We start from the raw sequence: 243,793 nt of genomic DNA, 5'->3' as shown, positions 1-243,793 counted from the left end.
CTAATGGCTATTTACTTAAGTATGTACTTATTGGATATATTTATGTCATCTTTCTTGAATGAGATCAAGGTGGCATACATGACTCTCCTCTTCCTGTCTATATCCTCAAAATAACCCTGGAAAGCAGGTCAAGGTGTGAGAAATTATGTACAGTACTCAGTTAATATTTAGGAATGATCATTCATTACACATAGAATTGAGCACACAAGTTCTGTTCCTGTCATTACTTCTATCATCTTAAAAACATGGAGGATTAAAAATCTACACAGGAGAGCCTCCAGTATCTATTAAGACTTCTCCATTTTAATTAGGATCCTGATTTCTAGGGTTGTGGTGCACGTGGAGAATCCTGTAACATATTGAAGAACTACACAGAAGCGATGCAAGGTTGAGAGGTGCCTTTGACAAGGAAGCCTGTAATGAAGACCATACAGTTTTAGAAAGTGAAGCCAAGCTGTTCTAAAAAACATTTGAAGAAATAAATGACAGATAGAATATTAGTAAAATTGTTTGAAGCTACAGAAATGGGATGTGTCAAAATCCTAACAAGAATATGCCAGAAATTACAAACAAGTAGTACATACTTTATTACGGTAAAAGGTGAGCATGCAAAAAATATGGAACAGAAAACAATGGCCCACAGACTGGACACATTCAATCTGCTTCCAATTCCCATGAAAGGAGATGCCAAGGAGAGCAGTAACTATAGGACCATTGAATTACTTTCCCGTGCAAGCACCATGATATTCAAAGTCTGATTGTGTGGATCATGAGAAGCTGTGGGCTGTTCTGCAAAGGAATGGGGTGCTTAAAAATTTGATTAAACTCATCCATGACCTTTGTTGTGATGCATGTGGAGAATCCCCGGGCATAGCAGAGCGTTTCCTGTTCTGACTCATTCATAGAAGGAGATGGGGGGCAGAGCTCCCCTGCTCATGTGGTGAGATTTCCCAAATGTTTACAGATGAATAGGACTAGTCGCCTGCTAAGGGTGCAGTTATAGGCATATAGCTCACATTTTGGACCACTTATGGCACAGTTTCCTCCAAGAGATTTCCTGGCAATCACATGAAGTACAGGCAGTAACGTTGACAGGTGACCAAGACTGGACCTTTTGGGTTCAGCAGTGGGGCTATTACTTTTGGGTGCTTGGCTAGAGCAATCTCTTGGCAGACAGAAGGTTTGTTTTAAAGGTCACTCCTGGCAAGGCGATCCTTTCTGGTGCAATCAGATGTGTGCCTTGCATGCCATCTTATCACATCCTCAGTGTCATGAGGACTAGAAATTGGTCTCTCCAGACCCAACACATGGAATGCTTCTCCGCACATGTACCTCATCCATATACACATTCTGCTGATTCTTACTGCAGTGTCTTTTCTCTGTTTCCTTACAAGCCACTTTCACACATATTGAACACAAAATACCTCTCAGTTTGCTCTTGTTTCTGGCACATTCTATTTATTAAAGCATTTGTGGCACCAGACTGAAAGTGAAAAGTAAACAAACTGGAATTAAATAAATAAAAGTGAAATTACTGGAGTAACTGTAAGAGGGAGCAGGGAATCCATGAAGGTTAATGCCAGCTTAATTGTGAAACAACACGTTCTAGGAGTGCTGGTGAGGTTACAGTGTTTAGATTTTCTGTTTGCGCTGGCCTTGAAATGTTTTTGGGTTGGAAGCCTATTGTTATGTGCCATCACATTCTCTGCCAGTTATGGCAACTAAATGAGTGAGTGACTGACCTCTAAAATGATTCTTGATGGCTGAAATCCTGTTGCTTGGCATATTAAACCACACTAGAGTGGGCCCATGGAATCAGTGGGGAATTTGGTGAGTCAACTACTCTGTAAGTTCCATTGATTCAAATGGGCCTACTCTAGTTGTGACTTACTATTCTAAAGTAGCAACTGGAGTAGGTTCATTTGAATCTGTGGAACTTATGGAAATGTTAACTTACCAAATTTCCACTGATTCCATGGCCCTAGTGTCATGTCACCTCCTATGATAAGCAACAGGACTTCAGCCACTGTTGGGTAGCTCAATGAATTAGAGGTTGGAAGGTCGTGTCTCAAGAGAAAAGCCAGTCTGTAGCCTTGGGCAAGCTACAGCCCCAGGTCGTTCTCAGAAGGGGGGATTGGTAAAGCACTTTCAAGTACTCTGTACCTAGAAAACCCTAAAAAGGGTTACCATAAGTCAGAATCAACTTTGTGGCATGTAACTAATATTCATCTGCAGTCTTCTGTTTGCCTTTTCTTCTTCCACCTTCAAGAAAAGTCATTTCAAGCAATTGCTGCTTTCCACTTGTAAGATGTCATCTACGTGTCTTGAATTATTGATGTTTCTTCCACCAATTTTCACCCCTTCCTCATCTGAATCTAATCCAGTTTTCCATTTACATTTTGCACACAGATTGACCATGAGATAAAATACTGTACACTTTTATCTGACACCTTTGCCTATAATTTTTCTCTCCAGGTTCTGTCCTAACACTAGCTTCTTGTTCACAATATAGATTATGCATGAGAACAATCGAATGTTTAAGTACACTAATCCTTTGCAGAACAACCTACAGCTTCTCATGATCCACACAATCAAAGACTTTGAACATCATTGTGCTTGCATGGGAGAGTAATCCAACAGTCCTACTGTTACTGCTTTCCTTGGCATCTCCTTTCATGGGAATTGGAAGTACATAGATTGGATGTTTCCAGTCTGTGGGCCATTGTTTTCTTTCCCATATTTTTTTTGAGTGCTCGTTTTTTACCATAATAAAAGTATGTACTCCTTGTTCATTTTTATGGCATATTCTTGTTAGGATTTCAACAGATTCCATTTCTGTAGCTTCAAACAGTTTTGTCAATATTCCATCTGTCATTTATTTCTTGAAATGTTTTTAGAACAGCTTTGCTTCACTTTCTAAAATTGCATGGTCTTTATTACAGGCTTCTTTGTCAATGAAACCTATCATCCTTGCATCTCTTCTGTATAGTTCTTCAGTATATCACAGTATTTCCCCTTTCTCTTTATTTTCTCCTGGTCAGATACGATGTCCTTCTCACCTCACAATTATTCTTTGTTAAACAACCGCTGTTAAAATAATAATTGGTATTTGTATTTTTTGCATTATGTTCCCATGTCCTCTCCCATTATAGCATATGAATGAATTATTGTCAAGAGATGCAACACTCCATGATTAAGTGTTCTGCAGCTCATAAATGTTTATGCCAAATGAGCCTATTTAGTCTTTAAAGTATCATAAGACTCTTTTGATATTACATGACTGCACGAGAACATGGCTTCAAAACTGGCATGCCATCATCTTTTGAAATCTTGGTGGAATTCAGTTCTTATGTTCCCCACCTTTCAGAAATTTGGGGGATTGGGCTGTTGTAACCTGTGTTCACAGTACTGAAGATTCTATTTTGTCTCACCTGGAATTTTGTGTTAGTTAAGATTGCTTCTGGGCTAGATAAACCACCCCATACATCTTCAACTAGATTGCTTACATTCCAAATCCTTGTTGCTCCATTCCAGCCTGCATGTGAAGGAATTTAAAAACAAACAAAATTGTTTGCTTGTCCCCCCCCCCCAAAAGCCATTTATATCTTAGGTCATCTGATTGATGACTCTTCCAGACAAATCAAATGTCCCCTTCCTCTTTCTTTTGCTTAAATGTGAAGGAATCCTGAACACCACTTCCCTTTAGGAAATCTGCTTCCTTGCTGCTGCTTCTCTTCTGAATATTTGTTTTTGTTTATTTCAGCACTAATTGAAAGCTTCCAGTTGGGAGGCCATGACTAAATGAGTTATTGCACCAAACGAGATAGGAGAATGTGCATGGTGAGAAAAATACAGATTAAATTAGTGTCAATGAAATGTACATGAAGAATACAGTAAATGCTCTATCTGGAAGAGCTTCATGGTGGTTAGTTCCTATGCAATGACTTACAACATTTCTTCTTTGCCTACAGCAAATGCCCTTTTTGAACCAGTTTGCAGAAACAGAGTTGGAAAAACCAGTTTACAAGCAAAAACTGGAACAGAAGCTATCCTTGTTGAAGGGCCCTAATAGCCTGCATGAATGATGCATCTTCCAACTCATACTATGTTGAAATAAATCTGTTGACAGGGAATCTGCTTTGTTCATGTGTGGGATGCTCATTTCTGAACTTTTTTTTCCTGCTCTCTGTTACCCCACAGATGCCAGAAAAGAAAAATTAGATGTAGTTGATCTGCCTGAGGGCTAAGTGTGTGTGTGAGACAGAGCGAGCAAGAACATGTGAGTGCATGTGTGTGTTTTATTATTCCCTTTTGTAAGGAAACTGTAAGACATTTTTCCCCTTCTTCAAAAGGTGCTTCCTATTCAGATGGAAATGCTTCATATGGATTTGTAGAGGCATGATGTTTTTGCCTGCATTCATCAAAACAACATTTCAAAAGCAGAACTTGTAAAACCTGAATATTGACAACTCCAGTTAGGCAGGCTGTTTTGCTTTCGGCGTGCCAATCCCAAAGCAGAACTCAGGTCTGTGAGACTTTGTTTTCTAAACGGGAAAAGCAATTTAATGTACACCAATGGTTAGCAAAGGGAATGGAAGCTTGTTTTCACATACTCAGTGCAGTTAAACACATTTTTTAAATTATTAAAACCTTTATTGGCATTAAAACCCAGTCATACAATCAGGATGCTGCTTTCTACTACAGTAAGATAAATATGGTCAAGTTACACCAAGGCTCCTTGAAGCAGCCAGCCTAGTTCATTACAACAGCAAGATATTCAGCTAGATGCTCAGCCAATACATCACCAATAGTTTAGTGACACCTTAAAGACCTTGAATGTATTGTCTGGCATAAGCTTCAGCAGGTGGCATCAGATTCAGAATACACGCTATGAAAGCTTACAAGAAAAAAAATGTTGCCGCTAAACCAGAGATAGGATGCTATAGCATCTAGACTATTTTTTCTGGGACAAACTAACACAATTAGCTTCTCTTTCACCCCCTTTTTTTGCACATAGGACACAAAATGTAGGAAGTTGCCTTGTCAGATTCTTTGCCCTTCTAGCTAACTTAGACTCAGCACCTCCACAGGACTAGAGAGGGGAAATGTTGCAGGAAGCTGCACTGTGCAAGCATAAAAGCACCTGGCTGTTTTGCTTTTTTGTTGTTGTTTAGTTGTGTCCAACTCTTTGTGACCCCATGGACCAGAGCACACCAGGCCCTCCTGTCTTCCACTGCCTCCCAGAGTTGGGTTAAATTCATGTTGGTCGCTTCAATGACCCTGTCCAACCATCCCGTCCTCTGTCGTCCCCTTCTCCTCTTGCTTTCACACTTTCCCAACATCAGGGTCTTTTTCAGGGAGTCTTCTCATGAGATGGCCAAAGTATTGGAGCCTCAGCTTCAGGATCTGTCCTTTCAGTGAGCACTCAGGGTTGATTTCCTTCAAAATGGATCAGTTTGATCTCCTTGCAGTCTAGGGACTCTCAAGAATCTCCTCCAACACCAGAATTCAAAAGCATCAATTCTTCAGCGGTCAGCCTTCTTGATGGTCCAGCTCTCACTTCCAGACATCGCTAATGGGAAAACCATAGCTTTGACTATGCAGACTTTTGGTGACAAGGTGATGTCTCCGATTGAGGGAGGTCAAACTGCATTTAACAAAACTTTACTATTTTGCTCCAAGTTTAAACCTACCACCTACTTAGGTGCAGCCACTCTTCCACTTATGGACCAGATTTAATTTAAATGCTGCATTTAATAAAGGGAAAGCATTATTTTGTTCTTTCAATGCCTTTTGCTTTGTCAGCAAGTCAAGAAATGTGTTTGGTCATATAGCGACCGTCTGAAAACGTGCATGCTTTTCATGACTGTCCCTGCAGTCAGGCCCTTCTCCCAGAGTCCAAACCTAGAGCAGGATCAGTCCAGAATCAGCGAATAAGGAACAAGTATTTTGTAAACCAGGTAAAAGTAAATGTTCGCCTTGACATTTAGTCCAGTCGTGTCCAACTTTAGGGCGTGCTGCTCATCCCCATTTCCAAACCATAGAGTCAGCGTTTGTCCAAAGACAATTTTCCGTGGTCACATGGCCAGTGCGACTAGACACATAACGGCGTTACCTTCCCACCGTGGTGGTACCTATTTATCTACTCGCATTTTTACATGCTTTCGAACAGCTGGGTTGGCAGGAGCTGGGACAAGTGACGGGAGCTCACTCCGTTGTGTGGATTCGATCTCACGACTGCTGGTCTTCTGACCTTGCAGCATAGAGGCGTCAGCAGTTTAACCCACAGCGCCACCCACGTCCCCACATTTCTAAACCAAGTCACTCTCAATTGCCTATTAAAATCTAAGCCGCTTACAATTATTTTCCATGACAATAGGTACGGGTCGCACCTAAGTACTGTATTATTCCAGGAAGAATCCATGACTTTCTCAATTGCTATGATGACCTGGTGGACAAACTGAAAAGCAACAGGAAAGGCTGCGATGGGTGGCAGATGATGCCAGGCTGCCTGCCTGCCAGAGACCCGAGGCTCTTGACCCCAGGCGATCCCGGTTTATTTTATTTATGGCTTACAAAGTAGAATAAAACATTATAAAATACAATCAAATAAAAACCATCAATATATGTAAAACAATAACATAATTATATCAACAAATTGGAAGATCCAAGATGGAGGAAAAAAACTAAAGAAAACAGAAAATCAGGAGTTGACTGGAGGGAAGGCCTGCCTAAAGAGCCAGGTCTTTAAATGACTCTTTAAAAGTGGGGTTCTGCGACCCCACTTTCGTATCCATGGTGACCATGAAGAAGGACCCTCCTTCCCACAATCCCCTTCGAGCGCCCCCATGCCGGGACCTTCTGGCCTCTTCCCAAGCCCCTTCCGAAAGTGTTCCTCCCCCCCCTCCGTGTCCCCGCCCACTGACGCCAGAGGTGGGGCGGAGCTGGGTGTGTGTGTGGTGGCGGCCACGCCTCTTTGAGGGGCGGAGTTGTTCGCCTGTGTGGCCACGCCCCCCCGCGGGTCTTCACCTGGGCTCGGCTTTAGGGCCGGCTGCCTCTTTCGGCAGAGCCAGAAGGCGGGCGGGAGGGCGACGAGGCAGGGTGGCTGCACGCGCGCGGGCCTGCTTCGCTTCCGCCTCGCGGGTCGCCATGGCGCTGTCGCGCGCCCAGCGTTGCCTGGTGCTCCTCCTGCGCTTCCTGTCTCGGCTCCACCTGGCCCTCATCGGCCTGGTGGCGGGCGCCCCGTTCCGGGTCTCCCTCGCCGCCTCGCCCTCGCCTTCCTCCTTGCTTTCCCTTTTCTCTTCCGGGAAGGCGGCGGCGGCGGTCGTGGCCGCTCTGCCCGCCCCCCGGAAAGCCGCCCGGGCCGTCCCGCCGCCTGAGCACCCGCTCCTGCTCCTCTCCGCCACCGAGCTGGCCCGGCGAATCCGCCGCCGGAAAGTAAGGGGGGGGGGAGAGGAATGGTAATTTTAGGGGGGGAGGGGCGAGGGAGGGAGGGGTTCGTTGAGGAGACCCGGTGGGAGGCAGATGGGCATTGTAGTCCTGTCTTTCGACGTTGCCTGAAGGGGTCGGGTCCTCTTGCAGAGCCATTGGGGTGTGTGTGCAAAACGATGGCTGCAAAGCAAGGAGTGGTTCCTGAGCACGTGCAAAGTGCTTCCCCCGGGGGCTGGTGCAACATGCAAGCATTGTTTTGCAGGATAATCATCCCCCGACTTTCTCTCTTTTGCTCCCAAAATGCAGGCAGCAAAACTCCCTAGAATTGATTTAAGCAGGAATTGCCAGTAGGCGTGAATCATGTTGGCCGGGTATCGTTTGCGAAAGGATTGGGTGCCTGTCCCTCTCCGATCGCTGGAGTCATAAATAGTTTCCCTTCTCGCCTTCTTCCACACCTCTAATCGGGGATTAACGAACAGGGATTTTAGGGATCTGGGTTGCCATCAGCTGGGGCATTCAAGATGATGATGAGTGAACTGGACGCGTGTATTTAAGAAGTCCAGCTACAAAGGCCGATGTTGACCGAGGGACATTCAGTCTGTAACTTTCCAGGGTGGTCCATAGTGGAAAACAGGTGTCAGTCTGTCTCAGCCCCTGAAGGCTGTGTTGCGGATGAAAATACTTGGGATGTCTAAAAGGAATCTGTAAGCAACCTCAAAGATTTGTTGAAAGTCTTGGCCTGCTAAGTGCAAGGACTGTTTGCTTGCAAGTAGTACAGTACACAGGTATTCAAACCTGGGATAAATCGGCAGACTCCCCTAACCTTGAGATCCTCCTTGGATCTTTTTATTTAAAAAATAAAATTTGCTGCTTTATTGTATATTCCACAGGGTAGATAAAAATAAGTGATTTTTTTTTAAAAAATGAAATTGATTTAAATCAAAACATTTTTATTCATGTTATCAAAAGTCCTGTTTTAAAATTTAAATCACGCTTTAAATCACAATCTACACCAATTTTGATATAATTTGAATCCACTTTGAGTGGTCTGAGGCCAAAATTGCCTGTGTTTAATGAGCTCTTGGGTTCAGCATTTTGACTTGGTAGTGCTTTATTTTCAACCCAATGTAGTGACTACATTGCCTAAATAATCTGAGAGTTGTAATAGGGTATTATTGTATTGATTCATGACATGTGCTCTTTGTGTCACTATCCCCATCCTCATGGGGCAGCCGCAGATGAACCAGGTTGATTTGTTGCAGGGGACTACACCGCTCTTTAAGTGCCCTTGAATAGACCTGGAATTGGCACTTTGATCCACTCATGGGCCAATCCTGATTGCTTCCATTCTGTCCTTGTCCATAACTGTCTTGACTGGAGTTAATTTTTCTCTTCTTTTGTATTCTAAATGGTATAGTGCTGCATCAGTGTTACAGACAGAACAACAGCAGTGCCTATATGATGCAGCGCTGAAGTCAAACTGTTTATTTTAAAAAAAAATTAAAAAGAAACAGTTCAGACATCAGACATGATAGCTAGTTTCCTGATGGGACAGCATTCCATACCATCTCAAACACAGCACCAAAAATGCTTCTGCACACAGAATATAAAAACACGGCTATTCACATAACCAAAAATGGTTTTAAAAAGTGTGATGTAGAACGATTGAAAATAAACAATCTCCTAATAAATGTTCAAAAAGAAATGATTGCTTGAAGATAAGTGGTTTTTTTCCACACCTACAGTAATGTCATGTAGTTTGGAAATTTTTTCTCAATTTGCACTGTGCTAATCCCAGAGTAATTGGAGGAATGTATTGCAGTGCAATTGCTCCTTAAGATGTAATATACTTTATTAGAACCATTTCTTCATACTCAGTGGGAGCGTGAAACTAATCTCAAGCCTACATATGGAACAAAGTATAAATGTTTTTAGTACCCCAAGTTATTGCTGAGATCTGAACATGTAGGTATTATGTAGAATAAACTGGAAGAATATGGCTCTCAAGCTTGATACTCTTTTAATTCTGCTGAGGGTTGTCTTGTAAAAGTTGAATTTCAAACAATTAGATTAGTCAGCTTTAGAAAACATGGTGATAGGTGTGTAAGTACAACTCAAGAGTTTTGATTGGAAACTTGAAAGATCCAGCAGGTTTACAAGGGAGATACATCTTCTTTTTCTTTTTTAAATAACTGAAGTTCTAATTAGCCTGTGAAATTCACTGCCGCAAATTGCTGTAAAGTTGGAATTGGTACATAGAAATGGAGATGTTTGGTTCAGACATGTACTGTATCAGAGGAGCCTTAATGGCAAGTGAGGAAATGCAAAAACTGTGTGTGAATTGTCCTTAGGCTGCCCATTTGTATATGGGATTTTAGATTGGCGACAGAGACAATAAAATGTTTGCACTGATGCATATTTTTTTAGTTCTATAATGCATGATTAAAAAGGAACTCAAGCAAAGCTGAGAGGAGGAATAAACCTCTGCTTTGTTCGATTGTCATTGCCTGTAAACCCAGAGTTGTTTCAATCAAGTTTGCATCAGTTGCTGAGCAAGTCAAGTTTGTTTCATGCATTTTTATACTGCTGATTTAGAGGAAAGCCCTACTCTGAGTGACTTACGGCAAGACAACACAACAAAACCCTCCACCCCCCGTATACCAGTATTGAATGCCTCTAAGTAGTTAAGGCAATAAATAAAAAGCCCATGTGATGGCAAAACCAGGAGCCCATACCAATTGACTTAGGTGAGGATGTCCTTAAGTGCCTCTTCAAACAAGACAGTCTTTAACATCCCCTTAAAAGATGGGAGGGAAGAGGCTTGAGGTTCAAAGTGTGAGTTATGGAAGTGGCTTGTTTAGCACCTCAGTGTCTGAGGGGTCAAGTTCAAACTGTAAGTTACGAAGGTGGCTTGTTTATGGAGCCAGAATTCATTTTAAACCTTAATGCCTGATTTGCACCTATAAGTGGACTTGTTGTTGTTTAGTTGTTGAGTCGTGTCCGACTCTTCGTGACCCCATGGACCAGAGCACGCCAGGCCCTCCTGTCTTCTACTGCCTCCTGGAGTTGGGTCAAATTCATGTTGGTCGCTTCGATGACACTGTCTAGCCATCTCATCCTCTGTCGTCCCCTTCTCCTCTTACCTTCACACTTTCCCAACATCAGGGGCTTTTCCAGGGAGTCTTCTCTTCTCATGAGATGGCCAAAGTACTGGAGCCTCAGCTTCAGGACTAGGAATCAGCGAAAATAAAGTAAAATCCTAGTTGATTCTTGTTCCTTATTTACATGGGAGGAAGTAAGTGGGGATAGTCCATTCAAATCCAAGGCTTTGTGCAGACTCTCTTTTGCATGTGCGTGCACCACTTATAAACTATACTTGAATGTTACGGCTGAACACAATTAAACTTTTATGCATCTGTGTAATTGATTTAGTTATTCCAGAATCACACAAAGTGTCTGATTTGAAAAAGAAAAGGAAACTAATGCAAAGAGTTGTAGGTACACTTTTTTTTGCAGTTAACACAAATTGTATAGTTAATGAGTAGAAAGAAAATCATTACTTGTTTTACCATATCTGTTTACCATATCTGGTCTTAAAAGCAGCCTTTCAAAGTTTTTAGTCCACAGTGATTGAGATTGCCTTGCTATAACATCATATTGGTGATAGAATTGTTGGTACTGTTCAGTGGTCCCCAACCTTGGGCCTCCAGATGTTCTTGGACTACAACTCCCAGAAGCCTTCATCACCATCTCTGCTGGCTAGGATTTCTGGGAGTTGAAGTCCAAGAACATCTGGAGGCCCAAGGTTGGGGACCCCTGGGTTAGGTGATAGATGTATGTATTTTCTTTGTATGGAAGTGACTCAGGGTGACTTGATGGGTGTTTAACCGTCTGTTTGGTCCACTGCAGGGACAGGCTTGCTTGCTTGCTTTTAAAGACACCTGTCAGACAATGATTTTGCTTGAGCAAATCAATCTGCCCTTAGAATCGTCCTCTATCTATCTGCACTTTTCTGGCCTCATTCAGGTGCTTTCAAATTTTTTTATGTAGGTATGTTTGCTCTGATTTGGATCATTTCCAAAGTGTGCAGTCACTGGACATGAACCTAAGGCCAAGTGACTTGAGAAGAGAGCCACTTCAAGACATTGGCAAGTTAAACACTTCCTTGGCTCTGTAAAGGGACCGAGGAAGTGGGGGAATTTTTTTAAAAGTGAATTAGGGCAGCACATGTGCACTCCATCACTTTAAACAAAACAAAAGCAAAAGTGAAAACTTCCTCCTGGAACCCGGGAGGAGACAAGCAAGAACAAGAGGGCTTTTCTCTCTGCTCAGCTGGCAACGGCTGGCTCCAGGGAAGCCATGCAGCCAAAGCCTCAGACTCCTCCTCTCAGGGAACCTGTTGTTTCGAGGCCACATTTTCATTTATACTTGTGTCACATGAATCCCAGTTATTTTCACTGGTTCTTGCTTTGGAGTAAATCTTCATTCTTTATTTTGTTGCCTTGTGGTCTTCCATGTGTCAGGGCAGCAGAGAGTCTCTCCACATCAGTGATAGGAACGTGGTTTTCCCCCCACCAAGTTTTTGGATATATGTTGCCAATAAACTAGGGATTTTCTTGGGTGGTTTAAAGGGAAACCTGAAAGCTGTGTGCATTTTCATAAGTACACTTCTCCCTTCAATAAAGGTTTAGGGACACCAGACCCCTGTGTAGTTCAAAATTGGTATATAACTCTTATGCCTTCCAAAATGTAAATACAAAACATAAATAGTTGATTCATGCAGACACTCACAGACATACAGAACAGTTCCCTATATCAGGCTTCTCTTCCGTAGCATTGACAGTCTTTTCCATACAGTATTGTGTGTAATGAGCCTTAAAGGGTCTTATGATCCCTTGATCTAGAGATGCTAAATTAGAGATGTTGTGTTTGGGGGCAAGTAGAGCACATTGATACCTTCAGTGTTGAACTCATGGGGTTCTGGGTGGACAGGGGCACAGTATTTATTGAATATTGATTTATTGATTGAAAAAAAGGTATATAACCAAAACGATGCTGCTCAGACCCGTGCAGTTCAAGGGAGAGGTGTCCTCTCAATTATTTTTTTACGTTTTGTCCTACTTATCTATTAGAAGGGTGTAGATTTGTGTTTTTATCCTATAACAACCAGAACTCCTCATACAGAAACTCTAGAAGTTTTGTTCTAGAAACAGAAATCCGCACACTTCATTCTACATTATTATTACACTAGCATTCTAATATTCCTCCAAGTACCACAGGGTGATATACCTTTTCCCCCTCCCATTTCTCTGTGAAAATCCAGTCTTAAGGCAGTAGGCTGAACTAGAGAGAATAATTCGAGATTATTTCTGGTTGTCGTCATTCATGCATATTCAGAGGGTTATGGGTTTTCCCACAGTATTGGCTTCATCTGTCAAGACTAACTGAGATTCAAACCTAGGTTTCTCAACACTCTGTCCATGTCGCTGAGTGCCAGCTAGAGATGGGGATGAAGCTCAGTTTTGTACTTGGGCTGGTGTCTGGCGCTTCTCAGCCCCGCCGCCTCTGGCCGGCACCCACTCAGAGGCAGTGCCCCGGGGTAAGGAGATAGCACCTGTAGGAGGTGGGACTAGGAAGCATCAACACCTGTTCGGCCAAAGTACGAACCAGCAGTGTCCATCTCTAGTGCTAACCTGTGAAAATGTTTTACAAAATAAAATATTTCAAAAGCATAATAGCAATGATATTCTGTTGTCCGCTCAGAAAACCAGCTTGGTATTCCTTTCATGAAGAGATACCACTCTGATCTCTTGCAGGTAACGTGTGTTGATGTGACCGAAACGTACATTGCGAGGATCAAACAAGTCAACCCACTGATCAACGCTGTTGTTAAAGACAGGTGAGGATCATCCTGTCAGTTTGGCTTTTTTTGGGGGGCTTTTAGCCACATGAAATAAAATGCTCAGCCTGAAGTCTTTTCTCCAGCCAGTTTTTAGCTTGGTTGTCTAAAGCCTGGGGAGAAAACGCAGGCGGGGGGGAGGGTGTTACTGCGCTACGTTCTCCTGTGTCTCAAGACCGTGGCCTACTTTTGGAGCCCAGGGAATTCTGCCAAGCCTTTTGCATGGTTGTGAATTGTTACACGGCTGCTGCAAGAGTAAACTAATTGGTACTTATCCAGTCTTAAACAAAACATCTCGGAGTCATTCTCAGCACACTTCCTTATCCTTTCATTGACCTTTTGGGCTACCTAGCCTTTTCCCCAGCTGAGAACTGGGCAAATCTATGGTCTGAGGACATTAATGGGGCAGGACAGTGTAGTGGGGGTTGGTGGGGGTGGGAGGGAGTGCTTTTTCTTTCCTTGTCCAAGATCAGAACCTTAGCTGTAGAATGACCCACTTTGGCACTTTGCAAATAAATCTGGAAATTTCCCAGGTGATTGTGCCCTCTCCTTTCCCCTTTTAAGCTGCCTCTGTTGACTCGTTTCCCCTTCTTCTCCATTGGGGGTGGACCCAAAATGATAATCAGGGCAGAATAATTGGAACGTAATGGCAAAACCAAAAGAAAAATAAAGAAGACAAAAATGTTTTGGTACTTTAAAGACTAAGTGCTATGTTTTGTGAGCAGGAAACCTAGTGAGTTTACCCCCCCCACACACACACACAGAGCAGAAAGATGTTTCAAAGAATGATCAAGTGGGGAAATGTGCCCGCACTTCTATGTGCTATGGAAGAGAGGCCTGTGCTTCTTTGTTTTAAAAACTGGGTTGTGATATCCACTCCACAGCTGCCTTAGCTGTAACTTTAAAACAGCAACTGTATTTGCTTCCTGTCTCTCTCCTGACTTACATCTAAGAAAGACATGGTGAAATCCATTTTGCCGTGAATGTTTGGACTTCAAAGTTCTTCACACTGATACAAGCCCAATGGATTTGTGTCCTTCGACAAAAGCTCGTGCATTGTATGATGATTTTTAAAGTGATCTATAAAGGTATTGCCTATTCCTGCATTCCTCAGACTTGTTTATTTTTATTTTTTGGTTTCTGCCTGATATGCCCTCCCAGACTGACATGGCCACCTCTTCTAGAACTGCCACATAACGTGCAGTTCTGGGAGACCAGTTAAAGCGTTCAATTAGAGACTAATCATTTCTCCTCTTTTTTCTTCTTGTTCTTGCCTGACTTTCCCTCTCAGGTTTGAAGCAGCTCTTCAGGAGGCTCATCAAGTGGACAAGCTGCTCTCTGAGTGCCATGACGATGAAGAGGCGCTGCAGGAAAAGTTCCCCTTCCTGGGGGTCCCTGTCACTATCAAAGAGGCCTTTGAGTTGCAGGGTACGTGCCTTGGGGAGCTCTACTTACCTTCCCTGAGTACCTACCGGTAGAGAGAAGAGGAAGGCATCCCGCCACTCCTGGTGCAAGGCACTCAACCACCTTTACAGCATGCATCCCTTTTGTTGAGTGGCAAAATTCCACAACCATCCTAAGGGAAATAAACATGATTTTTCACTATACATTTAAAGGATTCTTAAAATCAGAGAAAGAGAGAGAGAACCCCTTACATTTTTAATGGAATCTATGGCATCATAGAACTTGAACTATTTAAATAGTCTGGTGATTCCCTCCCACCCATTTTTTGCTGCTTTTCATTTTAGTGATGTTTTCTGTTGATATCTGACAGTGATGTTCCCTTGAATTGTCTTCCATGTGTTCAGTACAGGAGACAACAAGTTATTGCCTGCTTTCCTTTCTTTGCTTTCATTAATTTATTGTATCTCATTTATTTGTTTCCACCTTACTCTTCCGTGTAAAAATTTCCAGAACCCCTTACTGGGATAAGAGCAAAAGTTGTGTTAAATCTTAACTACAAGGAAAGTGAAATGATGGTGTATTTCCACCACCCCTTTCTTCTAAACGGGCACCCTGTCTGTTTCAGTTAGCGTGCACGTTATCCACGTTGGTTGTCTGGTCCTGGGGTAAAAGTAACAAATAGGAAGGGTTGCTTTAAGTACCCTGTCCTCGCTTCTCAGTTCCCTAAACTATACCCATCAGTTTGTTTCCATGAGAGGCATGTTTGTATGCTTGGAAAACATGATGGGGCATAAAGAGAAATTCATTGGATACCTCCTGAAATAAACTAAACCTAGGAACTATAGGTTCCTAATGTGTATTACTGTGGGGGAAACAAAATAATATAACATCTTAGAAAGGCAGAGCTGGAAGGGACCCTCTGGATCATCACGTCGGGGAGACCCTGTGGGGAATCGAACTCCCAGCCTCTGCATACCTAAACCTCTGAGCTCTCCAGCAGTGCCTTGTTTTATTACTGAACTCACATTTGTATACATAGATAAAATACCGAAAGTGACAAAGGATAAATTAGCTTGCATTTTTTTAAAAAATAACCAGCCGCTGTATTATGTTAATTATATAATTTCAATAATTATATCATTATTAATTATAAGCACCACTGATCACTCTTAATTCAGTCATAAACCATACTGACTTAAATTAGCAAGTGGTGGTGGTGGTTTTCATGTCTGCTGTGCAGTAGTAGAGACAGTGTCATGCTATGGATAAAATGCCAGGCTAGGATTCGGGAGGCCTGGCTTTGAATCTCCGCTGGGGTGGCCATGGTAAACCACTCCTTAAACATTGTGCACACCTTAGAAGCTCTGTCAGGTAAAGGTTCCCCTTGACCATTTGTCCAGTCGTGTCCGACTCTAGGGCGCGGTGCTCATCCCCGTCTCCAAGCCATAGAGCCAGTGTTTGTCCGAAGACAGTTCTTCCGTGGTCACGTAGCCAGCGCGACTAGACACGGAATGCCATTACCTTCCCACCATGGTGGTACCTATTTATCTACTCGCATTTGCATGCTTTCAAACTGCTAGGTTGGCGGAAGCTGGGACAAGTGACGGGACTCCCTCCATCACGTGGATTCGATCTTAAAACTGCAGGTCTTCTGACCTTGCAGCACAGAGGCTTCTGCGGTTTAACCCACAGCGCCACCACGTCCCTTAGAACCCTGTTAGGGTTGCCATAAACTGCAAACGACTGAACAGCCCATAAGAACTCCAGTGTAGTTGCATAGTTTCGAAGGGAAGGCAAGAAAGTCCAAAATGCAGGCGGTTGTGTTCATCTCCCCAGGCCTCCTCCAGAGAGTAGAGCATTATGTCACTGCCTGGTTATTTTGAATCAGCAGAAAATTTTGGAACAATGAGATAGGAAAAGGACAGTCTTGTGGGGCTTTGACAGGAGAGTCCTGAGGTGGCATGAGAAAGAGAGGCGCAAGGCGTTCCCAAACAGTGGAGGACGGCCAGCTCAAGGTTTTCTGCAATTTTCTTCTAGCATCTGGGAGTTTTTATTCACAGGGAACAGCCTGCTTTTCACAAAAGTGGCCCACTTCTTCAGAAGCGCAGGGTTATCTGTGCACCCGTGGGGTTGGGGCAGAATAAAATGAGATACAAAAAGTGACCATTCTGTTAATTAGTAATTAATACTGTCAAAAGAGCTGGTTAGCATGAACATCCTGGCAAAAGTATGGTCGGTTACAATGAGTCAGTTATGCCCAGGAGTGGCAAACCAGTGCTTTCCGCTAGGTGTGTACATTTTTGTATTTCTGAACCATTGCTTGCAGGATTTCCCAGGTGGCCTAGGCACTCTGATCTATATTCAGAACCTGTAACACATGAGATATATATAATTATCATTTAAATAATTAACAAAATGTCTTTTGTACTTCTGCATAACCTTTACACAGATACTTCCAATTCTTTATCAGTGGTTTTCTGGGTGTTTCCAAAGTCCTGTCACCATTTCTCTCTCCAGCCTTATATATGTCACATCAATATATATTTTGGACTACAGCTCCCATTACTCTTCGCTAGTGGTAAGAATAGATGGATGCTGCAGTCTGGCATTTGGAGGCCATGTGTTTTCAGTCTCCCCCAGTATAATGAGCTTAGAAGGTGAAGCGAGACAGTGTGTGTGGCTCTTAGATTTTGTCCCCATTTACTCTTCATAGACAACATTGATGATGCAGAAAGAGGGGCATTTTAGTCAAAAACTGTAGGAACAGCTACTCTCCCCCCCCCCCAGTGCTCATATTGTCTGGGAATGACGAGACGCACAGTCCAACATGTCTGAATGGCTCCAGGTTGATGAAGACTCGTGTGGGAAAATAGCCAGGGAACTATTACCAGGCCTGCCTGGCAACAGTTGATAACTCTCTGAGAAAAAAGACACTGCAGACTTTATCTTGTTAGTATTCAGGTACCGGTAGAGAAGAAGAAGAAGATGGCTACCTTCTTCACCCCAGACGTTTTTATTAAGCACGCAAAACAAGCAAAATTAGCGTAAGATAAGAATTTGGCCATAGAGGCGTCGTGTGGTTATCAGTCTTAAGGCATTCCACGCCTGCGCAGAGAGAGAATCATAGAACAATGCATCTTTATACTACAATAGCTTGATTATGCTAAACACCAGTGATGTATCCCTTAATAGCCACAAGATGGAACTTTAAACTACAAAATCCCCACAGACTCGTTCCTCTGAGCCGTGTTCCCTGCAGATGCCCCTATGAGTATTCACGTAACAACTTGAAATTACTGAATGTGTTCTTAGACTGCCAGACTAGGACTGCAGAAATCCAGGTTTATGTTCTCCTAGAACCATGAATTTCACTGGCTGACTTTGGACCAGTCAAACCTGCTCCACTTAACTTACCTCACAGAGTTGTTGCGGAGATCAAATAGAATCCTGATCTTCATGACAGGCTGGTGGCAAATGCATGAATAATATTTCCAGATATAAAGATGTGTTTTTTTATAATTGAAAAGAGACAGGTAATCTTGCAGTCGGGTTCAGTGCAAATTGCATGTGAACCTTGTCGCCATGATGGTTTCACTATTAAATTCAGCTCTATATTGCTTTTCTGCAATGGTGATCTGAGTGACGGCTCTTCGTGCTTTCCTTATTGTGTTTATGTTCCCTGTTCCTCAGATGGCTTCAAGCCTGTGATTAAAGCCATTTATCTCTCCCCAAGTCCTTAATTGTAGTTCAGAGCATTTGATGGAAAAGGTAGCATGGCTAACCAAGCAGCCACCCCGGCCCTCATCAGTCAAGCCGGCTTCTGCATTACTAGGATAAGTCAAGAGAATCTAGGTAGGGGTGGGGAGTGGACAGTCAAGATTCAGCCACAACATTACCCGTTTGTGCAGTTACTCTTCAGGCCCTACTGCTTGTCTAAACTGTATCCCTTTGTTCAAACAAATATGCATCCATGCATGCATGGACATAGAAAGAAGGTGCGTTTGCAGAGATAGAGATGATTTGAGGAGAGATCTATGGTTCCCCCATATGTGTATTACAACTGCCAGCACCCTCCTCTGCATTGATGCTGTTAGCTAGGACTAATGGGAATTGGAGTCCCCACAATATCTCAAAGGCCCTACGTTGCCCTCCCTTCCTCTGTGCTGTACAAACTGTACAGATGGAGGGTGAGAGCTTTGGAACATCAAGAAACTGGCTGAAAAGAGGAGGCCAATAATAAATCACACGATGAGCCAAATCTATTTTGCTCTTTTAAAATGTGTTTTCATTAATTCCCTTTTGTTTGGGTGAGCCATAGAGCGGTGGCGAGTTGCTCCCATTTGCTGGGATACTTGAACGATGAGGAGGATGCTGCTTTATTTATTACAGGCCAGAAATAGTTGGCCTGAAACAGAACCCACGTCCTTGCTTGATGCAGAGTCACAGAGGAGCCCAATCTGTGCCTTCTTATTCCCGCCACATTACAGCCGTTTTTGGGACGGTGCTGGAATTTGAGTGTGTAATTGGGATGCCGTGGAGTGAGCGGTTGATCCCCAGCATCTGGCCTCATCAAATTCCTTATTAAGGTTATCTTGACTGGTGTGGAAATCTCCAACTTCGTTTCGTTTTTGTTTCCCTCTCCGCATCAGGGCTGCCCAATACCTCTGGCCTGGTAAACCGCCGCAACATCATCTCCAGGTCAGACGCTGTTGTTGTCTCGCGCTTAAAGCAAGCCGGAGCTATTCCGCTGGGGGTGACCAACTGCAGCGAGCTATGCATGTGGTTTGAGTCGAGCAATCGTGTTTATGGCCGAAGCAACAACCCATATGACCTTCAGTGCATCGTAGGAGGCAGCTCGGGTGAGTGCTGGCGCCCTGGTGGAGGTCTGTGGGGTTCATTTAGGTAAAGGTTCCCCTTGACATTTAGTCTAGTCATGTCCAGCTCTAGGGCGTGGTGCTCATCCCCGTTTCCAAGCCATAGAGTCAGCGTTTGTCCATAGACAGTTTCCATGGTCACGTGGTCAGCGCGACTGGCACGGAACGCCGTTACCTTCCCACCGAGGTGGTCCCTATTTATCTACTCGCATTTACATGCTTTCGAATGGCTCGGTTGGGAGGAGCTGGAGCAAGTCACGGGAGTTCACTCCATCGCGTGGATTCGATCTCACGACTGCTGGTCTTCTGACCCTGCAGCACAGAGGCTTCAGCGGTTTAACCTGCACCGCCACCATGTCCCTTCATTTACTTTGGCCTAAATCCTGCTGAATAAATAGCAACCCTGCATCACTGGCAGAGTTGGAGTGCCGCTACTTCAATAGTTTTTTGCTTTGGTCCGGGGACTGAGCTGCTGTGAGATGATTGTGGGCAAATTGAGGTCAACTCATCTCAAGCCTTCCCCTTCGAGAGGTTTTCAAAGACAGCCTCCTTTGAAGCGATCCACCCCTGCATGGCCGCTCTTGATTCATGGAGCCACCAGGCTTTGAGGTTGGCTTATTTTGCTGTTGGGGTGGGTTGTTTTTTTATTCTATTGGATTTGAGTCACTTTGCTGTTTTTATATGTACACCGCCCAGAATAGTAATGGGGCTGTGTGTAAATGACAGAAATAAATAATAAATGAATAACTCCTGAGATGGAAGGATGAACTCTTTAATTGCCAACAGTCTCACCCTTGCTAGTGACATTGTAATCCTTACTCAGGGGCAATGTATTTATTTAAAATATTTTTACTCCGCCCTTTTTCTTGGAAAAGGACCCAAGGCGGCTTATAACACTGAAAGACAATATTTAAAGTTGAAAACAATGACTATACAACAGTGGTTAACATAATTAAAATACCATCGTTAAAGCTAAGAACAGTGGGTATAAAGAGCATCTTACATCATTAAAAGGCAATGTTAAAGCTAAAAACAACAAGTATGTACGTATTTTTTAAAAAAGATTTAAGAGGATGCCCGTTTGTGTATTTTAAGTTACCGTATAACAGATGTTGTGAGTGGGAACTGTACGTGTTCTTTGGGACGATGCCAGTCTGGCCTTTGTGTTCCCCCAGGAGGAGAAGGCTCTATTCTGGGAGCGGCGGGCTCTGTGATCGGGGTAGGCTCAGACGTTGGGGGCAGCATCCGCATGCCTGCTTTCTTCAATGGAATCTTTGGACATAAACCCACCACAGGTACTGGCTGTGCTTCTAGTTCTCAGCACTTTAGTGAGAATAGGGAGAGAACATCCACTTGTACTGTGAGCTGGACCTCACGGACAGCTCCTTGGAATTCAGGCACCTCGTTCAGAAGAAGTGTCGTGACTTGTCTAACTTCTGGTGCACACTAAGATTTCTCTAATTTAGATTTAGGATGGTGTAGAATGAAGATTGGGATTTACTGGTCCGTTTATTGAATGATTTCCTACAGATTGTTGAGGGTGACTGACCCCCAGTTGTTCTGCAATCACAGAACAAATGGACTCTGCTACCCCCTTAAAACAGGCTTTTAAAATTCTAGATCTCTACAATTATGTTGATTTATCCTCCTGTGTGCGTGTCCACTATTGCATGGCTTGTGGAGTGGAGGAGGCTGTTGGTTCCACCTCCTGTTACCTGTTTGCATCTGGCTGTGCCCAAACAATAGACTCTTATGGCACCTGAAAGATTAACATGTTTAACCAAACGTAGACTGTAGCCCATTCCACCTGAATTAATGCCAAATGAAAGCTTAAAGTTTTTACTGGCCAACATGGCAATCCACTCCCAATATGTTTTGTGTCTGGTTCCACTTGATGGATTTTGGTTTTTTTAATACTAAAAGCAACCACAACCACAACAACCATGCCTTGTGTGTATAAGTGAAAATGTTGTAATTGTGTCCTTAGAACATTATTTTTGTTGTTCACTGATAAGGTACTTACAAAACCTATAAAGGAACTGAATATCCTTTAACAGAGGTCTTAAAGGTCACTAAAAACCATAGAAAGCCCAGTCTCTTTTGTATATTTGACATTCATATTATTTCTACCATTGTTATTCTACGACAGAGGTTCTTACAACACAAGCTTCAGTGGAATAAATTTTAATACCAAACAGGCCGTCACCCCACAGTTAAATAACACATTGACGTTCTTACTAACCTTCTACGATCTCTATATTTTGATGGCATGTATAAATATTTGCCATGTTATATTTCTCTCTTATGTCTGAGGAAGTGGATTTTATCCATGAAACCCCACATTAAAATATAAGAGTCTTTAAGGCACCACCATGTTTTTGTGTTTTTATCACTTGCTAGTTTCTTTTTATTTTGTTTTTGCCAGTAATCAAAGGTGCTGGAATTGGGTAAGTGATGCCCATAGATGAAAACAGTGGCTGGAATCCTGTTGCGTAGCATAGTAAGTCATAACTAGAGAAGGCTCACTGAATTAGTGGAGATTTAAGTCTGTTCCTCTATATGTTTCATTGGTTCAGTGGACCTGCAGGTCGCTGCATTAAGCAGTAGGATTTCAGCCCTTGCCTGTAGGCTCACAGTCAAATAAAGATGAGAAAGAGGGAATGAGAGGGAAAGGGGAAAGCAAATATGAGAGTTAGTTGTACATTCATTGGCCATTGAATAGGTTTCAAGTTGATTTCTCCTTAGAAAAAAGGGAGAAAATGTAGCCATCTAATGGCCCCCGCCTAGTGGAGTGTCCAGCCTCTTTCTCCCTTCAGACCTGCCATCCCAAGATAACTCGCAGTAGACACATAGTTCCTTCTGGAAGGAAAAGTATTTATTTATTTATTTTATTTTATTTACTTGATTTATACCCCACCCATCTAGCTCAAAAGACCACTCTAGGCGGCTAGTTTTTTTGGGGGCCTCTGTGAATCACTCTATAGTTAATCTGCGCATATTCAGAGCTTCATCAGAATATTCTAGAGCTTCTGCGGTAGCAAAGGAAAATACATTAGCATAGGCGCTCCCTTCAGTTTCTTTCAACCACCTCGTTAAGAGCCTTGATCATTGCTTCTGCGAGAAACGAAAGAAGGAAAGTTATTGAACTTTATTTATTATTATTATCCTTATTATTTTCAAAAGATACGCTCTGGCCTTAAGGAGGCTCCCACCTTTCCGTTGTTTTCTTTTCTAAATCGGTTCTCGGTTCATGGCCTTTTCAGGCCCATTTAAAAGCTGTGTAACCTGCGATAACGAGAGCTCACTCTGACGGCCATGCAAAATGCCTTTTTTGCCTTGGTGAAACCATCAAGCTTACTCTTCCCCTCACTGCAAAACTTTAAACGCGGAGATCTCCTCAAGCTTTGGCTCTGGGAGCAATCTTTAAGCCATGGATGAAGCTGTTTCCGAAGCGACAGAACAAGGCCTGTCAGCTACTCCCTCTTGTTCCGCTCTGCTCTCGATATTGACAGTCAGACGAGTGCACAAAGCCAAACATTCGATGTTGAAACACCTCGATACTGACCCTTTCGATATTGATGATGCTTTGGATGCTTCTTCGGCATCAGAACTGTCACCACTGAAGAAGGTCAAGTCTTTGAAATCAAAGCCTTCCACAACCATTTCCCCAACTCCACAACCACCGGAGTCTGGGAACCTCATCTACGTCGGTTCTCTTTCAGATGAGGAGGCATTTCCACCTCATCAACCTCACCATTGCAGTCTCCCGAATAGGAACAGCATGTGGATCGACTCACGGCTTCCCCTGATAGCCCGCAACAGTCCTCGGGCTCTCTGGGTGAGTCTTCACAAATTCCCTCATCAGACATCCATGGCGCTAAACGCAACCAGAAACTGTGCCTTACTCTGCCCCTGTAGGCCTACCACCTCGACCTCCAGCACATCAACAAAGGCATCAAGCCTCTATGAGCATCCACTTGCCTTCTTGCACGGAAAGAGACCATCATCGGGATGCCATTTGCCCCAATCGTTGCCTAACGGAGAAGTCTGCCAAACACTATTTTTCATGTCTCCATTCATCCTTCTCATGGGCCTTACCTATGCTTCCAACTTGAACTCAGACCTACCAATTCAAAGGACTTCCATTCAGACTCGCAACAGCTCCCCAAGTATTCACCAAATGTTTACCTCACACTTCACAAAATTCACATCTCTCCATACATCGATGCCTGGCTGCTCATAGCACGCTCCCATCACAAAGCACAACGAGACATTCGCTTCCCTTTGTCTCTTCTTCAGGATCTTGGCCTTGCAGTAAATCTACACAAATCCAAGTTAAAATCCACAAAGCTGGTTCATTATATAGGAGCAATTATAGACTCCAAACATGCTCGGGCATTTCTTCCAACAGACAAACGCCTCAGTCTAATCTCCTTACTACGTTCCTTCACTCCTCATGCGCCCGTATCTGCCTTAACCGTCCAACGTGCTTTAAGCACTGTGGTGTCCATGACTGCTGTGGTTCAGCATGTTCGCCTCAAAATAAGATAACTCCAGGCATGGTTCCTAGCCTTGTTCAACCCATTGACAGACTCACCACATATGTTGCTGCGGGTCACTCCAGAACTCGCCTCCCAGCTTACATGGTGGCACTCCACTCAGAACCTGATGATGGGACGGCCTTTTCAACAACCCCACCCACAAATCTAGGTTACTACAGATGCCAGCCTTACCGGCTGAGGTGCCCGTTTCAGATCTCTGCAAATCTATGCCCGGTGGTCACAAAGAGAGAGACTGCTCCATATTAACAAGCTAGAACTCTTAGCAGTAATAAAAGCTTGCAAAGCTTTCAAAAACCATCTCGTCAGCAAAATGGCTCAAATAGCCACAGACAACACCACCATGATATATTCTCAAACAAGGGGACACTCACTCCCCAAGTCTTTTATACCTTGCGGTCGACCTGTGGGAATGGTGCCTTTGTTGTCCACTCTAAGTTACACATTATAAGTTATGCATTATTCATAAGTTGTATGATAATGAGGTTATGAGGCAGAGCTAAAGGGGCTGCTGTAGAGAGTCAGAGAGAGAGAGTCAGAGAAAGATGGAGAGGAGAATAGTTTGGGGTTTTGAGGCAGCGATTGTTTAAGGAGTGATTAGGCAGTGATTAGTCAGAGTGTGACCAGTGTTAATCAATATAGAAGAGATTAAAGTAAAATGTTGAAGCTTTGTGGAACTTTAAGAATGTGCTTAAGAATTATACCTGAAACCACATGTAATCAATGAACCTGTTTCTGTTAAAAAGTCAGTACTGGATGGACCTTAGTCTTTCATAAGAGATAAGTTGATAAAGGGGTCAACTGGTGGCAGCGTGTCAAGAGGCATGTTGGGAAAACTTTATGAGCTCTGGGGTTGGGTGAAACAAGCAGGGGCCACGGGGTAAACGCCACAGTGCCTCTCTCATCACATTTGTCTCACGACAATACATATAGCCAGTCAAGACAACAATCTGGCAGATTTCCTCAATGGAAAAAAAAATCTCAAGCCCATGAATGGGAGCTAGATCAATGTGTTTTTCCTCTCCCTGTGCAAACGATGGGGCACACCCGCCATCGGCCTCTTTGCCTCCCGGGTAAACTGGAAATACAAGCATTACCGCTCATAAGCAAAACCCCCCACGGAGTTCATCGACCGTTGGCCCAAGTCACTCATTTACCTGTTTCCACTGTTCCCGCTCCTCTACAAAGTTGTAGTCCGGCTTCACCAGGACAGGCCCAATGCGATCCTGACAGCTCCATGGTAATTATGACATCCATGGTTCCCAGTTTTCCACCAGCTGTCATCTGACATTTATCACCTGCTCCGTCTACCTCACCTGCGCATACAGAACAAAAATAAAATTCTCCACCCAGATCTCCCTGCTCTTCATCTTGCGACGTGGAGGATTTGGCCTCACTGATGTATGTCATTCATCATGTAAAGAAAGCTTCAACCATTTTCCTGAATGGAAAAAATTTCAAGCTTTTACTGTAGCATCATCTTTTTCCTCAACCAACTCCTTTCTTACCACTGTCTTAATGTTTTTTTTATTGCAGTTAAAAACTAAGAGTCTTTCTCTCTTGTCCCTCAAGGTCTACATTTCTGCAGCTAACTTTTTCAGTCAACGTTTCCTCAAGGGACTATCATACCTGTACCATAGATGTCCACCTTCCACCACCTCAGTGGTTACGAATACGAAATATTTTATTACGGTCATTGACCAGCAAAATCAAGACACATTATTAAATTTGGGAACATAAAAACAATCTAAAAACATTAAAAATACTAAAACACCAAAGGACTAAAAACATCCATATACATATATATAAAACCACATTCAATGTCACTGACATTGGTCCTTCAACAACTTACAAGGGCCCTGTTTGAGCCCCTGGCGTCAGCTGACCTCAGGTTACTTACCTTCAAAACGATATTTGTTGTGGCCATCACATCAGCTCAACGTCCTAGTGAACTTGTGGCCTTAACATCTGACTACCCTTATCTCCAGTTTTACCCAGATAAGGGTAGATATCTGTTTTTTTGTAGATATTTCTTTTCTCCCTAAGGTTGTCTCCCAGTTCCAGCTATTCCAACCTTTAGTTCTTCCTTCTATTTTCCATCTCCTTCTACTTGTTAACAAAGGATCATCCGTGCTCTGGATGTAAGACAGGCTTTGGCTTTTACTTAGCCCTCAGTCAATCCTTCAGATGCTCAGCTAGACTTTTTGTCAGCTACCAACTTCCTGCCAACAGCCTTCAAGTTACCTCACAGAGAATATCTAACTTGGTTGTGTCTATCATCCAGCTTGCTTATCGGCTTGCTCAAGTTCCAGTGCGACGGAATATCCGTCCTCATTCTAGGGCATTGGTGATGGCGTTTCCTTGGGGTGTCCCCGTACCAGACATCTGTGCCTCTGCCATGTGGCAGCCATCCACATTTATGAATCACTGCACACTAGACATCCAGCAGTAATCTGATGCTGCTTTTGGGCGTGCTATCATCTACCTTGGTGAGACATGCTCCTCCGGGTACAGTAGCTTTTTAGTCACCCATAGTGTGATTCACAGAGGCCACGAAGAAGAACGACAGGTTGCCTACCTGTAATTGTAGTCCTTCGAGTGGACCTCTGAGATTCACATGTCCCAACCTGGCTTCCCCATTGTCACGCCCTTTTCTTTATGTGATGGTTGACCTAACTGAAGGGAGAACCTTGGTGCCAAGGTACATATACCGGGGGGAGGGGTCTATGTGAATGTATTTTCCTTTGCTACCACAGAAGCTCTAGAATATTCTGACGAGGCTCCGCGCATGCGCGGATTACCCATAGTGTTAATCACAGAGGTCCACTCGAAGAACTAAAGTTACAGGTAGGTAACTTGTCATTCCTTGCAGCTGCTGATTCTCTGGCCGGTAGACTGGGATGAGTTGGTGTCCCATCCTGGCATGTTGTTTTTTCTGGAAGGCTGGGCTGGGCTCTGCTTTTCTTGTGCACAACTTCACCCCTATGTGCGCACGTGACTCTGCCCCCCCCCCGCCACGCAGGGTTTCATTGTGACCAGAAGCAAAATGGTTTGGACGTGATTGCTGCATAGAGGAGGAAGAAAGCTGCGCTGAGGGAGGTGGGGGCATGCACGCGCAGCTTCGAGGAAACCTTGGCTGGAATACAATCTTTTCGTCACCTTTGGTCTCCTGGTGGCTGGTGAATGTGTTCCTCCATGAAGCTCTACAGTCCCACAATAACGGGCAGATGGAGGGGTAATTATTTATGAAAAAAATGATTTAGGATTATGAATTTGAAATATGTGTTTGTGTAGGTGTGGTTCCCTGTGAAGGCCAATTCCCAAATGCTGTCGGCATCCGGAAAAACTTCCTGTGCACTGGCCCCATGTGTCGTTATGCAGAAGACCTAGAACCCATGTTGAGGGTCATGGCTGGACCGAATGTCGCCAAGTAGGTGCTTTTTGTTGTTTTGGAGGGCATCATAAATCCTGACTGACTGGGAAGCACAAACGCTTTTGGTGTTTAGTCTTGGAATCGCTGGCTCGGCCACCGGAGCCTCTTTCTCAGCATATGCAACAAAAACATGCTGTTTAGTCACAGGTCTACATTCTGTCCTTCAGAAAGTCCTTTGTTACACGAATGTGGGATATTCCTTTTGTGCCCACGATTCAAAAGACCAGGAAATGGCCTGACCTGGCCTGCCAAGGTCATGCTTGCATTACAGGGAAGAAAAATGATAATAGCTTTACATAGCAAAGGCTAGCCTGAATGTGGGTCATATCCACGTAGACCAAGATGGGTTCACCACTGTTCACAGAAAAATCCTAAGTAAGGCCATATCCCGCAGCCTGATCTCCTTTTTGCATCAGTGAACCAAAACTGATCTCACCCAAACACAAAGCAATTGTCCTGGCTGTTTTTCAACAAGTTCTCTAGATAATTACTGCTTGGGGCATAAACTAGTCTGCATGCCCAGGAGAAATGTGACTTGCAGTGGAATGTGTGCACTCAGGTTTCTGCCTGTTGAGCTGTAACATATCGGATTGTCGTGCCGTTAAGGAGTAACTGGTATTGTTGTTGTCATGGGACAGCCGGTCGCTTCTGTCTCATGGTGACCCTAACAAGCTTGTTTTGCACAAAGTTCAAAGAGTGGTTTACATTGGCACTCGCTGTCTTGCCCACCAACTCAGGTGTTCAGTGAGAGAAAGAGTCCTCTCAGGTGGGGACGCTGTCCGTTCACACCACTCACAACTGGAACCTGAATTTGTAGAGAAATGTATTTCCCTTAAGGTCAACCTGCCATTGCTGGGCTTCCCCAAAGTCCCCTTTAAGTCAGAGAGAACGGCACCCTCTGCTCACAGGACTAGCTATGCCATGGCTTCTGTCTGCCGCCCCTCCTTCTGCCTCTTCCATTCCTCAAACGGCTACTCCTCACACACTCAACTGCACTTGTGCCCTGTACTTTGGCACAGTTCCCACCCACGACTGGCTGCCTGCTGCTCTGACCGGCCTGCCCGTGCTGCCCAGGGCGTCTGGTCGCTCCCCAGGGCAGCCTGTCTTTTGCTTGCCCAATGCTGCTGGCATTTCCCGCTGGCATCCCCACTGTTCAGGGTTTGATGTGTAAGGCCTGCTACCGTCACTTCCTTAAATCTAGGCACAGCTGGCTGTTGGTGTGCACTCTTTTTGTCTGGCACAATTGCTGGGAAGGTGGCAGAGGACACAAAGAAAGACTTTTAAAAATATTTTGCCTGTGTGTCTATTTTAAAGGTGGAAATAATGACTAACTCGGTAACAGCGTTCTAGATATCTGGAAATTCTGAATTTTTAAAATTCCATATTCTGAATTCAAAGGGCTGTAATTTGCAATATAAATTCTGAATCTGAATTCTGGTGCTAGTGCACATCTCTAATATTAATAGTTTGTGATCAGAGAGACTAAAGCTTCTCCATATCCTGCTTCCAGTTACAGTGGTGCCTCGCTTAGCGATTGCTTTGTTTAACAATGTATTCGCTTAGCGATGGGGTTTTTTGAGGAATTTTCCGCATCATTTAACGATGTTCTCGATGGGCGATTTTCACTTAACGATGTCCGTTTTCGCTCATTTAAAAGTTCATTGCATTCCAATGGGGAAAAAATTCACCAGAGATTAACGAAGACTCAGAACAAAGCCAAATTAAGTTTGCACCTGTTTCACAAGGTGCTCTAACGATTCTAAGCATTTAAAACAGGTTTCAAACATGTTAAGACACTTTTAAATGAGCGAAAACGGACATCGCAAAACCATTGGAATGCATTGAATAGGCTTCAATGCATTCCAATGGGGGAAACATTGTTTCACTTAGCGATGTTTCCTATGGGGATTTTCGCTTAAGGACGGTAATCCGTTCCCATTGGAACGGATTAACCGGTTTTCAATGCATTCCTATGGGAAATGGTGTTTTGCTTAGTGATGTTTTCCCATAGTGATGTTTTTTTGGAACCAATTAACATTGTTAAGCGAGGCACCACTGTACTTAGTCTGTTTGATTTCTGTATTGACCATCTGGTGATGTTGATATGTATAGTAATCTGTTTAGTCATCTGTTTAGAAGCAAATATTTACAACAAACAGATGGTGGGCTCTGCAAAATTCTTCGTTTCATTTTCCTAGGCCATATTTTCCAACAGTATTTGATTCTGCTTTGTTTCCTACTTTTGTCTTCCATTCACCAGTGATTATAAGCATGCCTTGTTTTTGTGTGTGCTCAATTTCTGCCTGGAATCTTCCATAAAAGCTTGCAAATTCTTCATCTTCAACATCTGTAGTTGGAGCATAGACTTGAATGATGGCTAGATTAATAGAATTTCCACAGAATCTGACTGCTGTTTTTCAGTCAGACCTTGCATTGTAGCAATTAACTGCTGGTGCTATGTCTTGCCTCAGTATTAGAGCCACTCCGTTTCTTCTGTGCTTCTCATTTCCAGAGTAGATAACTTTGTAGTTGTCTGATTGAAAATATTGTGTTCCAGTCCACTTTTTCATTGATACTTTGATTGATACTTCTCACATTTCATGTTCCAGTTCTATGTGTTGTACAGCATAAGGGCTTTCCCTTTATTTTGTACATGTCAGCAACTACACATCCTTTCAGCTTTAATCTAGTTGCATCATTAGTGGCAGTGATATTAGTCCTTGTCCTTTGTTTTTCTTCAATAGTTAACTGAGTGCTTTCTGACTGGGACTCTCATATTCCAGCACTATCTCTTGTTTCGTTTTTGGACAATCATCATTGGGTGTCAGATTTTCTCAGATTTCGGCATTACAGAATCTATGTAGATGTTAGTGGTGCATCCCCTCTCTTCCTGAATTATCATTTGCAGTTCAATGAAACATAGGACAGCAAATCATGTCAACTATTTCTTTGGCTTCCTCCCTAATACAGATTTTTTTTTTGCATCATTGCCTTGTGTTTGGAACATTGGTGACATTTCAGGTTATTTTTGGTTCTTTTAAGAACCAGAAAGGCTCACATTAAAATAAATATTTTTTGTTTTGTTCCTCTTACCCATGTTAAGTGCCTTTTCACTATATTGTAGAACTCTAAAAGGCAGGAACAGTGATCCACCTAGTTTTGAGTCCTTTCTTGCCATGGCATTCTGTACAGAACAGGTAAATATTTGTGAATCAAATCACTGCCCCAGGCTGCACCCCTTTGTACCAACTAAGTGTTCCTCAATTCTCACTTTTGACTGTCTTCTTCCTTCTTCCTTAGGTTGAATCTGGACGAGGAGGTGTCCCTGGGCGATATAAAATTCTATTCTATGGAGCATGATGGAGGTAGTATTTTTGTCTCCCCAGTGGATCTGGAGCTTCTTCAGGCACATCGGAAGGTCAGAAGAAGTTGCATCTTTGTTCAAAAAAGCTTGAAATATTGTTACAGCGACAGGATGTTGACTTATTGTTACTTATTACAGGCATTTGTTCACCCCTATCCTGCACACCAAGGCTTCGGGAGCAACAATAAGAGTTACATAAAAAGCTCTGTTTTAAAAGAAATACAAAAACAATTTATTGAAATTGATTTGTTTTTTTAAAAAAAGGCAACACAATTTCAAATTGAAATAGTTTAGCAAGGATGGAGCCAGCTTAACTTTGCTTGGGAAGAATTCTGTAATGGGAAGTGCTGATGTAGAAGAACACCCTGTCTTTTATCCTCTCCGAGCAAGACATCAAGGGGGGGGCATACATACAGGAGGACTTGGGGCAAAGATGTCCAATTCCAGACATGATCTCTCCGATAGGAGCCTGACGGGAGGGAGCGGTCTTTCAGCTGTCCAGGCCCCGTTCTGCTTAGGTAGGAGTTTGGCTAAGAGGTAGATTAACTTCTGTGAGCCCTTGTGAGTCACAGCATGTTTGAGCGCCATGTTATCCAGAAACATAAAAGGGGCTGTAGCTCACTGAGGGAGAGGCTTTATCTATGGAAAGTCCCAGGTTAATCTCCACATATGGTTGGGAAAGAGCTGTTGATATACTTTAGCTTGGTATTATTTTAATGGACTTTCTTTAAATGAAGTAGTCTGACTATATTTAAGGGACATGGAGGAGGTACATGCTGGGAAAAATAGTTACCATTACTGGGTTTCATTGGCTCTGTTTTTGTCCAGACTGGTATCTGGTCAATCATAGGGTTCATTGCTTGATCAAAAGGATAATCTAGCTGGTAGGTGTGTTTCTCTGTTTAGCAAAAGAGAACCTTGATGTCTTTTTGACCTTTTGAGACTAAATTGTTTCATAAGCTTTCATGTGTCTGCGAAGCACCCTCTTCAAAAGATTAAAATGACAAACTGAAGGCTTCTGTAGATCTTTGATACCTAAACTAAAGGACATTTATTCATTATTCTTCTGAACTGTGATCCCTCTTGTTAATGGGGACATGGAAAAACTTAGTGTGGTTGGTTGACACAGAGGAATCCCTGGAGAATATTGAGCATTTTGTTCTCTGTTATTCAATGGAAGGGGACTCCACAAGCAAGCATATCCTGTTACTTGAAGCATCCCTGCTTTTTCAGAAGTCATCCAGATGTTCAGCTGTGACCACCAAGCAAGACACCCTGTGAAACTGCATGTACTGTATATACTCAAGTATAAGCCTAGTTTTTCAGCACAGTTTTTTGCTGAAAAAGCACCCTCTTCGGCTTATACTTGAGTCAGTGTCAAAATTACATGTGTTCTCCTGCAGTGCGGGTGTTCTCCGGACTTGCACACTCATTTATGGGCGCCTGCAGCCTCTGTGGGTGGTCCAATGACCCATATTAAGTACACTGCATTTCTGCTTCCAGGACACCCCATCCTCCTCCTTCTGCATATTCTATATACCCACCTTCCTCCTCACCTTTCTCCTCCATCCTCTGTATCCCTCCATCTTGTTACACAGCAGTAGAGCAGTAGATAAGCGCAGCATCTGGTATGAGTCGGAGGCAGTGAAGTGTGTGTCTCGCAGCTTAGAAGGGCAGTATCTTCAGAAACATTTAACCTACTGATGCCTCAATTAATGTAATTTTATTGGTATCTTTATTTTTGAAATATACCAGTAGCTGCTGCATTTTCCACCCTTGGCTTATACTCGAGTGAATAAGTTTCCCAGTTTTTTGTGGTAAAATTGGGTTCCTCGGCTTATATTCAGGTCGGCTTATACACGAGTATATATTGTATATCACATGACACATTCCCTTCCTTGGTGATTCATAGCTGAACATCTGAGTGACTTCCCAGCTTTCTGCAACCAACTAGCAGGAAGTGAGGTACCAGCTTCTTGTAGTGTCATTAGAACTGCATGAATACTAATTAGCTGGTTGCTAGTAGGAAATCTTTAAAACTTTCCATTCCTCCCCTGAGCATTGCAGGTCCTTGGGTGGTCTTTGGCCAACAGCCTTCCCACTCATCCTCTAACAGCTCTTTCTAAAAGGCATAGCTAAAGGCAGCCCTCCACCGTTTGCTGGATGACAACTCCCATCGGCTCCAGCCATTGTGGAAGAGCAGTGCAGAAACATCTGAAGGGCGGTACTCACTTACTAGAATAAAATGGCAGGAGATGACCTGAGTTGCTCTCTCTTTTTTTCTGTCTTGTGCTCAAGGTAGTGAAGCACCTGGAGACAGACCTGGCAGCTCAAGTGCAGAACGTCACAATTCACAATATGAAGTATTCCTTTGAGATTTGGTCTGTCATGATGTCTGCCCAAACCAGTGATGGCCAGGTATGGAAAAGGCCAAGCGCCGGGGGGGGGGGCTCTTTGGTTGATATTCTACAGAATACCAGGTGGGATTCTTGGGCCTCCCCTTTATCTCACATGAACCCAGAGTGTGCCCTGCCAGTGCAGCATAATTCTGTAAATGCACAGTGCCAGGGGAACAGCACGGATGACAGCCAAAGTCACTTGGGGGGGGAATACTACACTTGGGTGTATGTGTGTGTAAAAAGTGTTTAAAACCCAACTTGAACAAAGTAATGCTGCAGCAATATATATATATATATATATATATATATATATATATATATATATATATATATATATATATATATATATATATATATATATATATATATATATATATATATATATATATATATATATATATATATATATATATATATATATATCTCAAAAAGGCTACAGTGAAGGCTCTTCATTTGCTGACTTTCAAGGCAACACTGAGAAAGTTCTTTGGCGAAAGTTTTTAGCCTGGAACTTCTCCCGAGCACCACACGTTCCCTGTGATTTAATACCTTAGTTGCAAAGCCTCTGCAACAACAAAGCAATCGCCCTGCTTGGCTTATCAGATGAGGTAGCCTTGAAGAATCTAAGAAGCCACAAGGAATGCTGGAAGGCTTCCCTCTCCAGCTACGTCCTTATCTCTTTCTTGCTACATGCAGTATGTGGATTTGTTAAATGGTGATCAGCAACAGTTAGCTTTGCAAACGGTGGTTTCTCCCTCCACAGTAGCTTGGACTGTCAGTGTCTCCTTCCATAATTCACCAGCCATTCTCAACCTATTTTTTTTAGCCATGGCCATAAACACAAATCAGGCCAAATCAGGATTGTATAACTTGCAAAACGAACCTTATAAGATGGTGTGTGAATAACTTTTTCCAGTCTGTTTCCCCCTTCGAATGCGCCAGGGCCTCCAAGGAGGTCAAATGGCTCCCACTGAGAATTTATTATTTATTTAAAATATTTTTACTCTGCCTTTCTCATTAAAAAAGACTCAAGGTGGTTTACATTACATTAAAAGACAATATTTAAGGTTAAAAACAATGAGCATACAAAGGCGGCTTACAGGAATAAAAAGACAATTTTTAAAGGTATAAACAAGAAGTATATAAGTCTTTAATAAGAACAAACAAATACCATTCTGAGAAATGGTAAACACAAGCTATGCTAAAAACACATTCAAAGCAGTAAGGTACAACAGTCCATTAAAAAAAAAACTCACTTGGGCAGACAATCACTGAGGGAAAGCTGGCCTGAAGAGAAAGGTCGTTGCTTGCTTGCAGAAGGACAGCAAAGATGGAGCCAGCCTGGCCTCCAGTGGGAGGGAGTTCCACAGTCTCTGGGAGCGACCACCGAGGAGGCCCTCTCCTGTGTCCCCACCAGACGCTCCTGTGAAGGGGGCGGGACTGAGAGGAAGGCCTCTCTGGAAGAGGGGGCCATTGTTCCTGGATAGGAGTGGTGGCCAGCTTGAGAGAGGGTTGAGAGTTTGCACCATTTCCCCTTTTCTAGACCTCTGTAGGTGGCATGTCCAGTTTCCAGTAAAGCTGGTAGTAAGCAAATGGTCCCTGCTCATTTTCGCTGCTGAAATAAGTTGTTCTAGCCAAGAATCCCTCTGCCTGGAGACAGAGGGATTCTCCAATTTTCACAGGAATTTAAAAAACAAGGCTCAGGAACGTGGGTTTGGGGGTGCTGAAGGAATGTCCTCCATAAGCCGAATGCACCTCGCTGTTATTAAAGTAAATAAGAAAAGAGTTTGGGAATAAATGGTCCCTTGACAGTAAAAGCTAATCATGAGCAGAAGCAGGAAATAGTTGGGGCTTCTTTGCATCACTGCTTTCTAATGCATATTATTTTGTAGGAAACACAGGCATTCACAGACTTGCTGGGGGACCACGGAAAGCCGGTGTGGCCATCCTGGGAGCTGGTGAAGTGGACGTTGGGAATGTCTTCACACACCCTTCCAGCCATTGGTAACACCCCTTATTTCTGAACTTTTTGACAGTTGTGCTTCTCTGTGCTTATCAAGTGCCGTTTTTTGAAAAACACTAGTTTTGACAAGGATGCTCGGGTGTTTTGCCTTTTGAGTGGGTTGAGAGGAATTTGGGATGTAATCCTGCTTGGGGAACCAGAAGGTGGCGCTCACGTTCAGGACTAGCTCAGAGGATGCTAAGAATTAACGGGTCGTGAAGAGAATTCTAGTTTTTGCTGCCTCTTGGTGTCGTGGGAAACTTGTCTGGAGATGGGAAACTGTGGTTGCACCACTGAACGTGCACGGACTGATGCCCACCCAAAGTTGTGTGCAAAACTATTACGTATCAAGTGCACATTAAAAGATAATTAAATAAATACTGCCGCTTACTCCTGAAACTACTGCTTGTCTCTAATCAGTCTTTGTCTCTGTGTTGCTTCCCCCCTCCCCCATTAGCTCTAGGAATAACTGAGAAGTTTCTGAAATATACTCCAAAGCAGAATGCAAAGCTAGCAGCCAAGGCACAGAAGCTTCAGGCTGAGATGGTGAATTTACTGGGGAATGATGGTGTTCTCTTATACCCGTCTCATCCTGTCGTAGCTCCAAAGCATCATACTCCCTTGGCAATGCCTTTTAATTTTGCCTACACAGGTAAGTTATCATGATTGTTTTCAGTAGTAGCAGTAAAACTCTGTGTACATTGTAGTTTACAGAGCATAGGCATATAGAGAAGGACAGGTTGCTGTCCCAGATAAGTTACAATCTAAGTTTGGCACAGGAACGATAGGAGAAAGGGAAGGAATTAGAGGTGGAATTAGTAGACTCTAGGGGAGTAATACTCTGTTATTTTAGTTGCCCCAGGCTGCTGTTTCCGCTGGGTGTTTTCAGGCATAGAATGAGTTACAGCAGGGCAGAGAACTTTGACCGTATGTTTAATTTCGCTTTCAAATGAGCCGTTTTAGCTGTGTTCTTGCTGTCCTCAGTGCGAGCATCTTAAAAGAAGTCACATATTGTAGTACTCTTTATAAATACTCCTAAGAACCAGGGCTTGGTCTGTCTCTTGCATGACTGAATCATATAGTGGAGCACAGCTTTCACATATATGCGCATGCACATCCTTGTCACAGCAAAACCCAAACTCGCCCTGCTGCAACTTCTAAACTATAAGACTCTTTGGCATTTTGGCTAACAGAGCACAGTGGCCATTCTCAAGCCTATGACTATTCAAACAGAAGTAAGTACTGTACTTTGAATGTTTGTAAATGAGGTCAGAATAGAAAACGTACCTTATTTTTCCATGTATAAGACTATACTTTTGCCTAAAATCTTTTAGACTAAAAATTGAGGGTGGTCTTATACACGGAAGTAAGCTGAGGAGAGAACAAAAACAAGTGGAGGGGAAATCAGGGATCAAAGCGACCCTGCAGCACTTTGATTCCTTTCCCCCTACACTTGCTAAGCCCCACTTAGATTTCTTAATTTTGGGTTAGAAAAGTGGGGGGTGCGTCTTATACATGGGGGCGTCTTATACACAGAAAAATAATGGTAACTTACTGCTGCCAGAGGGCTGTTACAAAAGGCCCGATGATGGGTGCTGGTAGCCCCGCGTGCTACCTTTCTGTGACCAAGGAAAGTCAAGAATCACCTCATAACCTTGTTGATCGCTCCCAGTGACAGACTGCGTGGTATTGTGATAGTGTTCTAGGTAAACGTGGAAGGAACATTCCCAGGGTTATTAAAGCCCTTTGAGCCTCTTTCCTGTGCTTTGTTCTCATTTCAGCGATCTTCAACATTCTGGGCTTACCTGTGACCCAGTGTCCACTGGGCTTGAACAAGGATGGCCTCCCGCTGGGCATCCAGGTGGTGGCTGGACCTCACAGTGACCGCTTGACGCTGGCGGTGGCACGATACTTGGAGAAGGCCTTCGGAGGCTGGGTTTGCCCGGGCACCTCTTAGCGCCTCTTCCTTGGGATCGGGGACTGCCAGAACCGGAAGACCCTCCTACTTGCAACGGCATCTCAAGTTGTCAAGAGCTCTGATTTGGCTTTCCTTGCAATCTGAGGAGGCTTAAATAACACCATGAACCTACCCTCCATGTTCTATGTTTCCTCCTCTTAAGCAGGCGGCCAGCGGGGAGCGTGTGTGTTTAGTTGCACTTTTTTCTCCACGCCCTCATTCTTATCAGACAGTAACCATGAGAAGCTTGGCCGGGACGATACTGTCTTTTTTTTCTCTCTCAGGGAAATTTGATTTGGGCAATCATTGTTTTTGACTCAGGACAATCTGATTGTGAACTGGGGAAAGAAATCATGTATGTTTTTAGTCTTGACGATGGGCCTTGGTTGGACAAACGTCTTCTTGAGAACCTTGCTGCCATTATTTAGCTTTTAATACCACACCAGATCCAAGGACAGCAGGGAGAGACTTATTCCTCGCTCAGTAGTTTTCTGGGAGGCTTTCCCTGGCATCTCGCCACTTGGGCAGAATACTGAGAACAGTACGAGAGAGAGAGAGATTGATCCATCTTGCAGTTTCACCCTTTCATGGACTCCTGTTATAGCTGGGGTTGGTCTTTCCATGCTCTGACATTTGATTTGGCTGATGGTGTGAGATTCGTGGCCCACTTGTTCACAACCTGTGGTTTTCTTAGATGTTCTGGACTTCATCTCTCATAATCTGACCACTTGTGGAGGTTTCAAATATTGGAGGACCACAGGTCGAGAACCACTGGGGTAGATTCTCATTTTTCTTATCGGATGGCACATTGGGAAAATCAGGGACAGCAGTTCATAAGGAAGGATGAATCAAGTATTTCCACCTGTATACCTTCTTCCTCTGCCCTGGATAGACGAGGGGCAGGTTTCTCTTGCGCTGTGAGGCCCAGTCTCTGCGAGGGGAAGGCCTTTTACTGCTGCTCATCAATCCTTACTACATTCCATAATCACCCACTTGACCAGGTGCACGGAAACATGGGGAGCATCAGCCATGTCTTATGAGCTAATTAAAATGAAATGTATGTTCTTGCGCTGCTGTGTAAAAAGAACATTATAGATTATGTGGTTTGTAGTCTTCAATTCTAACACTTAAGCACCTTTGACCACAATCTTAACACTTCAAATTATCACAAAGATGGGAACCAGCATGTTCATGGACTCCAGACTTAATGGGAACACTAATTATGTAAATAGGTCATCCTCTTCTCCAAGTGTCAGACGTAAAGGAAAGATAGAGGAAATGATTACAGAACACTTTCAGCTAAATTGGCTCTCCACAAAATATATGTATATTAAAAAGGCTTCTAAAACACTGTAGTCTAACTACAAAAATATAAAGTGTGTCCAGCACTTTGTGGATAATTTGCAGTAGAGGCCAGAGTCACCCTGATATGGGGAGGCAGGGAGAGTCACTGTGCCTGAAGCCCCATAGTGAGAATAGCAGGGGGCAAGGCCCAGATTTCTGGGGTGCCTTATTTTGCAGCCAGAGTCTTCAGTTCTTTGGGGTTTTTTTGGTTTTCATGGGACAGAAAGGTGCTTCAAGGTGGAAGGTTCAACCTGTGACTTGAGTCTCTTAATTGGGAGGAAGGTGGAATATAAACGAATGTGTGAATAGTGTATGACTAGGCCCTGCTTCCCCAGGATTATCATTATTCTAGCAGGTCTTCACCACCATGCAGATAAGGAACTGGTTTTTTTTTTAAAGGGGGTGAGAGAGATTGCAATGATGCTGAATGGCTCAAGGTATGGTACGTGAGTACTAGAGATGGGCAGCAACCAGAAAACCCATGGTTTGTGGTTCGTGACTAACTATGAACCACCATCAACCCCTGGGGAAATGAACTGGTTTGCAGCTTGGTTTTCCGGTTAGTGTCGGGGGGGGGTCGTCCATATCTGCTCCTTCCGCCTCAGTCACCGGCACATGCTTAGAGGCAGAGGTGGGCTCTTGCCAGGAAAGCCAAGCCCGTTGCCTCTGAGGATGGTACCTGCAGTAGGAAGGAAGCAGCAACTGGGGGTGGGGGGAAGGAGAGGGCGGGCATTCCCTTTTGCCAAAACAAACGAAATGCCAAAGGGGGAAAAACAGGTTCAATGATCCAGCTCAAAAGTGTAAAGGGTTAACATCAAACACCTGGATATTGTTGGGAGTCCTCGACACCAAGCACTCATTTCCCAATGATGATAGAAAACAGGGTGATTGCACAGAAGACTTTTCCAGTGGATGTGCTGGCTTGGCACAATGGGGCTGCCATGTATCTGGATGGCGATCGATGGAGAAAAATCGTAAAACATCACTCTTCCTAAACTGCGCTCTGCCTCCTAACCTCGCAGCTGACCAAGGCACGTCCAGAATACTGTAACTAGAGAGAAGATCAGAAAGAAGGTCTTAACTGGTAAAGCAGTAGAACAATGGAACGTGGTGAGCACGCAGACGCTGGAGGTGTTGAAAAGAAAGTTGGACAGCCATCTGTCAGCAGTCCTTTAACTTCAATTTCTGCATTGGGCAGGTGGGTTGGGCTCAATGGCCTTCTAGGCCCCTTCCAATTTCGTGATTTATGATAACCTGCCATCTTCAGAGAAACTCTCCCAAAACTTGCAAAAAATGCAGTTTTTAAAAAAATCTATAAGGGGGGAAAAGTGTTAATCATTAGAACATATTGTATTCCTTGGTGGTAGCTGTTTAGTTATGGAAGCCCCTGTTGTCTTGTGTCTTCACACATTATTGCTGGCCTGAAACATATTTAAAACTCAGTTTGTTCAAAACAGCTAGAACATGGATGCTTCCGATATCAGAAGAGTTGAATGTGACGCCTGCAATGTTAGGCTTCCCTGCTCTGGCTGTAGATAAAGTCCAGGATGGCTATTCTTTGAATAAGGTCAATGGAGAAGACAGTGAAGGTTGAACACTTGAATGTTCAGGCATTCAGAAAAATAAGGGTGTGTGTGTGTTAATTTAAATGCATGAGTAACGAGGGACAACTCTAGCCCATCCCCTTGGCTACAGCTGTCTACAGAGGAAAGGAAGTGTCACCTGAAAAGAGCAATAGCTGTGGACGCTTTGAAATTAATGAAGGCTTGAGTGATTGACAACCCTTTCACCACCCAGTAAGGCAATTGATTCTTCTTTCCAAGAAAGGTAAAATCTCAAGCGGCTTCTACAGGTTTTTAGCCACTAGCCTGAGATGTGTCTTTGAGCAACAGACACAAGACAGCCAGCGTGGTGTGGTGGTTCGAATGTCAGACTGGGACTCGCAAAACTCGGGTTCACATTCTGGCTTGGCTGTGGCAACACAACAGGAACCTCAGACAGCCTCTTGGGTCTGTCATAATTCAGAAATAACACGATGGGCTTCAGAACCTGAAGCCCCAACATCTGTGCAGGATGATTCTCGGACTTTTCTACTCCAGTTCCCTGTCCCCCCCAAAAAAGCTCTGCAATGTCCAGCTTGATGATGGAGTTTGTATTGGCCTGTTTTTAGAGCTTTTCAGGGGTTGAATAAAGCTATTTCTCACCCTTTTTCAAGAATCGGGTGGCTATTCTCTTTTTTGTTTAAACTTCTCAAAGAGGACTGAGTATCCATGTCAGTCTTTCTGGACAGAATGTAAAGGCGTTACTGGAATATAGAAGCCATGGTGGGGGTGGGGAGCAAATGATCTGCTTGATTACAGCTTAGGTGATCCCCGTGGAGAACATGTGGCCGCTCAGAATCCTGAACAGGCAGCACATTCCTCTGAAGAGGTAAGCCCATACAGTCTTTTTAGGAGAAGGACCTTAAAAGGAGTCAGATAGTGGGGTCTGTCTCATTCCATATCATCGTCATCATCACTGACTGAGATGACGGCTGTGAGAACAGAAGAAAGATTTTGTAGCGTTTATTTCTTAAATCTCTAGGCTATTCCTCTGGGCAGCGTACAGCAAAATGCAAACAGAAAACAAAAATGACGAAGAAAAAAAACACATCCCTATAACCCACCGACATAGAACAAACAAAATTGGGAGTGACAATATTAAAGATTTAAAGACTTAAACAGAAGGTTCTTGAAAGTGTGACTGAAGAGCAATGGGATGTGTTCTATGGTAACCGCTGAGAAGGCCTGGTTCCTAGTGATAGGGCTTCCGGCTGGCCGTCCGTGGCATCAGGGATGGGGAAGGGACAGGTGGGAGAACAAAACCAACAGCTGGGCCGTATCTTTCCTAGGACCTCCTGCAGTTCCGCCGTCCTTTGCAACCTTTCAGGTTCTAAACGCTCCTTATCAGGCCAAGTGATCAAGCATTAAGGCTTCGGGGAAGGAGCCTGCAGGTCCAAAAGTTTGACTCAGTGCTTTAGCCACGATGTCAGCACAGTCCTTCTTGAGGTCCAAGATGGAGGACCTCCTCTGCTTCATAGTGCCAACAGCCCTCCCGGAACTGCTGGGGCTGAGCAAGTGTTGGTGTGCCAACCCAAAGGAGGGAATGGTGCACATCAGCAGCGACTTGGCGTTTGCCTCCAAATCCAGACATGCCCCCAAACTGCAAGTGTGTCCTGGTATAAATTGCTCTCTGTGCAAGCTCACCCAGCCAAAGGAGGCACTTGGCCAAGAGGGAGTGGCAGGGTTTGAAACAAAAAGTACTTGGATTAGCAGGGTGAGCCTGGAGGGGAAGGGCACCTGCAGACCAAACCTGCCCCTGAGACAATAGGGCGGGAACACCAATACCAGCTTAGGGTGTGGTCCCATGTCGTTAAAAAAACCCCTGTTTTTTTAATCAGCTTTCGCATATTTGAAATCAATTAAAAAAATTCTAGCTGTATGACACATAGGATGTGCAGCGTTTTTTTTGTTTGTTTGTTTGTTTGCCTAATAATTGTGTGTTTTTGGTTGGAAAATGAGGTATTTTACTTGGCCCCGAGAGGGTTGTTTAATTTAAATCACTTGTGAAATCAGTTTAGTTTGAATTGCTTCTGCATATGTGAATGCCTTTGTTGACGTAAATTGTGTCTGTGGGGTTTGTTAAGTAATGGATGCTAGTATCAAGAGTTTCTGGATGCAGGTAGACCTTGCAGTTTGATCTGTTATACGTGTGTACACACACACACACACACACACACACACACAGAGAGAGAGAGAGAGAGAGAGAGAGAGAGAGAGAGAGAGAGAGAGAGAGAGAGTATATGTATGTAGTGGTTCCCACATCTATCTATCTGTCTGTCTGTCTAATACTGAAATAGCACTGTTCCTCTTTGAAAAAAACACATTCAAATACAGTATAAATATTTTAAATAACACTGGTGGCAGTAGCGGTGAGCGGCTGTGGGAGGCAGCCAGTGCGAGGGCTGGTGGGTGCCACAAACCTGTTGCATCTGAGACGTTGTCCTACCCTTTCCTGCCCACCTTTCATCTGACCGTCACTCACAGCCACTGCTACTGCCAGTGCTGTTTTGAACATTTCTTTTAATTTCTTTTATTTTTTTCAAAGTGGGATAGTGCTATTTCAGCGTTACAAAGATTCAACTGCAAGGTTTTCCTGCATCCCAAAACTCATGATCCTGGCACTCATTACTGGACAAACTCCAAACAGGTGAGCGCACATGCAAGCAGAAGGGCACACAGCCACGGAACGAAGCGTCAAATGCAGATTTTAAAAGCCCACCGAGTCCCCTCAACCAATATGCAGCATAGCTTAAAAATGGGCAAAAATGTGTCCCAAACAGATGCACACACCAACCTAAAAACCTCGTGTCTACCATGTGCCTTTAAACCAACTTCAAAAACCCCAATCCAATACCTCATTTATCTCAATAGTGTAACCATATCCTTAGTTCAGGTTAAAACTCTTGCTAGCAATGCAGTCCGAGGAGAGGTATTTCAAACATTTTGAGTAGAGAGCAAAGCTATGAAGTCACTGGGTGATGGTATTACATGAAAGGGAACCTGGTCATCTGGTGGAGCCAAGCTAAGTCCCCGGGAGGACTGGATTTCTTTGCTAAGACTGGTGGTTCCCACCCTGCTACAACAACATCCGAAAATCAACAAAGAATACTTTTCATTGCATGTGGATTAGACATTCTGTTTGCGCTTATCCTGCAAAGCACTGTTCAAGGACTTGCTGGCATTTCAGCTGAAACCCTGCAAGAGAAAATGCAGAGTGCATAATTCCTTGATTGAACACCTTCAGAGGTTGGCAGCTTGTGGCTCCTTGATGCCTCCATCATCCTTCACCCTCCATTGGTCTAGCTAGGGCTGATGGGGGTTGTAGTCCAGCAATATCCAGAGGTCCACAGGCTCTTCCCAGCTGCAACCAACCTCTTCACAAATATGAGCTGGAACAGTGAGCAAAGGTTTGTGAGACGAGAAGGGGTCAACCCATTTGACCTTGAGTTGACCAAAGTAAAAGGGAGGGCATTGTGAGCAATTCAGTATTCTTGAATGGTGAGACACTCAAGTGTGGTGAGTAGTGGACAGAATGACAGACTAGGATTCAGAAGGCCTAGGTTTGAATCCCTGCTCATTGAAACTCATCGGGCAAGTGGAATTGATAACCTTGTAACCCCTATTGTTGTTAACATACTGTCAAGTCAGAAAGGACTTAAACCCTAACAGGATTTCAAAGAAAGTGAGATATTTAAAGAATGGTTTTACCTGTTCCACTCTCCCGGTCAGGTTCCATGGCCAAGTGGGGATTCGAACCCTAGTCTCCAGAGTCCTAGTTCATCACTCGATCCACTACACCACACAGAGTATCTGAAACCCCCCATTAGGGTTGCTATAAATCAGTTTCGACTTGAAGGCACATAACAACAATTCTTGGACGGCAGTCCCCATTATCCCCAGCTACTAGAGTTGGGAATGGTGGATTACTCTCCAACAATATCTGGAGTGGCACACGTGCCATGCAGTAAAGGAACGTCCTCGGGTAGGGTTGCCAGGCCTCCCAAGTGCCAGCTGAAGTCTCAAGGAACGGCTATGCTCCGAATTACTTGGTTAGCAGAGTTTTACCCAGTTGGTAGACTCCATTTATTTGTACAGTGATGCCTCGCAAGACGAAATTAATTCCGTTTATTAATTAGTTCCATGAGTCGTGTCGTATTGCGAAAATTTAGTCTTCCGAAGCATGGTACTAATGGTTGTGCGATTTAAAACAAACCAAAAGGGGAAAAAAGAGAAAAATCGTTTTGCAAAGCACAGCCATAGAAAAATTCATCTTGTGAGTCACCCCCCCCAAAAAAAAGCAAAACGCTTTCGTCTCTCTCTCTCTCTCTCTCTCTCTCTCTCTCTCTCTCTATCTATCTATCTATCTATCTATCTATCTATCTATCTATCTATCTATCTATCACCCCAATGGTATAAAGTTGCTCCAGTTTGCTGAGATAATTTTTGGGGGCCCTTCCTTGCACCTCCTTAGTAGTAGCAATCACGTCGTAGTAGCAGTCAAGTCAGTTCTGTCTTATGGCAGCCCTTTTCCAGGGTTTTCCAGATTAAGAGTACTGAGAAGTGGTTTCCCATTCCCTTCTTCCGTGGACCGTCCTGGGACAGTGCAGCTGGCCCAAGGCCACCCAGGCTGGCTCTTCTCCCAGAAGGCAGAGCAGTGGGGAATCGAACTCCCAACCTCTGGCTTCAGAACCTGATTCCTAACTCAGCTGAGTTTTTCAGCCACCCTGCACCTCCTCGCTGCAGCAGTCAATGGAGAACAGTCCAAGAACAGACATTTTGGGGATATTCTGCCTAGAAAGGCTCACAACATGTATTTTGCTGCCTTTTAAATACCACTCAACATCTTCCAAGTTGTTAAAAACAAGCTTTATCTCGCCAGCTTTTTATGCTGCTCTGACATTGCCCTGAGAGGTTTGTTTGGTTTCATCAATACATCTTATTGTTTTACTGTGTTATATAACCTGTTCTGGGAACATGTCCAGAGGCGGGAGATGAAACCTTGAAATAACGGTAAAGGAAAAGCTGTGTGACAATACCCCATCCCTGCTTGCATTCGGAAATGAAGGAGGACACTTTAAAAAGGTTGCACTTATGTCTTACAGTACTTGACTTGACAGAGTTCGAGGTAATATGAAGAGATTTCACTTGAAATGTAATCCTCTCCCAGTGAAACAGTATTGTTTGAGATAACTAGTGTCTCAAGGTCACCCAGAGAGCTTCACCATTGAATAGGCATATAAAGAAGATATTCCGGGATCTCTCCATTAGGCTAGAACTTTGGGCCAAAGGTAGAGGGGGGCCCTTTTAGCAGAATGAGAAGGCGGGGCCTCCATTTACAGCAAGCCTGGCTTACTACTTACTTGTGAAGTAAGGGTGCAATTGGACAGGCCTTTAGTCCACTGTTCCTTCTGCTGAGAGGGGACGGGTTGGTTGACTCCTTTTACCAGCAATGACATGATGATGTAACAGCAGGAGCAAACCAAAATGGCCCAAGAGTGTGCCTAACCACACCTTTCTGAGCTTCTCTCAAGGGCTTCTACTTCTGTAGGATACTTCTGTAGGTAGGATCGTTGGGAACAGATCAAAAACTAGCCGTCTTGCTGTCAAGGCTCCTTCTGGTTAGAATTTCCAATATAGTGAAGTGGCTTAATAAGTAAGCCACTTCAGGATACTGGCAAATTGAACACTTCCTCTGCTCTTTGGCGGAAGGGTAGACACAATTGTTTTTTTTTTTTTTTTAAGATTGCAGCAGATTGCTCGGTTATAATTTCTTTTTTTGGATTTGGCTGCGGGCATGTATATATAACTGATGCAGCACATCAGCAATGGTCTACTGCTTTTAAAAAAATCACTTCCTCTACTGCTGCTTCCATAGATCTCAGTCCCCATATTGAAATCACAGAGTCTGAGAACAAAGAAACTAGGAAGATGAATAAAACAACTCCACCTTAGATAAGGAGCAGAGGAAATGTTCGATTTGCCAATATCCTGAAATGGCTTGCTTATTAAGCCGCTTCACAGTATTGGAAATTCCAACCAGAAGGAGCCAGACCAGAAAAGTTGCTTGCTCTGATTGGTTATTTAGATGTGAAGATTCCACCAAATGGTATATCACGCCTTCACCCGACCCCAAGCAACCATATTTGGCCCACACCAGCCCATCTGGCTGCATCCTAAGCAAAGCAATTTGTGCTGCTATCTGTAAGGCAGATCTCTTAAAGGCATTAAGTAAAAAAAAAAATAGTCTTGACACATGACTGCTAGTAAAGATTGGAAAAGTTCCCTTACGTAGACAATAACACCCAGAATTCTTCCACCAGCAGCTTTGCAGTGGTCAGATGGGCTGGAGGATTCTGGCTATGTTCTTTCGGAACTCTGCTGTTCTCCGCAGTCTTTTGAGAAAGGAGCTCTTTTTTCAGCCTAGATGTCCTTGGTGGCTATGATTTTAAGAGGCAGGTATGAGGCTCCGTATTCACCTGGAGTCAGCTGACCTGTGGTGATGTTCTTTGTGAGTCATCTGCTAATAATCCCAAGCAAATTGGCTGCCAGGTAACATTCTGAGACCAGATGGTCTAACCGCAAAGGGGCCGAGCAACCTCTTCATACTCTAGTTTGGAAAAATAAAAGCAGTAATTCATCCTGCACTTCCGTATCAACCAGTGCATACCAAGAAGAGTGATCTAAGGTGGAGTTATTTTGCTCATTCTTCTTGCTAGCTTCTTCCTTGTTGTCAGGCTCTGTAATTTAAATATGGGGGTTAAGACATATGGCCGTAGACCTGGTAGGCTCAAATGAAAAACAATGACTATTGCATTTTGGGCCATCCTTTTCCTCCTTATAATAATAATAATAATAATAATAATAATAATAATAATAATAATAATAATAATAATAATAATAATAATTTATTGTCATTGTAAGTATATACACATACAACGAAATTCACAGACACCCAGAGACCAGACACATGCACACACATAAAATTCCCAAACACCCACTAAAAGTTCCCCACTAAAAATACAAACATCTACACCGCAGGCCAAGTTACACAGTCCAACTAATTATTCACTACTGGTGGTCTTTAAGCTCATTATTAATTGCAATTATAGCTCTGGGATAAAAACTATTGAGAAAACGTGTGGTCCGAGTCTTAATTGTTCTATATCTTCTGCCAGATGGTAACAGTTCAAAAAAGTTATAAGCAGGATGGGAAGAGTCTCTCAGGATGCTATGTGATTTCCTTAGACAGCGGGATGTGAAGATGTCATCCAGGGTTGGTAGCTGGAGCCCGATGATATTCTGGGCAATTTTAATGGTTCTCTGTAGAGCTTTTTTGTCCGCTACAGAGCTACTCCCAAACCATGCCAGAATGCCATAGGTTAGGACACTCTCAATGGTGCTACGATAGTATGACAGAAGCAAATGCTGAGATAAATTTAACTTGCCGAGCATTCTCAGGAAATACAGCCTCTTCTGTGCCTTCTTCATTAGCATGTTGGCATTTATAGTCCATGAGAGGTCCTCTGAGATGTAAGTACCCAGAAATTTAAAACTACCAACTCTCTCCACTTCCTCACCGTTTATGTACAGTGGTAAATGTACATATCTTTTCCTCCTAAAATCAATTATGAGTTCTTTAGTTTTTTTGATGTTAAGTGTGAGATGATTTTCTTTACACCAAAGTATCAACCTTTGTACTTCCTTTCTATAAGCAGACTCATTGTTCTTATTTATGAGCCCCACCACTGTCGTATCATCCGCAAATTTAATAATTGCATTGGTGTTATACAGTGGGGTGCAATCATGTGTGTACAGGGAATAGAGGAAGGGACTTAGCACGCAGCCCTGGGGAGCTCCTGTACTTAGTACCAGGGTAGAAGAATGGTGAGATCCCATCCTTACTGACTGTGGCCTATCTGTCAGAAAATCCTTTATCCACATGCAGATCTCCTGAGGTAATCCCAGGTTGATCATTTTAAAAAACAACCTATTTGGTAGAATGGTATTAAAAGCAGAGCTATAATCCACAAACAACAGCCTCGCATAAGTTCCCTGATGTTCTAAGTGGCTCAATACAGTATGGAGTACAATGGACACAGCATCATCAGTAGATCTATTTTTCCTGTATGCAAATTGCCATGGGTCCAAAGAAGGTGGAAGACTAGCCTTAATGTAATCCAGCACCAATCTCTCAAAACATTTCATAACAACAGATGTTAAAGCTACTGGTCTGTAATCATTGAGAGATACCACAGCTGACTGCTTGGGGACTGGCACTATAATAGATGTCTTCAGGCAAGTAGGGACTGAACACTGCAACAAGGATAGATTGAAAATATCCGTAAAAACTCCAGCTAATTCTGCAGCACAGCCCCTAATAACTCGTCCCATGATTCCATCTGGTCCAGCTGCCTTTCGAACATTAATATTCTGGAAAGCGCGTCTCACATCTGAAATCTGCAGTACTAGTGGTTGTCTGTTGATGGTAGATTCTAGTGATGTATTATAGACAGTAGGTGCTGGAATAATGGTTGTTCCTGTTTCCACCTCAAAACGGCTGAAAAATTGATTTAACTGCTCAGCCAAATGGATTGTTCCTTTCAAGAAGGTAAGTCTTTGATTTCTTAACCTGGCAAGGAAAAGGTTAGTTAAGTCTTTTTGGAGCTTCTCTGGGTGATGGACACATTGCTAGGGGTTATGACGACCTGTTTTTCATTTACAGAGCAAAGAACAACTGTCAATGGATCCCTAAGTCTTTTCTTCAAGCTCTGACTTGGTCTTGTGAGTCAGGCTGCCTGCAGGAACAAGGGCCAATATATTCGTTAGAGTTTTTGAAAAAGGTTTTTGCTTCTTTCCCAAATTTAAGGACTTTCCCAATAGGATCCTTTTTCCTGAGGGATCAGGATCCACTGATTCACTCATGTATGGTCTGAAAATACTAAAAATACTAAAAGAAAAATCCCCCAGACATATACTGTATTTTTCCATGTATAAGATGCCCCCATGTATAAGACGCCCCCCACTTTCCTAACCCAAAATTAAGAAATCTAAGTGCGGCTTAGCAAGTGTAGGGGGAAAGAGATCAAAGCACTGCATGATCGCTTTGATCCCTGCTTTCTCCCTTCGTGCTAAGCCCCGTGGGGCTTTGGAAAAGGAGGGGGAAAGGGATCAAAGCAATCCCGCAACTACATGATTGTTTTGATCTCTTTCCCCCTTATACAGTCATGGGATTGCTTTGATTCTTTCCCCCCTCCTTTTGTTAAGCCCCGTGGGACTTAGCAAGCAGAGGGGAAAGCAGGGATAAAAGCGATCCTGCAGTGCTTTGATCCCTGCTTTCCTTTTGCTAAGGCTTAGCAAGTGAAGGGGAAAGCAGGGATCAAAGCCCTGCAGGAACTATTTGATCCCTGCTTTCCCCTCCACTTGTTTTTGTATTCTCCTCAGCTTACTTCTGTGTATAAGAGGACCCTCAATTTTAGTCTAAAATTTTAGACAAAATATAGTCTTTTACATGGAAAAATACGTTATTTGTAGTGATGTTCTGAGAACTGGACGTTAGAGGGAGCCAGAAACCATGCTACCAGTAGCATTGGTTATTACACTATAATAGTGTTCACTATTATCTGTGTTTTTCAGCATCCACGGGGGGTGAGGTGGGGTTGGAACTGATCTCCCTTGGATACAGGGGTCCTATTGTATTTGTTTCTGCAATGCACCTGATTCATCACTGATAATATTGATATTTTTCCTGCCATCTGTATCATGTAAAGATTGTCTTGCTATGTTCATTGATAAAAATTATGGCTTTGTGTGCTTGTTATGTCCTTCTGTATGTGTGGTTTATTTTTTGGTTTGGTTTGTTCTAGGGGAGAGTTTCTTACTATAGCATTTCCCATTCAAAGTTCATTTCCATGGCCAAAGCTTCACCACTGAAAGCTTTCTGTTTATGGTCTCTCAGCAGAGAAACACCTCCCACAGAAAAGAGTCCCAGAAGAGAAGCTCTAGCAGATATTACTTTATTCACATATTTAAAAGGAGGTTCTAGATTTTTTTAAAAGGAGAGAAGCAATTTTCAAGAGGTTGTGCAGGCTGGACATGAATCCTAGAAAGGTTTATTTTCCTTCCCATTGAACAGGCGCGAAGGGAGGTGCAACGTTTCCTCATCTGGAAGAACCATCAGTCTGGAGAAAACTGCACTTGGCCACACTTGTGAATTTCAGTGATCCAATAAGTAATTGCACAAGCCTAAATATTGTATCTCTGCTTCACTCTTCCAAAAGTGAAGACACAGTTCCCTCTGAAAGGTGCATTAGAGCAGTGGTCCCCAACCTTTTGAACACCGCGGACCAGTTGGGGAAAGTGGGGCACTTCCTTGCCTTCCCCAACCGGCACTTGAGTGGGCGCGCACACACTCACGTGCATGCGCAGAGGGGGGCACTCAGGGGGCACTTGCATGAAGGGTGGGGGTGCTTGCATGGGCGCACAAAGGGGCTGTACAGGGAAGTGCGTGTGGGTGGGAGATCTGTCTCCATCTCCTGGTCCGGCCCAAGCCACAGACTGTCACCGGCCGCAGACCGGGGGTTGGGGACCCCTGCATTAGAGCACTTTGTATCATGTTTCTTCACTCAGACAGCCCCTGTATGCAACTTTAAGTTGAGTTCTGACTACTTCCTGTTTAATTTTTGTGGTTTTTTTTTTCTCACATGGAGAGCCTGTTGTAGCCTGCAGTGAATGCTGGGAATGGAAAACTGGTTCTCGGACTCTCCCAGTTGCTCTCAAACTAATGTATAGAAATAGTGCTTCCTTCTGAAGATTGCATGCATGTGTAAAAGAAACCATCTTTGAATTCTACAGTTTTACATAGCGGGTCTGAAAATTAGGTAAATACTACCTCACATGAACAACAACACATAACATATTACACCGAGTTGTGATTTATTTAACAAAAATAAAACCAAAATGGAGAAGAACTAAGTATACCCATATTATTTCCATAGGAATTAAGAGGCTAAGTAGCAGCCAATTGCTGCTAACCAAATGCCCTTGAATAATTGATCATCAGAAAGTGTGACCACCTCTATAAAAGCTGAAGCTTTAGCAGTATGCTGGTCTAGAGCATTCAGGTGTGTGTTAACAGACCTGGAGGAAACACATCAGCAATGAAGAAGCAATTGTTGCTGCCCACCAATCTGGGAAGGATTATAAGGCCATTTGCAAACAATCTAAAATCCATTTTTCTACAGTGAGGAAAATTATTCACAAGTGGAAAGCTTTTTAAACAGTTGCCAATCTTCCCAGGAGTGGATGTCCAAGCAAATTCACCCCCAAGTCAGACCATGCAATGCTCAGAGAAATTGCCAAAACCCCAAGAGTTGCATCTCAGACTCGGCAGGTCTCGGTTAGCATGTTAAAAGTTGAAGTTAATGAAAGTACAATTAGAAATACTGAACAAGTGTGTTTGGTTTGGAAGGGTTGCCAGGAGAAATCCTCTTCTCTCTAAAAAGAATATGGCAGCAAGGTTTTGCAAAGTTGCATCTGGACAAGCCACAAGACTTCTGGAACAATGTCTTTTGGACACACAGGATCAAAGTAGAGATGTTTGGTCATAATACATAGTGCTATGTTGGACAAAAACCAAACACAGTGTATCAGCACACATACCTCATACCAACTGTCAAGCACGGTGATGGAAGGATGATGATTTGGACTTGTTTTGCAACCATAGGACCTGGGCACCTTGCAGTCATACCAAAAACGATTACTTCAAGTTATTGCTGCTACAAGTTCTTGAATTCTATGGTGTACTTTGTTTTTCACACATGGCTTGTTCATTTTGGCTTGACTTTTGACAAATCGATAATGACACAGTGTAATATGTCATGTATTGTTGTTCATCTGAGGTGGTATTTACCTAATTTTTAGACTTGCTAAGGACCAGATGAATTTGTATTATGTCCTGATATGCAAAACTATAGAATTCAAGGAAGGTGTACTTTCTTTTTTTGCATGACAATATGTGTGCATGCAAATGAAAGAAAACTCGGTTCTTGGAGCAGAGAAGGTCCCACTAAAGTTGGCCTTTTGTTTATGTTTTTGTTTTGTTTGCCTTTTGCGGGGGGATCCTGTTTCTAATAACACATACACCCATAGGTATAGAGTACTCAGAATTGTTTTACCAGTGACTTTTTCCTGGGGTGCTCTGGGACTTTGCAGCTTGCCCAAGGCCACCCAGGCTGGCTCTGCCCCCAGGAGGCACAGTGAGGAATTGAACTCCCCAAAAGCCTGGTGGTCCAACTCTGTGGGCTATAATACCAGGCACTGACACTTTGTTATGTAACCTCACCTGGCCACGGAGATTTATATAAGTACACTGCACCCGCCAGTATCTGAAGAAATGGATGTTCAGCCACGAAAGCTCACATTGATCAACGTGCTTAGTCTGGTTTCTTTTCTTTCTCCTTATCTAAGGAATGTTGCTTCTTCCACCACAGAATGTAACACTAATCTCTGAGAATTTTTACACGTTTTTGATATGGCATCCAGCTCCAGGCTCAACCAGCAACACTCAGTATGAAGTGGAGAGACATAATGGGTAGGTTGGAACTTTAGTCTTTTTCCTTTGACAATGGAGAAGTGTTTATTTACTTTATGACTGGAAATACCCCGCATCCTCTAAAATAAGACCTAACCTAAAAATAAGCCCTAGTATGACTTTTCAGGATGCTCGTCATATATGCCCTACCCCAAAAATAAGCCCCAGTTGAGTGAAACCCTGCCCTCCATCCTTGTGCAGCAACCAGAAAAAGATGACATGATTGTATTTGAATAAATGTAGATTGTTGTACATGAAAAAATAAAACATCCCCTGAAAATAAGCCTCTTTTGGAGCCAAAATTAATATAAAACCCTGTCTTATTTTCGAGGAAACATGGTATACGGCCCTTCAGATGTCACAAGTCAAAGGATGCCCTCAGCAAACATGGCAGGTGACTCTGAGAATTAGTACAGTAATAATAAATAATTATGTGACATCAAGTCAAGTCTGATTTATGGCAACCTTTTTCATGGTGTTCCATGTAGAAAATACTCAGAAGTGGTTTCCCATTCCCTTCCTCTAGGGGGCAGCCTTGGGACCGTGCAGATTGGCCAAGGCAACACAGGCTGGCTGTACTCACAAGAGGCATAGTGGGGAATTGAACTCCCAACCTCTGAGTCTAACTCATCTAGCTCCACCATAGTTACAGCCCCGACAAGCACAGTCAAACCAATAATAATCTTAGAACTGCTGGAAAGGGACCCTAGGGATGACCGAGTCCAGCCCCTGTCAAGGAGGCCCAGTGGGGAATCGAACTCCCAACCCTCTGGCTCAGCAGCCAGATACTTAAACCACTGAGCTATCCAGCCATCTATGAGTCCAAGAATTACAGGGCAAAAATGGAACTTCTTGCTGTTTTGTCACGACCCTTCTAAATATTAACGTTGTTTCTATCCTGCTATAGAACCCTAAAACCAGAGACTTTATGCTACGTAAGCACTTGAATAGACAAGACTTCATTGGAGGGCTGCGTTTTCTGTTTTTAAGTAACAGATCTTCTCCTGGATGGGTCAAAGAGACGTCCTGCCGAGGGAACAATCTGAAAGTGATCCAGAGCTGTCAGCTGCATCTGCCAGATTTATACACCCACTACTATGCCAGGGTGAGAGCCCAGGATGGATCTAGGTGGTCTGATTGGGCCAATTCGAATACACTGCAGCTATATAAAGACAGTAAGGAAATGTTTTCTGCTCTGATTTTGAAGAAGGGGAAACAGCTGGTGGGTGCAAGCAAGCCCCCTCCATCTAATGTGGTTTAATCTACACCACAGCCCCTTTCCTTTGGATTCTGCTCTACTGATCCCCTGCTTTCCTTTTATGGTTCATTGGAAAGCTGGTGGGCTGTTGTACAACACTGGGGGGGGGGGGGGGGAGAAACAGTTTTCAAAAGTTCTCTGTAACATACAAACACATTCACACATACAATGGAGACATGGTAGTGAACTTAATTTGTCAGAGTGGTTTCTATTTCACATCGGTTTTTGTTTTAAAATCTAGAACTAAACTAGTCTATCACTGTAGTGATAAGGTGATACAGCGCTAAACTTGATAGTTTCTGTAAAATAAAATAAAATTAAAAAACACTTTGGAGTGACTACGAAGAAGACCATGGGGGTGAGTGTTCCCCATGTCTAAAACATCACACCCCGCTCAGTGTGTCACCAGAATATCACCCACAGCCATGCCCTCCATCCTTTGGGAGAACAAAGTAACTTATCACACGGAGGAAACTCCATTCAACTCGTTTCAGCTTGAAAAAAGTAGAAGACCCAGGTTCTACTCTGCACTGGGAGCAAAAAGAGGTTTTGCTCTGATTCAGGTTGGCTTTTGCATCATGTAAAACAAAGATGAATTCTTCCCTTTTACACCTGTTAACAGATCCTGCAATATTTGACCATGTGGTCACAGCCACAGTGATCATTCTGATAACAGTGGTTATGAACACGCATGAGTAGTGCGTCCTTGCACGTATGAGGTGCTTAATGAATGTAGGGTGATAAAAAGCCTTTGTCCCATTTCAAGCCACTGAAGATAGAGTTGAGTTGACAATGATAAAATGGGCAAGTAACTTTGGTTATAATATTGATATTGATCATTGGACGGTGATGTGGAAAGAGTGTTATAAAATGATTAAGCCGGTAAACGTAAGAGAAAATATCCTCAAAATGTTTTACAGATGGCAGTACACCCCTGTAAAGCTGGCAAAAATGTCAGAGGGTAGCAGCAATGTTTGTTGAAAATGTAAAAAAAAAAAAAGTAGGAACTTATTATCATATGTGGTGGACATGTGAAAAAGCCAAGGGTTATTGGTTACAGCTGTGGGAAATAATAAAAGGAGTCAACAGGAATTAAATTTCAAACCTGAAATAACACTACTAAATATTATGCCAGAAATTACTGATAAGAAAATTAAATATTGTTTGATATATATATTTATAGCGGCTAGGTTACTCTGGGCCCAAAAATGGAAAAGTGAAGACATACCTATGATAGAGGAGTTCCTGAAGAAGCTGTTGGATATTATAGAACCAGACACACTTTCAGAAGCACTACGAGAACAACCAAGGGACTATGCAAAACAAAGCTGGAACTTAATATATGTTTGGGCCCCGGGACAGATCAAAGCTTAGGGCAAAATGATTTATGTGGGGTTTTTTTCAGTGCTCTCTGGAAACTTGGGAAATTTTGGACTTAATGAGGTTGGAATCTCTGTCCTCAAAAGGGGGAGGGGGGAATTTTTTTTCTCATTTCTTTTTCTATTTTTTTAATCTTATATTGTATTTTGTTTGTAGTTGGCAGAAGTATATGTTCAAATAAAAAAATAATTTAGTCTAAAAAAAAAGAGATAAGAGTTGAGTCCACCAAAATTCTGACAGGCGAAAGGGGACTGGCTAATAGTGCCTCTTTTCTTTTTTCTCCTTAGCAGTTATTGGTCCCCTTAATCTATCTCTGGTGGTAGCCGACCATGATCTTACTGTGTCTGTGTCTATGCCTCGGACCCCCCTGAAGACAAGTGAGAACCTCAAGGTCATGAAAGTTCTGCGCATCCTGGTCGCCCTTCAGAGAGAGAACAAAACCATCCAGAAAGTAATGGTGCGTCAAGACATCGGCGGGTGTGAGCTTTTTCTTTTCTTCTTTCTGTTATGGTTGAACTCAGTTTCAACCTCCCCCCTGTTTGATTATTTTTTCCTTAGGGATTTTATGGTGGAGGTGGAATCAGAACCAGGAATTCCCAAAATCATGGTTCAAGTTTTAGCAGTGAGGTTGCACCAGAATGATCTAATGAAGGTTATTGCATAGCTGTACATGAAGATTTCCAGGAAGAAATCAATAGTGAAAGCAGGCCAGAGTCTGGGTTCTGGAGAATGGACTCTAAAACCTGACCCTTGGGCCAAAATCTAAGACTAGGCAGCTCTCGCAAGTACACTCCTTTGCAGACCAAAAAAGATGCAAAGCTGAACCTGAAATCTGTCCATAACTCTGTCGGAAGCAAAGAGGCCCTCTGAACTGGCTGAGAGCAGAAACACAGGAAACATGGACCCCTCTTTATATAAGCAAAATGGGGGGGGGGATCACATTTGAAGATTCTACCATTTCCAAAATGAGAGAAACCGTATCCAGGGTTTATTTATTAAAAAGTATGTTCTAAGTTATTCTTCAGTGAACGTTGTGATAGTCTGTACAATGTACTCTCAGGGGAGCGAGAGGTTGGAAGTTCAATTCCCCCGCTGCGCCTCCTTGAGCCGGAAGGGATCCATAGGGTCCCTTCCAGCTCCGCTATTCTAACATGATGATGATTTGGCATTTTCTGTCCACTGGAATTATCACTGGAAATGCATTGGGTTTGTTATACATGAACACTTTATACCCTCTCGAGCAGGGCGTTCTCCCTTTGTTGTTTCCAAGTATGCGGAAGACCGTGTTGACCTCCTCTCCGTTTTTCTCCCCAAGGTGGGTTACAAGCTTGGCAGAATGAACCACACATTTGAGAACATAAAACCGAATGTAAACTACTGTGTCCAAGCAACAGTGGTCCACCAGCCAGCCAAGGAGGCTGTGCAGTGTATCAAGTGCCCAGGTAAGAGCGACTGGGGTCCTTACTATGGTGGCTTAGTTTTGTGACACGTGTTCATTTTAATTCAGTATGTTATAATAATGATGATTTCAGAACTGCAGAGTTGGAAGGGACCCTAAAGGTCATCAAGTCCAGCCCCTGTCAAGGAAGCATAGTGGGGAACTGAACTCCCAACCTCTGGATCCAAAGCCAGATGCTTTAAACCACTGACCTATCCAGCAGTTCCTGTTTTTATCCTGCCATTCCTTCCCTTGTTTATTCTCTCAACATCTCTACAAGGGAGGCCAAGAAGAAAGAATGACTGTTCCAAAAATCACCCAGTGAGTCTGTTCTCCACCCTAGTACTCTAATCACAACCCCACAGTGGCTCACCCACTTCCCATGCCATATTGCAGGTCCAGTGAGTCAATGAGCAAAAGTCCTCTGTGGCTGGTAAAAATGCCCTTGGACAGGTGAGGTTCTCTGCTCCTCCAGACCTTGGGAGTCTTGGTTTTTTGGACTACAAGTCCCAGAAACCCCCAGGGGGCTGTGAAAAGGGCAACAACCCAAAAGAACAACAGCTGACAGTCCCGGCTGTTCTCCTGTGCATCAGACACAGTGTGGAAAACTACTATATTGGTTTGCAACTCCCAGCTTGTAGTAAATACAGCTAGTCACTTTTTTAACGTAGCCTGTAATCTCAGAGGGCATCCAAGGAAAAAAAGCATAGAAAGATGCCAGAATATAATTAGATTAATTGGAGAAAGGTCATTCCTAGCCACTCACTGCCCGTTGTTCCTGTTCTTTTTTCAGATGATGTCTGGACTCCTTTTGTTATAGCATCTCTCACCCTGGGAGGGTTCATCCTTTTGGGTGCGGTTGGCGGGGCTGTCTCTAAGCACCACCTGCAAACTTCAGAAATTGTCCTCCCCCAGTCACTGGTGAGTGGAAGGGCTGTGGTTCTCCTTGGCACGTGCATAGACCCGTGCGCACCCTATTGGATGCGATCTCTGGGGTTATCTTGCAGGGCAGGTCCCCACTACAAGGCAGAGCGTGGTGGCTCCCTTCGACGGTAGATGCTGGGAGGCGTCAAGACAGCTTGTCGTGCAGTCTTTGAGGCTGGCCCGCCATCTCCATGTGTGGCAGAGGTGGTTTGCCCATCACTGCAGCTGGACATGGATACAACTGTTGTCCAGTTGGCTATTGCGCATGGAATGGGGAGGGTCCCCCAGCCCTCATCTTGTTCTCTGCCTCGGGCAGCAGAATGTCTTGAGGCTGGCTCTGTTAGAGGCAGGACTTGGGTGTTTCTCCCGAGGACATCCAAGAATGCAAGGGTCAAAAAACCACACTGGAAAGGGAATGGGGGGTGTCTCAAGGAGACGGGGGTTAGGACTGACACTGGACTAACGGTTTGCACACTGTTCACAGACATTTCAGAACACAAATCGGTCAGCTTTGAGAGCTGTCCTCCCTCTGGACGGGGACTCCCCTTCCCTCTCGGCCATGTGCTTCTTTTCTCATCACCGCATCCTGAACCAGCAGGAAAGAGGCCGGATCCAGTTCATTCCAGGGGGCTGCAACACCCAGCGACAGAGCATCTACTGTGCCAATGTTCTGCGCCAGGCTCCCCTGGGCGACAGGGACTCTGCTCTATTGTCGGGGGCCTTTGGAGACACTTCCTCCTCCGGAGAGTCCCTGGGAGAGGAATACCTGACAGAGGTGAATTCTAGAACGGCTCCAGAGCACTTCGAATCATCCCTCCACTCATCTCCTGCAACAGGAGGACTTCATCCTCATGGCATGAGGAGAGGATCCAGGGAACGGGCATGTGAAATGGGCAGCCAAAGCGAGCAAATGAGGTGGACCTCTTTGCCCAGGGCTGATGTTCCCCTAGACTCTTTGAAACTGCAAAACGTTCTGGATCTACAAGGTCTCGTACAGGATCCAGGCACTTATCTTCCACTCGAAGGCTGCCGTGCTTACTCAGGGACCCAGCTCCAACGGGCCATGGAATCCCTTGCATGCCAGGAACAATGTGGCCTCTCCAAAGATAGGGAAGGCCGTCATGACTCCAGACTCCTGGAAGGCAGAGATGCACATACAAGGAGGTTCCCGGGCTATGAATCCCGCCCACCCATCCTTTTCTGAAAACTGACGTTCTGAATTTATTTTATTTATTTGGTCCTGAGTATTGGTTTTTAGCCACTTTTGAGACTGATGCACCTTAAAAGAAACACTAGTGATAGATCTCTAGGCACATCCGGTGTATACTACAAAGAGAGCTGCTCTGTGTGTGCCATTCACCGTTTTCAGGCCCAAGCTATATGTTATAGATAGTTCATTATTAGAAGCTGTTAGTGCTCCAGCAGTGGGAGTCGCACGGACCTTTGTGAGTCAGCGAGCATAGCTGCAGACAAGACCGATGCTTGCCTCTCATTGAGCAGCCACAAAACAAAACAAAGCCAGCTAATTTGTTAACTAACAGGAGGAATGAAAAGCTACTGCTGTTGACATGAAGCATTCTCAATGTTTGTGGGTTACTTGTAATGTACACTTGACCTAGAATTAAAGGCAAGAGGGATGAAGGAGCTTCTTCACAGCTTGTTTGAATACCTGCGCTAAAAGAGCAAGACGTGGGCCAGTGGGAAGGCAGCAGCTCTTCACACAGCTGTGGGGCCACCACCAAAATGGTAACTCATCTTTACCAATGGATAGAGGACCAGACCCACTGAACGTAGTTTTGAAAGGATTATCTGTTTTTGTGTGTGTGTCATTTGTTTGATCCGTTTTAGTATTTGTATACTCACTGTTTTTACCTTTATACTGTTTGACTCGGCAGGGGATTAGAACCTAGAACTAGCCAGATATGGGTCCAGCACTCTGATCACTGCACCACACTACCTCCTGGGCTAGCTTGGCCGCCACGTGCAATTAATTCTCTATCTCCTAACAGGCTACAGCCTGTTTTCAGGAGCTTCTTCTCTAAGAACCTGGTACAGTTATTACTTTGGGCGACTAGAACCCCTCAGCCATCAAGGCCACTGCTACCCATGCTGCCTGGAGGATTCTGGGAGTTGTAGTCCAAAATAATAATAATAATAATTTTGCCAAGCATTTCTTTTGCCGCGTGGCAGCCAGAGAAGTCAGATCCTGTCAAATATTTTTCATCTGAACATTTCTGACATCCGGTAAACAGCTGAAAATTGAACACGGGGGGGGGGGGAGAGGAAAAGTTGTTGTGAGAATCAAATCCCAAAATAAATGATGGCGTCCAGGGAAAAATGGATGGGTGCTCAGCTTCATCCGTCTCACCTCCATCCTTCACTGATTGGGAAGAGAGGTGCTGCTGAGGGGAAATGAGTCTGTCAGTGCTGAAGGTGACAAATGAGTTAATAAGCAGGTACTGTGTCTTCTCTAAAAAGATGCAGGGAGACCATTTGTCTGATTCTCTACAGTTGCAGAGTTTTTCAATTTTTGGTTATATACCTCTAGCTGCACAACAAAAGTGCAGGGACTCACAGAACAGAATTAGCTTCGTGTTCCTCACATTCTCCCACATTCCCCGCCTCTTTTTCTTCATCAACTGGCATTTACAGTCTCAGTCACTCGTTCTGACATTAGAATGAGAAGGAATAAAAGGTTTCATTTACTTACGGTTGAACAGATAACAGCGAACTGAGAATAAACATGACTGGTTTGAGCAGCAGGCTTTAACACACTACCTACTCCCAATTAACTACAAGAGAGGGGAAAGAGCTCTTAGAAATCAGAAGCAGGAAAGGAATAATTGGTTAGTATTGTAAGTGATTGACAGTCACCCCTGCCCAAAATATTACCTCTCAGCCAAAACCTACTAGAGGCAGCATGCAAGGTAGCAGAAACACCTGCACATACAACAGTGTCCCGTTAAGAAATAACAGAGCTTGCAAATGTTCCTTCTTTTCGAATCCCCCCGACTGCGAAGTGAAAGACTATAGAATCACAGAGTTATGGAATCATGCCCAGGAAAAAGTAACCATGCTGAGTTAAAATCATCTATAGTTCAACAGCATAATATTTCAAAATATGAAAAAGAAGACAACATCTTTGACATCACATAACTTTTAACTAACCCACAGTTATCTGTGGGTTAGTTAAAAGTTATAATATCTTTTTCATATTAAAATAAAAAAACATTTTTTTAAAACACACACACACACACACACACACACACACACACAAATGTTTATTATGTCTAAAGGGTCCTCTGTAACATATCAGTATTTTAAATGGGTTCTGTCTCGGTAGTGAAGTTCTCCCTGCCACACTTGTCACACCATCGAGAGACAAAAATGGACACTGGCACATGTTGTAAATAAACCTTCCAAATGTGTTAACAAATGAGTCGCCTGAAACTTACTGATTGTCTTCTCATATGAGTGTCATTGCTGTGGAACTACAGACAGGGATTATAGTTTTTACTAGAGGGCAATAGAGTGTCGCAGTGACTGCCAAACATATTAGCCCCCAAAGGTAAAGGTAGACGTTCCCCTTGACCATTAAGTCCAGTCATGTCTGACTCTAGGGGCCGGTGCTCATCCCCATTTGCAAGCCAAAGAGTTGGCGTTTGTCCATAGATACTTTCTGTGGTCCTCTGGCTGGCATGACTAGACAAGGAACGCTGTTACCTTCCCACCGAGGTGATATTTCTTCATCTACTTGCATTTGCATGCTTTTGAACTGCTCGGTTGTCAGGAGCTGGGGCAAGTAACAGGAGCTCTCTCCATCGTGCGGATTTGAACTGCTGACTTTATGATTGACAGTCCAGTGGCTTGGCGGTTTAACCCGCAAGTGCCACTGGCACCCTTTTAGCCCCTAGGTATCAGGAACTTTTTTCTAGCCTTTTTTTGAAAGCTATTATAGCCTTCACAACCGTTTGTAGTAGCAACATCCAGAGTTTAACTCTGGGGTGTGAAGAACTTTTCCAATCTCTATTCGTAATAGTAGTAATACTAGTAGTGCTAGTATTAGTAGTCATTTTCTTTGACCTCCGTCTCTCGTTAGTCTTGAATCCCTTGCTCAGCTTCATTCAGAGCAGGAGTCTGCTTTGGTGGTTCTGTTTACAGAGAAATATCCTCAGGAAAAACGAATTGCTGATCTGCATTTTGCTTGCTCAAAAACTCCCACCTATTTTTGCTGTCGGTTCTATTTAGCCTGAGCCAAACGTATTGTGAAGTCTGACATCACAACTGTCCCCCAATTTCTCTAAGGCCAGAAACAAACAGGAATTACATCTCTGCTCCACTTCAAACATTCATTAAGGGCTACCTGATCAAACAATGATAGAACGGAAGCATAAAAGGGCGCATCGTTGGGGTGACTAACCTATGATCAACACTTGGTCATTCTGTCACTGCTGTGGATGGATGGATGGATCCTTTCCGGGGTGATGATAATGTATTGATCTTGCTGAAATCGATGGGAGGAGAAGGTATAAAGGAGGGTGCTCTCCCTCTCAGGTGCTCAAGGCACGGCCAAGATCCACACAGCTTGACCGAGAGGCAAAGAAAGAGCATCAATGGCCATCTCTTCCCAGACATTGATGTGCGCCATCATCGCTCTGTCAGCAACCTTCTCCTCAGAGGCCTTTCCTGTTCACCCAGATATTGACGACATGCAAGGTAAGGAGTCTGGTTGCCTCAGTTGCCCGCAAGCCCTTTTCTCTTGAAGACAGCCTGCTCGTCCGCACTGCCCCAGTCCCATGAAGACCCTAGCGATCAAAAGGGGTTCTTTCTAGAGGGGGTTATTTCAGGCACCCTGGTTGTAAGAGAGCATGGCCACCTGTGCTTTTGCATAGAGGAGAGTCCAGGAACGGAACTGCCAGAAAACAGCTCTCTTTTTCGAAAGATACAGAGCGAGGCTGTGTAAGAAGGGGGCCACATCAGTGTTTTTGGTACGGTGGTATGACACTGGGTTTTTTTCCTTGACTTGCCTCTTGATCTTATACCAAGGGGCAAAGGCGAAAGAGTGTTCCGAGTTCAGATTCTATCTCTCTCTCTCTTTTACATGGCACTGCTATTATTATATAACAACTTCTGTCTCCTCCTTCCACGGGGGCTCTTGCGATTGCAAACCTTTCCCCTCATCTGTGTTCCATACAGATTTTGGACCTACAGATTTTAACTTTGTGGACAACACAGTAGGCTTCATACCCGACGATGTGCCTCTGACTGGACTGCATCAATCCAGGAATCTGAACTCGGCACTCTCGGCCCTGGAGGAGGGAATGAATCAGATCCAGAAAAGCAGCCGGTGGAACGGTTAGTCTGGCTCTGTCGTTTGCAAGCTGTACCCACCAATGGGGATAGCAATTTTTAACCTTTATTTGCAAAATGACAAACTAGAATTTCAAGAGGACAAAATTATAGCTTCCCTCTTGCCCTCAGTTTTCTCCTTTCCCATGGGCACATTTCCTGATGTACTTTTTTTTAATTCATTGCAGGAGGCAAAGAGTCACTTCAGGATGATGCCCCTGATAATCTGGTGAGTGCAACCTTAAGCCTCCTAGGTTTTCCTGTTTATGTACAGTACAGTACTCATAGAGACTGGAAAAGTTACTTTGTGGGCTATAACTTCCAGAATGCTCCAGCCGATGCTGGCTGCAAGATTCTAGGACTTGTAATTTTTTCCAAACGCTGCGCATGATGCCCCTGCAAGTGGATAAAGAGGCATTGTTTGAATGCTCAGACGGAGCTTGGAAAGTACAGTAATTACAGAGTGGTACTGCAACGGCTCTTGAGCCTTTAAAAAAAAAGTAATCTGATTTGTTCACATACTGCCTATGGACTCTGCTCTTCTGCTAAAGAGGCTCTCAGAGTAGTTAATAAGTACTCATTAGGTAAGGGTAAAGGTTCCCCTTGACATTTAGTCCAGTCATGTCCGACTCTAGGGTGTGGTGCTCATCCCCGTTTCCAAGCCGTAGAGCCAGCGTTTGTCTGAAGACAGTGATCACGTGGCCAGTGTGACTAGACACGGAACGCCATTACCTTCCCACCAAAGTAGTACCTATTTCTCTACTTGCATTTTTACATGCTTTCAAACAGCTAGGTTGGCAGGAGCTGGGACAAGCGACGGGAGCTCACTCCATTGTGTGGATTCGATCTTGCGACTGCTGGTCTTCTGACCTTGCAGTACAGAGACTTCTGCAGTTTAACCCACAGCGTCACCACTCCCCCCCCAGGTTTAGCATACTTGAAATCAATTTAAAAATATCCTTTTACACAACATAAAACTAAGTGCACATTTTTAAAGATGGGCAGCTATTATTTTTGTCTTGTTTTGTTTTTGTTCAGAAAGCAAAGTATTTCAAACAGTCTTGAGGGGGTTGTTTGTTTTAACTCCATTGTGGACACGGTTTGTTGGGAATCATTTTGGCATGTGTGCTCACCTATGCTGGAGTAAATTTTGTCTGTGGGGTTTGTCAAGTATCACATCAGGATCACAGAATTGGGGCTACAAGGAATAGTCGCAGTCCAATCTGTTATTTATATACAGTATATATTTTTCTATCTGTAATACTGAATTAGCGCTATGCTTGTTTGAAATATTGTGTGTGTGTTTTTTTAAAAAACACCAAATATTAAAAATAACACTGGCAGTGGCAAGTGGCTGTGAGGGGCAGCCAGCCCAAGAGCAGGCAGGTACAGGGCACAGAATTAAGTGCAATGAGTTCTGCAAAGCTTGGAGAAGGATTTGTTTTAAACTAAAACTCACAGAATTCCCTCCACAGTATGGTAATTGCCCATTGGAATTCCGGGGAAAATAGTTCAAAAAATTACTTTTTCAAGGTCTGATGTGTTGATCTGAGCTAACCAGAGATGTTTTTCTGCTGGAAGCAAAAAAGGTAATGTGTTATCCATGGATTTTATGACTGGCCAAAGAATCTTTCTTCACCGCTGGGAATGAGCAACCATCTAGCTTAAGGCTGTGTGTCCTGCATCTCCTTCTCACAACCCCATGCGAAGCAAAGCACTGTGGTTTTAATGTGGGGGATCGGGTGCTAGTCCCGAATCCTGTCATATTGTGTGGGAAGTCCCTTTTGTTGTGAAGCAAAAGCTCCATGCTGTTAAATATTTAATTAATTACTTAATTGACAGGTCTGAAAGTCTAATTGAAAGTCCCTTTCGCATCCATTACTGTATTCTTTTCCCTTACTTTCAAGCAATATATGCAGGAATTACCTACCGTACCTCATGTGTGTTCATATATGGTTTTAAACTATAAACTGTGATAAACTGTGACTCGAAATAAGGTAAGTCCTTCATGCTTTACTTAAAAGAGTAATAGATAGGAAAAGGGAGGTGGTGATCCCTATTATGGAATCATTCTGACATGTGAATTGCAATGTATTTTGCAACCTAACTGTTCAAACGTTTAATGTCCAGTACTCTTAGACTGTGAAGTACTTTTCCATATTATTTTTCTGTAGAAAGATTTTTGAGAAATGCAGTAGTCTGAAGCTTTAAATGAGAAAGCAGCTTCACAGTGAACTATAAAAGGATCAGCAGAGACTGAACCACAGAAAGCTAGAAGCCACTGGTAATGGTGCAGCTAAAAAATACTGTAAATAAATAAATAAAGGAAAGAAGCAGGGCTGTAGACTGGAATATGACTTGCATCACATCCAGTATGAATGGTGAACTCCTGAATCGATCCGTAGCTCCTGCACGAGCGCTGATTGTGATTTCAAACACAATCCAGCAAATCAAATCAGAAGGATTCAACATCCCAGTGTAGATGCCCCCTCAGTGAGACAAGGCCACACAGCAGATGAACCCATGGCTATCATGGCAATGTTGTTTTTCAGGTCAATGAGGTCAAGACCATCCTGTGGAAGCTGGCGGCAGCCGACAAGTTCCGAAGCCAAGTGTTTCTCAAAGCAGACCAATTTCCTCCCCAGAAACCTAGCAAGAGAGGTGAGATACCTCTGGATCTCAGCGATGGGGATGAACATTTGTGGCTTGCATTACACAGATGGAGAGGGTAGACTTCAAGACCAAACTAAATTCCATCATTTGAGAGGTAGATGCTCTCAAATTATGGAATTGCTTTTTTAACGGTGTGTCTATTAATTTTGAGTCAAAGGACATGTTGGTTCTTGTCCAGAGCTTGGAAATGTTACTTTGGTGGACAATATTTCCCATCCACTTCTTCAAAGGTGTCCTTTGTTAGTTTGTCGATGTCTCCCTTTCCCCTCAAGAGCAGAGGCTTTGGATCCAACTGCCTTAGCCCAGAGATAATGCCTTCCAAAACAGACCGGGTAGGCACACAGATTACCTACTCACATTTTTTCACATCCTAAAGAGATGGGTTATATTTCTATTTAAATGCTATTAATTGTTTATGAACTTGTATTCTGCAAATCTGTATTTTCTGTCATTCCATTTTTAGGGCTGATATGCTTTCTCATTTTTTAAAATAATAAAACTGAGTAAGATACAATGTACAAAACCATAAAATAGTTATAAACCATCAGGCCTCCACATAGTAAAGATATTATATGGTATTACTCATGAATATAACTCATCTTTCCATAAATCAGCATGAGGGGTGGGGGGTTGCTAAGAGAATAAGTATGATTATTACAATACTAAACAAAAGGGAAGCTAGGTTTTATAAAATGAGTCTATACGAGTATGCTTTCTCATTTTTTGATAATGGATGTGTTTTGGCACATATATGCCCCACATCTCAGCCTTACTATGTATTTTCACTATTGATAAGTAAGTAAAGGGCTCTGGAGACCAGGGTTTGAATCCCTGCTCAGTCATGGAAATTCACTGGGGGAGTAGAACAGGTAAAATCACTCTTTAAATATCTCACTTACCTTGAAACGCCTATTAAGGTTGCTGTAAGGTTCCAACTTGCTGGCACATAACAACACAAAACAGCAAAGAGCGTCCTTAAATGTCAGAATTGCACACTGTTTAAGAGCTTGATTTTTACATCCCAGTTCCTAGAATCCAACACCAGAATGGCTAGCAAACTCAACTACTGGTCCAAACAAATAACTTTTTTCAAGTTCTGGTCACCATAAGTAACACAGTGTTTTCCCTGCCCTCTTTAGGCAGACAGGGCAGGCCTAGATTCTGTCCATTGCACTCAACACCACTGGAGTAAATCTCATTGGTGCCTTACGACAAGAAGTCAGTGCAGGCATTTGCTTCATGCAACTAGGCACATAACAGCGAATGCCTATGCTAACTTCTTAACTTGCAGCAATTTACCAACAAGATTGACACCAATTGTGTCATATATTAAATCTCAGGAGGTTTTTTTTTTGCAAATATCTGAAGTGTTCTGAACGCCAACGTCTACCACATCATCTAGTACAAGTTAGCTTTCTTTGACCCTCTGCCCCAGTTGGAAAAGGGTATTTTCGTTTATTTGTTTAAAGCTCTCAGAATCTCTCCAGCCATCATGACTTTAGAACCTAGAATTTTTTTTTTTTTTAAAAATGTTTCTTTGCTCCACTTTAATGCCACCAAGGACTCTCCTTTTTATCTGGTCTTTCTTTTCTTTTACAGCTTGTTTCTGGAAATACTGTGTCACCAACTGAACTCGAGGAACCGCTTGGCTTTTTCTTATTGGTGTGTGGTGTGTGTTTTTCCCCCCCTCCAAAGGCAGTTTGCCCAGAAGGTGCGTTGGCAGTTTCCAGCCGCACTTTGTTGTAGCAGCTCCAGTAAGCCACAACGTTTTGGTTCACGTCCTCATTCACTGCAACATATTTAACATATTTTCAGATGATTGTGGCGGACCCTTCAGGTAGAAAGGAGGAAGCCTTTGTCACACAGAGGGCAACCTTGTCCATTCCACACCTGACAGATTGAGGGAGAGTCCGGTAGTATTCATGTATTTTTACATTAATGTCCCACTTTCCCTTCATGAACTTCAAGGCAGCCTAAGTAGCCTTCTTTCTCCCCACTTTATTTTTCACAACCACCCGGTGAAGTAGGCCAGGCTGAAAGAGAGTAAGTGGCCCAAAGTCACCTGGCATCTTCCAAGTCCAAAGCCTTCCACCCTGCCCCACTTCCAATAATCTCTCTGAATTTGCAAACTGGGTGGAGGACCCCTTAAATCTGTTCTTTCACGGATTAAGGCTCAGAATAAACATGTCAAGGGTGATCAGTGAATGAGCACGTGAATTAAATTGGTCCCTTCATAATAACAATCGTGTGTCGTCAAAGTCTTAGGGTGACCCTTTCCTCGGTTTTCCAGGTAGAAAATACTCAGAAGTGGTTGCCATTCACTTCTTCTGGGGCTGCCCTGGGACTGTGCAGCTGGCCCAAGGCCACCCAGGCTGGCTGTACTTGCAGGAGACACAGTGGGGGAAATCAAACTCCCAACCTCTGTCTCTGCAGTAAGATACCTAAACCACTGAGCTATCTAACCAGCTGTCTTAAAAAGAAACTCTACCAGATTTTGGGAAAGCTCCTTTCTTCAACCAAGGCTACCCAGGCTGGCTCTACTTGCAGGAGGCACAGCAGTGGGGAATTGGACTCCCAACCTCTGGTTCCACAGTCCAATTCCTGACTTGCTGAGTTATGCTTTTAATGTTTTTTATGGTGGGGTTGATTTACTTGATTTTATAGTTAGATTTGGTTTTAGTTGCTTTTATTCTTTTAAGAAGTTGATAAGCTGCCTTGAGTGCTATATTTTAGTAGAAAGGAGAGGTATGAATTTAAGTACATACATACGTACATACGTACATGCGTACATACGTACATACGTACGTACGTACGTACATACATACACACACACACACACACACACACACACACACACACACACACACACACACACACACACACACACACACACATACATACATACATACATACATACATACATACATACATACATACATACATACATACATACATACATACATTTGCTGGGAACATGCCAAGCCGCAGTCCAGTCCACTGGCCTATTCTGGGCAAGAATGTCATTTGCTAGGGCAGGGCCCACCACCAAGAGAAATACTCGCATAGCTTTGGCCGTAATACTTAGTCACTGTTATGGCTAAGGCTTACACGATCTCTAAAATTGTTTTTGTTACTGGTGACCATCCACAGTTAAATGAAAAGCCTCATGCACCCTTTTTTTTATTGGGGGGGTAGGTGTTCCCCATCCCTTGGCATAAACATATCTAATTTTGCTTTCCCTGCAATGGGAAGTCTGTCTTGCTATTCCTCTGTGTCCTGAATAAAAGATTTCATATTTGTTGGGGGGTGATATTCTCTCTTTCTCTCTCTTTCTTGCAATGCTGTCTCAGTTTCCAAGCGTGGGATCCCATTTATGTTGGTTTTCCTGCCATGGGGCAGGAAATGTAAAAAAAAAAAGAGTACACCCCTAGTCATTAACAGAGATTCTCACACCCAAGCAATGGTTGCATGGAATTCTGTACATGCACAAAGGTTAAGACGTGGATGTTGTATACAAAATAACATTTATTACCTTTACAGTAAAGATAAACTGGCAACACTATATTCAAAAGACAGAATTGACCTAGCTATTAGTGCAACACAGAAGGGTTAAAAGCTCTTCTATAGAAAAAAACAATAAAGTGTCTTGTAGCAGGGCTAAAGATAAACATGTCTATTGCTGTGTAAGCAGAGCTTGGAAACATGGCATTTTGGTCGCCAGAACTCCTCAGGTAACATGGCCGTAGTCATTCCAGGTGTGGGACTTCAATTCCCCTTACCTTGCTCATTGGCCAGGTAGGATGGCGGATTCTGGGCAGTTCAAAAAAGTAACTTTTCTCTGCTCCACATAATAAGGAACATGGAAAGGAGACTTTCCACAGTTATTCATCCATCTCACCCAGTTCTGTCTACAGCAGTGGTCCCCAACCTTGGGCCTCCAGATGTTCTTGGACTTCAACTCCCATAAATCCTGGCCAGCAGTGGTGGTGGTAAAGGCTTCTGGGAATTGTAGTCCAAGAACACCTGGAGGCCCAAGGTTGGGGACCACTGGTCTACAGTACTTTGACTGGCAGGGGCTGTCCTGATCCCATCAGCAGCCTTCCCAGTTGTGACCTCAAATGCTTTGCTAGCTGAAGCAGGATCTAGGTGGCGGCCCACCCCCTGACAGGCATAATTCTTTGTTAATGGAGCAATGGTGTGAGACCTATGACCTTCCCAATGGGGGAGCCTCCAAGTCCCATCAGCCTGAGCCAGTATGGCCTGTGGGCAAGGAGGGGCGAGGCCAACATCTGGAAGACTTTAGTTCCTCCATCCAGGATTGAAAAGATTTAGCTTCCCCTTTTATACATCAGTTCTGGTCTTCCTCTCTCTCATCCCTTCTTGCCCAACGGCAAATTCCTTCAACCGGATGCATGGCAGGGCTCTGAGCTGACTCCCTATATTTTGCTGCCTGAGACAAAAGACTGTGGTGACACACTGTTCTTCTGTGCAGGAAAAAAACAGCTGGACGGGGTTCCGCCCATTTTGGAGCTTTCAAAGAGTCTCAGAACAGCTCTCGGAATTTCCCAGCCTGCGCGGCTACTGACTACACCTACTGGGAGATTTTGGGAGTTGTAATCCAATTCCCCCCCCCCTCTTTCCTGAGCAATGTTTGCAGCAACTGAAGGCAACCTTCTAACTTCAGAGGCCATGATAAGATGGCTTGGTCCATCACTCTTCCCCTACCTTCCCAGTATCTGCAGCCCAAGTCAACTGCCTCACTGGGTCTAATGATAGGGCCCATCCCGACAAGGTTGCCCTGCAGCTTGATTTCTTTAGCTGGAGATGCCACTTCTGCTCACAATGCACAAACAATTGCACTACCACTAAACTGTTCTGTTCCCAAGGCTTTGGTGGGCCCGGAAGCATTTAAGCGATGAAGGAGGCCAGACTCAACTAATTATGCCCTGATACGTCTATTGAAGATAACAGGAGGCACCCTGTTGCTTTTTGCTTTAAACACAAGACTTTAGACACAGCTCCGGCTCCAGAATTTATCCTTACAAAAGCGATCTACATTTTTTTCCCCTCCAGGTTATTTTATGTATTTGTATTTCAGTTTCCCTCATTTAACTCCCACGAACTATAAGTGGGCAAAGTTAATAGGAATAGAAAGAAGGACCCAAAAGAAGTCACAGTTAGGGCAGAACTTCATCAATCACGTTGGAGCGACTGTGCAATCTGGTGGGTTATAAAGTGACAGAATTAGATTATTACTGTCTTTACAGACACCAGATAATTCATCAAGAGATGTAATTTTCCCTATCTTTAGACTGAGAGGAAGGAATTTCCCCCAGCTCAATTTGTGCCCAGCTCAGCGATGTATCAATGAAAGCAGTAGAAGCTGGCCACCAAACACACCTCAAACTTTATACTACCTGTATTTGCAATGCTGGATCCCTGTCCGCCTCTCCTTTTTTTTTTTAAAGAAAATGTTGATGAAACAGTTTATGTTAAGATCTGTTCACCTCTTGCAAAAGCATGTTCACTGGTGAGGAGTTTTGATAGTGATTTGACCCTACTAGGTGGAGAGAAAGTAGCACAGGACCCACCAAACCACTCTTTGCATATCTAAACACAGCTGTGTGAAACTCAGCTGGCTCTCAATGCATGTGTGGATCAACGAGAGAGCCATTCAAAGCAGAAGGAACACTGAATAGGTTTGAAGGTCATCATCTGCCATGATGACTTTCTGCAAAAACACTCTCCCTCTTGTTTTGGGACTTCCCTGCCCCTTTCACCAATCTGCCCTGCATCCTAGTTCAACCTATGATTCTTATTTTCTAAGCATACAAACCCACCCTCCTACTTTCACATACCTAAGCAGGCAAATCCCAGCCCTCTTTTCTGTGGCAGTAACAGGACAACAAAGGATGAACGCACACAAGTTTGCCTTGGTGTGTTTGGCACCTTGAACCGGGTAGCTTTGTGTTTGCTTTTCCTGCTGGTCTTTTGCCAAAGAGCTCAGAAAGGGTTCAGGTATGGGAAAGTAGCTACTAAGAAACACTGGGAGGGTCCCAGCTGCTGAAGCTCAGAACGGCATGGTGTGCTTGCCTCCCAGAGTCGGAGAAGTTCCTTTTTTTGGACCGCAGTGCTCCGAATCCCCCAGGCAAGAAGACCACTGCCATACTATTTAGGAGATCTTGACAGTTGCAGTCCAAAAAAGGTCACAGGTCAAGAATAAGTTGCTTCTTCTGAATGTTTTCCAAGCTATCCTGTCTTGGTCGGAGATAAGGAGGGTTGTGCTTAAGAGGGGTGGATCAGGGCCCTCCCAGGATATTATGTCTACATAACAGACGTATCTCCGATATCTCTTCAATTCCACGTACAAAAGTTGGCTCGACCAGCAGTTGAAGTGTTTCTCCAACCCCGGGGATGGGAGAGCATTTTGCACCATGCCAGAAGGCAGGAGGTCAGTTTAGGCAAACCAAAACTCTATCCAGGCAGTAGGTCCCTGCCTTCCTTAGCATCTGCTACCCAACGAGGCTGTCTTGCTCTGCTTCATGGTACGGCCAAGCCCTGGAAGGGGTGGGTGGGGGTTCAACAATACTCTGCTTATCACTTCCCTTAGTAGTCTAGAAAGATAAGCACTCTGCTTATGCACAGGGACATGCCTTCCTTTCTGACTAAGGGAGAGGGAGAACATTCCAACCAGGGTGGAAAATGAGAGATTTAAGTGTTACACAGCCAGTCGGGCTGAAAGTGCTATAAATTGTTTTGAGAGCCCCAAGCTGGATTTGGGCATCCATCCCCTTAGTGTCCCCACTTTAAGCAAGCCTGAAAGCGTTACTCCCCACCCACCCACCACCCACTCCTCATCTTACAGCAGGCTTTAAAGCAGAGAAATTATGCAGTAGAAGTCTTTGGAAGTTAGTGTTCAGAAGTAACACACAGCTTTCCAGCAGAGTCCCCAAGCCATGGGGTTGAAGACCAAGGGCAAGGTGGAGCGGGTGGGTGCCCAGAAGTCACAGAGAGATCCATGTGGAGTATATCAGTCCAACACATACAGTTAACTCATGGTGGAAAGAAGACAGACGTGAGAAAACAGGCTTCTGGAGAGAGAGAGACCCCCACGCCTTGAAAGCATTTGAAGGAGTCCTTGAGGTCTAGCATGATGAGGTATCCAGGGCGGCAGAGCTTTCTTGAAGCCCGTGATGTGGTAAGACCTGCTTCCTCGTAAAGACCACAAGCAGAAAGGAAAGAGTTCGAAAGGGGCCATCTTGAATGGAAGCCGTGCGTCCTTGAGATTCTGGCCTTAACTCATCTTCTTGGCCACGCTGGCATACGTGCGCTCAATCTCCTCATCGGCCGGACAGGTGTGGCTAAACTCATCGCAGGTGTACGCATGGTGGAGATAGCGCCACACGGCCGCCATTTCATGGGGGATCTCAAAGTTGCGATATTTCTTTGCAGCCACCTTGGGCGGGGTGGGGGTGGGGGGGTAAGGATGGGAGTGGAGACAAGAAAAATAAGAAATGGAGTTGAATTCCTTTTTAAACGAACAGCCTGAACGGCAAGTCGTTAAGCCACTGTGAAGCTTTATCACGTGGTCCTTCAGCACACAAGCCCACCACACACGTGTGGTTTCAGCTGGTGGCGGCATCTTGGTGCGAAGTGAGGCGTTGGCTGGTTTTGACTGGGCAAGCCCCCTCCCAGTCCAGCAATTCCACTTTGGATGCTCTGGGGAATTGTGGGAAATTTAAAACTGCAGTCTAAATTTAAAGGTTGGGGGGCAACATCAGATCGAACGGTGGTGTTGGGGAGAGAGGGACCCGGTGGTTACTGTCTGAGGGTGCCGTGCATTAACACAGTTGTGTGTTAAGATAATTGTTAAGATAATGGGTGTGACGTCTCTAGAGTGTCGAAGTGCATTCCTTCAGATGCTATTGGATTACAACTCCCATCAGTTTTCATTAGCATAACACTGAAGGACGCTGGGAGTTGCAGTCCAGCCACATCTGCAAGGCTCACGCTTGGCTCATTTTTGAAATGTATCTTTTTGTCTTCTGTCCTCACTGACAGCCCTGACAGCAGTTCCCAGCAGGAGACGACTTCGTGGAGTCTCCTCGCCGGCAGTGACTGAAGTGCTTTTAAACTGCTGGACTGCTGGATAGCTCAGTGGTTTAGATCTCTGGCTGTGGAGCCAGAGGTTGGGAGTTCGATTCCCCACTGGGCCTCCTTGACTTGATGATCCAGAGGGTCCCTTCTAGCTCTGCGGTTGTAAGATGATGAAAAACACACAAAAGGTACCCAGGAGAAGGTCAGGGGGATGCTGTGAAGGACAGAGTCATGGGTTAGAGATTTGAACTGGAACTTGGAAATATCCAGGTTCAAGCCCATTCAGCTATTAAAAAAAAACATGGGGGACCTTGGGCGATCATGGTCTCCTCATCTGGTCCACCTCGCTGGCTTGCTGTGAACAGAACTATAACTCGGTTGGATGATAGGGGCTTTGACCTAGGGTGCCAAAATTTAGAGATTTGAACCCAGGTCTTGTGAGTCCTAGTCCACCACTCTACTCACAACACTATACGGGGTATCCTCATTCTGCACTGCCCCCTCTATTTACCTTAACAGGTCTAGTCCCCTTCGGTCTGAATGGATTCTTGTAGTTGTACTCCAAAAAAAAGTAACTTTTCCAAGGTCTGCCTTGAATAGAGGCCACAGACTTATAAAAAGCTGCCTTAGATCGGTTCAGGCTATTCATTGTTCCACCCATTTAGCCCAATATTAACACAAATCTCAGAATCAGGTTGGAATATTTCCTAGCCTGACCTGAACCCGGGACTCTGTCCATGCCATGCATGTGATCTGCCCCTCAGCCGCACCCCAACTCACAAGCCCAGGGAACCATCTCACCTTGATGATGTTGAGTTTGGGCAGTAGATTGCAATCGGCTAAGGTCATCCTGTCCCCATCCAGGAACTTCCTTTGAGAGACCAGTATTTCCTCTGTGCAGTGATGGTCAATTTCCTCTGGGAGCGGAGTGCTTAAATAATCATCCAGGCGCTGGAACTCCTTTAGCAGAGCTTTCTCCAGATCTGAATCACCGGAACCCAAAAGAGGTGTTAACAGACCTGGCCAGTTTTCACCCCCATCATTTATCTTGCCATTTGCTCAAGATAGATAGATTTCTCCCTTGAATTGCATGGATCTGAGCAGCACGGTTTTGATCCTACACAATTTTTGTTTCGATAAATACCGTATTTTTCGCTCCATAAGATGCACCTTTCCATAAGACGCACCAATTTTTTAGGAGAAGAAAACAGGAAAATATAATCTGTTTTCTTCGCTCCATAAGACGCACAGACTGCTCACTCCACTGTTTTGTGGGGGAAAAGTGCATCTTATGGTGTGAAAAATACGTTAAATATTTAGTCAATAGTGCCCCTGGACCACCCAGAACCCCATGAGTTCAACCCTGAAGGCATCCAAGGGGTCTTCCTGCCCCCCAAACCCAACATCTTGAATTCAACCTCTAGATCAGGGACTCATAAGGATCTTTAAGTTAGAACCAACTGTATATGCTTTGTAGTTATGTTTGGAGAGGTCATAAAAATTATACACGGATTTTAAACTACACAGGGATCTGACACCCCTAACCCCAGCATTGCTGAAGGGGGGAAGTGTCTACATGTTTCATGTCCTGGAGGACGGATCAGCCATTCCAGAAGGTGCTGGTGAGCAATACAACTGTTTTCATTCAAAGTGGACGACCTGATCTTTCCATCCATGAAATTGCAGAGATCTAATTATTGACTTAACGGCTTGTAATAAAATGCACAAGAGGTCAACACTAGTATTTTTGTTCTATATGGGCAGCTTCACCTCTTAATAAAAAGCAGAAATCTCTTGGCTGACTTGAAAACAATCTACAGAGCAGCAAAATTATTTTTATTCTATATAGCCAATGTAATCCTTAATAAAAAGAGTGTGAATTCTCCTTTGAGGAAACAATTTATGGCGTTTACATACAAAATCAGTGGTAGCTTCAAACTCTTATCATGCTATTTATTCATAGGTATGGACCATGTATCAGTTCATATGTGTGAGAAAATTGAGTTCTCTGCCCAGGGGGAAACAACTTGAATTAATACACTCAGGAAGTACTAAACAATTTACTGCTCTGTACTATGTTGAGATACAGACTATCATTTTAAGTCTCTCATGTTTTAAAATTGTTTTATACAGCTCTGTAACCCACTCTGAGATCCTGTGATACAGGGCAGGCTACAAACGAATGAACGAACAAACAAACAAACGAACCAACCAACCAACCAACCAACCAACCAACCAACCAACCAACCAACCAACCAACCAACCAACCAACCAACCAACCAACCAACCAACCAACCAACCAGTCAGCCAGCCAGCCAGCCAGCCAGCCAGCCAGCCAGCCAGCCAGCCGCCAGCCAACGTGCTTAAGTGCTATGTGTAGAAATGTCACCCAAGAGTCCCTCATCATTCCATGGGAGCATTCTGAGCTGTTTCGGAGGTGGGAAGGTCACTCCATCTTAGGTTCTATGTCCCCCAAAATCTTTTTTTTTAATTCCTTCAAACTTTAGGGTTCTTCCAAACCTCATGACACTTTTCTTTCGGACATGCACTGGGGGGAGGGGATAGAGAACATGCTGCTTTTCTGATGTTGTGGGACTGCAGCTCCCCTCAACCCCAAACAGCATAACCAATAGCAGCAAATGACAGAAATTATAACCTAGCAAAATCTAGAAGGTTACACACATTCCCCGTTCTCAAGGCAGAAGACGGTACCATGCAAAATCGGATGCATGCAGCTCTTTTCAATGCACATTATGGGCAATATTTTGTTGCCTAGACATGGAGCAGATGGGGATCATGTAAGCAATACTCCCCCCAGTTCCACTAAGGCTCTCTCTTGTATGAACAGTTGCATGAACAACCTCACAGTGTTTACATGGTATCCTTCCCATTCTATTAGCTGGCTGGATAGCTCAGTGGTTTTGGTTTCGGACTTCAGAGCCAAAAGTTGGGGGTTCAATTCCCCATTGCTGTGCCTCCAGGGAGAAGAGCCAGCCTGGGTAGCCTTGGGCCAGCTGCACAGTCCCAAGGTTGCCCCCTAGAGGAAGGGAAGGGTAAAGCACTTCTGAATATTCTCTACCGGGAAAACCCTGGAAAGGGTTGGCATAAATTGAAATTGACTTGATCGCATGCAATTATTATTTGCCTATGTATTCCTCCCACCCCTCCTGTGATGTCTGTAGCTTCCTCAAGTAGTCCTGGAACATAATTAATAATAATTATGTGCTGTCAAGTTGATTCTGACTCATGGAGATCTTTCCCAGGATATTCTTGTGGGGTTTCTCTGAGACTTTGCAGTTTGTCTGCAGCCACAGAGGCTGGCTTTTCTCCTGGTAGGCACAGTGCGGCATTGAACTCTTGACTCCCGGATCGCCAGCCAGATACTCCAACCAATGAACTATCCAGCCAGTTAGCCTTGGAACACAGGGCCTTGTTATGGAATCAATAGGATGATAGGTAACCCAAAGACTGTTGGAAAAAGAATAAGTGAACCCTCCCCTTTTGCTTGCTTTCTACACAGTGCCCTACCAAATGTTCCAACGGACTTTCATATAATAATCTATAATGTGCCTTAAAATATCTAGACTATAAGGCTATCATTTGTCCTTACTCTTGCTTGCTTCCTTGTGGGGGTTCTTGATGTACGCGGAGAACTTGGCAAAGATGTTTCTGCCCACCTCCATGGACTCTCTGTTTTTGGGGGCAAGCTGTGGGTGCCTGGAGAATAAATCCAAAATTAAATTAATATGAAGGAAGAGAATGTGCTCACCCTTCTGGTGCTGGCTTTTCTTTTTTGTTTATTGCCAAAAGGTCTCATAAAAGATAGAGCACAGGGAAAAGATTGTAGCATGATGAACATTAGGATGATTCAAAGAAGATTTAAAACTAGTGAGTGTAGTGAAACCAAGGCTTTCAGGGTGTTCTAATGTTGTGAATGCAAAATATTTGAGGGTGGTCTGTTCCAGAATGGGCAATTCAGAGTTTACAAAAGACCCCCTCCTCCTTTTTATAAAGATATGTATTACTCTAGCATAGTCAAAGCTATGGTTTTTCCAGTAGCGATGCATGGAAGTGAGAGCTGGACCATAAAAAAGGCCGACCGCCAAAGAATTTATGCTTTTGAATTGTGGTGCTGGAGGAGACTCTTGAGAGTCCCCTGGACTGCACGGAGAACAAACCTAGCCGTTTTGAAGGAAATCAACCCTGAGTGCTCACTGGAAGGACAGATCCTGAAGCTGAGGCTCCAATACTTTGGCCATCTCATGAGAAGAGAAAACTCCCTGGAAAAGACCCTGATGTTGGGAAAGTGTCAGGGCAAGAGGAGAAGGGGACAACAGAGGACGAGATGGTTGGACAGGGTCATCAAAGCGACCAACATGAATTTGATCCAACTCCGGGAGGCAGTGGAAGACAAGAGGACCTGGCGTGCTCTGGTCCATGAGGTCACAAAGAGTCGGACATGACTTAACGACTAAACAACAACAACAACAACAACAACAACAACAACAACAACAACAACAACAAATTGCGCTAGCAGATTGCATTTGTGGACTGGGTTATGGAGGGTTATCATGATGAGCAACTGCATTTCCAACTTTATTACTACAACACGATTTACAACTTTAAAATTCAGGAATCCAGATAGATAAGGAATAAGAACATGTAAGTCCCTATTCCTTCTGGGATGCAAAGCCATCTAGAGAGGAAGGGTGGGTAAGCAGAACTTGGAAATACTATGTTTTGGACTACAACCCCCAAATTCCTCTACTAGCAACTGAGGCATTATGGGAGTTGTAGTCCCGAAACATAATGTTCCCAAGCTCTGTGGCAAACATGTGCTCTCTAAACACTGTGCATCTACCTTGATCCTGGGCGATGGGAGTTCTAGTCCAAAAAGATCCGGAGGATTACTGACATATTCTAACTCAGGCTCTAAGTAACCTTTCCCAGCTTTTTAACACCAGTTATTGTTGAATTATGACTTCTAGCTGTATCACGTTGGACTGGGATTTGAGAGCTGCCAGTTCTAGTCTCTGCTGAGCCATGACACGCTCACTGCATGAGCTCTTGAGCTTTCTTTTTTATTGTGCCTGGATGTTGTGAGGATAATGTGGGTAGATGAGAGTCATTTCTATGCCATCTTGGATGTACAGGAAAAAAGGCAAGATATTAAGGTAACTAATCAAACATCTGGGGAACCTATTGGCCATGTTGCCTGGGGATGATGAAAAATGTAGTCCAACGTATTTGGAGGGCTAGTGCATTGCAAATACCTCTGATCACCCCATCCAGACTTAAAGGAAGAAACAAAGTAGGAAGAGGCAAATATGTAGTTAACAAGCAATTCAATGACTGACCATCAGAGGGTGCTGGTATGAAGCTCTTGACACGGGCATCATCAGAGTGTCTTTTAAAATGTGTTTTTTTCATAATAGAGCGAGCAGACCTGACTGCATGCCATGCCACAGGATTAAAAAACTATGGTTTTCTGAGCATTAGCTGGAGTCCTGGAAGTAGTGTTTCTATATCAGCAGCATCGCCATCCCCGGGTTTGCAGAGCCCAGAACCGAGACTAAGAAGTCAGTCCATTAGGAGGCCAATGTATTGTTGTAAATGGTTGTTAAATTTTAATTGTTTTATTCCACTTGTTGTGAGCCGACTAGAGCAGTCAAAGGCTAGATGGGCGGGATATGATAGATAGATAGATAGATAGATAGATAGATAGATAGATAGATAGATAGATAGATAGATAGACAGACAGACAGACAGACAGACAGACAGACAGACAGACAGACAGACAGACAGACAGACAAGTGCAGGGTGAGGCCAAGGCCGTGGCACAAAGGCCAGACCTGCTTCTGGTCCAGCTGACTATGGAATCAGGGATCAAGGGAATCCAGAGAAAGGTGCACCAAATACAGGGGAAATCCAGCGTTGGTGCATTGATGCTGCTCAGCTTTAGATCCATCCCCACACAATAAAATCAAGCTTTCACCTCCTCTGGCACCATTTGGTCTGATATTTGTCCATTGTCCTGGAAACCTGGGGAACCGAGGAGACTTCAGGCGGCACCCACAGATGGGCAACTCTCTGGAAAGTCTCAGCAAGGTATTTAGAAAGGCACAAGTTGCCTGGCCTGTTGAAAAGATGTACCACCCTGTTTGCACATGCTAAGAGGGGCTGGCTTTTTAAAATCATCTCAGAAGAGCGAAAACTGGTGGCACCGGCTATGAGCCAAGAGGGTTTGCCAATCAATCTACACAGGAGGGCACTCCCATCTGGGGTGGTTTACAAACGAAGCCACACGGTGAGTGGAAATGCAGTAAGCTGCAGCTGTTAGTAAACTGGAGTAAACTGGGAGAAGCCAAATCCACGTTTAATCAGAAATACTGTGATGTAGTGTTTGAGTCCTAGATTGGTAACTAAGAGTCTTGGGTTCAAATGTCTCCTTGACTTGGAAATTCACTGGGAGAAACTGGGGTGAATCACAATCTTTCATCCTGAACTATTATCCCACAGGGGTGTTACAACAATAAAATGGAGGAGGCCAACCTTTTTTCATAGGAAAGAAAGAACAGAAATATTAAAAATCAAGTGAATAGATAGCCATGACTGCTAAGAACCCTTGGCTACTCACAGTCTGTCCCCTAACTTACTTTCTAACAGAAGGATTGGAAGGTGCTGGAGTTTTTGCAACCTCGCATGCGGGCTCTGGCTGGGAGGGACTTCTAAGTTGGGTGTCTGTCAATCTACCCAGAAGTAACCAATCATTCCTTCCTCACTTTTGATTCAAAGAAAGCCCCACCTCTCTGCTCTGCTTTCCCCCCACTCAGTCAGTTAATTATGAGGGGAGGAAAGCGTTGAGTAATCGGGGGGAACTTGAAGCTAATTCTGCTCCATAAATCCCTGCACTTCTGCTGCACAGCTTGAGAAATTTAACCAGAAATTCAAAACTCTGCCAGAGATAGTGGGATGACGTACTGTATAAGTTGACCCAAAGAAGAACATTTTTTTTTCTTTATACAGGTGGATAAAACTAATAAGATAAGTCATGTGTTTCTTTCCTCCAACACTCTCTCCTCTGACCATGCTGAGGTTTGGGGAATTATAGTCCGAAAGGTACTTCTTTCAGATTTTGCCTTTCATATTGTGGTCGGCTCTGTCCTGTTAATTGACAACATGCTGTCAGTAATCTGTCATTGAGCCACTGCGCCCATTTTTTCCATTACTAGAATCTTATTTCTAAAAGCCCTTGGACAGTTCATTAACACAGTCAGCTTTCTTTACTGATCCTTCTGGTGCAAAGCGTTGGTGTTGTCCCCCTGCGCTAGAGATTTCCTGCAACGGTGGCTCTTTTCCAAGCCTTTTAAACGGCCTCATGTTTACTGCAGCTGCATCCAGATAATTCAGAGACAGGCTGCCAATTTATGAGCACATCTTGGCTCTTTTAACACTGTGGGCCTCTTGGCTCCGCTGCGGCCTCTAAAAAAGAGAGAGATTTAACAAGGCTGTACTGTATTTTGGAATTCTTGGACATTCCTGGCAAATGCTGGGATGCTTGCTAGCCACATCAGGGAACCCTGCTTGCCACATCTTTGTCTGAGGCTGCCCCCCCTCTCAAAATCAGGCTTTTCTCTCTCCCCCCCCCCCATCTGTTCCCTACCTTGACCGAGAGCTTCCGCTGATTGTTTCTTTAAACTTTCAGCCCAGATAGACTTCCTCCCGGATCCTGGTGGGGAAACAGATGGTTCTTACAAGCTGTCCCATTCTCCCTGAAAAGCCAAAGGGTGGATGGATCCTCCACCTTTCCCAATAAGAGGTTATGGTTCATGCGCACACTTCATCTCAGTTTATGCTGCTATGGAGTGCCTGAGCATGTGGACAAACCTCGCTACTCCTACCACACACCAGAGTTTGAATTGCTACTAAAATACCTTTTGCTACACAACAGAAGTACGATAGAGGAGAGATCGATAGGGGAGAATAGCTACAAGTTCCCCAGATGGTCCACCCCTTTCTCATTAACTGGCACTTAAGATCTCAGTAACTCACTCTGAGACATTTGTAGGAGAAAAAAAAATTTCTTTACTCACTGTTGCGAACAGATCAACAGTAAATAAACAACTGCTGTTCAAAACTCACATCTTTGCAGACAATGACAGCCACTTTTTGTCTCTTGCTGAGTGCCAGCAATTCACATTATTTGGCCTTAACCGGCAGGTAGCATGCCTCCTGTATCTTTAAGAGTGGCAAAGCAGGCAGAAATTCCACAGATGTAGATTTCCTCATCAGTGTGTTACAATGCTATGAAATTCGTCAGCCTGAATTGCCTCAATCATTGGCAGGACTTCTCTTGTTCTATTTACGTCTCATCTTTTTTCCAATAAGTTCAAGGTAGTGCACATGGCTCTCCCTCCCCCACTGTATCTTCACAACAGCCCTGACAGGTAGCTTCGATTAAAAGGAAGTGAATTTCATGACCCAGATTATTTTTATGACTCAGCTGGGACTTAAACCTGAATCTCTTAAGTCTCATTCTTATACCTAGCTCTTCGCTACTAAATAGACAGAGCTCAGTGATTTTAAGAAGGAAGTGCCTCTGTACATGTACAAAGTGCTTTGTTCTCACAACACAGCCATCCTCTGGACCAATGTGCCTCCTGTATTCACAAGCAGACAGAAGTGAACTTTTTTTTTTGGAAAGCGATCTTAAGTTGGAAGGAAGTGAAAGGAGTATAAGATATAAGGTACTTGGGTGGTGTGAGGGTCTGCTCCAGAAAGTCTTCAATCTTCAGGAAGTCTGTTTTCAGCTCCTTGTTGAAGACCAGGAATGGAGGATTAATTCCAGGGGCGAGATCTTTCAGCTCGTCCGGTTTCCTGTGGCATCAATTAGGGTTGGAGAAACAGGTCAGTTTTGCTCCTTCTGGCCTTAGCTTGGTTTCAGCCTAAATTTCTTTCCTCTTTGAAAATCTAGATACTTTATTCAAAACTGGACTGCAACAAGATAGGCATCTGTCTGCTCTGTCTGAAATCACCAGCTACAACTGTTCCCAGCATGGAGAGGCCCATATATTATATATATACTGACTAGAGGGGTACAGTGGACCCTCTACTTAAGGAATTAATCCGTATTGGAAAGGTGGCTGCAAGTCGAAAAGTCTGTAAGTCGAATCTCCATTGACCTACAATGCACTGAAAACCGATTAATCCCATAACCAGTGGTTTTTATTCTATTTTTATTCCATTTTGGTTTTTTTCTGGTCTGTAAGTCGATTCTCTGACTGCAAGTCAAATCTAAATTTTGCAGCCAGAGAAGTCTGTAACTCGAAAAGTCTGTAAGTCGAGCCGTCTGTAAGTCGAGGGTCCACTGTATTAAAAGTGGAAAGCTTGCCCTATCTTTGCTCCAGAGAGCTCAAGGCACTAAAATAGCATTCTTCCTCCCTCCTTGGGCCTCACAACCACCCTGTGAGGAAGGTCAGCCAAAGATAACATTTTCGGTCCCAAATCAGTTGGCGAATTTCATGGTTCGATAGGGGTTTGAACGGGACTGTCTCAAGTCTTAACTGAGCACTGTATTCACATAGAGAAGGACCTCCTTCCAGAGCAAGGATTTAGAATGAGTGGCTCTCGATGTACGGTTAGGCTCTTGACTAATTTCATAACCCAGAATCCCACAGACACTAGATATGGCCACTAGATATGGTCTCTGGGGGAGTTGCGATCTGAGAAGTCAGATTTTCCAAGCTCTGCACCTCTCTTATCCTGGCGTTTTAAGGCCATCAAGATGCAGAAGGTGGCTCCTTTCTGTACCTTGTCATATCCACCGTTGTCACATTGAATCGGACACCTTTCAGCCACAGGACCATGAAAAGGCTCTGACAGAAGGGGCAATTTCCGACGTTTTCTCCATCCAAGGCAGCCTGCGAGAGACACCGGAAGGGACACAGATCATTGATCCAGGAAGAGGTCAAAACCCTGACTTGAAACCACTGCAGCAAATCTAAATGGCAACTCCTCTTATATAACACAGGAAATGCGCTCTGGAGATGCTCACATTCATGTCACAGAGAAAATCTCCACCTCTCTGTGACATTCTTAGAGTTGGGGGGGTGGAATTGTCATCTCCCCCCTCCCCACCCCCAATGTAGGATCTGCAACGCAAGATGCAGCTATAATGATCGCATGCTGCCAAGCCCATTTTGAGCAAGGAGGCTGGCCAGTCTTTGATACCCAGTCCTGAGTCCAAGTTCTTATTAAAACCCAGCTTTTTTTCCTCCAAAAAAAAGACTGAGGGAGGGGTAAGTGTGGTTCCGGGTTGCGAGACAAATCCGTTTCTTTGAAGAAATGAGTTCGGTCCATGTTGGGTCACTGGTGAGACTAGCGTCCCCATTCCTGATTCTCAGGGTGTGATCACACCTTGCAATTTGGTCCAGTGCAAGCCGTTTCCTGGCCATCACATGACATGCAGGGAAATGCATTCCAGCCTGACTCTGATTTGTGCCCAAGGTGGACCTTTTCGGTCTAGCTCTAGGGCTACTACTTTTGGGGGCTGAGCCGGAGTGATTCCAGTGGCAGCGTTTTAAATTTCTGGTTAAACTCCTCTAGCTGGGCAACAGAAGTGCAGGGGACTTCCAGAGCCGAATAGCTACAGATTCCCCAGATTAGACCACAGCTTTTCTCATTAACTGGCACTAACATCTCAGTAACTCACTCTGAGATATTTGTGGGAGAGAGAAAAAATGTTACTTACAACTGAACAGATCTACAGCAAAACTAACAAACATGACTTTCAGCAAAGGGCCTCAAGAGGCTCGCTGACTGCTTCCCTCAGACGAAGGAGAGGGAAAGAGGAGCAGAGCAGAAAGGCAGGGCTCTCACCGAATTCAGAGGGAGTAAGGAACAGTTGGTTAGTGCTGGATAGATTGACAGTCATCCGAGCTCAGAAAGGTCCCTCCCAGTCACGCCTTCTATAAGCAGCATGCGAGGTTGCAAAAAAACAGCAATTCCTGGGCAGACAGGAGGGTCCCTTTACGGAAGATTACTCCCTTCAAAGTAACCTTTTCCAGTGAAATCAGACATGCACCCCCATAGTTTGTGTCCATTCTTTTATTACAGTTCTTACGACGATCTTACAAGGTAGGCGAGCAAACTTCTTTCCACATCGGTGTCAATGTTCGAGAGAGGCGAGTGTGCGAGAGAGATGCTATAGAAGGAAGTCGAGATTTTAACGAGGGCTGTGGCCTCTTAGCCAGTATATTGTGCTTATAAACAGGCCCAGGGTGGAGCAGGGGTTTGACTCAGCCTGTCTTACATCAAATCCTGAGAGATGCCACGGCTCTGGAAACCTAACATCATCATCACTATTTTGTTTTTCTGTTTATGTTCAAATGAAACAGCACATTGTTCCTGTTTCCTTAGGCGGGAGCCAGATCAGGGGTGAAAGCAATAATGAAAGTCCTCTGTGTCCTTTGCCAGCCCATTGTGGTGATCTTTATGTTTGTGGTGTGCGATTGTGAGAGTCTCGGGAAGTGAGATAAAAGATATTTAAGAACACCCAGTGCCTCTAAGCTGGAAAGACGGAGGGGTGGGCAGGAGAGAAGAACGGCAGGGCTCTGTGCCAGCAGGAAAGGAGGTTTGCGTGTCATCCGGCAGAAACGGGGGCAGGGGGGACTCAAGAGGGAAGGTGTGGAAGGAATATAGGCTCAAGTTTTCCATAATAGTCACCAACGGAGCGTTTTATCTTTCCTTTCTGTTTCTTTCGATTAGTTCAAGAACCAAAGATTTCCCCTAGTGACTCCACTTTTCCCAGAAATCAAACTTTGTGCTTTCCCTGAATACTCTCCAGAATTTGCCCAACACATTTTCACTACAATAACAACAACAACAACAACCATCATCATCATCTTAGAACTGAAGAGCTGGAAGGGACCCTATGGATTGTGGAGTCCAGTCCCTGTCAGCGAGGGACAGAGGGGGGAATCAAACTCTTAACTTCTGGCTCTCAGCCAAATACCAGCGGGCCCGCAACACAGCCCGCCCAACCCAACTCCAAATTTAGTAGCATAGTTCTCAAAAACTAGTTGAACCATGTTGGCACACGAGGCTGAAAACCTCTACCGAAAGCACTTCTTTCCAATCAACCCCTTGCAGAAGAAGTGCAATCATAACTAATTAAATGAAGAATTTAATGTCCCTTTCAGGATATCTAAAGCCTGCTGCCTAAGGTATTTGCCTCACTCTGCTCTAACGCTAGGGTTGGTCTGACTTCCTCTTGGAATCTGGATCATGACACGGAAAGAAACTTCCACATGTTTCTAGTAATAGAAGGAGTAGCTGTGTTCGTCTGATGAAGTGGGGCTTGTTCCATGAAAGCTCACATCAAAAAATAGAGAACTTAGTTTTTAAGGGGCCACCATATTTTGCCTCTTTTTTTTTTTTACTTTTTCATTCTATTTTGCTTTTATCTATTCCACATTATTGCTTGTTTTCTCCTCTCTGCACTCAATTTGACAGGACCTGGTTTTAAGGGACAAAGGAAAATACAGCCCAAAATGTGTAATTGTAGTTTTTACTGCAACCCTGGAATCAGTGTTAGGTGGTGAAATAGCTAAGTTTAAAAGTTGGCCTAGGTATTTCCTGTTGTGGGCTGACTGTGTTTTACATCAGTGTAAAACCACAAAAGGGGTTTGGCCAAAGAAAACCAATGAGATTCTTGCCTTGAAATGCCTCTGGTTATAGTGTTTGTTGTTGTTGTTGTTCTTGCGATTGGCCATCAAGTCCCCCTTGACTGAAGGCATGAATGAACAATCCTCAGAATGTCCTGTCCTCAACAGTATAGTGTCAGTATACTAGGCTTAAACAGATGTCAGACATGTGGGATGGGATGTAATGGTGACAAGGATTTCAAGGGCTAAAAAATTACTGAAATTCACAGTATTCCCGTGGGCCAGTCCGTTTCTTTCTCTCTCAGCCTCACCCACTTCAAGTCTTGTAGTGAGGATACCATGAGGAAGGAATGACGGAGGATGCAACCACACAGGAAGAAAGATGTGAACGGATCTACTGTGAGGAGGACATCCCCAGGTAAATTCACTTCAGCCAGCTACACAGAAGTCAGCAGAGAGAGGGGAGGGAATCAGCCTTCTTTGCAGCTTGTTAACTGTTTGAATCCTCTTCTCGCACAACTGGTGCCTGGGTCTGCTATCATCTTCCCTTCCCAGTCCCATTTCCTTCCCTCCTTCCTTCCACTTGTTGTCATAATGCTAGGGCAGCTGAAAGACCCAAGGAAAAATGGGCGAGGAGTCTGAAGAGAGAGGAGGAAGTTTTAAGATAGCTCTGATTTAACTATCTTACTGCAAATCTGGACAGCCAGAGCAAAGCTGTCTTGAAACTTCCTCCTCTCTCTCTCTCCAATTCCTTGCTCACCCTGACCCTTCCTACCTCCAGAAAGAAAGAAAGAAAGAAAGAAAGAAAGAAAGAAAGACAGACAGACTTGAATGACTTCAAACATCTCTGCATCTGCTCAAGTGGTCATAGTGCCTGAACCAATTCTAATGCATTTGATTCCAAAATAGTAGAAGCCCCAGGCGTGGAGGGAAAATGACAGATGTAGAGGGAATTCCAGGCTGATTCACATTGACTTTTATGCCATGCAGTCAACAGAAAACAATGTGAATCAGGCAGTTCTAATTCCAGAGCATTTCCCACATTCTTAGTCACACCCTGAGAACCATTTCATTTATAGGCACAAAGAAATAACAGGGCGCTCCACCTTGAAGTCGAAGATGGATGGTAAATAAATCTAATCAATCAATAATATTGATTAATTAATTAATTAATTAATGGTTATATTAGAATAGATTGGCTATACTTCTGTTGATAATGTATGCATACATAAGTGAATTGCTAGATGGTTCAGTGTTTAGGTATCAGTTTGATCCCTCACTATGCCTCGTTGACAGGGGCCTGGGCTCAATTATCGTTAGGGCCCTTCCCAGCTCTGCATTTCTAAGATGATGAAGCCGTGGTAAAAATGGCCACCAATTAATGAAATGCTGGTTGTGTTCCTATTTCTATGTCTCTCATACCACCAGGTGCGTGATCAGTAAACGAAACCAGCACGTTATTAATTAACACCAGTTAGATACCACGACTTGAATGGTCTCACTAATACAAACATAAAATACCTATGGGATTCCGGCCAGCATCTACGCCCCATTTCCTGTACATCAATGAATTTAAAGGCCTTGTTCAGATAAGAAAAGTTCTTCTTTGCTGTTTCTATCAATAAAAACCAAGAAGTCTGAAAGTCTTGCTGGATCTCCGGTAAATCACTTTGCCCCAGTCATTTTCCATCGGCCTTCTGACTGTGACATATTAGGCAGGACTTGGAAAATCTAATTGTTTGTTTTGTTGTGGTAACTATGGTGATTTGTACTGGGAGATGGTGGTTTAAATAAGAATTCTCTCTCCATAAAAATAAGGAAATGCAATGGGAAAACCAGAGCTATACTCAGGATTTTTGCACGCATGAATGAGAAAAAACAAATGTTACTCCGCCACATCCTTCCCTCTGATACTGATGTCATAGCTCACTCTGTCTTGTCACTTGACTATTTAGGTAATGGTCTCTCTCAGTCACCCCAGGAATAAACATATTTTCATAAATTATCTTATTTACCCCTCTCTTTTGCTGCCACCAATCTTTAGCTGCACCTTTGTGTGTGTGTTTGACACATAGGTGCAGCTCAAGCTATTCAGGCCCTTAGAAACACCGTTTGCTTGGCCAGCCCGCAGGTATTGAACTCAGCACCACGCAGCTTGAATAGCACAAATAAAGTTTTACTAAAAGAACTGGTTTAAAACAACATTGTTCATTCCAAGATTTTACTGTCTTTTTGGAGATATTTATTTTATTTACGTATTTAAAATATTTCTATCCCATCTCTCTCCTTTAAAAAGATCCAAGGCAGCTTACGTCATTAAAAGACAGTATGCAAAAGCTGACAACAAGGAGTATACAAATACTAAAAAGGATCACACCAATGCCATACAATAAACATATGCAACACTAAAACACATTCAAAGCAGTCATTTAAAAAACCCCACTCAGTTAGCCAGTCACTTAAGGCAGTCTTCCCCAACCTTGGGCCTCCAGATGTTCTTGGACTACAACTCCCAGAAGCCTTCACCACCACCTCTGCTGGCTAGGATTTCTGGGAGTTGAAGTCCAAGAACATCTGGAGGCCCAAGGTTGGGGACCACTGACTTAAGGGAAAGCTTGTCTGAAGAGAAACGTCTTTTTCACTTGTTGTATGTCCTTTTCCTTCTTTCTCCTCCTCCTCCTGCATCATCACTGCCATGCAATGAACTGGGCTCAGAGTTTGGAAAACTGACATGGTTGCACCCTAAGTCCCACAATCCTGCAGCCACCAGGGCTAGTGGCCATACTGGCTAGAAGATTCTGCCATCCAAAAAGGAGATCTACCTGTATCAAGGTAGAACAGCTTGCTCCTGGCTATTGGGACTAATCTACATTCAAAGACTGCCTTTATTTATTTAATAGCCTACCATTCTTCCATCACAAAATCACAGGGATACACATGGTTGGCCCCTGACAGTCCCCCCCCCACTCCAAGCACTAACCATAGACATAGAAAAGGCTGATTTAGGGCCAGACGATACACTGCACTCAGACCTTCTATCATTAGAAGAAGGAATCTGTTGATTGCTGAAAGACAGCTGATTGTCGCAGCAATACCCCAGAAAGGGGAAATAATTTGGAAAAATTACCTTTTGGGGCTATTGCTTCCACAAACCAACGGCCAGTTTGACCTCTATCTATGCTGGCTAAGTGATTCTAAGAGTTAAAATCCAAATAAGTAACTTTTCTAAGCTTTCAGGGGGCATCGCGGGAACAATGAACAGAAACTTCGTGCTAAGAGATGTGGATACATTGAAAAATGTAATGGCAGGTCTCAGTCCTCCTACAACATATAATTACAGTTATAGCAGAGGTGGGACACCAGCAGCCCCTTAGAGGTTGTTGAGCTACAATAACCATCAGCCCCAGAAAATAAAGCCAGTGATGCAGTATGATGGAAGTTTTAGTCCAGCTACATCAGGCAGGACACAGAATTCCCATCACTGGAGCAGACTGAGGCTGAAATGTATCTTGAAAAGTAAAATAGAAGGAAAATAAGCACCGTGCATCTCTTATCTTGCAAAAACATCCATGTTTTCTGCGATGTGCCTATCACAGTGACAGCTGTGATAACTAACATGTGACAACCACCATAAATGTTTAACAAGAGCCCTCCACTAACCACATTCCAAGCTGCTAGCACACCAAGAAGCAAGTGAGTTCTGCGGGATCCACACTTGAGGGAGGGGCGCACTGAAATCTGACCCCTGCCCATCCCCTATGTGTCCACTCAACAGACATGAATGCTCACAGACAATCTGCTCTATCACTGTAGGGTGGATAAAACCCAAGCAACGCCAAAATCTTGCACAATGTCTGACAATGACCACACCCAAGCATTTCATCAAAGCTTTGGTAGGCGGTAGTATCTTATGTACTCCATGAGTACTAGCACGGTATAATAAAGCCCAGGGTTTATCCCCTTTCCTGCACTTTTCAAATGCAACTTCCAAAAGTGGGCAGCCAGCCCTGGTGCATTTGGGGAGCCCTCCTCCTGCTTGTTGTAGGGCCCTAGACATTTGCCCTGTTGTACAAAGCGACCCCCACCTTGACGAACAGCTCGATCTCCGGTTCCTTCTGGGGGTTATAGAGCCGAGTTGCCATCCTCCGGGACGCCTGTGGCTGATGAAGGCCACCTCTCAACCCGTCCCGATAATGAAGCCGATTGGGAGTCCAGCGCTTGAGTCAGTGGCGGTTCGTCCGGCAGCTGCTCTCTCTAGTCAAGAAGAGGCGTCCCGCTGCGAGGCTGAGCGTCACGCCGCTATGAGCTGCCCTGTCAGTTTCCTTTTCCTTCCTTCCTCCAGAAGTGGAAGCCAGCAGTGGCGTCGAGGTGTGCTATGATCGACCTGCTGCATGCCGTGACTCAGCAGCCTTGGGTTATCAGCCGGTCACACACCACCCTCTTCCCTCCTTTATCAAAGAGCCCAGATGGTGTCCCGACTCTCTGAGAAGTATCCCAGAATAGTTCGGTCTGCCCCTCCCCACTGTAATCCGACGGCTGCTAGAGTTTCTCTATCTGGCTGGCTGGATAGTTCAGACAGTTGTGCGAGGAGGACCCAGAGGTTGGGAGTTCAAGTCCCCAGGGGGGCCTCCCAGGAGAAATGCTAGCCCAGGTAGCCTTGGGCCAGCTGCACAATCCCAGGAGGCTTCCAGAAGAAGGGAATGGGAAACCACTTCTGAACATCTGCCTAGAAAAGAGTCAGAATGAACTTGACAGTGTATAATTCCTGGAGTTTCTATCATAGGAAGCAAGCTGGGAAGTATACTATACGATAGTGCTTTGACAAGTTGTTTGTTTAATATATGTGTTAACTTTCTTGCCAGTGGGGACAGGTAAGGATGTTCCTCCCAGTCTAGCCCATAGACCAGAGCCTCAGACCTAGGAGATGAATCTGACCTTTTCGGGTTTCTTGGGGAGCCACACACTTCTCTTTATGACACTGTCTTTTGGAAATATTTTCCTTCATTTTTTGTCCCCGTTCAAAAATGTTGAAATGCTTCTCCTGTGGTTTCCTCGATTCCGTTGTCGTTCATCCGGCAGCTTCTCCTGTGGGAGAAAGCACTTTAAGATCAATTGCGATGGTATTTTCTGCTCCTCCAGTTTTGCCTCTGGCCTCACCTGCCAAGGGAATATAACCCCAAGGTCTCTTCTGAAATTGAATTGGACTCTTAGGCTGAAATAGGTTCCCTTTCTCTATAGTATGGGGAAAAAAAGCAGTCTCCAGGTTTTGGTAAGAGATGACAAAGAAAAGAAAGAAGTGCTCAGTTCTTATTTTAGCCCCATCCCCCCTCCCAAAAGGCAGTCTATGACTTTCCAGGCAAATGGGAAGTCCAAGTTGAGAGGACAGCTGGAGATTGATAAACAACTAGTCAAAGGAATACCTCGTAACTTTGAATGAATTTAGATCTCCAGGGCCCGATGAACTGCATCCAAGAGTATTCAAGGAACTGACTGAAGAACTCTCAGAATCACTGTCTGTTGATTTCTTTAAATCATAGAGGGATGGGTAAAGGGTCGGATGATGGGAGGAGGTCTAACATTGTCCCTATCCTGAAAAGAGTCAAAACGGAGGAATCTGGGAATTACAGCCCAGTCAGCTTGACATCAATCCCAGGGAAAACTCTGGAGCAGATTATAAAGTGGGCACTTTGGAAGCACCTTGAAAACCATGAAGTAGAAACCAGAAGCCAACATGGATTTGTCAAGAGCAAGTCCTGTCAGATTAATTTTATCCCATTTTTTTGATCAAGTCATCTCTCTCATAGATGTGGGAATGCTGTAGACATAATATACCTTGACTTCAGCAAAGCTTTTCGCAACGGGCTCCGTGGCTAGCAAACTAACTAGGTGTGGGCTGAGTAGAGCAACTATCAGGTGGATATGTAGCTAGTTGCAGAATTATCCTCAGAGAGTGTTTATCAATGGCTCCTCAAACAGGGAGGAGGTAAGAAGTGAGGTACCACAAGGCTCAGCCTTAGGTGTGGTGGTCTTCAACATTTTATTAAGGACTTGGATGAACTAATTGGAACATGTTTAGAGGAGGGCACCAAGGTTGATCAGGGAACGGGAAACCAAGCCTTGTGAGGAAAGATTGAAAGAACTGGACATGCTTAGCCTTGAGAAAAGACGACTGAGGGGAGATAGGATAGTACTTTTCAAATACTTGAATGATTGTCATATAGAGGAGGGGCAGGATCTATTCTTGACCACCCCAACATGCAGGACACATAAAAATGGGCTCCGGTTTACAGGCAGCCAGATTTCAGTCGAAGATCAGGAAAAACCTCTTAACTATTAGAGTAGGATGGCAATGAAACCAATTAGGAGGTGGTGCCTGTTCCAACGCTGGAGGTATTCAAGAGAAAGTGAGGCAACCATCTGTCAGATCTAGTTTGATCTGGATTCTTGTATTGAGCAGGGGGTTGGACCCGATGGCCTTAAAGCCCTTCCAATTCAGTTACTGTAGGATTCCATTATTCTTTCATGTAGGCAGAACAGTACAGCACAGTGGTGTAGGGGGAAAGGGGGGACTTGGGAGAACCCCAATGTTTTGCAGAAATTAAAAGAGAGAGAGGGGGGAAAGAAGCTGGAGACTTCCAAAGTGAAGTCTTGTGAGGACTCAAGTGAAGACTTGGGTAGGGTGAATAGGCCTCAGAATGCCGCCTTTCACGCAAGAATGGCAAGCCAAAAAACCATGCCGGAACATTTTCTTCCATGTCTCACTTGTCAGTTTACTAAACTCAAAAGATTGCATTTTTTAAAATACACCTTCCCTGAAACGAACGCAACGTGTTATTTCTCCTTGATTTGAAGGAGCGATGTTTTCCTACCTATGAAATTGAACCAAGCCAACATGGATCGAAACCCTCCTGCTTCGCTTTAGAACAAGCCCTCAAGAAGAAAAACAGGCAATGTGCAAGTCTGCAGATTGTGTTCTGCTGGCCATAATAGCTGCCTTTCACAGCTCTGTTTAAAGAGTTGTCTTCGTTCTCCCTCTGAGACACTTTTGTCTTGTCGTTTTTTGTCCTTGTTGACCTCAGATTTTCTAATCAACAGATTCTGTGAACAGTCAGTGGCAAATAATAAGAATGCGGTACATTCAGTCAAGCGCATTTAGTTTTGCCTTTCGAAGTTTGCTAGCCAGAAGTGCCGCTTGTGAAAAGTTCTGCTTTTCAACTGCAGTTCCCAGAAACTCTGGGCTACGTTGCCTGAGAGATGCTATCAACAGCAGAATCCTTTCAGGCTCTGGTTAGGCGGATGGTTCTAGAACAGGGATTTGCAACTTGGGGTATGAGTTGGAACCCACCCCTCTCTTTTTTCGGGGGGGAAATGCTTACTTTTAAGAGGGACTTGGGACTTGGTGCCAAAGTCTCAGACTTGGGACTTGCGAACATCCCTGCCAAACCATGTGTTGCAGACACATCACTACAGTGCGCATGCTCAGCACTGCACCTCTCATAGGGTCAGCTTTCACTCACAAACATTTGAGTGCTGTCATACCATTAGTGGTGTATATATTAAGGGGGCCCCTCAGTCAGTCCTGTGAACAGCATCCAGTGACCAAGTTCTGGGTCTTCTCTGATGTATTTACTTGAATGTAATGTATCTCTCAAGTTTTTAATGCAAATATATAATCACAGTCTGTTCACCTTATCATCCCATTGCTTTTTAACCCCATTATTGGGCTATTTATTTACAGCTACAACACGCGCATTTGAAATAACAGCAACCATATTCGTGACAAACATTTTGCTAATAGGAATGGTACAATTTGTGGGCATGGGATGCCAAGGGGTGGGCAAGTGAAGAAAGATGGAGAACCCGGGATCTGGAAGACGCTTCTCCAGCCTCATGCCCCCCAAATGCACTGGGTTATAACTCCCACCATGCTGGCTGGGAATGGTTTATAGTCGTACATTTGGGGTTACAGCCCTAGACATCTGGAGAAAGCCAGGTTAAGAAAAAGCCCATCGGAAACTGCCTCCTTTTAAAAATAACGCAGGAGTTGGTTCTATATTAACAGATTATAATTGATTCATCTTGCTTGGGTATTGTCTTGTGTTTCTTGGCTGGCAGGGACCCTCTTCAATTTCAAATACATTTTTTTTCCAAGTCCTGCTTCAAGGCACTGGAGGTCAAGTCCCGACCTTCTGCATGAAAAGCAGGTGTTCAGCCCTTGAACTATGGCCCTTACTCGAAACAGGAATTGCCTAGGCTCACAAGAAGCTGCCTTAAACAGAACCAGATGGCTGATCTGTCTAGCTCAGTGGGGTTTCTGTGCCAACTGGCAGTAACTCTGCAGCATTTTAAGCAAGGACCCTTTCCAGACTTAGCCAGAAATTCCAATAATTGCACCTAGTACATTTCGTGAGGCAGGTATTTTATGAGCTACCCTAGATCCGGGCATGGGGGCCTGTGCTTTTCACAGCTATGTGCTAAGCAGCCGTTCGGAATGTAATAGTGTAATATTGTAATTGGCGAAGCTTCACCGACACACGTGGGGACCCTCTGCACACGTTGCACTTCTGTCTGTCGTCTGCCAGATCTATGAAAAGCCTGCAAGGAGTCCTCTTGAAGTGTGAACACTCTATATCAGGAAAAAGTTGGTGACAACTGGCTACATACAAAGAACAGTTTACTACCTTAAGTAATGAATCCGATTGACTAAGATGTTCTATAAGGATATTATTGGGCCCTTTGCAGTTGGTTAGAAGTTCAGGGGTAGCCAGACCTCTGTTTTGTTTCCTGTGGACAAGAGAACACTGGAGATGTTTTTGGGTGGTTTTTATTTCCTTACAAATAAGTTCTACATCCATGGTGGCAAACAGCAGGCTGTCTTCCAAAATATGTAACTGATCCACTGACCCAGAAACTCGAAAATTTACTTCTTTGTGTTGCAGCTATTGTAGAGTTTTGAATTTTTGGTTAAATTCCTCTAGCTGTGGAGCAGAACGGCAGGGATTCACTAAGTAGAATGTCTTCAAGCTCCCCAGAGCAGGCTACCCTTTTTTTCTTTTTAGCTGGTACTTAACGATCTCAATAACTCGCTCTGAGACATTTGTGAGAGGAAATAAAAATTTTCATTACTTACAGTTGAACAGATCAAACAGCAAACGGACAAACGTGGCTGCTTTCAGCGACAGACTTCAACAGACTGATGAGTGCTTCATCAGACAGAATAAAAGAGAAAAAAAGACACAGAGCAAAGAGGCGGGTCTCTCTTTGAATTCAAAGGTGGGGAAGGAACAATGGGTTAGTGCTGGATAGATAGACAGTCCTCCCACCCCAAAAAGGCCCCTCCTAGTCAAACCTGCACAAGGCAGCATGCAAAATTGCAAAAACCCCAATAGTAACAACTGTCAAAGCCCCCTGGTCAGCAGAGCTATTTTCCCATGCTGGCCAGAAGATTCTGGCAGCTGTAGTTCAGAAAGGATTTTTGAACTAGGTCTCCCAGAATCCTCCAGCAACGATGGCATATGTTCATGGCATCTGGAAGTTCCAGTAGAAAAACCAACAACCCACTTTTCCCAGTGCTGTACCCCATTCAGTCCACATAAAGACCGAATGCATCTCCCATCCAAAAATGCAATTTTGTCACCAAAACACGGATTCACTCAAGTGGAAGATTCCACAAGCAGCCCGACTTTCCTAGGTGGGTGGGAAATGTTCTGATATTGTTAAGTCCGGGCATGAAGAAGCCTAAGGCCAGAACCAAGTGGAGTTGTTGGTCCTTCTTTGGTTAACTAACCGCACACACATGCACACCCTTCTCTTCCCCTCTACGTGCTGGCAGTGCAAAGAACCAACTCATTGTTAATGAACAATAGGAGCATTTAAGTTCCAGCAGCAGAAAGGGAGGAAAATTAGCAACCGAGCTGGAGTTAGAACAGGACTGGAACCAAAACACTAACAGAAATACTAGGATTAAGCGTAAGATGCAATGCCTGGCTCTCGGTGGATGAGTTGGCTTCAGATTGTCCGGATCACCCTGGGCTTCTTGTGCTTTTCAGTTTTCCTGGAGGCAGCCCCGGAGTTTTCAGGTGAGTGGGGAAGATGAACTCAAACAGGGAAGAGGAAGGTGTCTTTCTCCACATCTTGTCTTGTTGCAACCGCTGTCTCTGGACAAGTGGCGGCCAAGGATGGGGAATGACTTCCACGAACGGTCCACCCAAGAACTTTTGATCTTTCTGTTTTGCACAAAGAGGCAAAGTAAACTCGCTAAGGCAGAAAGGGCAGCTCAGGATCTTTCGTTGTGCATTCATTTTTACCACTGGCTCCACGCCTCTGAAAGTTCGGGATGCTTTTGTTGTTATTATTTTAAGAACGAAACAAATGCAGAGCTGGCGAGGATCTTGGAAGGAGATCAGATTCTCTTAATTTTCATGTCTGTGTTTTCCTGCTCCAAGCTTCTTATTGTCAAAACCAAAAGCAAAGCAAAATGTGCTGCTTATGTGCCATTCCATAGTGCTTAATGCACACTCTGGATGGTTTATAATTTAATTATGCAGGCTGCACACATACACACACACACACAGAGCAAGCTGGGTATTGACCTTGGAAGGATGGAAGGGTGAATCAATCTCAAACCCTACCTGAGCCCACCAAGACCACCATCAGGTCATGATGAGCAGAGTCTTGATTGCCATAGTGCAGTTTAGCCGCTGCAGCACATCAGATTTAAGGGTTTTAGACCACACCAAGTGTGCCAGAATTCAAGCTGCTCCCTGGACTGCAATGCTCTGAAGCTCAATCTCCAGAGAGAAAGGCAGCTATGATTGAAAAAGTACAGTACTACCACCTCACAATGATAATTGCTAAGCTTTCTCAGGTCCTCTCTTGATTATCAAGTTGTATATTAGCTGAAGCAGCCTCTGGCTGCCATACTTCTTTTCTTAATTGTAGATATTGTTAAGTGTAATGATATTGGACAGTCCTGGTTTCCACTGAGTGGATAACTCCATCAGCATCATTAAATGGGGCCACACCGTTCCTGCAGCTGTTGCCACTGTGCAAGCCGGGATGTTCATAAAGAAACCCCACCCTTTGCTTGCCAACAAGAACATCTGCACAAGTGGTGCAGTTATTACAGCGGTAAGATCCTCTGCTCCGCAGAAACTCAATAGGAGGCTGTGCTTTAGGTTATATGTGACACATCAAACTCCTCTACTGGTGGCACCATTCAAGATGAAACTCTGCTAGAACGGATCAGAAACTGGCAGGGATCCAGTGAGGTTCTGCTATGAGCCTGGGGGGTACTTAGGACTTCTTGGGAAGATATAAAGTTCTCCTGCATCATAAAAAGGCTCCAGGCACACCCAGGATGCACTAGATTCTAGATACTGGTAGCACAAGGTATTCCAAAACACAAAATGAATTCCAAGAAGGGAAGGAACATGAAGACAACTGGACAGATAGCAATAAATAAGAGCAAATATTATCTAGCTAGAATCCTCTGTCGGTTAAGCCTGATCGGTAAAGCACAGCTGGTGGTGAAGGGTCCAGGGGATTTCTGGATAGCCAAGACTTGGAACCACTGAGATAAATAAGAACTTTCATACCATATACAGTACCATGATCACTACAAGTGCGTGTGTTTATATAAGCACAACCGTTGTTATTGTTGTATATCACTGTTGTCCTGTTTTGGATTTGGTTACGTTTCTAATCCTTAGCACAACGGTCTGCTCAAATTCCTGAAATCTCTTAATCGTCTCCTCCCTGCTGCTCAGGTTACTTGCAAAAGGTCTTGAAGAACCACACAGCCCACGCTTGTGATGGGGAGCAGCTGACGATCCTCTGCCCCCACAAGACCACCGTTGCGGTTCTCTCCGCCTTCTATGGGCGTCGGGTGCCCAGTCAAAATCTCTGCCCCACCTCAGGAGACGCCTCCTCGGAGAGCACGAATTGTATGTCTGCCACCGCGCATCAGGTAAGAAGCCTCTCGTGAAGTACAGGGCAGAACGTGCGGCAATGGCTTTGGGGGAGTCAAATTCTTAGAATCTCCCCACCTAAGAAATGCATCCTGGAAGCTGGAGGCAATGCAGTTGTTGCTATGTGCTACCTATTGACTTCCAGCCTATGGTGATCCTAACAAGTTATTTCCCTGAGAGAGGTTTGAGGACTTGTTCATCTTTGCCTTTATCTTTATCGTCAGTGAGATTCCATGGCCATGTGCCATTTTAAATACAAGTCTTCTGAATCCCAGTTTGACACCCTGTCTACTAAATTATACTGGCTCTCGCTTTACAACTGAACCAACGGATGTTGGCTAAACTAATAGAACGACAAGCATGAGAACCCTGCTTTGAAAGTGTTTGCTTTCAAACCAACTGATGTTAATGTTAATCATAGTTTTATCAAGTCTAGATAAACCAGTGGCTCCCAACCTCGGGTCCCCAGGTGTTCTTGGACTGCAACTCCCAGAAACCCTGGTCAGCACAGCTGGTGGTGAAGGCTTCTGGGAATTGTTGGGTAGCCAAGAGTTGGAACCACTGAGATAAACAAGAACTTGCATTTATTCTAGAAGAAGTTGGGGACTGTATGAACCTCAGACTCTGTTCTTATGGGCTAATTTTCTGGCTGAGGATGATGGGTCTAACACATCTGGAGGACCACATCTGGTGTCTGCAGGGTTTTCCTTCTAAGGAGGATCAAAGCAATGTCGTTTATGAGCATAAACACAGACTTGCAGAGCTGGGAGGAACCCCATCGATAACTGAACCAACACTTGGCTGAAGCAGAAGATCACACTCTGTATGAAATCCCCCAGTGAAGGAGAGGTCCCCCTAATCTATTCCACTGCTCTTACAATTAAAAAAAAATCCTTCTAACATTCAGATGAAATCCTGTCTTGTAACTTGAATTCATTACTTCTTGTCCTGCCCTCTGGACTCTGGAAAGCAAGGTGACAGCAATTCATATCTTTGAAAATGGCGTCCATGTCACTCCTCGGTCTTCTTTTTTCCAGGCCAAACATATCCAGCTCCTTCATCTCTTCCTTAGAGGGTGGGTTTCTGGATCGTTCACCATCCTGCACGCACACAGCATGTCTTGCTACAACGCACCTGTGTGTTTTATCTGGATGTGAGCCTTAACCTCACATTCAATGACATTTAAATACGTACAAAGAGTGGGAGGAACATCTTCGGAACTCAGAACTTGGTGGCATTAATATAGAACACAAGAGACACTAAAGGGATGAGGGAGATTAGAAAGAAAAAGTGTAGGAGGTGGAACACAGTCGTTAAGACTGTGCTGGGTATTATATTTTTGGTTGGCACTGCCATCACCATTATAACAGCAACAATTTATCAGGATTTTCCAGAAACAAAAAGTTTTACATGTTGTAGAACCACTGCCTTCATCTTTCAAACACTAGTGACTATTTAAGGAGCATCGCCATGGAGCATCTTTGATGGGGTGGGGGAGAAATGGTGAGCCTTGAGCAGGGTTGAGAGTTCTATAATAACTTGATTGATTCATTTTATTTTTCACATTGGAATCAGTTACAGGCCATAGAACATGTGTGTATCTTGCCTTAGAACTGTTCAAATGTCTATTTGGACAGAAAAAGCTGGAGGGCAAAATAAGTAAATGCTGCCAGTGGCAAACACCCTCCCTTGTGGATGGCGAAGTCCTTTGCCCACTGTGGCCCCAGGCGTAGTGGGCCAAGGAAATGAAGGGAGTGACCCAATGGCCTTTGGAAGACACACGGCTTCGCCTAGTGTCTAGCTGGAGAGATCCACTTGGCCACCCTATCAGTATCAATGTGACCAGGATGGCATAATGGATAGAGTGATTAAGTAGGATTTAGGAAGCCTGAGGATTTTAACCCTGGTCTCTAGAGTTGGGGACGTGGTGGTGCTGCAGGTTAAACCACAGAAGTCTCTGTGCTGCAGGGTCAGAAGACCTGCAGTCATAAGATCGAATCCAGGTGATGGAGCAAGCCCCTGTCGCTTGTCCCAGCTCCTCGCCAACCTAGCAGTTTGAAAGCATGTAAATGCGAGTAGATAAATAGGTACCACCTTGGTGGGATGGTAATGTCATTCTGTGTCTAGTGATGCTGGCCACGTGACCACGGAAAGTGTCTTCGGACAAACGCTGGCTCTATGGCTTGGAAATGGGGATGAGCACCACGCCCTAGAGTTGGACACGGCTGGACTAAATGTCAAGGGGAACCTTTACCTTTGCCTTATTCTAGAGTCATAATCAGTCACTCTGTCCACTGCACCACACTGGGTACTAAATGCGCAAGTGGTGGAAGGTATTCTTCATTGCATGCCCAATTCTCCCTGGTGGTGCAATAGATCGTGTGATGGGTTGTGCATAACTGGGCAAACAGTGGTCAGCAGCAGGGGCAATAAACACAGCTTGTTCAGTTGGCCTCACATCTACCGTTTCCTGCAATGCATTTTGCATCCTGAAAGGCTTGAAATGGCCTTGCTTGGGTTCCTAAGGCCCATTAGGTTTGTGGGTCCCTCACTTTTCTGTGGTTGTTTTTTCTCTATGACATCTGTGCGATCCACTGGCCCCAAGGCCAGTGTTTGTATACTGGCTCAGGGAGGCAGACAGACACTTGGAATTAAGGAAGGGTGAGGCTCCAGCTTATCTCAAGATCAGGGACTTGTTTTTAGTAGAACAGAACTCTTGGCCTTTTCTCTCTCACAACACACACACACACACACACAAAATCTATTCATAATTTTCCAAAACTTTTATTTATTTCAGTGGCGTTTGCATGCATGTGTCATAGAGAGGGAGAATTCTGATGGCTTTCTTGTTAAAGAATAGCAGAAACTCTTGCAAATTCCTGCAAATCACTCAACGCATAGCTGGCTGGGGGGGGGGGGGTTCTGGGAACTCTAGTCCCAAAAAATTAACATTTCCAAGCTCTGTGTCTAGTACTAGGTTCTCATCAACCTGTTGACCACATTGTTCTACAGAGTGGATGCATATCTCCTAAAGCTGTGGGAGTTTTTGCAATCTTGTATGATGCCTCTCATAGGTTTGGCTGGAAAGGATCTTTCTGAGCTAGGATGACTGTCAATCGAACCAATAATTTCTTTCCTGCTTCTCAAATCAAAGAGAGACCCTCCTTTGTGTTCAGTGCTTCTCACCCCCACCCGTGTTGTCTGCTTGGAGTTAGTCTGTTGACATCTGTTGTTGAAAGCAGTCATGTTAGTTTGCTGTTTGATACGTTTGATTGTAAGTAATGAAACATTTTATTCTTTCTACTACTAGTTACTCAGAGTTAGCTATTGAGATTGTAAGTGCCAGTTAGTGAGAAAGGAGGGGTGGACTAATCTAGGGAAATTGAAGCTTTCCTGCTCTGTGAATTCCTGCACTTCACAGAGGAATTTAACCAAAAATTCTAAATTATACCACATCAGGCCCCTTCCCCTTTAAAGAGTAGACATTATTAAACTTTCTGATTATAGTCTACCTAAGCACCAAATAGAGGATCTAAGTCTGCTTGAACTGAAAGCCTGTTCTCCTCCTGCAGAAAATGGTGGACGAGTGTCAGGATCAGCGATGGTGTCACTTCTCTGTCCACAGCCGGGTGTTTGGGCCTGATCCATGTCCAGGGACGCACAAGTACCTGGTGGTTTCATATAAATGCAGGCCAGGTGAGTGAGCTCAAGGTGTTAATAAGACTCTAATTCCTGACTGCCAGGAGCTGTTGCTGATAGTCCTGTTGATGCCCTACCTGGAGAGCTTGAAAAAGTTACTTTGGGGGATGACCTCCTCCAGAATTCCCTGGCCAGCCTGGAAGCTGTCATCCTTGAAAGTAACATTTCCACGCTCTGTCTCCTTGTGTGCCCGTTTGCAGAAATCAAGTGGGCTGGTAGACTGGAGAAACAGGGCTTTCTACCTAGTGGCTTCTCCCTGCTTGCGAAATTATATAATTCAGGTTTTCCAAGCCCCATTCTTGCAGGCCCTAAAATGGGACCCAAGGACCTCTCTATTTCACATGCCTATAACTAGGATGTGCTGGCCAGGTAGCTAATTCCCCACTATGCATCACAGAAGAGCCAGCCTGTGTGGCCTTGGGCAAGCTGTATAGTCCCAGAGCATCCTTAGAGGAAGGAAACAGTGAGCCACTTCTGAGTTCTCTGTACCTAGAAAACCTTGAAGAGGGTCACCTTAAGTCAGAATCGACTTGATGGCACATAATTATTATTATTCTAACTATGACACTTAGTGCAGCTATTGTGCAGATGGAACTATCTGGCTTTAATTGCTCCTGTTCTTCTTGTAATTGTTACTTAGTCACTGGCTGTATGCCACAAAATGGATTGTTGTATCTTACTGCTTTGAAGGTCTTTTTGGTGTTACTTTTATTTTTTTGGTGTGGTATTTGCTTGATATTTTTATACTTAACAGTTGTTAGCTTTAAAAATTTTGTTTTTATGATTTAAGCTGTTCTCTTTAAGGAGAAAGATGAGGTAGCCAATCAATCAATCAATCAATCAATCAACCAACCAACCAACCAACCAACCAACCAACCAACCAACCAACCAACCAACCAACCAACCAACCAACCAATCAATCAATCAATCAATCAATCAATCAATCAATCAATCAATCAATCAATCAATCAATCAACAAGCAAACATTATTTGTTGTGACTTTCACCATTATTGTATGCTGCATTGGGAGAGTTTGCTTTAAAGGTTGATCCAGAGATGCATTACAGAAGTGGAACCTAATCTGGGTTGGTGGTTGGTGGATTGCCAATGGCCAGAATACTTGAGTGAGTTGACCTGGCTTGTGTTCATTCCCAGCCAACCACCGCCTCAAGACCGTGTGCGAGAACGAGAAACTCAGACTGCAGTGTCGAAACAAGTCGGTCCTTGCTATTTACTCTGCAATCTATGGGAGACCTTTGAGGGGAAAGCCGGAGTGCAGTCCTGTGAACAGGACAGAACCCAACATAGGTATGAAGGAGGGGGAGAGGGACTGGTGTTCCCCATCTGAAGGGATGCTGGGGCTTGAACCGCCACTGCCTTTTCCTGCTTTGCCCTCCCTCCTTTGCAAACATTTGGCCTCTTTGTCTTGTTTGTGGTTCCTGACATTTGGGCCAGTCCAGATGGACAGCCGCGGTTTGGGAGAGGGGACTTAGAACTGTTACCAATGATGGAAAAACTAAGGGTGGCGGCCAACTCTCCTGCGGACGGAGCCATCGCTCTCCCACCCCAATTGTATGGGGGTCGTCTACTGTCTCCCCCAATTCCCCTTGAGTGCTTTTACCCAGAGAAGGAAGAGGATGCGATGAAGACAGCAGGGGTGATGACAGACATGGGGGTTGCACCGCGACTGAAGCAGAGTAGGAGCAGCTGCCCCAAAATTGTCCTTCCTTTCTCCATGATGCCTCTTTAGCTCAGCTGCTTCTCAGCCACCTATTCAAAAAAATCCATGGCTCTGAAGGGGGATCCTCAGGCCCAGGGCATTGTGGGGAGCTAGCCAAAAAATAAAAATAAAAATAAATGCCTGGCCGCCCTCTCACAATGCTTTAGCCCCGAGGATTCCCCTTAGAGGAGGCACTTTTAAAAATATCTGGTCAAAAAGCTAGACGGGCTTCAAGGAAGATCAGGGCCCCTCGTGGGAATGCAAAGGTTTGCCCCGTGAATCTTCATAAAGCTTGGAAATTTTATTCTAAAAAACCTGCAGCTGCAAAATACCCCAGGCAGCCAGCCAGCATGGCCACAGTCCTTGGAGCTGTGATCCAAATAAATAAATTTACAAATCACTACACTCTGATAGTGCCATTGCTGTTACATTTAAGGGTTTAGAAAACCTTAGGGGAAAATGTGCTGAAGCTTTTCCTCATGTATTTGTTTGTGTTGCCCTCTTGTGCTTGTCTTTTCAAATGTTTGTCTCTGTTGTTTTTGTTTGCTTGGGTGATAGTTTTGAGCTTGAAAATGTAACAAAATGGATTAAAAATAAAACCACTTTCGAGATTGCAGATCCAACCTCCTAATGCTTCTTTGAGGTTCGCCCTTAGTCCCATTTCACAGGCCATCCATGAACCGGCACCAAGAAATACACAATGCGGAATTGCTGCCTGTTTGATATCTTCACCGCTACACGGGGGCCCAGATCCGCTTGCAGGCATTTCCACCCTGCTCTTTACGAGGGGCTGACCCTGCTTCTTTCTGCATTATAGAATGTCTCGCTCCCGATGCCTTGAGAAGAGTCTCCCGGAAGTGCCACAGAAAGGAAAACTGCACTGTTGTGGCTAATAAAGCCACTTTTGGTGACCCCTGCTTCCCTGGCGTCAAAAAGCAACTGAGAGTTTCCTACACCTGTGGTGAGTCGCCTTGGAGCCCAGCGGTATTTGTGTTTGTCTTGAATGCCAGCACGGAGAAAAGAATAGGAGGCAGGGCGGGAGGAGAAGAAATATTGATTGTGACCATCCTCATAGCCAGATCCCAAAGAGAGCCCAATAATTCAGATAGTTCTTTTGAGCTCTATCTGCCCCTACAGAGGGAATGGAGAAGCTGGCGTTGTAGTGATGGGGATAGAGAACATGGTTGGAGGCATCTGGAATTTAGTTACAGTGGTGCCTCGCTAGATGATGATAATCCGTTCCACTCAAATCTCTGTTTAGCGAAATCATTGTCTAGCGAAAAGCGTTTCCCCATTGGAATGCAATGAAACCTGTTTAATGCATTCCAATGGGGAAGAATCGTCGTTGTCTAGCGAAGATCGGCCATAGGAAAGCCGCTTTACGAAGCTTAGGTCCCGAAAACACCTGTTTGCGAGTAGGCAGGAAGAGGCAGATTCAAGGACTCTGAAAAAAACCCTCCAAATTTAGTGGCAGATACCAAGCAGGCTCTTCACAGACACCCACCATGAGAGGAAAAGCATGCAAGACTGTGTTTACTCAACAGGGGTTGACTTTGCTGATCAAAAGTCAGCCTTGGATCCTCTCTCACGATGCCCAAGAGAACGGGCAAAATCTTGCTTTAAAAGCCTACATAATGCTTCCACCTGCCTATATAAAAAACGGAAAATCCATGCTATCTATATCAGAGAAGCTGCTCCTATTTCCACTGATAGTGGGCAGAAATCTCCTCTAAAGCATGAAAGCAATAGCCTTTGCTACTCCAACCCATTGTTACTCTTCAGTAGAGATGGGCACGAATCAGGAAAATGGTGATTCGTTTATATTTGTGATTTGTCAGGGTTGGCAAATCACAAATTACAAATTTATGATTTTTTTTCCTGATGAATCGAAGAATCAATTTGTCAATTCATTTTCGTCTTTACAACCCTATGATATTCCCCCCCCCAAAAAAAGCTCCTGGAAACACCAATTTTTCAGGGAAGCTCCCCCTGCCTCTCCTCTACAAACCCTGCAAGCTTGTTGAAGTTTGGGTTTCTGACACTTTCCCCAGGAAAGTGCCCTTTAGTAGTTGGCTTGGGGAAGCCCAGTCTTCACCAAACTTGGATATTAGAAGAGAGTCAGTAGAAGTTTCTCTGTGATTTTGGTGTCTTTAGGTCCTTGGGGTGGCTTTCCTGGGGGGGCTTCTTTGTGGGCATATGGCTTGCACATGTGAAACCCCATCTTTACCAAATATGGAGGAATTGTAGAGAAGCATCAGCGGAAGCTTCCCTGCAATTTAGGTGTATCTAGGTCCCTGGGGGACTGTTTTATAGCCGAAGAAATCAATGAATCAAAAATCAGTAAAAATTAATTGATTCATATGAATACAAATTGACAAATTAGCAATTTTTGAATGAATTTGGTATTTCTGATCCTTAGTAGCTTGCATCCAGGGGCATTCTTGGGACTCTCTGAAAGTGTTGGACTACATCTCCCATCAAAACCTCCAGCCTGATATCAATGGGCTCAATAAGAGAATCAAATTGGTACCTCTTTCTGTGTGTGTGTGTGTGCCCATCTGTATGGGAACTGGCTCTGTGAAAGAAACAGAGAATTAATGTTGCTTTCTGCAGGAAATCTAATGGAACTGGGGATTCACAGCCTGGTAAAACTACATTTTTGGACTACAATTCCCAGAATCCCCCAAATGGCATTGATACTTTGGTCAAGGCATTCTCAGAGTTGTCGTTCAAAAGCAGAACTATTTCTAACTAAATGCAACTAAGCACAACTAACCAACCAACCAACCAACCAACCAACCAACCAACCAACCAACCAACCAACCAACCAACCAACCAACCAACCAACCAACCAACCAACCAACCAACCAACCAACCAACCAACCAACCAACCAACCAACCTTCAAAATCCATTCTTTGCCATTTGATAGTGAAGAAATCTCCTAGACTATTAATCATCATCATTTTAGAACTGCAGAACGGGAAAAAACCCATGTTTTAATCTTTTAATTTTATTTTAAATAACATATTGTTTAATTTGTCTTTAATAATTAACTTATGGTGTTTTAACTGTGTGAGTTTTAATGCTGTAAGCCACGTTGGGTCCCTTTGTTGGGAGAAATGTGGCATACAAATAAAACTAATAATAATACTAATAACAACCCCACGGATCATTGAGTCCAGCCTCTGTCTAGGAGGCCCAGTGGGGAATCGAACTCCCAACCCTTTGCTCTGCAGCCAGAGGCCTTAATGTTGTGAACCCTTCTTGCATAGCCAGATTAAGCTGATTTATGTTGTCACAGGAATATCCTAAGTCCACACTTATCTTTTCAAGCAAACAGAATTCTGGGCAAGTGCTACCTAGCTTCCTGAAACTGATCACCATGTAGACGCAAGGTGCTTTTCAGTTAAAAAAAAAAAAGCAGAGCTAACCATTACTGGTTCCCTTTCAACTGCAACATGTATTAGCCATTTGACAGCACAAACGGATCAAAGAGGCAGATGGCCGCCTATAAACAGCTTCCTGCATGGAAGAGGAGGAGGTGGCCGTGGCTGTATTGTGGTATTTATATCAGCCTTTATGCTGTGACCATAGAACAGGCATTGACCCCCATGGAAGACAACAGCAAGACTTTGATGATTGTCACCTACATGTCACCATCGACTCCACCTTTCTCTCCTTTTTTAGTGCCAAGGCAACTGCTGGAAGAGGTGGGTCGTGACTCGCAGGCAGACCCGTTCTCCCTCTCCGACTACACACATGGTAATTAATTCTCTGTTTTTATCCTTCCTTGTAGGCAACGTTCTAGATTAATTGACGGGCTCCTCCCACACACATCCTTGCAACACGCAGGCTAAAGAGGGCAGTTCATCCCTCTCCACAGCAGGCTCAGGGGCTGAATGCCCGCAGGGAAGTAGTCTGGGGGAACCTCTGAGAATCACGCAGGAGGTACAGATGTGCTCAAGAAGAGTAGGACGTTTGCTGGAGTGCACCCCTCCCTTTTAGCCTTGCCTCCGAGCTGTGTCCCCATCCCTAAACGATCCACCTTAAAATCCCCGAAAAGAGGGACACTTCCGACTCTTGAACCCTTGTCAGTAAGATGGCGTTGCTGTCCCCCTTGTTTGCTGCAGGTGGCTGGTACACTGGGCCGACGCAGTCCAGGCTGCAAGAAAATCTGATGATATTTACTAACTCCCTGGAGACTTTTGCCCACATCTGGGGTACGTGTGACTTCCCTGGCTGTGCAAGACAGGCCGTGGTGGGTGTTGGGAGAGGGAGGCCTGTTGCTAAGATGGCCACCTGGTCAGGGTTCCCTTGTTCATTCACATGCTTGTGTGGAAGGTGCTTTTGGTCTTCAACAGGACGATTCCACAGGATTCTACCTGTAGTTGAGTGGAAAAAGAACCACTTTGGGCCCAAGGGCTGAAGGGGTTCTGGACAACCACACAGAGATCCCAATGCTCCTTTCTGGTGTTGGACTACAATGCCCAGAAGCCCTTTCCAGTGTGGCCATGCTGGGTGACGGATGCTGGGAAATGTAGTCCAACAGCTAACTCTTCCAAAATCTGCGGGAACAGATGGGGCTACTTCCCAAAGTGGGTGAGCTGTCCCCTACATATCCCAATCTAATCAAAATTAGAGCCTTCAGAAGTGGCTCAACAGTTGGGATTTTTTAAAAAATGTAATCCAGAAATTGAGTTTTGGATCTAATTTGTTTTAGCCCTTAGGATGGATGCTTCTTCCCTTCCCTACTCAAGAGCAGCCCAGCCCAACTTTCAGCCTTTCGGTTGTATTTTTTCCGGCCGTTTCTGTGTCTCCCCACCCTGACTTCTCATGGTGGAAGATGGCAATGGTAACTTGACCTAGGATAGGAGATGCTGCTGTAGATCTTAAAAAAGGAGGCCCAAGGGTTGAATCAACCCAAGGTTTGGGTGGCAACATAACCAGTTTTACAAAAGGTAGTCCTGTGACAGCATTTTAGAAAGCAGTCCTCTTTTCGATGGTGGTGTCTATTGGAAGGGCTGTCCAGAGGAAGTGTGTGTTTGTGTGTGTGTGAGAGAGAGATTTGGGACCTTGAAATTACCCATCCGCAGTGAGCACCTGGACAGTAGATTCAACACGAACAAAAGCCACCTGGTAGCAATTTCCCCCTTGAATAAGATGTGCCCTAATTCCTTTGAAATTCTAGAATTGTTTATAATTTTTTGTCTGAATATAGAAAGTATCATATGCAAAATTTACAAATTGCTCTCCTCTCCTGTGGTGAGAGAGCTCTTCCTTCTGGTGATGTGTAAGTGGCCACTACATCCAGCAAGAGGTGGCTGGATAGCTCAGTGGTTTAGCTATCTGGCTGTGGAGCCAGAGGTTGGGAGTTTGATTCCCCCACTGGGCCTCCTGGGAGAAGAGCCAGCCTGGGTGGCCTTGGGCCAGCTGCACAGTCCTAGGGCACTCCCAGAAGAGAATGGTAAACCACTTCTGAATATTCTTTACCTAGGAAAGGATTGCCATGTCAGAATTAACTTGACAGTGTGCAGCTTTTATAATATATTGATCAAGCATATTGCTTCCCTTGAAAAACCATCCAGGGCAGAGGTGAAAAATATGTATGCATGGGGTGTGCGCGCACACACACAAAGTGGGAAGGTGAAATTCTCTCTGTTTGCAGGAAGGAAAACAGATGGGAAGCCATATGTCTGTGGGTCAGTGGTAGTAGAGAATAGGGCTGAATATTCAGTCCTGCTGAAAAATATATTAAATTAAATATTGTGAGGAGGAACATTTCTTAATTTTGTATGCATTTTCATATTGTATCAGGATATCTTCAGCTTCTGCTACTTCCAAGGCAGGATAAAGAGCTACAAGGGTGTCTGCCTCTCCTCTCCCATATTACAGATTTAGGGAGCCATTGCTCCTATAGTTTTTCATGAAGTCTTAAGGACTAGAAACTTGCTTAATGTCCACATCCCACAAAACAAAGGTATCACATGGGAGCTGTCCAATGCAATCCATTCCCTGGTGATCACACGATGCACAGAGAAATGTGTTCCAGCCTGACCCCAATCCATGCCCAAGATGAACCTTTTTGGTCCAGCTTTACAGTTTCCACTTTTAGGGGCCAGGCTGGAGTGATTCGTCAATAGATAGAAGAGCTGCTTTAAGAGATGTTGTTTAGTCATTAAGTTGTGTCTGACTCTTCATGACCCCACGGACCAGAGCACGCCAGGCCCTCCTGTCTTCCACGGCCTCCCGGAGTTGGGTCAAATTCATGTTGGTAGCTTCGCAGACACTGTCCAGCCATCTCATCCTCTGTCATCCCCTTCTCCTCTTGCCCTCACACTTTCCCAACATCAGGGTCTTTTCCAGGGAGTCTTCTCTTCCTATATGATGGCCAAAGTTCTGGAGCCTCCGCTTCCGGATCGTATCTCATATTAAAGTGGCCCATTCTGGTACAATCCAATGCATACCTTTGGAGTGGTCTGATTGCATCCTAAGATTCTCAGGAACTGGATACTTTGTCTGTGATTCAAACTGAGGAATTACCAGCAACCTCCACAGAAAGGTTCTTCTTAGCTGGAGAAAGAAGAACAAATGAGCCAGACCTGGTGGTGGCCATTTTCGCCCATCCCACCCCGTGCAAGAGAGGGTGGGTGGGTCTGTGTTAGTGCATCTGTGTATCTCCTGACGGTGACCCTTCCTCTTTTGCAGGTGTTCCCGAGAAAGTGGGCTTTTATTTCCTGTGTGGGGTTTCAGCAGGGCTGTTGTTTCTCCTCCTCCTCTTTGCCCCCAAAATGGCCTTCTGGCGGGACTTGAAGGAGACCTTCAAAGCCACCGAGCTGAGCGAGAGCTTGGAGCTGGAGAGGACCAAGTTGCAGGACGAACGGGAGGAAGAGAGCCGAGACGACAGCTCCTCCGACTCCTCTTTCCGCCACCTCACCTGCACCTACCATAACTCGAACAACATCTTTGGACCAGAGCTGACGGCGGCCCTGGAGGGAGCCGCCGACCAGAGGATCCACGGTGAGGGAGAGGAGATCTGGATCCCCAAGGAATCCAGCCCCTATGCCATCCACAAAATCAAGTCTGCCACCAAGTGAGAGAAAGAGGACCTCGGGAATGGTGTCTGATAGATCAGCCTCTTGTAAACAGGCGGAGACTCAGCGGTTTATAAGGACGGAGATCAATAATTTGCTCCCAAAACAGCCAGAGATGGGGCAATGTTCATTTTGTTTGGACTACAATGCCCAGAGTAAACTAGATAGCATGGCACTCAGGAATTCTGGGAGTTGTAGTCCAAGCCAGGCTGGCCCTGCCATTAATCCCGGAGAGACGGTTGCCACAGGCAACGGAAGCCTGAGGTGATGGATTTGGGAGGGCACCACATTCTCCTCCTCCGTTTGCAGGGCATCTTGTGCCCAACCCTGGGGCTCGGTGGGCGGAAGACGAGGCCACTCCCTGTGTGCCAAAATTGCTAGTTACTTCTTTGCCTCTAGGTCTGCTCAGATCCTCACGGCCAACAAAATCTGGGGAGGAGAACTGGAGAAGGCGGCCATCTTTGAAGGAAAGGAGAGTGGGGGTGGGGGTGGCAGCAAAAGCGAAGGGTAGCAGGCATTGCCTTGGCCGCCAGAAAAGGAGACTGAGGGGCTTGTACACTTCCCAGCAGCAACCCAGTCTTTCCAGACTGCTGGCTTTGGCCACCATGGGTCCTTTCCGTCAGTGTAAATGGCCTCCTACAGCTGAGCAGGAGCTTGTTAACAATAGCACTTAATGGGAGGTCCTGGGCCAGATTTCTATTGGTGTACATGTAACGTTTGCGTAACCTTGTACAGTATTTGCATAATTGACATGTTGCTGAGGTTCATCTGGAACGCACAGTTGTTTATCACCAGGTACACAACTAAGATACACCTGGCACCTCATCGATTAGCCACAATTAGCTGCAGGAACTTACACAAACCTCACACAAGAGCCAATAGGACTCTTGCCATGAATTATCAGAGTCACCAGAAATGACTGGATGGCACACAGCAAAAACAAAACAACCTTCTGATTTTTTTGTTGTTTAGTCGTTATGTAATGCCATACTCTTCGTGACCCCATGGACCAGAGCACGCCAGGCCCTCCTGTCTTCCATGGCCTCCCAGAGTTGGGTCAAATTCATGCTGGTTGCTTTGATGACACTGTCCAATGAGCTCATCCTCTGTCATCCCCTTCTCCTCTTGCCCTCACACTTTCCTAATATCAAGGTCTTTTCCAGGGAGTCTTCTCTTCTCACCAGATGGCCAAAGTACTGGCGCCTCAGCTTCAGGATCTGTCCTTCCAGTGAGCACTCAGGGTTGATGTCCTTCAGAATGGATAGGTTTGTTCTCCTTGCAATCCAGGGGACTCTCAAGAGTCTCCTCCAGTGCCACAATTCAAAAGCATCCATTCTTCAGCGGTCAGCCTTTTTTATGGTCCAGCTCTCACTTCCATACATTGCTACTGGAAAAAAACCATAGCTTTCACTATGTGGATTTTTGTTGGCAAGGTGATGTCTCTGCTTTTTAAGATGCTGTCTAGGTTTGTCATTGCTTTTGTCCCAAGAAGCAGGCGTCTTTTAATTTCATGGCTGCTGTCACCATCTGCAGTGATCATGGAGCCCAAGAAAGTAAAATCTGTCACTGTCTCCATCTCTTCCCCTTCTATTTGCCAGGAGGTGATGGGGTCAGTGGCCATGATCTTAGTTTTTTTATGTTGAGCTCTCCTCTTTCACCCTCATTAAGAGGTTCTTTAATTCCTCCTCACATTCTACCATCAGAGTGGTATCATCTGCATATCTGAGGTTGTTGATATTTCTTCCGGCAATCTTAATTCCGATTTGGGATTCCTCCAGTCTGGCCTTTTGCATGATGTATTCTGCATATAAGTGAAATAAGCCGGGGAACAATATACAGCCTTGTCGTACTCCTTTCCCAATTTTGAACCAGTTGTTCCATATCGAGTTCTAACTGTTGCTTCCTGTCCCACGTATAGGTTTCTCAGGAGATAGATAAGGTGGTTAGGCACGCCCATTTCTTTAAGGACTTGCCGTAGTTTGCTGTGGTCCACATAGTCAAAGGCTTTTGCATAGTCAATGAAGCAGAAGTAGATATTTTTCTGGAACTCTCTGGCTTTCTCCATAATACAGTGCACGTTAGCAATTTGGTCTCTAGTTCCTCTGCCCCTTCAAAATCCAGCTTGTACTTCTGGGAGTTCTCAGTCCACATACTGCTGAATCCTACCTTATAGGATTTTGAGCATAACCTTGCTAGTGTGTGAAATGTGTGCAATTGTATGGTAGTTGGAGCATTTTTTGGCCCTGCCCTTCTTTGGGATTGGGATGTAGACTGATCTTTTCCAACCCTCTGGCCACTGCTGAGGTTTCCAAACTTGCTGGCATATTGAATGTAGCACCTCAACAGCATCATCTTTTAAGATTCAAATAGTTCCACTGGAATACCATCACCTCCACTGGCCTTGTTGTTAGCTAGGCTTTCTAAGGCGCACTTGACTTCACTCTTCAGGATGTCTGGCTCAAGGTCTACAACCACACTATCTGGGTTGTCTGGGATATCCAGATCTTTCTGATATAATTCCTCTGTGTATTCTTGCCACCTCTTGATGTCTTTGCTTCTGTTAGGTCCCTCTCATTTTTGTCCTTTATCATGTCCATCTTTGCACAAAATGTGCCTTTAATATCTCCAGTTTTCTTGAACAGATCTCTGATTTTTTTCCCTTTCTATTCTTTTCCTCTATTTATTTGCACTGTTCATTTAAGAAGGACCTTTTGCCCCCCCCCCCCCCGAATCCTGGAAGTTGTGCGGCCAACCCTTGGCACATTGCTTCCCACTTCAAGAGGTGGCAGAGCATAGGCCACCCTTGGGTCCAATGCAGACACTTTAGTGCCTTATTAGAAGAAGGAAAACACTATTGTCAGGAGAGCCAGGCAAACCTCTCCTGAGTCCTGCCCCATCAGTCTATCCACCAACCACATTGTAAAATTTGTTGCTCTTAATTGTTTGTTCAAGACCTAACAACCCTCAAACGCTTCACATTACAACAGGGATAGCTTGCAACCGTATACTCTTCCGGGGAAATCCTTTTCTCTCCGAGATACTGTGAGGGCTGCAGCGAGGCTCAGAGAGAAAGGGAAGTCTGAAGGGATGGTAGACGGTGGAATGGTCCCCACTACTTGGGACTTTCTGAGCCCTGGGATCTGCTACACCAATGGTCCAGGGGGCTTGGCATCTGCCCCCCGAGCTCTATCTTAATAGTACCCACAGGTCAACTATTTGAAATAATGAATTCTTCAGGTGTTTAGATGCCTGCATGCAGTGTCTGCACCACCGTGGAAGATTCCATGAACAACATTTGCACCAGAATTGAATTGCAGGAGCTACAGTGCGTGAGTCAGAACTTAGAAACTCTTTTATTTATTTATTTAAAAACATTTTTTTTTTACTATGGCGCCTGGGGACCTCCAGCCAGCACAGCTGAGGGATTCTGGCAGTTTTAAGAGAACAAGAACAATTCCCCCCCCCCAAGTTCTGATCAAAATATACCCCATTTAAAAGCAACAACCAGAGGCCTCTTGCCTTCTGCTTTCAACTAGTACATTCATGCTATGTATAGACGGTAGCTTTTCAGAAGCCTGATCCATTAATGTTCTCTTTCCCCTTCTATGATGGTCTCTGCTCTAATTTCTTTTCAAGTGCTTCAAAACCCATTTTGACCACGCCACAAAGAGACAGCAAAGACAATTTTGTATGTGAACTGCAAGCAATTATATCACACCATTTTCAAGACTGTAAAAACCAAACTAGACCTTGTACTAGGAGCCAGGAACGTCTGGCCTTCCAGATGATTGGGGCTGTAATCCAATGATCCTGTCACGTTGACCTTTCTGGCTTGAGAACTGAAGTCCAAAACAGCTGGAAGCCAACAATTCCCCATTACTGCATGAGAGACGTGACTGGTCTTTTTCGAAAAAGCACCCCGAGAGGAGGAAGGAGCAGTGGAAGGCAGGGGGCGCAACCCTCTCCCTTTCTGAAATGTGTTCAAAATCCATTCCTCTCCTCTCTACCAATATGTTACCACTCCGAGAAGCAAATATATGGAATCCTGGTATTTTTATCCCCACAGGGCGGCCAGCCGCTGGAGAGGAGTGGTGGTGGAAGGGAGACTCGGTAGATGTTACTAAGGTGGCATAGCCGAGAGGAGACTGAAGGGGGGAGAATGTCAGCAAACAACGGGATCTATTTCTCCAGTTCTTAAAAGGAACCTGGAGCAGAAACAAACATTATAGATAACCCAGCATTAAGGGTTATCTATAATATTTATTTCTGCCTCAGGTTCCTTTTAAAAGGATGCATACCGCTTGGTTTACTGAGGTTGTAATCTGAAGGCGGCCAATATGGGGAGGGGAGAGGAGATTGGCTAAAATTCAGTCCCTCTCTCCAGCCCGGGTTTATTCATCTCTTGTCACTATTGGGGATAAAAGCAGTGAGAGTCGTAGCAGGTGAAGAGCAGAGGAGGGGAAGAGGAGGAGAAATCGTCTCTTCTAGTCCCCCGCTTCTGCCTCACGCTGTACCTGGTGTCACATAGCATGCATCACTTAAAAACAAGGAAGATACGCTTTATTTCCAGATGTAATATTGTTTTACCTGTATGTCTCTGTATGCATTCAGTCGCTTAACTGATTAATTAACTCACTCAAACTCATACAATAAATTATTAAAACTGGCTGGCAACCTTGGAACTGAACAGGATGGAAACCAATGGCAACAGGTCACCAGAGGAGAATGTACAAAACAACCTAAGAAAAGCCTGGGGTTCAAGCCTTCAGATGGCCTGGCAGGATATCCGCCCACTCATTGCCCAGTGTGTGTCACTCATTGTCCAGTGGGGCACCTCTTCCCCTCTGCCATACCCCGATTCCAAGAAATGCCATCACACTCCAAGCCATTTGGGGTTTTGTAAAGACATTTAGAAGAGTGTTATTACCAAGCTCAGAAGGAGTTAAAAAGTACAACATTCAGGAATATATATATATATAATCTCTCTGTGCATGTCCAGATAATGTACAGTAGCAAGAAATGGGAACTCAAGAGAGGCAGTGCACCCCAAATCTCAAATTTCCATCAGCGTAGACACAATTTTAAAAAAAACACTTCTGTTTTTTCTTGTACCCAGCGCACGATAAGACGAATAAAATACAGAGGCAGCTGGATTAAGGGTGCTTCCGGAGGATCTTCAACCATACAATTGCTTGGCCTGATTTGCAGAAACTCAAGAGGGGCAGAGGGGGGCAGCCACCATCATCTTCCACTTGGACCTCCTATTACTGCTTCTTTCTTTCTTTGTTTCTTTGTTTCTTTGTTTCTTTCTTTCTTTCTTTCTTTCTTTCTTTCTTTCTTTCTTTCTTTCTTTCTTTCTTTCTTTCTTTCTTTCTTTCTTTCTTACTAAGAACCATCTGTTTAATGTATTTGCGAAGGCTTTCAATGACCAGGATCTAATGGTTGTTGTGGGTTTTTCCGGCTCTTTGGCCGTGTTCTGAAGGTTGTTCTTCCTAACGTTTCGCCAGTCTCTGTGGCCGGCATCTTAAGAGGACAGGAGTACTTCTTTCTTTCTTTCTTTCTTTCTTTCTTTCTTTCTTTCTTTCTTTCTTTCTTTCTTTCTTTCTTTCTTTCTTTCTTTCTTTCTTTCTTTCTTTCTTTCTTTCTTTCTTTCTTTCTTTCTTTCTTTCTTTCTTTCTTTCTTTCTTTCTTTCTTTCTTTCTTTCCTTCTTCCATCCATCCTTCCATCCTTCCATCCATCCTTCCATCCTTCCATCCATCCATCCTTCCTTCCTTCCTTCCTTCCTTCCTTCCTTTCCTTCCTTCCTTCCTTCCTTCCTTCCTTCCTTCCTTCCTTCCTTCCTTCCTTCCTTCCTTCCTTCCTTCCTTCCTTCCTTCCTTCCTTCCTTCCTTCCTTCCTTCCCTCCCTCCCTCCCTCCCACTGGAAAAAGAAAAGCCCTTCACATTCATTCTTTTGCCCCCCCCCCCCAAGGAACAAATTATACATTCATGTTTCTTCAGAAATACCTAACAATGCTACTGGATTGAACATCCCACCCATTTTCTACTTTCAGGAACAGCTGGTGTTCCCCCTTATGGCTTGGCAGAGTCTTATGTACCACACTAAAAAATCTGGTAGGGTTGAGAGGAGGAGGAGGAGGTTGGTTAAGTCTAGCCACAGACATGGCTGTCAAAAGCTGCCAGAATCTTTGCGGGGGGAAAATGAAATGAATGAATAAAACTTTTTTTTTAATTGAAAGAAATAAATCCTGTTCAAAACTAAGCCTGAGCGAGCATGCACAGCCCGAAAGAACAAGCCAGATTTGCACCCGTAGTGCTTGTCTTATCCTGATATATGCACCTACACTCTTCAGCGGGATCAAAAGGAAACACGGCTGCCAAGGGACAAAGATCAATCGAAAAAGCAGACATTAAACTATCACGCAAAGTTTCAGAATATACTCATATTTCAAATGGCAGGTTTGGAAATTTGGGGTGGGTGAGTGTCACACTCAGCACTGAGCAGCATATGGAAACAACAGTCTCTAAGAACACAACCATGTATCTTTGGAAGAGGTAGCCGTGTTAGTCTGTGCATGGCCCTCTCTCACCATCTTCAACCCCTCTTTTTCTTCTCTCTCTCTTCTCTCTCCCCCCCCTCCCCAACCTCTCATCTCCATTCAGACCTAGTGTCTCTTTTCTATCTTCCCAAAGTGGTTTTACAAGGGGACGGCAAAACAAAAATGGGCCCAGTTACTGCATGTAACCCATGAATGTGAACTGATATTTTCGTCTGCCTTTCGTTTGGTTTCATTCTGTCTCTTCGTGGCTGATGAAGTGGACGTGTCAAAGGAAGCTTACATTAAAATAGGATGGTTGGTCTTTAAGGGGCCACAACGTTTTTGTCTTTTTGTTTTGTTTTGTTTCTTTTGGATTTTGCCTGATGAACCTGTCCACCAAGACAGAAGTACAAAGACTAATAATCCCTTAGAAAAATTTAGGCTGCACTCTTACCTCCATCAGGTTAGGGATTAGTCTATCAACCCCAGGGCTTTGAATCCAACCCCTATGCATTCCCCTTAAATTTAGCAGGAATGCAGATACAGTATGCATTCAAGAAAATTCAGGACATAAAGATTCTCCGCCAACATCATCAAATTCTTTTTGGGTTGGCAGGGCAGCAGGATTGTTAACACTTGTTCTTGCTCCTGCCCCTGGAATTTTGGAAAACCCACATGGTTCAGGTTTATAAATCGTCGTCTTCCCAGACTGTAAATATAAAGTAAAACTGAATTACACCACTCACAATCCTAAGCTGTAAAAAAGAACAGCCAAGAAGTTGTACGTGAAATCAGTGAGGGTGGCCCATAGCTCAGACATCTCCTATGTTTTCATCCTATGAGTCTCCAGGGTTAGGCATCAACAAGGGCAACCCTAAGAAATTACAAAGCAAACCTCTCTCTCCAGAAAATTAAATGTGCCATCCTGTTGCTGTGTCAGAGTGAGGCAGCTCATGGCTAGCTTTGCTGCTGGACTCCAACTCCCATCCGACTTGCTTGGTGTAGCTCAGGAGGAAGGAATGACTGAGTTTACAATCCAGCTACGTCTGGGAGGTTAATTGGTTTCCCACTCTGGTGCATGGCTAAGATAATGAGCAGAATAAGGTCACGTTCTTGGGAAATCTGGCAGTGCCACCTACTGATCTAATATCTTTGATGTCCCTCCCTCTGCCCATTCTTTTAAATAAATATTTGAAGGTACATGTCAACTGTAGGTTCTGTCCTCAACTTGTTATATTGAATCTGGATCATGGCTCTGAAATTAATGGCTAAAAGTTCATTCATGGCTCTAATGATTGTTGTTGTTGTTGTTTTTGTAGAAATTAATTCAGCATTCATCATTTTAAGCCTCCAGAATCTCCAGGTTTCAGTCCTGGGGGATGTTGGGAATATGCATCTGTGTACATCTCCCCAGCATTCCCCAGGGTGGAAATCCCGGAGATTAGAGAAGGCAACCCACATTTGTGGATGTGCAGCACAAATTTTGTTTAGAGCAATTTCTGGGCATGAAGTAATCTACTTCACTGTGATGTGACAGGCAGCAAGAGGCAACTTGCATTAGTGCAGAACTGTGGTTCCTCATGCACACACACCTTTACCTTTCTTTTTGCTAGCTGAAATGCTGTTGTGGAGTTATGCAAAAAATGTAACTTTTAGAGGTGAATTGCTATAAGAAATGCTCCACAGACCTTATCTGTGGTATGCTCGGTTGTATAACTCAATATGCAACAGATAATGTCGAAGTTTTCTTCACTTCACACCAATTCAGTTCCAAAAGTTATGCTGTTTGTGTAACTACACAACGGGATACAGCCACTGTCTCTTTCATAGGCTCGTCTTTCTGTTACCTGCCATTGCCTTTCATACGGACACCCCAAGACCGACCTAAGCAAAGCCTCCTTCTGGAAGCGATCATGTCACAAAGAGGAAGAGGGGACGCTGGCAGGTCCTTTCCACTTCACCCTCACTGCTGGCCTTCTCTGTGTAGAGGAGCGGCAGAAAAGATACACACAAAGAAGCGGGTCTTTTATAGGTACCATTTTGTACAATTTCCAATCTCTTTGGAAAAGCAAGGGAGCGGGAGCAGACGTGTGGGGGAGGGGATTCATCCCAAAATCAATGAAGTGTGGACATTTTTATGATACATTTTCTCTTCACGTCTCAGCCAGGATGTTAATTACAGCCCTAATTGTTCAAATCCATGGCAACGGATGGAGGAATATGTAATTAAAGCCAAGCAAGCGATGGAGTCAACTAGAGCCAAATGCATTTTAGAACAGAATCCAGTTCATCTAAGCAGGTAACACCTCCTTCCCCCCCCCCCCCAAGAGACAAAGGACTATTAATAGAAAGGAGCTTGGCTGTTTCAGAGGATGACATGGCCTTTGGAGCGTTCTGCACAGTCAGAAGAGATGCTCCGCAAAGGTAAAAAAGAGAATGGAAGGATCTCCTGCCAGGATCAGCTTCAGCCTCCCTCCAGGGCTGTGAGGGCATTTCTGGAAACATGTTAATGAAAAGAAGAAGAAACTGACTGGACCAAAAGACTAAATGGAAGACTTTATAATGAAGAACTCCAGTAATATTTGCCAGTACCACAAAAGTAGATTCTATGCCAGCCATGCCCAGGAGAAGCAGTGCAAGACAATCCACTATTGCCTCTTTTTAGAATGAAGCATCAATACATGTAGTGAATAAGCAGCATCAGTGTGTGCAGAATGGACGAGTCAGACAGACATTTTTCTCTTGTCTTTTCTAGAGATACAAGCAGATTGGTACTCTTAGGCACCCTTTCTTCTTTTTGCAGATGTCATTTTCATTCTCTTTTTGTTCCCCCATCTTGTCTAGAGCAGTGTTTCCCAAACTGGGGGTCATGACCCCCCCCAAGGGGGTTGCAAAGTATCTTCCGGAAGGTGTCACAGGTCTCCTTATCTGTGTCATGGCCCTTGTTAAATAATTTCTTCCTTGACCTTTCCGAGTGGGATGTACAGCCAGTATGTGTGTGTATGCAAGAGGAATAGGCTCTTTAGGAAGAAAAGAAGCTTGTATTTTCAGTGGAGTGACATATAAAGGAGACACTAATGGTTGGAATGGTGATTTTTGCTGGGAATTGACATCATACCATTTGAAAGATTTACTGCCCTTGAATATAGAACAAACTGTTGAAAGATGCAGGTTTTGTGGTTGATTGGCCTCGCATTCACAGCATTCCTTTTTGCCACATTCAAACATTTTCTATTTCAAGTTCTTTCCATTCTTTTTGTGAAGACCTTGGCAACTTTTGGAAAGTTCTTATTTGAAAAAAACAAGCAAACACCATTCTCACCCCCCGATAATTGCTAATTGGAAAAAGACAAGTATTTAACTCCTTGACCTCTTCAAAAGTGGTCCCGGGCCCATGAGGTTCGTTGCAAATACAGTGGGGTCTCTACTTAAGAACGTCCCTACTTAAGAACAATCCAACTTAAGAACAGCTCCATTTGCTAAATTTTGCTTCTACTTGAGAACAGAAATCCAAGATAAGAACAGGAAAAAAACCTTTCCTGCTCTTTTTTTAACCTTAGGTCATCTTATGTTAAAAAAAAAATTCTCCCCATAGTGGTAGAGTACGTATTAACCAGCTTTGGTTAATGTACGAACACACCTCTACATAACAAAAAAACAGCCAGAACGGATTAATTGGTTTTCAGTCCATTCCTATGGGAAATTTTGCTTCAACTTAAGAACATTTCAACTTAAGAATACCATTCCAAAATGGATTAAGTTCTTAAGTAGAGGTTCCACTGTAGTTTCTATGGACGGAAAAGAGCAGATACGGATTAAATGGTTTTCAATGCATTCCTATGGGAAATGCAGATTCAACATAAGAACTTTTCAACTTGAGAACCACCTTCCAATACGGATTAAGTTCTTAAGTAGAGACCCCACTGTAATTAAAAACATATTCTCTCTCTCTCTCTCTCTCTCTCTCTCACACACACACACACACACACACACACACACACACACACACAGAGAGAGAGAGAGAGAGAGAGAGAGAGAGAGAGAGAGGTACCCCACAGTTAAACTGGTTTGGTGCCACTTGCACTGCTATAGATCAAGGAAGCCACTGGGATTCTTGAGCAAAGAATTCTAGGTACTTTTATAAATTCTGAATGACAGGATTCTATAGGACGGAGGCATGACAGTTAAAATAGTATGAAACTGAGATGGCTGCGCAGTATAGACACACTCCTGGTTAATTTCTGCAGGGCACCATGCTCAGTCTCTCGCAACAAGCCAAGGAGAATGATGACAATTTATAAAGCACCATCTCTGGTACATCACTCCCAGTGCTGCTGACATTCCCAAGCGAAAGGGAGACGCATTTTCAAATCCCATACAGTCTTCCTGCCTGGCTTGTAAAAGGGAATGATGGATTGTGTGGAAATCCCGGAATTCCTTTGGACAGAACATGAGAAACAACCTTCCCGGCCAGTTTTGGGACCACATTTCATTTCCTAAAGTGTGTTTCACCCATCGTTGCCTCTCTGTTGGGTTTTGCATCAGCCTAGTTCTTCCAAAGGATCGGCAGAGTTTTCTCGAGCACAGCTGCCACTTTGCTGACCCAACTGACAGATGAAGGACCATTTTGGAGAAAATTGCTCACTGAAATCCTGTTGCAGTTGGCATAGCATAAAGTTACGCCTGCAGAAATTCACAAGGTATAACGCCTAGGCCGTCTCTATGTCTAATTATGCAACGTATCGTGCCATTGACAGCACAGTCAACCTTGCAGTTGACCGTGTAACCAGCTGCACAACCAGCCACGCTGACTGCACAGCTGTGTTTGTGGAACTGTTTTCTAAATAAGACTTCCATCTTGGCATAAATTTCACAATTGCTTGAGCAACTTCAAGTTATGCCCGCCTAGCTATACAACAGGATTGCAGCCAACATGTGCAAACATCAGGAAGGCTTTCTTAGACCATTAAAAGAAAAGTGGCTATCCCAAAGCCATTTTTTTTTCAGGCTGCTATGAAAGACAGAAGGAGCTTGGATAAGAGCTTGCTAATTTTTCTTTTTTGGAGAATAGCTTCCACAACTATTCAGATCTCAAGGTGATGGTTGTCTTTGGTTTTGAGTTGGGAGCCCAAAGGGGGTCTGCTCTTCAGTGCATGTGTGTGATTCATAAACATCAGGGTGCAAACTGGTGGCTATTCCATCTCTTCTTTCAGCAGTCCAGCAATGCAAAAAATAAATAAATCATACACAAGCATTTCTGATGCAATTGGGTCCGACCAAAGGAACACTTTCCTCTGTGTTTGAATGGTTTTTGACTTTGAAGCAAACTAACTCAGTTGAATGGGACTTGCTTTCAAGTTTAGAGAATCCTAGGATCATTGTTTTCAGGGAACAAATCAGCTGTACCCCAAAAGCATACAGCAGAATATTTTACAAATCTGCTCTGTGGTTACTACTTATGCTCACCTGTACTGAGTAAAAATTTTATTTAGGAATTTAGCATTTGAGAAAGATTGAAGAATACCAGCACTTTACAGAGATGATTACTATATTTTTCTATATGTCATTTCTGTATTCCAGCACACTGATAACTAAAGTGTTATTCACCAAGTCATGCTTTTAAAACAGCTGTAAAACAGCAGTATAGCAAAACCAACTCACATTCCTGCTTTCCCTCATGTTCCCTTTAAAACAGCCTCTCTTGACCTGGTGTCTTCCAGAGCTGATGAAGCCACAACTCCCATCATTAGTGTGGATTATGAGAGCTAGAGTCCAATTATTCTGGTAGATGCTGTCCTGGAGAAAAGTGCTTTATAGCAAGGTTTGTGTTAGTGGTTGGAAACGAAGAGTTTTGCAGAAGGAAAACTAATAAGATCCTTGAGGCACGGTTATTTCTGGAAACTACGCAAGATTCAGAAATATTTTAATGCTAATGTTGTACATTCAAACACATCAGCCCTCTGTAAAGCCAGAAACAGCGAAATAAGCCCTATGCCAACCATCCATGAGATTGGATATAGTGGGACCGAATACACTGAATTTCATACAATTTGAATAGATATAATAAGATTCATACAAAACTAAGCCCTGCATACATATATATTATTTATAGATATATTTTCAGAAAACACACACATACATACATACACACCCTGTTTCGCAATTCATAAATGGTTAAGTTGGCCACTGTCCCTTGTTAGCAGGCTACAATAGGTACTACCCTGTTTCACTGAGAGCTTGGGAAAGTTATTTCTTTGGACTACAATCCCCAGAATACCACAGCCCAAGCTGGATGGAGGACTGTGATTCAAAACTGGTACTTCTCCAAACTCTGGTTCCATTGGGGGCACTTTTTGGTAATCATAAAAGTCAGTCAAATAAGTTGAGCAACGCGATTCTCCACCCATCATAGCTAGCCGCTGTGTGTGACGTGTCCTGAGATGCACAAGGGCTGGGCTGTTCAGAGACAACTCTAAACCATAGTCTGAACATCCTTAAGCAACCTGGCTCTCTCCAGTTCCCATCATCCTCAGTCAATGGCAAAAGTCGGCTGGAAGTGATGGGACTGTAGTCCAGTAGATCTGGATGACATGACAAGGCAGGTCATGTCATCCAGGATGAATACAGCTTGAGCAGAAATTCAATCCAGATTGAGCAAAAGTCAGAAACTGAAAAAAATATATATGTATGATGTTTTGGAATTACAAACTACCAAACCCAAGTTAGTTTGAAGTAACCTGAGAGTTACAGTCAGAAAGACAAATTTTGGTCCTGCCCAAAAGCTATCGTAGTTGGAAGCTTTCTTTCTGAACAGGAAGCTCGGCAGAGCTAGTTGAGATTCAAAGCCACCCAAGTTGAGGCCTTTCTCTGATACGGCATATTTAGGTTTCTGTAGCCTGTCAGGTAGAACTCCCAGGATGGACAATGATGGCATCCGTAGTCCAAGAAATCTGAAAATCTAATTCCTCACACTCTGCTTTACATTAATTACATCTAATTTTTGCATGGTTAATCTTAAGTCTACTCTGTTGAAACAAGCCAGACACACAGTTTGAAGTTGGCTTGTTTCCACTAACGGTAGAAAAGATTAACCGCAGGCGGATGGAATACAGAGAGTTTGACAAACTGTGGTGAATCTAAATTGATGGGAATCACTACCACCCTTCTTTTTTGAATGGAAACGGGGTGGGAGACTGCAAAGGTCTGAAGTTTTCTGTGGCTTGTTCTTGTAACGCTAGACTGTGGTTTGGTGTTACATCTGAATCACTTTGCTGTGAGACCTTGGTTTCCCGAAAGGAGATAAATATCGAGAGAGAACCTGAGTTTCAGTGGCTAGCCACAGGAGGGGAGATCCATTTCCACAAAAATAAGGCAGAAGTGGAAAGGGAGTCTAGAAATGTTTGTCTGTAAGCACTGCGCGCTACAGCTTCATAGCCTCTTCCTTTTCTCATCAAACTATAACCTTGTGAGGGGGAAACACAGGAAACTACAATTCCGAGGGTTCTTGAGAGACGTCATGCCATTTTAATCCTAAACTGATGCACGTGGTAAAGAGGGAAATATAAAAAGTAATATTAGTTCATGATTTAAAAAAACCCCAAAAAACAGTCCCTTTGAACCTCCAAAGGTCAATTTTCTTAGGTTAAAAATGTGGAGCAGGTGCTGGGGGTGGTGACACAAAATATGACAAAATTTGCCTCATATTCTCTAAAGGGCACAAATTGACTTTCTGAGTCACAATTTGTCAATAATACACATTCTATTATTGTGTGGGGGTACTTGAGGGGGGTCTATGGGTGCTGAAGATGCTCATCTCTATCAAGGCACAAAATCTCCAGGGCCAATAAAGCAAAAATATCTACTGAAATGCACGTTTCGGGCCTGTTTTATTGGCATAACTCCATATCAACAAACATGGAAGCTGCCGTTTTGTGTGGCAATTAAAGATGAAGCAAGCAAGCAAGAAAAACAAACCAAATATTTTCAGCAATTCCACACTATGACAGTTCCCTTGATTGTTTCGTGGCCGTGGCTGGAATAACAAGCTGGCTAAAATCCATAATGAAAGGATGCTTTTTCAGCATTTCCCCAATCAAAACTCCTTTAATAATCACAGTAAAAAATAATTGTTCCCAGCTTCCTTTGTGATGAATGCACCTCTCAGATGTTTTCACAAACAAAAAACAGGAAGAATGTGTTGCCCTTCCTGTTTTCATTCAAACATTTGTAAAATAAAAAAAAGATATGCTTTTTACAAAAACAGATCATCCTTCCTTTACAGCCCCGAAATCATGGAAGGTGTGTGAGCAAAGAAAGAGGGACTTCTTAATTTTCTGATGCTCCCCTTTAGCCACAAGGTTATGTGGAAGGAGCAAGGTTAGTGTTGTTATGAAATTAAGTACAGTAACTGTGCGTTGGAATATATTATAGCTTCAGTACAATTGAAGGAAACAATCAGGAGCAGAAGCTTGCAGGATTCAATAGGCCCCTTTCTTCACTAAATTGAGCCCTGATTCTATTCCGGTATTCATAGCATGAGAAAAATTATTTGTTGCAAGAGGGCTGCATTGACTTCCCCATGTTCATGAGTGGGCTATGACGGTGGATTTTTTTACTGATGAGATTTAAAGATCGCTGAGTTTAAAAAAAGAAGAATCTGAAAAGAGGCAACCTTCCGGAGCCCTGCAGGATTTCTCATCGGGCTGTGAGAACTCCTGCAAGACTTTAAAGCTTCCCAGTTTGTAAGATTTTAGTGATCTAATAAAAGTATTGCCCACCTGTCTTTCAGGTTGTGTATGAGGACCATATTCCCCCCCCCCCTTTTAAAGGAAAAAATTTCTACAGCAGGTCAGCTGTGAACATAGAAAGAAACTGTGAGTATTCAGAATATCTGGAGAAGAAAACAAAAGGGGGTGGGAAAAGCAGGAGATGCTTGTTTCAGAACAAACAAACAAAAAACCATCTATCCTGCTGCATATTATCAAACACCTAACTTTGCCCCATCCCAGCATACGTAAAGAATGTGTCGCTCCTTCCGGCTCCTGTTGCCATCAGCTTTGTCAATTAGAGAGCAGCCGCTAAAGCAGGCCAGATCAGGAGCAGCGCTTTGTAGCAGGATTGTCTTTGCATTTTTTAAAAAAAACAAAAACCAACATATACTGTATATTTTTTCTGGTTTCCTTGCCTTATGCCCATTCAGCAAAATGTATCACACCCATTGTGTTGGTGGGAGGCAATGAGCAGAGAATAGAGACCATAATGAACTGCCAAGGGACAAAGTGCAGAGCACAAGGAAGGCAGAAACTGGACACATCTCTATGTCATCACAACTAGTGGTGAAGGCTTCTGGGCGTTGTAGATTTACGAACACCTGGAAACCCAAGATTGGGAACCACTGCATTAAACAGAGGCAGTCAGCCCCCTTGCATTTCAACATTCTGCACTGGCAATAAAAAACCTTCGAGGAAAGGGGGTGGATTTATTGTTGTTACTGATGTATTAACAAGCTGCCAGAATGTTCCAGAATTAAAATGTGATGACTATTCTGCAGCTTGCATCATTTTGCATTTATCTTTGTGGGCAGCAAACAAGTTTCAGGATTTCTTTTGCAAGGAGGGGGGTGGGCAGGCCTCTATGGATCATTCATAGACTCAGATGAGTGTGGTTGTCATCATAACAACTCAGGAACACAGGATGGGGCACTGGACCAAGGCAGAGTGCACGGGGCTAAAAGACCATGCCCAGAACATTTGTACAGTTGTAGCTTCCACTAATTTAATTAGGAACACCTAATTAGGGAAGAGACGTGGCATCCCCTTTCAGCTTGAGGGCTAAAATAAATTTAAGAGAAGTTCTGAGTGGTTGCATTGCCCAACAAAAATTATCAGTATATTTTCGCTTAAAACTCTCCGTGCTAACAACTAAGTCTTAAGAGAGAGAATTTCAACCTTTTAGAATTTTTTTTAACAAAATCCTCCAAAACGTACGAGTTAGAAAACCACCTAGTGGTGGTATCGTAAGGATGAGGATGTAGCTTAAAGAGAACTTAAAATGGTCAGAGACAGCCCAGGACCTGAAGGATTATAGGCATTCTAGAAATATTTGGAATACAATTTCACAGAGGGGAAGGATCCTGACAAAGTTGGCCTGCTCCAGTCATCACATTTAGCTTCAAGCTTTGCTTTCTTTTTTCCCATAAGAAGATTCAACCACCACTGATTTTAGGACAGGTAGAGTTCAAGCACAGGTTCAGAATTCAAGATGGTGCCCAGCCATCAGCCTCTTAGTCTAAGTCTTAGGTCTGTGAAGAGTTCCAAAGATACAGTACCATGTGCTTTGATTTCTTGTGGAATTATGAGGATTCCTGGACATTTAAAATTTTGTTGGTTCCATTTTGTTGGTCTAAGATTTCCCATCCCACTAAGAGGGAGGCAGACACCTCAAGTAGTAAAATGGTGGCCCTCTTCTGTGGAGACTCTAAGACGCCATCTTGAATAGTGAGCTTGGTGCATGACAACTTGAACACCTTCTCTGCCTTTTACTCTCTTCTTCCTAAGTGACCAGCTTGCAACCTCTTAAAAGGTTTACAGTTTGAAAAGAGACAATCAAGGGAAGAAGGGCTAAGCAAATTCTGAGGGGAAAATATAAAAAAAAAACAATAAACAAAAACATAAGCCACAACAGACATGTATTGTATGCTAGAAAGACTGAAATTACTACATGCCAAAAATTCTGAACAGTTCTAACTAAGCTAGCTTTGCTGCACAGAGGAAATCAAAAGAGGTGGGTCTCTAATCTGTACACCTGGAAAGTAGAAAGAGAAAAAAGAGAGAGAGAGAGGGAGAGAGAGAGAGAAGTATTTCACTCCTCATGCGATCGGGGGAAGGTGCGAGGCCACATATGACACCAACCCGTAATAGCCCTGCTTAAGACACATCCATGTCTTGGGCTCCTCTTCCAACACAGAAAAGCAAAAATAAAGCTTCGTTCCTTAAAAGCAAAGATGCAGGGCTGATCCCAAAGGAAGATGGGTGTGCTCAACATTTAAGACACTTTTCTTGAAATAGGAGTCTCTTCCCCCACACCCTGCCCAATTCACTGTCCCAATTAAAACCCGCGAAAGGTTTGGCGGATGCTGACAAGTTCAATGACGATGCTGAGGACCCAAGAGAGAAGCTCATCCTGACCGTCAGCCTGGAGGGAGGGATACAGGGCCTAGTGCGAAGAAGAGACAGAGAAATCCCAACATGTGCTCATGGCTGAGCCTTCTGGCCTTGGATTGCCCCGTCTACAGTAAACTCAGTCATGACCCTCCGAGCCAAAGGGTTGGTCGTCTTGAGAAGTTCGGCTGCCGAGGTTCGGATGCCAGTGGCACCCTTACCCCCTTTTTTCTGAAGAAGAGCCTTAAAGTCTTCATTCCGACTGGAGGTTCTTGTGTTTCCCGGAGGACACTCATTGATCAGGGGGCCCGTTGTATTCTTTGAGGGCACCTGGGAATTCTGCCGGTTGCCAAAGGTATCGGCGGGTTCCTTCCACCCCAGTAACTTCCGCTTGGACCTGTAAATATATACATACACAAACAGATATAGGTATATAGAATCATGCAGAATGAGAGAAGGGGTTACTAGCCTTAGCAAGACACAGCTGGCTCAATGGAACCCAAGAGGAAAGTATGGGAGAGAGGGTGTTACATGTGATTCTACTGGGTCAAGTTATTAATCCATGAATCAATCAAGAAGAAAGCAGAATAGCAATAGACTTTTCACATCACCCTGCATCATGATTTCCCCATGTGTACATTAGACTATTGGGTGCAACATAATTATGTAGATGGAGAAAGGACAAGGCATCTCAGCAGCTTCACAAAACATCACAACATTCATTATCAATGCCTTAAAAGATATTTATAGAAGCAGCACACTTTCTGTACATTAAGTACACTTTCCAGATTACTTTCCAGATGCACAGAAAGCTAAGAGTTGTCTTTCTCCCCCGATGCTGCTGTATGATCCTCTGGCTTCAGAGTTAGTGCTGATTAGGTGATACACCACAGAACCCAAGCAGTGGTGCAGACTTCTGAGATCCCTAAATTTCATTTTCAAAACACTTGCCTGTTGCCTTTATTAGCGCTTGAGAAAGTTACTTCTTTGGGCTACAATTCCCAGAATCTTTCAGCCAGTGGTCAATGCTGCTGAGGTTTCTAGGGGCTGTATGTAGTCCAAGGAAGTATCATTTCCAAATTCTGGACCTTGTTACAAAGCTGGAGGGATTGGCATGAAAACATGTAAAAGTCTAGCGACTGGAAAAATTCATTTTCAGACTACAGTTCTCAACACACACACACACCACTCCTATCCAAAATACATGACATTTCCACTTCCTGAAATCTCATAAAAACTGGGGATGGCCTGGCTGGCCCACCAGGTCCATCCCCCAATTCCATGCTAGAGCTAAACCCCTTAATGCCCAGTGCTCTCTTCCATTTCATCTGGCTGTCATGGGAGGCAGAGAATCAAAGCCATCATCCCTCTTGAGCAACCAGCTCCATCGTGCATGGCTCCCTTCCTGGCTGTCATCCGGCAACCACTCCATTCAGCTGCTGCAGAAAGAGAGAGGGAGAGGGACAAGAAGCAGGACCATCCCGTTGCTTCAGTTAGGAAATCAGCCATTTGGTGGGTCTTCTTCTATGCTAACTGTATCTGTTCCAGCTGGTTATGACAAGAAGAACAATATCCAGTGACATTGCTGTCAATCCAGCTGCAATCATGGTGGCCGTTTAAAAAAAACTTTAAAGTGCTAAGAACTCAAGTTATTTTTCTTTTCTTTTCCCTCTTTTCCTCTCCTTCTGTGACAGTACTTTTTAGAACCATAAACTTAAAAGGTAGGAACGGTTTTATTTTGATTGAATGGTCAGTCAATCTGGAAATCTTTTCTGGGTGAACATGCTTATAAACAAACACATGCTTATAAACAAGACAACGAAACCGACACTAAACTGTTCGAGTGCAATAAAAACTCTATTGAACTTGACTTGTAATACACTTCTATAGATACTCCACGGGGATGAAGCAAAGGAGCAGGAAGAGAGACTGGGCGAAAGGGTACCCTTGCCCCATTCAAGGTAGGAAGGGGCGGGCAAACTAGAAAGGTACCAAGAGCGCATCACGCCCTGAAATGAGGTCTGCCAGGAAGATCTCCCACCTGTGAATGACAGTAAATAAATCCTCTGTAGTTCTGGAAGTCACAAAAACATCGTCATCCTCCTCAGTTATTGACTCGGCTGTTTTGTCATTGACAACGTTTTTCTCATTGGCTCTCAAGTCCACAGAGTTCCCTGAAGGAAACAAAGAGAAAATCTGGACAAAACAGCCACGGTTTCTGCCAGTGAGATTCAAGTAGTAGGAAGTAAAACTTAGTAGGGTTGGGAGACTTGCCAAAATACCAAGCTACGTAAGAAACCAGATGTATGGAGTAGAGTTTGGCTTTTTGGACCAAAACCTCCAGAACTCCCCAGCCAGGATGGAAGAGAACAAGAGCTGAAATCCAAAAAGCTACTCTTCTAAGCTCTCATATGTTGTGTGTGTGCATGTGCGTGTGTAGGCCTTTGCAGGAAAAACATATGCAACAAAGCAGGAATAAGACATGTGTATGCACTCATGCCTCAGGCCACCCTTTCCACATGCTTCTGATAAATCATAGCCATTTGTGGCTATTGCCTCCTTTGCATTATAATAGCTCATCTTTCTATCTTTCTAAACTGTACCAAAATGTCTCACACTCTCTCTAGAGATTATGAAGGGCCTTTCTGAGTGAAAAATATTAATAAATTGGAGGAGATAAAATACAGTGGTACCTTGACTTACAAAGTCTCTACTTACAAACGAATGGCTCCATTCGCAAAATTTTGCTTCGACTTGTGAACGGAACCTCGACTTACGAATGAAAAAATAAACTTTCCTGCTCTTTTTTTGACCTAAAAAAAATCTCCCTAGTATTAACTGGTTTTGCATTAGTTCCTATGGGAACTAATGCCTCTACTTGCAAACAGTGCCTCAACATAAGAACGAAAAACAGCTGGAACGGATTAAATGGTTTTCAATGCATTCCTATGGGAAATTTTGCCTTGACTTACGAACGTTTTGATGTACGAACGCCATTCCAATACATATTAAGTTCGTAAGTCAAGGTACCACTGTACTAGCATGTGCACTTGGACCCCTGCGGGTGCTGGAGAAAACCCATAAACTGCGCCTTGCCCAGTGGTCATAGATGTTTCATGTGCTCTCTCTCGGTGCTGTCTCAGCTACACCTCTCTCGCGCTGCGTGGATTAATCATTCTTATCAAGATCCAGCCAGGCTTTGATGTTGTTCACCCATGAGATCTGCCTTCCACATGTCCCATGTCTGCACCCAATCTCGCCTTCCATCACCCTTTTCAGTATATTATATTTATCATGATACATTATGTGTCTGAGATACAAGATTCTGCATTTCTTAATAATCAATTCCATTTCTGGTTTTCCTTATCCAATGAAGGAACTCATTATTCTGTCAGGCCACGGGATGCAAAGGATACAGTTGTACACCCATACTTCAAAAGTATTTTTCCGCGTATAAGACTATACTTTTCTCTAAAATCTTTAGACTAAAAATTGAGGGTCGTCTTATACACGGAAGTAAGCTGAGGAGAGAACAAAAACAAGTGGAGAGGAAAGCAGGGATCAAAGCAATCCTGCAGCACTTTGATCCATTTCCCCCCCACCCATGCTAAGCCCCACTTAGATTTCTTAATTTGGAATTTAAAAAGTGGTGGGCGTCTTATACATGGAAAAATACGGTGTTCTATGGAGCATCTCCTTCTTAATAGTCTAATTTGATCAGGTCAAAGGTCCGAGAATCCTGAGTCATCAAGCCACCTATGGATGGAAACTGAAGTAAAACTCACCTTGAGGCTGGATTAGAACAATCCTTCACCACCCACCTCGGTGCCTCCCCTTCTCATGTTCAAAGCAGCTGGTAACTACATCCCGCCACCATGTAAGTGACAAGTCCTAATTTTAGACCTCGCAGTACATTATGTTTGGAGCTAAAACAAACATAATGTACTGTGGATAGGGTATGTGAATAGAGCCTTCCTTCGCTTCCTGAGCATCTTCATTCATTCACAAACTCCATTGTGCTGTTATTGCCCAGAACCAGCCCTATCATGTGACAAACTGAGCCGGTGGCTTCAGCCGGCAGAATGCAGCAGGAAAAAAGGGCAGGTTGTCGGGACAAACAGGGCTCTGAGAATCACACCGTGGGCCTCTTCTTGCTAAGCTCAGGATGTATACATTTTAAAAAGAACTCTTTGCATTAGCCATTGCTTCTCAGCTGCTAAGTTGCTGCTGTCATTACTTCACCTAGTTCATGTTATTGTGTTGTTATTACTAAGTGGTCGGAAAAATACTGTACAGAGAAATACTTTCTGGTTCCCTCTAGTGGCCAGTTCCATAACCATTGCAAATATATAAAACTACTAAAGGCAAAACAAAATACTTCTCTAGGAGTTATAAGTGAATGGCACAAAAACCTGTAAAATTGCTTTCAAATTTTGTCTAAGGATGCCATAAAATGCCCTTTAAATGTAACTTTTGAAAGTAACTAGGCATGATTTATCCAGGTAATAGAGCTTTTACTTATTACTGCTAAAAAGTAATGTAACTACCAGTTCTGATACTTTTTATCCCAAAGTAACTAGTTAACACCATTAACCTACTTGTAACTAGTTACTCCCAAGCTCTGCCTGTTCCTTCTAAGACCAAAAATGTTCCAGAATGCAAAACTAATGAAAAGTGGGATGTAAATTGCTGAGAAAAGATGGGGAAAAAGGTGGTTGGCAAGGGTTGAGGAAAAGCTAGGGACATCTTAGAGGGAGAAGCAGGAAAATAACACTGGAAAGAAGAGGAAGGTGCAAATCTGAAAATGTTTTGGGGTTAATAGACCAATCGTCCTTCCAGCCCTACCGCTCCTAGCACCATCGATCAAAACCAATTATGCTGTTCTTTCACTTTCTCATCCTTAATAGTTTTTTTTCGTGGAAAGCAAAAAGAGAGGAGGAAGAGATGCAGAAATATAAGGACCCATGAAGAGCCCTGGTGGATCAGGCCAAGGGCCTGTCTCGTCCAGCTTCCTGTCTCTCACGGTGGCCCCACCAGATGCCTCTGGGAGCCCACGAGAGCCCACGAGGTCCCTGTCTCCTGATCCCCCTGCCCTGCATCGGGCAATTCAGAGCTACCTTCCTCTTCAGCCTGGAGATTATCCATCCCCTTCATGGCTTGTATGGAGAAGTAATACATGGAAGATATCAATGACTAGACCAGAAAAGAGGATTCCCCACACACATACATGAACTGTAATCCTCACAGTATGCTGCAGCCAGCATAGCCACTCAGCTACACTCTTTGCAAAATTCTATGAATGAAGCAGGGCAATTGCAGAGCAAACACCTCATCTAACTGACATATAACAGATACCAGTGTCACAATCAAAGGATGCATGGTTCATCTGACTGATGCTAAATGTTTTTAATTTCTAACAAAAAGCACGATTGTTCTACCCATCCATCAGATGATGACTGAATGTTGGTCTGTCTCTCTTTGCCTGCAAATGAATGAATACTGGGTACATCACACAGCACATGAGACTCAGTACAGTGCTGTGGTTACATCTCACCCTCTAACTCTCCGAGTGTTGGATTAAGATTGGGGAGACCCGGGTTCAAATCCCCACTTGGCTGTGAAACTCTCTAGAGGGCAGAGTATGGTATCTTTTGAACTTGGGGAGGGGGGCAGCAAATGCATTCGGGGGGGGTTCCATCTGAACTTTAAAAGCAGCTGTCTATGGTGCTGAACTTGTTTCGGAAATAGCATCAGGACCTTGAATCGTTTCTGTAAAGTTTGGGCTAAACTCCAGAGCAGAAGGGCCATGCTTCAGAGCCACAACAGGCTTCCACCGATTCAGGAGCTGATTCTGGCTCAGCAACTTCATTTCTCCTTATAATCTACTTCACAGCACTGCTGTAAGGGCAGAGAGGAAAGTGTGTCTTAATGAACACCAGCCTCTTTTCTACATATTTCCACGTGGCCAGCAGGTTATGTTTAAGAAAGCAGAGGGTCTGATCTCAAGGTGGGAAAGGTGCCCTCTGCTTTTTTTCATGCAAGGGCTTAATGTTCAGCAAGACTACGTACCTCATAACCCTTTGCAACTGGAGCTTCGCTATTTCTAAGCACCAATTGAGTAATCTCCTTCTTTTTGAAAGGCAAATAATGGTGACGGAAGTTATGTGAAGTTTTTTTGGGGTGGGGGTTTGGTTGCATCTCCCAGAATTCTGCTTGGGAGAATTCTGGGAGTTGCAGTCCAAAATATCTGAAAGTCTGATCCTTACATGGTTCCAAGCACTGACTTTCTCAAGCATGAATGAGGGTGCTTTTCATTGAGTCAGGCCCCTGGCTTACTGATCACAGGGTTGTATACTTAGGCAGACCGGCAGCTCTCCAGGGAGGAGGAGAGACTGAAACTGAAATTATTTATTTATTTATTTATTTATTTATTTATTTATTTATTTATTTATTTATTTATTTATTTATTTATTTATTTATTTATTTATTTATTTATTTATGCATGCCACCCACACTACCCAAAAGTCGAGTTACAAGTCATCTAGTTTGCTGCAAATGTATATTTTTGAGGTAAGGTGGGTTACATTTCAAAAGCAACATGATGTGCAGGGTCTAAGTTACTTTCCTGGTGTAAACAGCAATGTTTTCTAGCTACTTTCAAAAGAGTCTTAAGGGCATTTGAAGGCATTTTAGCAGCATTCTGACAGGAGTTTTAAAAAAAAACAATTATATGCATTTCTCTTACCAGTCCAAACTCCCTCTGTTCCAAAAAAGAATGAAAATCATCATCATCATCAACAACAACAGCAACAACAACAGGAGTAATAAGTAGTCCATCGAGTAATGCAACAAGTTACTTTTTAAATATTGTTCAGGATAGTAACAGTGGGGTTACTTTTCAAACCATGCAACAAGTAAGGAGAGCAAATTACTTAGGGTAACCGTGAATAGTTACCCTAAGCAACTAAGTAATAGTTACCCTATTCAATAGAAAAGTTCAGGCTCTGGTAGGGAAAGATCGTTCCTGTTCTGTGCTACTTGGTTCTGAGTTCAATCCCTTTTAATAGGGATTGAACCCAGAACTCCGGAGCTTCCCAAAGAGCCATTTACCCCAGAAGGAATGACCGGCTTCCTCCATCATCTTAAATCGAGAGAGAATGCAAGATCCTGGAGGCACAGCCGCTCACCTGAAATGTCTCCCCAAGACACGTCCGCAGGAGGCGGGCTGGCGTTCACCTCATGGGCCCCCGGAGACGGCACCTTGCAAGCGGCCAGCTCGGGATAGGCAGAGTCCTCGTCCAGCATAACAACAGGGCTGGCGGCCAATCTCGACTCTCCGTGACCGGCCGCTGGGTGACGCGGGGAGGCCGCCAGGGGCAGATAAAGCACACTCGGCTTCTTGGGGACGGGGGGTGGGACTTTGGCTTTGTGGCTCTCCCTCCTGGGGGTTCTCTCCGCCGGAAGCGTGGGCTTCATCGTCTCCTCCTCTTCCTCCAAGCTGTCTTCAGAGAGACGCCTCACAGGGCAGAAAAACGCCCCCGGGGAGGGCTGCGCGGGGGAGGCCGCTCCCACCGGAGAAGGCGACTCCACAGGGCTCCAGGCCTCCGTGTCCCACCGAGGCTCAGGCCTCCGGGACACCATATAAATGTTCTCCACAGGGATGCCTCCTTGGGGTGTCCGGGGAGAGGTGGGCGAGCTCGTGGGAGACTCCTCCTGGACCGGCGGGGTCTTGTGCAAGAGCATGGGGGGCCTCCGCGAGAGGGGCGGCTTCTCGGCCACCGGCGGCCGGACCTTCTTCCCAGGCTCTTCCAGGGGTTCGGGGCTCTCTGGGTTGTCCTCCGTCTCCGAGCGGCTGACGGAGCGCAGGCGGACGGAGCGCAGGTCCAGCTGCGTCACCATGGGCATGACCGGCTGCACCGGGCTAAGCTTGGGGACCAGCTTGACTCCAAAGGTGGAGTCCGAGTGGTGCCGGCTCACTTTGGCTTTGCCCTTGCGGGAGATTTTCAAGCCCGAGAGATCCAGGTGAGCCTGGGGCGCGAACGGCAAGTCGAACGAGAGCTGCGATTTGGGGCTGCGCTCCATGGGCGAGAGCGGGGGCAGCGAGGACTTGCGCTCGGGGACAAGGGGCCTCCTCCGCCCGCCCTGGTGCGGGGTGTGCCCAAGGACCGCGGACGTCGGGACAGTCGGCGTTGGCGTTTCCGACTGACTGGAGTAGCCGCTGGAGGGGGACATGACTCCCGTCGGCCTCCCCGGGGAGGAGGATTTCAAGAACACCTCCGCTGAAACCTGGGATGGCGTGGTAGCTCGAGAGATGGAGGGAGAAGGCAGGGACTCGGAGCTCCCGCGCGGAGCCTTGGACAGCTCGATCACGGTGGTCCCGGTCGCCGTGCTAGAGCCTGACAGGGAGCAATAGGGGTCGCCGGATGCCCACTCCGGCATATACCACTGCTGAGTATAGGGCACGCCTTCCAGCTCCTGAGGCGCATCTCCACGGTCTTGGCGGTGGACCTGGGCTTCGGGCAGCAGACACAGGCTTGTGGGCCTCTGGTCTTGAGGCAGGGCCTCGCTGTCGGGCTCTGCCTTGCTGCCTTGCTCTTCTTTGATCAACGAGACACTGCGGATGGGCGGGCAGGGCTTCTTCCTGGCCTTCTTGAGAGAGATGCTCTTGAGGCGCTGCCGACGCTGCTTGGTTTGAGCGTCCTGCTCCACCGCCAGGGAGACGTTGTCTGTGCTGGTGCTGCCCTCGGAGCTGGCGCTGGGGTAGCTCAGGCCACAGGTCTCGCTGCCCCCGATGTCCACGGAACACAGAGACACCGTGTCCGTGGGGACAGAGAGAGACCTCTCGCGGAACCTGGACGCCACCCGGTCCTTCTCTGGCGGGGGAACCTCTCCTTCGCCCGCGCTGATGAAGACCAGACTCGCCTTGACTTCTTTCGGCCCCCCTTTGGAGCCTTCTTCAGCCTCCGTGGGCGACTTGGGTGGAGCACAAAACATCCCGTTCCCATGGCTTCCGACCCCCTGTTCGTTGTCAATGAAAAAGGAGGCGGGTCGGTCGGAGTCCGGCGTTCCCCTCGGGCTGCAAGGCGCCAGCTGGGCTTGGTTCTCCCCCGTCAGCTCGCCTTGGCTGGCCGAGGGGCTCACGTAGCCGAAAGAGGATGCGCTCCAAGCAGGGGAGAAGACCGAGTCTTCCTTGGGGCCGTTGCACGATGGGCTGGCGTACACGACCCTGGGATTCTCCAGGTGCCCCGTGGGCGCCAGGCAACACCGTCCCTGAAGGACTCCTCCTAGGTCACTGAAAGTCTTTCTCAGCTGGGGGCGCGGATGAGGAGACCGGGTCTGGTGGGCGGCGCTCCTCCCGTTGGCCACGTCAGAAACGAAATGGCAAGAAACCGACTCTGTCACGGTCGCTGGAGGGTTGAGAACAGGACCGTTGCTGTTGCCTGGAGGAGAAACGGAAAGAGGAGAGTGACGCGGAAAACACCTACCAGCACGGCCACTGGCTGGTTTTAGGAGCTGTGATTTAATACTACTTTTAAAAACAACAACACACGTTAGGTGGCACTCCAGTTGGAGAACCACTAATACTTTAAAAATAAATACTTTAAATAAATTATTTAAAAATACAACATGCATTATAAATTATTCTTTTAAAAAGTAACCTTTCGGATCAGCCTTACGGGACAAAATCTACAACACAAATTCTTCCAATTCTGTATTTGATTATGAAAATGTATGTTCTACCAAACCAACTGAATTTCCATACTCCCAGTTAAGGATCCTACTGCTCGGTGCTGTAATTTGGCCCCACCGTGAGTACGTCACTAATTGCATGCACCACAATTCCTTCAATGGAGATTTGAGGCCAAATTAAACTGTGCCGTGTCGCCACACCGGAGTCATGCGGGAACCAATCTCGGTTCTGCATCCACCCCTTAGCTCTCAAGCCATGCCCTCTGGACTCCGCTGACAAGAGAGCGGTACCAACCCCCCTGTTGTGGCTTTTACCTTGGTCCCGCAAAGACAGGTGAGGGAAACCAATGACTGTCCGTCTCCGCCGCAGCAAAGATTTGGGGTTCATGGCTGTCTCGGTGTTAAAGAGGGAATGGCGTGCACTTGCGTGCCTTGCAAAGGGCTGTCCTGTAACCAAGACAAAGAAAGACACATGAGAGTCCAAGTAAGCAGCAGGGAATCCTGGAGGATGGCTGGGACGACCCTGGGATTCTCCAGGTGACCCTGGGATTTTCCTGCTGTAAACTGACAACCCCTTCACAGACCATGGCTGACTTTGCAATTCACAACTTGCCATGTCAGTCCATGGTATAGCCTTACACCTGAACGCAGACCACAAGCTTCCTTCCTGTTAGACCCTGAAAGATGACAGAGATCGGTAGCACCTGCGCCCTCTAAGACCAGGGGCAGCCTTGCAGCGGTTAGAAGACGAGGAGGAAGCGAGAATCACTGAATAACATGAATAGGAGAGCATATATGCAGAGGTCAGTATGAAGCAAAGTCTGCCAAGTTATAGAGGCAGGACTTCGAAGACCTTGGCCAACAGGATCTGTTACACATGTGTCAACGTGCAATGCAAACTCCTTCACCAAAGCTCCTGCCGTGTTCGGCCTTCCCGGGCATCTTGCGTGCCGATCCCTCTCTTGCTGGCTGAAGTTTCTTCGTCTTTGTGACCTCCCCTCCATCTTGCTACCTAGTCTAATTCAAACAGTACCACCACTTAAACTCCCCGTCCATCTCACATATTCCCACGCCCCCATCCCACCGTCAACCGTACCAGAGACGTTGATGGGAACAATGTTGGCTTGCGTTGGACAGGGTGGGTGCGCTTGCTTCTCATCCAGAGACGGCAACAGGCTGGCTTGGGCCCAGGACGTGTTCCTGTCCGGAGTGGGCGGTAAGCTGAGCGATGGCTCCAGGGCCCTGACCCCCAACGTCGTGCTCTCCTTCTCATTCACTTGCTGGCTTGAGGGCTGGGCAGTGGCGAGGGGGAGAGAATCATGAAATCAGCAGCAAGCTTGTGTGTTTCAAGTCAGCATCTTAGACAGCTTGGAAATGTTACGTTTTGGGACTACAGGTCCGATATTTCCCCAGCCAGAACAGTTACGGGCTGCAGCTGTATGCTCCTGAAAGCAAAATCTCCCAGCTGTGCCTTTTTGTTTTAAGTTAGGAGTTTCCCCCCCACCACCACCACCACAGCAAAACCCCCCCCATTGTGGGCATTCCCACCCCCTCAATTTATGCAATGTTCATAACATTTGGAAAGTTGTTCTTTTAAAAAAAATACATTGTTCCCATTATAGTGTTTGAAATGTAGCCTGCTATAGTTCACTTGTACTACACTTGTCGAAAAATCAGTTGCTTACACTGCTTGCCACATATGGCTTGTTACCTGTCTGTTCCTTTTTGCTACACCTTTCTTTTGGTGGAGACCCCAAAACCTTATGGTTGGTAAAGAGACTCGTATAAAAATGAGGGGTTCCCCGACACACACAAAATGCTTTTCAAAACAGTTTAAAATGTCCTTTTAACTCATCAAACTAACTAGAAAAAGTTGTTCATTTCACAAATAAAGAAGTTCGTACCTGATAACTCACCATTGAAATGTAACCTTTATTACACCCTTATTACCCGCAAAATAGCTACCTATACTTAACTACCTTACCAGTCACTTGTGGGTTTGGGCTCCGAATCTTAGTTCAAGGTCAGAGCCACACGTCAAAGCCTCGTCTGCAGCATGAGTAGTTTTGGGGCCTGCTGGTAATGGTTTTGACGAACTGCGCGAAAGCTTGAAAACACCGTCTTTTCAGACTACAGCTCCCAGAATCCCCAGCCGGTATGCTGGGTGTAGGATTCTGGAGGCTGTCGTTCCAAAATGTGTTCCCCCCTCCCCAAGCTCTCAATAAGACTTGACCATCAGTGGCTTCCCATGTTCCACCACCTGCAACATCTCAGGCCAAAGGAGGTGGTCTGGAGCTTAGATAGCCAACGAGTATCGCATTTTAAAAACCAGGGATTTCCCACAAGCTGGGAAATCATCCGATCCACACTCACCATGAACACAAACTCCAACCGTTTGGCTGATGGGGGCCGGGGGCTGCAACCCAGAGGCCTGTCTGGAGAGACGGGGCTGGCGTACCGAAAGGTTTGGCCGCTGACCCGGGCTTCAGAATATGGTTCTTCATACTCCTCTGAAAGGCAAAGAGGGAAAGGAAAACAGGCTGATCAGCACAGCACTTACCTCCCCATGCAGAGCTAGGAAAAGATAGAATTTTGGACTACCGGTTGGGGGGATTCTGGAAGCCACAACCCAAAACATAACTTTTCTATCTCTGACATAGTGATAGACTCAGATAATGAGGCAGCTGTTCCTAAGTGCCAGCCTGTAGCCATCACATTCCCTTCTTCTCAATACACTTCTGCTGGCCCCAGAGCTGGCCCTACCATACTGCTTTAGGTGGCTGATGGGGTAGGCAGTACCAGCAGCGACCCCCCCAGGTGTTCCACCCGAGTTCCCTAGCCTTCTGCCTGTGTTGAAAAGCCCAAGCTTGGTCGGTGAATCGGGTGGAACATAGTAATCCTAGTAAGTAAGGTTCAAGGAAGTTTGAATCACTAGGCCAACTTTCTCTTGGGCAAGGCGTATCTTCCTTCTTTCCCATAAGCAGCAAAATGTGTTGGCCATTCCTGGAATCTAGATCCAGAGAGGCGTTTTCTCCCAGTCAATGTTTTTTGAAGCTCACTCCATGAAGTGGGGAATCAGAGCTTGAAGCGAAGAAAGTGTAAAGTACCCTCAGGGCAGGTCAATCTGAAGTCTTCATACTATTAGCAGTCATAAAGGCCAACACCCTTCCCTTTTATGACCAAATAAGACCGGTCCTTCCTGTGGAAAGTAATTTATAATCCCAAGCAGTAACTTTTCTAAGTTCTCGGAGAAAACATCCTGACCTCGGAGTTCAGCCAGACATTCCCTAGGGATAACACATCCAGTGCCCCCCAGCAGAGAACCAAGCTGGGGGTGGGGGGGAATCTCATCTTCAATTCCCTGTCTGGCAGATACCCCACACGTACCTTGGAGCAAGCTCTGGAGATTGAGTTCAGCTTCATGGTGCAGCTCCTCCACACCTACAGGCTTGGCCAAGAAGATGTTTGTAGGCTGGTGCCATAAGAGCTTCGGGGGAGTGGGTTTCTTGACTTCGGGGTCTACGTTAGAGGTGGCTGGAAAGAAAAGACACAGCCAGAATCAAAACACACCCCACAACCAGGCTGGATGGGAGTGAGGGCATCTTTCCCCCACCAGGCACCTTGTAGATGAGCTGGACTACAAATCCCATTACTCTCAACTGGCATATCTAGAGGTCATCAGGTGGCAGACGGCTGGATGAAGGGAACTCTCGAGAGGTCTTGAGTCCTGTTTGCCTTGTATGTGCCAAGAACAGGGGCAGCAAGACTAAAAATGTTTGGAAACATACTGCATTTTTCTGTGTATAAGACTATACTTTTGTCTAAAACCTTTAGACTAAAAATTGAGGGTTGTCTTATACACGGAAGTAAGCTGAGGAGAGAACAAAAACGAGTGGAGGGGAAAGCAGGGATCAAAGCGATCCTGCAGCGCTTTGATCTCTTTTCCCCTACACTTGCTAAGCCCCACTTAGATTTCTTAATTTTGGATTAGAAAAGTGGGGGGGGCGTCTTATACATAGGGGTGTCTTATACATAGGGGTGTCTTATACATGGAAAAATACAGTAGCGTATAATCTCACGAGTAATACATGACCCATTCAGGCAGCAGATGTGGGATGTCGCTCATGACATGACAGCAACTTCTTCACTGTTTGCTTTTTTTATTATTGCATTTTTACTGCCAGATGGGGGCGCTTGTGAGCGGCTCCTGCCTCAGATGTTAAAATACTTCCTTGATTCTCCTCGAGAACTTTGCGCCATAACTTTGACAGTTGGGCGGGGGGGGGGGCTCGTTTGCCAATCTGCCACAGACAGCACAATATCCTGGACAGAGCCTGCTTAGAACGGCAACCTTGAAATGCCACCACCAGCCGTGGAAGAAATGCATCCATCAACCGCTCCTTCTTTAATGCATAGGATCCCCCCCCCCGGCAGTGGAGAGGTTTTGAAACTGGCAGATTCACTTGTTTTTTTCCTGTCCAGGGGCTAACAGATTATTAAAAGCAGGACAAGCAACAGGGCAGACACGAGTTTGTAGAGCTATCTACCAGTGTAACCAAACAGGTTCTCCAGAGAAGATTCCTCGGTGGGGTTTCTCTGTGCCAGGGGAGCTATTAGTTAGAAAAGTTACATTTGTCGGCCTCAATGCTCAGTCTTTCCCAGATAATGTTCCCAGTTGAACTACCATCTGGTGCGGTTAGGATTCCGGTGCCCACATGTTTTTAAAAAATTCCAAATAACTTAAATACCTTACTTGGACATTATCTGTACTGGAAAGATCCCAGTCATATGAATTATGTAAATATATGAAGACATGACAATTCAGTATCTTTCATTTCCCTGGTATTAATCAGACCTGCCGATTCAAGGACTGAAAAATGTTGACATCCTAATTTCAGCAAACTTGAAAAGAGGTTCACATAAAAATGAATGCTTCTTATGGGCAGGAACCAGAGTCCAGTTAATCACAACTCTGATTTTATATATATATCCATTCCAGCAGTTCAATCTGATTTCTATTGCATTCTTTCTATTCAGTCACAAACTGGTTTGATGAAACAATGCTCATCCTTTTAATAAACACACACACACTGAGAGAGAAAAATGTACCAGTAGCAGAAGCATTTTTTCATTGGAAAACTATCCAACTTATATCTATACATCAACATTACAAAGAAGCTTCCCATTTATTTTAAATCAGACCTGCTGAAATTCTAAAGGCAGTGCTCTCTAGATATGTGCCCAACAGCATAGCCATGCTCAAAATGGATGATGGAAACTGTAGTTCAGTTCATCCAGAGAGCATCGGGTTAAAGAAGTGAGCTAAAGACCTCCAATCAAAGCATCTCATTGTCCTCAACTCCCCACACACACACCATGAAGAAGTTGGACACCCAACCTTTTTTTCCCCCTGTAGTTTAAATTGGTGTAAAATTCTTAATGGGAGTGGTCGGCCAATTCTGTCCTAAGAAAATGGTCCCCATTCATTTGGAGGAAAGAATTCCATCAGTTTTCCCAGAGGCTGAGGATGTATCTGTGCTAAGAAAACAATTCATCGGCTTGCATGCATCATGCAAACCATAATCTATGCATCGTTTATGCTATTGGGCTAGACAGTGGGAATTAAAAAGAGAGGTGCCAAGTGTTAAGACTCTGGGGACCTCTGCTGGATCAGACCACAGGCCTGTCAAGTCCAGCATTCTCTGTTCCTACAGTGGTTCACAGGAGACCCCAATGGGAAGCCCATAAGCAGGAGCTGTGGGTACCACCATTTTGCTCATGTTCCCAACAAGAGGCATTCACAGGCAAACTGCCTCTCCTCGTGAAGCTCATATACAGCCAGTCATGTCTCGCAGTCATTGATCATCGTATGCGCTACGATCCCGTCCCCTTTGAAGCCATCCAAGATGGCTGATCTTCACCAGGTCTTGTGAAAGGGAATCCAAACGTTTAAAAACAGCTCGTGTAACAAAGTACCTCCTCTTATTTGTGCTGGACTTCCACCATCCAGCCATGCTGGATGACCTCGGCTTTAAGTATTGCAAAAGAGACATTAAAACCAAAATACTGCACATCCTATGATTTCACATGAGTCCCAACCCATATGAGGGCTTTAAAGTTGGGCAGATGTAAAGAATGAATGAAACCCTTCAGTTAACTAGAGACAGGGGAAATTTTTCATTTCAGTTTGTTTTCTACAAATTTCTTCATATTCAGAATGGAAATAATTTAGGAGAATAACTCCGGCATGGGAGAAACCAAACAGAGAGATTAACTTATCAAAGCCCACAGCTTTCAATTTTTAACGCTTAACGTGAAAGCTTGAATTTGAATATATATGGAAAGTAGGGGCATCATAGTCTTCTCCATCTGGGAACAACACGTGCCAAATGAATTTTGTGCATGAGTAAAAATGTCACGTCGTTTCATTATTGAAGAATTTAACAAAACTCTGAGATCACATATGGGATACAGAAAGGACATGGTGCGGTTGGTTGCTTTTTGTTTTGTTTCGCTTTCACAAAATTCAAATGCAGCCAGAAGTGTTGACTTATTTTATCATCCTTAGTTGTTACCCCCAAGCTTGTCAAATACAGCTGTAATACAAGAACGGTGCAGCCTTTCTTTGCTCCAACCTGTCCCGTTCTCCTGCCACCGTTTGTTCGCATTCTCCGATCTCTGGACATCAAAGGCACACTTATATCTCTCTCCCCCCTCCAACACTTGGTTAACAGGCTCCATTGCCTGCCAGATCCTTCAACAACCAAGCAAACAGCAGTATGAATTGGCCCTAATTGCGTCTCGTCACGATGGTGGGAGTGAGCTTTTGTACATGTTTCCAAAGAACCCAGAGGGTGAGATGCGGAAAGTGGGTGAGATAATCTATCCAGGGTTGTGACACGTGTGCAAAAGACCAGCCCACAGAAACCCCAGGGACAGCTCAACCTAATCCTTGTTGTGGAATGTCAGCAGCAACACGGAGGGAGAAAGCATACCCCACTTCAAACCCACATTACCTGACTGGCAATCCCTCTGATCATGCAGAATGATATAATCAGCAGTTTTGGAAATAGATGCTATCCATACGCTGATGCCACCTAGTTCTATTCTCCTTGTGACTGGCGATGCTGTGCAGGTGCTGGATGAGGACTGATAAACCAGAGCCGAATTCCCTAGGTCAGAGTCTGTGGTTGGACGGCTCCCATGCCCAGGAGTTGGATAGGCAACCTGTCTTGAATTGGGGTTGCACGCACATCCCTTGGTCGAAAGGTACAAGTGCATAAATAGCGTCGGTCTCTGCAGGCGGACTCTTGTAGTTCAGTGTGCCTGGGCCAGCTATGATAATTCATGTACAGGTATAACTTGGCCATATTAATGCGCGCACTGGTAATAAGAGTGACAAACTCAGGAGATCTGGTCTTGACTCCGAGCTCAGCCATAGAAGTCACAGCGGGTGGGAGGCTGGCAAAACCACTCCTTAAATACAGTGGTGCCTCGCTTAGCGATGTTAATTGGTTCCAAAAAAACATTGCTATGGGAAAACATCGCTAAGCGAAACACCATGTCCCATAGGAATGAATTGAAAACCGGATAATCCGTTCCAATGGGAACGGATTACCGTCCTTAAGCGAAAATCGCCATAGGAAACATCGCTAAGCAAAACGTGGTTCCCCCATTGGAATGCACTGAATAGGTTTCAGTGCATTTCAATGGTTTTGACAGGTCCATTTTTGCTATTTTTAAAGTGTCTTAAAAAGTTCAAAAACTGTTTTAAATGCTTGGTATCGTTAGTGCACCTTGTAAAACCTTTGCAAACTTAATTTGGCTTTGTTCTGACTCTTTGTTAATTGTTGGTGAATTCCCCCCCCCATTGGAATGCATTGAACTGTAGGTTTGACAGCCTTCCTTCGCCATTAAAAGCAATATCAGTCCCATGACCCTCACAGGGGTGGGAACGTGGCAGAGGGCTTTCTCTGTGGCTCCTCCCTGACTTTGGAACTCCCTTCCACAGGAGGCCAGACTGGCCCCATCCTTGCTTTCCTCCTGAAAACAGATGGATACGCTTTTTCTTCAGGCTGGTTTTCCTTTAAAGGACTGGTTGACCAAAGGGATTTTTCTAAGAGATTATTTCATCCTGTTACTTTGCTTGTGTTTTTAATATTGCTCTTTTTATGAACTTTTCATATGATGTCTGTTTAATGCTTTTTAAATATTGTAATAATTTATTATTTCGCTTTTAACTGTTTCTTTTAATACTGTACGCCGCCTTTAAGAAAAATGAAGGAGGGAAGGAAAGAAGGAAGTGGATACACGAAGAAGGGAAGGAAAGAAGGAAGGAGTTGACTCATCAAATCCCTACTGATTCAATGGGCCTATTCTAGTGCAAAAGCAACAGACTTTCGGCTGATATATATTAATTGCTTGGAAGTATTTCAATTGTATTTGAAATACAACTGGGACGCGGTGGCGCTGCGGGTTAAACCGCAGAAGCCTCTGTGCTGTAATGTCTGCGGATCTTCAGCTGTAAGATCGAATCCACACGACGGAGGGAGCTCCCGTTGCTTGTCCCAGCTCCTGCCAACCTAGTGGTTCGAAAACTTGTATATGTGAGTAGATAAATAGGGACCACTTCTGTGGGAAGGTAATAGCGTTCCGTGTCTAAGTCGCACTGGCCATGTGACCACGGAAGATTGTCTTCGGACAAAACGCTGGCTCTATGGCTTGGAAACGGGGATGAGCACCGCCCCCTAGAGTCGAACACGACTGGACAAAAACTGTCAAGGGGAACCTTTACCTTTACCTATTTCAATTGTATGACTTTTCCTTTTTATTTTCATGATTATTACCCCCTCCCCCAAGATCTGTAGATATAGAGCTGGGCCAGGAATATTTTAATAAATAAAGATAAATAAATGTGAGAAAATGGGGAAAGAAGCAGCTGGTGGATGTTAGGAGACATATTGTACTTACCGTATTTTTCGCACTATAAGACGCACTTTCCCCCCACAAAACAGGGGGGTCGAAAGTCTGTGCGTCTTATGGAGCGAAGAAAACAGATTATTTTTTCCTGTTTTCTTCTCCTAAAAATTTGGTGCGTCTTATGGAGAGGTGCGTCTTATGGAGCGAAAAATACGGTACTTACTGATTTTAACAAGGGACCTGGGGTGATGATCATTTTGGACGGGAGGAGACAAAGTGGGTGTGGCCATTGCCCTCCTTTAGTTTAGCAGAAGGGTGGCCAGCCTGCAGGACCCTCAAAGCTACACGTGCCAAGCATTGGATGCTGGAGAGTGACAACTATCTCCAAACCCTGTTGAGACTTTTTTTAAAAGAACCTTGTATTGCTGCCTGTAGTTTGTGCAACTGTGAGGGGTTTTTGTGGCCTGTGGTCATTATACATCTATCCAGCACTAACCATTCTTTCCAGCCTTTGAACTCAAAGACAGCTTTGCCTCTTCTCTGTTAAGTGCTATTTCCCTCTCATTCCTGGGACAGTTGCAGTTGTTTGCTTGCTGTTGATCTGTTCAGTTGCTTGCTAGGGTTATGCGTAGTAAAGAAAGCAGCAAGCACAAGTCCGTAACTTCAAGTAACTGTAAGGAAAGATTTTTTTTATTCTTTCTCCTACAAATGTCTCAGAGTGACTTATTGATTTTAAGTGCCAGTTAATGAGAGAGGAGTGGGCTTTGGGGAACTTGAAGCTATTCTCCTCTGTGGATCTCTATACTTCTACTGAATAGCAAAAAAAGAAAAAAGGAAAAAAAGAAAAAAACATAAATTCAAAACTCTGCAACACACCCCACCCATTCTAAAAACATTTTTCTTTTGAAAAGCTCATTCCTTCCTCTTCCTCTTTTTTTTCTGAAAAGGTTGCTTTATATGCCAAACTGGCTATTTTCCCTCCCTTCAAATTAACAGAATTGTTTCAGAAGGATAGGGTGGAGGTTAGTCCTTCCCTCCAAACATGGCAAAACATGGCTTTCAGCATTATAAGGCAATATTCAAAGTTTAAAACAGCAAGTATACAAATACTAAAAAGAATCAAGCAAATACCACACTAAATAAAAGCAATGCCAAAAACACATTCAAAGCAGTAAGACATTAAAAAAAAAAAAAAACCACTCAGGCAGCCAGTTGTGAAGGGCAAGCATTGAAGAGAAAGCCTGGTCTCCAGTGGGAGGAAGTTCCAAAGTCTGGGAGCAGCCACAGAGAAGGCCCTCTCCTGTGTCCCCCACCAAATGCAACTGTGAAGGTGGTGAGACTGAGAGAAAAGCCTCTCCTGATGATCTTAACGCCCGGGCAGGCTCATAAAGGGGAGAGACAGTCCTTGAGACAGGTTGGACCCAAGCCGTTTAGGGCTTTATAGGTTCGAGCCAGCACTTTCAATTGTGCAGGAAAACGGATTGGCAGCCAGCGGAACTGCAGTCACCTGGCTTCTATGATCCCTGTGACCAACCTTGGTTAACCATCGAGCTGCTGTGTTGGGGAGACTGGACACGAAATCTACAGGTTAGATAAGAGGTCAAGTATCTCCTGCCATAACACAATAAAGCTTTGCACAAAGAGGGTGCAACTGTTTTCTTTAGTTTTCCAAATAAAATGTACATGATCATATTGATTCCCACCCGCCCACTCAATCTATCAGTGCCTCCGCTGAAACCCAATTCACCCTGCTGGTTCTGAATCCCCAGGACAGTCCCCCCCAGCGCCTGGTTCTTCAGAGACAACGCATACGGCTGCTCTCCCTCTGGGTGGATCAACTTGCAAGGCAAACTTGCAAACTCTCCATCTCGCTAGATTCCAGGTTCATAGCCAGCAGCTTTGCATTGTCTTCCCAGAGCCACCAGAAGGTGGGGTGAGCTGGCAGAAGCTGAACTTCGCTTGCTGACAGACAGCTCTTCCATTTAGTCCTGTGACCACGGCTGGTTTATCAAGTTGAAAAATCCCAGCATAATAAGGGATACAAGCCCTACCTCGGTGTATTCGGTTGTGAATTTAAAAGCACAAACCTGGATCCCTTTCAAAAACCAGGAGGGGTTTTAATTTCTGCAAAGAGCAAGATAAAAATATTTACAGTGAACAAAAGCACAGGATCATTACGATCCCATAAATAAAAGAAACACAAAGTAAAATTAGCGAGAATCTCCCCTCTTCCCCACCTCTTTCCCCGACTACCTTGCTCTGAAATGCTTTACGCCTAAAGAAACAATATTGTGTTCATAGTTGAGGAGCAGGAACAGGAACTCTGCACATGAACAGAGCCATTCTCTCTTTTTCTTGTTTTTTTTTTTAAATTCAACTACAATTTGGTTTTAAATTTTTCTTCATTGATAATATTTATGTAGTTATCATTAACTTTCGGGGTGCGCGTGTCTGTACAGTATATGGGAATGTGGGCATGCTCCACAAAGCCAAGGACGATTTTCCGGATCAGCTGACAGCCCTGGAGCAACGCTCCCAAAGGAACGGGGTTCAAAGGGTTAATTTGCATATTTCTTTAATGAAAGCGGCAGTCATTTACTGTAAAGTACAGTGGGGTTTTGTTAACTGAAAACTATAGGGGGAAAAAACTGGATTTTTAACTGAAAAAGCCCTCTTGTACCTTTTAGTGACCCAACTTTAAAAAAAAAAAAATGGGAAGAGTAACACGGCCGAGGACCTCGTATGACTCAGTGGTTTGGAGCACCTGGCCACAAAACCTGGGGCTGGCCAGCTGAAATCACCTGGATCATGTGTGGTGTTGTGGTTACAAGCCCGTCACCTGTACAGCCTTGGGCAAGCTGCCGAGTGGTTCCAGAGAGCCATTTTAGAAGAAGGGAATAGTAAACCACTTCTGAATATTATACCTGGAATGTCCTGGAAGGGAACTGTGACCCAGGGGCCCGAATGAGACTTCCAGCTCTTCAGCTAATCCCCAGGTTGCAACCTTTGCTCTTTGTGACCTCTATTGCTTAGAACAGTGATGGTGAAACTTTTTGAGCCCAAACTGCAACACAGAATCAACTTTTTTATTTCAAAGTGCCAACACTGCAATTCAAACCCCAATAGTGGGGTTTTAGTTTAGGGAAGAAGAAAAAACAGCTCCTGCACTGCAAGAGTTAAATGCTTGTGTTGTTGTGTTTTTTTTCCTATGAGCAAATTATTAATACATAAATACTTACTGGTCCTCCAACCCCCCATTGGGCTAGACTGGTCATAGTCGCCTTTGCACCCCTCCGCTGGACCACTGCACCAGCAGAGGGGAGTGCCAAAATCCAGGATCAGAGGACAGGTAAGTATTTCTCTATGCTGACTTATGGCTCACGTGCCCACAGAGAGAGTTCTGTGTGCCAGCTGTGGCACGCGTGCCATAGGTTCGCCATCGGTGACTTAGAACTAGAGAGGGACATTTACTGCAGTTCAGTGCTTTGGCACGATTCGACGGATCAGGCCGGTAGGTGTTGCACGGGCCATCCAGATTCTGCACCCTGTCTCCTCCTATGGGTGCCCCATTCTCTGAGTAGGCGCCCACGGGAGGAGGTGGGCCGTAGAAACCAGATCGCCTGCACAACACCTGCGGGCCCGACCTGGACAGCGCTCGGCGGTGATAAGTGCCCGTCTCTCCTTAGAATGCATGGGGAACCATCAAGAGCTGAGCCGTGGCTTCTTGGGATGTGGCGATACTGGGTCACTCAGAGTACTAAGACTCAAGAGCTGACTCAGCGCAGTCACAGGTGCTTATTTTCCTCTTATTCATCTCTTTCCCAAAAAACACCAGTGCACGTATTATGCCAGGTGCAAAACAAATCTATCCAGAGCTTGGAAAAATTACTTTCCTGGATTACAAAGCCTGAGGATTCTGGGAGTTCTGAGCCAAAGAAGGAACTTCTCTAAGGACCAGGAATAAGTCTGTTGTTGTTGTTGTTGTTGTTGTTGTTGTTGTTGTTGTTGTTGTTGTTGTTGTTGTTGTTGTTGTTGTTGTTGTTGTTGTTGTTGTTGTTGTTGTTGTTGTTGTTGTTGTTGTTGTTAAATGTCATCAAAGAACCAACTCACAGCGATCCTAATACGGCTTTCAAGGTAAGTGAAATATTTAAGGAGTAATTTTACCAGTTCCACGCCTCCAGTAAGTTTTCATGGCTGACTGAAGAATCGAACTCTGTTCTCCAGAGTCCTAGCCTGTCATCGTATCCACTACACCACACTGGGTATTTAATGGGTCCATACGATCCTTAAGAGGGGGAACTGGGGCTGGCAGCAGTCCTGTGGACCCAGTACTTTCACTGGTTGGGAAGTCAGCCAGGAATCTTTCTGTTTGCAAGGTGGTCGTTTTCTCGTTCTGCTGCAACCCCTCTCCCAGGTGTGACTCTGGAGGAGCAGAATCTTTACAGATCGTCCCGCTTTGCCTTGCATACCCCTCCTACCTCTGGCTGTTTTGCAGCACAAATAAAGCCTAGCCATTTTGCTTCATCGAAAACCACTCTGCAGGCAAAAAGAGGATTTCCGGTGGCTAACGGTTTCCTGCCTGTTTTTCTCCCCGTAAAGATAACGGCACAGGAATGGGATGGGGGGGGTGGAGAGCAGAGGCTGACACCCCACATGGGACACAGTCCGGTTCCTGGAATGAAGTCAGTCAAGCTTCAGTCTACAGGAGTCTAGAGAGATTTTGGACACCATGGAATGCCAACAAAAATCCCAATATCTGTGCTCATGTGTAAAGACCATGTCAAGCTTTAATGTTATTTATTTTCGTGAAACCACCCTGTGCCTCACAGATGTGCACCACATCGGAGACTGTGAGCCATAATTCTCAGTCTTTGCTATTCCAGATGTTTTGGACTTCACCTCCCAGAATCCTAGACCAGTGGCCAAGGATTATGGGAGCTGACGTCCAAAACATCTGGAAGAACAGAGGTTCAGGACATGGGACTAGAGGGACAAGACCAGTGGTTCTTAACCTTTTTGAAAGAAACGCCCCCTTGAGTCATTGAGGAAATTATCATCACCCCCCTCCCCGCGGTGATGCTTTCTTTCTTTCTTTCTTTCTTTCTTTCTTTCTTTCTTTCTTTCTTTCTTTCTTTCTTTCTTTCTTTCTTTCTTTCTTTCTTTCTTTCTTTATTTATTTATTTATTTATTTATTTATTTATTTATTTATTTATTTAAGACACTTAAATCCAATGACCCCTGAAAACAAAATTCAATTGCAAGAAAATGAAATGCCCCCCAAAAGTTGCAAGTGAATTTTAAGACACAAAAAGAAATATAAAAAGGGCATAAAAACAAACCGCAATGCAGGAACTAAAAATTTCAAGACGAAAACTCTGAAACTACATTAAGATTGGAGGAAAATATATATTCATGCACACTGTAAAAAGGCTGCAGCCATCTTCACAGTTTTGGCTTGCTCCAGCGCCCCCTTACTGCCCCCTTTCTGCTCCAGCGCCCCCACGCTGCCCCTTTTCGTTGTACCGCCCCCCTGAAAAATGAAATCGCCCCCTGGGGGGCATTATCGCCCACATTAAAAACCACTGGACAAGACAACAGTTAACCTGCCCTTTTGTGCAGTTTAGGAAGGGTGAACTCCTGGGCAATTCCCTTCCACCCACAAGTCTTTCCGAACTAGCTGGTGGGATCACGTTACACACATCAGACTGGTCATGCACGACCCATGTGTGACAAAAATGCAGCATTAGAGATTTTTCTTTACAGACCACTCTCCCTCCAGCAACGTAGCCAGGGCTGGCCCCAAAATGTTTCCCTGCCAGAGGCTTAGGGGCAAATGACACCCTCTCAAAGTCAATCTGCATAGGCTAGCCAAGTTATGAAAGACTTCTCAGTGCCTCGCCTTCCCCTGACAGCAAAAATCCGACCATTCTGCCAGATGGTGTAGGGCTGACTCTGATCTTCGCACAGGGGTCAGCAGCAATGAGAACTCAAAAGATCCACCAGCCAGAGACAAATGCAAAAATAATGACACTATAGAGGAACCAGCTGGCTGGGTAGCTCAGTGGAGAAGAACCAGCCTGGGTAGCCTTGGGCAAGCTGCACAGTCGCAGGGCACCCCCTAGAGGAAGGGAAGGGTAAACCTCTTCTGAGCATTCTCAATGTGGAAAACCCTGAAAAGGGTAGGTAGAAGTCAGAATTGGTTCGACAGCACACGATTCTTGTTGTTGTTGTTACAAAGAAGCCAGATGCAGAATATTGATTGACTGGGAGGTGGAGTCAGATACAAACTGTCATCCCGAACCACAAATCTCTGCACACCTGGTATTCATCTATATGTGGGCTAGTACAGACCAGAGAGCTTAACACAAAATTCCTAAAACAAGGATGAGGAACCTTTGCTCATCCAGGTGCTTTGGAGGACAGCTACCTTGGTCCCTTATCGTTCGCCATCCTGGCTGAAGTTCCGGGAGAAGATGGCCAAAACCTCAGGACCACCATCCCTGTTCTAAAACTGGACCCAACAGAGCTTCACAAAAACCTGGGCAAAGACAAGCAACTCCCAATGTGCCCACCGAGCAATGCTTTTTCACTTTACAAACAAAATAAGCTCAATCTTTGCAGTGCGGTCATTAAGAATCTTGGGTCTCAGGATCAATTTAGGGGCCAGCCACAAGTTGCCTGAGGTTTCGCCAGCACACCTCCTCTGCCTCCTCTCCAGATTCAAGAAACATTTCCCCCCCCCCTCCGCCACTATAGGCTGCCTCCCCTGAATCCCACAGTCCCCACGGCAAAAGATTCTGGAAGTTGTATTTTTTAAAAAACAACTTTCCCCATCTCTCCTTCTTACTGCCTTTCTCTGGTGCAAGCAGTCCAAAAGTTAGTGTTCAAATCTATTTATATACTGTACTGGAGAACAGAGTGCAAAGTCGTGATCATGAGACAACTTTTTAAAAATGTGTGACAACTTGTTCCCCTTTATTAGGGTTAGACAATTTCCAGCAGTCTTCATCCCCAGCAAGAGCAGGTCTTTCGTCAAGCTAATGACTCTTAACTGCATATCCCAGGATGGAAAATGCCCTGGAAAAGGGAGTTCACAACGTTATACCATTCCTGGGATACGCCGTCCACACACACCTGAATGACTGTTAGGACTGCAGCTAAGCTCAGACCTGCTGGAAAGAGCTTCAGCAGGCATGATCTCTAATGTCAAGGTCCTGCTCATTTGTTTGTTTTTAAAGTTTTGGCCCTCTGGCTAGCCCTTTATCCATTTCAACCCCACTGCCCGGAAGGGGGAGCCTTTCCTAGTGCAAAGATACAGGGAAGCCATGCTATGGGTTAAATGCATCAAAGCATCCTCTGCTTAGTGACCCAGTACCAGTGAGTAGCTAAGAGAGCATTTTGTTCTGCTCTGCACCCAAGAATGCCAGAATAGAAACAGTCAATAGGAGGTGATGGGGGGAGGTTTAGATGTGGGAACTATGATCTCTCCTATTTCTCTTACAGGCTGACATCCCGCCCCCCATCTTCAGTTCCAGATCCATTTGTCTCCCATTACAGGAAGGTCTTGGGACTGGCAGCCCCCACACGGGAGTAAGGCTACTGGAACGATGAGGTTTGCACCACCTTGCCGTCCAGAAGGAAATGTTCTTATACCTCCTGCGCCCACTTGCTGTTTGAATTCAGGTTACCATGGCAACCTGACATAATGGGAGACTTTCTCTCTCTTCCCCCCACCACACTTTAAATAATCTGACTTGTTGCCATGCCAACAGAGGGAGGGATCCAGCAGGAGAGATGCTCTGGCATCCCATCCCCCCCCCCATCCTCCCACATACAAACTGGCAGGCAGGCCCAAAAGGAAGCCAAGCCTCAGTTCCACCAAAGTAGAAGGAAAAGGTGGACCGGGATGAGGATCCACAGGGATGTTCTTGCTGGACCCTTCCGGATTGCCGAAGCCTTACCTGTTTGGAAACATCCAAAGCACAGAGATTCCTGCTTGTGTGTGTGTTTGCGCCCTACTCTGGCTGCACAGCGCACAGGTGAACAAACCATCTTCCCTCATTTCCCCTCCAGGATCTTGAGAGTCCACCTACAGCTCTTATCAAGGTGATCCACGCACCCTCACACACTTCTTGACCCCTGGCTTGGGTCCTCCAGATGCATCAGTCTCTAACTAGGATCATCCCCAGAGAAGCATGCTAGCTGGGGATGATAGGTCTTGCAGTGCAACTCAAATGGAAGGGCCCTGGCTGGGGAAGGCTGCTCTGCTTTGTGAGTCACGAACAGCCGCCATCTTCCCAGCGACGTTGCTAATAATGACCGGTTCCCTCTACAAACTATTCTAGCTGTTCCTTGAGGGAAAGGACCTTTAAAAAAAGGCAAACTTACTCCAAGCAAAGGCTGTACGCTGCTGCTAAACTGCCAAACACCACATGCAATGAATAAAAAGAGCAAGGTGACATATTTATTTGTTTATTTATTTTCGATACCACCTTTCACCCAGAGACCTACATTTAGTCTGCCTGGCGCAGGGCCTGTCTTGGGAGGTCCACCCCATCTCAAGCTGATTTCCCATTATTGTAAAAAAAAGGACACTGCCATGACACTTTCTGGGAGTTGCAGTGTCTCTGTCCTTTAGGCTCTATAGAAGGTGACTCCCCAAAACCTATAAGGCTCAGAAACCACAAGGGTAGCTTCCTTCTTGTACATTAACAACAGGAAGTAGGCCTGAGACAGGCATGGCATCCACAAGACAGGCCCTGCTCCAGGTGAGCAAAATATAGGTGTCTGAAGATATCTGTAGGTGTGAATCTGTGACCTGGAAATCCCAGAATTCTTCCTGGGGGTTTCTTGGAGGGATCTGGGAGTTGGAACTAAAAAATTGCAAATGGCACATCCATTGCTGCTAGTCAGTTTTATCCAAGGGTGAGTAAAATATAACCCTCCAAATATGGTTCTCAACAGCCCTTGCCTGCACAGTCTGTGGTAAGGAATGCTGGGAATCGCAGTCCGTCTGAAAGGCCGTACGTTGCCCACTCCAGGACAGCCAATGCTGTGCTAGATGGACAAACATCCAAGTCAGCTATCTATAGTCGTGTATGCATTTTCTTGGCCAATAGGCCCAAGAATCGTCCATCAGCACAGCCAGTTTTCATGCTGGCTGGAGAGTTCTGTAAATTCCAGCTCAAAAAAATAATGTTTCCTAAGCGGGGGTCCTATAACAGTTGGAAATATTTTGCTTGAACACTTGGTACATATCTACCATCACCAACCCCTGATATGTGGGACATAATGTCCATGTTTCAAACTTCAGGGACCACCAGAAAGTCTCAAAGTCATCCAATCGCCACCACGCCATCCTGAACACAGTGATCATCTCTGATTCAAGAAGCTAAGCAGAGTCAGGACCCATTAACAATTGGATGGGAGACCACCAAGAAATGCCAGGGCTCAGATCCCCACCTGAAATCCTAGACAGCCCCAGCTGCCAGCCCCATACTTGGCTAAATGGACCAAGTTCCTATGTCTCCTAAGTAACGGTCACACAGTACAAGGTATGCTGTAAATTCAGCCTCATAGATATTCCTTTTGGTCACCTTCGGGAGCAGGATGAGAGATGTTACCACCTGAAACATGGGTGGGGATGATAACACCAGGATGGCCGGAGTTTTCCATAGCATCCTCCTTGCTTATGGAGACAGAGGCACCACCTAGAGATTGGGAGCTACACAACCCAGCCCCCCTCGCAAACAGAGGAACTCGGCTTTGGCAAACAACGATGCAAAAAGCTGTCAAGTCAGGATGGATATTCCTGTTCCTGTAAGAAGGGGAGAACATTGCTGTCTCCATGGATACAGAATGTCTGGTCCACACCTGGTGTGAACAATCTTGCGAAGTACAACATGAAAGGCATCAAGTTCATTCTGGAGGGGCAGATGGCAGCAAAAATTGGGAAGGGTTGCTTAGGAGATATCAGCATAAATGGAGATTTAATTAGGGTGGCACAGCAGACAGAAAGAAGCAAAACCAACCTGGTGTGAGGCTATGGGATGCCACCTCCTCTCTGGCAAGACTTCTCTACACAACAAGCAAAAATCCTATCCATGAAGCTCCTCTCACCATTGCTGTTCCACACTGGTGGGGGCAAATCTCCCCTTTCTCCGTTTGTTCATCTGTCAGACAGTTGTCAAAAATGTAGACATCCCACGGAAGGGAAAATTCAGTGGCAGTTCTATTGGGGCTTACCTGCAGTTATCGATGAGTAAGTTATATTCGCTGTCCTTCTGCGAGCAGACAACGATTTTTCTCTTCAGGCAAGCTTTTCTTTACTGCTCTGGTTCCCAACCTTTTTTTAAAAAATTCTGACCCCCTTCTATAGCCAAGTAACTCGTGACACCCACCATCATTACGTTTGCACAAAAAGGCATTTTTAAGAGGAAAAGTCATCCCTCTTTAGAAAGCAAAGGCTTCTTTCTCCTCTCCAAGGGCCTGTTCCTCATACCTACACATATGCACAAATCTTAATATCTGACTCTGAAAGGTCAAGGAAGAAATTATTTAAGAAGGGCAACAACAGGTTTAAGGCAACCTTTGTCTCCCCCCCAAAAAAAACTTGTGCCCCCCCCCCAGTTGTGAAACATTACCTTAGTAACTGGTTGCCTGGGGGGGGGGTTCTTAACTGGATTATTGTAGTTTACTGCTTTGAATGTCTTTTTGCTATTCCTTTTGTTTACCCTCTTTTAATGTAGCAAGTCTTTGATGCTTTTTATTTATTTGTATACTCACTGTTTCAAAGTTTAAATGAGGTAAAGCCGCCTTGGGTCCTTTTTAAGAGGAAAGGCCAAGTAAAAATATGTTAAAGAAATAAATGAATAAGTCCTTGAATTATCTCCCCATCTCCATAAAATTAACATACGTTTTGACATCTGGCCAGTTACACCGTTTTGAGGAAGGGAACCTTAGGGTTGATATCGAGAGCCCTGGTTGGCAATGCAAAAATGATGGACAATGGCTTATGGTAGCCATTCAGGTCTCAAAGTGTTTTGAGTGCTACGTCAACGGTGGGCAACCAGCGTCTCTCCAGATGCTTGGGTGGCACCATTAATCCGCACAGCCTGTGACGAGGCATCATGGAAGCTCAGTTGCAACAGAATCTAGAGCAGTGGTCCCCAACCTTGGGCCTCCAGATGTTCTTGGATTTCAACTTCCAGAAATCCTGGCCAGCAGAGGTGGTGGAGAAGGCTTCTGGGAGTTGTAGTTCAAGAACATCTGGAGGCCCATGGTTGGGAACCACTGATCTAGAGGATCACAAGTGGCCCATCCCAATTTAGATTAAAATACAAGTGACTTCCAGGGAACTCAACCCGCTCATTCATCCACTACCCGTTTGTCCCTCAATAAACTCAGACGGCATCTACACACAAACAGGTACAGCAGTTTGACGCCACTTTAGCTGCTACAGTTCCATCCAATGGAACTCGAGGGGGTTTGCAGTTCAAGGCAATGCTTAGAATTCCCTTTTGTGGTTCTGCTACAGAACTTTTCTAAGCATTTTTGCACGACATACCCTGAGTTAACACTCTGTGTTACTGCTGTTCTGTTTTAGTGGGGCATTCTGGACATGCTAGGAAAAGTATGGCACTGAGATTTCTCTCTCTTGCATTTGCCTTAAGAGGAAATCTGCCCGGCAGCACTGATTATTGATAAGCTGATGTATGTGTTTTACTAAATGGCCTCAAGGAATAAGCCTCACGGCTTCTTTCCTACTTCTTTTCCTCTGGGATTACACAATGGATTGTGCAAGAGCCAAAAGGTGGGTCCTTTCCCCTTTCTTGGTGCATGCTGCACCTTAGTATTGCAGGCAGAGAAAGAAGGGAGGCCTCAAATCAGAATGAAAACTTTAAGCTTTACTTAATCTGTTTTGTCTGGCCTGTGATTCAAATGTTAAGACGGAGATGGATTAGAATGATGTACCTAAAATGCCCTCCACCAAGTCTTTCAATTCAGAGCTTATAAAATTTACTTTTTTGGAGTCACTCTTTGACTCCCCAGTTATACAGCTGGGAGATTCTACAAGTTAAATAGTTCCAAAAAGTAACTTCTCTTGATTCCGTGTGTAAACCATGCTAATGGCTTTAACGATTCTTAAATTATTTATTTATTTAAAACATTTTACCCTGCCTTTCGACTAAAAAAAGGACCCAAAGTGGATTACATAATTAAAAGCATAATATTAAAAACTAAAAATTATCCAAATATTAAAGAACAATTGATAGCATATTAAACAATGTGGATAGCTCATTGGTTTAGATCAGTGGTTCTTAACCTTTGTTACTCGGATGTTTTTGAACTGCAACTCCCAGAAACCCCAGCCAGCACAGTTGGTGGTAAAGGCTTCTGGGAGTTGCAGTCCAAAACTCCTGAGTAACCCAAGGTTAAGAACCAGTGGTTTAGATCTCTGACTGCAGAACCAGAAGTTGGGAATTTGATTTCCCACAGCCTTTTCGTAAACATGTTTACCCTGCCTTTCTCCTTAAAAAGGAACCAAGCTGGCTTACATCATTAAAACACTATTTAAAATAATAAAAACAGTAAATATAAATTTTTAAAAGGATCAAAAAAACCCACACTAAAAGAAGGGTAAACAAAATCAACACCAAAACACATTCAAACCAGTGAATCCTACACAATCCATTAAAAAAAAACCCACTTAGGCAGTCATTAAGGGAAAGTTTGCCTGAAGAGAAAGGTCTTCACCTGCTTGAGGAAGGACAGCAAAGATCAGGGCCTGTCTGGCCTCCAGTGGGAGGGAGTTCCAGAGTCTCTGGGAGCAGCCACAGAGAAGGCCCTCTCCTGTGTCCCCGCTGAGCACGCCTGTGAACGTGGTAGGACAAGCTTTCTAAAATAGAAAATGTTCCTGTGAATGCACCCCGAGTCATATGATCAAGACGCTCACTTTTTTCACAGAGCTTCCCGCTCTTGCATGTACGCTCATCTGCTTATAAATAGATTCCAGCCTTGCAGACCATACATATGTTGCCGTGAGACTGCATTTTGGTGGACACGTCTGCAGACCATTTTACAACACCACTCTTATATCAACCATGCCACCTCCCATTATGTTTCTGGACTGAATTCAAAGGGCTGATTCCTAACCACAAAACGCTTAAAACCATTTGAGTCCAGGATGTCTAAAAAACCACCACCTTCTCATCTACTCCTTTTTTTAAAAAAAGCCTGTTACATATCTCCATCACAGAGGCAACCAATACTGTAGGTGGCCAGGGCTTCGTCTGGAGCAGCACTCCAATAACTGTGTCACTGGACGGCACACAATTATAACAATAATTGTGTGCCGTCCAGTCAATCTGACTTAAGGCGATTATTTTCAGGATTTTCTGGGTAGGTAGTACTCAGAAGTGGTTAACCATTCCCAGGGGCAAATCTGTTACGAAATTAATGAAGTTGAAGTTTTGGGGCCCTTAATCCTGGAAGGGCCGCAGAAGCTACTTTAGTATACATTTTTTTAAAAACGGTGGTGATCTGTCATCGAACAACCCCATTGAACAAGATCACAGTGGTTACTCAGACCTTGTTGCTGGTTGTAAAGTCCCCCCCCCCAATAACAGTTCAAGCTTCAGGACAACAAAAATATAGGTCTCCCACTGACCATCACCTTCTTGTGGGGGGTATCCTGGGACTTTGCAGCTTGCCCAACGCCACTAAGGCTGCCACTTCTGAAATATCCAGTAGGAAATTGAATTCACAACCTCTACTAACCCACTGAGCTGTCCAGCCAGCACAACCCAACAAGGCAAACATATTCCTAAAGACTACATTTCCCAAAATCCCTGAATCAGCATGGTCATATTTGTTCCCAAAGCTTTGGAATCTTCTGTTTCTGTTCCTACAGCTCCCAAAATTCCCTAGCCAGCATGACCAGTAGCCATATTAGTTGGGGGCTATAGAGGTTGCAGTAAAAAATGGGGTAGAATGGGGTGGGGTAGGAGGGAAAGACCTCTTCCATGCTCGGGTTTCAGCCCTGGTGATGGGTTCATCAATCACGTATCTAGAAATGTAGGTAATTCTGTATCTTGACATTCTGCTATAAATGGCACTCAAGACAGCCAATAATAAAAATAAAATAAATATATAAGATGAAGTATAAAATTATGTTCAAAATGGAAAGTGCAAAGCATTAAAAACATCACCAAGTGAATTCATAACGAAAACAACTACAGCAGCAGCAGCTAAAATATTAGAAAAGAAAAGCTAAAATTATTTTTAAAATAAACAGCCTAAACCTATTTCAAAAACTAACAAATCACTGCAAAGACCAACAAACAGATCAACAACCCTAGTCATGGTTTTCCAGTGAAAGGCAGAAAATGTTTGTCTCATCGCACCAGCGGGGAGTTCCAGAGACTAAGTGGGAGCAGATACCTAGAAGGCCCCGTCTTCCTGTTTATAACAAATGTACATACAGAAGGCTCCAAATCCAGAGCCTTCTCCTTAACCCGCCTTTCTACTTTGGTGGGGAAGAAAAAGGTTCAACAGGAAAGTGCTGAGGATGAGTACAGGCTAAAACTCTGGAAAGCAGCTGCCATTCAGAGCGGCTGGTCCGGTCGACTGAGAGTCTACTCTTGTACTATAAGACAAATACAGATCTTAGAAAACTTAAGGTGCTGTCAGCTTCCCTTCTTTCCAAAGGTGCAAAAGAAGTCAGTTTCTCTGCAAGTTTTCAGAACCTGTCATTTAATGTATTTTTAAATCATGTAATCACCCAAGTTCTCTGGGAGGTATACACATTTTTTTAAAAAACACAACTGACAGGAGCAATGAAAGGAGTCAGATTAAAAACATGAACAAAAGAGCAAGCCAAACGAGAATCAAACAAGATGCATAACCCCCCCACCCCCCCAAAAAAAAAACCAAGATCAAACCACCAGCAGCACATTATATAACCAGCAGGAGGTATAACACAGCACAAAGATCTCTGGGAAGCCGACGACGCCATTCCTAGAATGCTTGGGGAAAGACATGAGGGTTTCACCTGGTGCCAAAAGGAACAGCAGCAACTTGATCCCATTCCAGAAAACCTCTGGTTGGCGTAGCTGATGGTACCAAGGAACTCCACCCTCTGGTAGATCTTTCCCCATTGCAAGGAAACCGCAGTGTTGCAAATATAGCTTGTGAAACGGGAACTGGGAGGGACGGGGAGCCATTCTGACCAACAGACGGGGAGCAAAGCAAGGGGCGGTGGGGTGGCAACGCTTTCATCCAAGTCCCCAATGGGACAGAGGTGGTCTTTTCTCGCTGTCACATTTCAATCGGCAAAGGTCATCAGATGATCCTCGGGCTGGAAATGCAAACGCTGAGACACCTGGCCCTTGGGAAACATCTGCCTCGTGCAAAACTCTGAAAAGCCACTGTCAAGACTGTGCCAAGGGGTGCCACTGTGGTCAGCATCGCCGGACACGTACCATGGTCCTGGCTAGAATGGGTGGGCTCTACTTTCACTTTTTTCCTGTGCATTTCCACTCACGTGGTGGTGCTGTGGGTTAAACCGCAGAAGCCTCCGTGCTGCAAGGTCAGAAGACCTGCAGTCGTAAGATCGAATCCACGTGACGGACTGAGCCCCCGTCGCTTGTCCCAGCTCCCGTCAACCTAGCGGTTCAAAAGCATGCAAAATGCAAACATAGAAGAGATAAATAGGTACCACCTCAGTGGGAAGGTAAACGGCGTTCTGTGTCTAGTCACACTGGCCACGTGACCATGGAAGATTGTCTGCGGACAAACACTAGCTCTATACGTTGGAAACAGAGATGAGATTAGTCACGCCCTTTTTTCCCTCACCAACTGGCACTTACAGTCAATAACTCATTCTGAAACATTAGTAGAAGAATAAAATCGTGGTAATCATTACTTACAATTGAACAAATCACACACCAAACTTACAGACTTCAGCATATTCCTTGCTTCTAGCAGATTCGGGAGATGTGGGAAATATGGAGCAGAGAGGCAGGGCTCTCTTCGAATTCAAAGGGAGGAGGGGACAATATTCAGGGATGTGGTGGTGCTATGGGTTAAACCGCAGAAGCCTCTGTGCTTCAGGGTCAGAAGACCAGCAGTCGTAAGATCGAATCCACGGGACGGAGTGAGCTAGCCGTATGAAAGCATGTAAACGTGAGTAAATAAATAAGTACCACCTCAGTGGGAAGGTAACAGCGTTCCGTGTCTAGTTGCACTGGCCATGTGACCACAGAAACTGTCTTCAGACAAACGCTGGCTCCAGGGCTTGGAAACGGGGATGAGCACTGCATCCTAGAGTTGGACTCGACTGGACTAAATGTCAAGGGGAACCTTTATCTCTGGGCAGTGGTCCCCAACCTTGGGCCTCCAAATGTTCTTGGACTTCAACTCCCAGAAATCCCGGCCAGCAGAAGTGGTGGCAAATGCTTCTGGGAGTTGTAGTCCAAGAACATCTGGAGGCCCAAGGTTGGGGACCACTGCTTTAGGGGACAATAAGTCTGGGTAGACTGACAGTCAGTCACTCTAGCCCAGAAATGTCCCTCCCAGCCACACCTTCTCTAGGCAGCATGCGAGGTTGCAACAGTGCATTGGGGTCGAGAGGGCAAAAGGGCTAAGCAACAGCAGCCAGCAAAACTGGCAAAGAGTTAGCATATTCAACAAAGTGGCAGAGCTTGGAATATATATAGGGGTGGTGCTCATCCCCGTTTCCAAGCCACAGAGCCAGCATTTTGTCCGAAGACAATCTTCCGTGGTCACATGGCCAGTGCGACTCAGACACGGAACGCTGTTAGCTTCCCACCAAGGTGGTCCCTCTTGGCAGGTTTCCATAGAAAGTGTCCAAACCCCTGCCCTGAAACCTGGAAGATTATTCTTCTACCAGAAGTGCAAAGCAAAATCATAAAAAAAAAAAGAAAAGCTAATCTTTGAAGCAACACACGGAGGAAGTGCTGGGAGGGCAAAAAGCAAGGGAAGACCAAACTTATCAGCACTTCCTGAATAAACAGCTTCCATTCTCTCCTTCTCTCGCCTGAAATGGCTAAGGAAAGCAGCCACACTGAGAGAATGAACATTCTCCCTTTCCATCCAAGGTATACCTTTCTTTGGTAGATGTTACATCACCTTGCCAACAAAAGTCCGAATAGTCAAAGCTATGGTTTTTCCTGTCGTGATGTATGGAAGTGAGAGCTGGACCATAAAGAAAGCAGACCGCTGAAGAATTGATGCCTTTGAAGTGTGGTGCTGGAGGAGACTCTTGAGAGTCCCCTGGACTGCAAGGAGAACAAACCTGTCCATTCTGAAGGAAATCAACCCTGAGTGCTCACTGGAAGGACAGATCCTGAAGCTGAGGCTCCAAGACTTTGGCCATCTGATGAGAAGAGAAGACTCCCTGGAAAAGACCCTGATGTTGAGAAAGTATGAAGGCAAGAGGAGAAGGGGACGACAGAGGATGAGATGGCTGGACAGGGTCATCGAAGCAACCAACATGAATTTGACACAACTACGGGAGGCAGTGGAAGATAGGAGGGCCTGGCGTGCTCTGGTCCATGGAGTCACGACGAGTCAAACATGACTAAACGACTAAATGACGACGACAACCATACTTTCCACAAGAATGGGTACCCAACAGCTTGCTAGCAGAAAGGATGCACAGCTATGAATGGACTACGAGCATGTGCATATATTAAGGATGACAATCCCCATTAAAGACTCGGATGAAGATCTGCAAATTTTCCGTTGCATCCCTGATGAGGAATTTTGTTTCATTCTCAACAAAAGGACAAGGGCAGCAATATTGTGCAAACAATGGAAGTAATGTTTTAATGCTAATTGTACTAAATAACAATACCTGCTGCTTTGTTGTAGGAAACGTTCAGGAACAGCAACCCTATTTCATCAAGTTCGTCAATAACAGGTTTTGGGAAAATTATATGGCAGGAAAAATTAAATATGGAGTTTGGCTGGGAAATATAGAACATGTAAAATGCAAGAAGCTGGAATTCAAAATATATTATACTGCCCAAAGATGTTATTAAGGAAGTTAGTCCAAGGGGGGCATTTTCTTGGCTACAAGTTATCTTGGCAGGTAGCTGATTCCAATCACAGCTGTCTAGACAAGTCGGCATCCCTTATCCATGGGAATGCCAAAGTTCAGCATCACACGTGTATAAAAATAGAGATTTCCATTATGTTTCGGTGGACATCTCCAAAACACACAGCCACCTCATTTTTACAAACTGGGGAGACATCTCTGGGTGGGAATTATCTAATTCTGTGTTACCTATTTGCAAATGTTCTTGCTTATGCTTTGATAGAATTGTTTTTAATAATAATTTGTACTGCAATCGAGTTTGTTTTTAAGTGGCTGAACAAGAGTTATCTATGATAACTCTTGTTACTAGAGAGAACTTGTTTACTTAGTATTTTGGAGTCATAAGCTTCACCTATATGATGCCTAAACAGAAGCTCTGATTTTAATAGAACTAAAGTTTCTTTTCTAACACAGAAGTCTTATTTACACACATGAACTAGAAAATATGTAATAGAAGGCTGTAATTTTGAAAGTATATATGTACTCATGTAATCTTTACATCTCTTCCAAGTATGTTTTACATTTTTGGTTTTTAGTTACTTAGTTGCTTGTTTGCTAAATAAACCTTTTAAAGAAGAAAATGATTCATTTTTGAACTTTTAAGACAAAATGATTACAAGGTATCCAGGCTGACTGCCGAAGAATTAATGCTTTTGAATTGTGGTGCTGGAGGAGGCTCTTGAGAGTCCCCTGGACTGCAGGGAGAACAAACCTATCAATTCTAAAGGAAATCAACCCTGAGTGCTCACTGGAAGGACAGATCCTGAAGCTGAGGCTCCAGTACTTTGGCCATCTAATGAGAAGAAAAGACTCCCTGGGAAAGACCCTGATGTCGGGAAAGTGTGACGGCAGGAGGAGAAGGGGACAACAGAGGTCAAGATGGTTGGACAGTGTCATTGAAGAAACCAACATGAATTTGGCCCAACTCAGGTAGGCAGTGGAAGACAGGAAGGCCTGGCGTGCTCTGGTCCATGGGGTCACAAAGAGTCGGACACGACTAAATGACTAAACAACAACAACATTCCAGGAATGAAGATGTAAAACAAACATAACAAGGTACAATATCTTCTGAGGCCACAAATAAATTCCTTTTCAGATGTGTAAAAGGACACAAATCTATGGGTCATCCATAAGGAGCCTGTTGATTAGGAACTTTATAGGAGAACTATGAGAGATTTTCCCCATGAAAACTGACAAGTTGCGACAGCCTCAATCAATGAGGGCGAAGAATTTAAAGAGCACTTTTGACGCCTGTAACACAGAGGGTGGATGGCTTCATCGAACTCTATTGGAATAGCAGGCCAAGGGCTCGGGTGGGGGGGAACATGGCTGGAGGCCAAGAAGGTCAATCTGCTGGGAGCATCTGTGAGCCACAACTGCAGTGAGACCCAGTGGGAAAGGCCAAGCAGCCACTGAGTCTCAGCACGAGGTGTTATGGCTTAGGTGCACACCACCTGGAGGTGTGAAGCAAGGCAGACTGGGCATCACAGAACGGTGCTAGCCACCTGCCTTAGCACCCGCTGGTTCCTGCAGAACAGGGCCTGCCCGTGGCACCCACACAAGGGTGAAGGCTGTTCTTCCCCGCAGTTGCTAAGCAACCCATCCTCCTGCCCTCGGGATCTCTGTGCTTCAGGCCTGTCCCCATTACATCACAAACCTTCATTGTGGTATTATCGGGGTGAGGGGAAGGGGCTCTGCGCCTGGCTGAATTTCCTTGGCAAGGTTAAATAAACCACAACTCAATAAAAAAAAATTTAAAAAAGAAACACCAACAGCCACTGTGTAGAATAGTCTGACTCCTGGATGCCTTTTGAAAAACACACAGATCTGGGTCAGCTTTGCTTTGGCCTCTGGTCAGCACATCGGTCACCGGCTCCCCAGCCCTCTTGAACCCCACCCCACCCCATCACAGTTGATGCCAATTAAAGGTTCTGCTTTTGTTTTGACACCTTTTCTGAAGGTTTCCTTAGAAACGTTTCCTGGTGGCTTTAAATCAGGGTGGGTGGCCTCGGATTAATTCCACAAACCATTTCCCCTTCTGCCGACATGGATCTCTTTTCCTTTGCCGCCACCCCCCCCCCCACTGCAAAACAGCCCAGAAGGAAAGAGGTCTGCAGAAAGAGAGAAAGATAAAAGCAGGTGGCCTGAGCCACAAATGGCCTACCACTTCAGACAACTTATCCCCAAAGGAAGGTCGCCAACAACAACAAGAACAACAACAACAAAGTTTTTCTGACGGAATTGAACTGTAGACCTCATGGCACCATATTGTCACTGGATCCATCCTTTGCTTTTTGCTGCTGCTGTTTTTGTTATGTGTCATCAAGTCGCTCCCAATTTATGAATGAGCCATCTCCAAAATGCTGTCTATTCAACTGCCCTGCTCAGCTTTTGTAGACTCAAGATTGTGGTTTCTTCAGGGAGTCCGTTCATCTCATATTTGGTCTTTCTCTTTTCCTACTGCCATCCACCTTTTCTAGCATGATTATCTTTTAAAGCGAATCCTGCCTTCTCATGATACACCTAAATTAGGACAGCTTCAGCTTCAACATATTTTTTTCAGCATTCACAAATAGTTCAGGTTTGATTTGATCTAGGGCCCACTTGTTTGTCTCTCTGCCAGTTCAGGATATTCTCAAAGCTCTCCTCCAGCATCACGTCTGAATTTTTTTTCCTGTTAGCTTATTTATTTACCACCTATCCTAATGAATAATTCTGCAGAACTCAAAATAAAGATATTGCCCCCTGTGAATTTATTATGATTTAAATGCTTCCCCCTGTTAGTTACATTAGATTGTCCAGTTCATTAGCCACAGGAACATACAAGTATGTGTCCATCTATGCACCCATGCACTGAAAGAGTGCACTGAAAGAGCTGCTTTCTGCCTCCTTGGCTTTTCTCCACATTCAACAGTTATGGTTTTCATTCAAGGGTATCTTAAAAATCTAGATTAGCAGGATTACAAGTACCATCATCTCCAGGATGCTTTGAACACTGGAAAAATATTTGTATTTTGCCAGGGCAACATCCAATTTATACCCTTTATTCAGTAAGCTTTATACCATTTATCTCCCCGATACTGAAGAAAAGATATCTGTTTTTATCTTATCTAAACCTAAACCCTTTGATGGGCATGCCTTGTATTGCTGAACAGAACACCAATTGTACCAATTACTTCCTATCTCCCCATCACAGTCAAACTCCCACCTGCCCTGATGCTCTCAAATACAAGCATCACCGTGCAAGACTTTCTGTATTAAACCATCCTCCTAGCAACAGCATGAGTGTCTAGGACTTCACTTTATTCAGAGAAATCCTGCTAATCTTATGACTTCAACGACCTCCAGAATTTTTTTTTTTAAGCAACCTCTCTAAAAATCACATGGCACAGCTGCCAAAAGAAAATCAAGCCTTAAGAAACAGTAGGGGTTCTTTTAAAGAGGCTGCAATGCATTTTTCCGGAGGTAAGCAGAAAAGCTATCAGGGGGTGCTGACAGGAGGACACAGGAAGTGCTATGGGAACGCTTGACTGCAACCATTAGACTTTACTGCTGCTCTCCTTACCCCTCCCCACCCTCCCCCAATCCAGACACCTTTGTTCCAAAGCGCCAAACACAATTCAAGGAAATTGCCTAGAAGTCAGAGTTGGAGGATGGAGCCCAGTGGCCGAGTTTTGGAGGTGAGGTCAGACGCTCAAAGACAATTCTTGAGGTTGGAGGTTCTGCCATAATGACCTCGGCGGTGCAGATGGAATCTATTCCACCGAGATGCAAGCTTAGAAAACAGCAACAAGACACAGCCCTCCACCAAGACAGGACAGGATCACCACAGGGTTGTGTGTGGTTGCTGCGGGGAGGGGGGGAAGGTCACATAGGAAGAGAAGGTTTAAGGGAAGAGGAACCCACAAGGAACACTGCTCTGTCTGCGTGCAACATACCGTATTTTTCGCACCATAAGACGCACTTCCCCCCCACAAAACAGGGGGGTGGAAAGTCTGTGTGTCTTATGGAGCGAAGAAAACAGATTATATTTTCCTGTTTTCTTCTCCTAAAAAATTGGTGCGTCTTATGGAAAGGTGCGTCTTATGGAGCGAAAAATACGGTAATTAATTTTCTTTCACACTTCGCAGTGGGATACAATTCATATATAGAATAGCAATGGTAGCACAGTTCAACTCCCTCAGCCAGTCCCAAGCCCGATGGAGATCACATATCCCATCCCTTGACATTGTGGTGAGGTGATGGGACTTATAGTCCAACATGTCTCAGACTGGGACATGCCGCCAACTGTTTAACCGCCTTGCCTCCCTCACCAGCTGGCAGAGTTGAAGGAAGGGGCAGAACAAATCTAAACAGATTTAGTCAGACGAAGAAGGCTCGACCATTACGGACACAAGAATCACCTCAGGATTTTACCATGTGGCGCGAACTATGATCGCAAAGGGGAAAAAAAGTGTGGAAGATATTTTTAAACACAAGTGCTGCGTCAAAAAATCTTTGTTGAACTGCAGTTGATAGCTTAGTCGTTTAGATCTCTGGCTGCAGAGCCGGGTGGCTGGGAGTTCAATTCCCCCGCGGTGCCTTCTTGACAGGGGCTGAATTTGATGATCCAGAGGGTCCCTTCCAGCTCTGCCGTTCTGAGCTCACTATTACTGTCATGACATGCTGTCAGGTTGCTTCTGATTTATAGCATCCCTATGAATTAGTGCTCAGGTCTTGTAAACTAAATTAGAAACCTAGCTGAAGTCAAACTTATTTTCAGCTCTATACGTGAAACACATGTATACACACAGACTCATAATGTCACTCAGTGATCTACAAGGGCAGAAAAATCCAAATCCGAAGCTTTTGAGCGGAGCAAAGAGTCACTCTCTCCCCTAGGCCAAACTTGCCTCTTTCAACCTCCTGCTTCTTAGTAAACAGTATGTGTTTCCATAACAGCCACTACTGGCCCATCTGGCTAGCCCTTACCTCAAACTCCTAGGTATGCAAGCTGATTTCAAAAACCACAACTTTTTGCATGATTTCAAAGGCACTTCTGAATAAACATTTGTGTTTACCTACACTAATTATTTTTTAAAAGCCTTTTGGAAGCCTTTTTAAAATCACTTGTTACGAAAGCTGCAGATGGAAGAAAAACCTGACTGAGGCGGCTTTTGCTCGCTCTCTTTTTACATAAGAAGGAATTAATCATGGACTCGTGGACTGGGAGGGGACTGGTTCCCCCCTTCCCTCCCTTTCCATGAGCTGCCTATGGAATGTGTCTTCCTGCCACACATATGCCTTGTCTAGAAGCAAATGGGAAACAGTGGGGTTGGTTTTCTTGCTTCAGGGCTACAGTCTGCTCTTACTTACTCATGTGGGCAGGTAACTGCTGGGAGCCTTTGGCCCTCCAGATATGTTGTCCTATGACTCCCAACTGCCCTACCCAAGGGTAAGAGGAGCTTTCTTCCTTTTCTAAAGAGTAGAGCTCTTCCACCACATGCAGAAGGCCCCCCGGAGTTCGTCCAGATAAGACTGGAAAAAAACTTCTTTCTCAAACCGCAGAGGGCCTTTTCCAACCAAACTGGTAGCTCCACTGGGTCATGGTGCTTGGATGATGGGAGTTGTAGTCCTGCACATCTACAGGGCACCAGCTCAGGGTGAGATGAGATGCAGTAGTAAGCTAGTGTCTGCCTGGATATGTTGTTGTTTCCTGTGTGCCTCGCTCAGAGCTTGCCTGCAATATGCAAGACCAAGGCTGTCAATCAGAAATACCTGGCTGTGGCATTACAAGTCCCATCTTCCACAGCCAGAGTGGGCAAAGGTGAGGCACAATGGGAACTGCAGCTCAAGAAACACCGGTGTTGTGTTTCAATGCCATACTAGGACTGGGACAATTCCGGCTCGCCTCCACCCTGAGCTCCAGGAGGGAGAGGCTGGGTCACCTTGAAGCAGTTTTGGCCTCTCTCAGCCTGACTTCCCTCACAGGGTGAAGGGTGAGGATAAAGCCAGGGAGAAGACGGCCACCTTGAGTTCAATGGAAGAAAGGAAGGGTCCTACGCTTTCCGTTATTTCGATGTGTTGTCAATTTGCCCCTGACTTAGGGTGGTCTTGTGACTTAGAAACCTCCAATATATCCTAGCATCAACAAAGCGATGATGCAAAATAATGCTGAGGTACCAATTACATACATAAATAAAGACATCTGGAGGGGCACACATTCCCCAGGCTGGCAAATCCTCCTCGCACACGCTTCTGCTTGGGGCCCCCGAAGCAATCCGTTAGGGCCGGAAACCTTGGAGATGCACCAGGCTGAAGAAGGCGAGACCAGGGTGCAACGGGACCTTTGGCAATTTCCACCCCAGCATCTCCTGGGAGCAGCCGCGTCCCCACGGCCTCATGCGCTCCTATCATCAACCCCCTTCTCATGCCTTGCAGCCACGTTGTGACCCACCCTCCTGCCACACGAGTGCGCCTTACCTGTCTTGTGCCATGGCATAAGCAAGGACCCTACCCTCTCCATCCGCCACGGCTGGCCCTCGCATGGGGGCACTGATGACCTCAAAGTGTCCTCACCCGCCTCTGCGCTAGGAACTCCAGCACACAGATGCCTTCGCAGCTCCCTATGCTGGGAGGAGAGGATCCTGCTGTGTTTTTTAAATATATCCCAGGACCAAATGCAGGAGCAAAATATCTGCAGAGCAACCGCTGTTCTCGGTGGGTTGCCTGGCCATCTCAGGACTGGGAATGGAGGGAGAGGGAGTTGCCCCTTTTGTTCTGAGTCCTTACTCTGGCCTCCAGCCCTCCTGGAAGTCAACTTCCTCTCCCACTTTCTCCTGCCCCCCCCCTCAACAGGGAGAGGAAATCACCAGGAATTGGCTGTTTAAGTCAACTCCTGCTGGCCCATTGTCACTAGCCGGTCCCCCTTCTTCCTTCCTATCTAGAAGGTGGTGAGAACAGAAAGAATGAGCCTATGCATTTGCAGATCTCAGGAAAGCACCACTGAAAAGACTGGAAAAAAAAGGAATGTGCTTGCCCACATTCCACTTTAGAAACATTAGGAAAACGGCTCCAAGCTTGGGCAGATCTTGGTTCAAAAGGATGCTCCATTTAGGAGGTGATGGGGCACAGTAAACAAAGCTCTCTCCTACCTCACAACTGGGAGCTGTGACCCACACACAGAGTTCACATTCCCTGCATACTACAAAAATGGATCTTCCGAGCATGTACCAAATAATCTGCGCTGCAAGAAAGAGGCAGATAGCACAGCCGTTTTTATTCTCCCCTTGTCTTTTCTAGATCTATATACAGATTGCTACTCTCAGACTCTTCTTTCTTCCTGCTCTCTCTCTCTGTAGTCGTTTTGCCTTGGTTAGAAAAATGGCTATTAGTAAACCTGCATTAACAGAAACCAGCTCTAAGCAATGGATCACCTACTTAAACAAACAGGACATTTTCCTTTGCTGTAAGATGCCAATAAATCTGACAAATATTTTTGAAAGTTTGTTTACTGCAAAAGATCTCTGAAATAGCTCAGGCTCGTGAACTTTGCATGGATGCTACTGAACTCTCATCTTTGTAATGCTGATCTAATTATACCTCAAAATCATTTCCCCCAGGGCACAGACACCTAAACTGTGCACATGTGAAAGATATTCCAAAAGTATGTGTAAGAGAAAGGGTCAAACGTTCATAATAATTTTAAAAGATTTTTTATCAGCTTAAACAATATTTAATGTTCATAACACACTACATTAATTTTACATGATTTTACTAAGTGTTGCATTTATCTTACAATTTTAATTTATACACTACTTTTTTGTAAAAAAAAGGGGATTGGATGATGCTAAAAAGGACACTAATGGTGCAGTAGTTAAAAGTACTGAAGCCCAGACTCTTCTTATCAGTTCGATCCGGATGGGTTCAGGTAGCTGACTCAAAGTTGACTCATCCTTCCATCCCTCTAAGGCTAAAGGAATACCCAAACCACGGGGTGGGGAGGGGAGATATCTAGCCTGCATAATTAACTTGCAAACCTCCCAGAGAGTGACTCAACTTCCAGACACCCAGAGAGTGCTGTAAGCGCTAAGCAACACACTTTTGGTATCAAAACGTTTGGGAATCACTGTCCCAGACCCCCAGCTAGAATCATTGACTTTCAACAGTTATAAGTATTTACAATAACCTTCTGCAAAGCAAGTCAGATAAATAAACTTCAACATCCCTTTCCTCTGGTCATGATCCAGGTCGTTATAAATACTCGCTCCAGAAGATACAGCACATACATTTCACAAAGATGAAACTGATTCCGCACCATAAATAGCTGGAATAGAGGTCTTTCTCCAGGTAAAAGTGGGTTTTTAAAACAACACAAGTTCTGTTTTCCAAAGCATTGCAACCAGGCCTCCTCCTTTAGGACAGGGGATCAGAAAAATTAAATACATGTTGCACACACTGGGTGCAGGATTCTGGGAACTGTAGACCATAAGCAATGTAAATGGAACTATGTATCACAAAAATTGTGGGGTTTTTTTGGGGGGGGGAGAGTGGACCGTTGGTCCAGATAGGCGGGATAAAAATCAAATAAATAAATAAAATAAATTTAAAGAAAGATGCTGGAAGAAGGAAGAGATCCTTAATCCAGGTTCCCGCTAACCTGGTGGCCCCTCTGTGTCAAGCGACAAATTCCATCAACCCGGTCAGCACGCTTAAAGATGATACATCATAGGAGATACAGACCCAAATTTACAGAGGGTGCAAAAGTGTGGAAGGCTAGTCTGACCCTCTCCCCAGCCCCTATTACTCAGTGCCATACCCTGCCCATCCATGAGTATCTTTCAAACTTTTCCTGGGGATTCTAGCTGTGCCTTTAACTCCCAGAGAAAGGCAAACATTACTAGAGATGTGATTTGGGAAAATGAAAAGAGATGGGAGGGGAAAGGGTTGAGTACCTCTTATCCTGACTCTACCCTATTCAAAATCTTCTTCCTCCTTCCATTCACCCAGATTTTTTATAAACTAAAACTAAAGGCACATACATTTTGCATACAAGCTGCAGCGCAATGCCACCCACCAAAGGAAAAACAAATGCATAATTGCATATGTACAGTAATCTCTTACAGGGCAGCTCCAAAAGGATACTGTGAATTGCACTGAAAGAAAAAAATGTTCATGCTATATTTGGAAAATATCATGTATCAGATAAACTCCCAACCCCTAGTCAAGCCCTCTGGTGAGCATGGCCGGGAGATACCTTTCTGGGCTGGGGCGACTGTCAATCAATTCAGCAGTTACCAATTGTTCCTTTCCTGCCTCTGATTTTGAACAGAGCCACACCTCTCTGTTTAAGTGTCTTTTTCCCTCTCTTTTTAGTCTGTAGTTCGTTAGTAGTTACAGTTAGTGCAGTGAGAATGTAGTCTGCAGGAGTCCGAAGGAAGCAGTCAGCAATCAGTCTGTTGAGGCCTGCTGCTTTACATTTTTGTACAGCATGCTGTTTTTTAATCTGTTCAGCTGTGAGTAAATGGAATGTTTTTATTCTTTCTCTTACCAATTCCTCAGAATTATGGAGACTGTAAGTGCCAGTTGATAAGAACAAAGGGGTGGTCTACTCTGGGAAGACTTGAAACTAATTTTGGTTTGTAAGTCCTTGCACTTCTGCTGCCTAGCTGGAGGAGTAACACTACAACAAGACATGGGAGAGAGGGGCTAGCCTACAATCTTCTAGTTGTTTTTGGACTCCAGCCAGCATGGCTTATGATCATAACTGGTGCCAATGAAGTTCAACTGCCTCTGGAAGGATGTTGGTTGCTGAGCCTTCTTCTATAATGTGTCAGTTTCATCAGTCATTCCTTTGGATTAATCCAGTAAGGCCACCACTCCAGCAACTGCCAGCCAAAGACGCCTCATGAGCACAATCGCATCCCATGCCAGCCTGCTCATGTCCTAAAATATGAGGGAGAGCCCCCTTCCCATATCCCAGTTAGGGAACAGATATGATTTATGTGACCAAGAGAAAGGGCCCTAGAAGTGGCCATACTTAAATTGTGAATTCTTTTCCTTGGGAACTCAGTTTGGCATCGTCTTTAGATAATATTTCATATCGCCTGATGAACAACTTTTGGACTACAGGTCCCATAATCCATTGGCCACGCTGGCTGACAGATTCTGGGAATCATAGTCCAAAAGCCTCAACCCATCCTTTTCTGGTATTTCATTGTATGCTTTTGTTCAGGTGAGATTAATTACGAGATCCACCCTGCCAGTGAGTTTCGCCAGTGAGTTTCCATGGCCAAGTGTGGATTCGAATCCTGGTCTCGAGTCCTAGTCCTGCCTCTGAGAGGGCGTTCACCACAGGCAGCAGGGCTGGGAACCGCTGAACACCTGCTCATTGAACTAACAAACCAGCACTTCATGCCCATCTCTAACAATAACGTATGGCGGTCTAAGGTAAAGGTAAAGGTAAAGGTTCCCCTTGACAATTTTTGTCTAGTCGTGTTCGACTCTAGGGGGCGGTGCTCATCCCCGTTTCCAAGCCATAGAGCCAGCGTTTTGTCCGAAGACAATCTTCCGTGGTCACATGGCCAGTGCGACTTAGACACGGAACGCTGTTACCTTCCCACCGAGGTGGTCCCTATTTATCTACTTGCATTTGCATGCTTTCGAACCGCTAGGTTGGCGGGAGCTGGGACAAAGCGACGGGAGCTCACTCCGTCGCGTGGATTCGATCTTATGACTGCTTGGTCTTCTGACCCTGCAGCACAGGCTTCTGCGGTTTAGCCCACAGCGCCACCACGTCCCTGTATAAATGTTGTAATCATCTGCAATTATTACATTCCAACTACAGTGGTGCCTCGTATAATGAGTGCCCCGTTTAACGATGAATCCGCATAGCGATGGCTTTTTTTTTGCCATCGCTTTTGCGATCGCATTGCGATGTTGCCTATGGGGAAAAATCGCTTTGCGATTTTTTCCCATAGGCCCCATTTTCCCCCAGCTGAGCGGCGGGAGCCCCCGAAGGACCGCTCCCGCCGCTCAGCTGGGGGGAAATGCCAGCAGTAGCCTCGGAAGGACCCTTCTGAAGGGTCCTTCCGAGGCCACCGCCGGGATTCGCCTTCGGAGGGGGCATTTTCCCCGAGCTGAGCGGGAGCCCCGCCGCTCAGCTGGGGGAAAATGCCGGTGGTAGCCTTGGAAGGACCCTTCTGAAGTGTCCTTCTGAGGCCACCGCTGGGATTCCCCTTCGGATGCCTGAAAGGCATCCAGATCCCTCCCACCCTGCCCCCGCCGCCGGGATCCGCCTCACGGCCGTCTACCCCCATAACGGATTAACGTCGCTATGCGGGGCACCACTGTACATTTCTTCCATTAACTGCAGGTGACATTCACCCACCCAGACATTTGTATGGTGACTCAGCAATTCTGGCAATACTCCATGCATCTGAAAACTGGACTGCAGACCATAGAAGCCTATGCCCACCCCCAAACAAAGAAAAAGAACACAGGTTAGTTTTAAAGAGAGAGAGATGTGGTGCTTCTCTCCCTTTGTAAATGAGATATTGCTTGTAGGCCTGGCCATGTGCTAGTCAGGCAAGTGGGTATGGAAGCACATTGTTAATTAGCCAAAATTGACTGCTGTGACCCACCCACCCTCTCCCACTTTCTCTTACTCTTGAATAAACTCCCAGTAGGATTCGAGCCATTGTTACTATTTTTATTAGATTGCAGCTGGGCATTCAATTTTGCTGCATTTTCAGACTGGTTTTAATTGACCTCTTGCATGCTACACAAACACTAGAGAAGGACCGGATACCTATCTTTTTTCTAGAAACAAAAAAATCTATGGTGGCGATAAGCACTTCTTGTTGCTTTTTCCCAGTATCAAGAAGAGATGGCTTCTGAGTATGATTTCTATCTTGATTTCCATACTAAGGTCTAGCCCTCCAGGCTGTACTGAGGTGAGGCAGTCCCTCGGTTTATTTCTCAGCACCTCCTGTCACAAGGATTAGGTGTCAAAGTTCTCGGTTGGACAATAACTTCATTGGCTCACTACAGTTACAAAGAAGGTGAGCGTTTGAGCCCTCCAGAACTTTGTATCAAGCAAAGATGGTCTAAAATTTGGTGTTAAAGCAAACAGTTCAAACTAGAGATGGGCACGAACTTCGGGTCTGGCGCTTCGTGCTGGTTCGTTTACCACCGCAACAGGTGTTTGTCAGGTCAGTGCCCTGCCCCGCTCCAGTGGGCACCCAGTTGGCAACAGTGTCCTGGCTTCCATGCCCGGTCTCCTCCAGACGCCGCTTCTGAGTGTGTGCCCACCTGTGACGCCAGTAAAGAAACTGGCACAAACTGTGCCCATCTCAAGTCCAAAAAGTGGGCCCGATGGAATTTCCATGGCTCCTGGAAACAAACTCTCAGCGCAGCGAGTTGGAGTCTGAAATATCAAGCGATTCATTTATGGTCACTTCTCTCTCTGCATAAAAAAAAGATTGTCTTGGGTCCCTCTTGCCTTTGAGGTAACAGCTGATGGGAGAGATTGCAGTCAGCCGTGGCCAAACAGGACAAAAAATGCCATGTAGGAGGGACCAATGGTTTGACGCTGGGCATAGTATCTCTTCTCAGTGTGTAGAAAAGTTATTTTTCTGGATCATAACTCCCAATATCCCCCATGGCCAATGGGAGTTGCGAGCCAAAGAAGCCACTCTTCTAACTTCTGTTTCTCATGTTCCACAGTTGAAACCATACAGGCCATCGCTGGGGAAAAGGTTATTGTCTGGACTCTAATTTTAAGAATCCCCGGCAGGCCAAGGGGGAAAAAAAAACCAAGAGGGGGGGGAATTAAGGCTAGCCGCTGATGCGCTGGTCTGGCCTTCACTTGCTAGATTTTAGCCAAGGGACTTCTTGTTAGCCTGAGCGCATTTGCTTGGACGGGTGGAGGGAGGGAGCGATCTTCCCGCTTATGTGACTCAATGCTTCAAATTCCTTTCTTGCAATAAAATTTAAGCATTTCAGAAAAAACCATGCTGGAGCAAAGCCAGGCTCCCCATACCTGCATAGCAATTGCAAAAAGCCCCCAGGCGCTCTTGTTTAAAAGAATGTTTATCACTCGCCCCCTTCTCTTGCAAATATGAATGTAGACAGACCAAGCCTGCAGATATCCAGTGAAACAGTAGCAGGATAAATGGGCAAAACACAGAAACATGGCTTTCTGATTCTCTGCATTGCTGCCTGCTTCCTTTTCCTGCTGAGGCCCTCCTTCCAACCTATTGTGTCCTTCTTAGCTGCCTCCTCCGCCTCTTGGCCTTGGTGTCTGAGCTTTCCTCAAGAGTGGTTCATATGCTTCCAGGCTCATCTTCACACCCATGAGGACTAGTAACACGATTCGAAAAGAAAAGAAAATTAAACAGACGATTCTGGCACTGAATGCTGCACTCAAGAGGCAGATTTTGCATTGAGAACACTATGATATATGCATCTCTTTTTAATAAGGCTGTTCATTTGGGAATGGAAATTTGGGGACAAATAAGGGGAGGGGAGGACAGCAAAACCAAGTACTGTAAGTTCTTTGGGAGTTTTGTTTCCATATTCTGTGGGCTCACTGGTGTTTTTAATTGGCTGAACTGCTGAATGTTATCAAATCTCCACAGGAATGATCTGAGTAGCACAACTCTCGGTGCAACAAATAATGCCTATAGAAATTTCTTAACTTACAACAATTTGCTGCTAAAAGTTATGTGGTTTTGTGTGTGTGTGTGTGTGTGTGTAAATTCACAACAGGATTTCAGTCATTAGAACCGTTTGGATCAGCTGGATCCATGGGGCAATGCCAGTAGAAGCTTTTAAAAAAAGACTCCTGCAAACCTTTCATTAAGAGTTCCAAACAACCCGTAAGTCACATGCCTTTTAAGATCAAGCCACTTCCTGTAACCGTCTTATGTAGCATCTTGTCGAAAGATACAGGAATCCTGAAAGTTTGCACACTTTTTTTTGGACAAGCTTTATGGATGGATGGATCCACAGTATGGCTTTTTTTTAAGGGTTTGTTTCCCTGCCAGTGCAAGTGGCTGGAGTGGCAGAGCATCTGCCAGGGCTTCCTCCTGACACCTCTTTATTTGCCAACCTCTTTGCCTCCTTGAATTATGTTCTCTGATGATGTTGTCTTTTTCTCGGGGCACAGAGAGAGAGAGGTATGCAGGCAACCACCTTCCCACAAGGCCTCTGGAACCACACTGCATTACAGTGGTGCCTCGCTTGACGAGGATAATTCATTCAGTTCAAATCACTGTTAAGCGAAATCCTCGTCAAGCGAAACGAAAAAGCCCACTGAAATACACTGAAAATCGGTTCAAAGCGTTCCAATGGGCGAAATACCTCAGCGTCCAGTGAAGATCCTCCACAGGGCGACTGTTTTCCGGTGCCTGTAATGTGAGGAACCCGTCCTAAAGCACAGCGGGGAGCCATTTTGCACAGCGGGTGGCCATTTTGAAACCTGACAATCAGCTGTTTTTGATCATCGTCAAGCGAAAAATCGGTTCCCGAAGCAGGGAACCGATCAACGTTAAGCGAAAAAAGCCCATTCAGTCATCATTTAGCCATCGCAAAAAACTAATCTTCAAGCGATTTCCTTGTCTAACGAGGTAATCGCCATGTGAGGCACCACTGTACGATGATACTATGTCACCCAAGAGGGCACATGTGTGGGGTGAAACAATGTTTATAAAAGGGAAAAAAAGTTCTGCTACCCATTAATTCCCTCTAACTACTAATCTTGGCCTCTCTTGAGAATTTTGACATGTGCAAAGGGCTATCACCCATACAACACTATCTGTCAGAGTTTTTATAACCTAGTTTGAGTGACTGTGAGGGACTTTTCTGGGATGGGGTGCCTGTCAATCTATCCAGTATTGACCAAGCATTCCTTCCTGTCCCAGAATCAGTTCTGCCTCTCTGCTGAAAATTCTCCCTCCCCCTTTTGTCTGTTGAAATCATAGTCAGTTATCTGTGGGTTTTGTTCGTTTGCTGTTATCTGTTCCCAAACTGTAAGTAACTGAAACACTTACTAATGTCTCAGAGTTAGTTACTGAGACTGTAAATGCAAGTTAATGAGAAAAGGGGTGGACTATCTGAGAAACTTGAAGCTATTCTTCTCTCTGGATCAGCGAAATTCTGCTGAGTATCAAAAGGAGAATTTTAAGCAAAAATCCAAAACTCTGCAACACTATCAGTTCCATGTGCATGCTGTTTCACAACCAATATGTGATGAGTTGTATGAAGCACAGCCCGACAGAGGGGTGGGGGCTGAACCTGCTGGTGTGTTCCTCAAACCATGTTCCTCAAAGCATGTTCCTCAAAGCAGCTCTTGTTCCATTTACCTCCAACCTTTCTTCCAAGAGACTCACGGAGATTCTCCTCTTCTCCCCACACTGTATCCTCACAAGATGCCTGCGAGGTAGATCAGGCAGAGGAGAAGAGCATTTGGCATAAGGCCATCCAGTGAGTTTCATAGCCCAGTAGAGACTAGAAACTGGATCTTCCAAACTGCAATCACTACCATGAAGCATCACTGAAATGTTCTCCCCAGTTTGCTACCAGGGACAACTCTGAGAAAACAGGGCATTTTGCTGCACTGCATGACTTGGGGAAAATATTCCAGGTTCCTTGGCACTGAAACCAGAACAAGAGTAAAAATAAAATTTTAAAAATAAAAAAATAACTCGTCTCCTTTCTGTCTGTAGCATGCATAGGAAGGTGAAAACTCATTGGCACTAGCACCAGATGTTCAGAATGCTCTTGGGATTCTTCCAGCCGCACACTACTTACATGGTGCTGCCAAAGCACTATTTCTAAGCTTAATGTTAACGAGGAATTACTTTCTGAAAACTTTCAGTCATCCTATCCATCCTATTTGCCTTATTTGAACTTTCCCTGGCCCAGGGCTCCATTCAAAGCAGTTTGACTGCAAACCCCATCATCCACCGCCTGCGAATGCTGGACGATGGGACTTGTGATTCTGCATCCCTGGAGGGCTCCAGCTGGAGAAAGCCATCTGGCTGCTTTTCGTTTTTGCTCTCATCCCGACGATGGAGATTTTCCCACAGTCAAGAGCAGCCATTGTTGCAGTTGCTAACTCTCATGCTTTCTGCAATGACCTCTGAACCGATGCTGGCCGCCTACCCTGCAGGAGGAGGCAACACAAGCAAAAAAAAGGCTCGTGGCCTCACCTTGTTCCCTCAGCGAATCAGCTCAGGCCTTGCCTCTCCCGTCCTGCCTCCGGCCTCCTGCCATTGCTGCCTCTGCCTGCCAGTCAGAGAGCTTAAAAGCAGTCACCTGGGTACCATGGCAACAGCAACTTGTTTCTCCCCCCCCCCCCCCGATAGTTTTTTACATGCACTACTTGTCTGTCTCTCTGAGTGATGTGGGAAGAAAGCTAGAGAGGCAAGTAGGGTAGATAAAAATCAGTGATGTTTTAAAAATCAAATTGATTTAAATCATCGTCCAAAAAAATCTGATTTTTTTAATTTAAAAAATTGATTGAAAGCAAATCCACCCTGGAAGGAACAGACCAAAATTTGCAAGATACTTCATAAATTTCATGGATGGGAATCTAGGTTTTTGTTCTGTTTTAAAATGAATGAGGAGGAGAAATGTGAAATGAACAGACCCACCTTTTCCTCCCCATCGCCTGTTCCAGGCTCCCGCTTCTAATGAGGAGTGCCAGGAACAGAAATTAAAAACGGTTGCAAGCTTCTCTGCTCTCACCAGCTTGTGCACAAACAACACACAGGGCGTTTTGTGTGTGTGCACACCTGCATCCTTACTGCTGTGCATGCAGAGACTCTCCGCTCAGAGAATTTACTTTCTTTTCTGGACTACAACTCCCAAAATTCCTAGCTAGCATGGCTATTCCTCGATTAAATGCTTCCCCAGCAGCCAGGATGGCTGGAGATTGTTGGAAGTTGTCATCCAGGAAAAAAGTAACTTCCCCAAACTTCACAAACAAGATCACTTCCCACTCCATCACTTTATTCTATGTAGAGAAGCTTTGGGTAGTGTGGGAGGCATATAAATTAAATTAAATTAAATTAAATTAAATTAAATTAAATTAAATTAAATTAAATAAAATTAAATAAATAAATAAATAAATAAATAAATAAATAAATAAATAAATAAATAAATAAATAAATAAATAAATAAATAAATAAATAAATGGGTTAGTTCTTCTTACGTGCGGCCTAGCTGGAAACAAATTACAGTAGCCATAATAGGACTTTCAAAGTATTTGAAACTGGAAATGTTTGGAAAGCAACTCCATTTTAATGTTAACCTCAAAAACAGCACTTTGGCGCCACAAGATAGGTAGCATAAGGTATTTAAAGAGCGGTTTTATCACTTCCACTCCCCAAGGGAGTTTTCATTGCTGAGCGGAGAATCGAACTCAGGCCTCCTAACTCTGAGTCCACCCCTCTGTCCGTTACAACACAATGGGTATAGATTGGTAACAGAATCGTATTTCCAACATGAGCAATGGGACTGAGTCTTAAAGATCCTCGTGGGGCAGTGGTCAAATGGCAGTACTGCAGTCAAGATTCAGCTCCTGACGTGAGTTGGATCCTGACTGGCTCCAGTAGTCTGCTCAAGGTTGACTCCGGCTTCCCCAACTTGCTGAGACATGGGGTGGTCAATGGGCAACGCGTCGCCTGCATAATTCAATCGTAAACTGCCTAGAGAGTGCTTTAAGCAATATGGGACAGTATATAAGCAGCACATTTTTTTCCTTTCCTTTTCCTTCCACCACAGAAGGCAGTTCATTGATTCAGGAAAAGTTGCAGGGCTCAGCTCTGTCCTCTAAGAAAAGCGGACTCAGAAGGAACAGCCAGCAGATTGCCATTACAGCTCCCCAACCCCAACACCTGCTGTCTCAAGGTAGTTACCCTCAGTGATAGGACCAGCCTTGCAGGTATGCGCCTATTGATGCACCTGATGGTGACAGCAGCCACGAAATTAAAAGACGCCTGCTTCTTGGGAGGAAAGCAATGACAAACCTTGACAGCATCTTAAAAAGCAGAGACATCATCTTGCCGACAAAGGTCCGCATAGTCAAAGCTATGGGTTTTTTGGTAGCAATGTATGGAAGCGAGAGCTGCACCATAAAGAAGGCTGACTGCCGAAGAATTGATGCTTTCAAATTGTGGTGCTGGAGGAGGCTCTTGAGAGTCCCCTGGACTGCAAGGAGGTCAAACCTATCCATTCTAAAGGAAATCAACCCCGAGTGCTCACTGGAAGGACAGATCCTGAAGCTGAGGCTCCAGTCCTTTGGCCATCTCATGAGAAGAGAAGACTCCTTGGAAAAGACCTTGATGTTAGGAAAGTGTGATGGCAAGAGGAGAAGGGGACGACAGAGGATGAGATGGCTGCACACTGTCATTGAAGCTATCAACATGAAATTGACACAACTACGGGAAGTAGTGGAAAATAGGAGGGCCTGGCGTGCTCTGGTCCATGAGTTCACGAAGAGTCGGACACGACTAAATGACTTAACAAAAATACAAAGTCACAGGTGAACACACAGGACATGGATCCTCTTCGGCACCCCTGCTATTAATTCACACTGAGATTCAAGGTTTTTCCAATAGAACAAGCAGCCACCGTAACCACACAGCTATATAAAGATATTCACGATGCTAATACTGTACAAGATTAGAAGGGAAATGATGCTAAGTTAAGGCACTGTAATGATTCACCGCAACTGACCCCAGCTGTTTTATTCTAACGATCTGACCTGCACAGACTTCTTTCACCAAACCATACCAAATTGTTTCATTGATTTACAGCTCCAGCAGTTCCGTCTTATGTGCTGTTACTCAGAAGCAAATCCTGCTGAGTTTAAGGCAGCTTGCTTTAAATGACCCCATGTCTGCAAGGATGGCAGTTTTTTTTATCACAGTCCTATGCCTGCCTACTCAGAGGAAGTGTACCTGCCATCACTTTGGGGACTTGCTTACCCCACGCTGAGAGCTTGAGGGCTGTAGCCGAAGTTTGTGATCCTGAACACGCTTACCAAGGAATAAGACCCACAAAGAATAGCAGGCATAGCTACTTCTGAATAAAGCTTCATAGCGTTGTGCTGCAGCTAAATCAGTGGGACCTGCTGGCCAAAATCCTGTTGTTTAGTGTCATAAAGCACACTAGAGTGGGCCCATTTTATCAATGAGCACTTTAGTCAGTCAACTTCTCCTTAAGTTCCACTGATTCAAATGGACCTCCTTTTAAAAACAACTGCCTAGACTACAGTAAATCACAGAGAGAGTAGGTCTCATTTGAATCGATGAGACTTAAGGAGGAGTCAACTCATTAAATCCCCATTGATTCAATAGGCCTACTGTATTCTGTTTTGCTACACTAAGCAACAGGATTTTGGCCCCTAGTTTAAATAAGACACGTCAAGGCTGTATAGTTTGCCACATCCTTACCGTACTGCTTGAGAGAATTGTGTGAAGACACTTCTAAGAGATATAATGACCCAGAATTCATTTATCTCTGGTTAAGAATTGGCCTGCCACACTGAGAATCAACTTCAGTTTAGAAAAACAGTCTCGTCCTGGCTCACCGGGAGGATGATTCTAAGAGAGTTTTTCTCTACAGGGACAGAATAAAAAACCTTCCTGCAACCTTGCACCCCAAGTCACTTTTCTGGGATATGTCATACTCTTGCCTTTTTTTTTATTAGGCTCAACAGATAAATGTAGAAGATGCACAAGCTTTCAAGCTGTACAGAACTCTTCATTAGAGCAGGTGGTAAGACACCGGAGAGAGGGGAAAGGCATGGAAATCTAAAAATGGGGGTATTTATTACATTTCCACCCTTGCCTTTCTTCCAAAAGAGCTCAAGAGGGCATACAGGACTAAATCCCTACACTTTTTAACGTTCATTACAAGGCCATCCTTCCCATAGTAACTGTCTGCCTGAGATTTTTTTTTTTTAAAGGATTGTGCCCTACTGCTTTGCATGTGGTTTTGGTATTGCTTGTTTACCTTTTTTTAGTGTATTTATTTGATCCTTTTTAAATATTGCATATTTGCGGCTTTTATTTGTTAAACAGTGTCTTTTAATGATGTAAGCCACCTTGGGTCCTTTTGAGAAGGCGGGGTTAAAATATTTTAAATTAATTAATTAAATTAAACTCTATGAAGCAGTTTAGGCTGATGAATAGTGACTCTCCCCCCCCCCGCCATCCAGCCCACTGGGAATTTGATCTCCAAGTGCTTAAACCAATAAACCACACTGGCTCTCCCAAGAAACATCTAAGGCCCCATCATATTCTGTCTCTGACAGATCAGGGCATTCTTCCATTTACTGCGGAGAAAGTCCTTGTTGAGTCTTGTTGTCCTGCACCCTCGTCTCTAAATTATATGCACACTTTCAACGGGTGGTACCTCTTTCACTTTAAGGCTTACTGTAATACCAAGGGAAGAAAACACTGTCAGGGCAAATGGATGGATGCGAGATCTGAGATTGCATGCAGCAACATTGGTTCAGAGAACACCAGGCAAAGGATGTACAGCTGGAAAACAAGAGTGTAGGAGTGGAAAAAAATGGGATGATGGACACTCGCCTCTTTAGAAGCAGCTTCCCCTGTGCTTCCTGGAGTTTACTCCCTGGTAAGTGTGCTCAAGGGACGTGGTGGCGCTGCGAGCTAAACCGCAGAAGCCTGTGCTGCAGGGTCAGAAGACCAGCAGTCGTAAGATCGAATCCACGCGACGGAGTGAGTGCCCGTCGCTTGTCCCAGCTCCTGCCAACCTAGCGGTTCAAAAGCATGCAAAGGCGAGTAGATAAACAGGGACCACCTCGGTGGGAAGGTAACAGCGTTCTGTGTCTAAGTCGTACTGGCCATGTGACCATGGAAGATTGTCTTCGGACAAAACGCTGGCTCTATGGCTTGGAAACGGGGATGAGCACCACTCCCTAGAGTCGAACACGACTGGACAAAAATTGTCAAGGGGAACCTTTACCTTTACCTAAGTGTGCTCAGGGGCTGCAGCCCTGCTGTATCTGCTGCCCCAGGTCTACTCAAAAGTCAGCCCAAACAGGTCCTCTGAGATATCAGATGTGCAGAGCATTGCTAGCCTGGAGTATCTTGGATTTTTCACCCTGATTCTGTGCCAGTAATTCCAGTTTCCAATGGAACATTATTGCTAGATAATAAAGGGTAATTGATGGTACAAAGAAGGAATGCCTTAGGGAGGAATGGACACCAAGTGAGATGGGGAGGATGCGCGGGGGGGGGGAACTAACCACCATCACACTTCATTTTGTATCACTCACAAGCCCCCTCTATGAAGCTCTGTTACATGTTCAATTACAGGCCACTTTCAAATACAGGACGATCCTAAACAGAGACACAGCAAAACATGATCCTCTGCATATTTACTCAGAACTAAGTGCTGCCGCCATTATCAATGGACTGGACCTCGTCATAGTCAGAAAATCATCATGTGCTGTCAGACTTAGGGTGACTCTTATCAGGGTTTTCTGGGCAGAGAGGACTCAGAAGGGGTTCACCCTTCCTTTCCTTTGGGGGGCAGCTGGCCCAAGGCCACCCAGGCTGGCTCTTCTCTTGAGAGGCTCAGCCGGGAATCGAACTCGCCACCAACCTAAAACCACCGAGCCTCTCCCCGGCCAGCTAGATTTAGAAACCCTGCGCCTTCGAGAGAAGCCCGCCCTCCATTGGGAACCCTTCCTCCCTTTCAGGTGAGTCTCCACGAGTGGGGCCAACTCTAGATGCCGGTCTTAAGGGGGCCACCTTGACCCGATCCTGCATCTCCTCGGCGGGCGAGGGATTCCGAAGAGGAGCCGCGCGATGCGATCCTTCTTCCTTCTCCAGGAGGGAAAGCAAATCAACCCCCCCCCAGCGCGCGCGCGCCCCCGGGCTGCTCTGACCCGGGAGTTCTCCCGGTCGTGTGTAGGGGGGACCTGGGGCTGCACGCGGGCCCTTGCACAAAGGGAGCCAGCCCGGGGCGGAGAGAGGGTCCAAGCCAAGGGGAACCAAGGGATCCTACCTGTTGCCGGCGGCGGGGCGAGGGCGGCCGAGGAGGCGGCGGCCGGCGAGGGCGACACGGCGGCGGTGCGGGCGCTCCGTTTGCCGCGCGGCGCTTTGCCCAGCATCCCCGGCGGGGAGTTGCCCATCTCGGCGCCCGGTGGCTGGAGCGGCTGCCGAGGCAGCGCAGGACAGCATCGCCTAGGCTCGGGCCTCGGAGCCGCCCGGGAAGGAGCCGCGCAGCCGGCCCCGATCCTGCTCGCAGCTGGCTAAGGCGAGACCCCGCTTCGAGTCCAAGGAGCCGCCGCCGCCTTTGCATCAGCTGCAGCCGCCGCCGCAGCAAACGCATCGTCGTCGTCGCCACCTGCCCCCGCCCGCGGGCGGGCTGCGAACGAGAGGGAGGGGGGAGAGGAGAGGAGAGCGAGCGAGCGAGCGAGATTGGGGGGGGGGGCGCGAATGGAAACCGCTCTTCCCTCCCTTGCCCCCCCCACTACCACCACCGCGATGCTGAGGAGCTTGAGAGGTGAACTCGCATCTCCACCCCTGCGCGTGCAAGGCAGGGCTAGCACACGGGCGATGCGCGCCCCCCCCCGGGAACACTCGACCCCCCCCCTTCAGCTGTCCTATTCCAAAAGGAAGAGTCTTCCAAAACATGTGCAGAGTGCTTCTGTAAAAAAAACAAGAATAAAAGTGGAAGGAGGAGGACAGGGAGATGGCATAGATGGAGTTGCTTCGCCGCAGGTAGGAACTGGACAGCACAGATTCTCACAAAGCGCAGAAGGTGCGGGTCAGAGAGGCAATGCACGTTGGGTGCCCCACATTGCCACCCCATGTACAAGACTTGCCCCTGCAAATTTGGATCACTAGGGGTTCCTGAACTACAACTCCCAGAAGCCCTGACCAATGGCTGCACCTAGCTGGGCCCACTGGGACGCGTAGTCCAAGACCATCTGGGGACCCAAATCTGGAACTGCTGGTCTAAAACAGCACCACGTGCATCAGCTAGTGGCTCTTGAAGCCACCGAAGGCACCACAGCCCCAAAGTCTCAGGGGCTTCTGTCTGGCTCAACAGCCCTACAAATGGACCAAGCCCTGTAGCTGAGACCTGCTCGCCTTTGCCAGGCTGCACAAACTGGGTTAATCAGAAGCCATCATTTTTGTGTGCCCCCCCTCAGTCCTCTCTTAAGGAGAAAAGTGGGGTGTACCTATTTTAAATAAGAAGTGAATGAATGAATGAATAATAGCTCTGCAAGATATGCCAAGCCTGCAGGCAAGAGAACATGACATCTTTGTAGCATCATTTTGAAACAACAATCAAACTATCTGGGAGGCTGATTTTGCGCTTGCATCGAGATAGAGCCACTGTGACCCCCTTCCTGTGGTACATAAACTGCCAGGACTGAGATGTTGAGATCTGACAGGCAAACAGAAAACGGTCCGTCAGCTTCCTGCCCAGCTAACTGTATAGCTTCCCATAGGAACCAGGCTCGGCTAAACAAATAAGTGTTGTGTTACATTAAGCCCAAGACTGGTCCACTGAACCCAATGCCACCCACATCTGGGTGTGGGTGTGATTTCTGCAGGGCATCTTTCCCACAGCTACTAACTGAGGTGCAAGCAACTTGCGCTTCTCCAAAAGGAAGGCCACTTCCATCATCCTCGACTACTGACAATGCTACCTAGGGCTGATCAGAGCACTAACATTTGCAAGGCCAGAGTTACACTCTTAACTGAAGGTGCTGAGGATTGAACTCACCACCTTCTCCATGCTAAACAACTGCTGTGCCGCCAAGCTACAGGCCGCGCTCGCCTCTGCCGCCGTCCCTTTCCACTTACATGCACGTGTCTTATATAGAATCCGCTTAGCCCAATACTGTCTGCCTGGACAGAGAACAAGATGCCCAGATCTCATGCGGATGTCCTGCTAACAGTGGCCTCCTATTCTTCTGAGCAGCATGTGCTGGAGATGAGATCACAGACTTGATGTCTATGCGCTACCAGCAAGGAAGCGAAGCCGCGTAACAGAACGCGTGACAACCATCCCCCTCTGCTCTAAGGGCTCAAGCCTCGTTTTGGGGTGAGCGCCCTCCTCATCTGACGAGCCACCCCAGCTGGCCTCCTCCAAGGCTTGGAGCAGCAGGCTGCTAGGTACACAAACAAGGGAATAAATCTGAGAGTCTAGAAAGACCTACGTGGCTTTTCTCTTGTTTAGCCTTTACAAATTATTGCAAAAACCACAAATTCCCTGGCTGTCCATCTGTGCAGGCTACGGGGCTTGCAGGCAGCGACTCAACACCAGGGTGACTGAGGAATGCTCCTCTGGCCCAGAAGCATGGTGAACTCTGTCGCTGCTCCCAGACTCTGGAACTCCCTCCCACTAGAGACCAGACTGGCCCCATCTTTGCTGTCCTTCCACAAGCAGGCAAAGCACTTTCTCTTCAAACAAGCTTTCCCTTAATGACTGGTTGCCTGAGTGGGGTTTTTTTTTAAATGGATGGTTGCACTTTACTGCTTTGAACGTGATTTGGTGTTCCTTTTCTTTACCCCATTTTTTTCTTTCCTGTGGTATTTGTTTGATCCTTCAGTATTGTATACTCACGGTTGTTAGCTTTACAAACTATCTTTTAGCATTGTAACCTGCCTTTGGGTCCTTACTGAAGGAGAAAGGGAGGGTAAAAATATTTTAAATAAAATAAATTAATTTCAAGCAAGCAAGCGAGCAAGCCATGCACAGAGAGAGTCAGCCAGCTCAGCCACAGTGGATAGAATATCAGCAAGAAACCACCAGCAGTGGCATAGGAGAGGCAGGGCTCAGAAGGTTGAAGCACTTCTGAGACCTTTTCCTGATCAGAGATGATGGCACAATCCACCACCCCACCCTCAGGCTTTTGGATTCTTTCAGAGTTTAGCTGCAATCTTCACAGAAGCAGGGATGGGAGGGGGAAGGCTAGATTTTTCCCCCAGCCATAACCATAGTGTTGCTGGGGTACCTTGAACTCTGTTGCCATGCAAAGTATTTTAATGCAGCTTTATCAATAGATATGTAAGACCCTCCAAGGTGGAGGTGAAAACTGCAAGGACTAGTTACTGATATGGATCAACCCCCGAGGCCTGCCTTGCTGGTTTTTCCCTGGGAAAAAAAAGACTGGGGGTTCTGCGGTGAGGAATGGCCTCTGCTTTAAAATCGACTCCTCCATCCCTGGCCTCCTGCTCCAGAGTTGAGCCCCCTACTTTGCATACAGATAGCCATGAGATTCAACTCCATGACATCTTGGATTAATGCAAAAAAATGCAAGGCAGAATCTATAACTCTGTTAAGATGGTGTTGGCATGAGGACAGTCAGCTGGAAGGACCAAAATTGGAAGGAAAAACAATCAGGTAAAATAAAACCTGTTTATTCAACCCAAGCTTTGCTCTTTCGTTGTGATGTGCCTTGAAGTTGCCGCCGATCTTTGGCAACCCTATGAAGGAGCCACCTCCAAAATGTCCTGTCTTCAACTCTTGTTCTGTGCGTGTAAACTCAAGGCCTGTGGCTTCCGTTAGGGTGTCAGTCCCTCTCCTATTGGGTCTTCCTCTCTTCCTGCTTCCTTCCAACTTTTTCAGCAAAACTGTCTTTTCCGGAGAATTTTGCCTTCTCAGGATGGGCCCAAAGTAGGACAGACTCAGTTTCAACATTTTGGCCTCCAGAAATAGTTCAGGCTTGATTTGATCTAGGACCCACTGGTTTGTCTTCCTGGCAGTTCAGGGTATCTGCAAAGCTCTCCTCCAGCACCACATTTCAAACAAATTATTTTTTTTTTCCTGCCAGCTTTCTTAACCATCCAGCTTTCACACACCCCATACATAGTGATTGGAAATGCAAGCCAAGCTTAGAAAATAAAAATTTTTGAACTACCCTTTCCCCCCCACCAAAAAAAAGTACCCAGCCACCATGGCCACAGAAAGAGTGTATATTCTGGAAATAGCAATAGTCCAAAAAAAGCAACTGTCAGAAGCTATGTTCCTAGAGAAAGCTGTGAGATCAAGGAGGGGAGACAGCAACACAGGACTTCCGAGATGGAACTGCAGGGCCCACGCTGCAAAATGAGAAGGAAACACAGACTTTCCAAAGCCACCTGTTTTTATTCTGTTTGGCTTCAAATACCATGGTTTGTTCTCCATTTTGCCATTTCCTAAAATCCTCCAAACCCCTCTCCTTGACAATGATGGTGGTAGGGAGAATAACTGGCTGCATGTGGGAGTCAGAGGAGATGCTAGCACATAACGGCTGGTGAAGAATGGAGAGAGGAGGACAGCAAAAGGCTCTTTGGATGGTACACCTGGAGATGCCTGGGCTGGGTTTTTGAGAAAGCCACTTTTTGAGCCTGGCTGTCCATTGCAAAAAAAAATATAGCAGTAGCCATGGGGATACAAAGCTTCAATGCCTCCCTTGCAGCAGCCAAGTCTCTCCCCTCCCCATCCTCTGTGTTAAGAAGATGGAGTACAGAAAAAGCACTGGGAAGTTGCTATGGAAACAGAAGCCAGTTGGATCGGTACTCCGCATCCCTTGGCAGCCAAGCATCCTCATCAATGGCTAAGAGAGTCAATTTCTCGGGGCATCTGGGTGGAGACCCCATCGCCTAGATGGGCACCACTGAGGCATGCTGGCAACACTCCTGCCCAGATGAGAAACTGCCACTGGAAATCGGAAAGCGAGGCAGGCGGCATGCAAACTCCAGACCCCTTGAACCCTGGCTCCATTCAAGCCAATGGATAAGAGATTGGATGGGTGTCAGAATGGATAGAATGCTAAATTAGGAACCTGGGTGCAAAAGTTCCTTTGGCCTTAAAGTTCTTTGGGTGACTGAGGACCGAGTGCACTCTTTCAAAAGTCTGACCGGCTTCACAGGGCTGTTACGAGGATGAAGCCTTGAGGAAGACAACCACAGGCACTGCCTTGAGCTCATCTATCGCTCCGGACATAAATGCAAGATATGCATGCAACAAACAGGTCTGTCAATGGACTCCCCCTATTATCATGGCTGTATCGCGATGTACGAAGCTGATGTAGCATCCATCAAATGCCAGCGTTGTTTTTCTCTATTTGGTCTGAAAATTCAGTACCAAATATTTGGGACCTGGTGGAGATGGAAAATCCATGGGGTTTCCCAGACTTGCACACAGACTTGACTTGCTGCTTTTCTCTCTCTTTGGGAGAGAGATTTGCTCATGTTTTCGCACAGCAGGTAGAAACTCAGCCCATGCTGCTTTCCCACTTCATGGTAACCAGCCAGATTTCTCCTAATGGCTACCTGCCTGTGAAGCAGCAGTAATGGGAAAGCTTCGTAGCAGGACACCTGCATTGCATACAAAAGGTTCTGGATTCAGTTGCCAGCATTCCCCCCCAAAAAAGCTGAAAATGCCTGAAACCTTGGAGAACGCCTGCTAGCTACTGCGCTTACAAAAGAAGGGGGGCTCCCAATGCTACTGCATCACAATTACCAATATACATAATGATCAGGGATGATAGGAGTTGTAGTTCAAAGGATCTGGAGGTCCCTGGATGCCACGTCCCAATCTTAGTATGATGGGTAAAATGCAATTTATGTGGCACACACCTCTCTGTCTTGCAACATCTTGGTCCTACTCTAGACTCCAGAGAATCTGCCATTAGAGGCAGCCGCCTCACCCTGCCTAATGGTAGGGCCTGTTTGCAGAGTTTTAAATTTTGGTTAAATTTCTCTGCATGCAGGGATTCACAGAGCAAAACAGCTTCAATTTCCCCAGATTAGCCAACCCCTTTTTCTCATCAACTGGCACTTACAGTCTCAATAAACCACTCTGAGACATTAATAGAAAAAAAGAACAAACGGTTTCGTCACTTAAAATTGAATAGCTCAAACAGCAAGCTGACAAACATGACTGCTTTTCAGCAAACAGACTTCAGGGCTTCCAAAAGACTAGGGAGAGGGGGAGAAGCTCTCGGCAGAGAGGCAGGGCTCTCTCTGAAATCAGAGGCAGGAGGAAACAATCAGTCAGGGCTGGATGGACTAACCATCACCCCAAGCCCAAAAAAGGTCCCTCCCAGCCAAACCTATTCCAGGCAGCATGCAAGGTTGCAGAACTCCAAAAAAGAGCACAAACCAAGCCTCTGAATGCACTCCCTCTCCCTCCTGACCTTCCTTTGTTTCAAGGTGGGGGGAAAAATAATAATTTTTCTTGGACTGTAGCTCCCAGGACATTGTAGCAAGCATAGCCATTCGTCTTGCTGGCTGGGACATTCCGGGCTAGGGAGTCCAAAAATACAACAAAGGAACGCCAGTTGTCTTTGCAAGGAAGATCCTTCACTCCCCTGCCTGCCCTCCTTCATCCCATATGACCTCCGTTCAGCATGACCTCTCCCCTTCTCTGGGATACAACAGGCACTCGGGAACATTTTTACTGTCCGTCCAAACAGGCTTCTATTTGTCAAGGCCTTGGATTCCAAGAGAAGCAGGGAGAAGGACTGGAAACAGATGGTTTCAGAGAAAGAAACCAGGGGGAAAAAAATAGAAGGGGCCAAGCTATATTTTATAGCTTGTGCTTATTAACACCTTCCTCGCCTGTTGAATGTGCAGGTTTGCAGGCAAAGGACTGATCTGATCCTGCCTTCTTTTACCCTACCCTCCTAATCATTAGGGGGGGAAGCTGTACCCTTCCACGCACCATTATGCAAAGATTTCCCCCACTCTTCCTTTCTCCTCCCACCCACTCTTGCAACCGGGACATCTTGTTCAATCGAGGTAAGTCGTAACCACAGCCTCCAATCTGCTGGTCTCCCCCAATCTGCTTTTCTGATTTCTCCCAGTTCCTTAAACCACGCTACGTGAACTTTCTCAGCGGGACCAGAGCCTTTCCTCAGCCAGATGTTTTCCACCTCCAGCTCCACTGACCTTTCACCCTGGGCCACATTAGCTGGGGCTGATGGGAACTGGGGTCCAGAACATCTGGCAGACATAAGGATGGGATAGGGCAGTGCTTCCCAAACTGGGGTAACCCAAGCATTCTTGGACTGACACCCCCAGAAGTCTTCACCACTTGCTGTGCCGGCCAGGATTTCTGGGAGTTGCAGTCCAAGAACATCTGGGGACCCAAGGTTGGGATCAATGCCACCAGGAGGGTAGACCCTATTACAAGCCTATGATGAAGCCAAGGTTGTCCTACTCTGAGCAGGTTTCTCTGGAAAAGACAATAATGCTGGGAAAGGGTGAAGCCAGCAGGAAAAGAGGAAGACCAAATATGAGATAGACCAATTCCCTAAAGGAAGCCACAGGCTTGCGCCTGCAACAGCTGAGCAGGGCTGGTGAGGACAGAACATTTTGGACAGAGCTCATTCATAGGGTTGTCATGAGTTGGAGGAAATGTGATGGCGTCTAACAACAACTATAACAGCAGCTATCAGGAGAAGGTAGGTAGGTAGGTAGGTAGGTAGGTAGGTAGGTAGGTAGGTAGGTAGGTAGGTAGGTAGGTAGATAGATAGATAGATAGATAGATAGATAGATAGATAGATAGATAGATAGATAGATAGATAGATAGATAGATAGATAGATAGATAGATAGATAGATAGATACAGAATCCATTTTCAGACATAGAACAGTATACCTGCTTTCTATTTTGGACCCTCTTTTGAGGATGTGACCCTGTCCACCCTCAGTATTTCACCCCTGCATTCCTGGAGAGGAAGTATTGCAATGACTAAACATTTGTCAAGAATGGAAAGAAGGCCAAAAATAAAGCTTACGTACATGCGCTCAGAGGAACTAATCCAGCAACAGTGCCACCACTGCCACTTTGCAAGCTGCCTCATATCATCACCAATCAATGGCCAAAATCCTGTTAGGCAAACAGCCTAACTTTCAGGGACCGCATTCGACCTCTGCTCCTTCTCCAGCATTATTACCCTTGCTCTAAATCCAGGTCCTTAGACACAGCAGCAGGATCGGGCCCGAGACTCTTCACTGGATCTCTTCTTAAACAAATTAACAGCTTAACAGCATGGGGATTGGATGGAAAGCACAAGGTAAAATACATTTACAAATCAGGTTGAAGTTGTGTATTTCGTTTTGCTTGCTTAAATATTTAAGAAAATGGGTGCAGGAATTTTTTTTCAGGGGAAGAGCAAAGCTATTTAGTGGCACGCTAGGAGCATAGTTTACATACGCAGCAGGCACCACTAGAAACTAGTGGGTCAATCTGTGTACATTAAAATAAATGCATTTAAGATATGGGGGGCATGCACTCTTCCCCCCCCCCTCAAGATGACCCTGCAGGGCTACAAGGGCTTGGAAGCTCAAATGCAATACAAAACTGAGGTTGTGGGGGCGGGGAGGGGGGGGTCAGAGACTGCAAACCTAGCTCCAATACTGGAACATCTGAAGCTTGAACAATAAAAAGTTTCTAAACATGTGCAGAGTGCAGCTTCTTCTCTTCCTCCGGGATCCACACATGCTAATGCTTTCTCCATCTCTCTCACGTACATCTTTTGCCCATCCGCCTGAAGGATGCAGGAGGAAGAAGTCGCCCCGCCGGCTCAAAAGAGATGCCAATTCCTGCCCGATTCCCTGTGGGCGCCTCTTCCTGGAGGCGTCCAGAAATCCCACCGGGCACAGCCGGGAGGGCTTCACCCTGGGATCTGAGACGCCTCCCGCGGCCCCCCCGCACCCCGAGTGCCACTGAGCACCCCCCCCCTTGGAGTTTCACCTCTGCTAACAAATAAAATCTCCGGCGCTTCCCGGAGGAAAACCCGCTCACAGCGAATCGCCCAACGCCGACGCGCGCCCGTGGGGGGGGGGGTACCTCCTTGGGCGCTTCCAAAGAGACCCCACCCCACCCCACCCCCGGGCACGGCTGTGGGACGGGGCGGGGCGGTTCTCCCTGCCGTCCGGCTCTCTCTCGACGGGATCACAACCGTCCAGTTGGAGGTCGGGGCACCTCTCGGGCTCTTTGCCTGCCCGGAGCCAGCGGTCCTCCCCTCTGCCTCCCCACCAGCCAGCCCCCTCCTTGCCCAGCTCTCTTGGAGGGACTGGAGCGCAGCTTCCCCCCCGCCCCCGTCGCCGGCCCGGATGGTTTCTCTAACTAAAGACAGATTCGCTCCAGGCAAACCAGTCTTCTGCAGTTGATTCCACCGAGCAGGCCCGCCTTAAAGGCACAGACCCTGCATTGGCTGGGGGGGGTGGGATTCTGACACATGACACACACATCGCTAGCTTTCTCTCGTCTCTCCCACCCACGCACAAAGGTAAACCAAGAACTGACCGGTTCTTTACACCAGCTACCCCCAAGCTGGGACCTTTCAGGTGTACAGTTTCAGTATCCTTCTGTATCAAGGGGGACTCAACTCCCATCAATCCCAGGGTCCCAAGATACATGGCCATGTTGCCCGGAAATCAAAACACAGACGGATGATTCTTCTGCCTGTCTCCACTCGCTCCAGACTCTGACACCTGCTCTATAGAGTAACAGTGGTAATGACAGTCCTTCCAGATGTTTCTGGACTTCAATTCCCATCAGGCTCAGACTGTAGTGGATGATGTGGTTTGTAGTATCCATCCATCCATCCAATCATAGTCCCTACATCTCATCAAGGATTGCACCATGTCAAGTTGGCTTACCAACAGCTTCCAGAACCCTTTCATGCCCAGTCTAGGGTTAAAGAAATAATAATCACATGCCATCAAATGAATTCTGATTTAGGGCAAACTTTTTCAGAGTTTTTTAAGCAGTCTCCCGTTCCCTTCTTCTGGGTGTATCCTGGGACTGTGCAGCTGGCCCAAGGCCACCCAGGCTGGCTTTTCTCACAGGAGGCACCGTGGGGAATCAAACTCCCAACCTCTGGTTCTGCAGCCAGATACCTAAACCACAGAGCTATCCAGCCAGTCTAGGGGTTCCTGCTTTAAACAAACATCCCCCTTGTGCTTTTGTATTTTTGATAGAGAGAGAAAAAAGGCAATAAGTAAACCTTGCTTTGAAGCCAAGAATAAAGCAAATGGGGACAGTTCCTTTTGCTGCTTTTTTTTTTTTTGCTTACCATGTTCCTGTGTAAAAAGCATAGGAGCCAGACCATTTAAAAAGTTGGCAACCTTAGCAGCAACAAAAGTGTGAATCCAGCCAATGTAGATGCAAATAGGAGAATGCTTTCTGTAACCCTAGAATATTTCCAAGCACAGGAAATAAGGGGGTTCCCCTGGACAAGCCAACTGTCTTGCTCAAGAGAAAGACATCAAAAGATGCAAAAAAAAAAAAAAAAAAACAACCACTCGAGAAGAAAGGGGCAGAATAAAACCCGGCAAGACCAGTTCCCACCCTCTCTGCCGCTGTCAACCTTATTTAACAGAACAGGGTGATGTATTTATTTGCTTGGAGATCTGCCTAGCCTGGGAATGCCAACTGGGAGTGAGTGTGTTAGGCACAGCCCCGTGTGTGTGTGTGTGGGGGGGGGGGGGCTGCAAGGATATTACTCTCTGCTATTTCCAAGCACTCTCATTTCAGAGATTCCTCTGTGTGGCTCTTTAATTTTGCTCACGGCATGGACATGTTTTTGAACCACAACTCCCAGAATCCCCGGCCATAACTCTTCCAAACTCTGACATTTCTATTCTCCTCCTGCAAAGGACACCTCAGAACACATCCATGGCTTCTCTGCTGCAGCTGCTTCCAAAAGCAACTGGCTTTTGCCTCCTGGGCGGACAGGACCAGGCATACTGGGGAACAGAAGACACCCTGCCTGCCTGCCTGCCTGGCCTGCCTCCCCCAGGCTGTGTGACTAAGCACTGTTTCTGGAAATACACCAGCCAGCTGCATAATGTGCTGATTGAGACGGCCGCCAGATACAGTTTGTCTGTGGTTCCCAGACACACATGCTACTCCCTACTTAAAAACAACATCTAGGCCTGTCCATGGAAACCGCACAACACAGAGGTAAGCCGCGCACCTTGAATGCAAGGGTTTGGAGGCATCTCTAGGAAGGGTTAGGATCCCACTTTATAATGGTCCTGCTGACGGCAGATGTTGGGGCTTGAAAGCCAACACACCTGGAGGGAAGCGAGTTGAAGAATATGGATGACATTGACTGTCAGAGGGTTTGCCAGCTTTCAGACAACAACCCTGCCCAGAAATGCCAGGGGCTAAACCTGAGACCTTCTTCATGAAGGCAGATACCTAAACATAGGTAAAACCTTTATAAAGTTACTTTTTGGATGACAGGTCCAAGAACCGCCCAGGCGGCCTTGCTGGCTGGAGAATTCTGGGAGTTATAGGCCAAAAAGAAACAAGAAAAGAAACTTAATTTAATTAATTGATTTAAAATGTTTTTACCCCGCTTTTTTAAAAGACAAAATACAGAAAGGATACAAATACTAAAGAGGATAAAGTAAATGCCACAATAAAAACAGTAAACAAAAGTAACACCAAAAACGCATTCAGAGCAGAAAAGGCACAACCATCCATTTAAAAATCCCACTCTGCCAACCGGTCATTGAGGGAAAGCCGTCCTGAAGAGAAAGGTCTTCATCTGCTTGTGGAAGAGCAATAATGGTGGGGCCAGACTGGCTTCCGGTGGGAGGGAGTTCCAAAGTCTGGGAGCAGCCACTGAGAAGGCCCTCTCCTGTGTCCCCGTGAAACGCACCGGTGAAGGTGGTGGGGCTGAGAAAAAGCCCCTCCTGAAGATCTTAACGCCCAAGCAGGCTCATACAGGGAGATGTGGTCTTTTAGACAGCTTGAACTTATGCTGTTTAGCACTTTATAGGTTAGAAGAACTAGCCCTTTGAATCATGCCTGGAAATGGCATCAGCAGTCAGTGGAGGTGCTGTAACTTTAGGAAGCCATGAACAGAGGGGCTTGCATTATCATCATTACATCATCCTAATCCCACCCTTCCAGGATGAGCGAGTTCCTTTGGACGCAGCTGCCGTGAACGCCGCCAGTTCCCTGGGCCAACTTGTCTTAGCACAAGCGCCAGCAGCTGCCTCTCAACCCCAGAGTCAGCAGCTCCAGTTCTCAAGAAGCACCAGACTGAATCGCCAAGGCAGGGCGAAAACAAAACTAGATGGAAAACGCTGATCTCGACATACCTCCTTCGGGGTCTCTTCTGCTCCCACGAAGTCGGCAGCAAGTTAGCAACCCTGTAGGTCCTTCCTGCTCTCTACAAAATATGTCACAAGCCAAGCGAACCCTCCGTGTAATCCTTTCCAAATATTGATCCCGCCCCCTCACTTGCAGCAAAGGTTTTGTAAGAAGCCCCAGAAGCTTCAAAGGACAGAGAGCAGCAGAGCTGAAACCCCACCAGATCTGGATCAGAAAAAAGCAAGTCGGCTGCAGGGTTTATCAGCCCCTTATCTCCACTTTATGAAATCCACCTTCAGCTGCTTGGCTCTCCATGCAATCCTTAAACTGAACCCTTCCTTCCTGCACTGCTCTGCTTGCTTCAGCATCTCTGCATATTCCAGGGTGTGACACTGGCCTCTTCTCTTGTATTTAAACTGTGGAAACTTACATCTGAACAGCAAACACACAGCGCAGCCTGCTAAGGCCAGGCAAGAGACAAAGTACCAAGAACATCCAAAGACAACAAGGATAGGAAGCAACTAGTTTTCTATTACAGTTATCTGCCAGCTGTCTCTCAAGCTGTACAATGCAAAAACGTTTGCAGGCTGCTTCATGCATTAATTGGAGGGGGCTTGATGTTTTTAAAGGCATAAGCACAGAAGTAGAATGCACACAGCTCAGCAATCTCACCAGTTGGCAAAACAAAGCTTATAGTACAGCTGCCAGGGCCGGCCCTACCAGGAGGGAGAGTGAAGCAATGTTTTTCTAGGGGCAGCTGCTGATGGTTGGCAGCAGTGGCATCTTCCTGCACCACCATAAATATACGGATTTTTTCTAATCTTAGAAGATAAGTGGGGTCAATACTGGTTGCTGGTCAACAGGAGACTACCAGGTTCTGAATTGGATCGGAACCAAAACGTAGTACTCCAGCACACTTTGCATGCAGACGATTCCCAGTTCAATCTCCAGGACCCCTGAATGGAGCTACCAAAGGTCCTGTCCCTGCCCAAAACTCTGGTCTGGAGCTTTGTTGCTTATCGGTATTTAGCATCATACCACCCTGAACATGTCGGAGTTCTATTAACAACCTCATATGCTGCCTGTCATTTGAGGGACTTTTCTGGGCAGGGCTGACTGCCAATCTATCTTAACATTAACCAATCATCCTTCCCACCTGTCTGTTGAGTGTTCTCTTTTCCTTTAAAGGAAGGAAGCAGTTTGTTAGTTTGCTGTTGATTTGTTTGCAGCTGTAAGTAAAAGAATGGGTTTTTTTAAAGTCTTTTTTTTCCTACAAAGGTTTCAGAGTGAGTTACTGAGACATTAAGTGCAAGTTAATGAGAAAGGGGTGGTCTATCTGGGGAACTTGTAGCTATTCTCCTCTACAAAACCCTGCACTTCTAGTGCATAGCACAAAGGATCTTTACAAGAAATTCAAAACTCTGCAACAGAACATGCCTGATCACTGACCATTTGGGAAGCTCAGCAGAGTCAGCTGTGGTTGGACGAGAGACCCCAAGGGGGTACCAGTGATAGGGCAAGCAGAGTCTTCTGCCTGAAACCCAGGAGAGTTAGTACTGGTTAGTGTTGCCAGTACTGGGCTAGATGGATCAGGAGTCTTGCTATGTTCCTACAATCCACGCAGAGAAAGAGAGCTGTTCTCTCCCCCTCTTTGAAAAGAAGGGCAGTGTAGCACACAACCTGGCCTACATCAGTGAAACCACTCCCTCCCACGGGTGGCAGGAAATCAGTGTGGACATTAGGTCCCATTGCCAATCCATCATCTGCCTTGAGCCAGCCCTGCCAGCTAGGCTGGCCAGGGACCCGCAATGAGTCATAGCTGCCAGTTCCATTTCTAACCTATACATTCTCATTTGCATTTATTTCTGGAGCTTTACCCCAAAACTCTCTGCTAGAAACCTTCCAAAGGACATCGAGGTACCGGCCATGGCAGGCAGACTCTTAAAGACCCCCAAAGGAAGGGTGGCATTATTTCCCATCAGCTAGAATCTGGACCATAAAGAAAGCTGACCGCCGAAGAATTGATGCCTTTGATGTGGTGCTGGAGGAGGCTCTTGAGAGTCCCCTGGACTCCAAGGAGAACAAACCTATCCATTCTGAAGGAAATCAACCCTGAGTGCTCACTGGAAGGACAGATCCTGAAGCTTAGGCTCCAGTACTTTGGCCATCTGGTGAGAAGGGAAGACTCCCTGGAAAAGACCTTGATGTTAGGAATGTGTGAAGGCAAGAGGAGAAGGGGACGACCGAGGATGAGATGGTTGGACAGGGTCATCAAAGCAACCAACATGCATTTGACCCAACTCTAGGAGGCAGTGGAAGACAGGAGGAGCTGGCATGCTCTGGTCCATGGGGTCACAAAGAGTCGGACATGACTAAACAAAACGAGAATCTAATTCTTCGGATATACAGTACTAAGAGTTATTTCTACTTTGCAGAGCTTGGAAAAGTTGTCTTTTGGACTACGATCCCGAGAACTGCCCAGCCAGAATCTGGGAAAATCCTGAAGGTTACAGCCTGTAAAAGTGACCAAGTCTGCAACTGATACACAAATACACACAAAGAGGAGGAGGAGGAAGTGGTATATTGTTACAATGTTAGCACTACACAGATCAAAAATGCATTTCAGAGGGCTGTGGAGAACACAAAGGCCCAGGGGACAGATGTTTTCCAAAGAGTAAAAAGCTCTTGCGCCAATAGGTGTGGCCCATCCCACTATGCAGGAGGATTGTCTGGGAAAGCAGAGATGAATGGTGGTCACCTGGACTTTTAAAGAAGCATTCCTTTCTTTCGTAACCAGGGGGCCACTCCTTGGGCCAATAAAGGGCTTGACGGCTGTTTTGCTACAAGAGAGATAAAAGCCCAGGTGGAAGACAAGAGCCCTTCAGAAAAACAGGGTGTGTTTGTGTGTGTGAGAGAAAGGATCCCACCAAAACGCCTGTGGGTTCTTGTGCCGCCTTCTCCCACATCACAACGGCCCTGCGGTCACAGCTTCAGCCACTCACAACACACACAACAGATCCAACACCCCGGTGTGTGTGTGTGTGTGTGTGTGTGTGTGTGTGTGTGTGTGGTGTGGTGTGGTGTGGTGTGGTGTGGTGTGGTGTGGTGTGTGTGTGTGTGTGTGTGTGTGTGTGTGTGTGTGTGTGTGTGTGTGTGTGTGTGTGTGTGTGTGTGTGTGTGTGTGTGTGTGTGTGTGTGTGTGTGTGTGTGTGTGTGTGTGTGTGTGTGTGTGTGTGTGTGTGTGGTCCCGGCCTTCAGACTCCTGCCCCAGCCGGCTTCATGTCCCTCCATCCCTGTTATCTGCAGGGGCCTAGACTCGTTGGTGGGTGAGGAGCACTGACATCCGCTGTGGATGGTTGCAGGAACGGGACCTTCCAGCTGGGAAGGAATGGTGAATTCGGGTCCCCTGTCCTTGGTGCCTGATGGGAGCAGGTCCCTGAGGTGGCTGGGGGGGGGGGGGACAGGATCAGGCCTCAAGGTGGGCATCCGATTGGGCTGCCACCCTCGGGAGCAGCTCATCCAGAAGACGGCAGCTAGAGACTGCTGGCCGTGTCTCTCGAGTAGCCTAGAAATTGGCTGCTGACCAGTTCCTTGTGGGCGCACGGCGGGAGCAACACCAGACGTGGAGCACTGCTGTCTCTTTGGCAGCGGAAAGTCATTTGGGAGCAATGGCCCCCGAGTTCTCCCATTGCTGCTAAAACAGCACAGGTGGAGAGAGGTGGGAAGAGCCGCTCTCCTGCACTGCCACCTTCCGGGCGTTGTGAGATAACGCAGCTCCAGATTACAAAGGATCCCACACATCGGACTTGGGGGGGTGTTGCACGGCAGTGGTTCCTCCTGACCTGCCACCAAGCCGTCCCGTGACTTCTTACATGTCTTCAAGACCTTCCCTACCATGAGATGGAGCTGGGCGTCAGGTGTGGGAGCCCCCATCTGGGTTGCCACACACATTCTGCCCTTTACAAACCCAAAGTAAACTCTTACTCTCAGGTAGGGGGGAAAAGACACCACCTCGGAGCCCGTGTGGGCGTGAAATTCAACAGCTAGCCCAGTTGGCTTCAGCTTCGCCTTGTCCTTTGCCTCAGTCGGCAAAATGCTTGGGGACCGCCTTACCTGTTGCCATTTTTGACTCGGCCGGCGGTACCCTCTATTCAAGATGTGGCAGCCATTCTGTACGCTCAAGGTTTGGGCTCACCCAGGCGAAAGGAGACAAGGGGGAAACTGGAGAAGACGCAGCAGAAAGACAGCATGCTGCGGCGGTTAGAATCCTGGTCTGGGACTTGGGAGGTTTTAATCATCCCCATGGAGCCATCCTTGGCCAGAGGCTCCCTCTCACCCTCATAAGGTCATTACAAGGGGGGAAAAAGGGGAGAGGAGCTGAGCCACAAAAGATGCCTGGAACTTGGGGGAGGGGGAGAAGGATAGAAATGTAGCAAAACAAATCAGTTGCTCCAATTCCCCATCACACACAATGCCATTTACCATGTAGAGGCTCAGACAACATCATCCCTGTGTCGCCCCAGGAGGTTGCCTTGGCTGCCTTCAGAGTGAGGCCATAGCCTGGGACCGTTATCTTCTTAGATTACACCTCCCACGATTCCCCCACAACAGTGGTCCCCAACCTTGGGCCTCCAGATATTCTTGGACTTCAACTCCCAGAAATCTTGGCCAGCAGAGGTGGTGGTGAAGGTTTCTGGGAGTTGTAGTTCAAGAACATCTGGAGGCCCAAGGTTGGGGACCACTGCCCCACAAGGACAGGAGCTCTGCTCGAGCTGTAGGGCAAAAAGAAGAGCCGCTTAGCCCAAGGGTTGAGTTGGGTCCCTCATGCTCATTGAAGCAGGGGACACGTGGGTCTCCCTCCTTCCTCCCAGAGAGAGATCAGCCCCTTCAAGCCATTCCTTGTGACATCTCTCCCTGGATCCAGTCTACGGAATCATCCAGTGTAAGGCTGTCGGGACGGAAGGACGCCCTGTGATCTCACCCCTTCTTCAGCCTTCCATGCCCAGAGAGAGGGCTGGTCAACGGTGTTCCCACAACCTAAAGCAGCAGCCCTGAGGCACCGGGAACTGCCAGTGCCTCCCTCCTGCCTCCACTACGTATAGAGTCTGGTAGCTCCCAAAGCAATAATCACGCCAAATGGCATATCCCACACCTCCGCCAGACCTCAACAGACCCTATTTAGCCCACATCAGCCAGCGCCAAAACAGCCCATGTAGACTGCGTATGGGCAACATTTCTACATCCAGAACTTCTCCCTTGGTCCTCCTCTCATGGAGTCTTTTCTTGCCAGCCTTCAACCCCATCATGCCAGAAAGACACTGAAGCAAGAGATTTCCCACAACCACCTTACACAGCATCATTTTTTTTCAAAAAGCGAGTGTTTTGCCTTGACCTTGCAGTTGGCCCCTTTCAAGAGGGATCCTTCAAGACTTGAAGTGGAAATTTCAATGCCTGATGATGAAAGAAGGGGGGGGCAGAGAGCTGCCTCAAGACAAAGGCACCCCCGCCAGTTCAGACCAGGCCTGGCCTGACGGACGGGGTGGAAACATGACTCGGACGGGGTTATAGTAGGCCATCCAAGATTCAGGTTTTTGGACTACTGTTCTCTGACTGTGCCAGCTGGAGAATTCTGGGAGGCCTTCACACTTTCATGGGCTCTGGATGCCCAGAGCTTTCTTCTCAGAGAGCAAGTACAGGCACAGTAACACACTATAAACCTCAACCTGTAATCAAACACAGAGAAAAATACAAAGTCGTGGGATCACAGAAATGCTAAATGTTCGGTCTATGACCATTCAATTCGAACGCACAAGCCTCGGGACCGTTCTAAACAGTACTAACGGGTGCCATTGCAATGATTCCGAGTTAGCTCTAGCTTCCCCAGTTTGCTTCCCACTCCTGGTATAGAGAAATACTAGAACAGACCACAGGATTATGTGAAATATGAGTCACAAAATGAACAGTGAGAGCAAACCTGCATCGCCCTTCCGAGGAGCCAGCCTTAATTCATTGCTGCCACCTCCAGGTTGTCACGGGAAGGGATCCCCTTGAAAGCAAAGCAAGATTGTCTCTCCCCTCCCTCCTCAAAGCATTAAAAGCAAGCGTAGGCTTCTGAATTCAGAACTGTATTGAATTTGCCTGCAGATGAAGGGTTCCTGCCCAGGTCGAAGTGTTAAGACCTGGCTTGCATTCCCCGTCTTCTCTCCCCTGCTTCTGCATTTTGATCCTCCAGAAAGCATGAACGTCAGGTCTCAGAAGGATGATTACCCAGGAGAGCCAATAGTGTAAAGGATTGTGATACCAAGGTTAAAGGTTTCCAGCCCTGATCTACATGGATCCGCACATATCCTTTCTTCCCTGACCAAAATAACGACAACAACAACACATAGACAAGCTGAAAGAACTTCGCAGGAAAAAAAAATCGAAAGCACAAAGCCCTTATAAGCAATGATCTGGTAGCCTTTCCCATAAGGGTGCACCCGGAGACAGATTGAAAGGCCCATAACTCATTGACTTTCACAGCCTTGGAAAGAAGGGATTCGTAGAAGTGGTGGAAGGGGTCCTCCGGGCGGGCGGTCGTGTAGCTAACCCTAGCCTGCACCAGGTACATGACAGGCCGGACATGCAAGGGTGCACAGGATGGCCAGCAGTGTGTGTGTGTGTGTGTGTGTGTGTGTGTGTGTGTGTGTGTGTGTGTGTGTGTGTGTGAGTGAGTGAGTGAGTGAGTGAGTGAGTGAGTGAAACTGACACAAGAGCCCTGACTTGTGCAATTTTGCAGAACAGGATTTTTTTTAAGATTGGCCTCCACTTTCTCCACAGACCTTCTGTGTCTTTAACAGCTTCATGCCAGGTTCAAATTCAGTAGCTGATTTTTACACACACACACACACACACACACACTCTTGGCTGCTTTTACGAGCTGAGCCTTTGCCTGATGGCGAAAAGTTCCAAGAAACAAGGGTCTGAAAGTCTCTTCCCCCCCTTTCCTCCCCTTTTTGCCTCTCTCTCTCTCTCTCTCTCTCACCCACCCACCCACCCAAATACATACGTTTATCAGGACCTCTACCTGCAGCCTCAGGCGCGCCAACCCCTCTTCAGACCTGCTGCTTCTGGCCCCCACTGGCCAATGGCTGCTCGTTTACGCCAAGGAGCTCTCCCGCTGCCAGTTCCTGGCGCCCAACTGGGGTGTGCCTTCAGTCAGAGAAAGATCTGTTCCAGTCTGACCCCCCTCAGAGAGGGGGGACCTCGGAAGACAAGGCGCATCATGTGCGGCTCTCTTTTAATTCATGAAGGCATGTGCGTGTGCACACACACACACCGAGATACACAAAATGCTGATTCTCTGGGCAAGCACACTTGGCTCATTGAGCCGGCTACGGGGGCCGGGGTGTGTGTGCAAAGGAGCCTCCCAGCCAGCTCTAGAATCACAACTGAAGCCACACTTGGTGCCAAGAGCATTTGCCCTTTGTGTGTGTGTCACACAAGCTCACGGCCCTTGCTGGCTGCCTGGTGCGCCACTAATGGGCACAACACGCTTGGTACTTTAGGGGAAAGGTTGGCAGGAAGAGCCGGGAGGGAAAAAAAAGAGGCCCCTAAAGACAACTCGGCTTGGAAATCTGGGAGCTCAATTGAACTGTTGTCTAACTGGTTCCAGAGAGGGCATGAGCCGGGCAGCCTTTTCTCTGTGGGTACCAAGGAGCAGAGTGGTTCTAAAAGAACCTATTAATTAAGAGCGCAGCAGAGAGGAAATTAAAGAATGGGATGTTTCTGCCCATCTGTGTGTGCCCCTGGAAGGCCAAGCGATGTGGGTGTGACTCCATGGAGAGCCTGGATTTACAACCAAGTTTTTTTTAAAAAAAGGAAAAAGGCCAAACTCAGACCCAGCAGGGTGTGGTGGATAATGTCAAATGAATAATCATCATCATTGAGCTGGAAGGGACCCTACGGATTATCCAGCCTAGCCCCTGTCAAGGAAGCACAAGCGGGGAATTGAACTCCCAACCTCTGGCTCCACAACCAGATGTCTCCAAACCACTGAGCTACATATGAGGACTTTAAACTTTCAGGTTCAATGCCTGCTCAGCCATGGAGACTCACCAGGATGGGTGGCAATGGGAAACCTCCCTTTTGCCTCCTGGCAAAATCCACCTTGGACTGCTTTTGGAGTGATCCAGTGGGATCTGTTTCCTGGCGATCACATCAGATACAGTGAAACGTGCTCTAGCCCAAAGCTGATCATTTTTGGTCCAGCAGAGCTTCTAGCCTTTGGGGTCAGGCTGGGAGCAATTTCCCAGCACACAGATGGTTCACTTTAAGGAAGATTGCTTGTATTAAAATGATCCTTTACTATCAGGCAAACACCTTGGTAGCTGTCTGATTACTAGCCCTGATCCCCTGGCAGTTTCCCTATTTTTCCCCGTCATTTGTTCTTCAAGACAGAGGAGGAAGGCCACCAGAAGACACTTTCTGGAGCAACTCCTCAACCCCAGAGCAGACCCTGCTCCCCTCCTTCTTCACCCCAAGACATTCTGCAGTCTCAGTCAACCACAGAGTTTGGAAAGTTACTTTTCAAAAGCAGTTTGTTGTGTCGCTTGTTGCAAGGCCAATAAAATATAACTTTGCCATTTGCACTGCGATTGATGGGAGTAACTCATTCAATTTCTTTGTTACTTTTTCATTAGCAAAATTCCCACACACACTAGATGAACAGAATTACGAGACTTGAAAATTTCGGCTCAAAAAGCCACATCAAAAAGCCACAAGGAAATGTTATAATTGCACCCAGGTTTGCAACATAACATGGTTTTACTTCCATTATTAGAAAGAAGAATAAGTTAACAGATTACCTCCGAATTCTCACGCAGAGCTGTTGTGTAAACTTTTTTTTTTACATGGGAGGCTGGAATACGGCGCAGCTCGAATAGAAACACCACAAGAGAGACCACCCATTAAGTGGGATTTGCAGAAAGAATCTAGCAAAGCCCGGCACTGTTTATGCCCCAAACAAGCAACTGCTCTGTGCCTTAATGCTCCCCCTCCTTTCATCTCCTTTGGCAGCTTTGTTGATTCTTCTTCCCTAGCTCCCTTTCCTTTGCAACAGCAGGACTGCTTAAGGACCGCAAGAAAATTATACAATACCTGCCTCCCAAACAGTGGAGGAAGCAATGTGATTCTTCCTCCTGTTTGCCGGTGGTTCTAATGCATGCAAACCAGTTCAGATCACACATCCACAACATCACAAAGATCATTTTCTTTCTACAGAAGTATACTAGTTTGCCCCAGTCCAGTGCATGGGACCTCTTCATGGAGGCCAGGCCTCTGCCCCAGGAAGCCTACAATCTAAACACTCCAACAGAAAGAGAGGAGACACGAGACAAGGCACTGGCAGGTAGTTGACAACATGGCACATTCTCCCAGGCGGAGACGAAACTAGTCTTGAAGATGTCCGAAGATTCTCTGATGGTTTTCTGGAGCAGATTAATAAGGCTACTCTTTCGACAACTGCTTGAATCTAAAGGGTCTTCAAGGCCTTCCACAGAAGGTTTAGGCCTTTTAGCCACTTTGCCCCCAAACTGCTTCAGGGCAAATCTTCAAATGAGCAATACCTGATTACTAAAGGCATGCCACGGAAGTATAAACTCTACCTTTACACACTTCACCCACCCATCAGAGGGAAGCTCTCTTCTATACCTGCAGATTGACCTCTGTTCCATTGTGTGCAGCCCCATCACCCGGATTCTCCTCCAGCAGCCTATACCGCCTGGCGCCTGGACGAGATGCGGTCCCCCCCACTTGGATGTGAGAAAAGCTATGGGGGTGGCAAGAAGGGAGGGCAGGAGGAGGTAACTAATGGAGGAGCACACACTGTTCCCAAGGCACATATACAGAGAAAGAGAGAGACTGGAGGGGGATTGAGGCAGAGGGGAGGAGGATGTCCAGGAAAGACCAGCGGGAGCAGTCCCAATCTCTGGCTGGTAGCGAGGGGTTTATGGGCAAAGTTAGGTGGAAGGACAGGAACTTTAAAAGTTGTCGGGGTGTTTTTAAGGCTTGTGTTCTTTAATATTTGCCATCTCCCACCTTTCAAATTGCATGCCTGTGTGTTTAATGACATAAACTAAAATTTCACTCCATTCTTGCATCTTTCCTTCTGATAGTAGCCTCAAGCAATCAGTGCTTCTTCATCATCATCATCAACTCAGAACTGCAGAACTGGAAGGGACCCTATGGATTGTCAACTCCACCTCCTGCCAAGGAGGCACAGTGGGGAATCGAACTCCCAACCTCGGAGACCCAAACCACTCAGCCCTCTGCCAGGGTTATAACAGAAAATAGGACAATCGAGCAACAAGAAGGAGGTAGTGGCAAACTCAGGGGAATCCCATGTTTGGCTGAAGGAAGGGGGAAAAAAGGTCTTATTTAACCACATGCCAGAAAGCTAGCTTGGTTAGGAACCTCGTACATTCGGTAGCAATGTGATAGAGACAAAGAGCGGGAAAGACTGATGTATCAAACACGTTGTTTGCACTGAGTGGTCAGACACAACCCCGAACAGGATGACTCCACGCATCAGAGAGAAGACACGACAACATTTGGTTGAAGGTCCAATTTGTCACTTCCTCAAGAGCAAATGTAGGTGGTGAGTGCTAACAGTGGGAACTTAGAAACTTTCTTAGATCTTCAGAAGATGGGTGCCCAACAAATGCACCAGAAAGGGTCATTTTACCAGGAGCAATCAACACGACCCTTCTGCGTAACAAGGATTCTGGGAATTGTGATCTAGAAAAGTAACTTGAAAAGCAACTTGCCCAAGATCTAGAAAAGTAACTTGAAAAGTAACTAGAAAAGTAACTTGCCCAAACTCTGGCTGACAAAACCGGAGCGTCCACATGGCCACTGAGAAACAAGAGGTGGGCATCAGCATGCCTGGAGAAACATTAGAAGTACATAAAATCTTTTTTTGGGGGGGTAATCTAAAGGAGCATCCCTCCCCACTTACCCCCATCCCGAGGAATGAACATGGAAGGAATCAGAGTATCAGGCAGTCACAGAAGAGAAGGATGTAAAAAACCAGAAGGGGAAACAGGAGTATATTGAAAGGGTGCTTGGCTAGAAACACATGCAACAGAGCAATAGAACGTTGAAACTTGTTTCAAGTTTCTAGCCCTCATGGAAAGAAACAAAATCATCATCTGTGCTATGTACAAACAGGGGTGCACAGGCTAGAGGGGCAATGGAGTGGATCACTTTCTGACAGGTTAAGATAAAGCCAACGTTTCTAGGGTCTGACCCTGGCCTTTCCCGATTACTGTGCTCACCAATGCCTCCTACAGGACAGAGTAGGAAGGCTGGGAAGGAGGCATGTGGGGGCGAGACCTTCAGCCCAAAGCCCAAAAGGACCCACTGGAGGCAAGCAACCCCACACACAGTGTAAGCCAGAACTCTGTGTTTGTTGCCTAAGCTTCCCCTCTGCCAAAACCGACACTCTCTATTGCCTGTTGGATCAGAGCCTGCAGTCTGGAAGTCATTTCCCCGTGTAATGCTGGCCGTGCAAATTCTACTTGGACAGAGGATGCTTCGAAACTGGACTCTTGTTTTCCCACTTAACTTTGTTGGCCCCTGGCCTGTTTCCCCTCCTGATTCATCCCAGACTCCTACCCCCATGTCTGTCCATTGCAGAACACAGAAACATTCCTTTAAAAAACACAACACCACCCACTGAAACTCCCACAGCACCCCTGGCCCACAACCAGCTAGGGAATTATTCAGTTTTAAGGCCTGACAGTAACTTTTCCAAGCTCTCCATGTTGGCACAGGGTTTTACGGCTTGCAAAGAAAACGCCATAAAATTTCTAAGAACATGGAGGGTGGATGTGTTTTTTTTTTCTGCTTCCAAATAAATCCCTCAAAACTTTCATCCGGGGAGTTCTAGCCGTCAAAAGCAACAGCCTTTTCTTCCTTAACAGATTTTTTTTTTGGTGGAAATTTTAAAGACACTGATGAAGCAATGGAAAAAAAGGGTTATAAGCAGAAGACAAAAATGTGTGCTCTCCTCTTAAATTGCTCCAGCCCTTAAATTCTTTCTATCTCCTTTCCACACTCCTTGGCAAATTGCTTCCTTAATATATATAATATATAGGCCCACGCATTGTATTTCGATACATATTTTGACTGTGTTTGCGAAGCATACTGTAACTTCTCTCAAAATGCACGCGTTGATATGGGTTTAGAAACAAGTGAGGCCAAGCTCCCTAAAAACACCCAGGAAAAGGGGAGGTCACTTGTATGTGGATCAGACAACGTTGTTCAAGCGTCCCTAATCAAGAGTGCACATGCTCTGGCAACGTTTGAAGAGCAGCCACCCATCATCTCACAGACAATGCCTGCAAGAGAGTCTGAAATCCATGCAGCTGAATCGACCCACAGCAACAAACCAGTTCTAGTAGTTTACATCCCAATCAGGAGCTGGTCTTTTGTAATGCTAATGGGTCTTCATGGCCTGTCCAAGACCAACCTACCCCAAAATATTTTACAGCATAACAGGAAAGCTCATTACTACCTACTGTTGCCTGTAAAATCCTCTCTGGTCCTAAGCTATGGGAAAGGCAGCAGCCAAGCTTAGAGCAAACCTTGCTGGCCTGAGGGATATACATATGGCAGATAATCTTGCTGTCCCTGGTAATTAAAAATTCTCAGCACTTTGGCTCTGTGAGCAGGGGCTCAGCTGGCACTGCCTGCCACTCCTGTGGCCAAACTGAGCTGCCAAGCAGCTAGACCTCAAGGACTTGTGGGCAGAACTTTGGGGGAAATATGCAGGACAGAATTTACCCCGCAGTAACTGCACTCCAAAAGCCTTCCATCTTGGCACCTTTGCAGTGCGCAGAGCAACACAGCATGCCTCGCACTGGGAAAAGCGCCAGTCTCCAAGCCTCCCTGCAAATCATGGATGGGAAACTTGGTCCCGCTCCCCCCCCCTTTCCTCGCTTGTTCCAAGCCTCCATCTGCAAGGTCAGAAAGTGGCTCACGCCACAACTTTGCAGTGTGTGTGTACGGGGGAGACACACAACTGCACAAATCAAGAAACAGTAAACAGTGTCTTTCTCCCAGGCTTGAGACAGGCTCTGCTCCCAGAAATCATGCCAAATCTTACGGTGGGAGCAGAGCGTGGGGTCTAACGATTCAAAACGAGCTGTTCCTTTTGGTGGCGTAAGGGAGAAAAGTATCCTTTCTTTTGCTCAACCCCGTTTGGGGATGCAGTGGGAGTCTCCTCTTGCAGATGGGACAGGCATATAATAAATGTGTTATCTCTCTCTTGGAAGAGCACCAGCCAGCTTTTTCAGGGAAAGCCTGGAGCACCAGGGCTTGCAAGAATGGAGGGACATGAGGAGCAGGGAAAGGAGAACCTGACCCTGTTTTCAAAGTACTGTACCCGTCCAAAGAAGTGGGTCTGAGGCCTAGAGTAGGAAATCTCTTTCCCACCAGATGTTCCTGGACTCTTGAGGTCTACGGTCCATTGCGGTGGGAGTTCTAGATCCCGGCTGGATCAATCAGTGAATCAGTCAGAACTCTGGAATTCAATTCTCCACTATGCCTCCTGGGAGAAAAACCAATTTGGGTAGCCTTAGGTATCAGTGGCAGAGTCTTGGGCACCTTCAGGAGGAGGCACAAGTCAACTACTTCTCAGTAATTAATACCTAGGAAACCCTGTAAATTGTATGTCTGAATTGATGCGGCACACATAATTATTATTATTATCTGGGAAGGGAAATGCCAAACATTGGCCATCTGTAGTCTGCATAAAGGGAAGGGGGGAAAACCCTTCTTTTTGTTTTGTTCATTCCCTACCTCTTTTCTTCCTGATACAGTATATATCACTTATGATGCAGAGAGGGAAGCTTTACTTCCTATTTCAATGCTGACATGCATCCCCAATCCTGCCCTGTCAAGCCTAGCTCCTCCCATCCAGGATACTGGAAGAAGTGACTGGATGGGGATTTGGGGATCCCCACTTTGGGGATGTCATTTTGCCAGTGAGCAGGCAAGGTAGGTGCCGGTGTTGAACCAGCCTGTACCTAAAGAGTTCCTACCCACATCTCTCTGGCTCCTGCTGGGGCTACACTGTTAAAGATATGGGTAGGATTACTCATTTGGTTTGATTCCAGCCTGTGTGATTGGTGGGATCAAACCAAAATGGAGCTTGCTGCTTTCAATTTCTCTTTCAGTTTTCCAATAACATTAAGTGGCTTAAACAAATAGCTTAGCCACTTCATGATATTGGGAAATTATTAAAACTTCCTTTGCTGCTCCATGAAGAGTCAGAAAAAGGAAGGATTTTTTAAGTCTATTAGGGCAACATTAATGCACTGTACCTTTTGGGAGCGGTAATTAAAAATTGAAGCCTTCCTCCCAGAAGGAGGAAGAAAGAAGAAAGGACAAGGAGGGGGGTTGTTTATTTTCTTTGTTTTCTTCTTTTTCTTTGCAATACATCCCCAAGCATCACACAAGATGGATCCAAGGATTGCATTAAATTGCATACCAGACCTCCACATTACCTTGTGACTCTATTTAGCCCACTCCAGCCTGCTCCAATTGAACTGACTAGTCAAGCCATGTCTGTAATGTAGAACAAGCATCGGCACCCAACTCCCTTGTCTTTCAAATCTCCTGCACCTACAGAAAACACTATGACTAGTATTCTGTTCCCTAAATGCAAAGCAGAAGATAATCATGTAAACATCCCCCCCCCAACCACTCACTTGGGGAAGAAGTCCTTGTTATGTGCCCATTCTTGCACTGCTTCTTCTAAGATCAGTCATAGTCACAAGATGGGGAATCTGCTGGACCGCAGTTTCACTTCTGGGCCATGTTTAAACAACAGGATTCTACATTATCTCAACACTGAGAGGCCCTGTTTAATTTTGAAACAGGAATCTGTCTTGGGTCCAATCTTGCTCAACATTTTTATAAATGATTTGGCTGAGGGTGCAGAAATCTGCAGATTAAACGAAAGCAGGAGGGTGGCTCATATTTCAGAAGACAGTGTTGGGATTCAAGATGAGCTTAATAGACAGGAGCCAAGATAGACAAACTAAGTTTCCATAGCAATAAATGGGAAGCTCCATATTTAGGCAGGAAAAAATCAGATGCACAAATATGTGATGGGTGACACCGGGCTTGACAGTCGTACATAGAAGAAACAATCAGCATCCTGAGGTGACAACAAAACAGGAACCCTAAATAATTCTGGGTTGCATCAATAGAAGTATAATGAGCAGATTAAGGGAAGTAATAAAAGGTTTTGAACAAACCAGCCTGTGCCCCAAAGAAGGGTGACCTATTTGCTAAAGCATCTTGAATCCAACCGTGAGGAATAGCTCAGAGAGTTGAAGTTGTTCAGCTTAAAGAAGCCTGAGAGGTGTTTTGGTGCTCATCTTCACGGATGATGGAAGAAATTTGCTTTCTGCATCTCTGAAGTGGTTAGGGTTCAAATTAGAAGAAGATTTCAAGCAAGCATCGAACACAGCTTCCTCTTTGTAAGAGCTACTTGAGAGGAGAATGGACCATCGTGGAAGATGGTGGTCCCCCTCAAGGATGCTTTCGCGATAGATTTTCTGCCTCGTTTCGGCAGTTGGACCCCAGGGCCTTTAGAGTTCTTTCCAATCCTACAGTTCTGGGATCCATGCTCAGCCACCCAAGATTGCTCCTAGGAGGAGACTTAACACCATGGATATTATGGACCTATCCAAGCCCAGCCTCGCTGACTACTTTGACTGACTGATGCTTTCCACCCCTTCCCTCCACCTGTTATCATCTGATCCATTTCACAGGAGATGGCAAGCATGTGAGCGGGGACCTCGCGTGGTAAGGATCAGAGCTGCTGAGCTACAACCCTTCCTGGAACAATGAGGAACACACACACTTGCTTTATGTTGAGTCAGATTATTGTCTAGCCTCGTGCAGCACTGACTGAATGCTCTCCTCGAGAGTTTTGGGCAAGGGTCCTTTTAAAAGGAACTAGGGATGGAACACAGGACCTACTTCACACAAAAGAACGTGATCCACCTACGGCTCTCACGAAGGGACCTTACATCTCACCCTCAATGAAGAAAAGCATCTTAGAGAACTCCAGGGCCTATCACTATGCGTGCCACACGGCTGCTCCTTCCAGATGAATAGAGAGGGCACAGATTGTCCCTTTGCTGAGGCAGAGCTTAGAGAAGTGACCTTACAGACTACAGCACCCAGAATCCTCAAACCAGACTAAAAGGTTCTGGGACTGACCATCCACAAAATAAAATGTCCAAGGTCTGGCATGTTGCTTGCAGGATTTTGGAGGGCTATACTTCAAAAAGCAAATTTCTTCAGAGTCAGGGGGGCCTCTGATCTTCGAGAGAGGTTCACCATCCTCTCTCTCTCTCACACACACCATCCAGGCAACTTATCCACACCGTCATCCCTTGGGAAGCGGGCTTATCCCTCCAGGATAAGCATCCGTGCAAAAGTCCTGCTGAGATCATCTGTGAGGCAGTGCCAAAAGTTTCTGCTCTGATTTAAGGATTACACAGAGAGAGAGGAAGAAGAAGAAGAAGAGAAATCATGTAATCCACAGAGTCAGTCATCCTTTTTGGCTTTGCAAACAGCCTGGCCCTGCCAAAGGCCTTTCAGCAGGAGGCAGAGATACTCATCCTGTAACAATGTTTTTGTTCCAGCCTTCAGGACGGGCGGATGATCCTTGTGAGGGGAGCAGCCATCTCCGCCCCCCCCCATGTCTCCAGTTTTAGCATGTCATTCATTCTCCTTCCCACAGTGGGTCAAGGGTTAAGGCTGCACATCTGTGAAGCAATAGAGGAAAGCCCCAGAATGGAACAACCTCTTCTATGCCTTGCAGACGGCCACGGTTTGCTCGGTGGAAAGACTCCCAGCTCCAAATTTGAGGATCCACTCAGCAAACAAGTATCTGGTGGTCTTCCCCAGCTATTGTTTGAGGTGGCTGTTCATGGAATTGCAACCCAGCAGTCTACAAAAAGGAAAGGCCAAATAAAAATTGCTGAGGATTCGTACAGCCAATACTCTATATAGCAGGTCCTGGAAAAGATACTGTTTGGCATGAAACCACCCACCCACCCCCATGGTTGGCTGTCTGAGGCAAGTGCCCCTCCTGCTAAGCAAGAGGCCAAGGCTTTTCGTTGTATTGACATCAAGGTCAATCAAGATGCTTTTTTGAATTCTAAGCAGAAGCTCTAGGGTAGAGGTTGGAGAAAGTTACTTTTTTTGGCTGGGGGGATTTTGAGAGTTGCCCTCAAAAAAAAAAAAAAAAAAAAGGTCTGGCTACAAACAGCATCGCAGGGTTGCCACCTCAGAAAATGCCACCCACAGCTCCATTTCTGGTTCAAGTTAGGCTACACAACTAGCTAACTGGGATTGCACTTTTTTGTATAGGCATCCTTCAGTCTTGAGAGACTATGGTAACATGCTCTGAATCGAGGAGTGTCCTCTCCAGAGCATGAAGCCCGGGTAAGGTAATATGGAGGATAGGCTGTTACCCAAACAGCAGATCCCCCCTCTCCATATTGCTGAAATGGTCCAATGGAAAGGCAAGAGCCAATACAACTGGTTCCAGCAACGTCGCAGGAGTTGGCAGAACAACACGAACTGCCTTCGGGACTCCAGCTCCGGATTTTGCCTCGAGGTTAACTCCTGAAGTCTTTTCCATGAGTGGATATAGCCACAAGGCAGTGGAGGTTTGAAATCGGAGTTTTCCTTCTCCTAGATGGGCTGCCTTCCATGGCTGACGAGCCCCACCTACCAGGCCTGCTCTTTAATAGTGCAGAAGTATCATCTGATCCTTAAAACTTTCCTGACTCCCCGGCTTATGCAAATCTAATTGGCTTTCCTATTTAGCATATTAAGGCCAGATACAAAATTTGAGAATTTCACGCGCCGTTAGGATATAAGTATGATAAATAAATAAATTCTCTTTCTCCTCTGAACTAGACAAGCACCAAAGGCTGCAGCCTCTCGTCAGGAAGGCATTTCTTCTGCCTCTAAACATTCTGTTTGACTACTTCTGCACCTGCACCACTTTTCCACATAGGAAAACCCCTCAGAATTTTAGAACTTAAGGGACATGATTTTGAAAGTTACAGTTTTTATTTTGTCTGAGAAAGGTGGTTGGAGATCCCCAAAATTTGTACGTCTCTGGTCAGCTTAATAAAAGTGTTATTTCACCTGGATCTGGGGATTTCTTTTATGACTGATAGGACTACTCTGCTCTTCTGCAATCACATCTGCTAATCCACGTGGGATTGCACTGAACCGTACCCAAAAGAAGGCATGCCTTACTGCTGTGCCAGAAAGGTGCACAACAGCTCTTAAAGGGGAAGGACGGGTGGATCTAAGTGGAAACAGGGGTGGATGACATCACTGGGTTCAAACAAAACCATACTAAGAGTGATTCATATAGAAATCTATATGCCCATCTGGACATATAGTATGCTATTGGTCCTGCCTGCAAGCATCCCACTCCGGCCTTCCTCTGTAACACAAACAGAAGGCTCTGTATATATCAGTGTGTGAATGCTTCCTTGCCTTTTGCTTTTCTGAGTGATCATGAGAGTGTGCCAGTCTGGGTGTATATGTGCGAGTACCCAGTTTTGTCCCCCACTCTGCCGATCACTGGTTACTGTGCCTTCACTCCACCAATCCCACCAGGCACCAGCTGCCTCTGGCCACCAGCAGAAGAAAGCTCTTGTCCACATGTCCTGCCCAAGGAGCTTCCCCCTGGGTCAGAACAGAAAACAAGGGAGGTAGTGGGTTTAACCAACGCAGGCTCTTCTTCCCCTGAGCAGCTGGCAGAGCTTCACATTGGCTCATTTTGCTCATCCAGGCTAAAACAAGACACCCTCCCTCCCTTTTTCAAGACCAGAAGTTTTAAATCATGGGTTTATAGATGTTCTGTCTTTGTGTTTCTTTTGCTACAACAGAAGGAAAAGAAGGGAGGATCTCATGTGCCTCTGTTATATGATCTCAGTTGTCAGCCAGCGGGAGTTGCGTTTGTGTGGCAGGAAAAAGTGAAATCTCTCATCTCTCTCTCTCTGGCACTCGCGCGCACACACAACCTTACTTTTTAGAATGTGGTAACCAGTTGGGGAAAAAAATTAAACTGTTTTAAAAAAAGAAAGAAAAGAAATCTCATTGATAAAGACAGATTTCAGCTGATACAACAGGTGTGGGCCACATCATATTCCTGAAAACGAAGGGACTGGCTTTAGCCAAAGGGTACTTTGCCCCCCCCCTTTGCATTTGTAAATACTGGAAGTGAACTTCTGGTTTCAAAGAAAACAGCAGCAGCATTTCTGCAGGGCAGGAGTTCAAGCGGTGGATCTGTAGGAATCTAAACTGGCTCCCACGTCCACCCAAATTGCTGCTGTATTTCATTCTCCAGCCAGAACCCACAAACCTCTAAAGTGCTAAAACTTTAACTGGATCGTACCCCTTGTGCTTTGGAGTCTTTTTATGGCCCTAGGAAGCTGCTTGCCATTATTACCCTTCTGCGGGAGGAATCCTTCCCAATCCAGCTTCCTGTCTCTGCACTGCCAACTCCACAGTTGGGACATGGATGCGGCTGGCTCAGGGGAATAAGGGGTTCATTCACTCCCATTTCCTGCCGTTCGTTCCCAGCCTCCAGCGCTTGTAAGGTTTCAAATCTCCTCCAGCTTGGCAAGATCCCTCATGAAGGCTGGCGTCCAGAAACTGGAAAGCATTTGAGTTCCACCCCGTGCGGGTGGAAAAGCAGCTCCTTCTTGTGTGTAGAATCCGGTTGTAAATGACATTCTCTCCAAAGTGGAGAAATGTTACTGTGTTGTTGTGTTGTTTTTTTAAACTACAAATCCCAGAGCCCCCTGCAAGCTTGCTCAGAGGGCTCTGGGAGTTGTAGTCCAATAGAAAAATCCTTCTGCATTCTGGTTTTATTTTTTTATATTTATTATTCGATTTATACCCCGCCCCTCTAGACAGAGTCTACTTGGGGCAGCTTACAAAGAAGAATAAAACATTATAAAATGCAATCACATTAGATTACATTTGTCCCCCACATCTTAACTCCTTGAATTTGAAAAACCCCTGGCTATAAATTGGGCCAGAGCTCTTGAATTTGAAAACAGTACCAATACAAAGGAAGATTCAGTTATGGTGGGTTAAATGTGTGACCTGCACACACTTGCCCGGAGAAAGCACACAACATACGGCCTATCGCTGTGGTAACTACTGCACAGTATCAGCCAAGATGTTTGGTGCATGTAAAAGTTTGAGGGGAATGACTACCCAATTTCCCTTCTGATAGGGCATCATAGGCAAGCCCTCTCCTCTCCGCTTACAGGGCTGTTGTGAAAACACACATACACACTTGTGACATTTGAACACCTCCCCTAATAGTCCTATAAACCTTTGTAGACCCCTGGGGGAGGGGGAGGGGGGATTCAGAAGTCTGTTTGCCATAGCTGGCATTTATCCTAAGTTTCAATTAGAAGGAAATCAGTCTTACAGGTATAAAAAACTGTAGGCACAAATGCTTAAAAATACATGAAAACTAAACTTAAATCACAGGCAAAGTCAGATTTCAAAGTAAAATTGCTGTTGTTTAGTTGTTACGTCGTGTCCAACTCTTCATGACCCCATGGACCAGAGCACGCCAGGCCCTCCTATCTTCCACTGCCTCCCGGAGTTGTGTCAAATTCATGTTGGTTGCTTCGCAGACACTGTGCAGCCATCTCATCCTCGGTCGTCCCCTTCTCCTCTTGCCTTCACACCTTCCTAACATCAAGGTTTTTTCCAAGGACTCTTTTCTTCTCATGAGATGGCCAAAGTACTGGAGCCTCAGCTTCAGGATCTGTCCTTCCAGTGAGCACTCAGGGTTGATTTCTTTCAGAATGGATAGGTTTGTTCTCCTTGCAGTCCAGGGGATTCTCAAGAGCCTCCTCCAGCACCACAATTCGAAAGCATCAATTCTTTGGCGGCCAGCTTTCTTTATGGTCCAGCTCTCACTTCCATACATCACTACAGGAAAAACCATAGCTTTGACTATTTGGACTTTTGTTGGCAAGGTGATGTCTCTGCTTTTTAAGATGCTGTCTAGGATGCTTAAAAAGCATCAAACTAAAATACAGGAGTGTAAAAGGTACAATAAAAATATCAAAAAGAAAGATTTAATTACATTGTAAAAATTCAGAGGCTTATAGCCTAAACATGGCTAACGATCTAGTCTTTCCAGCAACCCTGCTGAACCAGAAAACTCTGCTTAAATATCTTTTCATGAATCTGTAGTTCTGCTTTTCAGTGAGTGTGTGATCTATCCCGGGTGAAATCTAACACTGATGTATCATTTGAGGGGATTATAACTCTTAGTTGGCAATAGACCACCCCACCCCTCTCATTTCATCCTGAGAACTCCCTCCCACAGGAGGCCAGCTTGGCCCCGTTTTAGCTGTCCTTCGAAAAGCAGTCGAAGACCTTTCTCTTCAGGCCATCTTTCCTTCAGTGACCGGATGCCCGAGCTGGACTTTTATGTAGGTTGTTAAAAACCTTACTGCTTTGAATGTGTTCTTGGTGCTGATTTTGTTTACTGTTTCTAAGCGTAGTATTTGTTCGATCCTCTTTAATATTTGTATACTGCTGTTGTTAGCTCTAAATATTGTATTTTTTTAATGATGTAACCCAACTTGGGTCCTTCTTAAGGAAAAAAGCAGGGTAAAAAGATTGTAAACAAGCAAACAAACCACAACCACAAACACAGAGATAGATAGACAGATAGACAGATAACATTTTAAAAAGAACTTCATTTTGACAAGAAGGCAAAGCCCCAAAGGTGAGCAAGCCTAAAGGGAGAGGAGAGTTGATCATGTGGCTTCAACTCCCTCCATCTGTTCTCCTGCAGAACCGGGCCTCCTAGGAAGATGCCTCTGGCACACGCCTCGCCCCCATGAGGGGTGAGCAGAAGGACAGCCTCGAGCAGATGGAGGAGCAAACCGTGACAGCAGGAGAGCTCACAGATCCCTGTCAAAACAATCCAAGATACCTGTGGAGCTTTAAAGCAGAGCTATGCCAAAAGTCACACTAGCTGGGGACCCTGGAAGAGGGAGTCCAAAAGGAAAAAGAAGAAAAAAAAAGAGCAACATTTCTCAGCTCTTCCAAGAAGAAATCTTTTTTTCTCCACCTTGTCCCCGAAATGAAATCTTCACTGAGAAATCTTCAAGCTCTTTTAAAAATGCAGCTGGGCAGAAAACTCCGTCGGAAGCATGCCAGACACCAAGAACCGATGGGAAGAGATAAAGTCTCAGCAAATTTTGGGAAACCAAGCTGCACCCTTTGAGCGGGACTTCTAGGCTGTCCAATCCAACCCTCTCTGCTCAAGGCAGGAAAGCCTCCTTCCAAAATGCCTTGTAAGGTTTGTTGAAGTTCTCCTCTCGTAACAGAGCTTCAAACCTTTAGCTGTCTGAGGCAGAGTAGTACAAAGGATCCGCCCCTCTAAATTCAGACGGATGGCACCCAAACCCAACTAAAGCTAGGGGACCAAGCCCTTACTGGCTAGAACTTCTCTGAATTTAGTCCTCCAGAAATAACTTTCCGCAGCTCTGTCTTGTTGGCATGCCATGGTCCATCCTTCGCAGCCACGACATCACAGTGTGCAAAAGGACACATGCTAGTCACATTACCATACCCTTCTTTCACATTTTGCTTGCAGCCACAAGGCAGGCTGCAGTTCAACTGGGATAGTTCTCCTCTGTAGCCTTCATGAGAGCTGCTGTGGTGTACTGGATAGTGGTCCCCAACTTTGGGCCTCCAGATGTTCTTGGACTTCAACTCCCAGATATCCTGGCCAGCAGAGATGGTGGTGAAGGCTTCTGGGAGTTGTAGTCCAAGAACATCTGGAGGCCCAAGGTTGAGGACCACTAGGAGAGAGGACTCAACAGAGTGGGGCTTGAATCCCCTCCCCACCCCACTTTTGGCCATGGAAACTCCCTGGAGTTCTGGGGTGGAGGTGAATAAACCACTCTTTGAACACCATGAATACCATAAAACCCTTAGGAGGACCTGCTGTCCCTCAGAAGTGACTTGATAGCACATGAGCCACGCACCAGCCTTCTTCGCCCAGGTGTGGCAACACCCCCATTGAGTGATTCCCAACCTGGGGTCTCCAGATGTTCTTGGACTAAAACTCCCAGAAGCTTCCCCAGCCGCTGTGCTGGCCAGCATTTCCTCGGAGTTGCAGTCCAAGAACATCTGGCCAAAACCACTGATGGACGCTCCTCTGTTCTTGCAGATGGGGAGGAAAGCTGTTTTGCAGAATCCCTTTGCCAAAAAGAGGAAATCACCTCCTTTAAAAAAAAAAAAAGTCTCAGAACGTGAACAGAGAGTATGTTCTCCGACATCCTTGTACGGGGATGATAACTGTAACATCACTAATAAATCGACAGGGATACGGGGGGGGGGGAGGCATCCCGGACGGGGCTTTCTGGAGAAGTTCAGACCCTTCACCCTTTCGATCCATTAACCCCTGCGGTTCCTCAAAGGCACCGGTCGGCACGCTGTCGGCGTTTTAACCCTTTCCTCGCCTAGGGCTCCCCAAGGCAACCCGTCTCCTTCCCTCCCGCGGGCTCCCCACACCCCCGACGGGGCGGACGGCGGGGCGGCCTCGCCCTTCGCTTACCTGCGGCGGCGGCGGGCGCCGCTCCGGGCGGGAGGCGGCGGCGCAGGCGGCGGAGGCGGCCTTGCAAGCGGTGGGCGCGGCGGGCGAGCTCCCGCAGGCGGCCCTCCAGCTCGGCCAGCAGCGCCGCGGAGTGGCCGCACAGGTCGGCCAGCTGCCGGAGCAGCGCCAGCGTCGCCAGCCCGCACGCCTCGTGGAGCCGGGCCAGCGGCAGCGCCGCCAAGCGCGGGGACCACGCGGCCGCCGCCGAGGGCAGCAGCCGGCGGGGCTCCACCGTCCGCTTCCAGAAGGGCATGGCACCCTCGACGGCCTTTGGGACGGGCCGAAGCCGCGGGGCTTGTCCGGCAACTCCGTCCGCCCCTTCGGGGGTGGGCCCCGCTCCGGCTCCGGCCCCTCTCCCGCTTCTTCGGCCGGGGCTGCCTTCTCCCCGCGCGACGGAAGGAGCCTCGCCTCGACGGGGAGGGCCCGAGGAGGAGGAGGAGGAGGAAGAGGACGAGGCGGGCGCTCCGGAGACGCGAACCCCGAGGGAGCCGGCGGGGCGCCGCTGAACTTCGCCGCCGCTCGCCGCGCCCGAGCCGAAGAATGTTGGCCTCGAACCGGCGGCCGCGGAGAGCAGCGGGCGACGGAGCGCCGACCATCCGGCCGAGGGCACCGCTCCCGGGCGCGCTCCGGCCCCTCGCTCGCCCCCCGCCCCCCCCCCGCCCGGCCTCTTCGCTCAAAGGCGGTTCCCCGCCAGTCGAGCCGGGAGTCACCTGTGGAACATCGGGCTGAAGGGCTCCGAGACGGGCCCCCTTCCGACTTTTAAAGAACCCTCTCGCACGAACGCGAAAAGGGAGTCTGGAGGGAGGCGGGTGTGTGTGTGTGAACGCGCCTGCCTGGGTCGGTCCTCGGAAGACCGCGAAGCACCCCGGTCCGCGCCTGTCGCCTTCCAGACGTGGCAAACCGGCAGGAAGAAGGAGATGCTCGTTGACATCCCGGGTCCCGTTCGAGCCTGCCTTTTTCTCCACGGATCTCACTGCTGGCGTAAACGCTCCCCCATCCCATTTCACCCTACCACAAACCTGTGAGGTAGGCCAGTCTGCGAGCGGGGGAGCGGTCCCTTGTCCCCCGTTGAACTTTCAGGACTCGTTGAGGACTAGAAAACGGATGACTTAAGTTTCCATCTCACACTCTAGCCTTACCCCACCTGCATCCCCTCTTCTGGATCCTCGTCCTCTGGCTGAGCAGCTGTTTTCATTTTGCCCAGCTGCCGACGGGGAGGACGTGGAGGGAGGGGGGGAAGAGAAGGCCTTTCCCACTTAGGACAGGTTTTTCCACTCTGGATCTCACGGTCCCAGGAGAGCGGCGGAGCCAACCCTGCAGGTGGGTTCATTCCAGACATCTGCCCGCCCTGATGCTCTTTTCTTCTTCTTTCTTTCTTTCTTTATTGGATTTATATACCGCCCCATAGCGCTACAAGCACTCTCCGGGCGGTTTACAATTTTAATTATAAAGGCTACACTTGATGCTCAAGTGTGTTAACAGAACCACTGGATTCGGTTCCCGCGGGGAAGGTCCCTCCGAGGTCCGTTCGTCCACCTGCTGCTTGAGGGTGTAAGATCCTTGCAGGTGCAACACTTCCCCTGCCAGGTGGCTGCAGGTGCTGAAATTTCCCAGCCTCAGCTATCCTTTCTTCCGGTCTCATCCTGTGTGGCTTCCTTTTCCTTTAGATACATTAGATTCCAGCTCCCATCATCCATAGGCTTGGCATTAAGGCTGCAATGGGGAATAAATTCTACTGATTCTGATGAGACTTCTTCCTGGCTATACCTTAGACTGCTGTGTAAGGACCGACAACAGCAATTGCCACCAATACCAGAAATGGCACTCAGCCAGAAAAGGTTGGGTACCTCCTTGACAGTAGTTTTAGATTGACATCTGCTGGCGGTGGAGGAGAACGTTCCATCCGAAACAAGCTTGAGCGGGACAGAGAACATTGCCACAATTTTAAAAATTCGGTCCTTGCGTTCAGAATAGAACTCATTACTGTACCTTAAATATCGGATTGCCTTGTAATTTTGGTTTGGAGTCATGTCTGAAATTTTCTCTCTGGCCAGCATCCACACTTAGGGATACTTTAAACCAGTAGTTCTTAACCTTGGGTTACTCAGGTGTTTTGGGATTGCAACTCCCAGAAGCCTTCACCACCAGCTGTGCTGGCTGGGGTTTCTGGGAATTGCAGTTCAAAAACACCTGAGTAACCCAAGGTTAAGAACCACTGCTTTAAACTGTAGAGTTGAATGCTAAACTGGATCCTGGTTGAGGTCCTTTTTTTTAAAACTACAATGCCCAGCAAATATAGCCATGCTTTTTCAAGGATTCTGGGAGCTGGAGTGCAGAAAGGAGCTTTTTTTTTCCCCCCCAAAGTCCACGGTCATAAAAATCAGTGCTGGAGGGGATCTTAAGCCTGGTCCAGCAATGTGGAATATGTGGACAGAACAGATGCTGTAAAATGGCACATCCCACCATCTCTTGCCGTTGGTGATGCCAGATCATGTAAGAATATTTTGGAACCAGATTCCCGACCAGCCTTACCTGAATCACAGGCTCTGTAAAAGAAGGTGTTGCTACATGCCTTCCACCCATGATAGGTCTGGATCATCCATCCACCTTCTAACTTTTCAGACATAGCCAAGAGTCCAGACCAAATGAAAGATGCCCATTTAAAGCAGTCATTCACAACCTTGGGTCCTCAGATGTTCTCGGAGGGCAACCCCCAGAAATCCTGGCCACCCCAGTTAGTGGTGAAGGCTTGTGGGAGTTTTAGTCCAAGAATATCTGGGGACCCAAGGTTGGGAACCACTGTTTTCAAAGAACCATCTCTGAGCTCTACCTGCTGTGTGCACCCCAAAATGAGGCTTTGCAGTGCCTTGCCACCCCTAGCCTCTCCTCTTCATGAGGTCACCGGTGTCTCCGACGCCGTGTCACGGTTGTGATCTGTTACCAATGGAAGTCGCCTTCAGGGACTGCCGATGGTTCCGGACCAACCTGTAGATGCCTGCCATCCCTCTAGGAATCTGCAGCTCCACTAAGACCCCTTCCAGGTGGTTTCTGCAGGACATACTCAAAGAAGTCAGAGGTTAGGAGTTTGATTCCCCTCTGTGCCTCTCTGACAGGCTGGATTCGATGCTCTGTAGGGTCCCTTCCAGCTCTGCAGTTCTAAGTCTTTCACCAGAAAGGGAGGTATGGGCTTTCCCATTGCGTCACACCATGACTCCCTCTGCTTTGCATTCCCTCCTCTGACCCCATCTCGGTTCCCCTGTCCCCCTCCACCTCCTCTAGTCTTCAGCTATCCACAGAGCTCAGCTCTACCTCCTTCCCCAAATGTTCACCCTCATCCTCTCCAACTATCTTCTCCTGGGCAAGGCTGACCAGTCCCAGTGCCTCCCCACCCCACCTGAGATCCAGCAGCCTCCACGTCTGACTCACCTTCCAGGAGATGTTGTGCAAGGTCAGACAACCCACTCTGAGCGCTGGGGCTACCCTCCCCCCCCCCAATTTTGATGGAAATAAATAAGGCATCAAAGAAAGAGAGGATGAATGTTCACACCCTTACAAGAGAAAGCAAATGGGTGGCCATCCGTTTTTAAAAGGTGCCCTAAACTGAAGGCAGCATCCATCCTAGTCCACTTTTTAAAATCCTGCTTTGATCCTCCTCCATGATCATGTTGACACTACATAATTAATCCTCATTATTCTAAAATGAGCCTAATGGTTGGTTCTCACCCGAGCTTTGAGCTGCATATTTCAGGAATGGTAGCTGGGTCATCTTTTTGTGCCGGAGATGTTCTAACTTCTGGGGACACCTGATGCCTATCATCATGCTTCCCCAAACCTTTCCTTTGTGCCTTGGCCTAATCCAGGGCATCCCTAGGACACGGGCCCTTTCCAGTTCAAACACAACCCATTTTCATTGACTCCTGGGTGCCAAGAGGCCCTTCTCAAACCCTCTACCTGCTACTGGAGGCTTTTAAGCCAAAACCTTCTGAGCCCCTCCCCCAGGGCAGCTTCAGACCTTCAGCACCATGGCTGGCACCAGTTGGCTCAATCTTTTACTCAAATGGAAAGCTTATTAGTTAGAAGGGCTCTTCTATACCTGGTGGCTGGACGACATACATATTTAAGCCCTGGCTCTTTTGGCTGCCCAGCCATCTTCCCATTCAAAATAGGTTACACCTGCTTCTTGAAGGGAATGCTCAGTTACTGCCTCTCCCTTGGCTTCATCTGCCTCCAAGTTCTCCTGATGGTGGTTTGTTTACCCATGAAGTTTGGTTCAGGGAAGTCCCAATAACCCCCAGACAAGAATTCATCCAACCGAGGGCATTTATTCCTGTTTTCTCTTCCTCCTCGAAGGTCAGGCTTTCCTTGCTCACGTCTTTTCCCTACAACAACTTTGCGAAGCAGGTTAGGAGGAAGACAGACAGACGGACATAGTCAGTCCCAAGATCACCCAGAAGATTTTTATGGGTGGAAAGGATTTGACCCAACGCCTCTGACGTAAGTCCGGTGCTCTAACTGCTATACTGCACTGTCTTATCGATACATACGGAGGACCTGAGCAGACATTTTGGCTGGATCTGCCTCAGGGACATCCTTGGTTGCTTTGCATTCCCCGAGGACCCTTCAAATGACCCATGGCCCACTACGTATTTCCACGGTGGCTTTCATGGCTGGCTCTCCTTTCCCCTTCTTTTGTCCCGCCTGTGCATCTGCACATCTGTGCTTCTCCTATTCTTTGCCCTCATTCTTTCTGTTTTGTTTTTGTGAGTGATGGCTGATGGCCCCAGAATTAGCAAAGATAACCAAAAGGTTTTTCCAATAGCCCAGTGAGATGATTGATTTGGTGAACATCTGGAGTGAGAAAAAGGTACACAAGCCGCCCTGGTCCACCCAGTATAACATGGATACCTCCCACAGTACGGAGGCAGAGCTCCTCTTACCCTTTGGGACCTGCGGTTGCCTTCCCCAAACCTTTCCTGGGTCTTCCTCTTGAGGATGTGCTCTAGCTGCCACTGGGCGACTCATGCGGCCATCATGGCTACAAGATATTCCTGCAGGGGGTTGGACTCAATGGCCTTATAGCTCCCTTCCAACTTTATGATTCTATGAGGGTTCATCCTTTGCTTTTTGCTGCTGCTGCTGTTGTGTGCAAACAGTTCACTTCCAACTTAGGGTGGCCTTATGAGTGAGCCATCTCCAAAATGCCCTCTCTTCAACTGCCCTGCTCAGCTTTTGTAGAAGCAAGCCTGTGGTTTCCCTCAGGGAGTCTGTCCATCTCAAATTTGGTCTTCCTCTTTTCCTACTGCCTTCCACCTTTTCTAGCATGATTGTCTTTTAAAGAGAATCCTGCCTTCTCATGATGTGCCCAAACTATAGGACAACCTCAGTTTCAACCTTTTTGCCTCCAGAGATATAGTTCAGGCTTGATTTGCTCTAGCACCTACTTGTCCATCTTTTTGACAGTCCACGGTAGCCACAAAGCGCTCCTCCAGCACCACATTTCAAACAAATCAATTTTCCCCGTTAGCTTTGCCTCTCCATTTTTCCAAGGTGAAATGCAAATGACGGATCCTTATAGTACAGCTCCCTAGACAATAAAACAACTCACTGTGGCCACATGGTAGCTGACATAGGTGCTCTAACTAGATCCCCTGTTGTTTGTTTGTTCGTTTTTTGTTGTGCCTACAAATATAATGTTATAGGATACGAAACACAAGTAGTCGCTGTATAAAGCTGTGACATGAACATGGAATAGGGCAAAGTTAGGTCTAGCAAAGGCCAACAGCTGCCAAAATTCCCCATCTAAGCATGACTGGCTGTGGATGAGTTTACAAAGTAAAATTTTACTGCAGAGACGACAATACTTTTTATACTGCTGGATAGCTCAGAGGTTTAGGTATCTGGTTGTGGAGCCATAGGTGGGGAGTTTGATTCCTCACTGTGCCTCACTGATGGGATCTTTTCCAGCTCTGCAGTTCTAAGATGATGATGATGATGATGATCTTGTCACAGCCAGCAACACATCAGCCTGTCCCTGATAAAGAGTTCCCCATTTGCAGCTGTAACTGATGGAAACCTGGAAGGAGGGTCTGCAGCGTGAAAGAGGATAAGACTACGTGGGGAGTCGCGGCTTCTGACCATTTGGATAGCTATAGATGGACAGAGGCACATCTTAAAATAAAGTTTTAAAAAATACTCTAGAGAGGAAAACTCTTCACCCTTTGTGTCCACCAAAAACTCTGGACCGTGTCCGTGGTGACGTTTTTCTGACACTTCATTAACCACCTGCAAAAACTCATTTCAGCGCAGAGCCTGGCACATGCAGAACTGCAAATGAACACTATCTGCACGGGAAAATGTGCAGTTACCCTGGGGCGTGCAGTCAGCATTGCCACTGCAAAAGCAGGAAAGTCAAGATCACATCCAGATTTTGTTGACTGATATATGGCTGTCCTGCTGTTTTCACTGTTCTTTAGGAAAGGTTTGGGAAATGGGGTTTGTATTTGGTTTGCAATATGGTGTAAAGGCTTTCATGTTTACTCTGCTTTGCCTTGTGTGTGTATGGGGTGAAAATAAAAATAAAAAAATAAAAAGCACACATATATTACTAAAAAAGAACCCTACCCAAACCCTCTCTTTCTTCCAGAGTAGAACAACCAAGCCCCTCTGAAATGCAATCAGCGCTGTGGCATCTGCTGAGGCCTGACCCAGAACACTGCCTTCTGCTACCGCTAGTCTTGAGCACTCCTTTGATTTTCTGTCATTACCATGCAGAAGGAAGAAGATGTCACTTTGCGGTGCTCAATCAATGTCACTTCTGTTTGCCGTGTTGAATGTCTTTTCCCACATTGATCAGGTACACCGAGCCACTAAAGCAGCCGAGTCCTGCAGGTGTTTGAAAAGCCTTGAGTTAAGAATTGCTGTATTTTAAAACTCTTTAGTTAAAGGCTGAGCTGCTGGCGTACTGGTGTGAAAAGTTTATGCCATTTGGGACTGCCCTCGATGACTGTTGTCAAGCCTCGATGGATGCAGAATGTAGAAGCCTGACTGCTAATGCCGTCTTCCCCATCAGGGCACCAAATGCCAGCTATTTAAAGACTGAGTCTGGTTAACCTAGCAAGGAAATAAAAGCCAGAATCCTATGACTTCTGCTGGCCGAAGTCCAGTGCTGTAAATCTCAATGGAAAACTGCATCCAGTTAAGAAGCCGAAGCTTGCATTTTCTGCTGTATGCCAAGCCATGAAACGGGTGCACCACCCGAAATACAAAGACTGCACTCGAAAAGAGATACCTACAAGCAAACCCATGTAACACGATGTTTAACAAGCACGAATTGAATGTAGACATAGGGGAAAACTAATAAAATCTTTTAAATAATAATAAAAAAGAAACACAAACACTGGCTTCTTAACTAGTAGCAATTTGCAGCTGAGATTTAAGCCATTAGACTTATGCTAATGTAAGTAAATAACAGGATTCTGAGTGGCGTAATACTGTGTATATAGAATGATGGATGGGAAGGTTTATTCTAAGGTGCGCAGCTGTGCAAGCGCACGGATTCTGCCCCCCTCCACAAAGGGCTCCTCCATGTAGCCATAGCAATCATTTCCAGCCCTTTTGGGCTGTGCAGGGGGTGGTGTCATGCATATGGGGGGAGCGGAGTTCTGTGTGAGCAGGGCTGAAAATTAGAGGGAACAGTGGTCCTGGGAAATCCTCATTACTGTGTACAGATGTGAAAGCTTGAAGAAAGCTGACAGGTCCAAAAACGATTAATTTGAGCTTTATAAGTACAATGGGCCAGTAGAAAGACAAATAAATGGAGTCAGACCCAACCTAGACACTCCCTAGAAGTAAAAAATGACTACACTGAGGCTGTCATACTTTGAACACCTCCTAGGAAGTCATGTCAGTGGAAAAGACAGCGTTTCTGGGGAAAGTTTAAGAAAAGAGGAAAACCAATCAAGAGGTGGATGGATGCCCCAGCTTCTTGAGTTTGCAAGAGCTGGCGACAGAACATTTTGGAGGTCACTAATTCATAAGATCCCAATAAGTCAGAAAGAAGCAAATGGACAGTGCAGAACAACCCATTCCAGAGTGCTTCACAGAAGGGGAGCGTGATAAGTCACTTCTGAGCAGCCTATACCTAGAAAACCCTCGAAAGGGTCATCAGTCATAATGAATTAAAAAGTCGTTTAGAATGATGAGTGCCTGCCTGTATTTCAAGCCTCACCACTAATTCACCACTGAGACTCCATTTCCGTTTAACCCGTTTTTTGCTACAGCGGACATAAACTAGCAGAGAGTGGTTCTTTCACTATTCTCACCGTGTCCAGGAGATGGCAGAGGACACCCATTCTTGAAATTGCATTGGTCCCTATAAGCAATATTGGAGTACAATCAGAAAGGGAAGGCGTATGTCAGAAAGGAAGTTCCTATGCAAGGAGGCAGCTCCCTTAAAGCAACCCTCCCACCCGCCCGGGAATTGTTCCAACAGCTGGAACAAAAAGGTCCAGCTTGGGCACCCATCGGAGTTGGGCTGGAGCGCATTTCCCCGAGTGGTCCAAAGTACAGTCTGGTCCCCCATGTGATCATACCCTTGGTGGGGATTACAGCTTTGCTGCAGAAGGGGACAGATTGGGAAAAGACCCTCATGTTGCTACTGTCCACCATAAAAAAAAATTCCATCATTGTCCTGATCCAAAACATGATGGCTGAATCCTCCCAGCCAGTTTCTTTCATGGATGCCTTCCCCCGACACTAGAGGCTTTCTGTCTCTTTCTTTGGGGTAACCTGTCTTCCTTCCTTGACAAGAGGTTGCAACCCCTCCATTTTTAGCAGCAAAGCTGTTTTTCCATCATCCAAGGATGAACATTTCAAAACTTTTGCATGAACTGCCTAGGCAGGAGTGGGTTTTGATCCAATTAGTACAGTACATTGTCTTTACAGTGGTCAGCCAATTTAATGCCACCCTGTGCATGATGAAGACAGCTACCCCCATTTATCTCCATCACTTGGTATTCTGAGATATACTCTTCCTGAATATGGAGGTTCCTCTTGTTGGCTTCACAGCCAACAGCGACAGCTAGCTGCTACGTATTTCCTAACACCTTCCAGTAGACTCACCTTGGCTCAGCTTTCCAGAAAAAAAAACATTATCTAATATTAGCCTTAACTACTCACCATGTATTCATGGAAATGGATTCCATCTGCATCACTGGACAATACACTGCTTGTCCATTTGTCCAAACTGGATCTCATGTCCTTTGTTATTACCAGATGATCTCTAGAGCCCCAGTTAGGGGAGAGAGAATAAGGGTTCACAAGCTTCGTTGATTCTTGAATCTGAAGCGAAAAAGGTATGTTTCCAAGTTTTAGTCTGACTGTTAAGACAATAAGTTTTAACAAATGATCTGCAGGCAACACACATGCAATCTTGAGCTTTTAATTAGAAATGCAAACAATCTCACAAGTGCCAGCACGGCAAGCTCTCAAGATGGAACTGCTGGATAGCTCAGTGGTTTAGGCATTTGGCTACAGGGCCAGATGTTCAGCTCCCTCTGACAGGGGCGGGACTCAATGATTCATAGGGTCTCTTCCAGCTCTGCAGTTCTAAGATGATGATGATGATGGTTATCGCATAGACCTGGGCTGAAATCCAGTGCTACATTGCAAGTAGAGAAAGCATGCTGATGCAATGAACCTTCCAAAGTAGCTGATTCACCAAATCCCCACTGATTCACGGGGGGGGGGGGGCGCTCGTCAAGCTTCAACTTATTACTGGATTTCAGCAATTGGCCAACTTCCTAATGCTTAGCATAGCAAGGTACACTTGAGTAGGCCCATTGAACGAATGGGGATTTGGTGAGTCAACTTTGTAAGTTTCATTGATTCAGACTGGCCTATTGTATCTTAGTTGCAACTTACTTCAGCATAATAAGTTAGAGTAGGCCCATTTGAATCAATGGAATGTACGGAGGAGTTGACTCCCCGTTGACTCAGTGGGCCTCTTCTAATGCCCTTTTCTATGCTAAGCAACATGCTTTCGGCCACTGTGTCATCAAGAAGTATTAAATGGGCCCCAGGACCACTATCATCCCCTTGGATCTCAATGCGGACTGTATTTACCCCACTATTGATATTTCACAAAACAGCAGCAAAACCTGCCAATTTTGGTTTCTGAGAATTTCATTCCCGTTCTGTCATAAAATGTGGAGACCACGTGTCTCAGTTAGAGGAGGATGACACGTCTGAGAGACTTCCAAGTGTTTGTTCTTCTGTAAAACAAGGTGTGTGTTCTTTATGTGCTGTGTTGCAGTGTCAACATTGAGGGATTTTAATAACACCTGCACCATTAAAATTCAACAACAATGGAGGTACCGAGAGTCATAGAACTGAGCTGGAACACATGCAGGGGTGATTGGCAATTTCAGATTCAGAGGCAGGTGAATCCATTCTGGGTTTTATACTGGATCTATCCAAGGTACTGAATCCCTTTTTAGCGAGTTCCTGTAAATTTCAGACAAAAACCTGGGAGCAGATGTACTCCCGCCCCCCGAACCGGGATTCACCAGTGAAGATTTCTGAGAGTTGTAGTCCAAGAACATCTGGAGAACCAAGATTGGAAACGACTGCCACAGATCATGCCATTTCCCGACCTTGTGCCCAAAATGGAAGAAGGGGGCCCACACAAGAGCATCTCCCCCTTGCAACCCTTCTGCATTTCCCCCCAGTGTCTCCCCCCCCCATCATTTATTTTTCCTGCAGAAAATCTGCTCAGGAGGGAAAGATCGCTAGCACCGGGAGCCACCCATCTTAAAGCACCCTTCTTGGTTCATCGAAGCCGGCTTGCAGCTCCGGCTTTGAACACGCGGTTTGCATATTCTCTGCTGACAGATTTCCCCCAGGATGAGAAAAGACATTTCTCCGGCGTTGTGAAGAAAGGCCTCTCCCCTCTCCTGTCTCTGACTTTGCCATTTCTGTCATGATGGGGAAAGCGAGGATGCAGAACAGGCGGCAGCTCCGGGGAGGAGGAGGAAGAGGGAAGAAACGACATGGAGTTCCTTTCCTCTTTCTCAGGCAGCAATGATGTTGTCTGAACTCTCATTCAAGGTTGATGTGGGGGGTGGGGGCGGCATCGGGAGAGTTCCCCTGATACAAAAGCATGTGATGCTTATCTCCAGAATTAAATAGGACTCTGTCAATCCTCATTAACGTTCAGTAATGAGAGATTATGCAAACTCTTGACTTCACCCAAAGAGAAGGAAAAATCCTGCCCTTCCCCTCTTCGGCTTCTTATTCTTCTTTTTCTTTTCTATTCTGCATCACCAGCCTCTCCCCCCCTCCCCCCATCATTCTTATTCCTGGCAATGAACTGCAACATGTTATTGTTTCCAGAATCTCTTATACTATTATTGGGTGCTCATTATCTTCCCAGCATTGATCATTTGTGAGGTTTAAATGGATTCGGCACAGCATTGCCTGCAGATGTCATGAATTCCACCAGAGCATTCGACTTAAAGAAAGCAAAAGACCCCCCAAATCAGACCCCCATTCTGTAAGCCTTCGATCCCTCTGATACCTCCTTTTCCCTCCCATGCCACCCCATCCCTCTTTTTCTCCCTCTCTGCTTTACCCTTCACCCTTTTTCTTTCCGATCCCCATTCTTCCTCTCTCTGTCTCTCTTTTCTTTCCTGCCCCCACCCCCCCGGCTATACCTATAGATGAGCATCACACATCTAGAAGGTCCTCTTTCTATTAACGGACGGCTTGATTGTCTCTTCTCCACTGCCATGCTTCTTCCTTGCAAGCATTCTGTGAAGTAGGATAAATTTATGAGCGAGAGGATGAATGAGTTTTGCAGCCGGCATTTGAGGGTGATTGGAGCCTATGGTCCCACAGTGGTACTTTTAACCCTGGCAGATTTCAGGCTTGCAAAAGATGGTTGGCTTTCTCATTAGAACGTCAAGATGTAATAGCCTGGATCAAATGGTGTGCAATTAGAATTCAAGACTTCTGAACCCGCACATTCTAATAGAGTATGAGAACTGATAAGAGCTGACATTCCTTCTCTTTCAAGGATTTATCGTATGTTCTTTATGGACAGTGTCTGCGAAGCAACCAACATGAAATTGACAGACCTCCGGGAGGCAGTGGAAGATAGAAGGGCCTGGCGTGCTCTGGTCAATGGGGTCACGAAGAGTCAGACACGACTAAACGACTAAACAACCTTAATTTCCACCATCGTCCTTACAATTCCATTGCATTTGACACATATATACTGTATATGTGCATATATTTACACAATAACATTGGTTCGCAAACTGGTATGTTTGTCTGAAAATTGTTGGAGTTTTATTCGAACCTTGCATGCTGTCTGTAGTTTGTAGGGTTGGGATGGACTTTTCTGGGTTGGGGCGATTGTTCAGCATTAACCGCTTCTTCCTTCCAAGCCTTTGAATTCAAAGAAAGCTCTGCCTCTCTACTGAGTGCTCTTTCCTCACTATTTCATCTGTTGGTGCAGTTGTTTGTTTGCTGCTGATCTGTTCAGTTGGTTGCTAACATGAATGCACTAAAGAAAGCAGCGATAAACATGTTTATAATTTCAAGCAGCTGTAAGCCAAGAAACAATTGTTATTGTTTCGACTACAAATTTCTCAGAGTTATATAGACTTTAAGTACCAATTAATTTGGGGCGGGGAGGAGGGAACTCTGGGGAACTTGAAACTATTTGCCTCTGTGGATCTCCATAGTTCTAATGCATAATAAAAGAGAATTTTACCAGAACTTCAGAACTCTGCAACACAAACAACTTTACTTCTACTTATTTTTAATGAAAAATAATATGAACTTCACTTTTTGTATTTACAGTATTTTTAAATGATAAGTCTCTTTTTATGATAGAGGTTTGGATGATGATAAGGTAGAGCCGAGAAGGACAGAGGGTTTAATTAAAAATCAGATTACGGTGGTTATGATTCTGAAAAGCTTGGAAATGATTATGCTAGTCCATTTCTCTGCAAAATATTTTATGAAGAGGTCTTTCAACTCTGTCCAAGGAAGGAAATAATATATATTTATAGCAACGCTCCAGTCCTCTCCTACAGAACAGCTACTACATCTTTGAGGGACTGAATACAGTCCAACATAGTAACACATTTCAGAATATCATAGTTTTTTTAAAAATTAGGAATCTTTGCATTTAACTTTTCTTCTGATGAAATGAATGTTCTAGACACGGCTTTCTTCCCATTTCAACCTCACAACAGCCTTATAAGGTAGGTGAGGAAGGGAAAGAGTGAGTGGCCTGAGTTTACGCTGTGAGTTTCATGTAAACTGGAACCTGGATTTCATACTCTCTCAAGTCCTGGTTTAACGGCCCACATCAATTTCAGAGAGGTTCTTAGGGGCTGCCTCCTAGGGGTAAGGTAAAGGTAAAGATTCCCCTTGACAATTTGTCCACTCGTGTCCAATTCTAGGGGCAGTGCTCATCTCTGTTTCCAACCCATGGAGCTAGCGTTTTGTCTGAAAACAGTTTCCGTGGTCACGTGGCCAGCACGACTAGACATGGAACGCCATTACCTTCCCACTAAGGTGGTACCTATGTATCTACTCGCATTTTTACATGCTTTCGAACAGCTAGGTTGGCAGGAGCTGGGACAAGCGATGGGAGCTCACTCCGTTGCGTGGATTCGATCTTACGACTGCTGGTCTTCTGACCTTGCAGCACAGAGGATTCTGCGGTTTAACCTGCAGCGCCACCACATCCCCTTACCTCCTAGGGGTAGGTGTGGTTAAAGGGTGAGGACAAAGCAACAGCAAAATTTAAGCTCCATCTCTCTCTGCCAGTTGCTAAGCTTCCTGAGAGGAAGAAAACCACCCACAAAAGTTGGGAAATTGCCAAACACCGTGGAAAAAAGTGTGGCTATCCAAGTAAACTGAGGAGTGGTCCAGATGAAACACCGTGGGAGGGGCACAAACAACAGTGGCATCCCCAGTTGCTTATTTAGAACAGCATTTTGACTTTTTTTTTTTTTAAAGAAAGGCAACAGTGGCCTTTCTGTTGCCTTTCTTCAAAAACAATCAGGTCCAACAATAAAATAACTGCATGTGAGAGGACATTTCTTTTAAAGAATATTATTTTATTTTTCCTTGGGACTCATTTAAAGAACAACAAGACTAAAACTTTTTTCTCAGAGAACACCCTGCTTGCTTGACAGCCTCTGAAGGGATTAACTGTCACAAAAGAGATCAGTCCTTTACCGCCATCTCAAAACCAAGGCTCTTGTCAGTTTCATCTTATTTCCTTGAAAGTCCAACAAGGAAGGGATAACTGGGGCACAATGCCAGACTGGTGTCAGCAGAGGGAGGGAGGGAGGGAGGGAGGGAGGGAAGAAGGAAGGAAGGAAGGAAGGAAGGAAGGAAGGAAGGAAGGAAGGAAGGAAGGAAGGAAGGAAGGAAGGAAGGAAGGAAGGAGCTGATGATGGATGGATTGATGGATAGATGGAAGGAAGGAGCTGATGGTAGATGGATGGATAGAAGGAAGGAAGGAAGGAAGGAAGGAAGGAAGGAGCTGATGATGGATGGATTGATGGATAGATAGAAGGAAGGAGCTGATGATGGATGGATTGATGGATAGATAGATAGAAGGAAGGAAGGAAGGAGCTGATGGTAGATGGATGGATAGAAGGAAGGAAGGAAGGAAGGAAGGAAGGAAGGAAGGATGGATTGATGGATAGATAGAAGGAAAGAGCTGAAGATGGATGGATTGATGGATAGATAGATAGAAGGAAGGAAGGAGCTGATGGTAGATGGATGGATGGATGGATAGAAGGAAGGAAGGAAGGAAGGGAAGGGAAGGAAAGGGAAGGGAAGGGAAGGGAAGGGAAGGAAAGGAAAGGAAAGGAAAGGAGGGAAATGAAGAGGAACAAAAAGTACTGCTCTATATTTTTCTAACACCCCAACAGAGTAGATTTCAGTGGCCTTTAAATGCTGGCCCTCTGGGACAATACTAATTAACCAAATATTCAAATGTTTCAATCCTGCAAACCAGCTTCCCTACATCATGGGACATGTAACAAGAAAACAGATAGTCTTTAGCATGAAACTGGCTCTGCTTTCTCTTTGCTCTGACATTCTATTAACATCCCTTTGAATTCATTGTGCAATGCTTTAAAAATGCAAATACCAGCTCCTGGGGACTCCTTGGAATTACCCAGATCAAACTGGATGGGGGAGAAGAATTACGCAACTTTCAAAATATCACAATATTGAGCCATTGCTTTTCCAGTGATTGTCCTTCTAGTCATACTTTTGTGGAAAGGCAAATATTGATAAATGGGTAAACTAGACATAAATGCATGTAATGAAGCCTTGTGTTTTACAAGTGAAAAGAAGATTCTGAATGTTGCTGTTATGGGTTCCTACCACTTTTTTTAAATGCACATCTTTGGACATTGCACTCCAAAGCACTCCAAATAACTGTAAACGTTATGCATGGTAAAAAAAAACTGTAGCAAAAAAAGGGCAGTGCAATCTTTGTTGCAGAGTTTTGAATTTCTAGCAAAATTCTCATTCATAGAAGTACAGACTCGCAGCTGACAATATATTCGAGTTCCCCAGATGGTCCACCCCTTTTTCACTAACTTGCACCTGCATTCTCAATAATTGTCTCTGAGACTTTTGCAGGAGAAAGAATAAAATCGTTTCATTACTTATAGTTGGGAACAGCAAACTAACAACTGATTTCGGCAGACTAAAGAGAAGGAAAAGATCACTCAGCAGAGAGGTGGGGCTCTCTCTGAATTCAGAGGCAGGAAGGAACGATTGGTTAGCGCTGGATGGATTGACAGTCACCTCGGCCCAGAAAACTCCTCCCAGCCACACCTACTATGGGCAGCATGTGAGGTTGCAAAAACCTCCATCTCCCTTTCACCACTTCTGCCAGGCCTCCACTCAAAATAATGTTTTACATTTGTTTTGCATCAAAACCAGAGAGGGACAGTGAGAAAGCTCACAGACATCCAATATCCATAAAGCAGGGGAAGGGGGAGACAGAGAAACAGGACCATTTTTCACTGTGGCATCCATCTTATTTGCTCACAGCTCCAATAACCTTTTGGAACTCATTTAATAAATAAACTGCATCTGGAGTATCTTTAGACTAATGGCGTACTACATTGCTTTGCTGGGATGCACCAGTGCCTCTATACAAGTGGTGCCTCGCTTAACAAGCGCACCGTACAATGACGAATCCGCATAGCGATCCCCTTTTCGGGATCGCTAATGCGGAGGCATACCGATCGTTCCAATGGGCAAAACTCGCATAGCGACGATCGGTAAGCGTTTTGCTTACCGATCATCGCTTTGCGATGCCCGCGGATCAGCTGTTCGGCGGTTCTAAAATGGCCACCGGACGCCCGAAATGGCCGCGCGCAGCATTTTCGCACCCTCCCCTCGCTTACCGAGGGCGCGAAAATGACTGCCACTATGGAGGAAACTTCGCAGAACGGTAAGTTTAGGGCCCATTGGAACGCATTAAACGATGTTTAATGTGTTCCAATGGGTTTTTATGTTCCGTTTAGCGATGTTTTCACATAGCGAGGGTTAATCCGGAACGGATTAACCTCGCTATGCGAGGCACCACTTGTATATTGATTTGATTTGTTGCAGCAACAACAACAACAACAAACAAATAAGAGAAATAAACAGTGGAAAGCCCTGAAATTGTGGGAAGGGGAGGGAACAGAACTATAAACTGCCAGGCCAACTTTGCAAAGAGGCCGGTATCACTGAGCTACTAGGAAATACAAGTTAGTGTCCCAAAATAATAACTCAAAGGATGCAGCTTCTCAAAGTCACCACATGTAGGTTGCAGTATTAACAACAATAAGTTACATTAGAGTAGGCCTATTGAATCAGAGGGGATTTGAGGAACTTCCTAAATTCTACTGATTCAAATGGGCTTACTCTAGTTGTTACTTTAGTACATTACTTACTACTTTAGTAGAGTAAGTCATTGTCAGGAAATGCTCCACAGGGTTGGTCTTGGTTTATTGTTGGAAACCAAGATCAACCAAGGATCAATCTACAGTATATGCTTTCCCACAAGAAAGCAAGGTGAATCCATTTGGCAGATCAAAGCAAAGGACCAAATGCCCATCTCTCTGAGTCTGTTCACAAGACACATCCTGCTTCACACCTGGGCAAAGTGAGGTGAGAGGCATTTCAAAGGCCAAGAGTTTCATTTCAGGCCTTTCACACCTAACCACACTTCAAAAGGTTTCCTTTGAAGATGCATGTTGCAGAGTTCTCAAAGACAGGTTCCCAGAGGTTTAAAAGGGGGAAGCCTTTGGAAAAGAATGAGGTTGCGAAGAAAGGGAGCCAGCTCTCTCCAGCACGGTGGCTGGGATCCTGCTCCTGACTTTGAACAAAGACCAATCCCGAGCATCACGTTTAGGGCTGTCATGAGAGATCATGGCAATTAGAATAGTTAGAAAACCAGCATCTTAGCTTGTTGTAGTTGTGTGATCACTTGTTCTGTGTTTTTATCCATTTTAGTTTGGTTGCAAGTTTATAGCAAAACCATATTTGCCTTTTGTACTTTCTAGGTTTCCTTTAAGTTTCCTTTTTAGAATAGACACCTTGTCTGGTTGTCGCCCTTTGCAGAGCATCTGGTAAAACTAAACCCACCAGCCAGGCCAAGCACAGCTCCTTGGCGTTTCCCTAGAACACAAACAGAGTGCAAATAGCAACTTCCTTTTTAAATGATTTGTACAGAGTCATGCCTTCGACATGCTAAGACGCCAGCTAGAATTTCCCCCAGCTGAAGAGCACTGACACATGAAGCCTGCTGGAGCAAGCTTAGAGGGACACATCCCCACTAAGCCTCCCTGATTCCATCACAGTCATAACTAGAATGGAGGACATTTGAATCCATGGAACGTGACTCACCAAACCTCCACTGATTCAATAGAGCTACTCTAGTGTGATTTACTACACTAAGGAACAGGATTTCAGCAAATATTTGGGGAGGTTAAACATTAAAAGTGTTGTTGTTGGGTTTCCAGGAGATGCAGTTCTCTGCAACAAGATGCCCTCCACATCTTGTCTTAGCAGAACATTTTGGGGAGGACAACTGTGACATACCTGATCCTCTGCTAATATGATCTATGCCATATTTTGCCAACAATGTCCATCTGCACTCTACATAGGACCAACAGGACAATCTCTGTGCAAAAGATTAATGGGCATAAATCAGACATCAGGAATGGCAATACACAGAAACCTGTTTCAAATCATTTCGATCTACTTGGACACTCTTTGCAGGATTTGAAAGTCGCTATCCTGGAGAAGAAATATTACAGAACAAGGATCCAGGAGACTGTTGAGATAAAATATATACATATGCTTGATACCCATCTCAACAAATTAAATATTGGTCAAGCATTCTAAAGCCATTACCAAATATAAAATACTACAATATGCTGCTGTTATTTTCCATGGCCCAGGTTCCTTCCCAGTTAACCACTGCCACTTTTACAGAACAAGCTTCAAGGATGAAGTCAGGAATTCTTCATATTTCCCTATGTGTAATGTCACAATGATTGTGTTTTTGGTATCTATTGCCTGGGGATCCTCTACAAACCATTGTTGCTTTTTATAGAGATGAGCTTCAAAGAAAAAGAGATGAATGCCAAACAGGGATCTTAAGTCATTACCGGGTGTGAAATGCCATATTGACTCAGACCATTTGCAGCTTTTCTCTATTAAGTAACCAAGGTCTCTTTATCGATACAAATGTTAGCCATGTAGTCTCACTCTTATGCCTAAGGCGTCTTGATCCACAAAAGTTCACATTAAAATATAGCAGTTTGTCTTTTAAGTGGCACCATGTTTTTGTCTTCTTTACTTTCTGCTGTTTCTGCTTTTTTGTTTGTTTGTTTTTTGTTTTTTGTCTGATATGCGGTAACTTGGTAGTTGCTGATGCACTAAATGAAGCTCTCTTTTTTTCTGATAAAGCAGCCGTTTCCTCCCCCCCCCCCATTTGTTTCCTGCTCTCTGAACTTTGTCACAGAAGTGAGGCCTCAAAGCACAATAACAATGGCTTGAGATGAGTATTTGTGGCAAGATGCCTCCAAAGTTTATAATTACATCACACTGGCAGGGGATCTGAGTCTTTAAACAGAAGATGATGCTACTTTGAAAAGTGGTTCTGGCAGCCCAATTATGGAATAAATAACACTTGTAAAAGGCTTGTGAATGCTGTCAACACAACTACGGAGGGCACAGACACTAATTCCATACATCAGGGTGGGGATGGGGGTGGTGGGTTATGAGCCAGAGGAGGAAGGAAATAATTAACACTACAAATGTTCTATATACCAAGAGCAACATAAAATTGACCAGTTTAGTCAATTTCTGGATGCTGGAAAAAAGGGATGAATCTAAAAGGCTGACAAGGTTTGCAGGTGTTACGTTTCAGAGATGAGTGTCCACTTCTCTCGATACATCTGAAATGCAAAGGTGTTTTGAAAACACAAAGAAATATAGAAATCAGACTTTTCTTTTACCTGCTTCATATGTTTGGTGAAGTAGAGATGGAACCATCTGGTTTAATACACCAGTTCATGACCTCAGCTGGTGGACAGGAATCTAAAAGATCACCACATCTTGGCTATAAATGAGTGGCACCAGTGATGTATTTTAATTTATTTTCTTCTTCTTCCTTTCTGTTGGGGAAAAAAAAGGAAAAAGAGGGTGGTTAGATTAAGAAGATAGTTCAGTTTCATTTTTATTTACAGTTATTATAATCCATTTATATCTGAGATTACTAAGTGATGTACAAGAACAGTAAAATATTTAATATTAAAACAGTATACAAAATTAAAATGCAGGCTCACTATCCATTATATATAGACAGTGGACTGCAGTACAGTGGGAGAACTTGCAAAAAGAGGTAAATTTTCAACAGGTGCCTAAAAAGAATGCTTGGAACTTAGCCAATATCAGAGGGGAAATTGATGGCCTCTTAATAATTCATGTTGTGTCATTTTATGCATTGCAGGAAAGGAGGAATTTCATTAAGTCACATGTTCCTTGTACAAGCTCTGTTATTACTGAATCAATATCGACAGTCTGCCTCACTATTGTTCCCTCCTTTTACTAGCAACAGCTTTTTCAAATCTCAAGCAGAGGAACGACTCATTTGATAACTGATCCTTTTTGCTGGAGATTGTACGGCCCCACCCAGGGATGTCAAGTATGTAAGACATATGCACCACTGGGAAGCTAAACTTATCTCGCCCGTTTCCACACAAGCAACCCCTATGAGAATTTTTTTGCTCTGCATTTGTCATCCAGAGAAAGAAAGAGAAAGAAATCCACCTTAATTGAATATATTCATTCGCTGATATAAAAAAAAAT

At 45.3% G+C, this 243,793-nt stretch overlaps 6 protein-coding genes and 1 long non-coding RNA gene across 14 annotated transcripts; 5 read left to right on the top strand and 2 right to left on the bottom strand.

Moving 5' to 3' along the window:
* The first annotated feature begins 2,176 nt into the window (after positions 1-2,176).
* LOC140702249 (uncharacterized) lies at positions 2,177-4,133 on the top strand. Its single transcript, XR_012081347.2, has 2 exons — positions 2,177-3,840; positions 3,972-4,133. It is a non-coding gene; the product is annotated as an uncharacterized LOC140702249 (long non-coding RNA).
* A 2,923-nt stretch (positions 4,134-7,056) lies between these two features.
* On the top strand, positions 7,057-38,421 carry FAAH2 (fatty acid amide hydrolase 2). The gene is made up of 11 exons (XM_020804685.3): positions 7,057-7,437; positions 13,248-13,330; positions 14,622-14,758; positions 19,384-19,593; positions 20,784-20,903; positions 27,462-27,597; positions 30,901-31,018; positions 33,263-33,382; positions 35,256-35,367; positions 35,823-36,017; positions 37,147-38,421. The coding sequence occupies exons 1-11, from the start codon at positions 7,150-7,152 to the stop codon at positions 37,320-37,322; spliced, it is 1,695 nt and encodes a 564-aa protein (XP_020660344.3). The 5' UTR covers positions 7,057-7,149; the 3' UTR covers positions 37,323-38,421.
* A 7,972-nt stretch (positions 38,422-46,393) lies between these two features.
* Positions 46,394-60,397, top strand: LOC110084937 (uncharacterized). 2 transcript variants are annotated; one of them, XM_072981211.2, is made up of 7 exons: positions 46,394-46,952; positions 52,733-52,856; positions 53,847-53,961; positions 55,782-55,951; positions 56,810-56,936; positions 57,726-57,853; positions 58,341-60,397. In XM_072981211.2, exons 3-7 carry the CDS (start codon positions 53,865-53,867, stop codon positions 59,058-59,060), a joined length of 1,242 nt encoding a protein of 413 aa, XP_072837312.2. In that variant the 5' UTR covers positions 46,394-46,952; positions 52,733-52,856; positions 53,847-53,864; the 3' UTR covers positions 59,061-60,397. The 2 variants fall into 2 exon arrangements, with proteins under 2 accessions (XP_072837312.2, XP_072837311.2); XM_072981210.2 differs by lacking the exon at positions 46,394-46,952 and adding an exon at positions 48,854-48,875.
* Positions 60,398-71,331: 10,934 nt separating this feature from the next.
* Positions 71,332-91,151, bottom strand: CLIC2 (chloride intracellular channel 2). 2 transcript variants are annotated; one of them, XM_020804679.3, is made up of 6 exons: positions 90,726-91,151; positions 83,786-83,895; positions 82,727-82,852; positions 77,586-77,692; positions 74,777-74,958; positions 71,332-73,334 (listed from the first exon to the last, which is right to left on the bottom strand). In XM_020804679.3, the coding sequence occupies exons 1-6, from the start codon at positions 90,780-90,782 to the stop codon at positions 73,173-73,175; spliced, it is 744 nt and encodes a 247-aa protein (XP_020660338.3). In that variant the 5' UTR covers positions 90,783-91,151; the 3' UTR covers positions 71,332-73,172. The 2 variants fall into 2 exon arrangements, with proteins under 2 accessions (XP_020660338.3, XP_072837097.2); XM_072980996.2 differs by lacking the exon at positions 71,332-73,334 and adding an exon at positions 73,833-74,189 and having other exon boundaries at positions 90,726-91,028.
* A 4,246-nt stretch (positions 91,152-95,397) lies between these two features.
* Positions 95,398-115,786, top strand: LOC110084936 (protein eva-1 homolog C). 2 transcript variants are annotated; one of them, XM_020804686.3, is made up of 8 exons: positions 95,398-96,719; positions 98,409-98,608; positions 102,182-102,305; positions 103,464-103,616; positions 104,846-104,989; positions 107,717-107,791; positions 108,160-108,249; positions 110,735-115,786. In XM_020804686.3, exons 1-8 carry the CDS (start codon positions 96,620-96,622, stop codon positions 111,121-111,123), a joined length of 1,275 nt encoding a protein of 424 aa, XP_020660345.2. In that variant the 5' UTR covers positions 95,398-96,619; the 3' UTR covers positions 111,124-115,786. The 2 variants fall into 2 exon arrangements, with proteins under 2 accessions (XP_020660345.2, XP_020660346.2); XM_020804687.3 differs by lacking the exon at positions 108,160-108,249.
* A 7,761-nt stretch (positions 115,787-123,547) lies between these two features.
* On the bottom strand, positions 123,548-224,213 carry NHSL2 (NHS like 2). 5 transcript variants are annotated; one of them, XM_078380750.1, is made up of 8 exons: positions 224,086-224,213; positions 141,896-142,042; positions 140,882-141,018; positions 139,605-139,800; positions 138,824-138,955; positions 136,006-138,258; positions 130,860-130,992; positions 123,548-129,215 (listed from the first exon to the last, which is right to left on the bottom strand). In XM_078380750.1, exons 3-8 carry the CDS (start codon positions 140,882-140,884, stop codon positions 128,912-128,914), a joined length of 3,021 nt encoding a protein of 1,006 aa, XP_078236876.1. In that variant the 5' UTR covers positions 140,885-141,018; positions 141,896-142,042; positions 224,086-224,213; the 3' UTR covers positions 123,548-128,911. The 5 variants fall into 5 exon arrangements, with proteins under 5 accessions (XP_078236876.1, XP_078236874.1, XP_078236873.1 ...); XM_078380748.1 differs by lacking the exon at positions 224,086-224,213 and adding an exon at positions 187,578-187,870 and having other exon boundaries at positions 123,548-130,257; XM_078380747.1 differs by lacking the exon at positions 224,086-224,213 and adding an exon at positions 187,578-187,861.
* LOC144584514 (uncharacterized) lies at positions 221,609-230,769 on the top strand. The gene is made up of 3 exons (XM_078380821.1): positions 221,609-221,615; positions 223,246-224,695; positions 227,726-230,769. Exons 1-2 carry the CDS (start codon positions 221,609-221,611, stop codon positions 224,136-224,138), a joined length of 900 nt encoding a protein of 299 aa, XP_078236947.1. The 3' UTR covers positions 224,139-224,695; positions 227,726-230,769.
* Positions 230,770-243,793: the final 13,024 nt, after the last annotated feature.

This window comes from Pogona vitticeps, chromosome 11 (genome assembly GCF_051106095.1).
Source record: "Pogona vitticeps strain Pit_001003342236 chromosome 11, PviZW2.1, whole genome shotgun sequence".
In the NCBI taxonomy this organism is placed as follows: domain Eukaryota; kingdom Metazoa; phylum Chordata; class Lepidosauria; order Squamata; family Agamidae; genus Pogona; species Pogona vitticeps.
This window is presented reverse-complemented; position numbering and strand designations above follow the sequence as displayed.

Coding starts and splice junctions, on each gene's coding strand:
- FAAH2 (XM_020804685.3), top strand. CDS start 7,150: ATGGCGCTGTCGCGCGCCCAGCGTTGCCTGGTGCTCCTCCTGCGCTTC. Junction 13,331..14,621: donor AACGCTGTTGTTAAAGACAG/GTGAGGATCATC, acceptor TTTCCCTCTCAG/GTTTGAAGCAGCTCTTCAGG. Junction 20,904..27,461: donor TGGACATAAACCCACCACAG/GTACTGGCTGTG, acceptor GTGTTTGTGTAG/GTGTGGTTCCCTGTGAAGGC.
- LOC110084936 (XM_020804686.3), top strand. CDS start 96,620: ATGCCTGGCTCTCGGTGGATGAGTTGGCTTCAGATTGTCCGGATCACC. Junction 98,609..102,181: donor TGTCTGCCACCGCGCATCAG/GTAAGAAGCCTC, acceptor CTCCTCCTGCAG/AAAATGGTGGACGAGTGTCA. Junction 102,306..103,463: donor TTCATATAAATGCAGGCCAG/GTGAGTGAGCTC, acceptor GTTCATTCCCAG/CCAACCACCGCCTCAAGACC.
- NHSL2 (XM_078380747.1), bottom strand. CDS start 187,704: ATGGGCAACTCCCCGCCGGGGATGCTGGGCAAAGCGCCGCGCGGCAAA. Junction 139,801..140,881: donor GGTTGGAGTTTGTGTTCATG/GTGAGTGTGGAT, acceptor GCCACTGCCCAG/CCCTCAAGCCAGCAAGTGAA. Junction 138,956..139,604: donor TGTTCCCATCAACGTCTCTG/GTACGGTTGACG, acceptor TCTTGGTTACAG/GACAGCCCTTTGCAAGGCAC.
- LOC110084937 (XM_072981211.2), top strand. CDS start 53,865: ATGGGTCAAAGAGACGTCCTGCCGAGGGAACAATCTGAAAGTGATCCA. Junction 53,962..55,781: donor ACACCCACTACTATGCCAGG/GTGAGAGCCCAG, acceptor TTTTCTCCTTAG/CAGTTATTGGTCCCCTTAAT. Junction 57,854..58,340: donor TTGTCCTCCCCCAGTCACTG/GTGAGTGGAAGG, acceptor CACTGTTCACAG/ACATTTCAGAACACAAATCG.
- CLIC2 (XM_020804679.3), bottom strand. CDS start 90,782: ATGGCAACTCGGCTCTATAACCCCCAGAAGGAACCGGAGATCGAGCTG. Junction 82,853..83,785: donor ACAACGGTGGATATGACAAG/GTACAGAAAGGA, acceptor TTGATGCCACAG/GAAACCGGACGAGCTGAAAG. Junction 77,693..82,726: donor CAGACCCTCACACCACCCAA/GTACCTTATATC, acceptor TTTATTCTCCAG/GCACCCACAGCTTGCCCCCA.